Below are 284,719 nucleotides of genomic sequence, written 5' to 3'. Positions count from 1 at the left end.
AAACCCCCGGTAATTCACCCCTCTGTCAATCGACCACATGAAGGTCGGTGGGCAAACATGCACACGCACGTACACACCGTGCGCACATCACTTCCAGTTTACAACGGGAAGTGCCCCTTGCGAGGGGCCTTATATCACTCAAACTCTTAGTTTGAGTGGTAAAGGGCCGCTTTACCACTCAAGCGAAGAGGTATAAGGGCCCTTGCGAGGCGGCCCTTCGGGTTGTAAACCGGAAGTGATGTGCATGCGCATCAGTACATGCGCGCAGAATCCCGACCTCAGCCCCATAGCCTCCCGCCGGAGTAGAGGGGGGAACCTGGCAGCCCTACTCCCCATGTATGTGTGGAAGCAGGCCATGTTGCCTTTGCATCAGATTCTCAATATGATATCATGAAAAGAGGGGGATTTGTTCATGCCATCCGCCTAACCCCCAAGGGAGCTGCTCACACACCCCGGATTACGGCGGGATGGCATCATTCCTGGTTGGCTGCCTGGCAGAGGAGGCACTGAGGGCCCAACCCCGCTGGAATGCTCTCATGGATGCGTGTGAGCCACATTTTGCAAGCTGGCTGGGGCGTGTCTCTTGGCGATGCGCCACCTGAGTTCCAAGACTTCGGCGTTGAGCTCCCAGCCCTAATCCTGGCAGCCGGATCAGACTCACATGAACACATGAACACATGAAGCGGCCTTATACTAAATCAGACCCTCAGTCCATCCAAGTCAGTATTGTCTACTCAGACCGGCAGCAGCCCTCCAGGGTCTCAGGCAGAGGTCTCTCACATCACCTACCCACCTAGTCCCTTTAATTGGAGATGCCAGGGATTGAACCTGGGACCTTCTGCATGCCAAGCAGGTGCTCTACCACTGAGCCGCAGCCCTTCCCTGACATCCAAATGAGTAAACTGCTCTGGAAATCCTTGCAAAGAGCAAGGCTTGTGGGTGATGTGGAGGAGATGTTTGGTGGGTTCTCTAATCTCTGCAGTGTATGATCTGAGGTTTAGTTTAGACTTTTTAGCTGGCTCCTTTCAGATCACCACATTTTCCCCCTATCAAAAATGGCCAGATGTTGGCAATGGTAGCTTCCGTATCTCGGCTTTCCGCCCAAAACATCTGCCGCCGCCTTCCGTCCCCATATGCTTTCCACCCCATTCTTTAAATACACAAAACATGTACATTCCACAGTTAGTTATTTAAAAGATATGAGATGTCTCCCTCTATCCCTTTCGGATACCCCATTTAATGTCCCTAAATGGCCAATTCTGGCAAATGGCCTGGATTTGAAGAAAAAATTCACTTGTGCGTTCACATATTAATAAAAATTAAGTGCCGTCAAGTTGCTTCCGACTTATGGTGAGTCCCTAAAGAGGCTTTCAAGGCAAGAGACTAACAGAAGTGGTTTGCCGTTGCCTGCCTCTGCCTAACAAACCTGGAATTCCTTGGCAGTCTTCCATCCAAGAACTAACCAGGGCCAACCCTGCTATGCTTCTGAGATCTGACGGGATCAGCCTAGCCTGCGCCATCCAGATCAAGGCATATACACTGTAGGTCACCAGCTAGTCAGGGTCAAACTGTGACTGATCCACGCTTGAAATCAAATCTAGCTCTAAACTGCGTGAAAATTAGCTGGAGGGCAGTACAGCATAATGGTTAGATTTCTGCATGGGAAAGCTAAGTTGAAGTCACTAATCACCGTAGCTTCCCCTGGGTGGCCTGAGGCAGGTCCCAGCTATCCACCAACCCTGTCTCACGGGATCACAGCCCAGATACAAAAGATTAGACTTCGAAAGCATGCTGTATACTGAATAATCGGAGAGGAGGATAATCACTCTTTGGTCTGGACCTCAGAAGCTGGATTCGTTGCATTCCACTTTTAAAAGTATTCCTGGCATGAAAGACTTATTTTTACTGCTGACCCATTCAAGAGGCACTTCTCCAACGGAAGATTTCCAGATTCCTCCTCCCAGCCCACATCCTGTGGCAGGGAGTTCCTCCGATTAATTGCACGCCGTCCAATCGGAAAAGTATTTCCTTTTCATAAGTTTGGAATGTGTCATCGTCTCTTTGAGCCATCTCCACAAAAGTCCAATGGGGAAGGGAAAGGTGGAATTCGGAGAACCCACAGGCAATGCAGAGGCCAAAACAAACAAGCAAACAAGAAAGTTCTGCTGGTGTTGCGTCTTTCTCCATTAAAAACCTCGTTTAAAAAATCAGAGCAGTAAATTCAGTTGGCTGTTGACGCTCTCTAGTATGGCATGTGCTGGAGAATTGGAAGCCCAGCATGGAAAGGAGGCGTGAAGTCCAAGAAGGACACGTGGCATCTCTTCACCCTTTTCCATCGCCACTTCTTCCTTCAGAACGCAAGCCAGGAAACGTCAGGAGACTGGAGCATGGATCTTTCCATCCAGCTGCCTGATGCATTTTTTTTTCCTCCCACCTTCTCCTCCAAGGAGTTCAGGGAGACATACATGTTTCTCTCCGCCTCCAGGTTGCCTTCACAACAACCCTGCGAGGTAGAATTGGATGACACACCTCCAAGCCCTACCCGGAGGCTGGCAACTCTGGCGCCGCTGTCTTGTGCTCAAACTGTAATGCACAGCTTCTAGGCACTGAGAGATTGCCCTGAGGCACCATAATGATGTGTGTGTGTGTGTGTTTGTGTAAAGTGCCGTCAAGTCACAGTCTACTTATGGTGACCCCAGGATGGGGCTTTCAAGGCAGGTGAGAAGCAGAAGTGGTTTGCCATTGCCTTCCTCCTCAGAGCCTTGCTTGGTGGTCTCCCATCCAAGTACTGACCCCGCTTTCCCCAATGTAGCTATATCTGGGACAATTTCATGTCTCCTGATAGGAACGGATGGATGAAGGGTCAGCAGAGGGCCCCCTCCTAAGATGTGCAGGACATTTTACTACTGCTGCTGCTACTACTACTACTACTACTACTACTACTACTATTGTGGTGGTGGTGGTGGTGGTGGTGGTGGTGGTAGTAGTGATGGTAGTGGAGGTAGTTAAATAAATTATTGGCCAGTGAATTAAACTCTAACCACTACACCATACTGGCTCTCCATCCTTTGATACCAACTCTCTGTTGGGGTGAGCCATATCCATTCCCTGCTCCATGTGGTGTAGGGGCAAGGAGTGGTAGGGTTGCCAGCTCAAAGCAATAATTAACAGGGAGCACAGAAGAAGAAGTTGTGAATTTCCTGCATTGTGCAGGGGATTGGACTTGATGGCCCTGGTGGTCCCTTCCAACTCTATGATTCGAAGAAGAAGAAGAAGAAGAAGAAGAAGAAGAAGAAGAAGAAGAAGAAGAAGAAGAAGAAGAAGAAGAAGAAGAAGAAGAAGAAGAAGAAGAAGAAGAAGAAGAAGAGTTGGTTTTTATATGCCGACTTTCTCTACCACTTAAGGCAGAATCAAACCAGCTCACAATCACCTTCCCTTTCCCTCCCAACAACAGACACCCTGTGAGGTAGGTGAGGCTGAGAGAGCTGTGACTAGTCCAAGGTCACCCAGCTGGCTTCATGTGTAGGAGTGAGGAAACAAATCCAGTTCACCAGATTAGCCTCCGCTGCTCATGTGGAGGAGTGGGGAATCAAACCCGGTTCTCCAGATCAGAGTCCGCTGCTCCAAACCATAACTCTTAACCACTACACCACGCTGGCACAGATGCAAAAAGGTGGCTGGTATTAGAACACCGCAGACTGATTCATTGTCATTCCGATCCTTTTATCGGCTACACTTCCTTTATGACTCGGAGAAACCTCACAGAGATTCCCTGCCATCTCCAAACATTCCCCAAATATTTCTCCTGAGATTAAGTAATGAGGAAGGAGAGGCTAAAATTAGAAAACGGGAAATGGCTCCTTATGCAACTGGTAGATGAAGCAACCGGGTTTGGGCAAGAGGTGCCAGCATCCCTGGTTTCTGGTCACATAGCTGAGCGACGTGGTCAGTCCAATTTTGTAGAAGCAGAAATCAAGCTCTGCTTCTGTTGTGTAAGACGATGAGATCAAGCGGGAAGTATTTAGACAATGTATTCACTGCCTCTGTAGATATCTGCTCAGGGTGGCTCACAATGCAATAAAAAAAATTGAGTGACAGAAGAATGATTGATATTAAAACATGGATCTGACCAAGATCTAGCGCTCCAGCATGGTGGAGTGGTTAAGAGCGGTAGCCTCTGATCTGGAGAACGGGGTTTGATTCCCCACTCCTGCCCATGAAGCCAGCTGGGTGGCCTTGGGCTAGTCACAATTCGCTCCGAACTCTCTCAGTCCCACCTACCTCACAAGGTGTCTGCTGTGGGGAGGGGAAGGTGATCGTAAGCCAGTTTGAGACTCCTTAAAGGTAGAGAAAATCAAGGTAGAAAAACCAACTCTTCTTCTATTTCTCCATTAGTCTAGGACTGCCCTTATAATCCGTTTGAGCAGCTGGCTGTTAATAGATTTTTGGTGTCATTTCAGACACAACCATTTCGGCTCCCAGCTGCTAACAGATTTATTTTACCTTTTTAGACAAAGCCATTTGTGTCCCGTCAGCATCCCGGGACTCAGCCGTTTTTTATGAAAACTTCTTTCTCCCATTTTCAGTTCTTCCTTGTGCTTCTGAATTGCTCCGGTGTGTTGTTTAAAATGTCTGGAGCACTTCCAAAAAGACTACTTTCCCCCCACTTTTTGTAGCGGCGCATTCTTTGGCCTCTTTTTTTTTACCATTCTAAGATGAGCACTATAGTGCTATAGCACCATAGCAACCCAATGTATCTGAATGCTGCTGATATAGCAATTCAGTGCTATAGCGCTCATCTTTGAGCTTTACTTCTGTATCGCTTTACTCAGAATTGAGCCAACCAAGGATAACATCCGGTTTAGAACAGTAATCTGAAAGAGGCCTAGTATTTCATGTTCAGACATTGGCCAGACAGAATTGGTTCACACATTGGCCTCGCTGTTGCTTGCCTCCAAGCCACTGGCGTTCAGAGGTACACTGCCTCTGAACATGGGGTCTCCATTTATCCTTAATGATTAATAGCTAGCGATAGGCCTGTCCACCATAAATGTTTCTGCTTCTTTAGTAGAACTGCCCTGCCCGCAGGGAGGGGGCATAACTCAGTGATGGAGTCTCTGCTTTGCATGCAGAAGGCCCCGGATTCAATCCCCAGCATCTCCAGTTAAAAAGATCACATAGCAGATGAGGAAGGGAAGGGGAAAATGTGATAAGGCGGTAGATAACTTTCAGAATCTCACAGGGAAGTTATGTTTATGGCCTTTCCCTGTGGTTCGTGACGCCAGCATCTGGTGGACAAAGGTACACTGTATTTGAATATGGCGGTTTCATGGAGGTTTCGTAACAGCATACCGCCAAGCGGGAGGTTGGTATTAAATCACCATTCAAACGGCGTTGAGCTGTGTTTGACTATTTATGCAAGGGCAGGGTTGTAGGGCAGGGAGCATGCCTAAGGGGTGCATTTCTGTGTGATCAGCTCGCCCAAGGGAGCGCTGCCGGCTTCCTAGATACAGGCCTTCCCTGTATAATTCAATGAGCATTGCGAAGTTTTCTAGGCAGACCTGACACCGTTACACAGGAAGAAGAAGAAGAAGAAGAAGAAGAAGAAGAGGAGGAGGAGGAGGGAGAGGAAGAAGAACAAGAGGAGGAGGAGGAAGAGGAAGAGGAAGAAGAAGAAGAAGAAGAAGAGGAGGAGGAGGAGGAGGAGGAGGAGCAAGAGGAGCAAGAGGAAGAAGAAGAGGAGGAGGAGGAGGAAGAAGAGAAAGAAGAAGAAGAGATACTGGAGATAGTTGCCAAATTCTAGTCTTCAGGGTGGCTTGCAGAACCATAAAAGCATCAGCCAAGAAAAGAATAAATGACAGCACCCATAAACGTGTCATCGGCACATTGGCAAATGAAATCAGATAAAATGATAATCAAGTCATTATAACTCACCCCAGGGGGAAAAAACAACATGAGAACCAGGTTTTTTCCCCGTGATTTTTATACTTTTAAAAAAAGGAGCCGCACATTCTGCATTCTGTAGAATTGCCAACTCCAGCTTTGGAAAATCATGGAGATTTGCAGGCATCTCCTCCACATGAGCAGCAGAGGCTAATCTGTTGAACTGGGTTGGTCTCCCCACTCCTACACATGAAGCCAGCTGGGTGGCACCTGGTTGGCCACTGTGTGAACAGACTGCTGGACTTGATGGGCCTTGGTCTGATCCAGCAGGGCTTTTCTTATGTTCTTATGACCTTGGGCTAGTCACAGCTCTCTTAGAGCTCTCTCAGCCCCACCTATCTCACAGGGTGTCTGTTGTGGGGAGGGGGAGGGAAGGTGATTGTAGGGTGTCTGTTGTGGGGAGGGGGAGGGAAGGTGATTGTAGGGTGTCTGTTGTGGGGAGGGGGTCTCCCTTAAGTGGTAGAGAAAGTCGGTATATAAAAACCAACTCTTCTTCTTCTCTGCATGCAGAGATCAGCTGCAATTCAGAAGGCCTCCCGACCCCACCTGAATGTTAGCAACCCTAATTTCTGAGCACCAACCAGGCAGGAACAGAGAAGTTGCTTCTGTTGCCAGAATTTTTCTACTCAGCTTTGAGCCTTCCCTCCGTAAAACAATCCACAGAAGAGACAGGTCCTCTGTTTTCACAAACCCCATATTTTACGAGCTGAATTTTAAAAGCGTGATTATAGTCCACTGTGTCGGCAGAGAAAGTCTCCCCACACGTTGTTAGAAACCTGTTCATTAGTATGTGCCTTTAGCATGGCTGACCGACAGTGCCTAGCAAGTAGCAACCCTCTGATACTCTTCTTTAGAGGTATGTCACATGAACACATGAACACATGTAGCTGCCTTATACTGAATCAGACCCTTGTTCCCTCAAAGTCAGTATTGTCTACTCAGACCGGCAGTGGCCCTCCAGGGCCTCAGGCAGGGGTCTTTCACATCACCTACCTACCTAGTCCTTTAACTGGAGATGCCGAGGATTGAACCTGGGACCTTCTGCTTTCCAAGCAGATGCTCTACCACTGAGCCACGGCCCCTCCCCAAACAGAGGGTTGCCTCCATTTCTAGCACATTTCCCTTTTTCTTCCTTAGCTCATCAATTAGGGTTGCCAGGTCCCTCTTCGCCACCAGTGGGAGGTTTTAGGGTGGACCTTGAAGAGGGGGGGTTTGGGGAGGGGAGGGACTTCAATGCCATAGAGTCCAATGGCCAAAGCGGCCATTTTCTCTAGGTGAACTGATCTCTATTGGCTGGAAATCAGTTGTAATAGCAGGGTATCTCCAGCCAGTACCTAGAGGTTGGCAACCCTACTCATCATGGAGTTCTGTATTCATTCACATTGGCTTCTTCAATCCCCTATCAAGTTTCCATCTTGTTAGAATAGCAATGGACTGAGCTCGCAAGAGCTCTTCTTTTAGGAGAGCCCATCGCTTGCTCCTTTCCCTTCTAACATGCATGTCTGGCTACGAATTTCCTTGGCCCTCCACTGCAAAAGAAATTCCTCCTTGTGAATTTCGGCATCATATCTTTCGGATCACGCATTGAACTGCTTTATCTACAAAACAGCGAATGTACTCTGATAGAGACTTTTGGAGAAATCCATATAACTTAGGTTGACATGCTTGTTGCACCTTGTTATATTCTATAGGATAGTGGATTTTACATGTTGTACATATTGTTGTTGTGTTATGTTAGTAGCATTTATGATAAAATTCTTTTGCACTTTGTTAATAAGTTTCACTCAAGTGCCTGGTAATGGTAGGTAAAATCCCACCAATCCATCAGGCTGCCCGCCAACCAGCTGAGGGCCGGCTTGCAAGGTGTGCATGCACAACACGACGCGCCTACATCATTTTGGGATTTACCCGGAAGCGACGCGGACGCTCTAGCACCCTCCACAGAAACTCTATGGAAACCGTAGAGTTTCGGCAGAGATTGATAGAGCGTCCGCGTCGCTTCCGAGTAAACCTGGAAGTGACATAGGCACGTCGTGCGGGACGTGCATGCGCATCACGCCACGCGCACACATGTTATCCGCGCTGCTGAAAAGCTCCCGCCAATGGAGCTACAGACCTGATAAGCCTAACTGATCTCCAGCCAATAGCGATCAGTTCCCCTGGACAAAATGGCCGCTGTGGCAATTGGACTCTATGGTATTGAAGTCCCTCCCCTCCCCAAACCATGCCCTCCTCAGGCTCCACCCAAAAAACCTCCCGCCAGTGGCAACAAGGGACCTGGCAACCCTATGCTTCATCCATGGACAAATTCCAGGGTTCCATAACTGTGTAGACATGCTCTTCAAAATGTTGATGCAGCGTAACAACTAGGGTTGCCAACCTCCACGTTGTGGCTGGAGATCTCCTGGGATTACAACTGATCTCCAGGCAACAGAAATCAGAAAATGGCCGCTTTGGAGGATGGACTCTGTGGCATTAAACCCCACTGAATTCCCTCCTTTCCCCCAAACTCCACCCTCCTCAGGCCCCACCCCCAAAATCTCCAGATGCTTTCCAACCTGCAGCTGGCAATCCTACGCAACAACTCAGACGTCATCCCAAGCATCCTAGTCCAGGTCCCAAACCTCCTACACACACATACCTGAAGCCTCCTCTCTACGTGCTGTTTGCCGGGTTTGTTTACGGTACTATGCCATATCCTGCATTTAAAAGCCCAGAGGATGTTTATTATTTCAGTTTAAAAGCAAATGCAAATTTGAAAACATCACTCGGCAGCGGTGGTAAAAATGCACGCACGTGGATGCTTAGGCCCCATACAAAATGTCAGGCAGTGCGTTGCATGGGACCTTAGAGGTCATGTGCGTGCGTTGGTATGCAAAGGCCATAGATGCAAGAGTAATCTAGCCTCCCTGTTAACTTAGAATCAAAGAATCATAGAGTTGGAAGGGACCACCAGGGTCACCTAGTCCAACCCCCTGAACAATGCAGGAAATTCACAACTACTAACCCCAGCCCCTATCACCCTCAAGAAACTGAGGATCAGGAGAAAAAATGGCCACTATGATGACATTCTAGGAGTTTCCCCGCGTCTGTATGATCTTTACCATAGAGATGAGGGGAAATTCCTAGGCTGTTATTTAAAAGTGACACATATCCTCCACAAACTCCACCCTCCCCATGCACCCCCCCCCCAAAAAAAAATCTACCAGTATTTGCTAGGCAAAAGATAGGTCACCTGTCTTTTGGTGACCATGGGCCAGTCATTCTCTCTTTGGCTAACTTACCCAAAGCGGGTCGTGAGCTCCTTGGAGGAAGGATTGGGGTTGTTTAAAAAAAAACAAAAAAACTCAATACTAGCAGGTCATATTGATAACATTTTAATAAAGATCCCCAGATGCCATCAGTAAGGATAGACTAGGGTTAGTGATTTACCAGGGACAGGAACTGGAAACAGGGAATGCCCCAGGTAAATAGAAACAATTGGGAATATATGAGTTTCTCTAAATGGACTTAGATACACAGTGAGCTAAAGAGCCTTATGGGTGAAATCCTGGCCAAGCTATTTAGATTCCAGTAATTTCAGTGTTCATAGAATCATAGAGCTGGAAGGGACCACCAGGGTCATCTAGTCCAACCCCCTGCACAATGCAGGAAATTCACAACTACCTCCCCCCCACACCCTGAGTGACCCCTACTCCATGCCCAGAAGATGGCCAAGATGCCCTCCCTCTCATGAGCTGCCTAAGGTCATAGAATCAGCATTGCTGACAGATGGTCATCTAGTCTCCAGACCCCTCACCGGCTTTGTTGCTATCCTCTGGACACGTTCTAGCTTGTCTACATACTTCTTAAATTGCGGTGCCCAAATCTCTACCCCAGTCCCTCTCATTAAACAAGGATCAAGGAAAGACATTCAAACTCATAGTTTCTTTTCCCTTTTTAATTTTATTTTATCGGTTCATACAAAAATCATGGCAAGCAACACAAGAGGTCACGAGGAACCACCTTCCAGCACAGTTCTTAGAAACCAGTAACCAGTCAGCCTGCCAAATGGATGGGACAAGGCAAATCCAATATCAGCAGACCACTAGTTCGATTTCTTCGGTGTACTGGGTTTGGCTCTGGAATTTAGGTTTGGCAACTGTGAAAGAATGCCTATATTGGGCCCATTTTATTTGACCAAAGTCCTTTTGTAGCTAATCCGTGACCAAAGTTAATTTCAGATTTCTTTGGCCTCCAGCCTTTCATTTTGACCATTCAGTGGCTCTCTCAGAGTTAGGCATTAGATATAACTCCTGGTTATAACCACTGGATTTTGCTTACTTCCTATGAGAAGAAATAGAAACTGGGGAATATTCACCTTACACGTGCCCATACTTGTGGGTCTCAGGCCTTCCTGAGGTCAACCTCTAACTACATAAGATAATCCTATATTTAGGTCTCCCATGGAATTCCCAGAGGTGGTTGGAGGGGCTTCCAAAAGATCGGGAAGGACAACTGTGTCTCATAAGTATGGTGCGTGCGAGAGGGTGAGGGAGCTTCTTCCCTTACCTTCAAATGCACTGAGTTTGGGGGCATAATGGATAAAGAAATGGCCATCAAACAAGTTAAGGTTTCCAGGTTTTGATTCCAACATTACTGGGCCTCTGGTTAGGTTGGGGAGCCAAGTTAGAAAATGGTGAGCTGTGGGTGGAGCTTAATGGACTGGGAAATTGACTGGCATTTCAGACTACAATGTCTGATAGAACACAACCAATAAATAACTTTCCGTGCACCCTAAGCAAGATTAGTATTGTCGACAAACTTCCGTTCATGGCTGTCTTACCCCTCCGTTCGCAGGAGTTCCGAGAGCTAACCTAGTTTGCGCCCACCCACCTAGGGTTGCCAGCTCCGGGTTGGGAAATACCTGGATATTTTTGTGGGTGGGGCCTGAGGAGGGCGGGGTTTGGGGAGGGGAGGGACTTCAATGCCATTTTCTCCAGGGGAACTGATCTCTATCAACTGGAGATCAGCTGTAACCCTACGCCCACATTGAGTCAGGAAGAACAGAAGAAAGTTGATCCAAGAACGAACACAATTCCCAAAAATGGGAGATTGAAACCATGGGCTGTGGAGTGATTTTAAGGTCTTCAAATTTTATCGTTTTACATTTCCAGAGTCTGGAGCAAATTATTATAGGATTCTGGACTCCAGGACTGGAAAAAGGAGGAAAATACAATGTCGGGGGGATTCGAGATTCAGAGGTGATGGAACCAATGCTTGATGAATCTAGAGCAGGGGTATCTGAAGAAGTGAGCTGTGGCTCACGAAAGCTCATACCCTACCAGAAAATATTTTTGTTAGTCTTTAAGGTGCTACTGGACTCTTGCCCTTTTTGACTAGAGCAGGGGTGTCAAACATAAGGCCCGAGGGCTGTATCCTGCCCCTTGAGAGCTCTCATGCAGCCCGCAAGCCAGCCAAAACAGCCACCCCCCTTCCACTCTCAATCTGGGCTGGCGAGGTATGGCCCAGCCCTACCAAGTGACGTTTGTCATTTTGGGCCCTCGTAATAATTGAGTCCGACACCCCTGATCTAGAGGATCAGAATTTGTTATAAGTGAAGCCCTTGTAAATTTCAAACAGAATATCTCAAACAATCTGACTTGCCAAATGACAGATCAGAGAATCCAAATCTGGAAATTAAAGGTCTGAGAAGAGCTTCTAAAGGACACACTAAAATGATACTTTAGGGTTCCAGAGGCGGTGTCATAAAAAAACTCTCCGTCTGCAGATTCTAGACTCAAGTGGTCAGGAGCCTAGAACATGAACATTCGAGAAGGCTAGTGACAGTGGTATTCTAGGGGGGAAAAAATCTCAAAGAAGGGAGCTTTCACCCGGGTAGAAAACCTGGGCTAGAAAATTGAAAGATTCTTGACTTGAAGGAAAGAAGCTCTTTGATACTCCAGAGCTTGAGAAGCGGGAAGGGAGCCCCCAGAATATTAACACTGCATTGACAACTCATTAACATCAAGTTAGATTGTCTCTCTTTCTTTCTGTGGAAACGGTCCTGTGGTTCTGGTCTTCTTATTTCTTTTGGCCTTTGCAGCCCTTGGCTGCGTCTCCCATGATGTCCCAGTACTCGCCGAACTGCAGTTTGGCTTCCTCTGCATCCCCGAGGCATTCGATTTTCTCGTCCAAAGTGCCGGCGCCCTGCAAGGGGAAAAGAGCCGTCAAAACTCGGCAGAGGAGCTACCAGAGGCCGGATTCGAAGCTTGTGGTATCTCCACTGGCCTCCAGTGTGTTACTTTCTGTAACACCTTCCTACCCCACCTCACAACCATCCCGCTGTAAGTTATTTTCAGCTGTCTTCCCCACTCATCATCAGAGACAACTCAGCTCCTTTGTCTGCCCTGGATCAACTTTGTTCACCAACCTCCTTGCTGCTTTCCTTCCTGAGCATGTTTCTAATTGCAGACATTTTATTCTATGCAGCTGACTATTCTCGCGCCAGGCTGTTTGGGCAACAGGATTTGGCAGAGAAGGGATCTTATTTCTTTGCACCAGACTTTTTCCCTGGCCTGTATGAAATTGTTGTTTTAATTCTGCTTCTTGCCTTCATGAAGCAAGAGAAAAGGGGGCTGCAATCAGGAAAAGAAACAGATAGCGGACACACCTCCACATCTGTCACCTTTGGGGGATTTTCCAGTCAGCCTCAGGTCCCTCAAACTCTCCCCAGTAGGGTTGCCACTTGCCAGATCCCCCCTGGCCACTGACAGGGGATGGCTGGTTGCCAGATTCAGGTTGGGAAACTCCTGGAGATTTGGGGATAGGGCTTGGGGAGGACAGGGACCTCACTGGGGTACAATAATTTCAAAGTTTCCATTTTCTCCAGGGGAACTGATCTGTGTTGTCTGGAGATGAGCTGTAATTTCAGGGAATCCCCAGATACCACCTAGGGGTTGGCATCTCTACTCCCCAATGACTTCTTGGATTGACCCTGCTCTCACAATCTTATTGGTGACGGAAAGTGCCGTCAAGTTGGAGCCAGCTTGTGGCAACCCCATAGGGTCTTCGAGGAAAGAGACGTTCAGGAGTGGTTTGCCATTGCCTGCTTCTGCGTAGCAAACCTGGACTTCCTTGGAGGTCTCCCATCCAAGTACTGACCAGGGCTTACCCTGCTTATCTTCTGAGATCTGATGAGATCAGGCTAGCCTGGGCCATCCAGGTCAGGACCCCCCATCTCATTACCTTTGCTAAATGTGGCAGCCTCTGCCCGACCAGGTCTTTCAGCTCATTGGGGGTTATGCACTCTTTCCGACCTTTCACAGCATAACAGTGGAAGTTGTTGATGACGATTTCGATGGCCCTCTCGACGTCGGTGAGCTCTTCGCTATTCTGAAGCCGGAAGGGATGGAGGAGAAAGAAAGAGAGAGGACAAGGTGGATTTTTTTTAATAAGATGTGAGACATCAGCAGAGGTCTGGGATGGTGGAGAAGCTGTCAAACCTGCCTGTCTCCCTCCCACACAATTAACACCCTCCCTGAAACTCTTAGTAGCATCATTAGACTCCCAAGATCGCATGCCGGCGTAGCTGAGCAATCCATTCTCTAGATGATATCCTGTCTATTTTTTTCCCAAGGGTGAGGCTCGAATATTTGTGGGTCCTCCTCAAACCAGGACAGCAGACCTTGAAGGCCAACATCCTCCTCCACACCAGACCAAATGAGAGATGGTCCTCCATCTTCTCTCCTTCTCACACCAAAACAGATCCATTCATCTATTCATAGATCCATTCATCTATCCACCCAAGCTGATCAAATGCACAACTCTCTGTATTTTCTTAAGGGAAACTGAAACACATGACTTCCAGATAGAGCTAGTAAGGTGCTCCATCTCCTAACATGTCAGGAGGCAGCCAGGTTTCCCCTGAACATTTCTAATCGAATCAGACTCCTTGTTGGTAGATCTATGGACTCGCCCCTTTGACAGTGCATCAAGCCTGCATTAGAAAGATGTGTTCTGTCTCCTCTGACCAGCATAAACCCAGGTCCACTGCAATATGGGAATCAGAACAGGTGAAAAGGACACATCGGGTCCCACTCAAGATCCTAAAGCAGGGGTATCAAACATAAGGCTAGAGGGCCAGATCCGGCCCCTTGAGAGCTCTTATCTAGCCCGCAAGCCAGCCGAGGCAGCCACCCACCCCCACCCCAGTCCCGATCTGGGCTGGTGAGGCATGGTCCGGCCCAACCAAGTGGCATTATGTCATATCCAGCCCTCGTAAAAATTGAGTTCGGCACCCCTGTCCTAAAGAATTCCAAGGACCCATGTGGAATCTATTCCAAATTCCAGCCAATCAGGCACCAAAATGGTACAGCTCGATCCTTTTAGGCCTCACACTTCGTTCCCTTCCCGTAGGCAGATGTAAGAATCCAAGGCGCCCTCGCATCAAAGGTTAATGTGGGCCCAGTGAGCATTTGATAAAATGAGTGTTCAGTGCACACATGTGTGGGTTGCAGGACTCCATACATGGCACATCTTCAGCTCACGCTGATCCCTCTGCCTATGCATACTACAGACAAGGGAAATCAGCAATTGTTACAACCTATTTTTTCTAGGAATGCTGTCCCTGGTTTTATATTTGTGTGGTGGCCTGCCATACCAGGCCACAGGAAACTCCAGTTCAGGCCTTCTGGCACCCTGTCTTTTCTCTCCTTTATATAGAGTCAACCTGTTTATTTACTTCATTTATACCCTGACTTTCTCCCCGATGGGGATCCAAAGCGGTGTATATAGTTCTGCTCTCTTTCATTTTATCCTCACAACAACCTTGCAAGGTAACTTAGGCTGAGAGTGTGGTACTGGCCCGAGTTCCCCCAGCAAGTTTCCATAAAAGACCGGGGATTTTAACCTGGGTCTCTCAGATCCTAGTCCAATGCGCTAACCATTACACCACACTGCTGTCAGACATTTGCAAGCATGTTCTTACTTTGGTACAAAATCCAAATGTCTCCTAATTAACTTTATAACATTCCCAATTTTTTAAAAACATTCCCATTTATGGAGAATGCAAAATTATAAAGTGGTGGTGGGTCAATACTGCGCTTGGTTGCATCCCGATTGTGAATGCATTTGTTCAAAATTGAATGTAGTGGACTTAATTTTGAACAAATGTGTTTACAAACAGGATGCGACCCAGCACAGTATTAGGACTGACACCTGAATAAGTAAGCATGAGATGGCAGCCCCCCCTTTTTTAAAGGAAGTCAAATTTCAAAAGAAAAAAATGAACTTTTTAAAAAAATCACCATCGCCTATGAAATTACGAAATTTCATTGCTACCCTACTATTGCTGTTTTCAACGAGAACAAGAGATCCTGTTTGAATGCCAAGAGAAACAGGAGCCTTCGGCCATTTCCCTGGAACAAGCCTTGTTTTTCAGTCAGCCCAGAAGTTTACCCTGAGACATTAAAATTCTACTTGGGGAGTGATCTACAGCCATCATAGAATCCATTTGCTGAACTGCTGGCTAGGGCCTACATGACTTTTCCCTGGCCACAGGACAACTTCTCTGAGCTCTGAGGACCACATGATAGTTTCAAATGGGCCTTGGCCTCCTAATTTCCATTAAACAACTGCTCCACTGCCTGTTCTTTGGCCTTCACCCTACGTCAACCACAACCCAGTTGACGTTCGACTTGAATTCGCAGCTAGACTTGGCAAAGATCTCAACTCCCACTGGAAACCTGGCCCAGATTTTTTTTTTCCCCCAAACCACCAAGCCGCTCCCATCGAGACGCTTCTAGCTGAAACATTTCAATGTGTTGGGGAAGGAATCGTTCCAAAGGAGCTAAGAAATTTGCCGAAGCATCTGTCATGTCTCTGTATGCCCTACAGTCCCATGAAAATAGAGCAAGTCAGTTTGGTCTGGAAGACCATACTCTAAAATTTCATGACAGGAAGCCAGTGGTCTTAAGTGACATTTTCTCCTGGAATCATAAGAACCGTCTTTAGTCGATTCCATCCAGCTCCTTTTAGCACAGATGTCTGCCTTCTCATGGCTATTAAGAACCACCTTTCTCTGTTGGAGAGTCCGTGTAAGAAGAGGGGTCCACAGATGACCCACAATCGCATCCCAAAAACAAACATTGCCCTCCAATTCCAGAAGACTTTTCCTCTGCTTCTCCTCTCCCTTCCCCAAACAACCAGAAGACCGAAAGAGACGTTCAAATGACCTTGTTCTTCTTGCAGCATTTACAACCCATTCTTCCTCTGTTGACTTAGTTCGATGGGTCGGTGAAATTCCCTTTGGGCTCGGCAGTTGGTTCTTCGTAGCCTCTGGGTTATCCCCGCCAAGTGGCTCAGAGAATCCCACGCTGGTGTTTTGCTAGCGCACGCAATGGGAGAAGAAAGAGAAACCTTAATCTTCCATTTGCTTCTGCCTCCCTCCTCCCACTTCAATTTTTTCCCCGAGCACATTTGCAAAAGTCAAGGCTCGGAAGCTGCCCGAACTTGTCCAAAAGCGAGTCTATGAAGCAGAACCAGAAAGGGGCAAGGGTACGTGGAGAGGCATCCAGAAGATTAGATTTTTGCCCCCCACCACTAAAGTACAAAAATGCACCCACTGCTTTGGGAACCAGGCCAGGGAAGAGCCATTGACGAGGATGGCCACTTACCTGCTCCAAGGAATCCTATGTGCTGAAGAGGGCCGTGCCTCTATCCAGTTTTATACCTTAGGAAGGTGTGTGTGGGAGACACCTCACAAGAGATACCAAAAGGTTGCATGCAGCCGTCTGTGGAGCAAGGTGTCTCATTTCAACGTCTGGCACGTGGCCAGCGCAGAATTTGGGCACCTCCCATTTCCCAATCTTTAGTCATAGAGGATGAGCAATGTGAATGACAGGAGCCCGGTTGTCAAGCACCTCCCTCCCGCTCCCCAAATTCTCATATCTTCTTCATTTAACATAAAAACGCAAGAAAAGCCCTGCTAGATCAGACCAAGGCCCATCAAGTCCAGCGGTCTGTTCACACAGTGGCCAACCAGGTACCTCTGGGAAGCCCACAAGCAAGACGACTGCAGCAGCATTTATCCTGCCTGTGTTCCACAGCACCTAATATAATAGGCATGCTCCTCTGAGCTTAGAATAGCCCAAGGTCAATCCATCTCTTGTTGTATCTTCCTCTTTTCCTGCTGCCCTCAACTTTTCCTAGCATGACTGTCTTTTCCAGTGACTCTTGTCGTCTCATGACGTGACCAAAATATGATAGCCTCAGTTTAGTCATTTTAGCTTCTAGGGTCAGTTCAGGCTTGATTTGATCTATAAACCACTGATTTGTTTTTTGGCAGTCCATGGAATCCGTAATACTCTCCTCCAACACCACGTTTCAAAGGAATCTATTTTCTTCCTATCAGCTTTCTTCACTGTCCAGCTTTCACACCCATACATAGTAATAGGGAATACGATGGCATGAATTAATCTAGTCTTGGTGGCCAGTGACACATCCTTACACTTCAAAATCTTTTCTAGCTCCTTCATTGCTGCCCTTCCCAGTCCCTGTGAGGTAGGTTAGGCTAAAAGAGTGTGACTGGGCCAAGGTCACCCAGTGAGCTTCTATGGCATGAGTGGGGATTCGAACCTAGGTCTTCCAGACATGCTTAACCAGTATACCACACTGGCTATCTATGTCATGGATATCACGAATGAGTTCTGCCTAATGTTTTTCAAACCCTGTCTAAAGGCCCATTTACTGTGGCTGCCCTTTTATTCAAGATGCATTCTTACATTTTCAGGGAAGCACAGTGGTATGGACTAGCGGTGCCTACATGGGAACTGTATTCGTGGAACAGTCAATGTGCTCTTCCACATTGAACATGAGGATTGCAGTACACATGAAGCTGCCTTATAGTGAATCAGACCCTTGGTCCATCGAAGTCGGTATTGTCTACTCTGACCGGCAGCTGCTCTCCAGGGTCTCAGGCAGGATCTTTCACATCACATCATAGAAGCCTCCAAGCAAAAATGGGGGAATTAGAGTGCATGGTTTTAAGGGAAAACATATATATAGTGAGCATTACAGAAACCTGGTGGAGGGGAGAGAACCAGTGGGATACAGTCATCCCTGGTTACAAACTGTATAGAAATGACAGGGAAGGGCGTATTGGAGGGGGTGATGCTATGTATATCAAGGAAGGCATAGAGACCATAAAAAGGGCAGACTCGTCCACAGAATCCTTATGGGTGACGATTCTGGGCACCAAAGGAGATTTAGTACTGGGGACGTTCTATCGACCCCCTGACCAAATGGTTCAGGGTGATCTTGAGAGGGAGAATGAAATTAGGGAAGCATGTAAAGGTAATGAAGTAGTAATAATGGGAGACTTCAACTTCCCTCATATTGATTGGATAAATGTATGCTCCAGTCAAGCCAAAGAGATAAAATTTTTAGACATCCTAAATGACTATGCCCTCGAACAGTTGGTCATAGACCCAACCAGAAGGGAGGTGATCCTGGATTTAATACTCTGTGGTGCTGCCAGTGATTTAGTGCGGGATGTGGATGTAGTTGAGCCAGTTGGCAACAGTGATCACAATGGCATCAATTTAATTTATATGTAAGTGGGAAAGTGACTGGGAAATCTCACACAATTACCTTTGACTTTAAAAGAGGGAACTTCTCTAAAATGAGAAAACTGGTAAAGAGGAAGTTGAAAGCAACAGTTAGGAGGGTTAAATCTCTTGAAAAGGCTTGGGGGTTACTCAAGTCCACATTACTAGAGGCTCAGCTAGCTTGTATACCGCAGGTCAGGAAAGGTAGTAATAAGTCCAAGAGGTCACCACCATGGCTAACAGGTAAGGTGAAGGAAGCAATTAGAGAAAAAAGGTCTTCCTTCAGAGACTGGAAGGTTTGCCCAAACGAGGCGAACAGAAGCAAACACAAACTTGCACAAAGGAAATGCAAGCAGATAATTAGAGATGCAAAAAAAGATTTTGAGGGGCATATTGCTAAATACATCAAAACAAACAATAAGAAATTCGTTAAGTATATTAGGAGTAGGAAAGCAGCTAGGGAAGCGGTTGGACCATTGGATGGCAATGGGAGTAAAGGAACTCTAAGGGAGGATAAAGCGATTGCTGAAAAACTAAATGAATTCTTCTCATCTGTCTTCACTGTTGAAGATACAGGGCAGATTCCTTCTCCTGAACAGAGATTTTGGAGAGGGGAAAATGAGGAACTGAGGCAAATAGTGGTAACAAGGCAGGAAGTCCTAGAGCGTCTAGACAAACTGCAAACTAACAAGTCACAGGGACCAGCAGTATTCATCCTAGAGTTCTTCAAGAACTCAAATGGGAAATTGCTGAACTTCTAACAAAGATATGTAATATGTCCCTTCGATCAGCCTCTGTACCAGAGGACTGGAGAATGGCCAATGTAACACCCATTTATAAAAACGGTTCCAGGGGGGACCCAGGAAATTACAGGCCAGTTAGCTTAACTTCTGTTCCGGGTAAATTAGTGGAAAGCATTATTAAAGATAGAATTGTCAAGCATATAGAAGGGCAAGGTCTGCTGGGCAAAACCCAACATGGCTTCTGTAAGGGTAGGTCCTGTCTCACTAACCTATTAGAGTTTTTTGAAAGCGTCAATAAGCATGTGGACAGGAATGAGCCTGTGGATACTGTGTATTTGGTTTTCCAAAAAGCTTTTGACAAAGTCCCCCACCAAAGACTGCTAAGCAAACTTCATAGTCACGGGATAAGAGGACAAGTCCTCTTATGGATTGAGAGCTGGCTGAAAAATAGGAAGCAGAGAGTAGGAATCAATGGTCAGTTCTCACAATGGCGGAATGTGAGCAGTGGGGTGCCTCAGGGATCTGTGTTGGGACCGGTGCTTTTCAACCTGTTCATCAATGACCTGGAGTTGGGGTTTAACAGTGAAGTAGCCAAGTTTGCAGATGACACCAAATTATTTAGGGTGGTTAAAACAAAATCGGACTGTGAAGAGCTCCAGAAGGATCTCTGCATACTGGAAGAATGGGCATTAAAATGGCAAATGAGATTCAATGTGAGTAAGTGTAAAGTGATGCATATTGGGACAAAAAATCCCAACTTCAAATATACACTGATGGGATCTGTGCTGGCAGCAACAGACCAAGAAAGGGATCTTGGGGTGGTAGTGGATAGCTCAATGAAGACGTCAAGCCAGTGTGCGGCTGCTGTAAAAAAGGCAAATTCCATGCTGGCTATAATAAGACGAGGAATAGAGAATAAAACTGCTGATATCATACTGCCCTTGTACAAATCTATGGTGAGACCACACTTGGAATACTGTGTACAGTTCTGGTCACCACACCTAAAAAAGGATATTACAGAGCTTGAGAAGGTGCAGAAAAGAGCAACCAAAATGATTAGGGGACTAGAGCAACTGTCCTATGGGGAGCAGTTAAGACGCTTAGGGCTGTTTAGCTTGGAAAGAAGGTGGATGAGGGGAGACATGATAGAGGTCTATAAAATTATGCATGGTTTGGAGAGAGTGGACAGGGAGACGTTTTTCTCCCTCTCCCATAATACTAGAACACGGGGTCATCTGCTAAAGCTGGAGGGTGAGAGATTCAAAACAGATAAAAGGAAGTATATTTTTCACACAACGCATAGTTAAATTGTGGAACTCCCTGCCCCAGGATGTGGTGATGGCTGCCAGCTTGGAGGGCTTTAGGAGGGGAGTGGACATATTCATGGAGGAGAGGGGTATTCATGGTTAGTTAGAATGGATATTAGTCATGCTGCATACCTATTCTCTCTAGTATCAGAGGAGCATGCCTATTATTTTGGGTGCGGTGGAACACAGGCAGGATGGTGCTGCTGCACTCGTCTTGTTTGGGGGCTTCCTAGAGGCCCCTGGTTGGCCACTGTGTGAACAGACTGCTGGTCTCGATGGGCCTTGGTCTGATCCAGCAGGGCCTTTCTTATGTTCTTATCACCTACTTGCCTAGCCCTTTCAACTGGAGATGCCGGGGATTGAACCTGGGAACTTCTGCCTGCCAAGCAGATGCTCTACCACTGAGCCACGCCCCTCCCACAAAAGCTTGTGTCAAGGGCTGACTTTCAATAGATCGCAGCGAGGGAGCTGCTCTGCTACGTACCAAACCCCGACCCAGGATCTGGACATCTACGAATGATTTAGCACCGGGTTGAAGGTTCCCCACGAATGTGTGTTGAGCTATGGGTGAGAGGCGGCCTCCTTCTGGCTGCACTCTGATCCCAAGGCGGATGGCTGTCCGCACCAGGCCCGGCTATCCGAGGCCAACTGAGGCTCCTCGGTGCTTCGGTATTGTTACACTTAGGGGGGATTCTGACTTAGAGGCGTTCAGTCATAATCCCACAAGATGGCAGCTTCATCCCACTGGCTCCTCAGCCAAGCACATACACCAAATGTCTGAATGGTAGCTGCTTACCAGCCAGTCCACACACACACCGAGGCTACAACTCACACAATCAGAATGCCATAGGAGAATAGCCCAGCCAGGAACATTGACCATTCAATTCAGGGGAGGGAATCAAGCATGCATCGCGCTCAGATGTGTAGCAACGGCAACGTCCCTGCCATTGAAATGAATGGGGAACCGGTTGTGCACCTGGGAGCTCCATACAGACATTATGGATCTCTCATGTGCATCTCTTGGCTTGGGCTCCACCCATTTTTTTCCTCCCCGGTGCTCATCTGACAAGAGGCGCTTAAACACACAGAGAGAAAGATCTCGGGATAGTAGCCAGCACGGTGTGAGGACAGAATCCTGTTGCCATGGTCACCTGTGACAGCGCAAGGGCCCGGGGCTAAATTCCCGAGTGCATTCTTTCGCCCTGTCTTACGTCCATCTCCCGATGCCTAGAAAAGAACGATGCTTCATTTCCGGCTCCCAAGTGATGACGAACGTCATTCCTGGGTTCTTGCCAAGCCCTGATCTGAAACCACCTGTGGTTCATCACCAGTCCAGCTGGTCCTTGCTCCAAACAGCTGTCCTGCCCTTCCCCAGAGGCGGCTCCATCTCAGCAGTGTGCAAAGGAGGGGGCGGTATTGGCTCCTGTGCTCTGACCTGGAGGGAAATGTATCTGAGGGCGCCTCGATTCCCAAGTTGCTTGATTCCCAGATGCTTTCGAGGGCCAGCCTGAGCTTTCCAGTGGAGTCAAATAAAAAAGACAGACAGACAGAGATGGAAGAATGGGTAAATAGACAGATGTTAGATGATAGACAGACGGACGGACGGACGGACGGACAGACGGACGGACGGATGGATGGATGGATGGATGGATGGATGGAGGGATGGATGGGTCGGTGGATGGATGGATGGATGGATGGATGGATGGATGGGTGGGTGGGATGGATGGATGGATGGATGGGCGGGTGGATGGGTCGGTGGAGGGGTCGGTTGGTAAGTAAATAGATGAGAGACAGAGAGAGAGATGGGTGGGTAGATAGATAGATAGATAGATAGATAGATAGATAGATAGATAGATAGATGATGGATGGAGTCCTCTGAAGCTAAGCAAGGTCAGCTCAGGTTAGTATTTGGAAAAGAGACCACCAAGGAAGTCCAGGGTTGCTATGCTGAGGAGTGCAATGGCAAACCACCATTGTTCATCTCTTGCCTTGACTTGGATGGTCCAGGCTAGCCTGATCTCATCAGATCTCGGCTGCCAAGCAGGGTCAGCTCTGGTTAGAATTTGGATGAGAGGCTACCAAGGAAGTCCAGGGTTGCTACGCAGAGGCAAGCAATGGCCAAACTGCCTCTGTTAGTCTCTTGCCTTGAAAGTTCTACTGGGTCGCCGTAAGTCAGCTGTGATTTGACAGCACTTAATACACCACCACAATATGCAGAAAATACTTTGGAGCTCCATCCCTCCTGTATCCCAGAAAAGTCTATATAGCACATTAGCTTTTAGCCAAATAAAATACAAAGGAACAGAATGTTATTACTGAAATTAAAATCAGGAAGGTGTACATCTTTTAAAATAGTGCAAATTAAACATTCACTGAAAAAGAATCAACAGGCTTGCGTCTTGATTATCCTAACATTGAATGAATAGTGATGGTGCAAATTGTAAGAGCAGCTGGAATATATTTGACAACAGTCAAAATGGTGCAAAAAAAATTTTTTTAATAAGGGGATACAGAAAGAAAAAAAAGGAAGGGGGAAAGGTAGTCCGTCTGCGTTAACAAAAGCGTAAACATAAATCTAAGCAAAAAAAACATGAAATTATTTCAAGCTAATAAATGCAGAAAAAAACATTTAAAATATCCGCCAGATTTAACTAAACATTAACTGCTAAAGGTATCTTCAACATTAGGCACAATGTATTATACTATTATATTAATAGTTTAAGTAATAATTAATTCTTTTCTAATACTGTGTTGCATATATCTACCAGTTTATTGAGATGTAATCGTAAAATAACTGCCATTTTTCGTTGAATTGTTCTACTGTTTCATTAGTGGAAAGGTTCATCATAAAGGTCATTTTAGCCATATTGGCATAATCAAGCATTTTATCCTTCCACTCTTCTATATCGGGAATACAGTAGATGTTTGTTTCCAGATTCTTGCCAATACAGTTCTAGCAGCTGTTGTGGCATATTTAAAAATATCTTTGCATCTTGGGGGCAAGTCAGCTGGTATTATACTCTATAAAAAGTGTTTGGGGTCTAGTTTTAGTTTAGTTTTGATTATTTTCTGTAATTCGTGATGAATTTCTTTCCAATACTTTTGCACCTTTGGACACGTCCACCAAACATGAAAGTAGGAACCGTCTATCTGTCGACATTTCCAACAGGCCCCATTTTTTTCTTTTGGATTAGCCATTTGGGAGATCATATTGGGTGTCATATACCATCTATGAAACATCTTAAACCAATTTTCCTTAACTTCTTGACTGACAGGATATTTCAAATCTGAGGTACAAAGTTTTTCCCAGGTTTCCATTGGGACCATTTCTCCAAAGTTTTGCATCTATTTAATCATGTTCGTTTTAACTTGCTCGTCTTCTGTATCGTATTTCAGGAATAGTTTGTAAATTTTTCCTAATAGATGGTCGTCTGTTTTGATTACAAGTGATTCACATTCCGTTAACTCTCGAAGTGGACCAAATTGTAGGCAGTCTGTCTTTAAATGAGATCTCAATTGGAAGTAAGTCAGCCAAGTTAGTTTTTCAAATTCGTCTTGAAGCGTTGGTAAACTTCTAATCTCTCCTAGTGAGTCCATCATATCAGAATACAATAACGGCGAGTCGGTCTTCAGTTTGATATCATCAAGATAAGCTTCAGTCGGAGACATTATAGATGGTGGGGAGGGACTAGTTCTCTTTTTGTATCTCTTCCATACTCTAAGAATTGCAGGTTTTATATCACAATCTTCAGAAGTTTTATTGGGTTGCAAAGTCGTTGTAGGGTTCCATAAAGCTTTGTGCAAACCTTGAAAGAGATCTGCTCTTTCCAATATTGTGATTCTGTTCATGGGATGGGATGATTAAGTATGTGATGAACATCTGAAAGTCAGAGAATGTTACAAGAAAGGGGGTTATCAGCTCGTAAACTATCGTATAATTTGCGGGAAAAGAAAAATAGGTTAGGGTTTCAGGTACCTGAAAGTCCAGATAACCAGATCTTTGTTTATTTCCACTGCCAGTCTGAGTAGGGGCTGTGGCTCAGTGGAGGAGCCTCTGCTTGGCACGCAGAAGGTCCCCAGTTCAATCCCTGGAACCTCCAGTTAAAAAAGGATCAGGGGATTTCTGCTTGAGACCCTGGACAGCCGCTGCCAGTCTGAGTAGACAATACCAACTTTGATGGACTGAGGGTCTAATTCAGTATGAGGCAGCCTCATGTGTCCATGAGAGCCAGCATGGTATGGTGGTTAAGAGCAGTGGATTCCAATCTGGAGAACTGGGTTTGATTCCCAACTCTTCCACATGAAGCCTGCCGGGTGACCTTGGGCCAGACACAGTTCTCTCAGAACTCTCTCAGCCCACGCAGAGGCAGGCAATGGCAAACCATCTCCCAGTGCCTCTTGCCTTGAAAACCCTTCAGGTCGCCATAAGTCAGTTGTGTCTTGGCAGCAAAATCACACACACACACACATACACGTGTCCATGTGCATCAGGGAAAGAGTTCTCACGCCTTCACCTCCTCCCTCCCCACACTGATTTTCCACTTTGAATTGCACATTGTCCAAAATGAGGGGGTGCTCACAAAGAATCCAGGAACACCACTCACACAACACTGCCCTCTGACCCATAAAATATCCCCCTGGGTGTAGCAGTTCCTTAGAGCAAACTATGGAAGCAAAAGCACTCCCCCGTGGTTTCTCCAGGTAATTTGTTTTGTTGTTATAGTTACATGGTAAATACGGTATTGTTGTTTACAGGTAATTGTCATGCATTTGCGAGTCTTTCCTGTAGGGCTTGTTGCTTTGCTGCAGACGGAGCATTTCCCCACCATTCAAAGAGAAGCTCTTGTCTCGCTATATTTTGTACAGTCAGGGCTGTGAGGAAAGACTCCTCTCCCTCAAACTTTTACAACTTAAAAAACGCACGTGCCCAGACACATGCAAACCCCAGCCTATTCAATGCCTTTCTCGAGCGAGAGGTAGGGTTGCCAGGTCCCTCTTCGCCACCGGCGGGAGGTTTTTGGGGCCGAGCCTGAGGAGGACGGGGTTTGGGGAGGGGAGGAACTTCAATGCCATAGTGTCCAATTGCTGAACCTGCCATTTTCTCCAGGGGAACTGATCTCTATTGGCTGGAGATCAGTTGTAATAGCGGGAGATCTCCAGCTAGTACCTGCAGGTTGGCAACCCTACTGAGAGGCCATTTATGCTTGGTTACTTAGCCTCGCCACCCCTGCGAGACGGCTTCAGGACTTCATGTGGATTATTTATGATTTATCCAACCTTCAGAAGTGACTTCACAGCCGCCACTCACTTGCCCCACGTTTTCAGGAACCTGTTTTATCGTGAATTTAAATTTTACCTCCAGCCCAGAACGACGCTAATCGAGGCAATTTTGTGAATAATCTTAACTTTAGCTTTCTCTTCCCCACCCATTCTCGCTTGCCTCTCCCTCATCCAACCCCTCCCAGAGAAGCCATTTTGGTCAGTTTTGGCAGCGAGTGAAAAGATCTCGTGGAGCAGAGCCGGTTGTTCCCCGTCCTCCCATGCCTCATAGGCGTCCTCTCTGGTGTTTCTGGTCAGTTCAGCAGCGAGTGTAAAGATCTCGAAATGGAGCTGCTTCATATCCATTAACTATTTTAGCATTTTCCCCCACAAAAATAACACTTTAAAACAAGAAAAAATGTATCTTTGGGGCCAAAAGCCCCCAAGCATACAGTTTTTTATTGGAAATAAGTTTTATTTTTCCAGAATAATAAAGAAGTAAACATAAAAAGGGGGTGGGTGGGGATTACAATAGTGCATCAAATCTTATATCTACCGTTCAGTTATATATATAAAAAAATTATATATCTACCATGGGTGTGAATATACCTTATGTCCCAGTTCAATCTCTAACATTATAGAGTGAAAGTATTTGTTCTCTATTTTTGTGCTCCTGTTAAGCTTAAACAAAAATACATTTTAATAACACGTTTTTAATCTTATCCATATCAGACTCCTCATAGCTGATCTCTCATAAGCATAACAGAGCCTCCATTTAAAAAAAAAATCTTTTCTGGGTCTTTTATTTACTAGATTGGTTAGTTTTGCCATCACACAGTATATTTTGCCCCCATGCATACGGTTTTGAGAATTCAGTATCCAAAAACATGCATCTGCAGAGAGGCAAACCCAGCACAAATTCCCCCCGCATAAAGTTTCTAAAGACTCATTTTCAAATCAGATCTTGGGCTACATGTTTACCAAATTTCAGCTTTGTGTCTGTCACAGAAATACCATAATGGTTGCATATCACTTTGGATCTGGAGGCATAGATTGGTTCCTAGCTGCCACTCCAAATCACTTCTTACATTTAATCCTATACATACTCATTAGGCGGTAAGAGTCCTAAACACACTCATTAGGCGGTAAGTCCTGTTGAACTCAAAGGGATTTACTTCTGTGAATACGGGTTTAGGATTGCACTGTCCATTTCTTTAAAGGAAGGGCATGGCCAAATATAGAGCATGCTAAATGGGTGTGGCAGAAAGAGCAGAGAGGGGGCTACAAGCAGACCAATACTTGAGAGATTTGTGAGGGGCCATGGTAGAGCATCTGTTTGGCATGCAGAAGGTCCCAGGTTCAATTCCTGGCATCTCCAGCTAAAAGAATCAGGCGGTAGGTGATGTGAAAGTCTTCTGCCTGAGATCCTGGAGAGCTGCTGCCAGTCTGAAGAGACAATACTGACTTTGATGGACCGAGGGTCTGAGTCAGTATAAGGCAGCTTCGTGTGAGGGGCTGCAGCTTAGGGTGCGTTCTAAACACAGGGAGAGAAGCGTTTGGGGGGCTGTTGGATGGTAATGGTTTAGAACGCCTGATGCACCCCTCCTTCCCGCCTAGAGCTGCCAACCTCCAGATACTAGCTGGAGATCTCCTGCTATTACCACTGATCTCCAGCCGATAGAGATCAGTTTACCTGGAGAAAATGGCCGCTTTGGCAATTGGACTCTATGGCATTGAAGTCCCTCCCTTCCACAATCCCCGCCATCCTCAGGCTCCCCCCCCCAAAAAAAAAAAAAAACACCAGTTGCGAAGAGAGACCTGGCAACCCTATTCCCGTCCCCCCTGCCTTGTGGTCTGCTAAGACACTGCAAGCCCTGGAACAGCCTGGACCCTGGAGAGCCGCTGCGGGTCTGGGTGGACAGTACTGACTTTGATGGACCGAGGGTCTCATTCAGTGGAGGGCAGCTTCGTGCGTTTTTGTGAGAGCCATGGAGAGGTGCCGTGGCTCAGTGGCTGAGCCTCTGCTTGGCGTGCAGAAGGTCCCAGGTTCAATCCCTGGCATCTCCAGTTAAAAGGACTAGACAAGTAGATGATGTGAAAGACCCCTGCCTGAGACCCTGGAGAGCCTGCTGCCGGTCTGAGTAGACAATACTCACTTTGATGGACCGAGGGTCTGATTCAGTAGAAGGCAGCTTCACATGTGTTCATGTGTTCAAATAGGGTGGAGGGGAAGAGGAGAAGCTTTTCTCTCCCCCCCCCCACTTTAAAACTGGGAGCTGCATTATGTTTGGCTTTGCCAAAAGCCATAAGTAGACCTGCCCCCTCATCTGATAGGCTTGGTCTTCCCCAAAGAGCCTGATTTTACACCTTGGGAAAGGGGGTAGGTTGCCAACCTCCAGGTACTAGCTGGAGATCTCCTGCTACTACAACTGATCTCCAGCCGATAGGGATCAGTTCACCTGGAGAAAATGGCTGCTTTGGCAATTGGACTCTATGGCAATGAAGTCCCTTCCCTCCCCAAACCCCGCCCTCCTCAGGATCAGCCCCAAAAACCTCCCGCCGGTGGTGAAGAGGGACCTGGCAACCCTAAAAGGGGGGTTCATGTGTGTTATGTGCCGTCCAGTTACTTCTGACTTATGGGTTGGGTTGGGTTTTTATGCATGCGGAGGGGTTGAGGGAATATTCAGACATTATAGATAGATAAAATAATGTAAAAGTATAATTATTCATTAACAGTTCATAGAGATCAACATAATTTATTCTATCATTTAAAAGAGTTGTTGATTTTATATAAATATAAAAGAAAAGTATGTATATAATATACGTCTGCCATGCAAGTAATTAGCAGTTTTAATCTTGGGGGCGGGGGGGATGGACTTCTGTAAATCATGAAATTCTTGCAGAGTCTTCAAAAAGCAAAACGTACCCTGAAATCCCATGTCAATTCCCCGTCATTTCCTTTCCTTTTATCCCGTAGAAGCTCCTTGATCAATTGATCTTGAGCAGCATATATCTAATGCTGGAGGGATATAAGGACTGAAACAAATCTTGCCACTGACAATGTAGTCTTGGGGTCCCTATCGCTTAGTAAAAAAGGCATTATGTCAGTCACAGAGGCATTGGATTTGTATGTTAAAAAGGGGGAAATATAGTGCAATCGAAGGTCCTCATAAAAGCGGCATTCCCAAAGGGCATGGGCTAATGAGTCAATAGAGCCAGAAGAGCAAGGGCAGATCCTGTCTGAGTATGGTATATTCAGAATTCTGCCCTGCATTACCATAGAAGGGTTAGCATTCAATCTAGCCAAGCGAAAAGCTCTACAGAGGCGAGGAGTTGTCAGATAATATGTATAGGCAGGCAGATCCCCGTCATTTCAGGAACTTATTTCTGTCTGCTGTGTAGGGATATTAATGTGGAACAACTTAACCGAGCTGATGTGAGCATTACAAGTGTTTTAAACACCAAAAGCATTATACAAATGGTATTATTATGATTACCGGTATCCGTTCCTGTTTTGTGCTAAAAACAAAGGAATGAGATTTCTTCAACTCTTGAAAGCATCCTTCAGAATGAAATATGGAAACAGGCCCCAATTCCAGCTCACGTAAGTCATGATTATTATGAAACCGATAGGACGGATTAGTCACATGAGACTACTGCAGATCTCATTGCTTTCGATGGGACTTACTCATGAGTAATGTGAGCTAGATCAGGGCAAAAGAATTCAGACGGTTTCCAGTGAAAGGCAGGTCCAGAGCGTTTGACCTATGATATGATTCCATTTGGCAGGAGATACTCCTAACATTGCCATGGATGCAATTCTTAGGGGAGGGGGGCAGCAGCCAGACACAAAACACCCCCATGTGCCAAAAAGCAGAACATTTATATTAAATTTCAGCTAGCATTTGCATGGGGTATCGGTCCCTATGAGCCAATTCAGGTGCCAATTTTGGCCGAGGCCTTTTATGCGGGGCTGTTTCCCCACGGTCATCCGCGCCAACTGCTCTGGTGCCTCGTTTTGATCATGCATGCCTTTACCGAACCGTCAGAGGTCGCCGTGCGTTGCCGCGCGTTTTGCCCACTTTGTCCGGATTCTCGCTAAAACAGCATCCGGAAAACACGGACAAAATGCGTGGAAACGCGCGGGGAGGGCGAGGCGACCTCTTGAGGTCACCAGAGCAGTTGGCGGGGTGACCACGAGGGAAACAGCCCTGCATAAATGGCCTGAAACTTATGTACGGGAGTGCTGAAAAATCACAACCCATTTATGGTGACCCTGGGGTTTTCAAGGCAAGTGAGAAGCAGAGGGGGTTTGCCATCGCTTTCCTCTGCAGAGTCTTCCTTGGCGGCCTCCCTTCCAAGTACTGAGCATGGTGAACCCTGCTTGGTGTAGTGGTTAGGAGCGGTGTTGGTTTGGAGCGGTGGAGTCTGACCTGGAGAACCGGGTTTGATTCCCCCACTCCTCCACATGAGCGGCGGAGGCTAATCTGGTGAACTGGATTGGTTTCCCCACTCCTCCACATGAAGCCTGCTGGGTGACCTGTTGTGGGGAGCTGGGGACCCTCTTTGACAAACAGACCTCCTCCACATAAAGCCAGCTGGGGGACCTTGGGCTAGTTGCAGTTCTCTTAGAGCTCTCTCAGCTTCACCTACCTCACAGGGTGTCTGTTGTGGGGAGGGGAAGGGAAGGTGATTGTAAGCTGGTTTGATTCTTCCTTAAGTGGTTGAGAAAGTCGGCATATAAAAACCAACTCTTCTTCTTAGCTCCCAAGCTCTGACAAAATCAGGCTAGGATGGGCTGATAGGCTGCCAATGACCCATATATATAAGGGGTTTTCAAGGCCACTGAGAAGCAGAGGCAGTTTGCCATTGCTTTCCTCTGTAGAGACGTCCTTGGTGGCCTCCCATCCAAGTACTGACCCTGCTTAGCTTCCGAAATCTGACGAAATCAGGCTACATGATGCCGCAATCCATCCTCTTGGCTGCATGTGACAAGTGGTTTCCTGTTAGCCACTGAGGAAGTCCAAAATACTTTTTAAATCTCTGAAGCTAAGAGAGCCAGCATGGTGTAGCGGTTAAGAGCAGTGGTTTGGAGTGGTAGACTCTAATCTGGAGAACCGGGTTTGATTCCCCACTCCTCCACATGAGCAGTGGATGCTAATCTGGTGAAACAGGTTGGTTTCCCCACTCCTCCACATGAAGCCTGCTGGGTGACCTGTTGTGGGGAGCTGGGGACCTTCTTTGACAAACAGACCTGGGTGTCTGTTGTGGGGAGGGGAAGGTGATTGTAAGCCAGTTTGATTCTTCCTTAAGTGGTAGAGAAAGTTGGCATATAAACCAACTCTCTCTCTCTCTCTCTCTCTCTCTCTCTCTCTCTCTGTCTCCCCTTTACTGCTCCAGTCAGGGAACACATGATCAGCTATGCTTACCCTTGAAATGGTCAGATTCCCTTCTGAAAACCAAAGCTATCTATGCTATGACCATTATTGAAGAATGCACGAGTGGAGAAGGCGAGGCTGTTGAAGATAAACACATGATCCTGTCCCCTACTGAGTCAGACTACTGGTCCATCAAGACTGCTCCAACTGACCCTGCTTAGCTTCTGAGATTTGATTAAATCAGTCGAGCCTGGGCCATCCAGGTCATGGCATTGCATTGGTCCTAGAATCCTAGAATCCTAGAATTGGAAGGTACCACCAGGGTCATCTAGTCCAACCCCCTGCACAACGCAGGAAATTCACAACCTCCTCGCCCCACCCACCCCCAGTGACCCCTACTCCATGCCCAGAAGATGGCCAAGGTGCCCTCCCTCTCATCATCTGCCTACGGTCATGGAACCAGCATTGCTGACAGATGGCCATCTAGCCTCTGCTTAAAAACCTCCTGGGAAGGAGAGCTCACCACCTCCTGAGGAAGCCTGTTCCACCGAAGAACCGCTTTAATTGTTAGAAAATTCTTCCTAATGTCTAGATAGAAACTCTTTTGATTTAATTTCAACCCGTTGGCTCTGGTCCAACCTTCTGGAGCAACGGAAAACAACTCGGCGCCCTCCTCTATGTGACACCCCTTCAAGTACTTGAAGATGGTTATCCTATCCCCTCTCAGTCTTCTCCTGTTAAAACAAGGAGTCACCAGTTGCCAGGTGACAGCCGTACCGCAGGCCTGTCATTTCTGGGCCAAAGACACAATACGGCAACCCCAACTCAGAGAAAAGGTTTTTATTTGCGACCTTCAAACGACGTGGATTTTATTTCTGCCCCATCTGCAGCGCTCTTCTTTGTCCCCCCCAAGGACCCCTGGACACAGTGTCCCGTTCGCACCCATCCACCCTGCCTGCAAATACGCACCCTGCTCACTTCTTTCTCCCCACTTTCTCCCTCTTGATGTCTTTGGCCAGCTCCCCAATGAGCCTCCAAAACTCGTTGAATTTCAGCTCCTGGTCATTGTTGACATCCAAGGTCTTCATCTTCTCGTCGAGATCGACAACGTCCTGGGGAAAGTGGAAAGGGAAAGTCAGAGGGAAGGTCGGCCGCTGGGGACCTTCTTTGACAAAGGGCCGCTTCCTTGCAGAGAAGGATTCTGCCTAGGATCCCAGATCCTGGTGGAAATACAGAGGAAGCCAATGGGCCCTGGAGGCCGTTCAATGGATGCTGGGCTCAGTGGACTTCTGGAACGATCCAACAGGACTATCCACATGTGCAAGGGCAAATACTTATAAATTTGCAGAGCCCAAGAACTACAGAGCCAGTGTGGTGTAGTAGTTAAGAGCGGTGGTTTGGAGCGGTGGACTCTGATCTGGAGAACCGGGTTTGATTCCCCACTCCTCCACCTGAAGCCAGCTGGGTGACCTTGAGCTAGTCACACTCTCTGAGCCTCACCTACCTCACAGGGTGTCTGTCGTGGGGAGGGGAAGGGATGGTGATTGTAAGGCAGTTTGATTCTCCCTTAAGTGGTAGAGAAAGTCGGCATATAAAAACCAAATCTTCTTCTTCTTCTAGTATACAGGAGACCATTCATGCAGAGCAGTTTCCCCATGTAGGGTTGCCAGCCTCCCCTCTCCAAACCCTGCCCTCCTTGGGCTGCACCCCCAAAATTTTCAGGTATTTCCCAACCCAGAGCTGGCAACCCTAACTGCGGGCTAAAAATGGCTGGCCACATTACAGAAGGATTCATGTGAAGGGGGTAGCCAGGAGAAGACAGATAACCGCCAGATGAGGGTTTCTTAGCTAGTTCAGTAGGTTTACATATTTTGTGTGTTTGCAAGATAAGGTTTCCTGGTCCTGTCCCGTCCCGTCCCCCCGTCCACCAGCAGGGAATGGGGTGGGTAGGCGTGCCAGATCCAGGTTGGGAAACTCCTGGAGATTTGGGGGCAAAGTGGGATACAACTAGGGTTGCCAGGTCCCTCTTCTCAACCGGCGGGAGATTTTGGGGGCAGAGCCTGAAGGGGGCGGGTTTGGGGAGGGAAGGGACTTCAATAGAGTCCAATGGCCAAAGCGGTCATTTTTCTCCAGGTGATCTGATCTCTATCGGCTGGAGATCAGTTGAATTAGCAGGAGATCTCCTGCTACTACCTGGCAGTTTTCCATTAGACTCCCTGGCAGTTGGCAACCCTAGAGACAACGCCATAGAATCCACCCTCCAAAGCCTCCCCTTGTCCCGGGGAACGGATCTCTGTAGTCTGGAGATGAGCTGTAATTCCCGGGGGTCGCCAGGCCCCACCGAGAGGCTGGCGTCCCTAATCCAAGAAAATATTTTTAAACCAATGTTAAAAGGCATCCCATTAAACAGAGCTTCTGCCTGAAACGTTGAAGAGCTACAATCAGAGTTACGCATAACCTCACTTCCTGACATTTTGGGGTTCCTGACTTGTTCCTGACAGACAAAAGCAAGCCTTTCTTCACAAAAATCCAACATACCAGTCCCTTTAACTGGAGATGTCAGAGATTGAACCTGGGACCTTCTGCATGCAAAGCAGGGGCTCTTCCACTGAGCCACAGCAGTTTTTCGTGCAGGAAGTGACTGCGAAGCCGGCGCATACCTGCTTCGCATTTCTTAAGAGCCCTTTTAATGCACTGAAGCATTTACTGAAGGAACCATGAAAAATCACAAACACTGCTTAGCTATGCAAATGACCATTGCCAATGGCTATGCAAACAAGGGAGCAAAGGAGAAGGCAAGTGAGGGGGGTGGAATTTCTCCTTTTGCATCGGGACCGTGAATAGGCATTTTAAAGGTCGAATTTTAAAAAAGAGCTTTGAGTAAGCATCAAAATTGACCCTGCATAAATAGCCATAGAGTCCGATTGCCAAGGTGGCCATTTTCTCCAGGTGAACTGATCTTTATCGGCTGGAGATCAGTTGTAACAGCAGGAGATCTCCAGCTATTACCTGGAGGTTGGCAACCCTATGTGCTAGCTTTCTAGCTTTGGGGCTTTGTTATCATGAAGAACAACTTAATGACCGGAGCCCCCATCTGCGGCCTGGAGCAGCCGAGACAAAAGTTGTTATCTGTTAGGCCTGACTTACATGGGATATTGATGGGCACGAACAACTGAAGTGTGTGACATTGCACCAGCCCGGGGTCTTATTTAAACTCAGATGCTGGCCCCATGTTAGCCCTTCAGCGCAACACGGACCCAAGCTACAGACAGACCTTTGAGGCAGTATCAGCGCGCACTGAACATCCCATTTGTATGAGTCCCAGGCACACGAGACGTCACACAGGAAACCTCTCGCCCAATGCAGCAGGAAGAGAGAGCCTCAGATGGTGGAATGTTTCCCCATGTTTCAAAAAATGTCCCCGCAAGTAGAAAGCTATGACATCAGTGAGACAGGTTTAAGCCCAGTCCATGCCTGGTGATTTCTACTTGCAGGCACTTTTTTACACAAAAAGGGGCTGTGGCTCAGTGGTGCTGCCTCTGCTTGGCACACAGAAGGTCCCAGGTTCAATCCCCAGCATCTCCAGTTAAAGGGACTAGGCAGGTAGGTGATGTGAAAGACCTCTGCCTGAGACCCTGGAGAGCCACTGCCGGCCTGAGTGGACAACACTGACTATGATGGACTGATGGTCTGATTCAGTATAAGGCAGCTTCATGTGTTCCATGTGTCCCAACTACTGTCAGATTTGGTGCATTCCAGTCTCATTCTGTTGCGTGTATAGAGAAGAACGTTTTAGATTAGATTATCAAGAGTATATAAAATTAATAAAATAGATTTTTTTTTTAAGTGATGGGGTCGTGATCACAGGCTTGTGTGTGTGTGTGTGTGTGTGTGTGTGTGTGTGTGTGTGTGCCGTCAAGTCACAGCTGATTTACGGCAACTCCATAGGGTTAAGAACATAAGAACATAAGAGAGGCAGTGCTGGATCAGACCCAGGCCCATCAAGTCCAGCCATCTGTTCCCACAGTGGCCAACCAGGGGCCTCTAGGAAGCCCACAAACAAGGCGACTGCAGCAGCATTTATCCTGCCAGTGCTCCAAAGCACCTAATGTAATAGGCCTGCTCCTCTGATCCTGGAGAGAATAGGTCTGCGTCATGACTAGTATCCATTTTGACTAGTAGCCATGGATAGCCCTCTCCTCCATGAACATGTCCACTCCCCTCTTCAAGCCTTCCAAGTTGGCAGCCATCACCACATCCTGAGGCAGGGAGTTCCAACTATGTGTTAAATTGGGTTTTCAAGGCAAGAGACATTCGGCGGTGGCTTGCCATTGCAATCATAGGCTTTTAAAAAAATAGAATATTCCTGGCTGCCACCACCACCACCACCCCCACAGTCCCTGCCCACCTTCATGAGGTTCGGGAGCTGGGTGTTGACTAATTCCTTGAACTCATTGACCGTCAGTGTGTTCTTCTTGCCCTCGCGGCTGGCACACGTGAAGAAGGCGCAGACGATTTTGTCAATGGCTGTCTCCAGCTCAGTCAGTTCGACGCTGGCCATGATCCTCAGGCGTTCTTCCACCTGCGGGGACAAGTCAGTTGAGGGATGGGCAGGGGGGAACGTCAGGGAACGCCTGCCGTGTGGGAGGGGCATGGGGTTGCCAACCGCCAGGTACTAGCTGAAGGTCTCCTGCTATTATAACTGATTTCCAGCCAATAGGGATCAGTTCACCTGGAGAAAATGGCTGCTTTGGCAATTGGACTCTATGGCATTGAAGTCCCTCCCCTCCCCAAACCCCGCCCTTCTCAGGCTCCACCCCCAGATCACCAGGTATTTCCCAACCCGGAGCTGGCAACCCTAGAGAAGCAGAAGTAGGGTTGCCAGATCTCTCTTTGCCACCGGTGGGAGGTTTTTGGGTCTCGTTAAGAGAGTCCCATTAAAAAAGGCAGACAAGAAATGAAGCAAAGAAAGAAAAACTAGAGGTTTCAAAAATTGTGAATTGAACACCTGAAGCTGCCTTCTACTGAATCAGACCCTTGGTCCATCAAAGTCAGTATTGTCTACTCAGACTGGCAGTGGCTCTCCAGGGTCGCAGGCAGGGGTCTTTCACATCACCTACTTGACTAGTCCCTTTAACCGGAGATGCCGGGGATTGAACCTGGGACCTTCTGCGTGCAAAGCAAATGCTCTGCCGCTGAGCCACAGCCCTTATTTAGACTGGCTGTGGCTCTCCGGGGTCTCAGGCAGAAGTCTTTCAACATCACCTACTACCTGGTCCTTTTTTAAGTGGAGATGCCGGGGATTGAACCAGGGACCTTCTGCAAGCCAAGCAGATGCCCTTCCCCTGAGCTACAGCCTCTACTCAAGCTGACAGCAACTCTCCGGGGTCTCACATGACGGTCTTCCACATCTCCCACTGCCGGGTTCTTTTTTAAGCGGAGATGCCTGGGATTGAACCGGGGACCTTCTGCATGCCAAGCAGACGCTGTACCACTGAGCTACACTGATCCTTGAGGAAAGGTGGAATAAAAACCGTGAAATAAAAATAACTACTCAGCAAGTCTCCGGTAGAAAATGAAAATTGTCTTGATTGATTTCTTATTATTTCAAAGTCCTCCGTGGGTCACAATTATGTTGTGAAGACAATTATGCTGCGACTCCTTATGGAAAAGACAATCATGCTAGGAAAAGTGGAAGGCCCTGTCAAGAAGAAGAAGAAGAAGAAGAAGAAGAAGAAGAAGAAGAAGAAGAAGAAGAAGAAGAAGAAGAAGAAGAAGAAGAAGAAGAAGAAGAAGAAGAAGAAGAAGAAGAAGAAGAAGAAGAAGAGTTGGTTTTTATATGCCAACTTTCTCTACCACTTAAGGAAGAATCAAACCGGCTTACAATCACCTTCCCCTCCCCACAACAGACACCCTGTGAGGTAAGTGAGGCTGAGAGAATTCAAAAAGAACTGTGACTAGCCCATGGCCACCCAGCTGGCTTCATGTGTAGGAGTGGGGAAACCAACCCTGTTCACCAGATTAGCCTCTGCCACTCATGTAGAGGAGCGGGGAATCAAACTGGGTTCACCAGATCAAAATCCACGGCTCCAAACCACCGCTCTTAACCACTACACCATGCTGGTGATGTTGACAACAGAGGCCCACTGGATCAGCCAGATGTGTTTGAGAAGCTCTCCAGCAAAGCATGAAAGTGGTAGCTCACTCTTCATGCCCCACCCCCGTAGCTGGCAGTCCGAGGTAGACTGCCTCTGAACATGGAGGTTTTGTTTAGCGTGGATAGTCACCGCAAATTCATTTCTCCATTGACGGGTCTGATTCTTTTCTTTTTTTAAGCCAGTGGCTTTCAACCACATCTTGCGGCCGTTTTGATTCTGTTCTCATTGGGAGTGTCTAGATAGGCCAATGTCTATTTAAAAGAGCCAGCGTGGTGTAGTGGATAACAGCGGTGGTTTGGAGCGGTGGAGGGTGATCTGGAGAACCGGGTTCGATTCCCCACTCCTCCACATGAGCTGCCTAGGCTAGTCTGGTGAACTGGATTTGTTTCCCATTCCTTCACACGAAGCCAGCTGGGTGACCTTGGGCTAGTCACAGCTCTCTTGGAGCTCTCTCAGCCTCACCTACCTCACGGGGAGGGGAAGGGAAGGCGATTGCAAGCCGGTTTGATTCTCCCTTAAGTGGCAGAGACACTCGGCATATAAAATCCAACTCTTCTTCTTCTTCTTCTTAAAAGTGACTTTGCCGTCTAACAACAACCGGCTGACAGATTTATCAGCTTGCAAGCTCATCTCAAGAGGGCATTTCTATGGAGGTTTTCAGCAGCACGCACATCTGTTATAAACATTGGGGAAAGGTTTGTATGTTAATTGCCAGGTGATTCACTGCTTGCAACAAAATCTCTTTATCTGCCTTAGAGCTTCTGCACACACACACACACACACACACACACAACATCACAACCCCCCCCCCCCAGGTCCCCTTCGTGTTGCAAGACCCGGCTTGCCCCTTCCAACAGAGAATCCCACACTTACCCCAAAGCTGATCTCTTTGCACGGAAAATGCAAACAGAGAGGAAAGGCGCCGCCGTTTTTATATGCCTGGGGGAGGGAACCTGAAGGTGGAGGGCAAAGGGGGGGCTCTCTGGAGGATCAGTGCTCTCTTAGCATTAGTGCTCCCTGGACGGTGTTCGGTTTCACTTTGCAGGCAGGGAGACACCGCCCATACCCCAGCATCTGTTTCCCCCCCACCCCTCGGACGATGCTCGTGACGTACACCGACCGCTGCTTCCCTGGCTGTGGACAACAGAACATGCCATGTCCAGGCCCTGCCCAGGCGCTCACAAGCAAACTTTTCTTTGCAAAGGAATCCAAGCGAGGCCTCTGCAAAAGGAGGCTTTATGTGAGCGGGCTGGGCAAAACACACACACAAGGGCTGGTTTTGTGCTTTTTCCACCCAAACGTTCTTGCCAGGCTGGTGGAAGCCGTCCAGGAAAAGGGATTTCATCGGGTGACGCGCGCAGTTCTGGTTTCTATCAAAACAGGACTGGCCGCTCGTTGGGGATATATGTTTTTGCCAGGCCGAATCAACAGGATATGGCCGGGCAAACACCGCACAGTGGACAGCGTGGAGTTTAGAAAAGGCCGTGTTTTCTGAACTTCAGGGACATCCTCGGGCAGGCTGCTGAATTAAAAGGGTCTCAGAACCCATTTTTTAGCTCATAAGTAGGATTGCCAGGTCCCTCTTCGCCACTGATGGGAGGTTTTTGGGGTGGAGCCTGAGGTGGCAGGGGTGTGGGGAGGGAAGGGAAGGGACTTCATTGCCATAGAGTCCAATTGCCAAAGTGGCCATTTTCTCCAGGGGAAGTGATCTCTATCAGCTGGAGATCAATTGTAATAGCAGGAGATCTCCAGCTAGTACCTGGAGGTTGGCAACCCTACTCCTTGGGGCAGAGCCTGAGGAGGGTGTGGTTTGGGGAGGGGAGGGACTTCAATGCCACAGAGTCCAATGGCCAAAGCGGTCATTTTTCTCCAGGCGAACTGATCTCTATCGGCTGGAGATAAGTTGTAATAGCAGGAGATCGCCAGCTAGTGCCTGGAGGTTGGCAACCCTACTCATAAGGGTCAGCCATGTGTACCATTAGGGGTAGGTTTGCCAAACTCCAGTTGGTGTCTGGATAAGGTTGCCAACCTCCAGGTACTAGCTGGAGATCTGCTATTACAACTGATCTCCAGCTGATTGCAATCACTTCACCTGGAGAAAATGGCCGCTTTGGTAATTGGACTCTATGGCATTGGAGTCCCTCCCCAAACCCTGCCCTCCTCAGGCTCCGCCCCAAAAATCTCCCGCCAGTTGCAAAGAAAGACCTGGCAACCCTATGTCTGGAGATCTCTGGGAAATTCAACTGATCTCCAGACCCCAGAGATCCCCTGGAGATAATGGCTTCTTTGGAGGGTGGACTCAGTGGCATTATGCCCCACTGTGGTCCCTCCCCTCCCCAAACCCCGCCCTCCCCAGACTCCACCCCCAAATCTCCAGGAATTTCCCAACTTGGAGTTGGCAACTCTAATTAGAGGAATCCACTTCCATCCTGTCTGGGAAGGACGCAAACTCACAGCTGTGACACCGGGCAGCCTCCGATGACAGCGGGGAAACCTGTGCTACCCCTTTCATTTAGACCTCACCCATCCTCCAAGCAGCTCAGGAGAGCACAGATGGCTCCTCTCCTCTGCTTTATTCTTACAACAACCCTGTGAGGCAGGTTAGGAGGTAAGAGCATGTCTGGCCAAGCCCCTAAGGGTGCCAGCTCTGGGTTGGGAAACGCCTGGAGAGGGCAGGGTTTGGGGAGGGATCTCAGTGGGATTTACTGCCATAGACTCCAGGGAATTGATCTCTGTAGTCTGGAGATCCCTTGTGATTCCAGGATTCTACTGCAGCTGTCCTGAAGGGAGCCACCTGCAGCTATCAGTCCCGGGAAGTCACTGGTTCTTATACAGTATTTCAAAGTAACCACAGCCACAAAGTAATCGTCATCTTTGTGGCTTTTCATGCCAATTTCCTAGGGTTGCCAGGTCCCTCTTCGCCACCAGCGGGAGGTTTTTGGGCAGAGCCTGACGAGGGCGGGGTTTGGGAAGGGGAGTCATTGAGTCCAATTGCCAAAGCGGTCATTTTCTCCAGGGGAACTGATCTCTATCGGCTGGAGATCTGTTGTAACAGCCGGAGATCTGCAGCTACCACACGGAGGTTGGCAGCCCTACATTTACCGAATGTATCCTTTGAATGGGTCGTGAATCTTCATTTCTGAAATCTCACCCCATGTTCTGCTTATTAAAACAGGATTAGACCAATTCATGGAGGAGAGTTCCATTCATAGCTGCCAGCTCAATAATGGTGAAATGGAACCTCCATGTTCAGAGAAGGCGTACCTTGCCGGGGTTCAACAGTGAGGAAAGGGTTATGTTCTTCATACCCTTCCTATGGGCTTCCTGGAAGCATCCGACCGGGAAAACAGGGTGCTGGACAAGAAGCTAGAATCAAATCCAGGCGCACCCAAGAGTCCAGCAAGATTTTCGGGGTCTGTGCTTTCGTTTCGAGAGTCAAACCTGCCTTCATCAGATATCTGACAAAGGGAGCTCTGACTCTCAAAATCTCGTACCCTGAAAATCTTGTTGGTCTCTCGGGTGCTCCTGGACTCCAATCTAGCTGTTCTACAGTGGACCAAGATATATGTCCTCTGGTCTAGAACGATTATCAATCTGATCTAACAGGAACTCGTATAATGGTTAACGTTAGACTAAGAACAGAGGGACCCAGGTTTAAATCCCCCCCCCCAGCCATGAAACTACTTGGGTGACCTTGGGTGGGCCCACCTCACAGGCTTGTTGTGAAGATAAAACAGGGCAGTGAAAATAATGTGCACTGCTTCCTTTTACTCGCTCTAAAATGGCACCCTTTAGCAAGAGAGGCATATGTAATGTGAACGAGCCTTTTGGCTAATGTGTGTTTTACATTTGCATTACAATGCTGCTGATGTGGTTTTCATCCTCCTTTTTTATTGAGCCACATATACAGTTGCAGATGCCACAATCAAACGTCCACATTACACCAACGCAAATCACTCAGTCCGCGAGACATCATTAAAGATTAATCTTGGTGAACAAAAAGAGTCCATTAGGGGAACCTGAATAAGTAAAGGAGTGGAAGCGATACAGCCTTGGTTGACATAACAATCCGAGACCATATTTCAGATTTTGGCACAATGCACCGTCCTGGTTCACTTTTAAAAAATGTACATAAGCCAGGAACCAAGTTGTGTCTATTCTGAGGGACACTACATCTCCGATATTCTGAGATTAATTTTTAGCATCCAAAAAGGTGCAATTTAGCCATTAACTTCATCCTACTTTACGTATGTAAATTCCATTAAGTTGCAACCGATTTACAGCGACCCCAGCGAGGGACTTTCAAAACACGTGAGAAGCAGAGGGGGTTTACCATTGCCTTCAACCTTCAGAGTCTTCCTTGGTGGTCTCCCATCCAAGTACCAACCCTGCTTAGCTCCTGAGATCTGATGAGATCAGGCTGTACCATGCATTCATTCATTTCCACTTTTATCCTGCCCCTTCCCTGACAATCAGGCCTTGGGGTGGTTAATAACGTCAATACAAAATATAAATTAAAAAAAACACAAATATTCTATAAAAGAATTTAATACACCAGTACTCAGGCATGACAACCAGAGAAGCTGATAGTAGGCCCAGTAAGATTGTGTGTGCACGTAAAGCGCCGTCAAGTCGCCACCGACTTATGGCAACCCTTTATAGTGTTTTCAAGGGAAGAGACTAACAGGGGTGGTTTGCCAGGGCCTTCCTCTGCATAGCAACCCTGGTATTCCTTGGTGGTCTCCCATCCCAATACTAACCAGGGCGAGTCTGCTTAACTTCCTAGATCTGACGAGATCGGGCTATACCATGCTGCCTTCCCTCCCCCGGTTAGATTGCCCCAGCCGAATGCCTGGAGGAATAATTCAGTCTTACAGGTCCCGCAGGGCATGAGTTTCTTCAGACAGAGCATTACACCAGGTTGGGGTCATGATAAAGAAAACAACAACACCTTGATCCGGTTGAAGTTAAATGAGCTACCCGAGAGCCAGGCATCCCCAGAGGGCTGTGCGAAGCAGAACACAAGCACCGTGGGGGGTCGTAACCAGAGAGGCAGTCCATGCCACCTTCCCTCCTCTCATCCGATTTTGGATCGGCAATAAGAAATATATCCAGAGTCCCTCGCATAAAGGAAAATGAACAAGCAGGACAAAAGTTTCCAATTACGGTACGGAAATACTTGTTGCCAGATGGGTACGGCCTTCAACCGTAATCCTTCCTCTGTGAATACCCTCTCACCGCCAAAGAATCACTAAAGAACCGATGACAAATTCTTCTGCAAGAGGATGGGCTGTGGAGCCACGATACATTTTGCCCCAGCTGTTGAAACAAGTGCTCCAAACCAGCTCGAAGGCCATTGGTTTGGGGTGGCTCATCTGTTTTTTAAGAAAGAGATTATGAGCTCAGGAAAGAAATGGAGTGTTTAAAAACGCTATGGTAAGAGGCTAAAGATAAAGAGTGGAAGAAATGACAAAGGGGGAAACTGCAGAAATTCCCATCCACGCAAGAGAGGTAAATAAATAAAGGAGAGGTCTAGCTGGTTTTTGTCACAGAATCAAAGGCCTTTTATGCAGGGACGTTTCCCCATGGTCACCCCCACCAATTTTAGATTCTGGCTAAAACGGCTTCTGGAAAACAAGGGCAAAGCACGCTGGGCGACCTCTGATGGGCGGAAAAGGCATGCATAATCAGAAGGAAGCCCCAAAGCAGTTGGCAGGGGTGACCGCTGGGAAAGGTCCCCGCATAAAAGGCCAAAGAGAATTATCGTGAGAGCTGTTGCTTGAAGATCCTCTTTCACACCGACAATTCGCTGATTCGGCAGCCATCTTGCTGACATGGCGGAAGAGGTCAGCCACCAATAGATAAAGGGTTGCCGACCTCCCGGTAGAGCCTGGAGATCTCCCAGAATGACATTTAGTCACCAGACGAGAGAGATCAGTTCCCCTGGAGAAAATGGCTGCGTTGGAGGATGGAATTTATGGCATTATATGGCACTGAGATCCCAGCCTCCCCAAACCCTGGTCTGTCTAGGCCAGTGGTTCCCAAACTTTTCGGGCCACCGCCCCCCTTGGTTCCAAAAACTCAACCCCAGTGCCCCCTACCCTATCCTATAAAAAGCATTATTCAAAATAGGGGATTGCATGACGCACTAAAGAAGATAATGACAATAAAATTTCAAAACAGTCACAATTAATTGCACGTCCATTCAAAATCAAATTAAAACTTTTTAGCTGAAATGTGTTCAACAAAACTGATGAACTTGATCCAGTGGTACCAGCTCTTCAAAGTCTGGTGGGGGGGGGATTCTGATAGTTTCCACCAACTTTGCCAGCATGGTGCCATAGCTTGACCTATTGTAAATTTGTGAACACAGCTGAAGGGGCCCACCGCTAATGCCCCCCTGCTGCCCCCTTGCCTCTTAGTGCCCCTTAAGTAATCTCGCCCACCCCAGGGGGTGGTACTGCCCACTTTGGGAACCACTGCTCAAACCCCAAATCTCCAAGAATTTCCCATCCCAGCGTTGCAATCCTAATATCCCCGAGGAGAAACAAGCAAGTGCCTCAGATAAGAATGCAGATGAGGGTGCCTCAGAAGCTAGGGTCTCAGAGGAAGGACAGAGAGTAGGAGGGTGTCAAGGTTGAGGGGGTAAAGGCTGGAGCAAATCCTACAGGTAAGCGGGAGATCTCCAGGCCCCACCTGGAGGTAGGGAACCCTAGTTGCATGGCCTGGCAACAAGTGCAAGACTGGGGGGGCCAGGGACATGGGGGCGGCCATTGGGTGACAGTGCAGAGTCACTTCTGGGGAAACGTGGCAGTGATGTCATGCCTTTCTAGGAATTGCCAGAAACTCCATAGTAAAACCATAGAGTTTCCAGTGATTCCTAGAGAGGACTGGATTCACTTTCGGTTTTTCCCCAGAAGTGATGTCACACCAATGGCCGTGTTTTTTTTTCCCTCCCACTGCCACTCCAACAAGTCACATTTGGGGCAGTGCGCAGTGATGGTCAGAGTGTTGAACCAGGACCTGGAGTCAAATCCTGGGTGACTGATCTTGGGCCTATCATTCTGAACTACCTCACAGGGCTGTAGTGAGGGTAACGTGGAGGGGAGAGCCATGTGCACTACTCTGAGCTGAGGGTTGCCAGGTCCCTCTTCACCACCAGCGGGAGGTTTTTGGGGAGGAGCCTGAGGAGGGCAGGGGTTGGGGGAGGGGAGGGACTTCAACGCCATAGAGTCCAATTGCCGAAGCGGCCATTTTCTCCAGGGGAACTGATCTCTGTCGGCTGGAGATCAGTTGTAATAGCCGGAGATCTCCAGCCAGTACCTGGAGGTTGGAGCAACCCAAAACAGCACTATGACAATATAATGCAAATAAGTGAATTTTATAAAGTGCTAAAGTGAATAAATATATACAACATGTACAAATAGGAGTACAACCAGATACAATATTTTACAAAAAGCAACCCAATAAATATGACTGTCCAAAGGATATCACGGATCCTAATTCAACAGGTAAGTCAAAATGTACGACCAATTAGGATATCATTTGGTGTAAAAGTCTTTGATTCTTTCAAATTGTTTTTAGGTTTCAGTTATTGGAGCAAAGCCACAGGAAAAAGATGTCAGACGTGTATGTAATAAATCTGCCCGCCATTTTGTAGATGCCAAATGATTTGGGCTGCATCCCTCCAAAATTTTATTTTCAGGCTTGCTAAGGTGGAAGCATTCACAAGGATACGGACTGGATTTCTCACAGGTGAGGTAAAGAGGAGATGGAGACCGCAGGAGAGCTGGGTGTTATTTGACTATAAATTGTTGTGTCGTCGTTCTTGGGCTCAGAGGGAGATAACGCTGGAATGCAAACCAGCCGGCCAAACAAGAATTACCATCGGGCACCACCAATCCTGCAAAGAAAGGGTTTTGGCACCTAAATGTTTATGAGGTCCAACAAAAAAGAAGTGTACAGGGCTGTGACATTGGAATGTGCAACCTAGGTGCACATTGTGGGGAACAGATGTGGTGTTGAAGTTAATCCTTCAAAAAAATCCTATCACAGAGGCCCCAGCTGCGACATCAAGATTGCTTTTGTTTCATCCATGCGCACATGTGCAGAGGTTATGGGGGGGGCATGCAAACAAACTGATGGAGTCCAGAGATGTAACAAACATCGCATGATCTAGTTTCAGAAGTCATCTTAGAAATACTTTGAGTTAAACCTGAATTGAGGAGAGGTGTAATTCAAGGAAAAGAGACCGTGGAAGAATAAAGGAATGGAACAAGGAACATAAGAACATAAGTACATGAGAAAATCCATGTTGGCTCAGACCAAGGTGCATCAGGTCCAGCAGTCTGTTCACACAGTGGCCAACCAGATGCCTTTAGGAAGCCCACAAACAAGATGGCTGTAGCAGCATTATCCTGCCTGTACTCCACAGCACCTAGTATAATAGGCATGCTCCTATGATCCTGGAGAGAATAGTGATGCATCATGACTAGTATCCATTTTTGACTAGTAGCCATGGATAGCCCTCTCCTCCATGAACATGTCCACTCATAAGAACATCAAGGAACATAAGAACATAAGAAAGGCCATGCTGGATCAGACCAAGGCCCATCATGTCCAGCAGTCTGTTCCCACAGTGGCCAACCTGGTGCCTCTAGGAAGCCCACAAACAAGACGACTGCAGCAGCATTCTTCCTGTGTTTCAAAGCACCTAGTATAATAGGCATGCTCCTCTGATCCTGGAGATAACAGATATGCATCATGACTATTATTCATTTTGACTAGTAGCCATGGATGGCCCTATCCTCCATGGTCATGTCCATACACCTCTCAAAGCCTTCCAAGTTGGCAGCCATCACCACATCACCACCACAGCAGGGAGTTCCAGAATTTGACATGTGTACATTTTTACCCCAACCTTCTTGTAAGGACCTCAGGGCTCTCTATACACAGATCTTCCCTTCATCCTGCCTATCATTTTTCCATGGCAAGGTCATGTTTAATATTTTATCTTGTAATTCCTTCCCAACCATAACATACCAGCTTTAATGCAGCCTCCCAAACTAAACCTTTGCTCTTAAGGTCCCTTTTTGCCCAGGACAGTCCTTGTGTTCTGGTACCCATCCTTATTAAATTGCTCTCCTTATTGCTGCTTTGGGGAACATCTTTTTTAAAATAAGGCAAGATGCTAATATTGTTGTTTTTAAGGGTTTAGCACTTTCCCCGCGGTCTCTAGAAGTCTCCCAGAGGGTGGATGCATCTTATCTCTAGCATACTACTATGTCAATGGCTGCGCATGGCCATTAAGATGACATAAAGCGCACAGCTAGTCATTTCGTACCCTGCAGGTGCTATGGTAGGTTTCAAACTGTTAATAACAGAGAGCAAGACAATGTTTTTCTAGTACCCCTTTGACCTAAAGTACAAACCATGATACTTCCAGTGTGATAGATGGCTGCTTTGGCCATTGGACTCTATGGCATTGATGTCCCTCCCCTCCCCCAAACCCACCCTCCTCAGGCTCCATCCCAAAAACCTCCAGATATTTCCCAATCCGGAGCAGGCAACCCTACTCACAAGCATAGACTCTATGCATGAAAATAATGCATATGCATAAACAGCATACCATGGCTGAAAAACAGTACTCCCGATTACGGGGACAGAGCCTATGCAGATACTAGGGTTGCCCGGTCCCTCTCCGCTATCGGCGGGAGATTTTTGGGGTGGAGCCTGAGAAGGGTGGGGTTTGGGAGGGGAGGGACTTAAATGCCATAGAGTCCAATGGCCAAAGCGGCCATTTTCTCCAGGTGAACTGATCTCTATTAGCTGGAGATCAGTTGTAATAGCAGGAGATCTTCTGCTATTACCTGGAGGTTGACAACCCTAGCACATACATGATCTTCTCACATAAACTCCATGCTCGTGAGCCTGCAATTGTGCAAAGACGGGTGGCAAGGACAGAGTGCTTGCATCCGCTCCCCCGTCTATGCGCAACAAATTCAGTGGGTGTACTGTTGTCTGTAGAGGGCTAATGTGTACATACGAACACATGAAGCTGCCTTATACTGAACCAGACCCTTGGTCCATCAAAGTCAGTATTGTCTACTCAGACTGGCAGCGGCTCTCCAGGGTCTCGGGCAGAGGTCTTTCACATCACCTATTTGCCCGGTTCCTTTAACTGGAGATGCCAGGGATTGAACCTGGGACCTTCTGCATGCCAAGCAGATGCTCTACCACTGAGCCACGGCCCCACCCCATGGCTCTCCAGGGTCTCAGGCAGAGGTCTTTCACATCACCAACTTGCCTGGTTCCTTTAACTGGAGATGCCGGGGATTGAACCTGGGACTTTCTGTAGATGCTCTACCACTGAGCCACAGCCCCTATGCAGGTCTCATAGAGAGATTTTTCGAATGAATAGAGGGATGCTGCCTATCAAATAAATAAATCAAATCAATAGGTAGATCTGTATTTTCATCCCAGACGTGCTGGAGGTTAGGATCAGCTGGCCGCCACTAATTCAAATGAGCCCTCAGTGAGTAACCAATTAATAATCTCAAATTGATTAATTTCCCAAGGAAACCAATTAAACTTGCAGCCTGGCTCAAAAGTGGCGCCAGAGCTCAAATCATCCTGACAGCCACACCTGATTGCCTCAGACCCCTCTCACATGACCCGAGGGGCAGGAGTGAGGGAGTGGCACACTGCACGTGCTCAGAAACATGCTTTCCCTCATTCTCAATAGGTAGGGTTGCCGGGTCCCTCTTCGCCACCGGCGGGAGGTTTTTGGGGCGGAGCCTGAGGAGGGCAATGCCATAGAGTCCAATGCCATAGAGTCCAATTGCCAAAGCAGCCATTTTCTCCAGCTGAACTGATCTCTACCAGCCGGAGGTAGTATCTCCTGCAGATACCAGGAGGTTAGGGTTGCCAGGTCCCTCTTTGCCCCCGGCGGGAGGTTTTTGGGGCGGAGCCTGAGGAGGGCAGGGTTTGGGGAGGGGAGGGACTTCAATGCCATAGAGTCCAATTGCCAAAGCAGCCATTTTCTCCAGGGGAACTGATCTGTATGGGCTGGAGATCAGCTGTAATAGCAGGAGATCTCCAGCTAGTACCTGGAGGTTGGCAACCCTCTTCTCAAAGCCACATGGCCACGTGGCTCTATTCTAGGCATTGAGCTACGATCGCATTTCAATGTTTTTCATGCTTTACAAGTTCCTTTCCTTGCCATGGCTTCTTCGGAGCACAATGAACTATGGGGTTCATGATTTATTCATGATTTATGAAAATGTATTGAATTATTTAGTTCACTTATACGCCGGCCTTTCACCTAGGGTTGCCAGGTATCCGCTGACAACCGGTGGGGGTTGGGGGGTCCCCCAGGCTTAAATTGATGCCTAGGCTCAACGTCGCCAACATGATGACATCAATTGCAGAAGTGCCATCATCATGCTGGCACCGTCGAGGTGTAGCCTCGTTTAAAGCCCAGTCAGACCTCCGCCAGACAGCTGGGCAGTGTCAGGGAGAGGGGGCCCAAAGCGAGGGATCCCCCCCCCATCCCCTGCAGGGGCCTGACAACCCTGCTTTGGCCCCAGTGGGGACTCAAACCAGCTTACATCAAGCCCCTCTCCTGGGGGTTGCCAACCTCCAGGTCCTAGCTGGAGATCTCCTGCTATTACAACTGATCTCCAGCCGATAGAGGTCAGTTCCCCTGGAGAAAATGGCCACTTTGCCAATTGGACTCTTTGGGGTTGAAGTCCCTCCCCAAACCCTCCCCTCCTGAGATTTGAAGCAGGCGGTCATTACAGACTGAGAAAAATAAGTAATTTTAAAATTATCCCCGGGGGGGGGGCATTTTACCAGGTAGAGTCACCAACTTCACCGTGTCGCTTCAAGGGACTCTCCTTGCATGAACCCCAAAGTTTGGTAACGTTTAGGGCAGGGGGTCCAATTTTATGGGGTCCTGAAAGGGTGGCCCCCATTCCCCATAGAAAAACATTGTAAACTTTACCATGCATGGAGGAGAGGGTGACCCCTTCCGGCCTCCATAAAATTGGACCCCCTGACCCAATCTTCACCAAACATTGAGGTTCATGCAAGGAGAGTCCCTTGAAGCTACCCTGAAAATTTGAGAACTCTACTTCCAAAAACGCCAGCATAGGAGCTTTTAAAAAATCCCCATAGACTACAATGGGCCTGAATTTTTCAGCAAACCCAGAAATAAACCGAATGCTGAAATTTACCAGTATGGGTATTCGGCTTATTCTGGGTTTACCAAAAAAAAAATCGGGGCCAATAAACCCTAACCTGAAATTTACCAAATTATTATTATTATTTGCACCACCCTAGCTGAGAGCATTTGATGGAGCCGAGGTCACCCAGCAAGCTTCTATCACAGTGCGGGGATTGGAACCTGGGTCTTGCCGGTCCTCATCGGACACCAACCAGTGTTTATTTATTAAACCAATTATTAAAATGCACTCATTCCTTCTGGAGCTTCTTCTAACAACAGCCGCCAGGCATTTTGCAACCCATGTCGTCCCAGCAATTTCCTTGGGAGATAAGCACCGACATGTTCGTGTCACCTGGCATTCTGGGAATACACAACACACAACACAGGCCTGGCCTGTTTGTGTGCCCACACAGAAATGCCTTTCGTTCACTGATATGCTAATTCCTTCTTCGACACAAAGCGCTGGGCCAGTTTTGCTCCATACCAGAGGCATTGAATAAGCTTCCGGCAAACACGGACCATCAGGAGGAGAGTCAGATTTTCTTTTCTCTCACTATTGGCTAATGAATTAAAGTCACATGAGAGGCCTATGATGGACTTATAATGCGAGCATCTATGAATCAGCCACACCGGCTTCCCAATGAGCAACATCCAATTGGTTGGAATGCTCCCCCCCCCCCAATGCTCGAAATAAAACCAAGGGGGAGTCCGTGAGCTGTCTAGATGAGCAGGAAGTGACATCTTTGACAAAAGAATGTCGCTATGTCATATCTCTATCTGAACCCCCAGGGAGTTTCACCGACACACCCCAAAGAGAAGATCCTCATTTTTAGGGTCGCCAACCTGCAGGTGGTGACTGGAGATCTCCTGCTATTAGAACTGATCTCCAGCCGATAGAGATCAGTTCCCCTGGAGTAACTGGCCGCCTTGGCAATTGGACTCTTTGGCATTGAAGTCCCTCCCAAACTCCACCCTCCTCAGTCTCTGCCCCAAAAACCCCCCACTGGTGGCAAAAAGGGACCTGGCAACCCTATTCATTTTTGACCTCTGGATGAACAGGGTTCAGTGGGAAAGGGAACCCCCAACCCCCATCTTGGATCAAAATCCAAAGGCATGTCAGAGGCTTAGCTGGATGAAATAATAGGAAATCTGTAAATGGATCTCCAGCATATATATTTTTCTTAGAAAATAGTTGCTAAGAATTGCCCCGAATGAGATTGGGGGCAAAGTTTGCAAGGTGGGGGGATTAACTCTATCCCTCATTGACATAGTCCTGACTTCAGATGATCTCCTGGATCCATTATGTACCCACTGGGGAATTTCCCTGTTGCCTTTAGCTAGGGTTGCCCATCTCCAGGTTGAGCCTACAGATCTTCTGGGATTACAACTGATCTCCAAATTACAGAGAACAGTTCCCCTGCAGAAAATGGCTGGTTTGAAGGGTGGACTCTATGGCATTCTACCCTGCTGAGGTCCCTCCCTTTCCCAAACCCCACCCTCTCCAGTCAGCACCTCCAAATCTCCAGGGATTTCCCAAGTTGGTTGGCAACCCAACCTTTGGCCCTTTTCTGATGATAGGAATATACATGCTGAGAGGCCAATAACCACGGAGATCCTCCTGATAGCACCGTCACCGTATGGCCTAAAAGGCAGTTCATAAATTATCAGATTCAGTACATGCAAACATGCAGTGGGAGAACATTTTAACTAAAATTTCAAGGGAAAATACAATGTGAGATTGTTGAACTTGAGTTCATTCACAAGTTCAGAAGAATGAACCCTCCAGGGAGGGACACAGGATTCTTATCTCACTACAGATGCTAATTTTCTGCCCCCAAGCATTTCCCCTCTGCTCTGATCAAGTTGATCACAATAAGCATGGTACCTCTGCATCCTTTACAAGCATTCTTTACAACACCCCTCCCACCTTCTGGCTAGGGTGAAAGGATCTCCATTTCTATGCATGTCTGACAAAGGGAGCATTGACTCTTGTAAGCTTATACCCTGAAACTCTTGTTGGCCTTTAAGCTGATACTGGACTCAAATCTAACTGTTCTACATGCAAACCAGAACCCTGAAAAATCTGGTTTTGGTGTAGCCTGTACAGACGTTTTATGCATGGAAAAAAATCTGTGTATTGCCCCTATCATACAACATGGTAACCACATGTACCACTCCCAATATTTGTGGTATGCATAAGAACATAAAGACATAAGAAAGGCCATACTGGATCATACTAAGGTCCATCAAGTCCAGCAGTCTGTTTATACAGTAGCCAACCAGGTGCCTCTAGGAAGCCCACAAGCAAGACAACTGCAGCAGCACCATCCTGCCTGTGCTCCACAGCACCTAATATAACAGGCCTGTTCCTCTGATCCTGGAGAGAATAGGTATGCATCATGACTAGTATTCATTTTAACTAGTAGCCATGGATAGCCCTCTCCTCCAGGAACATTGTCCACTCCCCTCTTAAAGCCTTCCAAGTTGGCAGCCATCACCACATCCTGGGGCAATGAGTTCCACCATTTAACTATGCATTGTGTGAAGAAATACTTCCTTTTATCAGTTTTGAATCTCTCACCCTCCAGCTCCAAGCAGATGACCCCTCATTCTGGTAATATGAGAGAGGGAGAAAAGCTTTTCCCTGTCCAATCTCTCCACACCATGCATAATTGTATAGACCTTATTTTCTCCCCTTAACCACCTTCTTTCCAAGCTAAACAGCCCTAAGCATTTTAACCACTCCTCTTAGGGTAGTTGCTCCAGTCCCCTAATCATTTTGGTTGCTCTTTTCTGCACCTTCTCAAGCTCTGCAATATCCTTTTTTAGGTGTGGTGACCAGGACTGTCCACAGTATTCCAAGTGTGGTCCCACCACAGATTCGTACAAGGGCAGTAGGGTAGCAGCAGTTTTATTCTCTACTCCTCGTCTAATTATGGCCAGCATGGAATTTGCCTTTTTCACAGCAGCCGCACGCTGGGTTGACATCTTCATCAAGCGAACAAAAATGGGATTTGGGAAATGACATTAAATTCTATCACTGTGCTCTAGGAATTCCCTAATCTGTATGGTCAAAGCAACCATAGAGATCTGGGGAATTCCCAGAGCATTGTGACATCACCTCCAGGTGCCACCACCAGTGACGTAGGGACGTCATGCACCATTGCTTCCCACACACACACGCATACGATTCTGCTCCTGCTGGAGTGAAGAGCATTCATGACATCTCTACAGTTTTTACCATAGAGAGCAGAGAATTCCTAGAGTATTGTGACATCAGTGACATTGCAACATTGTTCAACGTCCCTTCCCACCCCACCCCCAAATTCAGTCTCCTAGAATTATAACTGATTATAAGAGATCAGTTGGAGAAAATGCCAGTTTTGAAGGGTAGACTCCATTACACCGCATCCCTGCTGAGCTCCTAGGGTTGCCAACCTCCAGGTACTGGAAAAGATAAAGGCTCAGCGCTGTATGGATAATGTGAAAGATCCAGACAGCACTCACAAATTGTAATACAAAAGTAAGCTTTATCAAAGTGTGAAATAGTGCAAAAGGTGCAAAATATATAAACAAGGATGACGAAGATACACATACAAAATAAATAATGGAAGTCCAATATGATATCAAGTTCAAATGTCCAAAGACACAAAGTAGGTAAATATCCTGAAAACAGGTAAGTCAATATTTATAATCCAGTATGGACTTCTGTTGTACTTATAGATAGCTGAAGGAGCAGATGTCCCAGGCGAGAGCCACAAAGGGAAGGTGACCGGACGTGTTGTCTAGATTCAAATCACGTTTTGCACATGGCTTCATCAGCAACATGTACCAAAAGGATGCACAGCAAAATTTCATTAAAGTCTCTAACAGGACCAGAGTAAATGATAGGTCTCAAGCTAGACTGGTGCATGGTGACAATAAGCAAAAAAACAGCGCGTAGCTGATGAAGGTATGAAGAATACGTTGAGCGGCCGTCTGGTCAGTTACAGTTCGTCTTCAGGCAACGGAGATGCAGATGGTAACGCGGCTCCGGACGTTTTCCAGCGTTTCCGCTACAAAAGTAGCTTCATCAGCCCAAAAGGCTAAATATTTCTATTCCTAGGATTAATATGGAGCTCCCTCACGGGCTGCTATCTTGATGAATCGTGGTAATTGGACTCTATGGCATTGAAGTCCCTCCCCAAACCCCACCCTCCTCCAAAAAAACCTCTGGTGGTAAAGAGGGACCTGGCAACCCTATGGGCTCCCTCCCCTTGCCAAACTCCACCCACCCCAGGCTCTTCCCCCAAATCTCCAGGAATTTCCCAAACCAGAGACAGCAACCCTAAAATGGTCCAATTGACAGACACGTGGAGTCACATGTCTGGTACAACATATGAACCGTCACAATGAGCAAGAAGCCGGATTGTCAGGATTTATTTATTTTTTGCTTCCAGTAATGATTACCTGCCAGTTAGAGGTTTCCCTGGTAGCAGCTGTAAAAGGGGTGGTTGACAAACCTATTTATGTAATACGTAATAATCCTAATCAGCAATTACAATCCACTTTTCAAGTGTTCAAAGAGAAAAGCACGATCTAGTTGTAATAATTATGACAACCTAGTAAGGTAGGGCAATAGCCAACTGGGATCCTAGGTGCCCAAATGGGCCAAGTAGAATTGCCAACCTCCAGGTGTTGGCTGGAGATCTCCCGCTATTACAGCTGATCTCCAGGCAACAGAGACCAGTTCACCTGGAGAAAACGGCTGCTTTGGAAAGTGGACACTGGGGCATTATACCCCATTGAAGTCCCTCCCCAAACCCCACCCTCCTCAGGCTCCCACCGCCACCACCAGAATCTCAGCAGGGGATAATGCCATAGAGTCCACCCTCCAAAGCAGCCATTTGCCAGCTCCGGGTTGAGAAATACCTGAATATTTTGATGGGTGGAGACTGAGGAGGGTCGGGTTTGGGGAGGGGTGGGACTTCAGTGAAGTATAATGCCGTAGAATTCCTTTCCAAAGCACCCATATTCTCCAGGTAAACTGATCTCTATCGCGTGGAGATCCATTGTAATAGCTGGAGATCTCTGGCCACCCCGTGAAGGTTGCCAACCCTAGGTGGAGAGCAACTGTAATAGCAGAATTGCAGGTGCTACCTGGAGGCTGGCAATCCTAAATGTCCTAGGAGTAGGACTGCAGAAATCTGAACAAGCACAGCTTATTGGGCGTGATACAGAGCACAGATACAGTGCAGAAAAACGTTAAAATCCCCATTTCAGTCTTGTTTCTCCCCCACGCAAGTTGAACCAGGGATTTTTAATTTTCAGGCTGGTTTTCTGTTTCATTGCACTGATTTTCCCCTTTCTAAAACATGCACTTTTCCAAACATGACGATGTGTTTCAAGAAGAGTGGAGTTCAGGCCCACATCCACTGTCGTCCCTCCTCTCCTCACAACAACCCTGTGAGGTGGGTCAGGCTGAGAGACAGTAGCTGGCCCTAGGTCTTCTAAGGCGCTTAAGATTACCAACCACCACGTAATAGCTGGAGATCTCCTGCTATTACAACTGATCTCCAGCCGACAGAGATCGGTTCCCCTGGAGCAAATGGCCGCTTTGGCCATTGGACTCTATGGCATTGAAGTCCCTCCCCTCCCCAAACCCCGCCCCCCTCAGGCTCCACCCCAAAAACCTCCCGCCGGTGGCAAAGAGGGACCTGGCAACCCTAAAGGAGCTTCTTGGCAGAGCGGGGATTTGAACCGGAGCCTCCCAGATCCCAGCCCAATTTACTAATCACTACACTACGCAGGCAAGCAGGCACTTTTGCTTATCCCTAACAAGGACGCTCAGATAGAGAGAGTGGGTTGCCCAGGGCCACCTAGTCAGGGCAGGAGCAAACATGAAACCAGAACTTCCTGATTTGTAATGCAAAGGCTCGGACGCTTCCTTGAATAACTTCCTTCATGTCCAGTGGTTCCCAACCTTTTTTTGACCAGGGACCACTAGGACTTTTTTGTTCGGTGCAGGGACCCCAAGGTTCAAAATAAAAATTCTGAGAATCTGAAAATAAACTTTAATCATAACTGTTAGTTAAACATTCAACTTAGAATAATATTTGAATATATATTTTTATAATAGAGAACTTTTAATTGAAAATATTAATTTATTATGGGTTTATAACTTTGTTTCGCGGACTTTAATTTAGTTATCGCGGACCCCCGGTTGGGAACCAGGGATGTAAGCACTACCTTCTTCAAGCAGTAGGCGGCATTCTGGTGAAGGAGAGTAGCTTGGGTCCAGGCGAGGAAGGTCTCAGAGATTCTGGTAGGGTTGCCAGCCTCCAGGTACTAGCTGGAGATCTCCCGCTATCCCCACTGATCTCCAGCTGATAGAGTTTAGTTCACCTGGAGAAAATGGCCGCTCGGGCAATTGGACTCTATGGCATTGAAGTCCCTCCCTTCCCCAAACCCCACCCTAAGGCTCTGACCCAAAAACCTCCCGCCGGTGGCGAAGAAGGACCTGGCAACCCTAGATTCTGGGCCCTAGCCAAAAATCCAGGACAGGGCCCCAGATAGGGTTGCCCACTCCAGGCTGGGAAATACCTGGAGATTTTGGGGATGGAGCCTGAGGAAGACGGGGTTTGGAGAGGGGAGGGACTTCAATGCCGACGAGTCCAATTGCCAAGGCGGCCAGTTACTCCAGGGGAACTGATCTCTGTCGCCTGGAGATCAGTTGGGCTAGCGGGAGATCTCCAGCCACCACCTGGAGGTTGGAGACAAACAAGGCTCAGTGCTGCAATGGTAATGGAAAAGATCCACAACAGCACTTACAACTATAATAATAAAGTAAGGGTTTTTATAAAGTGAAAAAGGTGCAAAAAAGTGAATATATACACATGAATACAATAGGGTACGATAAGATACAAATTATCAAAAGAATGCAGCACAGATGGAAATTCAATTGAAGGATATAAGCATCCTGTAAGGCAGGTAAGTCAATATATATTGTCCACAATATGTTGTTATTTCTTCTGTGTATATGACAACCTGGACGGTAAACAGCGATGGCGAAGCCACAACGAGGAAGTATCAGGACGTGTCGTCTAGATCAAAAGCACGTTTCGCACTTGGCTTCATCAGCTACATGTATCTATGTACCATAAAATGAATATGCTGGAGTTGGGATAGCGGGAGATCTCCAGCCACCACCTGGAGTCATAGAGTCCAATTGCTGGTTTACTAGCTGCACTATGTGATGTACTTTACTGACGTCTGATTGTAATTGCTTATACTTACCCTGTGTGGGAAGGAATGATGAATATGTAACAGCGCTTTTGTATTAAGGACTGAAGAAAGATTTCCACTGCTGTGGATCTGAAACGGCCGTATCCATCGATGATTGTGGCTCTATATCACTGGTTCCCAACCAGGGGTCCATGGACCCCCAGGGGTCCGCGAGAACTAAATTAAGGTCCGCGAAACAAAGTTATAAACCCATAATAAATTAATATTTTCAATTAAAAGTTCTTTATTATAAAATATATATATCCAAATATTATTCTAAGTTTAATGTTTAACTAACAGTTATGATTAAAGTTTATTTTCAAATTCTCAGAATTTTTATTTTGAACCTTGGGGTCCCTGCACCAAACAAAAAAGTCCTAGTGGTCCCTGGTCAAAAAAAGGTTGGGAACCACTGCTCTATATGAACTTTGCACAAGGATTACAATATTAGCATTCATTTGGTACTCAGTTGAGACCTTTGGAACTTCCTCTATATATGTTTGGTACTCAGTTGAGACCTTTGGAAATTTCTCTACATTTTTTGTGTGAACTGTACATATTGTATATAATTGTGTTGTGTATATGTCACGTATATGGTCTATGTTTCACCTCAGTAGCTTATAAATATTTGCACTTTGTGTATATACAGTTTCCTGTACTGTTTTTCTAAACCTTTTGGTACGAGTACAGAGGTGCCATTTTTCTCCCCACCACCTGGAGGTTGGCAACCCTAGCCCCAGAAGCACTGCTGCCACCATAGGATTGCCAACTCCAGCTTGGGAAATTCCTGGGATGTGAGTTTGGTGACGAATGGGGAGACTTGGGTTCAAATCTCCCCCTGGCTTGAAGCTCACTCGGTGTCCTCAGGCTAGCTGTTTACAGGTGTGTTGGTCCAAAAAATAAATGCCAAAAACACTATCCATGTAACGCCTTTTATGAGAACCAACCCGATGACACAACGGCATGAGAGCGTTCCAGTTCCCCGGAACTCTTCATCAGACCAGATGTTACAAAATAGAAAAGAGGAACAAAACACATATTTCAGGTCATTGTAACCTTAAGACTGGGGTTGCCAACCTCCAGGTGGCGGCTGGAGATCTCCCACTATTATGATTGATCTCCAGGTGGCAGAGATCATCTCACCTGGAGAAAATGAGCGCTTTGGGAACTGATCTCTATCAGCTGGAGACCAGTTGGGATTGCAGATCTCCAGCCACCACCTGGGACTGTACCTTAATGAACGGACTTGACTGGATTGTGGAACTGTATACAATATTTGTGCTGACTGGTGGAGTAACCGGGCACTGGGACGCTGTATCTCTGTAACCTATTTGAATACTACAGCAAGTTAAGTACTTACCTGAGTTATATCTTTGTTTCTTTTTGTTTATTGAGGTCCTATATAAAGATCATATTGAGTTTGTGAGCCTTGGTGCTGGTTTTCTCTTTAACCACCTGGAGGTTGGCAACCCTATCTAAAATGGAGCTGGTGTTCCACATGTCAGATCCGTGGATGCCATAATATCTAGTTTGGCCCTCACTCCCCAAAGCGTTTTTTGAGGCAGAGCTTGAGGAGGGCGGGGTTTGGGGTGGGGAGGGGCTTCAATGCCATAGAGTCCAATGGGGCCATTTTCTCCAGGTGAACTGATCTCTATCAGCTGGAGATCAGTTGTAATAGCATGAGATCTCTAGCTTTTACCTGGAGGTTGGAGACCCTAGTAGTTTGGTTGCCGTAGCAAAAGATCTTCAGCGCCCCCGCACCCCCCCACGTCTCCTAAGTTATGGCTGCAGGGACATACGTGGGTGCGACACCTGAAAACATATGCAAATTGAATGGATTATCTAATTGCCTTATTGTATATACCTAATTGTAGTGTCATAGGAAGCTGAATGCAGAATCACATGTGCCGATAACAGAGAATTCCTGGTAAATTGGTTTGTGAATAGGATACTCTGTCTGGAATGGATCCGCCATCTGTTAGTAACAGACGCGTGTTTCTATCTGATGGGACATCGGTTTGATGCGTACTTTGGGGGGACGACCTCATCCATGAACTTCCATACACCGGCAGTCAATGAACTGGTAGTTTTCATTCATAAAACAGCAAGGTTTAATGCTCCACTCTTCCGATGTGGTTAGGGCTGCCAACCTCCAGGTAATAGCTGGAGATCTCCTGCTATTACAACTAATCTCCGCCCGACAGAGATCAGTTCCCCTGAAGAAAATGGCCGCTTTGGCCATTGGACTCTTTTGCATTGAAGTCCCTCCCCTCCCCAAGCCCCACCCTCCTCAGGCTCCACCCCAAAAACACTTTGCAGAGTAAGGGCAAAGCTAGATATTATGGTGTCCACGGGTCTGACATGTGGAACACCAGCTCCATTTTAGATAGGGTTGCCAACCTCCAGGTGTTGCTGAGAAAACAATAGTACAAGGCTCAATCAATCATTTGCAAAAACATGTTGGGAGCAAGGAGAGTCTGCTTGAGAAGCATGATTGTAAGAAATTTCTGAATATACATTGAAGGAGAATTGTTTCTATTTCGAACGGAGAGCTGAAGAAGCCGCCCATGGGGGCGAAAACACAAGGCATCCGGACCGCGTTCTGACTCCTCCCGACTGCCGTTCTTCCAAAACAAGCAAAGAACATATTTATTATGAACTTTTATAGGGTCTAAATGACCTTTCAATTAATTATATTTATTAACTCTTAAGATCATCGTTGTTAGAATTTTAGATAAGTTTCCTTTTTAGCACTTTCTGCACTTTCACCATTGTTATTGTCTAATACAGGTTTTTGCAAATGATTGATTGAGCCTTGTACTATTGTTTTCTCAGCCAGACTTGTTAGTACTAGTGCATATTTCTCTCACCAACCTCCAGGTGTTGGCTGGGGGATCTCCTGTTATCCCAACTGGTCTCCAGCAGAAAGAGATCAGTTCCCCTGGAGAAAACGGCCGCTTTGGCCATTGGACGCTATGGCATTGAAGTCCCTCCCCTCCCCAAACCCTGCCCTCCTCAAGCTCCGCCCCAAAACCCTTCTGCCGGTGGTGAAGAGGGACCTGGCAACCCTAGTTATACATGTCCCACGATCTTGTCTGGAGATCTCCCGCTATCACAACTGGTCTCCAGCCGATAGGGATCAGTTCCCCTGGAGAAAATGGTTGCTTTGGGCAATTGGAGCTGAACTCGGCAATTTTAAAAGGCCACAAGGGCCCAATCCTGACGAGGTCCACAGCATTTCTCCCCCACTGCCCCTTTCCAAGCTGGGAGGGGACTATTTCAGCACTTGAAATAGATTTGCCAGCCCCCTCTCCCCCGGCCATCAGCAGGATATGGGGGTGTAGGGGTTGCCAGATCCAGGTTGAGAAGCTCCCGGAGAGTTGGGGATGGAGCCTGGGGAGGACAAGGATTTCAATGCCATTTACTCCAGAAGAGTAAGTCTGGAGATTAGTTATCATTCCAAGAGGACTCCAGCCCCCTTGGACCGGGAGGTTGGCAACCCTAGATGGCCATGTCCCAGTGCTGCAGTAAAGAAACCAGCATGCCCCAGGACAGCACAGTTTGTGCCAAGGGACGTTCTGATCCACTCGGGGAGAGAGACGTTGCCTCCGCCTCAAGCAGAACCCTCCACACCCAGCCCCAGCTGGCAACCAGACCGAAAAATGTGCGTCGCGTCTCAGGAATGTAGGCCAAAGAAGAAGGTGAGGTTGCAGTTTTATTCGGTGATGCCAGAGGGTGAAAGAGATGCTGAAAACAAGGTTGTGCCAGATATTGGCGCTGGATATAAAAGCCGGGCTCTATGCCAAGGCAGCTTGGCAGCCTCTGAAGACCAGGCTCGGCCGATGCCAGTTACAGGCCTTGCCGGTCTTGCTTTTCTGTCTCGATGAGCTTCTAGTAAGAGACGAGTGTGGTCTCTACACCGGAAAGTTGAGAGTGACACATGAAACTGCCTTATTAGGGTTGCCAGGCCCCAAAATCCTCCCGCCGGTTGCGAAGAGGGACCTGGCAACCCTAACTCTAAGGCATCGAAATCCCTCCCCTCTCCAAACTCCTCTCTCCTCAGACTCCCCCCCAAAACCTCCAAGTATTTCCCGACCCGGAGCGGGCAACCTAGGATTGCCAACCTCCAGGTACTGCTGAAGAAAAAACACCTCTATACTAAATAAGTTAGCAAAAATCAGTATAGGATTCAAAACCCAATATATCACGTTCCAATTGCCACTATTTATATTCAAATAATTTATTATCACAATATATTCTTATCCGCACTAAACATGCATCAAAAGGGATCCAATCTTAATTACATACAAGATACAATAATCAAACTAAACTATTCCTACATATCCATATAACTATGAAAGTCCATAAGGAAGCTTAATCCTTGTGCTGCACATTTTCTTAATGAGCTGAATAAGGAATCAGTTCCCCCGTCGGCTTGCAGTTCACACAACGGTAGTCGCTGAATATCGCAGCGCCAAAATCCTTGTAGGTTTCACAGTGATATTTCCAAGATAAGCAGTCTTAGGGTGAAAACGCATGGTCGCTTTAGCCTCCCTTATTCCCTGTTTCAGCCAGGATTTAGCCAGGATCGAACGCATACATTTTCGCCTAACGTGCGCTCGATCCTGGCTGAAGCCTGGCTGAAACAGGGAATAAAGGAGGCTAAAGCGACCATGCGTTTTTGCCCTTAATGCTTTGCACAACTTAACTATTTCCATTAGTATTTCTTACCTTAAAGTCATTCTATCCAAAAAACGCTTAATTGCGTGTCATCTCATTTGATTTATATTTAGTGTTGATAAGAATATATTCTGATAAGAACATTTTTTTGAATATAAATAGTGGCAATTGGAACGTGATATATTGGTTTTTGAATCCTATGCTGGTTTTTGCTCACCTCCAGGTACTAACAGGAGATCCTTCTATTACAACTGATCTCCAGCTGATAGAGATCAGTTGGAGAAAATGTCCGCTTTGGCAATTGGACTCTATGGCATCGCAGTCCCTCCCCTCCCCAAACCCTCCCCCCCTCAGGCTCTGCCCCGAAAACCTCCTGCCGGTGGCGAAGAGGCACCTGCCAACCCTACAAGGAGACGCTCTTCCACTGAGCCATGGCCCTCTCTTGTAATTCAGGGCTAATTTTGCTTATGCTCCCCTCTCCCAGGACTACGCCAAAGATGTTTTGCTACTCTTTCCAAAAGGGAGAGTTGCCAGGAGTCCTTACGACGTTGCATAGGCAGCTGAGCCACAAGCTTCACCTGCATGCATCCGCGCATGATTCAAGAGCTGCAAGACTTTTGGGGCACACCTGTTGTGTCATCCACCACCCTTAAAAAATATTAGGCCCCAAGCAATGGGTTGCTTGTACTGTCCGTAGGGTTGACCCAGCTAATTTTGGCCACTGACCCATTCTTTCCATGCTTGGTTTACTTAGTCATGCCACAGATCATTAACTTTCCTACGAAAATACTTCCTTTCAGAGTTCCCAGTAGGGTTGCCAAGTTCCTCTTTGCCACCTGTGGGAGGTTTTTGGGGCGGAGCCTGAGGAGGGCGGGGTTGGGGGAGGGGAGAGACTTCAATGCCATAGAGTCCAATGCCCCCTCCAGGGGAACTGATCTCTATCGGCTAGAGATCATTTGTAATAGCGGGAGATCTCCAGCTAGTACCTGGAAGTTTAGTACTAAGCTCAAACAAAAAGATACAATAATACTCAAGCAAACTTAAGATACTTAAGCAAACTTAAGCAAACTTAAACAACCTTAAGATAAGACATTCACTTACCTTGAAAAAAGAAAAAAAGACTTTCTACTTTGATCTCACTTGTATATATATTTATAGTTGTTTTCACTTGTTTGTAGAAGTTACACGTCTTTCACAATATATGTTTGCATAGTTTGCTTGAGTATTATTGTATCTTTTTGTTTGAGCTTAGTACTATACTTCCATAATTATCCCTATAGTACTTGTGCATATTTTCTCCAGTACCTGGAAGTTGGCAACTCTAAATATTAACGTCACTCCATCAAGAGTTTCAACGGCCAGTTTCCGCTTGGTAAACCTCTGGAGTTGTTGCTTTTCCCCTATCTAATTGGCACCACAGGAAGGACAGTCTAAGGAGGACTGAGCGCACTCCAACGGCGAAAACACATGGTCGCTTTAGGGCGAAAACGCATGGTCGCTTTAGCCTCCTTTATTCCCTGTTTCAGCCAGGATTCAGCCAGGATCGAACGCAGGCATCTTCGCCGAACGTGCGTTCGATCCTGGCTGAATCCTGGCTGAAACAGGGCTAAAGAGACTTAGGGTGAAAACGCACGGTCCCTTTATCCTCCTTTAATCCCTGTTTTAGCCAGGATCGAACGCACATTAGGTGAAACGCATGTGTTCGATCCTGGCTGAATCCTGGCTGAAACAGGGATTAAAGGAGGATAAAGTGACCATGCGTTTTTACCCCATGCGTTTTTGCCCCAAGACGCACAGAATGTGGAGGGCAGTTAAGGGTAAAGTGAAAGGGAGAAAGTGGGGAGGGGGCAATCTTCTGCTCGAGCCACCGAGACCTTATTATGGAACCCGGGAGGTGGAGACTGGCATGTGGAGGGATTTCCTTCCTTCTCCCTGCCCCACGATGCTTCACAGCTTGTGGCGGTTTCGTACCCAGCACTGCACAGAGGAAGACACCCCTATTGTAACACCCCCTATTGTCATACCAATAGTTTGTAACACCCCTATTGTCATACCAAGGATGACGGCCGGAGCGCTTCCCACACCCACTTAACATGTCGAGGAAGGCTCTGCCCCACCTAGTGTGCGCTGCGTTTGTTTCCTTTGCCAGAGCCTAAGCAAGAGGGTGTTTCTTCTCGTGGCGACAGGTGCCATAGAAAAATGTCCATGTCCTACGCCATGGTGTCAACAGTTGAAAGCATACCTCCGCACCTGCCGCGGGCGAAATCGGGGGCTGTGCACCGCACTACGCCTTAGTCTCGTGCATGTGCATTGATGCTCATGTGCTCCGGAGATGAGATACCTCCACCTACCCGCTCAAAGATTTGACTTTTGGGAACCCTGAGGAGGGAGGTGAATCCTGACGGTTGCAAAACGTTAGCACCTCGCACTTGGGTGTGTGCTGCGTGCCGTAAAGTCGCTTCCGACCGATGGCGATCCTATGAATCAGTGTCCTCCAAAACATCCTATCTTTAACAGCCTTGCTCAGGTCTTGCAAACTGAGGGCTGTGGCTTCCTTCGGGTTGCTTTTTTAAAGTATTTTTTATTAAAAATTTAAACACTACAAACACCTACACGTACATATAGTCTAGACCTTCTTCCAAGGAAATCGGTAAATAATTATAAGTGAACCAGTAAATAATGAGAGAACACTCTTTTAAATCATACAGTGGATTTATCTTAATGATGAACTACTCTGAATTACATATATCATGTAAGCATCTTGCTCTTTAACTATACCTAGTTAACCAAAACTCTAAAATCTAAAATTATAAACATTATCTAGTATTGCTACACTTGGTTATACTTGTCATCCCTACTTTGATTCTACTGTAAATTATTTTTCCGCATTTTACTGCCTATTTTCCCCATTTATTTCTTGTTCAATTATCTTCATCTATCCTCTACACACACTGTTCTTGGAGTACAAATATCTTATTTTACACTTTCAGATGTGCATAGAACTCCCATTTCTTTTGCAATTCATCCATCGATCTTCCTTGCGGCAAGTTGGTTAGTTTGGCCATCACAGTGTATTCAGACATTTTTTTCCTGCCATCTTTCCAGTTCTGGGATATCTTCTTCTTTCCACGCCGTTGCTAGGACTATCGCTGCGGCTATGGCTTCCTTTGTTGAGTCAATCTATCTCGTGTTGGGTCTTCCTCTTTTCCGACTGCCTTCACTTTTCCTAGCATTATTGTCGTTTCCAGTGACTCTTGTCTTCTGATAACATATGATGGCCTCAGTTTAGCCCTTTTAGCTTCTAGGGAGGCTTGATTTTATCTAGAACCCACTGATTTCTCTTTTTTGGCAGTCCACGGTCTCCGCCAAACTCTCCTCCGACACCACATTTCGAAGGAATCCATTTTCTTCCTGTCAGCCTTCTTCATTGCCCAACTTTCCCATCCGTACATAGTATGAATTATCTTGATCTTACAAAATTACAAGGTTTCCTCAGCAGGCCAAAACTGGGACGATGATTCAGCAAGGAACAGAACTAGAAAACTGAGCTGACCTCAAAGAACAGGGACAGCCTGACCATGCTAGCCCTTCGGCAAACTAGGAAACAGAAAGTCTCGCTGTGTCCCATATTTTGAAAAAAATAATAAAATAAAATTAGCTAGAGCAGATTTGTCTACTGTATTTAGGGCAGAGCTCCTTTTCCTTAAGCCTCAGAACTTAAAAAGCATTCGGCTGGAAAGTTTCAGAGGAAGATTCCAGTGGAGTAGGGGTCACTGGGGGTGTGGGGGGGAGGCAGTTATGAATTTCCTGCATTGTGCAGGGGGTTGGTATAGATGACCCTGGTGGTCCCTTCCAACTCTATGGTTCTATGAGACGTTCCGGTTTGATTTGATCTAGAACCCACTGGTTTCTCTTTTTGGAGCTCCGCCGTATCCGTAAAACTCTCCTCCTACACCACATTTCAAAGGAACTGACTTTCTTCCTGTCCGCTTTCTTCATTGCTTTGTGAAGTAGGTCATCATGATTCCCGTTATTCTCATTTTACTGAGAACTGAGGCCAAGCGAGAAACTTCCCAACTGCTAGGGTTACCAACCTCCAGATGGTATTACAACCGATTGCCAGCCGATAGAAATCAGTTCACCTGGAGAAAATGGCCACTTTGGCAATTGGACTCTATGGCATTGAAGTCCCTCCCCTCCCCAAACCCCGTCCTCCTCAGGCTCTGCCCCAAAAACCTTCCGCCAGTGGCAAAGAGGGACCTGGCAACCCTACCAACTGCCCACTGGGCACATGCTTAGATCGGTTCAAAACTCTGGTCTCCACAAGTGATTTTTTTATCACTCAGGTTTCTTGAAAAAAAGAGGAATCGGGCATTGTGGAAGTCATAAAATTAACTGAGAAGAAAGATCGCTTCTAGGGAGAAAAATGTCAAACAAGCAGAAGATGTTTAGGGTCGCCAGCTCTGGGTTGAGAATTCCCTGGAGATTCCTGGATAGGCGGGATTTGGGCAGGAAACGGACCTCAGAGGGGTATATGATGCCATAGAGTCCACCATCCAATGCTACCATTTTCTCCAAGGTAGATTTTCTCTGTCATCTGGAGATCAATTGTACTCCTGAAGATCTCCAGGCCCCACCTGAAGTTTGTGTTTGCTTTGGTACTTTCTCATGAAAAAGAGCATTTTCCTTCAGGTACATAAATTGTCTCTTTTGAGCTTATCTTTCACACTATTGAGTTGAATTCAGAGGCATTTGTTATGCAAATGAACATCCTGGTCAATGTAGTATTTTTTTTTTTATACATTCATGTTACCTAGTGACTGTAGCAAAAGCCTCCATTAAAGGGACAGGACATTTCTTCCCCCTCCAGATTGTTAGCAACCCTATTTATTCATGGAAGGTTTTGCATTGGATTTGCCACTCTTTAGATGCACTTTTCCCCCATCCATATTCTCAAAACTCAAAAATAAGCCGCCATGCAGAGTTTTGAGAATTCAGATGGAGAAAAATGTGCATCTATAGAGTGACAAATCCAATGCAAAACCTTCCATGAATAAATGGCCATAGGGTTTGGGAAATCCCTGGAGATTTGGGGGTGGAGCCTTGAGAGGGAGGTGTTTGAGTCTAAGGCATTACACCTTCCTAATAAAAAAGCTTGTCTACATTTATGGGTTGTCTAAATTTATGGTTAAAATAAACAGAACAATTATTTTTCCGAGTGCCTTCTAAGGATCATAGGACGCTTTGTACATAGCACCCTCCTTAAAGCTGTTAAATGCCTCACTTGTTTAAAAGCCTCATAGAGATGTTGGTTATCTATCCATCAATCAACGTTTGGGGAAGTTTCTCAGTCGGCAATTTACCGCTGGGCAAAAGTCAGCAAAGATCTCGAGAGATATCTTTGGCCCTGTGTTCCAGAAAGCCCGGGCACAATCTTTAAGCCACCTTCCAGTATTTGGCGAGTGGCATTTATTTAATAGGCTTACAGTGTGCATGTTGGTTTGTACGTAGGGCTGTCAACCTTCCCACCTGTTGCTAGGCTTGGCCTGGCAACCATAACCGAAATACAGTTAAAAATAAAGAACAAAAAAGGGAATAAAATAAAACACTAAAATGAAATGGGACATTGCAAAACAATCTAGATTGGCCAAAGTATGGCGTTGGTTTAGTTTGTTTTATTAACTTCTCCGCCAAGCCCGTTCTCGTTTCCTATCGGTAGATTTTATCACCTTTTCAGGAAGGATATGTCACTGTTTGGGGCCTACGCTAGGGTTGCCAACTTCCAGGTACTAGCTGGAGATCTCCTGCTCTTACAACTGATCTCCAGGTGACCAAGATAGTTCACTTGGAGAAAATGACTGCTTTGGGAGGTGGATTCTATGGCATTATACCCCATTGAAGTCCCTCCTCTTCCCAAACCCCATCCTCCTCAGGCTCCAGCCCTAAAATATCCAGGTATTTCCCAACCCAGAGTTGGCAAGTTGACGTCTGTTAAGAAGAACTCAGCAAGCTGGAGAAGGAGAAGGAGGAGGAGGAGTTGATTTTTATATGCTGACTTTCTCTACCACTTAAGGAACAATCAAACCGCCCTACAATCACCTTCCCTTCCCCACAAAAGACACCTTGTGAGGTAGGTGGGGCTGAGAGAGTGTGACTAGCCCAAGGTCGCCCAGCTGGCTTCATGTGTGAAGGAGTGGGGAAACAAATCCAGTTCACCAGATTAGCCTCTGCCGCTCATGTGGAGGAGTGGGAAATCCAACCTGGTTCTCCAGATCAGACTTCACCGCCCCAAACCACCGCTCTTAACCACCACACCACGCTGGAGGGTGCACATAAATATGAAAATCTCACATTGTGCAAAGGACACCTTCTCTCATCGCCCGTGGGGGCAGAAATTTTGCAGTGGAGATGGGGAGACCCTTAAGATACAATTGGAAAAGAGGAGGGGTGGAGAATGCCAGGTCCCCCCTCTCGATCCGAGTGAGGTTTTAGGGGATAAGGCTGGGGCAGCCACACGCACGTGATGAAGTTATTTCCGGTTTTACTTCCGGAAGCACTGCATCGCCGCAGCCGATTAAATACTCAAACTCCCCCCCCCCCAAAGCAGCCACGGCAATGCGGCACTTCTGGAAGGAAAACTGGACGTGACATCATCGCGTGCGCACACCTGTGCATGCACAAGATCGGCGCTCTAGAGCAGCTGGGTGGATTGGCGGGCAATTGCCCGTCTAAACTACCCACCTGGCAACCCTACTAGGGATGGAATGGCAAACAGCAAAAAGCTAACATGGATCCACGAAACAACAGTTCTTTTATTCATCAGCTCCTGGTAACGGAAGACAGCTCCACGTAACAGAAGACGAAGCGTCGAGTGCCCGCGACTCACCCTGGCACTTCTGCGGCCAAGACGGGAGCAGGTTTCCATCTTCATGAGCAGCTGGCCAAGGGCCATACGGATGACAACCTCCAGGTGGGGCCTGGAGATCCTCTGGTATTACACCTGATCTCCAGAGAAGAGAGATCAGTTCCCCTGGAGAAAATGTCTGCTTTGGAGAGTGGGGCCGATGGCATTGGGCCCCACTGAGGTCCCTCTCTTCTCCAAGCCCTGCCCTCCTCAGGATCCACCCTGAAATCTCCAGGAATTTCCCAACCTAGAGTTGGCAACCCTAGGCAAGGTGGGGGTGTCTGATGATCTGATAGGAGCACAGGGTGAAAAGGGGGTCTGCGCTGCTGAATTCCACTTCCTGGAAAACGCAGCATTCGTTTTTTGAAAGAGAAAAACCCAAAAAAATAAGCTTTTGGCCCCTATGAAGAAGAAAAATTGGTTTTTAAATGCCGACTTTCTCTAGCACTTAAGGAAGTCAAACTGGCTTACAATCACCTTCCCTTTCCCTCCCCACAACAAGCACCCTGTGAGACAGGTGGGGCTAAGAGAGCTGTGACTAGCCCAAGGTCACCCAGCTGGCTCCGTGTGTAGGAGTGGGGAAACAAATCCAGTTCACCAGATTAGCCTCCGCCGCTCATGTGAAGGAGCGGGGAATCAAACCCAGTTCTCCAGATCCGACTCCACCACTCCAAACCACTGCTCTTAACCACTACACCACGCTGGCTCTGCCCCTGCAACCCCCTTTCAAAACTCAGAAGTATAATTCCCAAGATTGTAGTTCCTGCTACGTGGGTTGGAAGGGAGGCTAGGGTTCAGAAGGACCAGTTTCTACCCATGGGGAGTTTATAGCTATAAATAATAGGTTAAAGGAAACATACAACAACTGAAGAAATTAAGGTTTCAGTAGAGGAACCGAAGAAGAACAGAAACGGGCGTCTTCCTCGCCTGCCGGACATCTGATGAATTTTGATCCTGTTATGACAGAAAAAAATATTATAGATTTATTACAGGAATCCTACTTGAAGTAGATACACTTACCTGTATTTACACTTGTGTGGATTTGATGTGAAACTATCTTTTTTGTATGCTTCTATATATCTCATGACTATGTTTGTTGTGCTTTGTACTATGTTGTAGATTTAGATATTGGACTATATTCATGATTGACTAGTTAAGATTGTTTCTGTGTGTGTTTGGATTGAACTACTGAGTACACAGAAGTGGCTATCTTTTGCCACCGCCTGGAGGTTGGCAACCCTAATTGTAGACAATGCCAGCCAGAGGGCTAGCCAAGGGAAATTTCCAGTGGTTAAAAATGTCTGTGTCCTGCCAGATTCCTGAATCCATCCACGGGGCTATAAATTATTCAGGGCAGATAATAACTAATTAAATTCTGCAGAGCAGAGGATGCCAAATTAGGGATTATGCAAATAGATTCAATTTGCATGATTTATATAAGCCCCAAAATGTGGGTTTTCTTGGCCACGTATTCGGCCACAGAACTGTTCAGCCTGATCCTATGTATGTTTACCCAACAGTTGGTTTCCACAGAACTGTATAAAGCCATTTGAAAGAATTATAAAACCACGCCGAATTTAATTGGTGATTTCGGTTTTAATTGGGGCAATTTGTATGTTTTTATTGAGTTTTATGCTGTTTTATCTGATGCTAGTAGGGTTGCCATCTCTAGGTTGGGAAACACCTGGAGATTTTGGGGGCAGAGTCTGAGGATGGCAGGGTTTGGTGAGGGGAGAGAATTCAATGCCATAGAGTCCGATGGCCAAAGCAGCCATTTTCTCCAGGTAGGGTTGCCAGGTCCCTCTTCGCAACCAGCAGGAGATTTTGGAGGCGGAGCCTGAAGAGGGCAGGGTTTGGGGAGGGGAGGGACTTCAATGCCATAGAGTTCAATTGCCAAAGCTGGCCATTTTTCTCCAGGTGATCTGATCTCTATCAGCTGGAGATCACTTGAATTAGCAGGAGATCTCCTGCTACTACCTGGCAGTTGGCAACCCTATCTCCAGGGGAACTGATCTCTGTCGCCTGGAGATCAGTTGTAATAGCAGGAAATCTCCAGCTAGTACCTGGAAGTTGGCAATCCTAGATGCTAGGATTGCCCTGAGATGCTAGATGCCCTGAGCCCGGCTCCAGCCGGAAGAAGGGCAGGATATAAGAGTGTAAGTAAATAAATAAATAAATAAATAAATAAATAAATAAATAAATAAATAAATGCAAGCAGTCTCGCCTGTTGGGCTAGCAAAATGCTTCAATCATGGGACATTGACAGTAGGGTTGACAGGTCCCACTTCGCCACCGGCGGGAGATTTTGGGGGCAGGATGGTGGGGTTTGGGGAGGGGAAGGACTTCAATGCCATAGAGTCCAGTTGCCAAAGCGGCCATTTTCTCCAGGTGAACTGATCGCTATCGGCTGGAGATCAGCTGAAATAGCAGGAGATCTCTAGCTGTTACCTGGAGGTTGGCAACCCTAATTGACAGGCCCCCAAAAAAGGTCGGCTTTGCCCTCCTGAAAGGGCTCGTCAGCATCTGTTTTTGCTGGGAAAGCAATCGCTACAACTAGAATAGGGAAGGGAGAGAGAGGGGAAAGGAGAAGCAAAACCCCCAAAAATGAAAATGAAAAGATACTCTGGTGGCCTGTTTTAGCCACTATCAGACACCTTTGCTCTTGCAAAAGATCCATTTGCGAAACCCACAGAGCGTACGAGAAAACGTTCCAAGCATCAGGCTCAGCTGGTTTCTCATTTTGTCTTTTGTTTGGATCTCATTTGCTTTGGGGGTTTTTGTGCTGCCTCTCCTTTTATTCCGCCGATCCCCCAAAAAGGGCCTTTTTGTTCAGGGAATGAAGCTAAAAGTGTGGGTGTGTGTGTTAAGTGCCGTCAAGTCGCTTCCGACTCATGGCGACCCTATGAATGAAAGTCCTCCAAAATGTCCTATCTTTGACAGCCTTGCTCAGATCTTGCAAATTGAAGGCTGTGGCTTCCTTTATTGAGTCCATCCATCGAAGCTAAAAGGGAGGGGGACAAACTGCAGTGTTTGGGTGACACGCCAATATCTTTCTGCTCTTAAACAGCCAGCCCTGGGACCAGGGTTGCCAGATCCAGGTTGAGAAGTACCTGGAGATTTTGGAGGTGGAGCCTGAGGAGGGCGAGGTTTGGAGAGGGGAGGGACTTCAATGCCATAGAGGGGTGGAAGAATCTGGACCCATCGGGGAACACAGCAAGCTTCTGAAATGGGAATCATGAAAGTAGAGTTAGGATTTGTTTCAGAGGGGGCAGCAGGAATTGCTAACACAGCATCAAGCTCGGGTTATTTCTGGTTTTTTTTTTAGCAAGGGATAGAATAGAGGAAGCGCCGAAAGTCTACACAGATCATTAGAGAACAGAAACTAAAAGGGACCCTAAGAGAGCTGGATTGTGCTGACGGCTGTCACTAAGTGCTGATTAGGATAGTATCAAAATGTACCTGTTGCTAAAAGTAGCCGTACGCTGATTTGGCTGCTCTTGAGCGGCAGACCTACACCAAGCCCGTCAAGGACTGGACAGCAACAGGGTATAAAAAGGAAGCGCAAAGAGGAAGAAATCCACAAGTCGCGAGCAGGACCCCAGGTGGAGAAGGCAGCCCATCCGAGTACAGAGCGAGACGACAGGAAGAAAACTTGGTGAGGGTTCTTTGGAAAGGTTCTCCATCCTGTGCGCTTGATAAAATATTTCCAAAGCGGCTCCTGTAAAAACAAGTTATAATAGATTAAGGACTTGTTTCAGTCAAGCAGCATAACAATTGAGGAGGACAGCAATGACATCTGTCAGCAATGCTGATTCTGTGAATTTAGGCAGATCATGAGAGGGAGGGCAGGAAGAAATGAGTCTGTGGTTGGCTCTCGTGGCCCTTCCTTGCATGCCCAGGGAAATGCCGATCTCCACTTTGGGGTCAGGAAGTGATTTTCCTCCAGGCCAGATTGGAGGGTTTTTTTCGCCATCTTCTAGGCATGGAGTAGGGGGTCACTGGGGGTGTGTGGGGGGAGGTAGTTGTGAATTTCCTGCATTGTGCAGGGGGTTGGACTAGATGACCCTGCTGGTCCCTTCCAACTCTATACAGGGCGCTTTCACACATGCTGAATAATGCACTTTCAGTCCACTTTAGCCATTGTTTGCAAATGGCTTTTGTCATTTTACACAGTAAATTCCAGCTGTAAAGTGCATTGAAAGTGGATTGAAAGTGCATTATTCAGCATGTGTGAATGTATGATTCTATGATTCTGTGATCACGACCTGTGATAACAAGTGTGGCGTAGTGGGTAGCAGATTGGACTACCATTGGTGAGATCTGGTTTCAAATCCTCACACAACCACAATGCTCATTGGCCTGGTCACTCTCTCTCTCTCTCTCTCTCAACTTCACAGCATTGCTAGGAAGGTAAAGAATGGAGAACCTTGCATGCCACCTTGAGATCAAGGTTGCCAACTCTAAATTAGGAAATTCCTGGAGATTTGGGGGGTGGAGTCTGGTATGGGCGGGGCTTAGGGAGGGGATCGAGCCTGACATAACGCCACAGAGTCCACCCTCCAAAGCAGCCATATTCTCCAGGAAAACTGATCTCTGTCATCTGGAGATCGGTCGTAATTCCTGGCGACCTCCAGGCCCTGCCTGGAGGCTGGCAACTAGGATTGCCAGGTCCCTCTTCACCACCAGTGGGAGGTTTTTGGGGTGGAGCATGAGGAGGGCGGGGTTTGGGGACTTCAGTGCCATAGAGTTCAATTGTCAAGGCGGCCGTTTTCTCCAGGGGAACTAGTCTCTATCAGCTGGAGATCAGTTGTAATAGCAGGAGATCTCCAGCCACCACCTGGAGGTTGGCAACCCTACTGGCAACCCTAATCTGGGTTCAGATTCTCACTCATCAACGAGACTCTCTTTCTCTTTCAACCTAACCTACTGCACAGTAGGGTTGGGAAATACCTGGAGATTTGGGGGCAGAGCCTGTGGAGGGTGGGATTTGGGGAGGGGAGGGACTTCAGTGCCATAGAATCCAATTGCCAAAGCGGCCCTTTTCTCCAGGTGAACTGATCTGTATTGGCTGGAGATCAGTTGTAATAGCAGGAAATATCCAGCCACCACCTGGAGGTTGGCAGCCCTAGCGCACAGGGTTGCTAGGAAGGTAAAACAAAGGGGAGAGAATTTTTCGTGCCAGTTTGAGATTCTTAGATAAGGAAGAGGGTAAACATAAAAGCAGTAAAAGCACGAATCAGGGGGGATAAAAACATAAATAGGGATAAGATCATTAAAAGAGTAACAAAGAATCAGGGGTTGTTGTTTTTAAAAAAAACTTTTCAAAAGTTGCATCACATTAAAGCCTTGATTAAAAAACAGTAGGAGGTGGCGAAAGATGTTTTAAAAAGAGCGACCCGGGAAAGGAAAAAAACGAAAAGACATGAAAGGATATCAGAGCAAATTGTTTTTTGCAGGCCTCACAGAATCTCTTTTGCGGCTGCACAAGATCGTATTTTCAAAATATGCTGAATGTCCATTAGAATAAATTTTTCACTTCTGAGCAGCAGGCTTGGGTTTAGTTTCTTCTTTTGTCTTTTGTTCGGATCTCAATTTGCTTTTCTTTCTTTTTTCGTTTCTGTCTCTTTCTCCCCCCCCCCCCTCCGCGGATCAAAAACAGGGCCTTTTTTGTTCGGCTTTTAAAAGAGGGTGGGGGGACAAGTTGCGGCTTTTCAGGGACAGCGAGGGCTTTCTTGTTCTCAGACACCCAAGCGTGGCCCCAGCCGCAACAGAGGGCTGGGTTATTCGCGTTGAAAGTAAGGTTGCCAACCTCCAGGTGGTGTCTGGAAACCTCCCACTATTACAACTGATCCCCAGCCGACAGAGATCAGTTCCCCTGGGGAAAACGGCCGCGTTGGCAATTGGACTCTATGGCATTGAAGCCCCTCCCCAAACCCTGCCCTCCTCAGGCTCCGCCCCAAAAACCTCCCACCACTGGAGAAGAGGGACCTGACAAATCATCTCTCCAGCTGACAGAGATCAGTTCCCCTTGAGAACATGGCTGCTTTGGAGGGTGGACTCTTTGGCGTTACACCTAGGGTTGCCAGCTCTGGGATGGGAAATACCTGGAGATGTTGGGGGTGGAGCCTGAGGAGGGCGGGGTTTGGAGAGGGGAGGGACTTCAGTGCCATAGAGTCCAATGGCCAAAGCGGCCATTGTCTCCAGGTGAACCGATCTCTATCGGCTGGAGATCTGTGGTAATAGCGGGAGATCTCCAGCTATGACCTGGAAGTTGGCAACCCTGGTTAGTCCCTGTCCCTCCCAAACCCTGCCCTGTGCAGGCTCCACTTCTTCCACTTTGTGGAAGGAAGCAAATATCTTGCTACATTTGCTTTCTTCCGCAACAACCAGGTTAGCCTGATCTCGTCGGATCTCAGAAGCTAAGCAGGGTCAACCGTGGTTAGAACTTGGGTGGGAGACCCCCAAGGAAGTCCAGGGTCGCTATGCAGAGGCAGGCAATAGCAAACCATCTCTGTTAGTCTCTTGCCTTGAAAACCCTACTGGGTTGCCATACGTTGGCTGTGACGTGACGTGCTGTACACACACACACACACAAACCAGAGAGAGGGACCCATCAGGAATTTAACAGTACAACCATCTCCCTCTTTTTTCCTTCTCCAAACTAAACATTAGGGTTGCCAACCTCTAATCGTGACTAGTACCCATTTTGCCCTGTAGCCATGGATAGCCCTCTCCTCCATGAACAGGTCCACTCCCCTCTTCCAGCCTTCCAAGCTGGCAGCCGTCACCACATCCTGGGGCAGGGAGTTCCACAGTTTAACTCTCTGTTGTGTGAAGAAACACTTCCTTTTATCAGTTTTGAATCTCTCACCCTCCAGCTTCAGCAGATGATTCCCCCGCATTCTGGTATTACGAGAGAGGGAGAAAAGCTTCTCCCTGCCCAGGCTCTCCGCACCAGGGGTCATTTTATAGACCGCTGCCGTGTCTCCCCTTCGCCGCCTCCTTTCCGAGCGAAACAGCCCGAAGGCTGAGAGTTGCAAAGGTTTCAGTGAGCGGAAAGGACACCTGCCTGGATTGAAGCTGCAGGGCCTGGGCTTTAAGGGGCTTCTTGTTCTCGTTTTTTGAATGATTCGGGGGGCCCTCGAGGTAGGAGCGTGCCGGCAGGGTGCCCGGGAGAGAGGGGTACAAGCATCCTTTGTTGCCTGCGCTGGTGCTCCGGCCCGGCCGCAGCAGGCAGAAACAAACAGGCGCCTGTGTTTTGCTGTGGACTCCGCCAGCTCCCTTCATTGGTGCCCTTAGGTGGGGAGGGTCTTGGGGGAGGATCCGGCCCCTGGTACTAGTAGGCAAGACTCCTCCAGCAGGGCCCCCCCAGTGCAGCGGCTTCTTGCACTAAGTAAGTAATTGCCCTTCGTCTTTTCACTAAGTAAGTAATTTTGATTTAAGGGGCTCTGAGAACATGAACGGTGCCAGCCGGCGGGGTGCAGTGGTGAAGAGCGGTGGTTCGGAGCGGTGGGCTCGGACCCGGACAACCGGGTTTGAGTCCCCCACTCCTCCGCGAGCGGCGGAGGCTAATCCGGTGGGCTGGATTGGTTTCCCCGCTCCTACCCACGAAGCCAGCTGGGTGACCTTTGGGCTAGCCGCAGCTCTCTCAGCCCCACCTACCTCGCAGGGTGTCTGTTGTAGAGAGGGGAAGGTGATGGTAAGCCGGTCGGCGTCTCCCTTAAGTGGTAGAGAAAGTCGGCGTATAAAAACCAACTCTTCTTCTTCGGTGTTCCTTGCCCATATTTCCTAGCTGCATGTTTTGGGGAAGGGCGTTCTCCTTATTTATCGGATGTGAGCTTTTCAGAAGGTGGAGCAAAGAAGAGGGGAAGGGTCAGCAGGTGGGAAAAGATGAAGGAAATGATCTGGAGTTAGAGCACCTTCCTGATGTAGAGAAAGGCGTATAAAGTTAGGAACGGAAAGCCTTGATCGGTAGGAATTCCCCCCCCCCCTTTCCTTCCTGGTAATACTAGAACTCAGGGTCATGCGGTGAAATTGATTGGCGGTAGGTACAGGGCTGATAAGCAAAAGGACCTGTTCTCACAGTTTGTAATCAAGCGGTGGAACTCACCGCCACAGGATGTGCTGATGGGCAGAAGCCCGGAAAACTTTAAAGAAAGGTTCTTATGTCCTTACAAGGGGGGAAATAGGCAGGGCATATCTGTGAATGGGTATTCTCTCATTGGAACTTCCATGTTCAGAGGCAATGTACCTCTGAGGACCAGATGTTTCCCAGAGGCATCTGGCTGGCTGCTTTTGGAAGCAAGGTGCTCAGCAAGACGGCTCTTTTTAGGGTTCGATCACGATGGGTCGCCATACTAGTCTGTCTGCAGCAGTAAAAAAGAGCAACAGTCCAGTAGCCCCTTAAAGTCTAACCAAATTTCTGCCAGGGTAGGAGCTTTCGTGAGTCACAGCTCCCAGAAGTTTTGTCAGCCTTTAAGGTGCTACTGGACTCTTGCTCTTTTTAGGGTGATCCAGCATTTCAATTTTGCGTAAGAGGCTGGAAAAGGAACGGCGTTTGTAGGGATGAAATTTCGGAAGACCAGAGATTCAGCTTTACGAAAGGGAGGGCTGCTTGAACAAAAGAAAATGACTTTGGCTTTAAAACGTCCTCTGTCTTGGATGGGAAACCTGGATTGTTGTGGGCGGAGGGGAGACGGCTGCTCCCGTTTACAGATAAAGCTGCAACTGACTCACACATGAAATCTAGGGCTGAGTCAAGATTTGAACCCCTGTGCTTAATTTCTAAACATTTGGGTTCCCACGGTCCCAGCCTGCCTCTGTCTCGCCCCTAATGCCACCAAATTTTAGGGATGGTAGCTATTCAGCTGGAGAGCCGAAACCACTCTGCATGTGCTCAGAGGCACTCTGACGTTTCTCACCAGGAACCTAGAGTCCACCCCTGGTTGAACGGCATTTCGGGCAACTGCCCTTGGTTCAGATATCATGTCCTATTTGCTGAGGGCCAGATCTGGGCTAAATGGAACCTCCATGTTCCAAGGCAGTGTGAATAGCAGGAATCAAACTATAGGGAAGGTCTTTGAGGAGAGGAAGGCTCTCCTGAAAAATTTAGCTGAGCTGTTCTCTCACTGATATAGAACTATTTTTCTAGACCCCTGGTTCCCAACCAGGGGTCCATGGACCCCCAGGGGTCCGCGAGAACTAAATTAAGGTCCGCAAAACAAAGTTATAAACCCATAATAAATTAATATTTTCACTTAAAAGTTCTCTATTATAAAAATATATATTCAAATATTATTCTAAGTTTAATGTTTAACTAACAGTTATGATTAAAGTTTATTTTCAAATTCTCTGAATTTTTATTTTGGACCTTGGGGTCCTTGCACCGGACAAAAAAGTCCTAGTGGTCCCTGGTCAAAAAAAGGTTGGGAACCACTGTTCTAGACGTTGTGTTTTTTGTGTTTCAAAATCAGATTTCCCCACGACTTAAAAAATGTATACTCCCAACCCGAATCCTTCCAAAACACCGTGGGTAGAGGGGGTGAGGCTGAGTATCACTTGCGCTGCTGGAAAAGGAACTGAATAAGTTCTCTGTTTCGGTAGCCCTCTCCTCCCTCCCCTCCTCGGTCAGCCAGGGAACAGGAGAAGAATGAACTGTACAGAAGGAATATTTATAGAGGATGGCCGGGTTCAGTCTGAGATGGATCACAGCGTTGGGTACATGGTGCTCAAATTGTAGGGTTGCCAGGTCCCTCTTCGCCACCGGCGGGAGGTTTCGGGGCGGCGCCTGAGGAGGGCGGGGTTTGGGGAGGGGAGGGACTTCAATGCCGTAGAGTCCAATGGCCAAAGCAGCACTTTTCTCCAGGGCAACTGATCTCTGTCGGCTGGAGATCAGTTGAAATAGCGGGAGATCTCCAGCTAGTACCTGGAGGTTACAACCCAATGTAAATAACACCTGTGCTGTAAATCGTAATGGATAGAAAAAAATAAGGAAAGCACAAAAGCTCAAATCCATACCAACATACAATATAATGTTATTATACAATACACACTAAATAACATGGATAGAAATGTAAAGCGATGCATGTTGGGGCAAAAAATCCCAACTTCACATATACACTGATGGGATCTGTGCTGGCAGCGACAGACCAAGAAAGGGATCTTGGGGTGGTGGTGGATAGCTCGATGAAGATGTCGACCCAGTGTGCGGCTGCTGTAAAAAAGGCAAATTCCATGCTGGCCATAATTAGACGAGGAACAGAGAATAAAACTGCTGATATCATACTGCCCTTGTACAAATCTATGGTGAGACCACACTTGGAATACTGTGTACAGTTCTGGTCACCACACCTAAAAAAGGATATTACAGAGCTTGAGAAGGTGCAGAAAAGAGCAACCAAAATTATTAGGGGACTAGAGCAACTGTCCTATGGGGAGCGGTTAAGATGCTTAGGGCTGTTTAGCTTGGAAAGAAGGCGGCTGAGGGGAGACATGATAGAGGTCTATACAATTATGCATGGTTTGGAGAGAGTGGACAGGGAGAAGCTTTTCTCCCTCTCCCATAATACTAGAACGCAAGGTCATCTGTTGAAGCTGGAGGGTGACAGATTCAAAACAGATAAAAGGAAGTATTTTTTCACACAACGCATAGTTAATTGTGGAACTCCCTGCCCCAGGATGTGGTGGTGGCTGCCAACTTGGAAGACTTTAAGAGGGGAGTGGACATATTCATGGAGGAAAGGGGTATTCATGGCTATTAGTTAAAATGGATGCTAGTCATGCTGCATACCTACTCTCTCTAGTATCAGAGGAGCATGCCTATTATCTTAGGTGCTGTGGAACACAGGCAGGATAAATGCAGCTGCAGTCGTCGTGTTTGTGGCTTCCTAGAGGCACCTGGTTGGCTGGTGTGTGAACAGACTGCTGGACTTGATGGGCCTTGGTCTGATCCAGCAGGGCCTTTCCTATGTTCTTATGTTCTTAACACTGTAAATGTCCATCTTGACACCATAATGTCCATGAATGCAAATCAGTATTCCATGGTAAATGTCCACCGTAATAGTGGTGTAAAGATGGACATTTATAGTATTATTTAGTGTGTATTGTATAATGACATTATACTGTATGTTGGTATGAATTTGAGCTTTCGTGCTGTCCTTATTTTTTTCTATCCAGTACCTGGAGGTTGGCAACCCTATCAAATTGGAGTGTGCATCATAAATCCCATAAAGGCAGCAGCTTTGTCAAAACGACGCACTCCTGGGTCTGGCCAGTGCCAGGCATGGCAGAGCTCCAAGCACCATCTGGGAAAACCAAACCACTACATTGCCACTTGGTATTGCAAACTGATACTTCTCTGTAGCTTTTCTCATTCATAATTAATTCAAACAACATATTATGACAAACATGGGGCCTGCAAGAACTTGCAGGAGGGCATCCTCTCCTCCTCCCTGAAAGCCCCATAGCCTGTCCCCTTTTCCTGCTTCCTTCTCGCCATCTCACCCACTAGCCAACCTACCACTCTCTGCCCCCTGTTCAGCTTTCCCTTCTTCCTTCCCTCCAGTGCGGTATAGTGGATAAGAGCGGTGGAGTCTGATCTGGAGAACCGGGTTCAATTCCCCACTCCTCCACATGAGCGGCAGAGGCTAATCTGGTGAACTGGATTTGTTTCCCCGCTCCCAGTTTCCTCTTTGCCCCCGGCGGGAGGTTTTTGGGGCAGAGCCTGAGGAGGGCGGGGTTTGGGGAGGGGAGGGGCTTCAATGCCATAGAGTCCAACTGCCAAAGTGGCCATTTTCTCCAGGTGAACTGATCTCTATCGGCTGGAGATCAGTTGTAATAGCAGGAGATCTCCAGCTCGTACCTGGAGGTTGGGAACCCTACCTGAAGTTTACCCCCACTGGGTGAAATTCAGTTGTTGTATTCTGGGGAAATGGAGAAAATAATTGCCAGTATTACCTTTCTCCAAGAGCCAGCATGCTCTAGCGGTTAAGGTGTCAGACTAGGATCTGGGAGACTCAGGTTCGAATCCCCACTCACGCCATAGAAGCTTGCTGGGTGACCGTGGGCCAGTCCGTTGAGGTTAGGTTCGATGGATCATTTGGTTATGGTTAGGTAAGAGTCATTTAGCACACACAAATAAACCGAGCCTTTCCTAGTTTCAAGAATAACAAAATCTTTACTTTGTGTTTTATTGCCCTCTCCCTTTGTTAAGAGAGGAAAGGTTTTGGAGTAAGTGACGCTTTGTATGTCAATGGGGGTTACCGCACTCAGCCTTCTAGGGCATTTTTTAAAGTTGGACGGCGTTATATAATAAATCGTTTCCGATGTGTTCCCTACCGCCCTCTTCTACTCCAGCACGGTATTCAAGATTTCCGAAATGTTGCATGGAGGGGGGGGCGGGAGGGCTTCTTGCCGGACTCGCGGGTCCTGCCGCCGTGCCGAGAGGCGCCCCGGAGAAGGGCGGCTGGCTGGGATTGCGGGGGGGCGGGGGGGCTTCTTGCCGGACTCGCGGGTCATTAGTGACGTCACTTAAACGGAGCAAACCAATACACCGCTTGTAAAGGGTTTTTGGATACCATGGCCAATAAACGGTTGGAACACGTCTTCACAGCCAAAGTAAGTGCGAACACCAAAGTAAGGGGCCAAAGTAAGTGCGAACACCATTTTTTACAACAATTTCAAACTGTTAATAAATCGGTGGGAAAACATCGAAAGTGCGAACAGATTTTTTTACAACGTTTCCAAACTCTTGCAACATCGCTGGGAATACCTAGTGCGGTAACGGCCACACTAGCAAGATGCATGTCTCTGCTCTCATGAGCAGAGACACAGCGAAAAGGATTAAGCCGTAGATACCTGCTAGAATAATCTAGCAAGTTTATAGGGAACTAGATTTGATAGTAAGGATTGTTAATGTTTTGTATCCCAGTAACCCTTTCCTTTAAAAAGTAAAGATTTTGTTATTCTTGAAACAAGGAAAGACGCCGGGGGTTACCGCACTTTGTATTCCCAGCGATGTATTAAGAGTTTGAAAATGTTATAAAAAACATTGCTTTAAAAGGGTTTTTGGATACTACGGCTTATAAATGGTTGGAAAACGTCTTCACAGCTAAAAGGCCAAACAAAGTGCGAACAGTATTTTTTATAACGTTTTCAAACTGGAATGCATAGAAAGTGCGAACAGTATTTTTTATAACGTTTTCAAACTGGAATGCATAGAAAGTGCGAACAGTATTTTTTATAACGTTTTCAAACTCTTAATACATCGCTGGGAATACAAGTGCGGTAACCCCCTCTGTCTATTTGTGTGCACTAAATGACTCTTACCTAACCGTAATCAAACGATCCATCGAAACCTAACCTCAACACAGTCACATACTCTCAGCCTCGACCATGGCAAGTATTTGGATGGGAGACCTCCAAGTAAAACCAGGGGTGTGACATGGAGGCAGGCAATGGCAAACCACCTCTGAACCTCTCTTGCCTTGAAAACCCTACAGGGTCACTGTAAGTCAGTTGTGACCTGATGGCAAAAAAATATAAAAACAACTTTCTCCCCACCATGCTTAGCTTTATAACTAACCTTGCCCTACCCCATAGGGTTGCCAGCTCCAGGATGGGAAATAACTGGGGATTTTGGGAGTGGAGCCTGCGGAGGGTGGGGTTCGGAGAGGGGAGGGACTTCAATGCCATAAAGTCCAATTGCCAAAGCGGCTGTTTTCTTCAGGTTTGATCAGTGTCATGAACACATGAAGTTACCTTATACTGAATCAGACCTTTGGTCCATCAAAGTCAGTATTATCTACTCACACTGGCAGTGGCTCTCCAGGGTCTAAGGTGAGGTCTTTCACATCACCTACTTGCCTAGTCCCTTTAACTGGAGATGCCAGGGATTGAACCTGGGACTTTCTGCATGTCGAGCAGATGCTCTATCACTGAGCCACGGGCCCTCCATCTGGATATCAGTTGCAATAGCAGGAGATCTCCAGCCACAACCTGGAGGTGGGCAACCCTACCACCCCATCATCCTTTTTCTTAACGGCGAAGACCCCAACTCTTTAGTTTGAATGTCTGTCAAAAGGCCAGATTGCAACTAATTTATACGTAATATGCTTAAACGTTATAATAAATTCTGAATTATATTTTTTATCTCAATTAACTGCCAAGTAGAATATGAATTCTTAAAATACTATAAATCAGCCTGATGTAAGTATAATAAACTAAAGATATTCTGTAATTATGTTTTATTTAAAAACCATCTTATAATACTGTATTGTTTTTATAATGATAACACTTACCCCTTCCCCTTTTCCCTTCCTGTACCCTCCAATTATATAAATAAAATAATAATAATAATAATAATAATAATAATAAAAGGCCAGATTTGGCCCAGGGTCATCCGCAGCTGATCCCTACCCTCGTGTGCCCAGCGGATGTACCTTGATGGGAAACGGCAAACCGATGCCACAGGAATGAGGGTGGTAGATAAAAACACTTTATTTGTTTAACTGAATATGCATGCAGGGCCACGCACAAGGTTGGGCGGAAAAACAGGAACATTCCAGAAAGTCTTTCCCTTCTGGAAAAGCGACGGGCCATTCCACAAGGGCCCAGGGACATTGAGCAAACGTTCGGAGGAGGAAGCCGAGGAGGAATTCAGACCGGGGTGGAATTCAGAGAAATGGAATGCAGGCCTCGAGTTCCCACCTCGGCTCTTGCAATAAATCAACGTGGGTCGTTGATGCATGGGAGTTTTACCTGCGGTTCGTGGCTCGCTGGACCCACACTTTCCTGTTGGGAATCTGTGCACCAGCAGCCTCCCAGCTCACATCTAGTCCCCGCCCCTTGAAATGCTGCTTTGTAAATTGGCCTACTTACTCCCCCCCAAAAAAACCCAATTGCCAAATAAAAAAGCATTTTAAGAAGGGGGGAAAACAAACCATCTGAAAGGGGGGGCGGGAGAAATCCAAGCCTCGTTTTTAAAAAGCCTTTCTTCTGCACAGAAAGAGCTCAGGGGAAACAGGAAGCATTTGAATCCCCACCTCTTCACGGGCTGCTTTGTAATGGGCTGCATGCTTTCTGTGCGAGAAACCAAGCTTCGGTGTCCCGCGCTTTGCCTTATGCATGAGGATTTTTCCCCTGTCAGGGGAGAGGGAAGAATCGGGTTAACAGAGGAATGGGAGTCCCGCGGTTTGTGAGGGCTGGCACCGACGTCATCTCCAACAGATGGAAAACTCGTGCATAATTCCAAGGAATAACAGAGGCAAACCGGGGGCGAACGTGAGTGGGAAAAGTACCCGTGCATAAACGACCGTGGAGAAATTGGGAATCAGGCTGAAATTCTCATGGGAGGTGATGTAGCTGAGCTTACAGCCCACATCGCCCCCTAGTGGCAGATCGCTGGCACTTCAGGTTTATTTTAGCACACCCCATGCGCCAGGGGTTGCACAAAACACGAATGCAGTGCAGCTGCCTTGCATGAAAAACCCACAGAACGGTTCACTAGTCCTTCTACTAGGGCTGCCAACCTCCAGGTGGTGGCTGGAGATCTCCCACTACTACAACTGACCTCCAGGCGACAGAGAGCAGTTCCCCTGGAGAAAATGGTCGCTTTGGCAATTGGACTCTGCGGCGTTGAACTCCCTCCCCTCTCCAAACCCTGTCCTCCATAGGCTCCACCCCCAAAATGTCCAGGTATTTCCCAGCCTGGAGCTGGCAACCCTACCCACATCCACTAAGAGGATATTTGGGCGTTTTAAAAAGAAAATTGGAGTGTGTCTCTGCTTTAGGGATGCCAGGTCCCTCTTCACCACCGGAGGGAGGTTTTAGGGGCGGAGCCTGAGGAGGGTGGGGTTTGGGGAGGGGAGGGACTTCGATGCCATAGAGTCCAATGGCCAAAGCGGCCATTTCCTCCAGGGGAAATCTCTATTGGCTAGAGATCAGTTGTAATAGCAAGAGATCTCCAGCTAGTACCTGGAAGTTGGCAACCCTACTGTAAGACTCCAGCACCTCGTTGCGTTTCTCTCATAAGGAACTTTACTCCAGACATAATCGCGAGTTTAAAAGTTTTATTTAAGAAAGCCAGCGGGTTCAGTGGGTCCGTTGAGACATAAGGCTAGAATGCAGACATGGGGAAACACCAGTACATTTAAAGGATTCATACAATAGGATTGATTAGTTTCAGGACACAAGGGCCAAGTTGAGGCAGAGTGGCCTTGATGGTTTAGGTACTGAAATGCCTGTGTTATAATATTAATTTCGAATCAATATAACACAGTGGGCGGTTGATAGTGCAAAGCAGTTGTTTATTGAGCCCAATAATGCGCCCTAACGCGCAGGACAGTCTTCACACTCAAACAAAGGATTGCAACCCCAATTATAACTTTTGGTTAGGGATGTTCCAATTACGTCGACTCACTAGACATTGGCTGTCTGTGTGTCTGTTAAGTGCCGTCAAGTCGCTTCCGACTCATGGCGACCCTATGAATGAAAGTCCTCCAAAATGTCCTATCTTTGACAGCCTTGCTCAGATCTTCCAAATTGAAGGCTGTGGCTTCCTTTATTGAGTCTGTCCATCTCTTATTGGGTCTTCCTCTTTTCCTGCTGCCCTCAACTTTTCCTATCATGACGGTCTTTCTACCTTACTTTAATTAACATAGTATATAGAGATCGGTAGAAGCTGTCTCTAAGCAAGCACTTGGTCTTGTGATTCACATTCCTAACAGTGAAGGTAAGACACTGTTTTTCTTTACTGGGGAAAGCCTGTGCCAGGCAATGTGTTCTGTTGGCCTCTTATAGTTATGGATGCCAACGTTCCCAAAGTTTCCATGTGCGGGTAGAATATATCTGCCTGATGCTATGCTCTATTCTTGAGCATAGCACCTCATGAACCTATGAATGTTTATACATATGAAAAAATACATGTTTTCCCATAAATGAAGTTTATAGGCACTTCAGTATAAGGAAACAATACAGAAGGTAACAGCCGGTAACTATTCACAGGAAAAACCATACATGAAACTAATGTGTGAAATAGCTAGGGGATTGCCAGGGCTCCCAGGCTTTGTTCCGCGGGACCTGGTAACTCGGTAAAGATTAGCCGGGCAGGTCTCCATTGAGGTGCAGATGCTGGGGGGGGGGGGAGATGGGCAGAGGCCAAAAGCCAGGAAGCCTTAGCTGACACCTACTGGTCACACGGAAGCAATTTTGACTCACCGCAGGTGACTAGGTGAGTCTGACTTGCCCAGAAAGCTTTGTTCTCGGCAAAATGGGCCTAATGTTTTAAAAAATGGGTGGGAGAGGAAATTCTACTACTGGGGATAAAAGAAAGCACCAAGAAAATTAGCAGTACTTGGGGGCAAAACCACACCCTGGTTAGAGTCTACCTAATTAAGCTGACTTTATTGCTGTTGTTATTAGCCTAGCAACCACCCCTTCTAACCTGGAAGCCAACATAATTAATCTGACATTATTATTGTTAATATTATTATTATTATATGGCACCACGCGTGCACATGATGCTTTAGAGAGAATTAGAAGGCATGTCTCTTGAACCATTTACAAGCTAATTACAGTCTTTTAAAAAGAGATGGGAGGAGAGGAAAAAGCAGGGTTGGCAAGTCCAGGTTCATAAAATCCTGGATATTTGTGGTTGGAACCAGGGGAGGGCGCATGGTTGCCAATCTCCAGGTGGTGGCTGGAGATCTGCTATTACAACTGATCTCCAGCCAATACTGATCAATTTATTTGGAGAAAATGGCCGCTTCGGCAACTGGAATCTATGGCATTGAAGCCCCTCCCCTCCCCAAACCCTCCTCAGACTCCACCCCCAACATCTCCAGGTATTTCCCAACCTGGGGGGAAAGAGGAAGGCCCAACAAGAGATGGATGGACTCAATAAAGGAAGCCACAGCCCTCAATTTGCAAGACCTGAGCAAGGCTGTCAAAGACAGGACATTTTGGAGGACTTTCATTCATAGGGTCGCCATGAGTCGGAAGCAACTTGACGGCACTTATCACACATTGCCCTAGTCCGGCTCAAGGTCGCCCAGCATGTTTCCACGGCACATTGGGAATTCGAACCCAGGTTTCCCAGATCCTAGTCCAACCCCGTAACCACACTACACTATGCTGGTGGCCTTACCCACTTGCTAATCAACAACCCACGAGACTCAGGGTTCGGCCTTGACTCAATGGAAGAGTCACAACAAACCACATGTCGCACCACACCCCGGGGTTTCCTCTGACGTTTCCCACCCACAGGGGCAGGGAGGTCCCGGCCTGACTCCCGCTTCATGCCCATAAGGGCATTGAACAGCATGCCTTAACGCTTGGCAATGAGGCAAACCCGACCCGGGGAAGCACATCAGCGAAACGTGATTCGTTATTTCCCCCCGTGCAACATTAATGCCGAGGACAGGCTATTCTCCCCGCCGGGCTCGCAACCGGACCCGAGGCGGCTTTATCGGGGCCCTCTTGTCCCGTCTCCAGGCCCGGAATCTGGTTTCGCGGCTCCTCCGTTTCTGCAGCGACCATTGAGGGAGGACCGTTCCGGTCCGACAAGGGACCTTTTTATACCCATGCAACCCAGAGTAGGGTCGGCCTCGGATCCGTCACCCGAGAAGCCGCCGCTGACGGCTGCCATTGTGCGATAGGAGCCAGCAGAGGATACGCGATAGGGGCCCTCTTATCGGAGGGATGGGTTACAGGTTCTCTGCATGGGCCGGCGTTGCGGCAGAAATCATTCGCAAGGTATTAATAGCCCATGCGCTGACATCGGCCCAGGGGGATAACACCTGCCCAGCGAACCGCTGCTGAGATTTCGCAAACCGCTTCCGTTCCGGGGGGGGGGGGCAACGTTTCACCCGGTTTTCAGTGAATCTAGATCACGACGGGTAGCTGTGTTAGTCTGTCACTAGCGGTGGAAAAGAGCAAGAGCCCAGTAGCACCTTGAAGACTAACAAAATTTCTGGCAGGGTAGGAGCTTTCGTGAGCCACCGCTCGCTTCTTCAGATCTGTGGCTCACGAAAGCTCCTACCCTGCCAGAAATTTTGTTAGTCTTTAAGTGCTACTGGGCTCTTGCTCTTTTCTACCGGTTTTTAATGTCCCTGCTTACCGGGGATGGGCCCCAATGCTCTTGTTCCTGTCCCTAATAAAATCAGGGCTCCTATACTTGGGGGAAATTGGATGAGAGGAGGAGAAGGAGAAGGAGAAGGAGAAGGAGGAGGAGAAGGAGGAGGAGGAGGAGGAGGAGGAGGAGGAGGAGAAGGAGAAGGAGAAGGAGAAGGAGAAGGAGAAGGAGAAGGAGAAGGAGAAGGAGAAGGAGAAGGAGGAGGAGGAGGAGGAGGAAGAGAAGGAGAAGGAGAAGGAGGAGGAGGAGGAGGAGGAGGAGGAGGAGAAGGAGGAGGAGAAGGAGAAGGAGAAGGAGAAGGAGAAGGAGAAGGAGAAGGAGAAGGAGAAGGAGGAGGAGGAGGAGGAGGAGGAGGAAGAGAAGGAGAAGGAGAAGGAGGAGGAGGAGGAAGAGAAGGAGAAGGAGGAGAAGAAGAAGAAGAAGAAGAAGAGTTGGTTTTTATATGCCGAGTTTCTCTACCACTTAAGGCAGAATAAACCCGTCTTACAATCACCTTCCCTTCCCCTCCCCACAAGAGACACCCTGTGAGGTAGGTGGGGCTGAGAGAGCTCTAAGAGAGCTGTGACCAGCCCAAGGTCAAACAGCTGGCTTCACGTGGAGGAGTGGGGAAACCAACCCAGCTCACTAGATTAGCGTCCGCCGCTCATGGGGAGGAGTGGGGAATAAGAACATAAGAACATAAGAAAAGCCCTGCTGGATCAGACCCAGGCCCATCAAGGCCAGCAGTCTGTACACACAGTGGCCAACCAGGGGCCTCTAGGAAGCCCACAAACAAGACAGCTGCAGCAGCACCATCCTGCCTGCGTTCCAAAGCACCTAATAGGCCTGCTCCTCTGATACTAGAGAGAATAGGTATGCAGCATGACTAGCATCCATTTTTACTAATAGCCAACGATAGCCCTCTCCTCCATGAATATGTCCCACTCCCCTCTTAAAGCCTTCCAAGCTGGCAGCCATCACCACATCCTGGGGCAGGGAGTTCCACAAATCAAACCCAGTTCTCCAGATTAGAGTCCACTGCTCCAAACCACCGCTCTTAACCACTACACCATACTGGCTTTTTATGTCTGCATTGTTTTAATTTCTAATATTGCAATTTATTATTATCCAGTGAGAGCTTTCCACCACCCTTTTTATTATTGACTTGATATCCCACCTTTCTCTCCAAGGTGGCTGACATAATTCTCCTTTCCTCTGTTTTATCCTCACAACAACCCTGTGAGTAGGGCTGCCAGCTCCGGGTTGGGAAATACCTGGCGATTTTTGGGGCGGAGCCTGAGGAGGGCAGAGTTTGGAGAGGAGAGGGACTTCAATGCCATCGAGTTGGGGTTGCCAGGTCCCTCTTCCCCACTGACCCTCCCACAATTTAAACCCATCATTGCGAGCCCTCTCCTCCGCCGCCAACAGGAGCAGCTCCCTGCCCTCCCTAAGTGACAGCCCTTCAAATGCTTCAAGCGAGCAATCCTGTCCCCCTTGGACCTCCTCTTCTCCAGACCGAACAGTCCCAAGTCCCTCAGCCTTTCTTTGTAGGGTTTGGTCTCCAGGCCCCCGATCATCCTCGTCGGTCTCCTCTGCACCCACTCCATTCTGTCCACATCCTTTTTGTGCACACTTCTCCCTACATCTCTGCCCCCTTAAAATCGGACACTGCCTGCCCGGTTTGTTCTCCGAGACTGTCCGGCTGCTGGTATCGGGTTCTCCCACGAGACGAGAAAGGGGAGGGAGCTCAGATCTTATTTAAAGCCTCTGGCCAACTATTTGGGGGCTGACTTTGCCGGAGACTGAGCCAAGGTAGCTGCGACACAAAGGAGAAGATCCGGGGAGAAGAGGGCAGGTGAGGAAAGAGGGACAGGGCGCCTACCCAGGTGAGGAGGTGCTGCTGGGCAAGGGTGGGGGCGGAGCTGTGGGGGCCTGGAGGAGATGGCAAGTGAGGGCGAGAGACTCGAAAGGCGGAAAGGTGACTTCAAGGGCTAGGTGATCGCATTTTCAAAACCAGAGGGCTGAATGAATTATACAGTGGCTGGACAGTCTTTCTCCTTCACTGCCCCTTATGCCCGGAGCTCCTTGCCAAGCTCCCTCACTATCCCTCCTGCCTGGAGCTCCCTGCTGTTCTCCCTCGCTGCCCCTTATGCCTGGAACTCCCTGCCATTCTCTACCACTGCCCCCCATGCCTGGAGCTCCTTGCCATTCTCCCTCACTGCCCCTTATGCCAGGAATTGTCTGCCATTCTCCCTCACTGCCCCTTATGCCAGGAATTGTCTGCCATTCTCCCTCACTGCCCCTTATGCCAGGAACTGTCTGCCATTCTCCCTCACTGCCCCTTATGCCAGGAATTGTCTGCCATTCTCCCTCACTGCCCCTTATGCCAGGAACTGTCTGCCATTCTCCCTCACTGCCCCTTATGCCAGCAATTGTCTGCCATTCTCCCTCACTGCCCCTTATGCCAGGAATTGTCTGCCATTCTCCCTCGCTGCCCCTTATGCCAGGAATTGTCTGCCATTCTCCCTCGCTGCCCCTTATGCCTGGAACTAGGGGAGGGGCTGTGGCTCAGTAGAAAAGCCTCTGCTTTACATGCAGAAGGTCCCAGGTTCAATCCCCGGCATCTCCAGTCCAAAGGGCCAGGCAGCAGGTGATGTGAAAGACCTCGGCCTGAGACCCTGGAGAGCCGCTGCCGGTCTGAGCAGACAATACTGACCTGGATGGACTAAAGGTCTGATTCAGTATAAGGCAGCTTCATGGGCATTCAACTCCCTGACGTTCTCCTTCGATGCCCCTTTTGCCCGCAACTCCCTCTCAGAATACTTACATGGTGCCTACCTCTCTCTCTTCCATCGTGCGTGTGTGCGTAAAGGGCTATCAAGTCGTAGGGTGGCCCCATAGGGTTTTCAAGGCAAGAGACTAACAGAGGTGGTTTGTCAGTGGCTTCCTCTGCACAGCAACCCTGGTATTCCTTGGTGGTCCCCCATCCAAATACTAGCCAGGGCCGACCCTGCTTAGCTTCCAAGACTAGCCAGGGCCATCCAGGTCAAGACCTTTTCCATCATACCCTTCCTCTAACTAAGGCTCAGTGCAAGTATGCGTTAGGGTCTTTTTGGCGGGTGGTGATTTTTTGGGGGGGAGAGCCAGCGTGGCGAAGAGATTAAAAGAGGCGGACTCTAATCTGGAGAACCGGGTTGGTTTCCCCACTCCTCCACATGAAGCCTGCTGGGTGACCTTGGGCCAGTCACAGTTCTCTTCGAGCCCTCTCAGCCTCACCTACCTCACAGGGTGCCTGTTGCGGGGAGGGGAAGGGAAGGAGATTGTAAGCCAATGTGATTCTCCTCTTCTTCTTCGTTCTATTTTTATCCTACCCTTCTCTCAAGAGGTTCGGGGCAATATACACGGTCCCCTGCTCCCCATTTTTATCCTTACAACAACCTTGCGAGGTAGGTGAGGCTGAGAGATAGCGACTAGCCCAAGGTTAAGCAGCAAGTAAGAACAAGTCATAGTCCGACTATCCACTACACCAGTGATATGGTTGCCAGGTCCTTCTTCGCCACCGGTGGGAGGTTTTTGGGGCGGCCATTTTCTCCAGGTAAACTGATCTCTATTGGCTGGAGATCAGTTGTAATAGCAGGAGATCTCCAGCTAGTAACTGGAGGTTGGCAACCCTACTCACAGGGTGTCCGTTGTTAGGAGGGGAAGGGAAGGCGATTGTGAGCCAGTTTTAGTCTCCTTAAAAGGTAGAGAAAATCAGGGTGTAAAAAACCAACTCTTCTTCAAAGCATCCATTTTCTCCAGGGGAACTGATCTCTGTAGTCTGGAGATGAGCTGTTAATTCCCGAGGCTCTGCAGGCCCCACCTGGAGGTTGGCATCCTTAGTACGCCACACCGTTCAGTTTAAGGACATAGTTAGAAAAGCAAGCAGGAGCATCGGGGCGTTTCTCACCTGGTGGCGGCTTCTCCCTGCTGTTATACGGTTGTACACACACACAGGGCCCCGATCCTCAGGCACTCACAGTAACCTCCATGCAATCATGGGGAGGGGCCGTGGCTCAGTGGCAGAGCAACTGCTCAGCATGCAGAAAGTCCCAGGTTCAATCCCAGGCATCGCCAGTTAAAGAGACCAGGCAAGTAGGTGATGCTAAAGACCCCTGCCTGAGACCCTGGAGAGCCATGGGGAGGGGCTGTGGCTCAGTGGGAGAGCATCTGCTTGGCGTGGAGAGGGTCCCAAGTTCAATCCCCAGTTAAAGGGACCAGGCAAGTAGATGATGCTAAAGACCCCTGCCGGAGACCCTGGAGAGCCATGGAGAGGAGCTGTGGCTCAATGGTAGAGCATCGGCTTGGCATGCAGAAAGTCCCAGGTTCAATCCCAGGCATCTCCAGTTAAAGGGACTAGGCAAGTAGGTGATGTGAAAGACCTCAGCCTGAGACCCTGGAGAGCCGCTGCCGGTCTGAGTAGACAATGCTGTCTTCGATGGACCTGGGGTCTGACTCAGTATCAGGCAGCCTCATGTGTTCATGTGTGTGTTCATCCGCAGGTCCAGTTCCTCCTGTGGGCTGCTCCCTCCTCCGTGGCGATGGCATCGCAGCTGGAAAGCGCCATGGAAGGCCTCATCACCGTCTTCCACAAGTACTCGGGCAAGGAGGGCGACAAGTACAAGCTGAGCAAGAAGGAGCTGAAGGAGCTACTGCAGAACGAGCTGAGCCTGTTCCTGGAGGTACGGCGAGGAACTCGGAGCCTTCCGTCTTCTCTCGCAAGCATCCAATGCCACTGGGGTTGCCACCTCCGGGTTGGGAAACACTTGGAGATTTTGGGAGTGGAGTAGGGTTGCCAGGTCTCTCTTCTCCATCAGCAAGAGGGTTTTGGAGTGGGGCCTGAGGAGGGTGGGGTTTGGGGAGGGACCTTCCAACGCCATAGAATCCAATTGCCATTTTCTCCAGGGGAACTGATCTCTATCGGTTGGAGATCAGTTGTAATAGCAGGAGATATCCAGCTAGTACCTGGAGGTTGGCAACCCTAGGGCACAGCCTGAGGAGGGTGGGGTTTGGAGAGGGGAAGGACTTCATTGCCATAGAGTCCAATTGCCAAAGCGGCCATTTTCTCCAGGCGAACTGATCTCTATCGGCTGGAGATCAGTTGTAATAGCAGTAGATCTCCAGCCACCACCTGGAGGTTGGTAACCGTAGGGTTGGAAAATACCTGGAGATTTTTGGGGGTGGAGCTTGAGGAGGGTGGGGTTTGGAGAGGGGAGTAGGGTTGCTAACCTCCAGGACCTGGGTTCAAATTCCTACTGTATCCGGGCCAGTGAATCTTCAACTAGTCTCTATCTCTCTCTCGCCTGACCTATTTCACAGGGTTGGTAAGAAGGGAGAACTATACACACTCCTCTGAGCCCCTTGCAAGAAAGATGGGTATTTTAACAGATGCATGATCAGAGGGAGGGGAGGGTAAAATAAACATTAAGTGGATCCCCCAATAAGGATATTCATGGCTACTACTAAAAATGGATACAAGTCATAATGCATAGCCAGCGTGGTGTAGTGGTTAAGAGTGGTGGTTTGGAGCAGTGGAGCCTGATCTGGGGAACTTGGTTTGATTCCCCACTCCTCCACATGAGCAGCGGAGGCTAATCTTGTGAACCAGGTTGGTTTCCCCACTCCCACACATCAAGCCAGCTAGGTGACCTTGGGCTAGTCACATTTCTCTCTAAACTCTCTCAGCCCCACCTACCTCACGGGGAGGGGAAGGGAAGGCGATTGTAAGCCGGTTTGATTCTCCCTTAAGTGGTAGAGAAAGTCGGCATATAAAAACCAACTCTTCTTCTTCCGCATACCTATTATCTCCAGGATCAGAGGAGCATGCCTATTATATCAGGTGCAGTGGAACACAGGCAGGATAAATGCTGCTGCAGTCATCTTGTTTTTGGGCTTCCTGGAGGCACCTGGTTGGCCACTGTGTGAACAGACTGCTGGACTTGATGGGTCTTGGTCTGATCCTTTGCTGCCGTCTGAGATTAAAGGGTGGGCTCTGGGACTAAGAAGGAGGATGAGCCTCACTTTTGTCTATCGGTCGCAGCTGAACCCCTTCCCCTGTGCGTTCTGCATTCCAGAACCAGAAGGACACGGGCGTCGTGGAAAGCATCATGCACGACTTGGACGAGAACGGCGACGGGGAGGTGGACTTCCCGGAGTTTGTGACCCTGGTGGCAGGCCTGACCGTGGCTTGCAACGAATTTTTCTGCGAGGACACATGAAGCGTCGGAAGAAGGCTGCCGGCAGGCCCGACCCGGGAGCCGCTGCGTCACAGAGCCCCAGTCGTACCCTGCCATCTCCCGCCTGCTAGTCCCACAGCTTTCCCCTACCATTCGGCATAAAGCGAGCCCCTCGAGGCTCCCTGTAATCGACCGTTGTGACGGCACTGCTGCCTATTAAAGCCACTTCACCCGCCCTTGGTCTGGCCTCTTCTCTTTGGGGGGAGACAAGGAAGCTGGAAAAGGAGAAGGGTGTAGTTTTGCCAGGTCCCTCTTCGCCACCGGTGGGAGCTTTTGGGGCGGAGCCTGAGGAGGGCAGGGTCTGGAGAGGGGAGGGACTTCAATGCCCGGGAGTCCAATTGCCAAAGCGGCCGTTTTCTCCAGGGGAACTGATCTCCATCGGCTGGTGATCAGCTGTAATAGCAGGAGATCTCCAGCTCGTACCTGGAGGTTGGCAGCCCTAGAAGGATGGCAGGAGGGAGAGACCTCGCAGAGAACGTCTCACTGATGAAAACAAAGGGCATGTTTCTAACACAAGCATCAGCACCACTAGAGGATGGTACCAGGTTTTCCAAGGCCATGGTCAGAGAAAGCTCAGAGCTGGGGTTGCCAGCTGCAGGTGGGGAAATACCTGGAAATTTTGGGGTGGGGTTTGGGGAGGGACTTCAATGCCATAGAGTCCAATGGCCAGGGGAACTGAAAGGGTTGCCAACCTCCAGGTACTAGCTGGAGATCTCCTGCTGTTACAACTGATCTCCAGCTGATAGAGATCAGTTCACCTGAAGAAAATGGCCGCTTTGGCCATTGGACTCTATGGAATTGAAGTCCGCCCCAAAACCCTCCTGCCGATGGCAGAGAGGGACCTGGCAACCCCAACGTTCAGCAAGGAGCAGGAACAAGACCTAAATAAAACAACAAAACATATTTATTATAATGCCCTTATGCATATACTTAAAACAAGCTCATATGGCAACCAACACAGGGTTGATAATCTAAAACCACATGCCAGCTCCAGGTTGAGAAATACCTGGAGATTTTTAGGGTGGAGCCTGAGGAGGGTGGGGTTTGGGGGGGGACTTCAATACCATAGACTCCAATTGCCAAAGCGGCCATTTTTCTCCAGGGGAACTGATCTTTATCAGCTGGAGATCAGTTGTAATAGCAGATCTCCAGCCACCACCTGGAAGTTAAAAAAACAAACAGCATGAAGACTCTAAATTAAACACACAGTATATTCATATGTCAATGCATACATTGGAATTCATAACAATCCATGACACCATAATAGTCCTTGAATCCTTCAATGAAAATGAAAAAGACCAACAGAACAGAAGGTCCCAATTCATGCGTAACTAAGCGGGTAAGACCGAAGCACTTGCAACTCCCAGCTGAGTCGGCTGTTTATATGCATCATTGCTGCTGCGGCTTACCGGTACTACCTTTACACCACTCAGATGGGAGTTGCAAGTGCTTCGGTCTTACCCGCTTAGTTACACGTGAATTGGGACCTTCTGTTCTGTTGGTCTTTTTCATTTTTAGAGGACAGGACTCACAATAACAGGTATAAGTTACGAGAGGAAAGATACCAGCTGGATATTAGGAAGAAGCTTTTTACTGTAAGAGTAGCTCAACAGTGGAATCAGCTGCCTACGGAAGTGGTGACCCCCACCCCTCCTTTCACTGGCAGTCTTCAAGGAGCAGCTGGACAAACACTTGTGAGGCATGCTTTAGGCTGATCCTGCAATGAGCAGGGGGTTGGACCAGATCGGGGCATCAAATATAAGGCCCAAGGGCCAGATTTGGCCCCTTGAGAGCTCTCATCCGGCCCGCGAGCCAGCAGAGGCTGCCACACACCCCCAATCTGTGCTGGTGGGGCATAGCCCAGCCTGACCAAGTGACATTTATGTCATATCTGGCCCTTGTAAGAATTGAGTTCAACACCCCTGGACTAGACGGCCCCTATGGCCTCTTCCAACTCTATATGATCATTGCATAGGGTTGCCAACCTCCAGGTACTGACTGGAGATCTCCTGCTATTACAACTGATCTCCAACCAATAAAGATCAGTTCACCTGGAGAAAATGGCCACTCTGGCACTTGGACTCTATGGCATTGAAGTCCCGCCCCTCCCCAAACCCCGCCCTCCTCAGGCGCCGCCCCCAAAAATCTCCAGGTATTTCCCAACCTGGAGCTGGCAAACCCTAAAATGTTGCAGGCCCTGGTCCCAGAGTCCATGTTACGAAGGGCATTGCTTTGGTTGAGAAATTGTTTTAAGGTTTGGAAGTTGTCTGTGGGCAAGAAAGGGTTTTCCTCCCAATGCTTGTGAGAGGGGAATATAATTGTCCAGCATAGGTTGTAGGTCATTAATGATGTGCTGAACCAGTTTTAGCTGACAGCTGTATGTGACCACTAGTGGTGTCCTGCCCTTGTTTTGATTGCAAGGTTTTTAGGGAATGAACGGGCTTTTAAATGCCACAGCCAAGCTTTGTTTGATAATCATGGGGAGGGCCTGCCACTCTGTGGACAACCACAGTACTGCTCACCACGTGGAACAGACATGATAACAATGCAAAGTTAAATTGTGGAACTCCCTGACGCAGGATGTGGTGATGGCTGCCAACATGGAAGGCTTGAAGAGGGGACATGTTCATGGAGAGGCTACTAGTCAAAGTGGATACTAGTCACTATGCACGCCTATTCTGTACAGTATCAGAGGAGCATGCCTATTATATTAGGTGCTGTGGAACACAGGCAGGATAAATGCTGCTGCAGTCGTCTTGTTTGTGGGCTTCCTAGAGGCCCCTGGTTGGCCGCTGTGTGAACAGACTGCTGGACTCGATGGGCCTGGGTCTGATCCAGCAGGGCTTTTCTTACGTCCTTATTAATGGACTCCTTTCGCTTGTCCCCCTTCAGTCACGGCACGCGATCCCATTTTAATGTTGCCCATAGGGTGATCTCTAAATCCACAGTTGGTCTTGGGGGGGGGGGGCTCTCGGCCTAGGTTGGCTTTGTTGTTGCATCTGGTGCAGCAGCTTGTAATTTTAGCCGGGCTGGGCCCCTTGCGGTTGGTCAACCACCTTGGTTTTCACAGCTGCGCAGTTAGCTTATGGAACTCCCTGCCCCGGGATGTGGTGGCGGCTGCCAACTTGGAAGGCTTGAAGAGGGGAGTGGACACGTTCATGGAGGAGAGGGCTGTTCATGGCTACTAGTCAAAATGGATTAGTCATGCTGCATGCCTATTCTCTCTAGTATCAGAGGAGCAGGCCTATTATTTTGGGTGCGGTGGAACACAGGCAGGATGGTGCTGCTGCAGTCGTCTTGTTTGTGGGCTTCCTAGAGGCCCCTGGTTGGCCACTGTGTGAACAGACTGCTGGACTTGATAGGCCTGGGTCTGATGCAGCATGGCCTGTCTTATGTTCTCATGCTTCCATGAGTAAGCATACCATCATGTGCTACGGATCGCTTACAGGGACACACTTCTGTGGGAATAGAAGTTCTATTCTGTCGACCACGCCCCCTTCCCCTGCAGCCACGCCCTTCCCAGAGAAGCCTCGCCCAATCGCCGCCGCCTCCCGTGGCGACGCAACCCCTCCCCCCTCAGAGCGCAGGGGCGGGACCGCGAACCCAGGGCTGTCAATCAGGCACGCCCAAAGCCCGCCTCCCTCCCCGGGACGCGCCGCCCGATTGGAAGCGGGCCTCCCCATCGCCTCGCCGCCGCCCCCTCCCCCGTCGCCCTTCTGGTGCGCCTGCGTGACGGCGCCTCCTTTGCTCGCGCCCCGCCCTCCCGCGCAGGCGCAACGCGGGGCCGAGGAGCCGGGCGCCATTTTGCCGGGGTTCTGAGGGGGGGAGGCCGCAGCAGCCGGGGTCGCGGCCAGACTGAGTGGAAAAGGGAGGCCGCCAACCGCCACCATCCCGCTCTTCCCGTTCCGGGCGCCTGAGGGCGGAGGCCAGCCGGAGCCCGGCCTCCAGCCGCCGCCGCCGCCGCCACTACCGACGGAGCAGAGCCAGTCCCGCCCCCGACGGTGAGCCGGGCGAGGGAGGAGGCGAGGCCGCCTCTCCGCCATGTGGCCGAGGCGGGGCCTGGGCCTGAGAGGGACCGGCCGGTGGGGGAGGGGGAGGGAGAGGGGGAGCAGGCCCCGGATGGTGGGGGGCGGGGCTAGCCCCGTGCGGGGGCGGGGCCTGGCCCTTCTGGGCGGGGCTTAGCTCTCGGATAGCGCACGGGGGTGGACTAGATGGTCTCGAGGACCCATTCCATCTCTGTGGTTCTTGCTGGTATAGCCCCCAGGGCCCTCTGGCACACGCGCCTCTTGTTTTTTCCCCTTTCTAGCCCTTTTCTAACAACGACACACACCCCCATTTTTTTTATCCCCTTGGCTCTTTCTTCTCTGCTCCCATCGCTTTACTGGGTTGTTCTGTAATATTCTCTTTTTGCGCCCATCGCTTTACTGGGTTGTTCTGTAATATTCTCTTTTTACGCCCATTGCTTTGCTGGGTTGTTCTGTAATATTCTCTTTTTGCGCCCATTGCTTTGCTGGGTTGTTCTGTAATATTCTCTTTTTGCGCCCATTGCTTTGCTGGGTTGTTCTGTAATATTCTCTTTTTGCGCCCATCGCTTTACTGGGTTGTTCTGTAATATTCTCTTTTTACGCCCATTGCTTTGCTGGGTTGTTCTGTAATATTCTCTTTTTGCGCCCATTGCTTTGCTGGGTTGTTCTGTAATATTCTCTTTTTGCGCCCATCGCTTTACTGGGTTGTTCTGTAATATTCTCTTTTTGCACCCATCGCTTTACTGGGTTGTTCTGGAATATTCTCTTTTTACGCCCATTGCTTTGCTGGGTTGTTCTGTAATATTCTCTTTTTGCGCCCATTGCTTTGCTGGGTTGTTCTGTAATATTCTCTTTTTGCGCCCATCGCTTTGCTGGGTTGTTCTGTAATATTCTCTTTTTGCGCCCATCGCTTTACTGGGTTGTTCTGTAATATTCTCTTTTTACGCCCATTGCTTTGCTGGGTTGTTCTGTAATATTCTCTTTTTGCGCCCATTGCTTTGCTGGGTTGTTCTGTAATATTCTCTTTTTGCGCCCATCGCTTTACTGGGTTGTTCTGTAATATTCTCTTTTTGCACCCATCGCTTTACTGGGTTGTTCTGTAATATTCTCTCTCTGCTCCCATTGCTTTACTGGGTTGTTCTGTAATATTCTCTCTCTGCTCCCATCGCTTTACTGGGTTGTTCTGTAATATTCTCTCTCTGCTCCCATTGCTTTACTGGGTTGTTCTGTAATATTCTCTCTCTGCTCCCATCACTTTACTGGGTTCTGTAATATTCTCTCTCTGCTCCCATTGCTTTGCTGGGTTATTCTGTAATATTCTCTTTTTGCGCCCATTGCTTTACTGGGTTGTTCTGTAATATTCTCTCTCTGCTCCCATCACTTTACTGGGTTCTGTAATATTCTCTCTCTGCTCCCATTGCTTTGCTGGGTTATTCTGTAATATTCTCTTTTTGCGCCCATTGCTTTGCTGGGTTGTTCTGTAATATTCTCTTTTTGCGCCCATCGCTTTACTGGGTTGTTCTGTAATATTCTCTTTTTACGCCCATTGCTTTGCTGGGTTGTTCTGTAATATTCTCTTTTTGCGCCCATTGCTTTGCTGGGTTGTTCTGTAATATTCTCTTTTTGCGCCCATCGCTTTACTGGGTTGTTCTGTAATATTCTCTTTTTGCACCCATCGCTTTACTGGGTTATTCTGTAATATTCTCTCTCTGCTCCCATTGCTTTACTGGGTTGTTCTGTAATATTCTCTCTCTGCTCCCATTGCTTTACTGGGTTGTTCTGTAATATTCTCTCTCTGCTCCCATTGCTTTACTGGGTTGTTCTGTAATATTCTCTCTCTGCTCCCATCACTTTACTGGGTTCTGTAATATTCTCTCTCTGCTCCCATTGCTTTGCTGGGTTATTCTGTAATATTCTCTTTTTGCGCCCATTGCTTTACTGGGTTGTTCTGTAATATTCTCTCTCTGCTCCCATTGCTTTACTGGGTTGTTCTGTAATATTCTCTCTCTGCTCCCATCGCTTTACTGGGTTGTTCTGTAATATTCTCTTTTTGCGCCCATCGCTTTACTGGGTTGTTCTGTAATATTCTCTCTCTGCTCCCATTGCTTTACTGGGTTGTTCTGTAATATTCTCTCTCTGCTCCCATCGCTTTACTGGGTTGTTCTGTAATATTCTCTCTCTGCTCCCATTGCTTTACTGGGTTGTTCTGTAATATTCTCTCTCTGCTCCCATTGCTTTACTGGGTTGTTCTGTAATATTCTCTCTCTGCTCCCATTGCTTTACTGGGTTGTTCTGTAATATTCTCTCTCTGCTCCCATCGCTTTACTGGGTTGTTCTGTAATATTCTCTCTCTGCTCCCATCGCTTTACTGGGTTGTTCTGTAATATTCTCTCTCTGCTCCCATCGCTTTACTGGGTTATTCTGTAATATTCTCTCTCTGCTCCCATCGCTTTGCTGGGTTGTTCTGTAATATTCTCTTTTTGCGCCCATCGCTTTGCTGGGTTGTTCTGTAATATTCTCTCTCTGCTCCCATTGCTTTACTGGGTTGTTCTGTAATATTCTCTCTCTGCTCCCATCGCTTTACTGGGTTGTTCTGTAATCTCTTTTTGTGCCCATTGCTTTGCTGGGTTCTGTAATATTCTCTCTCTTCTCCCATTGCTTTACTGGGCTGCTCTCAAATATTCTCCATTTTCCTAATTCTTTACATTTTCTCAGTTTATTTATTTATTCATTGTTTAGACTTATTTCTCCGGCCAAGGCCAGGCTCGGATCAGCTTACAAAGGAAGCATCCTATTACATAGTTAAAAACTTAGTTCTCTTGACTTCCTTCCCCCCTTCCCCCCCAAAAAATGTTTGGCTACTATTTTCTGCCCTCCACTGACTTGTTCACATGAAACTGCCCTTTACTGAATCAGACCACAGCTCAATCAAGGCCAGTGATGCCTCTTCAGTCTGGCACTGGCTGTCCAGGGTCTGGAGCTGAGGTCTTTCCCATCACCTAGAACAGTGGATCCCAAAGTGGGCAGTACCACCCCCTGGGGGGCGGTGGGATTACCTAGGGGGGCACTAAGGGGCAAGGAGGCAGCAGGGGGGTGCTAGAGGTGGGCCCCTTCAACTGTGTTGTTGGATAGGGTAGGGGGCGCTGGGGTTGAGTTTGTGGAACCAAGGGGGCAGTGGCCCGAAAGGTTTGGGAACCGCTGACCTAGAAGAAGAAGAAGGTGCCTGGTCCTTTTTAACTGGAGGTGCTGGGGACTGAACCTGGGACCTTCTGGATGCAACACAGAGGCTCTTCCACTGAGCCACAGACCCTTCCCATGGCCTCCCCAGTTAAAAGCTCCTGGGAAACAGTGGTTGAGAACAAGGTCCTGGAGAGTCAGTGCAGTCAGAGTAGATGGCACTGATCTAGGTGAGCAAATGCCCTGACTTGGTATGAGGTTGCTTCATGTGTTCATATAATCAACAAGTCCCCCCCCCCCCCCAGGTCTCAGACAGAGGTTTTTCACATCACTTACTGACTGGGTTTTCTAACTGGCGATGCCAGGGATTGAACCTGGGACTTTCTGAATGCAAAGTATGTGAACACACATGAAGCTGCCTTCTACTGAGTCAAACCCTTGGTCTATCAAGGTCAGTATTTTCTACTCACACTGGTAGTGCCTTTCCAGATTCTCAGGTAGAGGTCTTTTGCATCATGGTCCTTTTAACTGGAGGTGGCAGGGATTGAACCTGGGACTTCCTACATGCAAAGCAGAGTCTCTTCTACTGATCCACAGCCCAAATTCTTAATTGTCCTCCCTCAGGTTCCAGTATTCTGCTAGTTCTCTTCTGTCTATACACACATCCGGTGGCCTTGTGGACACCGTGCTTATCATGTTATGTTTGGCTCTCGTGGCCCTTTCTTGCATGCCCAGGGTAGTGCCAATCGTCACTTCAGGGTCAGGAAGCAATTTCCCTCCAGGCCAAATTGGCCAGGGATCCTGGAGGGGGTTTGTTGCCATTTTTTGGGCATGAAGTAGGGGTCACTGGGGGTGCGGGGACGTCGTTGTAAATTTCCTGCATTGTGCAGAGGGTTGGACTTGATGACCCTGGTGGTCTCTTCCAACTCTGTGACTCTATATGAACCCCAAAATTCCATACTATATTTCTTAGCCAAAGCCATATGGGAGAAAGTGGGAGAGGGCAAAGAGAAACCTGCTTCCCATGTCTGGTGAAGCTTAGCCATTCCAACTCCAGCCTGCCACATGTGTATTCTCCCACTGAGTACTGTGCTTTGGTCACACTGCATTTTGACAGTGTTGCAAAGTGATGTTTCTCTAGGCCAGGGAGCGGTCCATACTTTTCTGTCCCAGTTCCAAATGTTTTGTGATGTGGGTATGATATAGTAGTGTCCACTCTGCTTTGGGAGCTCTCTGGATGACCGGAGACCGCTCACACATACTCAGCTAACCCGACTGACAGGCTTGTTTCAGAATGGAATGGAGAATGGGAGTAAGTTGGGGTCCCCATTAGGAAGAAAAGCAAAGTATAAACAGAGCTCAGAAGTGGGGGTTGGGAGGGGCCATGCCTTAGTAGTAGAGCATCTCCTTACCACACAGAAGGTCCCAAGTTCAATCACTGGTAGCTCCAGTTGAAAGGAATCAGGTGATGTGTAAGACCTCAACTTGAAATCATAGAGCTGGAAAGGGTCTTACGGGCTATCTAGTCCAACCCCCTGCTCAATGCATGATCAGCCTAGAGCTGCGGTTCCTAAACTGAGCACTTGGTGCTCTGCAAAACCTCTCCTAGTGCTCCGTGAAGAGATTGGAAAGACAAATAAATAAAATAAATGTGCCATTAAATAAAATAAATGTGACAAGATCTCAAAATTGTGAATTTTGAATGAAATAGAACTTGATGTTTAACACTCCTGAGTGCTTAAACTACCTTCCATCGTCAATACTACTGTCGTTCGGTTTAGTATATAGGTGCTAGGTGAAAATTAGTGCTCCGTGACGAATTTCTCTCCTGAAAAGTGCTCCATGACTCAAAAAATTGGGAACCTCTGGCCTGGAGCATCCCTGACAAGTGTTTGTCCAGCCAGTGAGGGGGCGCTCACCACCTCCCTAGGCAGCCAATTCCACTGCTGAATTACTCTTACTGTAAAAAAAAAAAAATCCCCTAATATCCAGCCAGTACCTTTCCGCCCATAATTGAAACCTAATCTTGGAGAGCCACTGCAAGCCTGTGTAGACATCACTGACCTTGATTGAGAGGCGGTCTGATTCAGTTTTAGGCAGTTTCATGTGTTTAAAGACTGCGATGTTCAGGGTCCATGAACATGTTTAATTACTTACCAGGTGGTTTCCCTGGATAAATCTCTTGGCTATCTCCATGGAAGAGAATAGTTTCTCCCCCATAGGAGTGGCTGAGGCCTCTCCTCTTGGGAATTCGGTGGGGTGTAGCCCGCTTGCGTTTAATTAAGGTGCCACAAGATTCTTGTTTTGGTTTTGCTGCAGCAAGCTAACTTCAGATTTTGTAACCATTTTGGTGCCATCACTAAATGCTTTATATAGTTATCTTTTTAATCTAGGTATAGTGGTGTAGTGGTTAAGAATGGTGGTTTGGAGCAGTGGAGTCTGATCTGGAGAACCGGGTTTGATTCCCCACTCCTCCACATGAGCGGCAGAGGCTAATCTGGCAAACTGGATTTGTTTCCCCACTCCTGCATACGAAACCAGCTGGATGACCTTGGGCTAGTCACAGTTCTTTTAGAGCTCTCTCAGTCCCACCTACCTCACAGGGTGTCTGTTGTGGGGAAGGAGATTGTAAGCCGGTTTGAGTCTCCCTTAAGTGGTAGAGAAAGTTGGCATTTAAAAACCAACTCTTCTTCTTTCCTCAGCTGTTTTTCTCAACTTCCCTTAGTTGTTTTTGTTATAAAAAAAAACACTACAGCCCTTTAAAATTAGACAAATTTATGGGAGTTAAGGTCTGGCTAGTGCTTGAAGGAGAGATTTCAGTGGGATCCCTGCAGATGCTTCATGAGTTTATTTACATTATTTATAGTCCATGTTTTTTTGCGGATTCAAGTCAAGGTGGATTACACAGAATTAGTCAGGACGCACAGAGTGCCAGCGTGGTATAGTGGCTAAGAGCAGTGGACTCTAAATCTGGAGAACCTGGTTCGATTCCCCGCTCCTCCACATGAAGCCTGCTGGGTGACCTTGGGCCAGTTACACTTCTCTCAGAATATGTCAGGGCAATCAACTAGATGGAACATAAATGCAGTAGGATTTGACTTGTAGAAATCTGGCTGCAGCCAGAGGTGAAGCAACGCATAAGTGTTGGCATGACACATTAAACTAATGCAAAAAATTGCATAGTAGCAACAGATTATACACGGTGGTTGTAGTCTACGGTGCCTTACCCTTTACTCCCCAGGCTTCTTTCTGAACCACACCATTACAGGGCAGCCATATTGCCTGGCCAAAGGCCCTCTCGAATAACTTAGTTTTGAAGGAACGGACAAATGTGAAAGTCTCCTTCCTGACCCTTGGCCCTTCTTTCTTCGCAGGTTCTGGGGTCCTGAGATGGCCACGCAGTCCACGGCGAAAGTTGTGCTTAAGAGCACCACCAAGGTGTCCCTCAACGAGCGGTGAGGAACCCAACGGCCAACTACAGCTCATTAAGATTTTTTCTCTCTCTCTCTGCTTAATTGTCACTGTGTTCAGTTTCAAGAACCAGCATGGTCCTTGCCCTGGTTTTAAATCTTATCCCGACGCGAACCAGCAGGCAGCGGTCCACTTCTGCCTGGAACCCCGCAGCAAAACAGTGGTACACGAGGTTAAAAGGGGCAAAAGTTGTCTTTAAGTCTCCTAAGTAAACTGAAACATTAAATGTGGTGGGATGTGTCTTTTTTTTTATTCCACGAAAGGAAACTTAAGCACTTTCCTTTTCTTCCACATGTGTTCACGTTACATAGGTGACCCCGCAGCGTGGTAGCATGTTACCTGAGCTGCGGGAGGCCTGCTGCCGTGTCCGAGGCAGACACACGCCCGTGTGGTCCGGCCTGTAAGAGGCAGGCAAGCTGGCCGCTACAATCCGCCCTAAGGCTCCTTGGCCACCCGCCTCGGACCTTGTAAGAGGCAAACGCTCTGCTTCATCCAGTGTCTGCTTCCTTTCCTTTGCACGCCCTCTCTTTTTTTTTTTCCTTTTCTCCTTTTTCTCTCCCTACATGTTTGTAAAATTGCATGTCCAACTAACGGGCAGCTGTTCCTTCTGTGCCACAGCCCCCCTTCCCCAGATTAACAGGGTTAGGATTTTTAAGCTCGCTGGCTCCCCCTTCGCCTGCTGCTTGCACCTAGCTCCAGAGGCAGGCCTGGCGGGGAGTGTAATACAGAAACAAAGAAGGTTGAAATTAAATCAAAAGAGTTTCCATCTAGACATTAGGAGGAATTTTCTAACAGAGCAGTTCCTCAGTGGAACAGGCTTCCTGGTGAGGTGGTGAGCTCTCCTTCCCTGGAGGTTTTTAAGAAGAGGCTTCTGAGAACCTCTGCCTTATGGGGGGGAGGGTAAAATGAAAGATCTCTTTGTGCAAGCCTAGATCGAACCCCACAGCTCAAATTTTTTAAACACTTAAAGCAGGGGTCTCGAACTCATTTGTTACGAGGGCCAAATATGACATAAATGTCACTTGGTTGGGCCATTTGTACCATAAAATTTAATGCCAGGTACCGGAGATGGAGATGCAAACTTTATAGACGTCACAGGCAAATGATATTATTTTTTCCTTTAAAATACAAGCATGCTTAAAACAATAACACTCTTACAGTATTTTATTTAACAGCCTTTGAACATTGACACCTCAGGACTGGGAGGCTGGCTGCCGGGGATGGCTTGTGGGCCGGATAAGAGCTCTCAAGGGGCCGAATCTGGCCCTCATGTTTGACACCCCTGGCTTAAAGTGTTTTACTGATGCGAGACGCTTTTGGGGCTTCTGCTCGCCTTCAAGCATGTTACACATAAACACATGAATTTGCCTTATACAGAATCAGACCCGTGGTCCATCAAAGTCAGTGTTGTCTACTCTGACTGGCAGCGGCCCTCCAGGGTCTCAGGCGGAGGCCTTTCGCATCACCTACTTGCCTAGTCCCTTTAACTGGAGATGCCAGGGATTGAACCTGGGACCTTCTGCATGCCAGGCAGATGCTCTGCCACTGAGCCGCAGCCCCTCTCCACTGATACCGCCTGCCCAAGAAACTCTGGGAGTGGTAGTGCTGTTGGGTCCCTGAACTTAGTCCTAACCTAGTCTGCTACAGTTAGATGAGGTCCAATCTTTCAGACTTAGATTTGTGGTCCAACACTACTTGGTTTAACAGTTTTTCCCACTAATGCCCTGGGTGCTTGCAGTTTTTCAGTTGGCGCTGCCCTTCTTTCTACATCCCCCCCCCCAAACTCCTCTTGTCTCCATCACTGCTTACCGCTTCGTGTTTTTCATCTCTGCCTTCTCTGAAACCTTTTTTATAAAAGATTTTCAACTTCTGGTTTTAATACACTGTGCCTAATCCATGCCTCCTGAGTGTCTCAGTCTTGCACGTTTCCTGAAAAGAAAAAAAACGAGGAAAATAACGTTAACTCGTTTACCACAATGCTAAGCGTGTACCACATTGTTGCGTTTTTTAAAAAAAGGTTCACGGGATGCGGCTGCCCGTTCTAAAAAGGGCCGTGAAATGCCAGTTAAAATGCTTTGTAATAAACCATTTTTCATTTAAACCAACCCCCCCGTTTTGTTCGACCTTGAAGCTTCACTAACATGCTGAAGAACAAACAGCCGATCCCCGTCAACATTCGAGCCACTATGCAGCAGCAGCAGCTAGCCAGTGCCCGCAACCGCAGGCTGGCCCAGCAGATGGAGAGCAGACCTTCTGTGCAGGCCGCCTTAAAGCTCAAGCAGGTGAGAGCGGGGCTGAGAGCTGCCCGCAACCGAGCAGCTGGGGGGCATTCGGGGGGGACTGGCATGATGGATCGATAGGAGCGGTCAGCCCAATCCTTGGAGGGTGAGCCTGCTGTGCAGAACCTCCTGGTTCAGAGGCAGCGTACCCTTGCAGGGCTAGAGCTTTTGCACAGAGGGAAGAAGCAAAAAGCGCAGTTAAAGGATTGAGACCATAGAGCGACAATGTGATCTTAACACAACTCCAGGTTTTAGGCCCCGTGGCGCAGAGCAGTAAGCTGCAGTACTGCAGTCCAAGCTCTGCTCACGACCTGAGATCAATCCCAAACGGAAGTTGGTTTCAGGTAGCCAGCTCAACGTTGACTCAGCCTTCCATCCTTCCGAGGTCGGTAAAATGAGTACGCAGCTTGCTGGGGGTAAAGGGACGATGACTGGGGAAGGCACTGGCAAACCATTCCATAAACAAAGTGCCTAGTAAACGTCGGGATGTGACATCACCCTGCGGGTCAGGAATGACCCGGTGCTTGCACAGGGGACCTTTATCTTTTTTATGAAGTCAAAATCTGTCATGGCACCAGCTCCTTATCTCTCCCAACCTGAATCCCACCGAATTAGAAGAGCCTTCACTCTGGCAAGATGTGAGGCTGTGCCCTCAGCAATACTGGAAGGCAAATATTTAAAAAACCCATATCTATAGAGGGACTGACCATGTGCCATGGGTGAGGTGGAGACAATGATGTGTGTGTGTGTGTGTCTGCGTGTTAAGCACCGTTAAGTTGCTTCTGACTCATGGCGACCTTATGAATCAATGTCCTCCAAAAGGTCCTATCTTTGACAGCCTTTCTCAGATCTTGCAAACTGAGGGCCGTGGCTTCCTTTACAGAGTCAATCCATCTTTGTTTGGTCTTCTTTTCTACTGCCTTCAACTTTTCCTAGCATGATTGTCTTTTCTAGTAACTCTTCTCATAATGTGACCAAAATACGATCACCTCAGTTTAGTCAGTTCAGTTTCTAGGGTCAGTTCAGGCTTGATTTGATCTATAACCCACTGATTTGTTTTTTTGGCAGTCCACGGTATCCTTAACACTCTCCTCCAACACCACATGACAATGATACTTTTTTTCCCCCTGAGGGTTAAGCTTCTTTATCCCATAATAACTAAATTCACGGAAAGTTCGAAGCGGGAATGGCTGGAAAAGTTATTAATTGGCGCAAATCCCGCAATCTCAAAACAAGCAGCCAAATTTTGTGCTTGTGTGGTATAAGCACGGAGAAAGAAAGGTTGCTGGAAAGGATAAGGAATTGTAATAGGTATAGAAATACTGCTCCAAGTTTTACACTGTTATTTTTTATTTAATTAGTATTGTATCTGTTAGCAATTCTTCATATGCAAGGTTTTAGGTTCTGGAAATGTAGCATAGAAATGTAATATGATATTTTCTGGTCTAAGACAGCAATAATTTATTATTATTGCACAGAGGGACTCGGAAGTCAGGGCAGCCAAGTATCTGTCAGGATGCTGGTCCGGACGGGTGGACCCCGGTTTGATCCAGCAAGGCTGTTGCCCAGTGGTTATGTAGAGGGACAAGCTGGTGCAACAGTGTCATTTGTGAATCACCTTTATGTTCGACAAAGAAAAGGGGAAAGCCTGATAATCCTGCCTAGTCCAGTCTCATCAGATCCGGGAAGCTAAGCAGGGTCTGCCATTGTTAGTACTTGCTTGGGAGACCCCCAAGGAAGACGGGTTGCTATGTTAAAACGTGTTGCATAGAGGCAATAGCGGCTAGGCCTAAACATTGGCCCATCAGAAGTGGGGCTTTCCCTTCTGTGGTCCCAAGAGTAACAGCATGATCTCCCTTTAGCACCAAGGAACTGTTCCTCCTTGCTTGCCTTTTCAGAAGAGGATATAATAGCTTCCTTTTTCACCTGGTTTGAGGGATTTCTGTTGTTTTAGATATAATTGTTTTGTCTCGGCCTTCTGTAAGCTGCTTTGAACACCCGTTGCCTAAGCAGGCTGTGTGTGTGTGTATTGTTTCGCCTTTTTGTAAGGCGCTTTGAACACCTATTGCCTAAGCAGGGTGTGTGGGTGTGTGAGTACACGCATATATAAGGCGCTTTGAACACCCATTACCTAAGCAGGCTGAAGAGAGCGGCTTCTCTCAGTCTCTGAGCCAGAGGAGAATCTCTGTTTGCGGGAAGGTCCTAATTTAGATAGAGGCTGGTTTGTGAATGGGAGTTCTGCCAGGCTTGGCTGCCGTGACGGTTAAATATAGCGCTCTGCACCCGTCCACCGGCATGTGGTGCGGAAGGCCAGGAAGGGTTGGCTGCGTGGCTCGAATTGGTACTGCCGGCACTGGCCCGCTTACAAAATGCTGTGGGCTCGGCTAGACCCAAAGAGCGTTCTCAGGGCGGACAGAAGTGTGCCTTTTTTAGCCCTTGTGGAAAGTCTTTTATTTATGTGGCTTTTCGGCAGCCGTCAAAGTACAAGCCGCAGTGTAGTTTTGCTGGTGGAAAGTTGGCAGCCAAAAGGCAGTGAAGCGCGCACAGAATGTTGTATACAGCAGGAACCCTTTCGTACGGTGCCTCACCTCTTTGTTGCCTATACAGCCAAGAGAAATAAGAGTAGTTCCCTATAGTAAAATAGGAGATATGGCACTGTTCATAGGAAAATGTATTAAGTTAGCGTTACTTTAATTGTATTTTAAATTTTGTATTTGCTGTGTATGTATGTCTGTGATGTCAGCCGCCCTGAGCCCGGTTCTGCTGGGGGAGGGTGGGGTATAAATAAAATTTCTATTTTGTTCACATGAGCACAAGAAGCTGCCTCATACTGAATCAGACCCTTGATCCATCAGAGTCAGTATTGTCTACTCTGACCGGCAGCGGCTCTCCGGGATCTCAGTCAAAGGTCTTTCACATCACCTACTTTGCCTAGTCCCTTTAACTGGAGATGCCGGGGATTGAACCTGGGACCTTCTGCATGCCAAGCAAATGCTCTACCACTGAGCCACGGCCCCTCCCCATGGCTCTCTGGGATCTCAGTCAAAGGTCTTTCACATCACCTACTTTGCCTGGTCTCTTTAACTGGAGATGCCTGGGATTGAACCTGGGACTTTCTGCATGCTGAGCAGTTGCTCTGCCACTGAGCCACGGCCCCTCCCCATGATTGCATGGAGGTTACTGTGAGTGCCTGAGGACCGGGGCCCTGTGTGTGTGTACAACCGTATAACAGCAGGGAGAAGCCGCCACCAGGTGAGAAACGCCCCGATGCTCCTGCTTGCTTTTCTAACTATGTCCTTAAACTGAACGGTGTGGCATACTAAGGATGCCAACCTCCAGGTGGGGCCTGCAGAGCCTCTGGAATTTAAAGAAACAGACATCAGTAGAAAAACCAGTATCTGGGCCTAGGGGCGCTCTCCTAGGTATCCTTACCATACGATCATCTTTTGAAAATGTACCTCGTAATGCTGTAGGTCCGTGAAGCATTTGATGGTTAAGGGAGAAGCCATGTTGCTGTTCAGTGAGCATAATAAAGAATGCTACAGCCTCATGGAAGAACCCAGAAGCTTTATGAGGGATGTCCAGTGTAATGTTGTGTGTGCAGTTTAATAATTTGAACATTTCAAAAGAACCTCTTAGGAATTTGAGCCACATCTGTCCATCCAGGGAGCCGCTGACTTGGGTTCGAGTGTCTCACAGTAGAGTCTTTCCTTGTATCTAACTAGATGTGTCTTGGCATGACTGCGTCCTGTAGCCACTAAACCCAACAATTCATAAGCCTACCTGACTACTGCTGTGATTGCTGGCAAGCCATGTTTAATTTATATACCGAAAATAATAAAAGAATAATCTGGTACATGTTAAACCAGTGGTGGAATTAACGGTGTTGAGGCTCATCTGTTGAAACATCCCAGGCCTGGCTTCAGTTTTCATTAATCAGCACTCTGGGCTCCGCTTATCCAGACCCAAGATCCTGATTTGAGAGCCAGCGTGGTGTACTGGTTAAGAATGGGGGTTTGGAGTGGTGGACTCTGATCTGGAGAACCGGTTTGATTCCCCACTTCTCCACATGAAGCCATCTGGGTGACTTTGGGCTAGTCACAGTCTCTCAGCCCCACCTACCTCATAGTGTGTCTGTTATGGGGAGGAGAAGGGGAGGTGATTGTAAGCCAGTTTGATTCTCCCTTAAGTGTCAGAGAAAGTCGGCATATAAAAACCAACTCTTCTTCTGATTTCTCTCCCTCCTTCCTTAGGCCTCATAAGATTGAACAGCTGACTGCTGATTCTGCATGGTCTTTCCTCCCTCTCCCCACCCTCACCCCCAGCTGTCTGCACACAGCCCTCCGTGCCCGCTGGTTTGCATAGGACTTTCCCCCTGTTTTAACACTTCCTTCTTTCAGAAGAGCTTGAAACAACGCCTGGGGAAGAGCAACATCCAAGCACGCTTGGGCCGACCGGCGGGACCCCTGGCTCGTGGGATGTTAGGGGGCCGTGGGATGCCCATGGGTCAGAGAGGGCTGCCCCGAGGAGCCATGCGGGGTGGCCGTGGAGCGAGAGCATTGCTACGAGGAGGAATTCCCCTCAGAGGTGAGTGCACGTGAGCCAGCATGGTGTAGTGGTTAAGAGCAGTGGTTTGGAGGGGTGGACTCTGATCTGGAGAACCAGGTTTGATTCCCCACTCCTCCACAAGAGCAGTGGAGCCTAATCTGGTGAACTTGATTTGTTTCTTCACTCCAACACATGAAGCCAGCTGGGTGACCTTGGGCTAGTCACAGTTCTGTTAAGAGCACTCTCAGCCCCACCTACCTCACAGGGTACCTGTGGTGGGGAGGGGAAGGGAAGGTGATTGTAAGCCGGTTTGATTCTGCCTCAAGTGGTAGAGAAAGGCGGCCTATTAAAACCCAACTTTTCTTTAAAAGTAATCTGCACATATGACTTGAAGGTGCCCTATACAATGCCTCCATTGATGACTGAGGCGCTTTTCAGGAGGTGCCCTTGCTAGGGCTGGCTTTCTGTATCCGTCCCAGGTTCTCCCAGCTGATTTTAAGAATAAAATTTTAAGATTTTAAGAATAAAATCTACGTGTTCGTAATTGGCATGGTTCCAGTGCGATATCTTCCCAATGGATTTTAGAAATACTTGAGAAACACTCTGGGACAAAAGGGAATATGTGGTGGAGAGCAGGAGGTAGAATCATTGAGTTGGAAGGGATCACCAGGATCATCTAGTCCAACCCCCTGCACAATGCAGGAATTCCACAACTACCTCCCACACACACACCCATAGACCCCTATTCCATGCCCAGAAGATGGCCAAGGTGCCCTCCCTCTCATGAACTGCCTAAGGTCATAGAATCAGCATTGCTGACAGATGGCCATCTAGCCTCTGCTTAAAAACCTCCAGGGCAGGAGCATTTACCACCTCCTGAAGAAGCCTGTTCTACTGAGGAACTGCTCTAACTGTTAGAAAATTCTTCCTAATGTCTAGGTGGAAACTTTTGATTTAAGGTAGAAGGATAAGAGCTGAAACAGAAGATCGGGCATCTCTCGTTCAGTCCATGCATTGTCAGTTGCAAACTTGTAGAGCAGGAGTGTCAAACTCAATTGTTGTGAGGGCCGCATGTGGCATAAATGGGCCGGGCCATGCCTCGGCAGCCCAGATTGAGAGTGGAGAGAGGAGGGGGGCTCGCAGGCCGGATAAGAGCTCTCAAGGAGCTGGAGCTGGCCCGTGGGCCTTATGTTTGACGCTTCTGTTGTACAGCCTCAGCCTGAAAAGGAGAGAATATTTAACCTTTCAGCCTCTATGGCAAAAAGTAGTGTCCTTCAAAGGAAAAAAAATGTGTGTTTAAGATGCTAATAGCGAAGCAATGTACCCTGGTGTCAGGTTAAACTCTCCCCCGTTTCCCTGCATGTCCCCAAGACAAACTGAGGCTGCTTCAGCCTTCACTTCGCATTTTATAGACCGAAAGAGAGTAGGGATCTTCTAAGCTTCTAGCATTTGTGGTTGCAGAGAGAACTTTCAGGACCTGCGAAGAAGCTAGGGATCCAAAACAGGATTTCCAGAGACCTATCAAAACCACAAATCCGATGGGTTTTCCCCCAGAAAAACCCAATATCCAGCCCTTTCGAACCTTGCATAAAGTGGAAATGCCCAGTTTGATTCTTCTAATCGGTTCTCTCCAAGGTCAGCAACTCAACTTGTTTTCTCTCTCCCATCCTGTTAAAGGACAAAGTTTACTTCGGGGCGGGCGCGGCATCTCTCCTAGGATAGGCCTGAGAAGAGGAGGCCTCAGAGGGCGTGGAGGGCTTGGCAGAGGTGGGCTCAGCAGAGGGCCCATGGGGCGTGGCGGAATTGGAGGCAGAGGTGAGTGGCAGGAGCTCAAGGGGTGGACTGCACTATTACTTGCACATGAAAAGAGTCTGACCCATCCGTGGGTATAGTGAATATTTCTTGTGGGCGGCAGGGTGGAATCGTTTCTTATTATACTCGGGAGGGGGGTTATCTTTGCTGGTACCTGTTCAGTATAGCTACTCCACTGTGGAAGTGTGAGTCAGCGTGGTGTAATGGTTAAGAGTGGTGGACTCTTAATCTAGTGAACTGGGTTGGTTTCCCCACTCTTCCAGATGCAGCCTGCTGTGTGACCTTGGGCCAGTCACGGTTCTCTCCGAACTGTCAGCCCCACCTACCTCACAAGGTGTCTGTTGTGGGGAGGGGAAGGGAAGGCGATTGTAAGCCGCTTTGAGCCTCCTTAAAGGTAGAGAAAAGTGGGGTATATAAACCAGCTCTTCTTCTGTCAGAAGGCCTGCTCAACCTATCTTTATTGGTGTGCATTATAACTGTATACCAGTATTGTAGCAATATAATAACAACAACCCAGGTATGTATGTAGGGATGCATTCCAATTTGTGCCCAATATATTCTAAATTAAAGAGCCCGCTGCCGTGGAATACTTTCCGCTTGTTGTTTTCTGGGCTATGTTAGCCTTCCACACAAGGTGTGCATACCAGTTGGCCACTGTGTGAACGGACTGCTGGACTTGATGGACCTTGGTCTGATCCAGCACGTTCTAAAGAGCCAGCGTAGTGTAGTGGTTTGGAGCGGTGGACTCTGATCTGGAGAACTAGGTTTGATTCCCCCACTCCTTCACATGAAGCCAGCTGGGCAAGTCACTCTCTCTCAGCCCCACCTACCTCACAGGATGTCTGTTGTGGGGAAGAGAAGGAGATTGTCAGCCGGTTTGAGTCTCCCTTAAGTGGTACAGAAAGTCGGCGTATAAAAACCAACTCTTCTTTCTTATGTTCAAAGGGTCATAAAAAGTTGGGGACCCTGCCTTAGAGCTCCCCCACACATACATGTACACACACACACACACAGAGCTAAAAAACTAGGAAGGCCAGTGAATGACCTGCAGTCCTTTACTAGGAGCGGCCCAGTATTAAAAATACCCGCATGGCAGCTTCCTGTCAAGCTGGCACAGCAATAAAGCTCTTGTTCTCGTTCCCTTCCGGCCAGGTCGCGGCATGGCAGGCCGGGGCAGAGGCGGCTTCGGCGGCCGCGGGAGAGGCCGGGGGCGAGGCAGAGGCTCCGCCCGCCCGGCCCTGACCAAGGAGCAGCTGGACAACCAGCTGGATGCCTACATGTCCAAGACGAAAGGACACCTGGATGCCGAGCTGGACGCCTACATGGCCCAGACAGACCCAGAAGCCAACGACTGATGCCCCACTCCCCGCAGACACTTGTTGAGATTGTCTCCTGTGGGTCCTCCCACCCTGCCCCCTCTAAGCCCAGAACCAGCCGCAGCGGATCACGCGAGGCAGGGGGGGAGGACCAGAGGGTGGGGAGGGGCAGGAGCGACAACTTTAACGTGTTCCTTTTGCATTTTGATACTCCTGTGTTGTATGAATTTGTTGGGGGGTTGTTTTTTTTACATATATATATATATAAAAAAAAATTCTGAAACAGCTCTGAAACATGAATGTGACTGACCTGCCGTCCCCTGGTGGCGCCCAGTTCGCTGTGTGAAGCAAGAGTTCTGAGCTGCGCACCACCCCCTTTCCCCCCCACCCACCCCTATAAAGCAGGGAAGCCTTGCATGTGTCTTTTCCTTCACGCCCCCCCTCCTCTGCCCAACGGAACAAGCCTTGCTGCAGACGGAAGGACTCCCGTGCCGATGGAACTGTGACCTTGAGGAGATGCCGCTGCTGTACCGGTTAGATTTCAGGGTGGCAGCTCCTGCCACGTTGGAAATAAACTTCGGGCTCTCCTAGCATCTGCCGTCTTGTCTTTTTCCGCCTGCCAGCCCCTCCACGCTTTGAGTGGCCAGCCAAAGCCGTGGTCTCTCTTCCCCTTTCCTTTTCCACCACCAATTTTTAGTTGAGTTCTCAAACCGTGACATGGCCAAAACAGAATCTCTAACTTGCAGCTACCTGCTTCCTTCGTGTGCGCCGATGCTCTTGTTTCCGGCTCGCCGCCTAAATTTGTGTTCAGGGACGCCACACAGTTGGTTCCGCCACGAAGGAGTCTCGTACGTTTCTGACCTGTTCTGTTCCGGTGCGAACGGCATCCTGTATTCTCTGGTTCTCTGTAAAACAAAATTGCAAAACAAATAATAATTTGTGGCTTTGCGTGTGCTGCTTCTTTATTTAGGCATCTGCAGGCAGGTATTTCAGTGCTTGTGGTAGACACCTGGATTTCCCGCTCAGCATACAGCGGGTACACTGATTAGCATGTGTGAAGCAGGCATGACTCTTTCACCTTTATCCTCACCCTGTGCACAAAGGCTTTCAGCACCTTGTCAATATACTTGTCAATATTCTTTTATTGCTCCATGACTCCTTTCTAGCTACAGCATGGTGTAGTGATTAGGAGTGATGGACTCTAATCTGTCGATTGGCATAAAAGGCACAATACGAAAGGAATGGAAATATTAAAAGGTGCCCTTTAAAAGAAATAGTGGACAGTTAAATAACATTGTTGATAACACCATCTAATTAACCTTTTGGAAGGCTTTTAAAACAAACTTTAAAAACTGCCACTCTCTCCAATATTTGAGCTGAACAGTTATTCAATAAATAGGCGACATTAAAAGAATCTGGGACATTCTGTCTATCAATCAGCTGGGGACTCTAATCTGGAGAAGCGGGTTGGATTCCCCACTCTTCCATGTGAGTGGCAGACTCTAATCTGGAGAAGCGGGTTTGATTTCCCATTCCACATAAAGACTGCTGGGTGACCTTGGGCTAGTAACAGTTCTCTCTGAACTATCTCAGCCCCACCTACCTCACAGGGCGTCTGTTGTGGGGAGGGGAAGAGGAGGTGATGGTAAGCCGGTTTGATTATCCCTTAAGTGGTAGGGAAAGTCAGCATATAAAAACCAACTCTTTTTCTTCTTATACTTGTGAATATATTTATATTGCTCCATGACTCCTTTCTAACTACAGCATGGTGTGGTGGTTAGGAGTGACGGACTCTAATCTGGAGAACCGGGTTGGTTTCCCCACTCCTACACGTGCAGCCTGCTGGGTGTCCTTGAGTTAGTCACAGTTCTCTCTGAACTCTCAGACCCATCGACTCACCAAGGGGTCTGTTATGCGGGGAGGAAGGGAAGGTGGATTGTAAGCTGCTTTGAGACTCAAAGGCAGAGAAAATGGGGTTATAAAAACCAGTTCTTCCTTATCCAGCTTGTCTTGTGCAGTGGTTGCCCATAGCCACATTGGGCCACAGGCAAGTTCCATAACCGAAAGCCACGTCATAACCTTTTGTTAAGTTCCATCGAGGCTTCATGCAACAGTGCAAGCATTTTGAGTTCTCACTGCCGCAAGCCCCTGTGGTCAGTGGAGAAGGCAAAATCAAAATGCTTTGATGCAGTGATTCATTCCAGATGCTGTCTTGAATAACTCTTCTCTTTGTCCTCCTTTTCCTGCTCCTCCCTCAGTTTCTAAATTTCAGAGGGTGGCTCTGATGGCTGCAATATGAGAGCAAGATTTGAGTCCAGTAGGGCCTTAGAGACCAACAAGATTTTGGGGGTGTAAGCATTCGAGAGTCAAAAAGCTCCCTTCGTCAGGTATCTCAGGTATATCTTTCGTGCTGGCTAAGTGAAGTTAAAAACAAAAAAGGGTTTTTTGGTTATATCCATAACAAAAGGAAGATCAAGGTAACGATCGGGTCATTGTGTGGAGAGGACGGTGAGTTATTAACAGGGGAGGCAGAAAAGGCAGAATTACTTAACTCCTTTTTTGTAGCAGTCTTCCCCCAAAAGGGGAATAGTGACAACCTGGGAATAATGGAGCAGAGGATGCAATAGGGGAATTACAGCATAGTATAGACACTGATATAGTACGGGAATACCTGGCTACTCTTAATGAATTCAAGTCTCCGGGGCTGGACGAACTGCATCCAAGGGTGTTAAAAGAACTGGCTGAAGTGATTTCAAAACCACTGGCAATAATCTTTGAGAACAGGAGAGGTTCCAGCAGACTGGAGGAGGGCTAATGAGGTCCCCATCTTTAAAAAGGGGAGGAATGAAATCCCAAACAATTATCGCCCAGTCAGCCTGACATCAATACCAGGTAAAATACTAGAGCAGATAATTAGACAGTCTGTAAGCAGAAAGAAAAGCCGTGATCACTGACAGTCAACATGGGTTTCTCAAAAACAGGTCATGCCAAACTAATCTCATCTTTTTTTGAAAGACTGACAAGTATGGTAGATGAAGGGAATGCTGTAGATGTAGTGTACCTTGATTTCAGTAAAGCCTTTGATAAAGTCCCCCATGATCTTGAAACAAAGCTAGTAAAATGTGGGCTGCACACTGCTACTGTTAGGTGGATTGGGAATTGGTTGACCAACTGAACCCAAAGGATGCTCATTAATGGCACAACTTCATCCTGGAGAGGAGTGACCAGTGGGGTACCACAGGGGTCTGTCCTGGGACCGGTACCATTTAATATTTTTATAAATGACTTGGATGATGGAATAGAGAGCATGCTAATCAAATTTGCAGATGACATCAAGTTAGGAGGGGTAGTTAATACCCCAGAGGATAGGGTCAGAGTTCAGAATGACCTTGATAGACTGGAGAGCTGGGCCATAAGTAATAAAATGGATCTCAATAGGGAGAAGTGTAAGGTACTTCACCTAGGCAGACACAACATAAGGCACAGGTACAGGATGGGAGGTGGTTGGCTTGACAACAGTACATGTGAAAGAGATCTGGGAGTCTTAGTGGACCACAAACTGAACATGAGTCGACAGTGTGATACGGCGGCTAAGAAGGCCAATGCAATTCTGGGCTGCATCAATAGGAGTATTGGGTCTAGATCAAGGAAGTAATACTACCACTGTATTCTGCATTGGTCAGACCTCACTTGGAATACTGTGTCCAGTTTTGGGCTCCACAATTTAAAAAGGATGATGACAAGTTGGAGCGTGTCCAGAGGAGGGCGACCAGAATGGTCAAAGATCTGGAATCCATGCCCTATGAGGAGAGACTTAGAGATTTGGGTTTGTTTAGTTTGGAAAAGAGAAGGTTGAGGGGAGATATGATAGCTATGTTTAAATATGTGAAGGGATGTCATGATGAGGGAACTAGCTTGTTCTCTGTTGCTCCAGAGACTAGGACACGGAGTAATGGATTTAAACTAATAGAAAAGCGATTCCACCTAAACATTAGGAAGAACTTTCTGATGGTGAGGGCTGTTTGATGGTGGAATGCACTGCCTCAGAGGGTGGTGGAGTTCATGTGGGATCCTGCATTGCGGGGGGAGGGTTGGGGTCACGGGATGTGGGGGGAGGTAGTTGTTAATTTCCTGCATTGTGCAGGGGGTTGGACTAGATGACCCTGGTGGTACCTTCCAATTCTTATAATTCTAAGTGGAAAGAAGTTTTACATGACACATCACAGCTGTGCCGCCAAGCATTTCCCCCACCACCAAGGTTTCCGGGGGTGGGGGCAGCAAAACCTTAAGGGCAAAATCTTGAACACATGAAGCTGCCTTATACTGAATCAAAGTCAGTATTGTCTATTCAGACTGGCACCAGGGACCTTCTGCATGCCAAGCAGAGGCTCTTCCACTGAGCCACAGCCCCTCCCTCTCTTGCCCTGGGTCACTGAGCTGCTAATGCAGGCTTATTTCTGGCACTGACCTAAAAGCAATAAGTGAAAATCCAGATTGTGCCAAGTTGAGGTACGGCAAATTCCCCTTACCCGTGCAAGAGTTGTGGCCTCCCTCTTTCTTTTAGGGACTTTTGAAACCTGAGCCCTCTTTCAAATTCTGGAGCGCAAAAAGTGGGAAAGAAATTTCTTTGGCTGAGAGAAGCCTCCCCCCCCCCCAAAAAAAGCCAGCCAAAACAATAGGAATGCTTCTGTTGTGGTTTCCAAAGGCAGGGGAAAGCCGCGCTATGCGCATACACTTAATTCCTCTGTGCTGGTTGATGTTTAAATGATGGAAGGGCCCGTCAAGCACTTAAGCCTGCTTCAAAGCCAGTCCACGTATTTGTTATTAATAGAATGGCTGTCTCGCTAGCGGTCAGGGTGGACTACACCAAATCAGTAATACAAGCAATAGGGTGGGCCATCCAATAGGTAAAGCAAGAGGATTTGACTTGCAGAAGTCAGGACCCAGCCAGCAATCTGAAGGAGAGTTGAGGCGAAGGATTACCATCAGCATAATGCAATATGTTTGTGTGTTAAGTGCTACCAAGTCACTTCCAACTTACGGTGACCCTATGAATCAATGTCCTCCAAAACGTCCTATCTTTAACAGCCATATTCACGTCCTGCAGACTGAGGGCCGTGGCTTCCTTTATAGAGACAATCCATCTCATGTTGGGTCTTTCCTCTTTTCCTCCTGCCTTCAACTTTTCCTAGCATTATTGTCTTCTCCAATGACACTTCTCATAATGTGACCAAAGTATGCCAGCCTCATTTTAGCATCTAGGAATCCTAGAATCATAGAGTTGGAAGGGACTACCAGGGTCATCTAGTCCAACCCCCTGCACAATGCAGGAAATTCACAACTACCTCCCCCCCACACCCCCAGTGACCCCTACTCCATGCCCAGAAGATGGCCAAGATGCCCTCCCTCTCATGATCTGCCTAAGGTTATAGAATCAGCATTGCTGACAGATGGCTATCCAACCTCTTCTTAAAAACCTCCAGAGAAGGAGCGCTCACCACCTCCCGAGGAAGCCTGTTCCACTGAGGAACCGCTCTAACGGTTAGAAAATTCTTCCTAATGTCGAGACGGAAACTCTTTTAATTTCAACCCGTTGGTTCTGGTCCGACCTTCTGGGGCAACAGAAACAACTCGGCACCCTCCTCTCTATGACAGCCCTTCAAGTACTTGAAGATGGTTCTCATATCCCCTCAACCTTCTCCAGGCTAAACGTACCCAGCTCCTTCAACCTTTCCTCATAGGACTTGGTCTCCAGACCCCTCGCCATCTTTGATGCCCTCCTTTGGACACGTTTGGACACGGGTCAGGAATGACCTGGTGCTTGCACCGGGGACCTTTACCTAGGGGTCACTGGGGGGGGGAGGTAGTTGTGAATTTCCTGCATTGTGCAGGGGGTTGAACCAGATGACTGGTGGGGGATGTACTAAAAGGCATGACGGAATTGCCCACTGGAAACAATGGGAGAGGCTGCACAGCCCGTGGAAGAGAATGGGAGCCAGGACTTCCAATTGACTTGCATGGGCTCCATTGAAATACATTAAAGCACAAAAAGAGTTGCAAAGAAAACATGGAATGGATTTTCCACTATGGGACTGGAATGACAGCCCCTGAGACTAGCAGAAGTGTTCTGGGCCTGGAACGACAGCCCCCAGAGTGGGATGATGGCCCCAGGGACTAGCAGAGGGGCTGTGGGACTGGAATGACAGTCCCCAGATTGGAATGACACCCCTGGAACCAGCTGTCATTCCAGCCCGAAAACAGATTCACGTTTTCTTTGCAACTCTTTCTGCGCTGTGATGTATCTCAGTGGAGCCCATGCAAGTCAATTGGCAGTTCTGGCTCCCATTACCTTCAACGGGCTGTGTAGCCTCTCCCATTGTTTCTAATGGGCAATCCCTTCCAACTCTAGGGTTCTATAAAAGCCCGTCATTTTTATAATTTCACTTTGGGGTTGTTGTTTTTTTAATAATTTCTATTTTTTTTCATTTAATATATCCAACAAAACAATATAATAATAATAGGAAAGAGAAATTAAAAAAAACAAATATTTTTCTAATTTAACAATCAAATGACTTTCCCCTCTCCCGTCTAAAATGAAATTGTATAATCTTTGGCTAACAGGTCTCATCCCAATATTATTTTAATTTGTCTATTCTTGTCATGTCCAACATTGATTTATAAGTTCACTTTGGAAGCCGGGGAGCGGCCGCCGCAGCCTCTTGGGGTGCGCGCGCACCCCCGCCGACGACACGGCTACGGGCCAAGCGGGACCTTCCCGGCTGCACTTTTTCCGCCCGCCTCCGCGCGCCCATCGCAGCCCAGCAGCCGCGCCCCGCCCACTCCCTCCGAGACGGCTGGCACGGGCCACCTCATTGGCGGGACGCCGGAGGGCGGCCTGTGCCGGCGCTCCTGGTTGGCTGGCGGCCTCGTGCGCTCTCACGCGCTCCCCCGCCCCGTCTTAGGCTTTCTGTTATTGTTGCAAAAAAACAAGTTGCAAAGGGGGAGATGGAGGGATGAGCCCGGAAGCGCCCCAGTGGCGGTGAGTACCCAGCGCGAAGCCTAGGGGCCTCCCCGCCCAGCCCCAGTTATTTTTGCATACCCCCCCACCCCCAAAGGTGCGATCAGACGGGTCCTGACGCCGAGATCTAGTGCATGACTTATGTATGCATGAGTGCATGACATATCATGCTTACCCTAGTGCATGACTTATCATGCATGCATGCCTTATGTTTGCATGAGTGCATGACACATCATGCTTACCCTAGTGCATGACTTTGCATGCATGCCTGGCTTATGTTTGCATGAGTGCATGCCACATCATGCTTCCCCTCCCCCACCGACGCACAACCCCGCAGAGCTGAAAAAGAAAACAGCATTTTTCCCTGCTGATCCCCGCCCATCAACAAGTCCTGCCCTCCTGCCCGCACGCGCAAACCGATCCCCCCATCTCCAAAACGCAGCCAACGAAAGATCCCACCTCTCCAGGGTCAGAGGGGCAGGCCTATTATACAGAATGGAATCATAGAGTTGGAAGGGACCGCCCAGGGTCATCTAGTCCAACCCCCTGCACAAGGCAGGACACTCACCACTGCCTTTCCCCCCACACCCCCAGTGACCCCTATTCCAGGCCCAGAAGGTGGCCAAGATATTAGGTGCGTTGGGACACAGATCGAACAATGCTGGTGCAGTTTAGTTTTATCTTTTTCTTTTTTTCTGCCCGACTTGGACACCGATCCTCAAGGGAAAACAGCCACTGTGTGAACCGACTGCTGGACTTGATGGGCCTGGGTCTGATCCAGCAGGGCCTTTCTTGGGTTCTTACCTTCTGAGAACTGGTTGGCCATGTTTCTTGGCTTGTCTTTCTTTCCTGCTCCCTGCCTTATTATGTTCTCTCCGCCCCCCGCAAGGTCCAGTCTGTGCAGGCGCGGTATTTCCTCACCCAAATATTTCTTCACACAACGCAGAGTCAAATTGTGGAGCTCCCTGCCCCAGGATGCGGTGATGGCTACCAACTTGGAAGGCTCTAAGAGGAGAGTGGACATGTTCAAGGGAGGAGGGGGCTATTCATGGCTACTAATCAAAATGGATACTAGCCATGGTGCATACCTACTCTCTCCAGGATCAGAGGAACATGCCTGTTATATTAGGTGCCTTGGAACACAGGCAGGGCAATGCTGCTGCAGTCTTGTTTGTGGGCTTCCTAGAGGCCCCTGGTTGGCCACTGTGTGAACAGACTGCTGGACTCAATGGGCCTTGGTCTGATCCAGCATGGACTTTCTGATGTTCTTATGAGTGGACATGTTCGTGGAGGAGAGGGCTATCCATGGCTAGTAGTCAAAATGGATACTAGTCATGATGCATACCTATTCTCTCCGCGACCAGAGGAGCATGCCTATGATATTAGGTGCTGTGGAGCACAGGCAGGACGATGCTGCTGCAGTCGTCTTGTTTGTGGGCTTCCTAGAGGCAACTGGTTGGCCACCATGTGAACAGACTGCTGGACTTGATGGGCCTGGGTCTGATCCAGCAGGGCCTTTCTTACGTTCTTAAAGACGGGCACCCCCTCCGGCTCAGATGTAAGGGATCGCCTTCCTTTCCACTCCCCTCAACCAATCCTTGGAAAGGAGAGGGAGGAGGACAGCCCCCACTTCCACCCCCCAGGTGTCTTCTTCACACAGCATTACCTGGTGGACCCTTCCAACTCTATGATTCTATGAAAGGCAAAAGAGAGGGATATATAAAATTATGAATGGGGTAGAAAATGAGAGAGAGAGAACTTTTTCTCTTCTCTCCCATAATATTAGAACTCCAGGGGCAACCAATAAAGATGATGGGCCATAGATTCAGGACAGACCAAAGGAGGTCAAAGGGTGATTAACTTGGGGAGTTCATTTGCAGAGAACATAGTAGTGGCCACAAGCATAGGTGGCTTTAAAGGGGATTAGATGGTTTTATGGAAGGAAGATCTCTCCATGGCTGTCTGGCATGCTGGCTAAATGGAACCTCCATGTTCAGATGAATATACCTCTAAATGCCATAGCTGGGGGACCACAAAGGGGGAGGCTTATGACTCTGAGCCCTGCTTGTAGGCCTTCTGGAGGCATCTGATGGGACTCGCTGGAACGCAGGTCTGATGAAGAAGAAGAAGAGTTGGTTTTTATATGCCAACTTTCTCTACCACTTAAGGCAGAATCAAACCAGTTTACAATCACCTTCCCTTCCCCTCCCTACAAAAGATACCCTGTGAAGTAGGTGGGGGGCTGAGAGAGCTCTAAGAGAGCTGTGACTAGCCCAGGGTCATCCAGCTGGCTTTGTGTGTAGGAGTGGGGAAACAAATCCAGTTCACCAGATTAGTCTCCGCTGCTCACGTGGAGGAGTGGGGGAATCAAACCCGACTCTCCAGATCAGAGTCCACCGCTCCAAACCACCGCTCTTAACCACTACACCACGCTGGCTCTCCAGCATGACTGCGCTTATGGTCTGGAAGCAGGTAAATACAGTGTGTATTTCCAAGGTTGTATATGGTCCCCGTTTCAAAAATACTAATAATTCAAAATTGCATCTGGATCACACAGCCTCTCTGAGATGGGTTTTGCAGTATGCCTAATTATACCAATGAAATATATTTGAATATTTTTGTTTGGGGAGGGGCTGTGGCCCAGTGGTAGAGCATCCGCTCGGCATGCAGAAGGTCCCAGGTTCAATCCCCGGCATCTCCAGTTGAAAAGGACCAGGCAGCAGGTGATGTGAAAGACCCCCGCCTGAGACCCTGGAGAGCCGCTGCCGCCTGACTAGACAATACCGACCTTTATGGACTGATGGTCTGACTCAGCATAAGGCAGCTTCATGTGTGTTCGTGTTTAATATAGTCTGGTCGCCGGGCAGGTTTTGCAAATCCCTCGACAACTTGAATTGTGTGTCACCATTTTGGATCTGAGATTATACCTGACTTTGACCCATTTCTGTCACCTCCGAAGCCTTCTGAAGTACTAGAAACCTGAAACAAACATGAATTTCATTTTGGTTGGAGTGTTTTGAAACTGCAAAAAAAAAAAACCCATTCATTTGTGAGTCGCCGATCATAAATCCTTTTGGTTTAAGTGGCTGTGGCTCAGTGGTAGAGCATCTGTTTGGCATGCAGAAGAAGACGAGTTGGTTTTTATATGCTAACTTTCTCAACCATTTAAGGAAGAATCAAACCGGCTTACAATCTCCTTCCCTTCCCCTCCCCACAACAGACACCCTGTGAGGTAGGTGGGGCTGCGAGAGTGTGACTAGCTCAAGGTCCCCCAGCTGGCTTCATGTGAAGGAGTGGGGAAACAAATCCAGTTCACCAGATTAGCCTCCGCCGCTCACGTGGAGGAGTGGGGAATCAAACCCGGTTCCCCAGATTAGAGTCCACCGCTCCAAACGTCCGCTCTTAACCACTACACCACACTGGCTCTCCCAGGTTCAATCCCCGGCATCTCCAGTTAAAGGGACTAAGCAGGTAGGTGATGTGAAAGACCTCCAACTGAGACCCTGGAGAGCTGCTGCCGGTCACTGGGGGTGTGTGTGTGGGGGGGGAGGTAGTTGTGAATTTCCTGCATTGTGCAGGGGGTTGGACTAGATGACCCTGGTGGTCCCTTCCAACTCCATGATTCTATGATTCTAATACTGACTTTGATGGACCCAGGATCTAATTCAGTATAAGGCAGCTTCATGTGTTCATTTGGTAACAGATTCCATTCTGGTTTCATTTATTTTTTTAATTCTTATTTTTCTTTCATTGTTTGGATAAGGAACGTAGCTGGGAGGGGGGGGTCAGAGAGGAGGATGTTTTGAGGCAGACGCTGAGAGAGTGGAGGGGAAATGCTCTCCCTCCCTGCGGACTGGATTTTTCCTCCCCTTGTTGTGTCTGCCGAATCACCAAGGATCTTCCCAGCCTGCAGCACGCTCTAGCCGCCGGTGACTCAGAGATGGGCCGGGCCAGACAGTGGGCAGCATAACAAAAACAGAGCAGAGGGAGGGAGACGGCCGACTTCTGTCACATGCACAAGCACATAAGAGCCCTTGCCCCCGAAGGCTAAACCCCTTGCATCTGGCAAAGATCCCGGATTTGGGGGAGGGGGAGCTTTTATTCCATCCCAAAGATTTCAATGGCTTGGAAGGGCGGGGGGGGAGATACTTTGACCTGGATGGCCCAGGCGAGCCCGATCTCGTCAGATCTCAGGAGCTAAGCAGGGTCGGCCCTGGTTAGTCCTTGGATGGGAGACCACCGAGGAAGTCCAGGGTTGCTACGCAGGCAATGGCAAGCCACCCCTGTTAGTCTCTTGCCTTGACCTGGATGGCCCAGGCGAGCCCGATCTCGTCAGAGCTCAGAAGCTAAGCAGGGTCGGCCCTGGTTAGTCCTTGGATGGGAGACCACCGAGGAAGTCCAGGGTTGCTACGCAGAGGCAGGCAACGGCAAGCCACCCCTGTTAGTCTCTTGCCTTGACCTGGATGGCCCAGGCGAGCCCGATCTCGTCAGATCTCAGAAGCTAAGCAGGGTCGGCCCTGGTTAGTCCTTGGATGGGAGACCACCGAGGAAGTCCAGGGTTGCTACGCAGAGGCAGGCAATGGCAAGCCACCCCTGTTAGTCTCTTGCCTTGACCTGGATGGCCCAGGCGAGCCCGATCTCGTCAGATCTCAGAAGCTAAGCAGGGTTGGCCCTGGTTAGTCCTTGGATGGGAGACCACCGAGGAAGTCCAGGGTTGCTACGCAGAGGCAGGCAACGGCAAGCCACCCCTGTTAGTCTCTTGCCTTGACCTGGATGGCCCAGGCGAGCCCGATCTCATCAGAGCTTGGAAACTAAGCAGGGTCACCCCGGGTTATGATTTGGATGGGAGGCCACCAAGGGTGGCTATGCAGAGGCAAGCAGTGGTAATCTACCTCTACATGTCTCTTGCCTTGAAAACCCTACTGGGTCGCCATAAATCAGCAGCGACTTGACAGCAAAAAGAAAGGCAGTTCCGCTGCTTCACCGCACCGGGGCAATTAGGCCGCTCAGTTGCCCTTGGGCTTGTGGCAGAACGACCTGCCCTCCATACAACCTGAATGGGAAGGCCAGAGATGTGAATCGTGCAGAGGTGCGCAGGGCAGCCTCCTGTTGTGAGTTGACCCTTGGGGCTCAGGTGAGGTTTCTTGAACGCATGAAGCTGCCTTCTACTGAATCAGACCCTTGGTCCATCCAAGTCAGTATTGTCTACTCAGACCGGCAGTGGCTCTCCAGGGTCTCAGGCAGGGGTCTTTCACATCACCTCCTTGCCTGGTCCCTTTGACTGGAGATACTGGGGATTGAACCTGGGACCTTCTGCATGCCAAGCAGATGCTCTACCACTGAGCCACAGCCCCTACTCGCAGCAGCTCTCCAGGGTCTCGGGCAGAGGTCTTTCCCATCACCTACTTGCCGGGTCCCTTTAACTCAGGCTTGTCCAAACTGCGGCTGGCCCAGGACGGCTATGAATGCGGCCCAACACAAAATCGTTGACTTACTTAAAACATTATGAATCAGCCGTCATTAGTATTAGTATATTTTATGTGCGGCCCAAGACAATTCTTCTTCCACCGTGGCCCAGGGAAGCCAAAAGATTGGACACCCCTGCTTTAACTGGAGATGCCGGGGATTGAACCTGGAACCCTCGGCATGCCAAGCAGATGCTCTGCCACCAAGCCACGGCCCCTCCTTCAATGCCCTTTCATCCCATGTTACCCTGCCCCCCCAACGCACACTCCAGGAATCGTTGATCACCGAGGCTGCAATCCCACCCTCTGGACTTATTGACCCACCAGCCAGAAATCCAGCAAGGTTTTTTTTATTATAATATATTTTTTTATTTTCTTCATTTAACATATCAACAAGAAACGGTATCCAATACTAAAAATAATAGTAATAATAAAAAGAAAAACAAGTACTATCACTAATGGAACAATAAAATGACTTCCCCCTCTCCCTCTTCCATCTAAAAACGAATTGTCTAAACTTTTGCTAACAGAACTAATCCCAATATTATTTTAATTAACCTGTTCTTAGCCAACATTATTAAATCAAAACCTAATATAAAATTAGTACAAAATATAAAGTAGAAATAAGGGATTCGATCAGTCCAGCAGGTTTTTCCCCTTCCGTCTAAAAACAAATTGTCTAAACTTTTGCTAACATAACTAATCCCAATGTTATTTTTTATTAACCTGTTCTTATCCAACATTATTAAATCAAAACCTAATATAAAATTAGTACAAAATATAAAGTACAAATAAGGGATTCGATCAATCCAGCAGGTTTTTCCCCTTCCGTCTAAAAACGAATTGTCTAAACCTTTGCTAACAGAACTAATCCCAATATTATTTTAATTAACCTTATCCAACATTATTAAATCAAAACCTAATATAAAATTAGTACAAAATATAAAGTATAAATAAGGGATTCGATCAATCCAGCAGGTTTTTCCCCTTCCATCTAAAAACGAATTGTCTAAACTTTTGCTAACAGAACTAACCCCAATATTATTTTAATTAACCTTATCCAACATTATTAAATCAAAACCTGATATAAAATTAGTACAAAATATAAAGTATAAATAAGGGATTCGATCAATCCAGCAGGTTTTTCCCCTTCCATCTAAAAACGAATTGTCTAAACTTTTGCTAACAGAACTAACCCCAATATTATTTTAATTAACCTTATCCAACATTATTAAATCAAAACCTGATATAAAATTAGTATAAAGTATAAATAAGGGATTCGATCAATCCAGCGGGTTTTCCCCCTCCCGGGTGATGCGGGGCTTGTGAAACAGCAACGCGGCAGCCCGCCTGGTCGCCACGGCATTTGCAAGCGGAGCTGCGGGGGTGGGGGGTGGGCGAGTTGCACCGGTTGGATTTCGGCCTGCCGGTCTGTCCTGCGCCGGGTCCCCCTGCGCTCCCCCGGGGCGGTGCGGTGCGCTCGGGCGCGCAACCAGCAGGCGTGGAGCAATTGTCTGGCTCGGCCGTGTTTAGTCTGCTCCGCCGCCGCCGCCTCTCCGATTGCACAAGCCGGGGTGGGTGGGGGGAAGCCAGCCTGCCTGCCTGCCCGCCTGCCCGCCCGCCTGCCTGCCTGCCTGCGGCTCCAGACGAGCACCGACCCCAGCTGAGCCTCCCACCCCCCGGAGAGGGGTCAGCCCGGCGTGGGATGCCTTGGCGCGCCTAGCAGGGGCGGCCGGGTGCAGGTGAGTCGGGGCTGGGTTCGGACACCCCCTTCCCAAACCTCGCCCGCCCTCCTCTGCAAGGCTGTTGGCAGGTTGGGGTAGGGGGAGAGGCTTGGCCGTTTCCGCCTGGGAGGTTTGGCCTTGGATTTGCCCCTCTCTAGATGCACATTGACACCCACCCACCCGCCCATCCGAACGCTCAAAACTCTGCACTGGGGAATATTGTCGAAGGCTTTCACGGTCAGAGTTCGTTGGTTCTCGTAGGTGATCCGGGCTGGGTGGCCGTGGTCTTGGTATTTTCTTTCCTGACGTTTCTCCAGCAGCTGTGGCCGGCATCTTCAGAGGAGTAACCAAGGCCACGGTTACACAGCCCGGATCACCTACGAGAACCTCTGCACGGGGGCTTATTGTTGAGTTTTAATTTGAGAACCCAGGAGCGCTAGGGGCAAAAAAGCATGGGCGGTTTCGCCTTGGGTTGGCCGCTCTCTAGGTGCACATTTTCCCCATCTGAATTCTCAAAAGCTCTGCATGGGGGCTCATTGTTGAGTTTTGAGAACTGGGGCCGGGGGAAATGTGCATCTAGAGAGGGGCAAATGCAAGGCCAAACCTCCCAGGCATAAATGGCCTTTCTCTCCTGGCTCTTGGGACCAGATCCACCCCCTCCCATGACTTCCTTCCTACCCCTCCTCCAAGATCCCCTTCCAAGATACCCCCCCTCCAAGATCCTGGTTGCCACCTCCGGGTTGGGAAATACCTGAAGATGTGGGGTGTGGAGTCTGGGGAGGGCAGGGTTTGGGGAGGGGAGGGACTTCAGCACCACAGAGTCCAGTTGCCAAAGTGGCCCTTTTTCTCCAGGGGAACGGGTCTCTTATTGCATGGAGGTCAACTGTCATAGCGGGGGGTCTCCAGCCGCCCCCTGGAGGTTGGCAACCCTAAAGATCCCCTGGATCAAGACGTGCACCCAAACCGGGTTGGTTTGGGGATGCCCACAAGTTCTGGTTCCCCACTGGCCATGAACCACAAGCTGGGCCCAGAGGGGGAACCTGAGGCTGGGGGCCTCCTGTTTCCAACCGACCCCCTCTGTCCACCCTCTTTCCTTAAACCCCCCCCTTCTTCCCACCAAGTTTTCTCCCTTAACCCCTAGACATGTCCATGAGAAGCTCAGAGCCCTTGTCGGCCCCCTTTTTTCCCTGGGGAGGTTCTTCAGCTTCTCCCTCCCAACCCTCACTTGCCGTCACTTGCCCTCTAGCAGGTTCTTGACGGATAGATATGCTTTCCCTCATGTGAAATCACTAGCCTTCACCTCTTCCAAAGTGATCCCCGACAGCCTGTTCTCCTTCCTCCTCCTAGTGCCATGGAAGGGAGGGGGTGACGGACCCTCCCCGATCGTCCCACCTGCCCCATTTCTCCAAACTTCCCTCTGTTCCCCTTCCAGGTCTTGGCTTCTGCTATTCTTCCAGGATAGCTCTGTATTTCATAGAATCATAGAAGGGACCACCAGGGTCATCTAGTCCAACCCCCTGCACAATGCAGGAAATTCATAACTACCTTCCCCCCCACACACCCCAGTGACCCCTACTCCATGCCCAGAAGCTGGTCAAGATGCCCTCCCTCTCATCCTGGGCCTTATTGCTGGGGTATAAGGAAACCATTGCAGAATCCAGCAGCTTCAGAAGCTCCACTTTTGGTTTTTACGCGAACTGGTGAGTTTCTGTCCCTTAAGGGTGCAAAAATAGGTTGTATCGGGTGTAAGCGTGGCCAAGCAGGATCTCAGTAAGATTTCTAGGAGTTGGGGGGAAAGTGGGGGCATCTTCGTTGTGTTTTTGCCCCTTCCTATGGTGAGAAAAATTAAACAATAAATAACACTGGGTGCATTTTGCAAAAGATGCGCCAATCTGCATAATTCAACGCACGACTGTTGGAAATGGAATTTGGGCGTATGTGTTTTCTCCTGGGAACAGCCGCTCCCCCCCCCCCGTGGTAGCTTTGTGATTCCTTAAAAAGGTAGAGAAAAGCAGGGTATAAAAACCAGCTCTTCTTCTTCTTTCATTTTTAAAAAAAGGAAATCAAGTTTCTAGTCCTCATGGATCTGGAGATATAGCTTAGGTATGCTTGTTCTCCTCCCTCCCTTTCCCCAAGGGAACCGCTGCTGTCGCTATGTCCTTGAACCAGCCCAGCAGCAGCGACGCCTGCCTGAGCATCGTGCACAGTCTCATGTGCCACCGGCAGGGCGGCGAGAACGAATCCTTCGCCAAACGTGCCATCGAGAGCTTAGTGAAGAAGCTGAAGGAGAAGAAGGACGAGCTGGACTCCCTCATTACGGCCATCACCACCAACGGGGCCCACCCCAGCAAGTGCGTCACCATCCAGCGCACCCTCGATGGCCGCCTCCAGGTGAGCTACTGCGCATGGCGCATCGGGGTCCCAGCTTAGGCCGCTCTTCCCTCTAGGATCCCCGTTGGGAATTCAAGGCTCAAATCCCATCCCAGCTGGGTTTGGTGCTTAGTGGCAGAACATCTGCATTGGAGGCAGAAGGTGTGTGGGGAAGGGGCCGTGGCTCAGTGGTAGAGCATCTTCTTGGCATGCAGAAGGTCCCAGGTTCAATCCCCGGCATCTCCAGTTGAAGGGACCAGGCAAGTAGGTGACGTGAAAGACCTCAGCCTGAGACCCTGGAGAGCCGCTGCCGGTCTGAGTAGACAATACTGACTTTGATGGACCAAGGGTTCATGTGTGTTCAATGGTTAATTTATGGGGAGAAGCCGTGGGTCAGTTTGTAGAGCATCTGCTTGGCATGCAGAAGGTCCCAGGTTCAATCCCCGGCATCTCCAGTTAAAGGGACTAGGCAAGCAGGTGATGTGAAAGACCTCTGCCTGAGACCCTGGAGAGCCGCTGCTGGTCTGAGTAGACAATACTGACTTTGATGGACTGAAGGTCTGATTCAGTATAAGGCAGCTTCATGTGTGTCTTAAGTGCCGTCAAGTTGCTTCCGACTCATGGCGACCCTATGAATCAGTGTCCTCCAAAATGTCCTATCTTTGACAGCCTTGCTCAGATCCTGCAAATTGAGGGCCGTGGCTTCCTTTATAGAGTCAATCCATCTCTTGTTGGGTCTTCCTCTTTTCCTGCTGCCCTCAACTTTTCCTAGCATTGTCTTTTCCAGTGACTCTTGTCTTCTCATACTGACAAAACACCAAATAAATAAATAACGGTTCTATAGGAAGCAGCATTGCGTGAGGTTTTCTTGTAGTGAGAAATGAGATGGGACCTTCCCAAGGCAGTGGAAAGAAGAAGAGTTGGTTTTTATATGCACTGTATGCAAATCTATTTATGTAAGCAGCTTTGGGTCTCCTTTAGAGAGAAAAGCAGGATAAAAACATGTTTGTGTGTATTAGGTGCCATCAAGTTGCTTCCGACTCATGGCGACCCTATGAATCAATGTCTTCCAAAATGTCCTATCAACAGCCTTGCTCAGGTATTCCAGACAGAGGGTTGTGGCTTCCTTTATAGAGTCCATCCATCTCTTGTTGGGTCTCCCTCTTTTCTTGCTGCCCTCAAGTTTTCCTAGCATGATTGTCTTTTCCAGTGATTCTTTTCTCTTCTCATAATGTGACCATTAAGTACGACAGCCTCAGTTTAGTCATTTTAGCTTCTAGGGTCAGTTCAGGCCTGATTTGATCTAGAACCCACTGATTTGGTTTTGTTTTGTTTTGGGCAGTCCACGGTATGCGTAACACTCTCGTCCAACACCTCATTTCAAAGGAATCTACTTTCTTCCTGTCAGCTTTCTTCATTGTCCAGCTTTCACACCCATACATAGTAATAGGGAATACGATGGCACGAATTGAGGCAGAAGGTCCCGGGTTCAAAATAAAGCCAGTGTTGTGAAAGTACTCATGAACACATGCAGCTGCCTTACACTGAATCAGACCCTTGGTCCATCAAAGTCAGTATTGTCTACTCAGACCAGCAGCGGCTCTCCAGGTTCTCAGGCAGAGGTCTTTCACATCACCTGCTTGCCTAGTCCCTTTAACTGGAGATGCCAGGGATTGAACCTGGGACCTTCTGCATGTCAAGCAGAGGCTCTACCACTGAGTCACAGCCCTGCCCTAAGGTAAGGATGTTGGATTAGGGCTGGGGGGAACCGGGCAACAAATCCCCACTTGCCTGGAAACTTTTTGATTGACCTTCAGCCAGTCATTCTCAGCCTAGCCTTCCTTACAGGGTTGTTGTGAGGATACACTAGAAGAGGGGAGAACCATTATTTGCCACTGGGAACGACCTTGGAGACTTTGGCTCAGTGGTGGAGTAGAAGCTCTGAGTGCAGAAGGTCCCAATCTCATCTCTGAGTGCAGAAGGCTCAACCTCTGAATTAAGAGCAGGGAGACCTTTCTCTGCCTGAGAACCCAGAGAGCTGCTGCCGGTCAGAGCAGACATCACCAGTCTCAACCAACCACAAGTCTGAACCTGTTCACACTATCAGGGAAGGGTCCATAGCTCAATGGTACAGCACCCTCTTTGCATGCAAAAGGTCCCAGGTTCAATCCCCAGCATCTCAGGTGTTAGGAAGGCTCTTCCTTCAAGCCCCGTCGGAAGCAGCTGCCGGTCAGAGCAGGCAATACTGGGTACAGTGGGCTCAAAGGCTAAGTCAGCTTCCTGACTTAGACTTAGTCACAGAATGTTTGGAGTGTGGGCTTTGTAGACCAGGCTGGCCTAGAGGGATTTTAGTAGGCTTACCAAATGCCCAGTTCGGCGGGCAATTGCCCACCAATTATCCGGGACGAACATGGAAGCACTATTTCTGGTGATACAGTGTGTGCATGGCCGCAGCAGCGCAACTATGGTACTTTTGGGTTTACACCCAGGAGCAGCACATCACAACAGGACGCTCTAGCAGTCCCCCCAAAACAATGGTTTCCATAGTTTTGGGGGTGAGAGTGCTGGAGCATCCCATGCGATGCGGCGCTTCCAGAGTAAACCCAAAAGTGACATTATTGCGCCGCCACGCGCTCGTGATCGCTGCTCCCATCTTTGTCCCAAAATGTTCTCACAGTTGGGGAAGAGGGACCTGACAACCCTAGATTTTACAGAAGGCAGCTTCATCCCTTTGCATCGAGTTAGGACTGGTTACCCCAGCATTATTATTATTATTTACAAAAAAGCACAGAAGCGACAATTTCAGATCCAACCCCAAACTGATCTACAAGGATTAATGTTCTCTAAACCACTGGTGCTCAGTGGCTTGGGAGCCACATGTGGTTCTTCTGCGCACCGTTCCCCAATGAGTCAACCCACCCCATGTTTCAGGAAAGCGGGCAAGGCTGGTAGTTGGCAGGTGGTTCCTGTCTCGAAACGGAGGAGTGGGTCAGCTGCGAACCCCCCTGAGGGGCAGGCTGCACTCCAGGGATGGAGCACCTCAATTTAAGAAAGATGTAGACAAGCTGGAACGTGTCCAGAGGAGGGCAACAAAGATGGTGAGGGGTCTGGAGACCAAGTCCTATGAGGAAAGGTTGAAGGAGCTGGGTAGGTTTAGCCTGGAGAGGAGAAGACTGAGAAGTGATATGATAACTCACATAGAGGAGGGTGCCGAGGTGTTTTCTGTTGCCCCAGAAGGTCGGACCAGAACCAACGGGTTGAAATTAAATTAAAAGAGTTTCCGTCTAGACGTTAGGAAGAATTTTCTAACAGTTTGAGCGGTTCCTCAGTGGAACAGGCTTCCTCCAGAGGTGGTGAGCTCTTCTCCCCTGGAGGTTTTTAGGAAGAGGTTAGATGGCCATCTGTCAGCAAGGCTGATTCTATGACCTTAAGCAGATGATGAGAGGGGAGGGCACCTTGGCCATCTTCTGGGCATGGAGCAGGGGGTCACTGGGGGTGGGTGGGGGGAGGTAGTTGTGAATTCCCTGCATTGTGCAGGGGGTTGGACTAGATGACCCCGGTGGTCCCTTCCGACTATGATTCGAAGTCGGCGCTGAGTCACAGAATGACTTCGAGGCGCTGAGGGCCACTGCCTCAAACAGTCAAGACGGCTGACCCCCAGTGAGAATCGGCGGCGGCTCCTTTGTGCATCACAGACCCATCTTTTCCGCATCCCTTTTCGGTCCCTCCGAGGGCATTTTTTTCATTGTAGGTGGCGAATAAGGAGTGAGACGTGCTAAGCTGGGAACAGGAGTGTGTTGTGAACGGTGTCGTTTAGGTTTGAGGATGGTGGCTGAGGGGAAATCTTTGCCCGGGCGACCCTCGGCGTCTTTACACCGTTGGGGCAGCTCTAACCATTTTCAGCTGACCGGTGGGGTTTATTTTCCTTTTTCCTTGGCCAAGGAAAGGATTTGCTCCCACGTTACCCGTGAAAGGCAGGTTCGGCTGAAAGAAAACGTCACCCAGCGAGATTTGTGGCTGAGTGAGGATTCGAACCCCATGCCCTGTGACTGACGTATCGATTATCTGGAGGTTATGGATGATCTGGCAGGGGAGGGACCGTAGCAGAGTAAAAGGCTCTCAAGCCCCACCCTCCAAAGCAGCCGTTTTCTCCAGGTCTGGAGGTCAGTTGTAACTCCAAGAGATTGCCAGGCCCCACCTGGAGGTTGGCAACCCGAACTTTCCCACAGCGTGGTGTAGTGGTTAAGAGCGGTGGTTCGGAGCAGTGGACTCTGATCTGGAGAACCGGGTTTGATTCCCCGCTCCTCCAAATGTGCGGCGGACGCTAATCTGGAAAAAGCGGATTTGATTCCCCCCTCCTCCACATGAGCGGCGGAGTCAAATCTGGAGAACCGGGTTCGATTCCCCCCCTCTTCCACATGAGCGGCAGACACTAATCTGGAGAACTGGGTTTGATTCCCCGCTCCTCCACATGAGCGGCGGACTCAAATCTGGAGAACCGGGTTCGATTCCCCTCCTCTTCCACATGAGCGGCAGACACTAATCTGGAGAACTGGGTTTGATTCCCCGCTCCTCCACATGAGTGGTAGACGCTAATTTGGATTACCAGGTTTGATTCCCCGCTCCTCCACATGAGCTGCGGACTCAAATCTGGAGAACCGGGTTTGATTCCCCGCTCCTCCACATAAGCGGCGAAGGCTAATGTGGTGAACCAGGTTGGTTTCCCCACTCCTCCACGCGAAGCCAGCCGGGTGACCTTGGGCTAGTCGCAGCTCTCTCAGCCCCACCTACCTCCCAGGGTGTCTGTTGTGGGGAGGGGGAGGGAAAGTGATTGTAAGCAGGTTTGATTCTTCCTTAAGTGGTGGAGACAGTCGGCATGTAAAAACCAACTCTTCTTCTTCTTTTATTCGGAAACCCCATTGCATAAAGGCAGTGGGGTGCAAAGGAATCGCTGAACCCCTCATTCTTTAGATCTTGTTTTTGAACGTTCGATGAAGCCAAAATAAACCGAGAGAAACCAGGAGAGCTAGGGGCGAAAATGCATGGGCGGTTTCGCCTTGGATTGGCCACTCTCTAGGTGCACATTTTCCCCATCTGAATTCTCAAAAACTCTGCATGGGGGCTTATTTTTGAGTTTTGAGAACTGGGCTGGGGAAAGTGTGAATTTAGAGAGCAGCAAATCCAAGGCGAAACCTCCCGTGCGTTTTTGCCCCTACATATGTTCCTTAAACCACAGTTGGGGGGGGGGGGTTGTTTTGCACACCAAAAGGGGTAACTTTTTCTTCCCTCTTCCCCTTGTTAAGTTTCGAGGGCAAGCCAGGCTACGCTGTGAAGTCACTAAGCCGTTTCCACCACCACCCTTTGCACTAATCTCCCCTATTTTTCATCTGCTTCTCCCCCCCCCCCCCATGCACGCACGCCCGGAGGATGAGTCACTGTCTGGTTCTTGGAGCCGCGGGGAAGGGGGGGGTGTTGTTATGTCTGGAATCGGCCGCGCGGCCCAAAGCCTTAGGGGGGGGGAAATGAGTCCAACCTTCACGCCCCCCTCCCGGTGCTGGGCGGAAGGGGACCGTTTCATCCTCTTGCCGGCAGGGTCGATTCTTTTGTCTGGTGTGATGGTGGGGTGGGGGGGGCAGGTGGTGGCATGCACCCCATCCCAGGAGAAGCCAGACTTTAGGGGTTGATTCGATGGTGCTTGGAAGACGTATCAGACAGCCCGGATCTTTTCCATCTGCTGGCCAATGTGCAGTCTCCAATGCCAACATGATTGGGGGGGGGCACATGCTGCCCCACGGATCTGGGGGGGAGGGTGCCGAGCTGCTGGCAAACTGTCAGGAGCAGGTCATGAGGATGGGATGCGATCGTGCCGCTTGCAGGTGCTGTTGTGTGATTCTGCCCAAGGTCGGGCCCTGCCCCGTGAGTCCGTAGTGTGGGAATTGCCAAGTACTCCTTCCTGTCCTGGAGGGGGTTTGCCTAGGCAACCCGTTATCTACTTTCGCTCGTCCATATATGCTGTGGATCTTGCCTCTGAATCCTTACTAGAATCCTTCTGAATATAGCTTCTGTAACCTGTAGATTTTACCCAATAAAACTGCTTTCGTGGATTTGCCGTCTGCTGAATTCAGTTTGAGGGATGGAGCGCAGGGCTAGAGCTTCCATTAGGATTCTAGTCTTATTCTAACTTGCTGACCTTGGCTGGAGCCCTGGAGGGTTTGCCTGGATACTTGGGGTGCAGGACGAGCTCCCCGAGGACCCTGATCTTCCGCGGTCAGTCTTGGAGGAGGCACAGCGGACTTACGCGGAGTCCACCTGGCTGATTGGGCTGGTGGTTGATCAGTGGCATCGCCTGGCAGCCGCGACCCCCTGGAGGTCCCAGGACGCTGATCTGCCTGCCCACCTCGACCTTGTGGGACTGGATACCTTGCTGGAGGAGTACCGGTCAGCCCAGGAGGACTTTGGCCTGCTAACTCGGTTGTTTGCTGACCTTGCGCTCAACGGGGCGCAACGAGAGTCGACGGCCCCGATCCGGGGACTCGAGCTCGGTTTCCCAATGGCGGGGGCTCGGGAGGGAGGCCTGGCCCCACAGGTCCTACCGCTGTTGGGCCAACACAAGGAGATCCAAATGCTCTTGGAACCAGCTGCCGAACCAATTGTGACGGCTGCCGCGGCCACCAAAGCCGAGGCGGACCGCGTGCTCGCTGACCGGAGGCGGGCGGAGGAGCAACTGTTGGCGGATGCGGCCGCCGCTCGGACGCGGGCGACGGCAGGGACGGGAGCGCGCTCGCAGGTTTGCGGGGGGTCGGACTGGTCTCTCCCTTCGTGGTCTTTAGGCTCCCCGGAACCTGGCCTGCCCCGGGAAGTAATGTGCAGGCAGCGGCTCACCTTTCCTCCTGACGTCCCAGACTACGAGGAGGAGGAGGACTTGTATGGGAATGAGGGCGGCTGGAATACGAACTACCGAGTCAGCCAAGCCCGACGGACTGGGGGGGCCAAGGAGGAAACCCATGCCTTGCGGTTTCAAAACCGACAGCTGTTGAAACGTGTGGCCCAGCTGCAGGACCAAATGGACTTATTAATGCATGAGTATGGTTGCCTACAGCGAGCTCCAGGAAGGCCTTTGCAGGTACCGACCCCGGGTCAGCAGCCTCCAGCGCAGCCGCAGCCAGGACAACCGGGTCAACCAGGACAACCGGGGCAGCCGGCCCTGGTACAACCGGCTCCCGGGCAACCCCTGGCACCACCCCCTGTGGTCCCGGCCGTGCAGTGGAGGCGACCCCGCCTGCCTGTGACATTTGATGGCTCCGCGGACGCGTTGCCCTGCTTTCTTCTCCAAGTGGACAGTTCTATGAGAGAACAAGGGCATACTTTCCCCACGGAAGACAGCCGAGTCAGGTTCGTTTCCTCGCTTCTAGCCGGAAGGGCTGCAGACTGGATGGTCCTCCAGTTCGAGACCCGGGCCCGCGCCATACGGTCGCTGAATGAGTTCATGCGAGCGTTGAGGCGGCGTTTTGAGGACCCCTTTCAAGGGGAGAAGGCCAAAGCGGCCCTCCTACAGCTCCGTCAAGGATCCTCCTCCGTCCGAGAGTTTGCGGATGAGTTCCAAAGACTCGCTAATAAAATAGTGGACTGGCCTGAAGCCACCCGGGTGCACCACTTCCGAGCAGCGTTGCACCCTGAGATTCTAACCTGGGCATACATGCAGCGGGACCCTGCCACCTTGGAAGAGTGGGTTTTGCTGGCGGAGGAAGTGGAAAGCCGCCGTCAGTTTATTGCCCTTGCCCGACGGCAGGCCAGGGAGGGGGGAACCCAGAGGAGCCCTCCCAGGCCTGCCGCTCCTCCGACCCCGCGGAGGCCGGCTCCAGCTCCGCAGGAACAAGCGTGGCGGTTTCAAAGGGGGGCCTGCCTCGTTTGCGGTGCCGTGGGTCCCTTCGCCGCCACTTGTCCAGCACGGCCGGGACGGCCGGGTCCCATTCCCCAGCCAGAGGGGACTCCTCGCCGGAGAGGGCGCACTCGGGGGAGAGGCGCCGCAGCCGAGCGGAGCATCGCTCCCCGCCGAAAAGCCCCCCCAGCTCTGCCCGCCGGAGAAGTGACACCGCACCTTTCGCCAGCGGACCCGTCGGGGTCCAGGATTACCATTACTACTCCTGGGGAGAGGAGCCCCGCTTCTTCAGAGGAGGGCGACCACTGGAACTTCCCAGCCCTTAACTTTGGAGGGAGGGGGGAAACTCTGGTCCCTGCGAACCTTTTGCCTTGGGTTCTCTGCGGATGCTTGCAGGTATTGGGGAAAGGGGGGTGGGAGGCAGAGGCTGTTCTCTGCCTTGTCCCTTGCGACTGGGGTGGGGGGAGGAAAGTCTGGAAAGGGCTTCAGCCTCCCCCCCATGGCGTTTTTCTCCCCCAGAAACATCTCAAAGGGGGCTCTATTGGGTCACCCATTTGTATCCCACGTGGATTCTCCAAACCGCCCCTTCCCGGCACTGTTTCAGCTTGGGGAACGGTTAGGGTTGCCAGCCTCCAGGTACTAGCTGGAGATCTCCTGCTATTACAACTGATCTCCAGCCGATAGAGATCCGTTCCCCTGGAGTAAATGGCCACTTTGGAGGACGGACTCTATGTAGGGTTGCCAACCTCCAGGTACTAACTGGAATTCTGCTATTTCTATTGATCTCTAGGCGATAGATATCAGTTCCCCTGGAGAAAATGGCTGCTTTGGCAATTGGACTCTATGGCATTGGAGTCCCTCCTCCTCCCAAACCCCGCCCTCCTCAGACTCTGCCCCAAAAACCTCCCGCCGATGGCAAAGAGGGACCTGACATCCATACGCTGGAAGATCTGGGTTCAAATCCCCACCCTACACAAAGCTTGCTGGGCGATAGGGTTTCCAGGTCCCTCTTCACCACCAGTGGGAGCTTTTTGGGGAGGAGCCTGAGGAAGTCAGGGTTTGGGGAGGGGGGGACTTCAATGCCATAGAGTCCAATTGGCAAAGCGGCCATTTTCTCCAGGGGAACTGATCTCTATCAGCTGGAGATCAGTTGTATTAGCAGGAGGTCTCCAGCTAGTACCTGGAGGTTGGCAACCCTACTCCCCTCCCCAACCCCACCCTCAGGCTCCGCCCCCAAAAACCTCCTGCCGGTGGCAAAGAGGGACCTGGCAACCCTAGGAACGGTGCAGGTGGGAAGGCCACGATCCTGGTGTGATAGTGTTACAGCTGACACTGGGGAGGGACCCCAGACCCAACCTATGTACTCCATAATGTGTTAAGATTCAACCCCCCCCGGTTCGATCCAATCCTCTTTCTTTCTCCCTCTGCCTCAGTTTCCTTCCAGGTTTCTCATTATTTATTCTCTGCTCTAGGCAAGATGTTAATATTTTCAACACTCTCGTATTTAAAGCGGCTAGCGACGTGGGAATGAGCAGCGCTGGAGTTGTAGGAATACTTTGCATGTGCACAGACTTTGCACCCTTGGCATTTGAGGAAATTGAAATATTGGATTTTTGTGTCCTGTTGAAGAGTCATCGAAACTATTATGTGTTTTGAATATCTCACGCAGCTATATTGGGGATAATTCACAGTGGGTAGCCGTGTTAGTCTGTCTGCAGTAGTAGAAAAGAGCAAGAATCCAGCAGCACCTCATACCCTGCCAGAAAATCCAGTAGAAAGCTCATACCCTGCCAGAAAATATTTTTGTTAGTCTTTAAGGTGCTACTGGACTCTTGCTCTTTTCAGCTATATTGGGGGTGGAATACTTCTTTTGTTACTATGGCGGCGATTTATTATTATTGCGCATGTTATTGCACTTTGCTGTGGCGCTTTGCTGCTGCACAGTGTTGCAGCGTTTAATAGCGACCGAGGCACATCGCATACCCTATTTGTGTGTATGTTAAGTGCCGTCAAGTCGCTTCCGACTCATGGCGACCCTATGAATGAAAGTCCTCCAAAATGTCCTATCTTTGACAGCCTTGCTCAGATCTTGCAAATTGAAGGCTGTGGCTTCCTTTATTGAGTCTTCCCAAACCCCTGTTTGAGGGGTATTGAAATATTTGGGGTATTGAAATCCATTTGAGGGGATTGAAATATTGGATTTTGGTGTTGCGTCAAATAGTCATCAAAACGACGATGTGTTTTGCATATCTCACGCAGCTAAATGAGGAGAGGGTGGAATACTTCTCTTGTTACTATGTTGGCTATTTATTATTACGCATTATTATCACGCTTTGCTATTTGACTTTGTGGTTGCACTTTGCTATTGCACGTGGCTGTTGCACAGTGTTGCAGCATTTAATAGCGACCGAGGCACATCACATACCCTATTTGAGGGGTATTGAAATCCATTTGAGGGGATTGAAATATTGGATTTTAGTGCTGTGTTGAACAGTCATCAAAACGATGATGTGTCTTGAATACCTCACGCAGGTAAATGGGGTGGTGGTGGAATACTTCTCTTGTTACTGTGTTGGCTATTTATTATTATTACACATTGTTATCACGCTTTGCTATTGCACTTTGCGATTGCAGCTTGCTGTTTCACTTTGCTATTACACTGTGCTGCAGCGTTTAATAGTGACCGAGGCACATCACATACCCTATCTGGCTGAGCCGCGGAGTCGCAACCATCGACGGTTCCTCCCGGTTCTGTGCTAATGGCGAGCTTCACTGGTTTTCTCCCTCCGCTCATTCTGCAGGTGGCGGGGCGTAAGGGCTTCCCCCACGTGATCTACGCCCGTCTTTGGCGCTGGCCGGATTTGCACAAAAATGAGCTGAAGCACATCAAGTTCTGCCAGTTCGCCTTTGACCTGAAGTACGACAGCGTCTGCGTGAACCCGTACCACTACGAGCGGGTGGTGTCGCCTAGCATCGGTGAGCGGGTTGGGGGGGATTGAGACATATACGTTCAAACCCCCCATCCCTAAAGGACGACCTTGGGCTCCCCTCTCTCTCTCAGCCTCTCTCTCAGCTTGACCTACCTCACAGGGTTGTTGTGAGGAGAGAATAGAGGAGGAGAGCACCGTGTAACCCCCCCCCCCGAACACTATGGAGGAAAGGCGGGATCCAAATGTGACAGACAGACTCCTGAAACCCTAGGCCAGGCACCCGGATAGGATCCAAGCTACCTTTAGGTTACAAGTACACCTCTCTTGTAATACTAGAACTCGGGGTCATCTGCTAAAGCTAGAGGGTGAGAGATTCAAAACAGATAAAAGGAAGTATCTCTTCACGCAACGCATAGTTAAATTGTGGAACTCCCTGCCCCAGGACGGGGTCATGGATGCTAACTTAAAAGGCTTTAAGAGGGACATGTTCATGAAGGAGAGGACTATCCATGGCTACTAGTCAAAATGGATACTAGTCATGATGCATACCTATTCTCTCCAGGGACAGAGGAGCACGCCGAATATATTAGGTGCTTTGGAGCACAGGCAGGATAAATGCTGCTGCAGTCGTCTTGCTTGGGGACTTCCTAGAGCCCCCTGGTTGGCCACTGAGTGAACAGACTGCTGGACTTGATGGGCCTGGGTCTGATCCAGCAGGGCTTTCCTTATGTTCTTACGTTATAACTACTGCCCAGGGTCTCAATGCAAGCCAAGAAAGTATGAACAAAGGGCTTTATTTTTTATTTCAGCTCCCAATCATGAGCTGCAAAAGAGGCTCCGGTGCCCTTAGGTACTTATATAAAGATTCTCTTGATTGTACTCAGGGGAGTGTCCCATTCTGCACATGCTCAGAGGCACTTAGCCTGAGGGGTCAGAATTTTGCAGAATACATGGTGCTATCACATATATTGGCAGAGGAGGTTGGCAAGAGGGGGGGGGGTTGATCCTCAAAGGCCCAGTACTGGTTGGAATGGCATCCACCTTAAGCCTGCAGGACTTCGCCTATCTTAAATGAGTCAGCCCAGTTCTCAACCTTCATTGGAACAGGTACAGCAGTGCTCAGGGTGAGAAGCAAGATGTAGGATCATCCTTACTGTCCTTCCCCTTAGTTAAGTTTCTCTTCCCAAGCCCTGCTCTCTGTGTCCCCACCTTCAGAGGTGAGCTGAGTGGCAACTAGAGACAGGGGCTTTTTGGTGGTGGTACCTCAGCTTTGGAACACCTCCGAGGGCAGCTGGTTGCCTGACACCAATGGCGGGCAGAGCGGCATCAGGGCTGCTTGGCACCCCTCCAGTTCTGGCACCCTAGACCATCACCTAGGTCCACTTAGTGGACAGGCCGACCTTGCCTTGAGGTTCAGCGGGCATTTATCACACGGTTGCCAACCTCCAGGTGGTGGCTGGAGACACGGTTGCCAACCTCCAGGTGGTGGCTGGAGATCTGGGATTACAACTGATCTCCAGGTGACAGTGATCAGTTCCGCTGGAGAAAATGGCCACTTTGGAAGGTGTGCTCTATGGCATTATACCCCACTGAGGTCCCTCCCCTCCCCAAACCCCACCTTCCCCAGGCTCCACCCCCAAATCTCCAGGAATCTCCCAACCTGGAGCTGGCAACCCTTATCATACTGTCTTTGAGGTGCTCAAACGTTTCTTTTTACACAGACGTTTTAACTAAAGGGTTCCATCTCTTGATCTGTTTTTTTGTGAATATCAGACTAAGCTACTGAACGTTGTTTTATGGTCTTTTTTAATGTCCTTAGTGGGACCTTGGCTTGTTTTTGTGTTTGTTTTTTTATCATTTGTGGGGTTTGCTTTCCACATCACGAGCTTCCTCGAGAGGTGGCATGTTAATTTTCTTAGGGAACCAGCGGCGTGCATCAAAGCAGCCAAGATAATTGACCGATCCGTTCTCTCTTTTATCTTTCTAGGTTTGAACATCCAGAATACAGGTGAGTGCTGATGTCCGGACTGCGGGATGAACGGAGGGGCCGGGGGTGGGGGCTTTGTGAAGATCTCAAGGATATCATTGTGACCTTCTGTATCCTCTACAGAGCTCCTGTACGAAGCGGGCGGAAACTCAGCAGGTGTGTTCAGGGGACAGAGGTGGGTGGGAAGCAGAAACAGGCCCGGAAAGGGCCTAGCCCCAGCCCCCAACGGAGAGGGGGAGGAGGCAGCCAGCTCTTTCATCACCGTGATTACAAGGGCCACCCCTTGCTTCACCTGGACAAAATGCCCACTTCTATGGTATTATACCCCAATGAAATCCCTCCCCTTGCCAAACTCCGCCCTCCCTAGGCTCCACCCCCCAAATCTCCAGGTATTTCCCAACCGGGAGGTGGCAATTCTAAACCAAACAGTTCACCTGTTCGAAGCAGCATGCCTCTAATTCTGCCCAAACCTGTACGGTCTTCCCACTTCCAGTCCCTCCCGCCCGGCTAGTGAAAGAGGAATTCATCCCCGACTGCATCCACATGGAGATCCAGGCTCCTCCGCCGACTGATCACCCGGGTCCTGGGATCAAATCCAGCCGCCCTCCAGGAGAGCCTTTTCAGCCCCTGTCTCCCCATCAGCTGTCTGAATCGCCCCATCCTACGGTGGGCATCTATCCGACTCTGCCCATGTCACCCCCAGGTAAGATTTGGGGGGGGGGGCTTGAAGGGAACACAAAGGGACATCCCCCACACTATGGTTACTAACCTCCAGGTGGTGGCTGGAGATCCGCCAGCAACAAAAGGAGGGGAAGTTAACCCTAAAAACTCCAGAATTAAGTACTCTAAGGTCAAGAACAAACCTACACGAGGGCCAAAACTAAGTGCAAATGACCTTCTGTAATTATACGTAATGAATTTATTACAGACAAAAACCAACAACTTATATACAGCCCTACTATAGCCTCTATATTTCTATTATAAGTATGAACATAAAACACAACTAGACACAAAATTACAGCCAGACAATTAGACCAAAATTCAGACCAAACATGTTTCAGCCATGTGGCTTTCTTCAGTAGTCTAAATCCATTAAAATCCAGAATGCAATGATACCATTATACAGATAATAGGGTTGCCAACCTCCAGGTGGTAGCTGGAGATCTCCTGCTATTACCACTGATCTCCAGCCGATAAGAGGTCGGTTCCCCTGGAGAAAATGGCCACTTTGGCAATTGGACTCTATGGCATTGAAGCCCCTCCCCAAACCCCGCCCTCCTCAGACTGCACCCCCAAAATCTCCAGGTATTTCCCAACCCGGAGCGGGCAACCCTATCCCACACACACATACCCTCCAAAGCCAGTGATTCCCTGAAACGAACCCTTTTATTTTTTTTCTTCTGCCAGGGCCCCCTGGGGGTCCCTTGCTCCCCCTTCTGCATGCCGAGGGTCTTCTACAGATCTCCGCCTCATCGCACACCCCAGCCCGTTCCCCGGCTCCCCCAGGATCGCAGCAGAACGGCTGTGCCCCAAAACTCCCCTACCCAAGTAAGTATCCTAAATGGAGGGGGAGATTCATGAAGCTGAGGAGAACACAAAAAGCTGCCTTATACCAATTTTGGGTACCCAAAAGATTGGGTGAAACGACCCAAATAAAACAATGAAATATATTTATTATGAAGCGCTTATGCACATGTTAAAAACAAGCCCATATGGCAAGAAGAAGAGTTGGTTTTTATATGCCGGCTTTCTCTGCCAACGTAAGGAAAAATCAAACTGGCTTACAATCACCTTCCCTTCCCCTCCCCACAACAGACACCCTGTGAGGTAGGTGGGGCTGAGAGAGCTCTAAGAGAGCTGTGATTAGCCCAAGGTCACCCAGCTGCCGTCATGTGTAGTTCACCAGATTAGCCTCCGCTGCTCATGTGGAGGAGTAGGGAATCAAACCTGGTTCTCCAGATCAGTGTCCACCATTCCAAACCACTGCTCTTAACCACTACACCACGCTCGCAACAGATATAGGGTTGATAATCGAAAACCAAGTGTCTCTTTTGGTTGATAAGGAGGTGCACACTCTAAATGTAATGTTAGCCCGGTCCAGAAAGAAATATTTTAACTACATTCCTTAGATGTAGCAGAGGCTAGATGGCCATCTGTCAGCAATGCTGATTCTGTGAACCTAGAGAGAGGGCAGGAAGGGTTGCGTCAGTGTTTGGCTCTCGTGGCCCTTTCTTACATGCCCAGGGTAATGCTGATGGACACTTTGGCGTCAGGAAGCCATTTTCCTCCAGGCCAGATTGGCCAGGGATCCTGCAGGATTTTTTTGGGCCATCTGGGCATAGAGCAGGGGTAACTGGGTGTGTGTGGGGGGGAGGTAGTTGTGAATTTCCAGCATTGTGCAGGGGGTTGGACTAGATGACCCTGGTGGTCCCTTCCAACTCTATGATTCTATGACTCGAAATCAGGCAGCTTCCCAAGTTCCCTCTTGTCATACTTCTCGTTTCCTTCCTCCCTGGCTTTCTGCAAGACTCGGCAACCAGCTGGACCGGGGCCGGGGGCGCCACAAGCTACTCCTCAGGAGGAAGGGGTCAGCAGCCCACCCCTCCGCCGCCCCCCACGCCGCAGCAGCAGCAGAACGGACGGAGTCACCCACAGCCTCCCCACCATCACCCAAGCCATTACTGTATGTCCAGGCAAGGGAAATAGGGGGAGGGATGAAAAGGGGAAGGGGCAGGACGGAGGATGCTCGATTTCCCAAAAATGCGAGTTGCTGAGGCATACCCCTGTCTTAAGAAAGGGTCTCCTAACTATGACAAAGAAGCAAAAAAAAAAATGCAACAACCAGAAAGATTTAAGGATTTGTAGCAGTTTTCTTGACTAAAGCAGTGTACGTGTGTTAAGTGCCGTCAAGTCGCTTCCGACTCATAGCGACCCTATGAATCAATGTCCTCCAAAACATCATATCCTTAACAGCCTTGCTCAGATCTTGCAAATTGAGGGCCATGGCTTCCTTTACATAGTCAATCCATCTCTTGTTGGGTCTTCCTCTTTTCCTGCTGCCCTCAACTTTTCCTAGCATGACTGTTTTTTTCACTATGTGGGGGTAGGGCAACACAATTGAAGTGCCAGGCCCTTAAAGCTCTTATCGTTCTGTCCCCTCCAACCATTAGAGTTCACTCCCCTTCTGGAACCAAGGACAGAACCCAGGAATCCTGAATTTGGAGTCAGTGGGGCTATAACTACAAGAAACCAGGGGGTGGTATTATAATGTTCATAGGGTCGCCATGAGTTGGAAGCGATTTGACGGCACTTAACACACACACATAATTCGATCACAACTATATGCATGGTTTTTTGGGGACGTCAAGTCACAGCTGACTTATGGCGACCCACAGAGCACGCACGCGCACACACACATACCATGTGTGAGCATCCCCCTAACCCCTATGTCTTGTCTTTGGCATTCAGGGTCCACACACCACAGCTCAACTCCCTACCAGCACCCGGTTTCCAGCCACCCCGGTAAGCGATGCCTCCATCACTTGCCCTCATTTCCCTTTCACCACCACGCCTTCCTGGAGTTTTAACTCTTGCGTCGCCGCAGGCCCTGAATTCTGGTGTTCCATCGCCTACTTCGAGATGGACGTGCAGGTGGGTGAGATCTTCAAGGTCCCGTCCAACTGCCCCGTGGTGACTGTGGACGGCTATGTGGACCCATCCGGGGGAGACCGTTTCTGCCTGGGGCAGCTCTCGAACGTCCACCGCACAGATGCCAGCGAGCGTGCCAGGTGAGGAATGCGTCTGGCTGTGCGTTTGTGTGTTCCCGCCCTGCGGGAGCCCACAAATCTCTGAAAGGCATTTTGAGCGTACAAACCCTCGCCTCGCAAGCCTACATTTCCCACAGTTCTTTGGAGCGGAAGCCACAACGCTCCACTTTCAAATTTCAAAATGCTTTACTCTTCTCAGCCCTCTGTAGGGTTGCCAATACCAGGTTGGGAAATTCCTGGAGTTTGGGGAGGGGGGGCAGAGCCTAGGAAGGGCAAGGTTTGACAAAGAGAGGGACCTCAGTGGTGACTAATGCCGTAGATAAGGTTGCCAGGTCCCTCTTCGCCACCAACGGGAGGTTTTGAGGGTGGAGCCTGAGGAGGGCAGGGTTTGGGGAGGGGAGGGACTTCAGTGCCATGTGAGCAAATGTGTGTGTTTGGAGGGGGAGAAACGTTGCGTAGACCCTCCAGCTGGGGTGGCAGCTGTGAGGCTGGTCCCTCGCACTCAGCTCTCGCCCTCTCGCAGACTGCACATCGGGAAAGGGGTCCAGCTCCAGTGCTGTGGCGAAGGGGACGTCTGGATGCGGTGCCTGAGTGACCACGCAGTCTTTGTGCAGAGCTACTACCTGGACCGGGAAGCTGGCCGCGCTCCGGGGGACGCTGTACACAAGATCTACCCTGGCGCTCACATGAAGGTGGGAACAGCAGCTGTTCAGTGCCCTGGAAAGCACCAACTGCAACAGAAAGGCACAGTCAGTGGGACTACCCAGTCCAATGCCCCTTCCCCCTATAAGCGCGCTCTTGTGGCCCAGATCACGAGGGCGCTGTCACGCACGCTGAACAAGGCGCTTTCAACACACTTGGCAACTGGATTTTACTTTGCGAAACGGCAAAATCCACTTGCAGACGGTTGCTAAAGTGCATTGAAAGCGCCTTGTTCAGTGTGCGTGAAAGCAAAGAAGAGTCTCCAAGCCTTTTTGCTTTGCAACCCATGGGGAAGTTCTCCTGTTGGGTAAGGACAATAGGGGAGGTGCTGTGGCTCAGTGGTAGAGCATCTTCTTGGCATGTAGAAGGTCCCAGGTTCAATCCTTGGCACCTCTAGTTAAAGGGACTAGGCAAGTAGGTGATGTGAAAAACCTCAGCCTGAGACCCTGGAGAGCCGCTGCTGGTCTGAGTAGACAATACTGACTTTGATGGACCAAGAGTCTGATTCAGTAGAAGGCAGCTTCATGTGTTCAAGCCCAGGGCACTGTAAAAAAAAGTTGCCCGCAGGGCTGGCGGCTTCAGAAAGAAGGCTCGAGGAGGCGAGCCAAGCTACAATTCTGGTTGGGGCGCTTCTTTCCCGTCATCCTCCCAGCCAATCAGATTGTATGGGATTTCGTGGGGTCTTGGAAACTTGGAAAACTTGCATAGCCAGCAAGAAATAAGTTGTGGCACAAACAAGGATGCTTGATCCCCAGCATCTTCGGCTCTCCTGGGGAGGGAACCTTTTTTTTGTTCCCATCTGAAGGGCAAAAACAGATGCAGACAAACACACGCCTGGCACACACGGTTTTTCTGCCACCAAGCAAGCTCCACTTTCCCACGTCTTTATTCCACCTGTGATTTGGACATAGAATTTCTCCCCTATCCCCGTGGCTTCAGACCACAGCTTTTTATATCAACCCCCCCCCCCCCCGGCACTCGGCATGTTTAGCCATTGAAATCTGTATTCAGCACCTTAAACCCTTCAGTGTTTAAAAAAGATTTTTAAATGTCGCTTTGGGCAAGGAGGGCTTCTTGATTGCCCAAAAGGCCAGCCAATCAGTGCTTTACAGAACTCAATGGGGAAGTTAGATGACTTCGTGATTGTCGCCAATCAGAGCTCCGCCCAGCCAGATGCAGAGGTGGGGTGGGTTTGTGGTTGTCGCAAGGGCCAACCAATCTGTGCTCTACACTGCCCGATGGGCGAATGTGGGATCGCTACCAGGCATAGCCAATCAGCGTTCTGCACAGTCAGCTTCCGAAAACCAGAGGGCTGGATTATTCCTGGGCTGTTCATTTCGGTGGTTTCTTAGTCCACCGATAAAGGGGCAAGGTCAGATCCACATTGGGGGGCCACCTCTCGAGAGACGTCCCCTGATCCTAAGCTCTATGCACTTTTTTTACCACTTTGGGGCAAGTCTCTGGCCCGCCTGCAAAGGGGCGTCTTGAAGGTGAAACGGGAAGTTATCTAGAACGCCGGTGCCTCATCTCTTCTCAGCCTTGCTGGTCATCGCCTGGCTTCATTATTTCATTCCTATCAGTTTCGCTCACACACGGAGGAGGAACTTGAATTCGCTATATCAGGACTATTGTTTGGACGATTATGTGTGTGTGCGTTAAGTGCCGTCAAGTCGCTTCCGACTCATGGCGACCCTATGAATCAATGTCCTCCAAAATGTCCTATCTTTGACAGCCTTGCTCAGATCTTGCAACTTGAGGGCCGTGGCTTCCTTTATTGAGTCAATCTATCTCTTGTTGGGTCTTCCTCTTTTCCTGCTGCCGTCAACTTTTCCTAGCATGACTGTCTTTTCCAGTGATTCTTGTCTTTTCATAATGTGACCAAAGAACAATAGCCTCAGTTTAGTCATTTTAGCTTCTAGGGTCAGTTCAGGCTTGATTTGATCTAGAACCCACTGATTTGTTTTTTTGGCAGTTTTTTGGGACGATTATACTCACTGGTATTTTTAGTTATAGAGCAATACCTGAAATATTCTTTTCCGTTATCCTTAGAAGCTCCTTGATCCTTTATTCTTGAGCAGCGTAAATGTAATGTTTGAGGGATATAAGGACTGAAACAAATCTAGCCACTGACAATGTAGCCTTGGGATCCCTGTCACTTAATAAAAAAGGCATTATGTCAGACACAGAGGCATTAGATTTATATGTTAAAAGGGGAGAGATATAACGTGCTCGAAGTTCCTCATAAAAGCGGCATTCCAAGAGGGCATGAGCTAATGAATCAAGAGCCTGAAGGGCAAGGACAGGTCCTGTCTGGATATGGTATATTCATAATCCTGCCCTGCATGACCATAGAGGGGTTAGCATTCAGTCTAGCTAAACAGAAGGCTCTTACCTGAAATATTATACTTATCTGCATTCTTACTTGTGGAAATTCATTCTAGAAAATTTGTAAAGTAAAAGGTAAAGGTCCCCTGTGTAAGCACAAGGTCATTCCTGACCCATGGGGTGACGTCACATCCCGACGTTTCCTAGGCAGACTTTGTTTATGGGGTGGTTTGCCAATGCCTTCCCCAGTCGTCTTCCCTTTACCCCCAGAAGGAAAATTAGTAACATTGTGAAAACTGACATATAAACTTTTGAATGTATGTTAATATGCTATACCAATTCATGTTAAGGAGCCCCATGGCGCAGAGTGGTAAGCTGCAGTACTGCAGCCCAAGCTCTGCTCACGACCTGAGTTCAATCCCGACGGAAGTCGGTTTCAGGTAGCCGGCTCAAGGTTGACTCAGCCTTCCATCCTTCCGAGGTCAGTACCCAGCTTGCTGGGGGTAAAGGGAAGACGACTGGGGAAGGCACTGGCAAACCACCCCATAAACAAAGTCTGCCTAGTAAACGTCAGGATGTGATGTCACCCCATGGGTCAGGAATGACCCGGTGCTTGCACAGGGGACCTTTACCTTTCTAATTCATGTTATTCTGGGATACAATTTGGTCATTGTGCTGTTTATTTGATTACTGCCCTAAGCATCTCTCTGCATTTGTGTTTTTTTACCCCTTTGGAGCAAGACTCTGGCTTGCCTCCAAAGGGGCATCTTGCAGTCCTGGCGGTGAACCCCCGCCCCTCTCCAGCTGGCGCGGCCAGACGGCCAAACCCATCCCCCCTTTGTTCTTTCCACCCAGGTGTTCGACCTGCGGCAGTGCCACCGCCAGATGCACCAGCAGGCAGCTACGGCTCAGGCGGCGGCAGCGGCTCAGGCAGCGGCAGTGTCCGGGAGCATCCCCGGGCCTGGCTCAGTGGGCGGCATTGCTCCGGCTGTCGGTAGGTGTCCAGGGGAGGGGGGCCGGGACCCTGCCACGATAGGATGGTAGAGAGAGAGAGATCGGCCAGCCCAGCCGCAAAACAGCCTGGGATTTAAAGCAGATTTAAAGGAGATGCCCTGTGCCCTCTGCTGCCTGCCACGCTGCGGGTCTTGTTAGGAAGCACCAGCGTGGTGTAGTGGTTAAGAGCAGTGGGCCAAGAGCCTGAGTCCACAGAAGGCAGCTTCATGTTTTGGGAAGGGTCTGTGGCTGAGTGTTAGAGCATCTGCTTGGCATGCAGAAGGTCCCAGGTTCAATCCCTGGCATCTCCAGTTAAAGGGACCAGGCAAGCAGGTGATGTGAAAGACCCCTGCCTGAGACCCTGGAGAGCCGCTGCCGGTCTGAGTAGACAATACTGACTTTGATGGACCCAGGGTCTGATTCAGTATAAGGCAGCTTCATGCGTTCAGTGGTTTGGAGCAGTGGAGTCTGTGCTGGTGAACCGGGTTTGATTCCCCACTCCTCCACATGTGCGGCGGATGCTAATCTGGTGAACCAGGTTGGTTTCCCCACTCCTCCACATGCAACCTGCTGGGTGACCTTGGGCTAATCACAGCTTTCTTAGAGCTGCCTCAGCCCCACCTACATCTGATGCTGGGAGAAGAGGGAAGGCAACTGTAAGCCGGTTTGATTCTGCCTTAAGTGGTAGAGAAAGTTGGCATATAAAAACCAACTCTTCTTCTGCTTCTTCCTCCCCTTCCTCTAAGTGAGAGCCTTTCAAATAGTTCTCTTTGGTTTTCATCTTGGAACATGGGTGGGGGGTCAGCTTACAGTTGCCAAATCTTAACAGAAATAAAGCGGCATTCTTGACCGAACTGGGCGATTGAAATGGAGTTCAATCCACTGATTCTCTTCCTCCGAAACAAGACGCCTTCCGCCCAGCGGAACTCTCCTCTTCCATAGGCATGGGATTGCTATCTTGGAGGAAGCCTTCACCCTTAGCAGAATACAATAATAGGATCCAACCCAGCTGGCGTGCTGACCTTCCCTCAGGGGTATATTGCCATAGAGTTAGGGTTGCCAGCTCCAGGTTGAGAAATACTTGGAGATTTTGGGGGCAGAGCCTGAGGAGTGTGGGATTTCAGGAGGGGAGAGACTTCAATGTCATAGAGTCCAATTGCCAAAGTGGCCATTTTCTCCAGGTGAACTGATCTCTGTCTGCTGGCGATCACTTGTAATAGCAGGAGATCTGGAGGTTGGCAACCCTACATAGAGTCCACCTTCCAAAGCAGCCATTTTCTCCAGGGGAACTGATCTCCATCTCCTGGAGATAGGGTTGCCAGCTCTGGTTTGGGAAATTCCTGGAGATTTTAAGGGTGGAGCCTGAGGAAGGAGGGTTTGGGGAGGGGAGGGACTTCAGCGGGGTATAATGCCATAGAGTCCACCTTCCAAAGTGGCCACTTTCTCCAGGTGAGCTGATCTTTCTAGTCTGGAGATCTCCACCTGGAGGCTGGCAACCCTACCGCTAGCCAAGTGTTGCCCCCTCCCCCGTCCTAATTTGCCCTTTTTCCGCCTTGGTCATCTCCAGGCCTGTCCGCTGCGGCCGGAATCGGGGTCGACGACCTCCGCCGTCTCTGCATCCTGCGGCTCAGCTTCGTCAAGGGCTGGGGGCCGGACTACCCCCGGCAGAGCATCAAGGACACCCCCTGCTGGATCGAGGTCCATCTGCACCGGGCCCTGCAGCTCCTGGACGAGGTCCTCCACACCATGCCGCTGGCCGACCCGGCTCCTGTCAACTAGAAGGGCTGCGGCAGATCGTGAGCTCTTGTGCTCCTCGCAGCTGTAGCCCCCGCAGGCCCTGGGGTGGGGGAGCTGTCAGCACTGTGAAAGAGACTCTTGATCCCCCCCTGCTCCAGCTCCTGTGAAAAGGGCGGTAGGGATAGATCCCTCCTGTCCTCAAAAGCCCCCAGATGGTGGGATGTTCTGTTGGCCGCCACGGGAGATGTGACTTGTCCCATCCTGAGACCAGCGACAGAACGACACGTCTTGGCTGATCTCTCCCTTCTCGGATCTTCGAGCCACTGTGGGCCCGTTCGGACGACCGTCTCGTTGATCTGCAAGGCTGCAAGTGGCCACGGGTTACCCGAGAACAGTTGGCGAGTGACCGTCTCCCGTTCCCTCGTTCTAAGCGACCCTCATCCTCGGATCTGGGAGCCAGCATGGTGTAGTGGTTAAGAGCGGTGGTTTGGAGTAGTGGACTCTGGTCTGGAGAACCGGGTTTGATTCCCCGCTCGTCCACATGAGCGGCGGAGGCTAATCTGGTGAAATGGATGTTTCCCCACTCCTACACACGAAGCCAGCTGGGTGACCTTGGGCAAGTCACAGCTCTGTTAGAGCTCTCTCGGCCCCACCTACCTCATAGGGTGTCTGTTGTGGGGAGGGGAAGGGAAGGTGATTGGAAGCCGGTTTGATTCTGCCTTAAGTGGCAGAGAAAGTCGGCATATAAAAACCAAACCTTCTTCTTCATTGCTTTAAATATCAATCAGCAGCCAAATAATTGAAAATGCCAAAAAAAAGAAAGAAAAAGCCACCCGAAACCTCTCCCACCAAACCAGCCAATGGATGGCTGAACTGCTGTCTTGGTGACTGGTGGCCCACATCTGGCTGCAGCCCACATCTGGCCCACGCATAAGTCTCAGTTGTCCATTCACTTTTCAGCATTAGCCCAGGGCCATGTGCGTGCCGTAGGGCTGCCAAGCCCCCAGTGCGAATCCCCTGCACTCAAGGTCCTGTTGTCCGCTGCTGCTAGAAGTGGCAGCAGAAGAAAAATAAAAATAAGGGCTTGTCCAGCTGGTTTTACCATAGAGCATCTGGCCATTCCTAGAGGTACCATTGTCACTTCTGGGTAGCTCTAGGAATTTCCGGAAAATCTATGGCAAGAACTTCCTGTAAGTGTAGGAGTTCTCGTTTTTCTTTTCCATTTTTCTCCTGCTATTACAACTGATCTCCAGCCAATAGAGATCAGTTCCCCAGGAGAAAATGGCAACTGGACTCCATGGCATTGAGGTCCCTCCCCAAACCCCACCCTTTTCAGACTCCACCCCAAAAATCTCCCAACCCGGAGCTGGAAACCCTAATTACAACTGATCTCCAGGCGACAGAGATCAGTCCCCCTTAAGGTTGCCAACCTCCAGGTAGCAGCTGGAGATCTGCTATTACAACTGATCTCCAGCCGATAGAGATCAGCTCCCCTGGAGAAAATGGTCGCATTGGCAATTGGACTCTATGGCACCGAAGTCCCTCCCCTCTCCAAACCCCGCCCTCCTCAGACTCCCCCAAATCTCCAGGTATTTCCCAACCCAGAGCTGGCAACTCTGCTGTAGGCTAGTGACACAATTATGTCTACCTCATCTCAAGAGTATAGAGATCAGTTCCTCTGGCGAAAATGGATGTGCTGGAGGGTGGTCTCTATGGCATTGTATCCCACTGAGGTCCTTTACCTCCCCTGGCTCCATCCCCAAATCTCCAGGAGTTTCCCAACCTGGATCTGGCAACCCTACTCGCCCATCCCCCGCTGGTGGCCTGGGAGGACCCGGCAACCCTAGTTGACAGGCAGAGATTCAACAGGTGCAGCCTTTTCCTCCGAACAAAAGGATATACCCTTCCGTGATTTTTTGCTTGTCCTACAGCCTGCAAGACAGAAGAGGGTGAAATATGGTTACTAACCTTTAAAAAAAAAAAAAAAAGCAGGAGTCTTAACAAGCAAAAATTCATCAAGGGAAGCAGAGGTGGACTGGGAAGGAAAAGGGCCCTGCCCTCAGCAATACCCACCCAAAGGAAGGAGGAAGGAAAAGACTGCCTGCCTATTCAGCAGACCGGGCACATAGGGTTGCCAGCTCCAGGTTGGGAAATACCTGGAGATTTTCTGGGCGGAGCCTGAGGAAGGCAGGGTTTGGGGAGGGGAGGGACTTCAATGCCATAGGGTCTAATGGCCAAAGCGGCTATTTTCTCCAGGGCAACTGATGTCTGTCGGCTGGAGATCAGTTGTAATAGCGGGAGATCTCCAGCTAGTACCTGGAGGTTTTGTGTTCTCGCAAAAACAACCTATTATAATCTTAATCAAGTTTCAATATCAAAGTTACAAGTTCTGTGGTTACTACCCTCCTGGACGAACCTGAGGTGGGGAATTCCAGTTCCCAACCTCCAGGGCTGGCCTGGAGAGAAAAATTCTCTGTTGCCACCCTCCAGGAATTGCCTAGAGGAAAGAGTGCTTGCCAATCTCAAGGGCTATCCTGGACTGAAATTCTGTGGTTGCCAACCTCCAGGGCTTGTGTTCCAGCAAAAACAACCTATTATGATCTTTACCAAGTTTTCATATCAAGTACCTGGAGGTTGGCAATCCTCCCCATTTGCCAAAGTGGCCAGTCCGCCCCGAGGAGAAAATTTCTGCCACTATCGCTAATTCATGGTGGGGTGGGGGGAGAAATGTGCCCGATTGCATTTCTACCTGTCAAAGGCAAGAAACCAAAAAAGTTGAGCGGGGGGAATCATAAAATAGTCTAATACACATGATATGAACAGAGCCAACTAACGACTAATGTGATGGGGGAGTGATTTTATTAGTTTTAAAATGTGCGGGTTTTTTGGGTACCAGGTATGTTTCAATTGGCTAGCTGCCACGATGGGCAGAAAGCCAGGATATAAATTTTGTAAACGAAATAAAAAATAAAATAAATTATTTTGGGTCTAGATTGTTTCCTGTAATGTACATACGAATATAAAGCTTCAGTGTAACCCCAAACACCACACACATGTATAAGACGAATGCGCCAGCTTCCAGCTCACAACCAGACATAGTTCTACAGCAGTGTTTTCATCAGCGGTCGGCTGAATAATGACAGGAAAACGAGCAATCCTAAACAGGGCTTCTTGGAAGTAAGTCCAAGTAACTCCATGGGGCTTACTCTCAGGAAAGTGGTTTTAGGATTGCAGCCCATAGTGTTATAACACAAATTTAATGAATCTGCAGCCTGTGGTAATGAACAATTAAGGGGGATTCTTTCAGAATACATCACCCCTATTTAGGGTTGCCAGGTCCCTCTTCACCACTGATGGGAGGTTTTTGGGGCGGAGCCTGAGGAGGGCGGGGTTTGGGGAGGGACTTCAATGCCATAGAGTCCAATTGCGAAAGCAACCCTTTTCTCCAGGGGAACTGATCTCGATTGGCTGGAGATCAGTTGTAATAGCAGGAGATCTCCAGCTAATACCTGGAGGTTGGCAACCCTAACCCTATTTATACACCCACATGCCAATCCAAAAAACTGTGAAAGACTCATTAAAACTTGGGCCCAGCTTGTGTTCCATCGGACGCTTGTTTGTAACGGTCTGAAAAATGCAGAGAGCACAATAATTAAAACTTAAAAACACTAACTTTTAACATGTCTAGTCTTTTAATATCTTGTGTATTAGTAGGGTTGCCAACCTCCAGGTACTAGCTGGAGATCTCAGACGCTTTGGCTATTGGACTCTATGGCATTGAAGTCCCTCCCCAAACCCCGCCCTCCTCAGGGGGCCTGGCAACCCTATGAATTAGGCTATTTATTATTTTTTTCTCAACTTCCCCCCCCCTTTCTCTGTGTTTTGAGTTGATTGCTGGTTTCAGTTCCCCACTTTTTTACATTATTTAAGTTTAAATATGCACAGGAGCCCCACAAGGGGCAAAGAATTGGCAACCTTTGCTCTGGGCTTGCCTTGCCTTGCGATCCATGCCACTTGCCCTCCTGATCTTTCTGCACACACACACACACACCCAATGTGGGCATTTGCTGCCCGCCACAGACCTCTTAAATCCTATCACCACCAACACATTTTGTCCCATAACGCCACATCAGGTATCAGGAAGCCCACCCTGTGGACTGCCCCTCACCCAACAGCCAGTCCCCCATCAGCCATTGACCCATGGGGGTGTGCTGCATAGCACCCCAAATCCCACCCTCCATAGGCCCCATCCCTAAGTCCCCCAACCCAGAGCTGGCAACCCTACAAAGTGTGCATGCAGGCAGCCAATTCATTGACCTTGTGTAACCCTGTGCAACCCCGGTGACACAACTCCCTACTAGAGGATTAAGGGGGGGGGGGTTCTAAATTCAATAAAATGACAGCACTCCTTGTGGACAGATGTGAAATTGCCTACAAGAGAATAGCAAAACATTTAATATAACAAAATATTGTCGAAGGCTTTCACGGTCAGAGTTCATTGGTTCTTGTAGGTTATCCGGGCTGTGTAACCGTGGTCTTGGAATTTTCTTTCCTGACGTTTCGCCAGCAACTGTGGCAGGCATCTTCAGAGTAGTAACACTGAAGGACAGTGTCTCTCAGTGTCAAGGGTGTAGGAAGAGTAATATATAGTCAGAAAGGGGTTGGGTTTGAGCTGAGTCATTGTCCTGCAAAAGTAATGTGTTAATCATTGTCCTGTAAGTATCAAGATAATGTGCTAATGAGGGTGTGGTATGTTAATATGGAACCATTGTATCCTGAAGTGATCTGTTAATGTGTGAAATCCAAAGCTAATCTGCATGGCTATTGTGGACTGTAGTCTTTGTTAGTCTGGAGGTTTTTAGGACAGCAAGCCAAGCCTTATTCATTCTTAAACTCTCTTCTTTCCTGTTAAAGTTTACATTACTTTTGCAGGACAATGACTCAGCTCAAACCCAACCCCTTTCTGACTATATATTACTGTTCCTACACCCTTGACACTGAGAGACACTGTCCTTCAGTGTTACTACTCTGAAGATGCCGGCCACAGCTGCTGGCGAAACGTCAGGAAAGAAAATTCCAAGACCACGGTTACACAGCCCAGATAACCTACAAGAACCAATTTAATATAACAGCCCAACCTATGCAACTTCAAGTAACCAAACAATCACAAACACAGTACACAAAATCTTCAGTGCCTAGCAACTCATATAGCCACTAGATCCCCCTTTTCAGACATTCCTCAATGGAGTTTCCTTCTGGAAAGCTTACTGCCAGGAGCCCGGCTGGAGGAAAAATGAAATGGCCAGGGGATAGGGCATGTACAAGGGAAAACTGGGAAAACTGGTAGACAAATGACCTCTTCCCATCCATCAATTTTCTTTTGCAAGAATTTTCCCAACCTCATATTAGCAATACAAGAGAGACACAGTAGTGGACAGCCTGGATTTCCCAAATTTTAAATTATATATATTAAAATAAAAATCTCCAGTGCCCTTCAGGAAGGGCACTCTGTACATTGGTAAACAACACCAAGTTGTTCAAATTCAAAAAAAACTTGAGCAAAAGCCGTCACATATTGGGATAAACTGGCAAAAATGGATTTTACTATTTTAGTTAGTGAGTTATAGAAACAAGTTTTATTATTATATTGTTAATGGAAATTTTTAAAACCGTTAAGACACTTCTTCGGAAGTCTGGTGATGGGTCACTTTTTAAGGTGGGTGGAGGGTCAAAAGGGTATTCTTTGTCTTTTGAACGTTATAATTTTGTAACTATGAATGTATTAATAAGAGCATATAATTGATACTCTTGTATTTTATTTTTATTTATTTTATTTTTATTATTATTGTATTCGTTTGTTTCTGTTTGTTTTGTTTAATGTTATAAAAAATTATAAAAACAAAAAACACCAAGTGCAATAACAAGGAAAGAAAGAAAAGTCCATAACTTAAAAGTCTAAATGCAGGGTTGTTTCTTCCCTTTACATTCTCAATGAATGCTGCTCAGTGAGCCCCCTGGGTCCTAAAGCCCACAATATTGGCAGGGTTACACTTGCATCTACGGTTGCCAATCTCCAGGTACTAACTGGAGATCTCCTGCTATTGCAACTGATCCCCAGCCGACAGAGATCAGTTCCCCTGGAGAAAAGGGCCGCTTTGGCCATTGGACTCTATGGCATTGAAGTCCCTCCCTTCCCCAAACCCAGCCCTCCTAAGGCTCCGCCCCAAAACCTCCTGGCAACCCTACTTGCATCTGAGTAAATACGATGCACAAATTACAACTGGTAACCTGCTTAATAAAGGTTGCAGCCCTTAATTTAAAAAAAGTGGTTAAAAAAAAAAACTTCTTAAAACCCCACCCATACAAAGTCTGGCACCAAAGAAAGGACTACATGTCCCAGCAACCCGTGCGCAGCGGCTTCCGGCAGGAATCCCTTCCCTTCCCCAGGAGGCTTCATCATAGAGACGCAAAAAGGGCTAAAGCGACGCGTCACCGCGATGCTCGGAACTTCCGGCCCGCCTTGCGACCGGCTCCCCATCCCGGAACAAAATAGGCGAGGGTTCCACCATAGAGAACGCGCCGCGCCCAGAGCGGCGCCGCCCTGAGCCCGGAAAAAGGAAGAGGCGGTCTTCCAGCACCCCCTCCCGGAAGTCCGAGTCCCAAGCCGGACTCTGCAGCCCCGCGGCGACTTTCCCGGCTCTCGCTCGGCCTTGACCAAAGTCCCGGCAGGCTTTGCGGCCAGTCAGGCCAAGCGATGGCGGCGGCGGCCGGCCTGGCGGCTCCTTCGGGCCCGGGGACCCCGGTGGGCCCCGCAGCCAGGGACCTCTTCGCCGAAGGGCTCCTCGAGTTCCTGCGCCCGGCCGTGCGGCAGCTGGACACCCACGTCCATGCGGTCAGGTGGGCCAAGCAGGCGGGAGTCCGTCAGGTGTAGCTGCTCAGGCGGGGACCCCACCGGGGGAGCTTCCGCCTCATCTGGGGACGGGCCTTGGTGTTGCCCCATCCACAGTTGGCGGGAGCGTCCCTCCCGCATTGGGCCTTAACACCCCTCCAGTGGACGCTCACCAACCCTGGCCATGCGCTGTTTTAAACAGCTGGGCGTCCTGTATGCCTTCAGCAGCTGCTTGACAGGCAGGAACCCACCAGGTGGAGCATTGCACAACTTATCTGAGAGACAGAGAGACCTTTTTCCAAACTATCCAAAATGCAAATATTTTCCTCCCACCCTTCCTCCAAGAAGAGAAGGGTGGCATCCCCCCCCCATTTGACCTTAACACCAGAGGACCCTCACCAACCCACTCCCTCTTCCCTGGCCATACGCTATTTTAAACAGCTGGGCGTCCTGTATGCCTTCAGCAGCTGCTTGGCAGGCAGGAACCCACCAGGTGGAGCATTGCACAACTTATCTGGGAGACAGAGAGACCTTTTCCCAAACTGTCACTATCCAAAATGCAAATATTTTCCTCCCACCCTTCCTCCAAGAAGAGAAGGGTGGCATCCCTCCCCCATTTGACCTTAACACCAGAGGACCCTCACCAACCCACTCCCTCTTCTCTATTTTAAACACTGGGCTATTTTAAACAGCTGGACGTCCTGTATGCCTTCAGCAGCTGCTTGACAGGCAGGAATCCACCAGGTGGAGCATCCCACAACTTATCTGGGGGACAGAGAGAGAAAGACCTTTTCCCCTACTCTCGCTTTCCAACATGCAACCATTTTCATCTCACCTTTCCTCCAAGAAGTGCAGGGTGGCATGGACAGCTCTCCTTTCTCTGTTTAGCCTTCACAACGCCCCCTCCGATAGACAAGGCTAAGAGAAAGCAACTAGCTGGAGATTAGGGAGGGGCCGTGACTCAATGGTAGAGGCTCTGCTTGGCATGCAGAAGGTCCCAGGTTCAAACCCCGGCATCTCCAGTTAATAGGGTCTAGGCAAGTAGGTGACGTGAAAGACCTCTGCCTGAGAGCCGCTGCTGATCTGAGTAGACAATACTGACTTTGATGGACGGAAGGTCTGATTCAGTATAAGGCAGCTTCATGTGTTCATGTGTGTTATCACCATGGGAGCTTCAGGGCAGTGTGGGGATTATGAAAAAAAAACCCCGCCGCCTCCCCCCCGGATTGTAGTCTGCCGCTGCAGCCCCCGTACCAAACCAGCTCTTAAACTTTGCCTTTGGTATGCTTAACAGCTGCAGATCAAGCAGGGGAAACATGCCCTCCTTTTCCTGGCCATAAAGTGTTTTACAATTCCATAACCCATATGATCTCTAAAAGCTGCTTGCTAGGCAGAAACACACCTGGAGACTGAAGGGCGGGGGGATGAGAGACTTTAGAACAAAAGTCCCTGTTCCAGGAGGGAAAATAGAAGAAGAGTTGGTTTTTCTATGCCAACTTTCTCTACCACTTAAGGAAGAATCAAACCGGCTTACAATTGCCTTCCCCTCCCCACAACAGACACCCTGTGAGGTAGGTAGGGCTGAGAGAGCTCTAAGAGAGCGGTGACTAGCCCAAGGTCACCCAGCTGGCTTCATGGGTAGGAATGCAGAAACCAACTCGGTTCACCAGATTAGCCTCCGCCACTCAGGTGTAGGAGTGGGGAATCAAACCCGGTTCTGCAGTTCAGAGTCCGCCGCTCCAAACCTCCGCTCTTAACCACTACACCACGCTGGCTGGCTCTATAAATAGCAGTTTAGTCAGCTGTGTTTAGCATGCTCTTGATACCTGATAAGCTCCTGCCTCCACTCACAAGCTTTGTGCATCAGTATTATTTGATATATTTAGGATTTTTGTGGCCGTCAGTTGAAAGCTACCAAACCTTTTCTTGTGGGCTACTAGCTGTGATTGTGTGAGGTCTTCTAATGCGCATCTTCTCTTTCTCCCTCTTCTCCCCTCCCCAATTCCTCTCTGACAGGGAGAGTCAAGTGGAGCTACGAGAACACATTGATAGCCTTGCCACAGGTAAGAAGGAAAGGGGCTGTGTGGGGACTTACAGTGATGTTTGTAAAGGACATTCCTCCTTTCTCTGTCTGCCTAGGTAGTAGCAGCATCTTTCTCATGGGCACTGCCGGGACTAGTCTTGCAGGAACTCCCATGGGATTAAGTTTTGCATTACCCACCCAGGCAGAGTAGGAGCTGTGGCTCAGTGGAAGAACCTCTGCTTGGCACGCAGAAGGTCCCTGGTTCAATCCCCGGCATCCCCAGTTAAGAGGCCCAGGTAGGAGATGACACGAGAGAGATCCGCTCCCAGCCTGAGCAGACAATACTGGACTTGATGGAATGATTGTCTCAGTATAAGGCATATGTGCGCACTTCTCATGCACAGCCCCTCTTGCCCCTGTCAGGCATGATAGAAATGATTGAACATGTCCTGTTAGACTGTTGTTTTTACCAGGAGATCCGTACCAGGGTATATTCGTCCAATACTGCGCTACCACCCAGGCAGACCAAATTCTTTTTATGCTGCCCTTCTTCTTGCCAACTGCTTTAATGACACTACCCTTAAGGTGGCAAAATTTGGTGGGTTGGCATGTCTAACAAGGCAGGAGAAGGCAGCCTAAGTATTATTGTTAAATTCATCTTTTTATTGATTGCACTCCCTGTATAGAGATTTACATGTATTTAAATTAATTTTTGTTAATATCCAGTATGCACATATAAATTATAAATATATAGGTATGTATGTGGATATTTTTATGTCTGTAACGGAGTAGCACTTAGTAGCCATGTATCAGGGGTTTATCTTTAGATCAGGAGTTATCATTTTATTATAATAACATCTGATAGTTTTAACACGTTTTCGGGGTATTATATCAGATTTTGCTAGTCTTTGACTATAACTGAATTGAATTGAAGCAGCTGGATCAACCCCAGCCCCTATTTAGCTGGGCCACTTTTGAGCACAGAAGGGTAGTTCCAAAACCCATCCGATCCCCCTGTTGCTGGCTCCCTGGCGTTACCTACGGTGTGCAGAGTTGGTGGGCAGGAATTGAACTTGTCCAGCCCTCAGCCCCAGGAGGAAGCAGAGCCAACTGTTTTTGTTTTCTGTCCTGGCATACAGAGCTCTGCCGGATCAATGAGGATCAAAAAGTAGCCCTCGACCTGGACCCTTACGTCAAGAAATTGCTCAACGCCCGCCGGAGAGTCGTCCTGGTTAACAATATCTTGCAGAACGCACAGGTGAGAGACAGGTGGGCCCCCATCCCAATGACAACGGCAGTCGCTTTAGATTCTAGCTGTAGCTGAAGAAGTGAGCAGTGACTCACGAAAGCTCATACCCTGCCAGAAGTTTTGTTAGTCTTTTAAGGTGCCACTGGACACTTGCTCTTTTTGTTGGAATCACTTTAGTCCAGAGGTGGGCCCAGGAGCTGCACCCAGCCTTCCAGCTGCTTAAGTACTTGTCTGGAGCATCTCTTAAATACCTTGAGGGGGAGAGGGGCAATTAAGAGCAGCAGAGGGCTAATCTGGGAGTGCTCAGAAGTGGGTTCTGCCTCTTCCTGTTTCCAGTGAAGAGTTGATTTTTATATGCCAACTTTCTCTACCACTTAAGGAAGTAACCAACTAGCTTACAATCACCTTCCCCTCCCAACAGACACCGTGAGGTAGGTAGGGCTGAGAGAGCTCTAAGAGAGCTGTGACTAGCCCCAAGGTCACCCAGCTGGCTTCATGTGGAAGAGTGGGGAAATAAACACAGCTCACAAGATTAGCATCTGCTGCTCATGTGGAGGAGTGGGGAATCAAACCCGGTTCTCCAGATTAGGGTCCGCCACTCGTGGAAGAGTGGGGAATCAAACCCAATTCTCCAGATTAGAGTCTGCCGCTCATGTGTAGGAGTGGGGAAACCAACCTGGATCACCAGATTAGAGCCCGCCGCTCTTAACCACTACACCATGCTGGCTCTGTGAGATACATTTTGTTGCTGATCTCTGCAGGAACGTCTGAGAAGACTCAACCACAGCGTGGCCAAGGAGACCGCCCGCAGGAAGGCCATGCTCGAAGCGAGCGGGAGCTACCCACAAGGTTCCCCCAGCAAGTGAGGACCAAACGCGGGCGCTGCTTCTGACGAAATGGGAGAGATGCCGCCTGCTGTTTTGGGGACCTCGGCTTTCTTGCTCACGGGTGCTAACCGGCTTGAGAGCAAACTGGAGCACATGGAGCTGGGGGTTAATGTGGAGACAGCACCGGGCCAGGGGTCCACACACAGTGACCAACGGATTTACCCAGAGCCCCTTTCCTCTCGCATGTTGGGAGAGGCAACGTTAGTGGCGCTTTTTCATGAGCCACACAGCCAAGTGCAGTTGGTATAGTTATGGCTCTGGACAGTACGAAGAGGAATGCTTAATGCTGGCGCAATAAAATATCACTGCTAAACCCTGCAAGATCTATTTTTTTCTTTTCCACGCAGCGGACAGTGAGGCTTTCCACTTCCCTGCCACAAGAGGCTCAGCCATCGGTTTGATTCTGTAAGCTGCTTCTTGTTGATAGTAACCGCATATCTTACAGTGAAGTCTGGCCTCCATCTGTGGATATCTAAATCCGCAGACTGGGGCCACGTTGATGCTAAACAGATTTTTCTGCAATCTTGAGCAGACACCCCAGGTTTTCAGAAAAATCTGAAATGCTAAAAAAACACACCACATAGTTCAATTGTGGAACTCCCTGTCCCAGTATGTGGTGATGACTGCCAACTTGGAAGGCTTGAAGCGGGCAGTGGACACATTCGTGGAGGAGAGGGCTATGCATCACTACTAGTCAAAATGGATACTAGTCATGATGCATCCCTATTCTCTCCAGGATCAGAGGAGCATGCCTATTATATTGGGTGCTGTGGAACTCAGGCAGGACAATGCTGCTGCAGTCATCTTGTTTGTGGGTTTCCTAGAGGCACCTGGTTGGCCACTGTGTGAACAGACTGCTGGCCTTGATCTGATCCAGCATGGCCTTATGTTCTCATGTAAATACATCAAGGGTTCAAATCCACAATATTTTTAAAAAGTGTTATCTAAGCATGCACAGACAACAAACTTAACTTGATTCTGTGGGGGCCATTGTGAGCTGCAGTGGGGCCTGGTGGTGGGTTCTGCTCCAGGCCACAGTAGCAGCGGGCACCAGGAACTGCTCCAGGCTCGGAGTGGCTGCCATACACTGCCCCTGATGTGGCCAGGCTCCAGTGTGAGTGATGGGCTTTGAAGTCATGTTGGGCTTGGGGATGGGGGGGGAGGATTCCCCCTCGTGAGTTTTATAGCCCCCACCCCACTTGTTGCATTTATAATGGCAGAAAGGAAGTAGGCAGAGAACAAAGCTCCAGAAGGGAGGAAACTAGTGACCAGTTTCCTCCTTTAATCACTATTAGGGTGTCCATACACACACCTCTACTTATTAATTCCCTTACATAAGAACATAAGAAAAGCCATGCTGGATCAGACCAAGGTCCATCAAGTTCCGCAGTCTGTTTACACAGTGGCCGACCAGGTGCCTCCAGGAAGCCCACAAGACTGCAGCAGCATTGTCCTGCCTGTGTTCCAAGGCACCTGACATAACAGGCATGCTCCTCTGATCCTAGAGAGAATAGGGATGCAACATGACTAGTATTCGTTTTGACTAGCAGCTATGGACGGCCTTCTCCTCCAGGAACATGTCCCCTCCCCTCTTAAAACCTTCCAAGTTGGCAGCCATCTCCACATCCTGGGGTAGGGAGTTCCAAAACTGTGTGTTGTGTGAAGAAATACTTCCTTTTATTTGTTTTGAATCTCTCACCCTCCAGCTTCAGCAGATGACCCTGCATTCTTGTATTATGAGGGAGAAAAGCTCCCTGACCACTCTCCATACCATGCATGATTTTATCAACCTCTATCATGTCTCCCCTTAACCGCCTTCTTTCTAAGCTAAACTGCCCTAAGCATTTAAACTGCTCTTCATAGGGCAGTTGCTCTAGCCCCCTGATCATTTTGGTTGCTCTTTTCTGTACCTTCAAGCTCTGCAGTATCCTTTCTTAGGTGTGGTGACCGAACTGAATGCAGTATTCCAAACGTGGTCTCACCATAGATTTGTACAAAGGCAGTATGGTAGCAGCAGTTTTATTCTCTATTCCTCGTCTAATTATGGCCAGCGTGGAATTTGCCTTTTTCAAGGAGGCTCTGAATAAATCATGACGCCGCAGTGAGCCACAGACAGTCAAGACAGCAGCACTTAAAAGGAGGGGGGAAACTTTTTTTAATGGCAAAGAGCTATAAAACAACACAATTAAACAATTGGAAAGGACACGGGCTTGGTCCTGCACTGCGGCTTCAAACCGGTTCAGCCATCCGTGCCGGGCGAGACGAAATCAAGCTGCAAGACAGAAGCGGACAGCCTTTGAAACCGCTTCTCTGGCCCCCCGCCTTGTTCCCACATCAGTGAACAGAGCCCCCATTGAAGCCATCGGGGCAGCACCAGCCCTCCACTATCCTAGGCTGGCCAAGCCTGAATTAGGAACTGCCCCAGCCATTTGCAAATGCTAAGGAGAGATCCTCGGATTTTGTCCCTGGCTGTCAGTTCTTTGGGGTGGGGGGCAAAGATTAAGTTAGCCTAGAAAAAAGGAGGACCGGGCGGGGGGGGGGGAGGGACCACATTGGTGGAATGAGCAGGCCAGCCAGAGACTGAGAAATGCAAAGTAAAGGAATGAGTGATATTAGCGAGCTGGTGGGAAAAGAAAACCGATGGGTGGGGGAAGAAACCCAACCTGAAAAAATTGAAAGCTGGATACCCAAGGTTGAGTGGAGAAGGTAAGATGATAAAATAGAAAAATATTTTTATTTTAAGGCGCTTATATCAGGGTTAAAAACATTAAAAATGATTAAACCATATACAGATACACACAATATAGATTCTTTTTTTATTTTATAAAATTTTTTATTGGTTTTCATAAAAAAACACAAAAAAACACCATATAGATTCTGTATGAGAAACCAATACAGCCCAGGTATGTAGATCATACATTGGTACATTTAATATATAAATGGTCATAGATTAATACTGAAGTATATATGCCGACCTATAGTATGACCTTGTTTTACAGTGTAGAACAACTTAAAGGTATTCTACCTAGAGGGATTTCTAATTTGAAATTTATTATGTAAGTAATCCTAAACATCTCTATTAAGAATCATACAACTGGCTTATATTGAATTGAAACTAATTTGCCGCCATCTTTTATTTTTCTCAGACATCCTATACACATGCCTGGGCTTGTATAAAGTTATCTATCGATATATGGTGATACATTTGTATATTACTTGTGTGTGCATTAGGCCTGTAGGTCAAAATGCCTATGGTGTGTGGTTTAAGTCTGTCAACCTTATGAGTTGCCATTGTGCCTTGTTTTATCATTTTTAAAATGTTTTTAACCCTGATATAAGCGCCTTTGAATAAATGTTTTTCTATTACAGCATCTTACCTTCTCCACCCAACCCTGGGAAAAGAAAACCCACAACTGCAGAGGCCTTCGAGGCACCCCTGCCTCTGGCGTCATACCTGGCAAGTCACTCCTGGGTCTCCATGCTCTCTTCTTCCTCCCCGGCAGGGGGTTCTTCCTGATTCTCCTCCTCCTCTTCCCCCTCCTTTTTCTCCGGCGGTTTCTCGTAGGCCTTCTCCGAAGGAGTCACGATCACCCCATCCCAGGTGGACATTTCAGTAGCCAAGTCTGCAAAGCAAAACAAAGATTGCTACGAGAACCTTTGGGGGTGGGGTAGAAAGAGGGGGTACAAGACCCCACACTGCCCCTTCATAACATGTACATGCTATCTGCATTTGGCACTGAGGATGCAAAGAAGCACTATCGGTTTTGAGAATTCCTTTTAGGAAGAAGAGTTGGTTTTTATATGCCGACTGTCTCTACCACTTAAGGAAGAATCAAACCAGCTTACAGTCACCTTCCCTTCCCCACAACAGACACCCTGTGAGGTGGGTGGGGCTGAGAGAGCTCTAAGAGAGCTGTGACTAGCCTAAGGAGTGGGGAAACCAACTCAGTTCACCAGATTAGCCTCCGCCGCTCATGTGGAGGAGTGGGGAATCAAACCCAGTTCTCAATATCAGAGTCCACTGCTCCAAACCACCGCTCTTAACCACTACACCAAGCATCTCGAGATCAACCCCTGATCTGCAACAAGGGCTGAATAATAATCTGGAGAACCGGGTTCAATTCCCTACTCCTCCACATGAAGCCTGCCGGTGACCTTGGGCCAGACACAGTTCTTGCCGAACTCTCTCAGCCCACGTGGAGGCAGGCAATGGCAAACCACCTCCGAACCTCTCTTGCCTTGAAAACCCTATGGGGTCACCATAAGTCGGCTGTGACTTGATGGCACTTTCCACCACATTTTGGCAACGGATACCCACAAAGCGGTTTACAAGTGTATACAGCGTACTAAAACACACCCAAAAACCTGACCATCAGAGTTACCTCCGACAAACAGAAGGAAACGAAGGATCCCTGAATAGGCCTTTATGCCCCTTCTTCATTAGGATTTCCCCACAAGTTCATTTTTAAAGGGCACGATAGCCCTGAAGCCTTGGATACACTGGCAGGGCTTACCCACAAGAGTGGGTCAGATTTTATATATATCAGAGCACTGGTGAACAATTCTGGTGGTCTGAGGGCTGGAGAAGCTTTTACACCCTGATTTTCTCTACCTTTAAGGAGTCTCAAACCGGCTTACAATTGCCTTCCTTTCTCCCCACAACAGACACCTTGTGAGGTAGGTGAGGCTGAGAGAGTTCGGAGAAAACTGTGACTGGCCCAAGGTCTCCCAGCAGGCTGATTGTGGAGAAGTGGGGGATCAAACCCGGTTCACCAGATTAGAGTCCGCTGCTCTTAACCACTACACCATGGGGCTTCCTTCATGCATCACCCCCTGCCCCTAACTAGGTTTTTCCCACCTCCAACTTATCTAACCTAGAAGTAAAAAAGGTAAATACAGTCCCCTGTGCAAGCACTGGGTCATTCCCGACCTATGGGGTGACGTCACATCCCAACGTTTACTAGGCAGACTGTGTTTACGGGGTGGTTTCCCATTGCCTTCCCCAGTCATCTACACTTTACACCCAGCAAGCTGGGTCCTCTTTTTACCAATCTCAGAAGGATCGACGGCTGAGTTGACCTTGAGCCGGCTACCTGAAACCGACTTCCATCAGGATCGAACTCAGGTTGTGAGCAGAGCTTCTGACTGCAGTACTGCAGCTTCCCACTCTGTGCCACGGGGCTCGTATAGTAAATGCAGCCATTAAAAACGGGCCCTGACTCCGTGGCACAGGTGGGCTTCCCCCTACTTCCTCGCTCATCAGCAAGAGTTCCTACTTACAGCTGGCGTCTCCTTCCTGCCCAAGGATCTTCCTGTAGCCACCGTGAGAGAGAATGCGGACCAGGGTTTGAGCGGTGTAGCAAACCATGTCCTGTAGGTGGGGAGAAAAAGAAAGATGTCGGGTTTTAGCATCGCAGCTTTTCAGGAAGTCTTTCAATGCTTCTCAGGTTGTGGGTCAACTTCATCATCCTGACCCAGTCTTTCACTCCAGTTGGCAACCAAAAGACAAATACATGGCTGAGTGTACATACCCACACACAACCAGAGACACACACATTTCCCTTTCATACAGTCTGTGGTACACACCGCTGGTACCTGCTACTTTTTCAACTTGGATAGTATCACCAAGAAAGGTAAGTAAAGACCCGCAGAACCCAAATATACAATTTCATGCACGTTCATTTAGCCATATGGACCAGAGAAACTTTTAAAAATTCAAGAGATCACAAGTTCCGCAACAAAGCCAGAGGGGTCCTCATGCAGTTATCCAGGCACTACTCTCAGTCCAAAAGCAGTATAGAATCATAGGGGCCATACAGGCCATCGAGTCCAACCCCCTGCCCAATGCAGGATCAGCCGAGAGCATCCCTGACAAGTGTTCGTCCAGCTGCTGCTTGAAGACTGCCAGAGGGGGAGCTCACCACCTCCCTAGGTAGGTGATTCCACTGTCGAACAACTCTTACTGTGAAAAAAAAATCCTAATATCCAGCTGGATCTCCATCTCTTGTCCTGAACGCCCTATAGAGTCGCCACAAAGCATCTGTGACTCAACTTTCCTGCACCAGCCCTGAAACACACCAGAATTAGCCTCTGCTGCAGATTTAAGAGGCGGAGGAAGATGGGGGGGGGAATAGAGGTGCAAGAACAGCAGCTGGCCTATGGCCACCTAGTGAGTTTGCCGGGGCGGCAAGATCTGAGGACTCCCAACTCGTACCTCAAGTAACAAAGACAGCCTGGGACTGGGGTTACCTGCTGTTCCAGGGTCATGACTGTGTGGACTCGGAAGTTCCCGCTCTCGCAGGGGTCTGTGATGCCGACCGAGCCAGGGAGGAAGAGCCCCGCGGCCAGGATCTGAAGGCAACGCCTGCCGGTTAAGCAACATAGTGAGCATCAGAGAGGCATTGTGCAGGTTGGCTATTACACAGCTGAAATTTCAGGGTGAGAAAGTAAGCAGGATTTGCTCAACAGCGCTTGAAAATACAGAGGGAGCTCTAAGAGCGCCACGGGTCGCTCAAATTACCAGACCTGTGCGAACTCCACCACCAAGATGGCAAAGAAGAGCTGGGTTTTTATATGCCGATTTTCTCTACCTTTAAAGGAGAATCAAACCCGTTTACAATCTCCTTCTCTTCCTCTCTCCACAAATAGACACCTTGTGAGGTAGGTGGGGCTGAGAGAGCTCAGAGAGCTGTGACCAACCCAAGGTCACCCAGCTGACTTCATGTGGAGGAGTGGGGAATCCAACCCGGTTCACCAGATTAGAGTCTGCCGCTCATGTGGAGGAGTAGGGAATCAAACCCGGTTCAAGAGTTCACCGCTTTTGACCACTACACCACACTGGCTGAATCCGATGATTCCCAAGTGTCCTTCATGTCATTAGTAATGTGGAATCAAGGTCCACGGATTCCCCTCTTTGTGGGTCGCCGAGGAACAAGCCCTTCCACCCAGCCTCCAACTACTGTGGTCCCAGTGGCAGAAGACTGGAGACAACCGACACTGGGAAAGAGGTGCAGAAGGAGCCGAGAATGGAGGAATGGGGGGAGGGGGAGGAGTTTAGGAACAGGTCACAAACACAGGAATACAGAGCTACAGTTTGTGCAGTGGTGTATCACCGGATCCTGAGCCAAAGTCTAGTTTTCCACATGAATATGGTCAAGAGATGTAGACACAAATCACAAAGAACATGCACACCACAAGGAGCCAAGCGGTAGCCCCAGGAGGACTGTGAGCGTTCCTGGGAATAACAACCTCAGCATGTCAGCTGGAAACTAGGCCAGGCAGGGCAGCAAAGCGCGGCTCCTTTGATAACCGCTAGAGAGATCTCCCTTCCAGTTCTCACGACCTTCAGAGGGGAGGGAGGGAGGAGACAAGACACGGCCTGTTCATTAAAACCATACCTGTATGCCACGTTGAGAGCCAAGGGCTGCCGGGTTGGGTTGTTCATCACAGCGTAGTGTCCCTAGAGCCAGCAAAAACACCGTTAGAGTGCCGCAAACGGGAAACAAACACCTTCTTGCTCTGTTCCCTTACCTGCTGTCCCAAATTAGCGACTCAGTCTGACACTTGCAAGTCTCCGCATCTTCCCCCACCCCATCTTCTTTACCCTCTTCATATACACTTTGATACCCAGACCTGAAAGGCCTAGGCCCTAAATAAAGGTTTAGGACCTTAAGGTTTCATTAGGCTCAAACATGCGCAGCTAAAGGTCTGACAGAGGCATACCGTATTTCTCCATGTATAAGATGGTTTTTTTCTTTTAAAAAATTAGGAAAAAATTGGGGGTCGTCTTATACACGGAAGATCGCGTCTCTCTTCCCCGCCCATCAGCTGATGAGTGGGGAAGAGCCCGGTCGCCCTGGCCGGCTGGCAACTGGCCTTCCAACGGTCCCCACTCTCTTCCCTGCCCATCAGCTGATAGGCGGGGAAGAGCCTGGTCGTTCGGGCCAGCCGGTGTCCAGCCTTCTGATGGTCCCCGCTCTCTTCCCCACCCGCTCTGGGGGCGTCTTATACACGGAAAAATAGTAATTTAGATATGTCTAGTGTTCACAGCCTTGGTGGAGAATAATAGATAACAAGAACAGCTGGGAGATCGCAAGAAGCACAGGTCGGCCTTGAAAAGTGACTGAGAGTGACTCAGTGACGTAAATGTGGCCCAAACACACCTCGTTTCAAAGTGGTCTTCTTCCAAGGAGGGCTGTGCGATCACAGTGGGAGTTTAATTATGTAAGATAGCAAGTTGAACGCGTGCTTGAATAATAATGAGTAGATGTGCCAATTAGTAATGCACTTTCCAAATATGTATAACGGAAGGAGGAAATGAGATGCTATATAGCGTTCGTTATTGGGAGTGATGGTGCTCTTCAACAGCCCCTTGAGCTGGGGGGGACTGGACCTTATTTGTACACACAGAAATAAACTTTTATTCCTTTCACCCCCTTGGTGTGTGGTTATATGGCTCAACAGCACCAAGGTCAATCCTGTTTATGGCAACAACTTTATTCTTTATTGAAAAACGCACACACGTTTCCCTCATTCATGAGGATTCAGAAGGATAAAAGGTAAAGGTAGCCCCCCTGTGCGGGTCATTCCTGACCCATGGGGTGACGTCACATCCCAACGTTTACCAGGCAGGCTTTGTTTACGGCAGTGGTTCTCAACCTTCCTAATGCAGCGACCCTTTAATACAGTTCCTCATGTTGTGGTGACCCCCAACCATAAAATTATTTTTGTTGCTACTTCATACCTGTAATTTTGCTACTGTTATGAATCGTAATGTAAATATCTGATATGCAGGATGTATTTTCATTGTTACAAATTGAACATAATTAAAGCATAGTGATTAATCACAAAAACAATATGTAATTATATATTGTGAAATATTTATTTCTAATTACAAATAAATGAAATTTTGTCTTGAAGCATGGTGTAGCATGGGTAACAGTCTTAATATAACAACAGTAAACTACATTGCTACATTTTGCGACAGTATGCGTAAAAGCCAATATGCCAGCCTGATATGGTGGATAGTGGTGCTGAGGATGAAAGAACATAAGAACCTAAGAAAGGCCATGCTGGTTCAGAACCAGGCCCATCAAGTTCCAGCTGTCCGTTCACACAGTGGCCAACCAGGTGCCTCCAGGAAGCCCACAAACAAGACGACTGCAGCAGCACTGTCCTGCCTGTGCTTTGCACCTAACAGGCCTGCTCCTCTGATCCTGGACTAAATGACCCCAAATGACTATTGAGGGCAGCTGACCTAGAAAAGAGAGCGGACTCTCCAGGGCTGGGGGGGCGGGGGAATAGTTTGCAAGGGACATTATTCACAGCAGCTCCCACGTGAGAGAAAAAACAAACGCATTTGGCACTTCTCAGTTCAGAGAAAAGGTGGTTTAGAGGGGGACGCAACATAAATATATTAAATTCCCCCCCCCCCGGGGAGATGAAGAAAGCGGCAGGACCAGGCATTTCATCTGAATGGAGAGAGGTGTCCGGGGGGGGGGGGGTGCCACAGGGATCAGTTCTGGGCCCAGTACTTTTCAATATTTTTCATTAATGATCTGGATGAGGGCAAGAGAGGGACTATTCCAGATGACAGCAAATTGGGAGGAGCAGCAAACACACCAGGTAACCAGAAGATATAGCATTCAATGAGATCTGAACACACTGGAAAAGTGGGCAGATGTGAACAGGATGCAATTCAACAAGGATAAGTGCCGAGTTTTACATCTGGGTAACAGAAAAGAAGCAGAAGTGGAAACCAGTAGAGCACCTTCTGCACAGTGGGGTGGTGAATGGCTGTGGGGAGAGTGTAAACTCTGCCCCCCCCCCTGTTCCTTTTGAAAGAGGCACAAAGTAGCAGGAAGAAGGGAAACCTGTAGTAATAGGGGAGGGCTAACAATTGCCAGACAAAAAGGCCCACTGTTTTCTCTCCCCGCCCCCAACCATCACCCAGCGAGGGTCCAGATGTTCAGGGATCCCAGGCACAGAGGAAGAGGCCACCGGTCTGTGTGTGTTCCATGAAAACAAGGTGGAGATGCACAGTCCATCCATCCTCCCCCCCACCCGCCACGGACATGCCAGTTCCCTCCTGGCCAGAGGGAGGGGCAGGTGCTCACCCCCCAACACCATTCTGGGACTGACAGGCTGCAGATAAAGGGCAGGCAGGCGCCCAAGCAAGGTGGCTTGGCTGGGGGAGCCCCCCACACACACACACAGCTGGGGAAGCCACCCTCCACGGAGGCAGGCAGGCAGGGCCGCGCGCCCAGGCAGCTTCCACGGGGGGGAAAAGGAGAGTCCCCCAATGGCCCCACCCTCCGTCCCTCGAGGCCACGGCACCAGCCCCCTCCCCCCTCCCAGGGGCGGCCTGGGCCCGGCCTTGGGCCCACTCTGCAGCCCTGGGGGCGAGAGCGGCCGTACCGAAAGAGAGGCCGGCTGGCCCCTGGGTTGGGACCGCCCCTCTCAGCTGAGGCGGCAGCAGCTCCGATGCCCCCCTCCCTGCCGGGGACCCCTTGGCCCGCGCAGGGATTTCGCTCCACAGCCACCACCGCCACTGGCGGGCAGGCCGGGCGACGCGGGCCAAAGCCTCCGCAGCCCCGAGCGGGAGCGGCTGGGTCCTGCGGCGGCGGCCCTTTGCTCCCTCGAGTGAATTTTTCGAACCTTGCCAGCCCCGGAGGAAGAAGGGCCCGCGCAGCAGGGAGGGGGGAGGCGGCGGCCGCTGGGGCAGCTCGCTCTCTGCTTCCCCCTCCCCTCTGGGCAGCAGCATGTGGTCGATCCTAAAGCAAGCGTCTCCTGCGCAGACTCTCCCCCGCCCCCCCCGCCCCGTGGCGCCTTAGGCCCTAAGGCGACCCCTGTGAAAGGGTCGTTCGACCCCCAAAGGGGTCGCGACCCACAGGTTGAGAACCGCTGGTTTACAGGGTGGTTTGCCACAGCCTTCCCCAGTCGTCTGCACCTTCCCCCCCGGCAAGCTGGGCACACATTTTACCGATCTTGGAAAGATCATGATGGGTAGCCGTGTTAGTCTGTAGCAGCAAAAAAGACCAAGAGTCTAGTAGGACCTTAAAGACTAGCAAAATTTCTGGCAGGGGATGAGCTGGATGGAAGGCTGATTCAACCCTGAGCAGGCTACCTGAAACCAATTTCCGTAGGGATCACATACACATGAAGCTGCTTTCTACTGAATCAGACCCTTGGTCCATCAGTCAGTATTGTCTACTCAGACTAGAGGCAGCTCTCCAGGGTCTCAGGCAGAGGTCTTTCACATCACCTACTCGCCTAGTCCCTTTAACTGGAGATGCTGGGGTTTGAACCTGGGACCTTCTGCATGCCAAGCAGATGCTCTGCCACTGAGCCACGGCCCCTCTCCATGGATCTCAGACCCTTGGTCCATCAAAGTCAGTATTGTCTACTCAGACCAGCAGTGGCTCTCCAGGGTCTCAGGCAGAGGTCTTTCACATCACCTAGTCGCCTAGTCCCTTTAACTGAAGCAGGGGATTGAACCTGGGACCTTCTGCATGCCAAGCAGATGCTCTACCGATGAGCCACAGCCCCTCTCCAACTTGAACTTGGGTCGTGAGCAGAGCTTCAACTACGGTACTGCAGCTTACCGCTCTGCACCACGGGGCTCTTCGGGAGAGAAGCAGGATTCAGCCTCTGCCCTCACACCTCCACGCTTCCCCAGTCAAGCGCTCTGGCAGACTGTGAGGAAACACCACGGGAACGTGCAGCAAAACCGACACCCCCCTCAGCCCACACACCCCCTCGACATACCAGCAAGTCAAGGATCCAGGGCGTGAGGGGCTCGAAGCCTGGGAACCGCATCCTGAGGTCCTTCAGCAGACGGATCAGGACCTTCACCCTGGCGGAGGAAAGCAGAGAGCTTTCAGTTGGATCCACCCCCCGGGTCAAAAGGAAGCCGCAAGCTCAACCCCTGCCCCTAGACAGGCATTCCCTGTAGTGCCCCCCATTCACTGGAACAGCCTGCCAAGGCTTCCCAAAAATGATACAAAACAGTACTGTTCAATGGAGCAGGCAGATGTATCCAACAGACCAAAGACATGAAATACAGCTCCTCTAGGCCTAACTGCAGGTCCTGGCCTGTGATTTGCCCATCTCCGTTGCCAATTAATGAACAGCACCAGGGTATGCTTTTGTGGAAGTGGCACAAACCCCCCACAAACTCTCCCCCCCCTTCTTTTGGCTCAGTTGTCACTGTGCCGAGGGACCAGAGAGGCAAACCACTTGGATCACACGGTAGGAAACCCCTAAACCTAACAGGGAGAGACTCGAAGTGTAATTGGGTGTGCAAACCCCTAAGATGAACACAAGCTTGATATGAGTAGAACTGGATCGAGAGAAGAGGTGAAAACAGCTCAGGTGCTTGAAAAATAAACCCTGCCCTTTACCCCTGCAGAAGAGTTGGTTTTTATAGGCCGACTTTCTCTACCACTTAAGGCAGAACCAAACCGGCTTACAATCCCCTTCCCCACTACAGACACCTTGTGAGGTAGTGGGGCTGAGAGAGCTCTAACAGAGCTATTACTAAGGTCACCCAGCTGGCTTCATGTGGAGCAGTGGGGAATCAAACCCGGTTCACCAGATTAGAGAAAGCTGGAAGTGTGGCCTGAAACATTCAACAATGGAATCAGCTTCTGAGGGTGGTGTACAGAGCTCCCACTCACTGGCAGCCTTTAAGCACCAGCTGGATAAACACTTGTCAGGGATGCTCTAAGGCAGGTCCTGAATTAAGCGGGGGGTTGGACTAGGTGGCTTGTATGGCCCCTTACAACTCCATGATTTTATTCTAGCCTCCATGCTGACCAGGAAGCAGAGGAGAAGCTGTTTTCCCCATTTCCCTCTGCAAAATACACGTGGGCTCCCCCGCCATGCAACGGTGCCCAGACTTACGTGGACTGAGAGGCATTTTCCTCAAACCAACGAGCGTGCCGGATAGCCGCCAGGGCGCTTTGCAACACTTTGATATCCACTTGAGGGAGAGAGAGAGACAAGACAGAGCAAATTCAGCGTAAATAATAGCTAGTTGAGAAGGGTGATATCCTGACCTACAACACGGGAGGGGGGGACACCTCGATGCAGTGCAAATGGCCGTGGCTCAGTGGTAGAGCCTCTGCTTGGCGTGCAGAAGGTCCCAGGTTCAATCTCCAGTTAAAGGGACTAGGCAAGTAGGTGATGGAAAAGACCTTTCTCTGCCTGAGACCCTGGAGAGCCACTGCCGGTCTGAGTAGACAGTACTGACTTGGATGGACCAAGGGTCTGATTCAGTAGAAGGCAGCTTCATGTGTTCAAGCTTCCATCGCCGGGTTCTTCTCCTCCCCTGCCCCAACAGAGCTCTTGCTGCAAGAGCAAGCTTCTCCCGCCCCCACCCCACCCCTATTCCAAGAAGCCAAGCTCAGGGACTTCCTTACGGTGTAACTCTGGGTCCAGTTTGCGGAGGTTGGGCGGCACAGTTGTGATTAGGATCTTCACTGTCGCATCGGCGGAGCTAATTTCAAAGCCTGTCTCGTTGGTGAGCATCGTCAGGACTGCGGGAGACCAAAACCCCGTTAGTTACGGAGGCAACAAAGATTCCAATACTCAGGGAGCAGATGCCTTTCATTCTCCGATTGTCCATGCTACGCAAGGGCCTTGGGTCTAACCTTCATATTTAGGAAGTAAGTTTTACTTGAGGAAGAAAACAAGCATTCTCACATGAATGGGGGGGCTTCCCTTTATTTAATTCGTTTGCTTAAATTATGGAGGGAGGAGGCAAGCTGCCGCTTGTCTCGGGCAATATGAGTGAACTTGGCACCATCTTGGGTTTCGAGTTTGAGGGTTATTTTAATTAGGATTGTACTGTTTTAAACTTGGAATTCATTAATTTTATCATTTACTATTATCGATGTATTTTAGATGATGTTACCCACCCTGAGCATGGCCTTGACTGGGCAAGATGGGCTATAAGTCGCAAAATAAATAAGCAACAGGAAACAGTAACAGCAGCTGCAAGATAGCCTTCTGCCCAAGGTCAGATTGGCCAGTGACTGCAGATGGCCGTACTGCTTGACTCTTTGCCGTTTAATGATTCCCAAGAGCTTGCTGGGCGGCTCAGGTGTTTCGGTTTATATTGCAAAGATTAAACTGTGCTTCAACCTGCAGCTCTCAGCTTTGACAGCCAGTGTGGTGTAGTGGTTAGGAGCGGGGGACTCTAATCTGGAGAACCGAGTTTGATTCCCCACTCCTCCCCATGAAGCCTGCTGGATCACAGTTCTCTCCAAACTCTCTCAGCCCCCCCAACCTCAACAGGTGCCTGTTGTGGGAAGTGGAAGAGAAGGTTTTTGTAAACCGATTTGAGACTCCTTAAAGGTAGAGAAAAGTGGGGTATAAAAACCAACTCTTCTTCTCCTATCCCTCCAAGCTGGGCTATGAACTGGCCAGGCACCAAGCAGCTTAGCATCCTGTGCTTTGGGACCATTAAGGACTAAAAGGTATCACTGGTGGTGGGTCTCCTCATTCCAGATTTCTGTACAGATTTCTCTTTTTCTTCTTCTTTGTGGACGGGATCTGGCACCATTCGGGCCCCTTCTTGCTGGTTTAACCAATAGTATTAACAATCGAGCCAAAGGGGAGTAAAGCCACTAAGCATATCAAATAGGCAAAAACACATATAATAGTACCTCTTATACAAAAAAAAAAACATCCACAACTTGAATTTGTTGGAAAACTATTTGTTTAACATTAACTCGTAACTAGAATTTGCTTGACCTATTTACAATCTTAACCTGTTGAATTTTCTCTACGCATGCGCTTTTCTGGACCTGGTGATTTTACAAGCTGTATTATGCTGGTTTACTTTAAAGAGATTGGTGTTAGAAATCTACATTTTGTATTTAATGGTCTTTTTTGTATATGTGGTTTAACCAATAGTTCTTTATGCTTGTTCCAAGTGAGTTGATCCAGTCACCAGCTGGCCTATCACCGGGGGGGGGGGGAGAGGGGGAGAGCATGTGTATGTGCGACTTCAGACCATCCTGTGCCTACCTTCAGCAGGATCCAGCGCTCTCAGGCTCTCCACCACTTTGTTTCCCAAGGCAGCAACTGCTTCCACTGGAGAGGGAAGGGAAGGATTAGAAACTCTCCATATGCTCAGCCACACCACCACCGCCCCATCACCCCTGGCGTGGCACATGCGCACTTACAGGTGGGCAGGATTTTCAGGATCACCACCAGGTCGGCCACGTTGTGCCCAGTCATCATGGTGCCCTTCTTGTAGGATCCCACCTGGCGCACCTCCTCGATTTGCTGGCAAGGAGAAAGCAGAAGCTGGGGTTTAAGGGAGGGGCAGACTCTTATCTTCACGTCAGTCGATGTAATACACATCCTGATGATACGCTGGACATCATATACATGGTGTGGGCCGAACGGAACTCCTCATGCAGAGCTGGGTCCTACCAATCCACTCGGCTTAAGTGCAGAGCCTCTGGCAAAGGAAGAGCCTTCGCCTTGGAGAAAAGCTGGGCACTTAACCTGAGCGGAGTGGTAAAATCCAACTCACAAGCAAGCTCTCATGAAAATACCAAGAAATTACTGTCAAAGTTTCCATAGATATGCCCATCCATGTACCATGCAGATTTTCATACATTGAATAGATTTTGTGTGCGTGTGTACGTAAAGTAACATCCAATGTAAATCCCACAGATAAACAGACTCTGCCTTTGTAGACTGAGATGTGTAGAATCATTACATGCTTTTCTGTATTGCCCTTTTTATGCTGACACTCGGGCCAAATTGCACAACTCACTCCTAGTTAAATGGAAGGGAGTTTCAGATAAGTATAACGTTCAGCTCCTCCTCTCCGGACAAAATCCTACCTCGACAGACAGGGTAGCAAAATTTTTGCAACAGGCTATGAGGGTCCGAGAATTTAAATCCTGACTTTGTTTAGTCCTAGTTTTTTGTGCACTCTCGTCTTTTGTACTTATTGTGAACATGTGCCAATAAAGGGGTGGTTGTTGTTGTGAAAACATCAAGTCACAGCTGACTTATGGCAACCTCATAGCTTTTCCAAGGCATGAGACGAACAGAGGTGGTTTGCCATTGCCTGCCTCTGCCCAGCAATCCTGGACCTCCTTGTTGGTCTCCTGACCAAGTTGTAACCAGGCTGGACTCGGCTTAGCTTTCAAGATCTGACCACCAACCAATATTTCTAGCCCTACCAAAATGTAAAATATAGGATGTTCTGGCTTGCCGCCACTGTGATGCAAGCAGAAAGAGAGAGAGGAAACCCAGCTGGCCAGCCCTAATGCAGCGAATGTCTTCATGGACTGGTGGCCCGTGGGGGGGTGGGGGAAGACTCACCACTTCAAATGTTCCAGGTGCCACAATCAAGTTGTCTATCACATTGTTGATCTTGGTCACCAAAGAGAGGATAGAGGCCTGGCAGCGGGGTGGGGGGGAAGGAAAAAGTAGGAGTAATTAATGGACTTCACTCCTGAATGTAAACAAAACAAAAAAAAAGATCCGTTCCATTAACAGCGGCACTTTCCCTCGGAGTGAGGCCCAAGAAAGCCTTCTTGCATGGGGGTGGAAAGTGCCCCCCAGTCATGAAACAGGCCCACCAGTTCCAACCCAGGGTGAATCCCTCAGTTGTCACCAAAAGCTCAAAACAAAGAAGCCCAATGGGGGTTAAGATGAGAATCCTCTAGTGTCTCTTTCGAGGGGAAGCTTTTGAGGGGTGTTGGTCTGCGGTGGAAGAAGAGTTGGTTTTTATATGCCGACCTTCTCTACCACTTAAGGGAGAATCAAACAGGCTGACGATCTCCTTCCCCTCCCCATAACAAACACCCTGTGAGGTAGGTGAGGCTGAGAGAGCTCTTAATAGAACTGTGACTAGCCCAAGGTCACCCAGCAGGCTTCATGTGTAGGAGTGGGGAAACCAATCCAGTTCACCAGATTAGCCTCCGCCGCTCATGTGGAGGAGTGGGGGATCAAACCTGGTTCTCCAGATCGGACTCCACTGCTCCAAACCACCGCTCTTAACCACTACTCCACACTGACTCTCAGAATTTAGAACAGCTAGATTCGAGTCCAGTAGCACCTTAGAGACCAGAGGAGAGAGACACTTCTACACAATGACACATGACTGGACAAAGAACACATTTTTCTTCCCAAAAATGCTTTGGGTGGCTGTTGTTAATGTTAAGGTTCGTCCCTGGAGATGCCCACTTTATTTAAAATTTTCCAGGCCATATGGAGGGTGGCTCCTGCCGTTCAATATGTACCACCTGTTGAGCATTCTTGTACAGGAACCGGAAAAGTAGCTCAGCCACTTGAGAAAGCAACTGAATCAACCCAAGCCCCCTCGCCCGGCTGCCAGGAGCACTGCAAAAGCCTCCACGTATTGCCCCCTGGAAACGGTGCGGCACAACTCACTTGTTCAGCTGAAGTCGGAGCCAGATCCTGGTTCCTCTTCAGCAAGGCTTCGCTGAAAGCCGTCTCGTCCGGGGCCGGCTTGACACGGGGGAAAGCCATCTCACACTGAAGGCAGGAGAAGACTTTTATTATGAGTGTACAGTAATACAGAGACACACGGCACTATACAAATACACCCCTCAGACAGCTTTATGCTCATCTAGAACAGCGTATTAGTGGTCCCCGGCCCGAGAAGTGTACGGGTGTCCTAGACCTTTTTGGCTCTGGCTCTGAATTGGTAGAACATGCTGTCGAACGAGAGCCGGGCCCAGTGGGAATCTAGCTCAATTCTGCAGGGCCTGTAAAACAGAGATGTTCCGCCAGGTCTACGGTTGAGAGCAACAACAGTTTCCATCACAATTGGCCTCCCTATATCACTTACACTATATTATCATTGTTCCACCTCACCTCTCCTTCCTGACTGGATATATGAAATTAGGTGACCAGCAATAGTTAAACTGTGGAACTCCCTGCCCCAGGATGTGATGATGGAATTTGAGGATTTAAATTCCAGCAGGCCTCTTATGTTACGAAGGCCTCGGTGATCCAGCAGGGCTCTTCTTATGTTCTTCTAAAGGTCTCGGACTCTCTGCCCCATTGTTGGGACCTCCGGAGTAACTGATTGGCCACTGTGTGAGAGAGGATGCTAGACTAGACAGACCACTGGTCTGATCCAGCACAGCTCTTCTTATGTTCTTACAATTCTGGGGCCAAAGAATCAGAGACGCTTTTTCTGATCACCAATTCCTAGCTCAGCTGCTAGCCAGCCACTGCTTGTTGCGAAGCTATCCAAAATTGCTCCCTGAAACTATGAGGCCTTCCAAGGAAAAGTAGAGAGGAAGGCTGCACCAACTCTGACTCTATCCCAATCGCTCCTAGCTTTCCCAGAGCTTGCCAATTTTAAGTTCCCAAGAAAGAAAGAAAAATCTTGCTGCAAATTGTTTAAAACCAAGTGCATGAAGAAAGTACATCGGGCATGCTTACCACATAGAAGTCAAATGGGATGTGCGGCACAAAGGGACGGAACCTGGAATGCAGCCAAGCAGGAAAAAAAGGTGTGAGAGCATGCCAGATTTTACACACAACACAGTTACCCTTTTAACCGAATGAGGGAGGTTAAGGGACTCGTCCAGAACTTACGTTGCAAGGAAGGGTTTGAACCGAACATCCTGATTTTGCACGTCTTTACTCAGGCACAATTCACTATAAGTTCAGTGGGCTTCCTCACAAATGTTCCACTGAAAGCAGTGGAACTTATACATCCAACAGAACTCGGCTGAGAACAGGCCGGCTGTCTAAACCCAATGCACTGACCGCCAGATCAGGCTGCTTCAAGCATTCATTTTTCACCTCCACACCAAGTCACTGCCTTCTCAGTTGTGGCCCCTACCCTGTGCAACACACTCTCCAATGACACCTGTGCCCCACCAGACTTATTTAGTGCTAGATACATATTTTAATAGTTTAACATTTTAAAGTTAATTAACTTGAAGAAAGGTCTGGGTAAAGCAAAAAAGAACCACTAATTCCAAACTGCTTCTGTCTATAAAACCCTACCATGAACACAGGTTGTACAAAGAAGCTCTATTTGCAGTATTAAGTTGGCTATATATAAGCAATACATTGTATATAATTTTGCTAAAATTGTAATTTCAGAAGGTAGTCATGTTACACACATCCAGAAACATTGGTAATTTTATACCAGATTTTTGTTTGAGTGTTGCGAGACCCGTGGCTTGTGTTAACATTTAACACCAGGCCACACAGGATATAAGGTTTTCTATTTGCAGATAAAAGCACCTCGTAAGGTGTATTTCTGAATGTGTCTTTAACAATCATGTTTTGTATTTTACAACCACTGAGGAAGGCCCAAAAGGCTGAAATGCATATGGTCCTGTATTGGTCCTTTATAATGAGTGTATCAACAACCTTGTTTGAGATCTCTGTAATGGTTTATACTGATATTTTTATGTGTAGCCTGTATTCCAGGCCCCATGTTTTTAACAAACTTATTGTGTACACCATGTAATATCATTATTTTGTTATAGACTTTAGAGTTTCCAGCTCAACCTTTGAGGCCCCCTGCCGTAGGACAACCAGACTTGAATCCAGGAGCACCTTAAGAGGCCAACAAGATGTTCAGGGTATGAGCTTTCGAGAGTCAAAGCTTCTTTCGTCAGATACTTGTATCTGACAAAGGGAGCTTTGACTCTTGAAAGCTCATAAGGAACTTTGCAGATCTTCTCAGGTGGCATTCAATTTTAAATCAATTTCAGTCTATGGTTACAGCAAAAATGAGTACATGTTTATTTAGGAAGTATCTAAATGGCACTGGGGAAATTTATTTACATTAGTGATTAAGTTAGCCCCTTGCTGATTTAAATTAAGCCACACTAAAAACACTGGAAGTTAGGGATCTACAAACAGCCTAATATATTGTTTGTCCAATACAGACATTACGTAGGCCTTGTTTACCTTAATTTTTAATTGGAAACTGCATAAACAAGGTAGAAAAAGAGATTAAGTCCCATCAGGATCGGGCCCTGTACCCATCCCACAAGCAAGCAGGGATTCCTTGCTCAGGCAATCTGACAGCCACAGCTGGAAGGCACTGAGAAGGAGCAGGAGATCAGCCAGTTATAAATAGAGCTGTCTGCAGCCAAGGGAAGGTGATACCTCCTGAGGCAGACTAGACAAACAAGAAGCTGTGGCCACATCGTCGGCCCAAGGTCTAGCCCCAGAGCAAGGGCCCCACATCCTGCAAGGCTCCGCCACCAGCTGAGCAACAGATGGGGTGAGGACAAAGGCTGCCGAAAGGTAGGACCCATCTCCATTTGCGTGTGGGCACTGCTGTGAGATATTATCCCTCCACCACTGTAACAGGGAAAAAAGTTTCCTTGGATGGTTATGTGGTGGAACAGGCCCTCCCTGAGGAGTTCAGAGCATCAAACAAACTTGTTTTATAAGCCTGGATAATCACATGGCCCGTGCCCGACTTACCCGCTGCCAGGACCTCCCCGGGAACCAAAGCGCCCGCCACGACCACGGCCTCTGTCGCCCCTGAAGGAAAAGAGGAGAAAAAGCATGCTTCAGCACAAACAGGGGCTGTAATGTACACATGCACATACACACCAGTTCTCTCTCTAGTACCAAGGGGAATGCCACTGACGTACATGCTTTGTGGTCCCACCTTCTTCTAAGCTTCTATCCTTTAGTGTATTTCCTCCGGGGACTCATTTATAGACAGCTCATTCCCCACTCCACTTGCTCCTCCTGCATCATTTGGTCCCTCCTCCCCACTCCCTGAATCAGAGTTGGAAGGGATCACCAGGGTCATCTAGTCCAACCCCCTACGCAATGCAGAAAATTCACAACTACCCTACCCCCCAGTCACCCCTACTCCATGTCCAGAAGATAGCAATAAAAACCCTCCAGAATCCCTGGCCAACCCCCTGGAGGAAAATTGCTTCCTGACCCCAAGGTGGCGATCGGCATTACCCTGGGCATGTAAGCAAGGGCCATGAGAGTCTAGCACTGATGCAACCCTTCCTGCCCTCCCTCTCACAATCCGCCTAAATTCTTTTAGAACTCACAAGCATGATGCCACCTTAAGGCACTCTATTTGGTTAAAGCTACCCATTCTTAGTCTCTGCACCACTCTTGTTTCCCAAACGACTTTCTCCCACACCTTTCAATGCACAGCTTACATGTAACTAAAGGGCAGATGTACACTATGGAAATCCCCCCGCCGCCCCAGCTCCGTACACGTTACAGCAAATGGATACAATCTGTGTATACTTGTTTCTAACGTGGGTGAAGTAATTCTCATACAGCTAACGTGTGATACAAATCCGTTTATCCAGCTACCGGTCCTCCCCAGTTTCAGTTGCCAAGTGAACACATGTTGGCTCTTTTCTTAAGTCCTGTTCACATGTTACAGTGAACGCGTACATCTCTGGTGAATGGACATGCGTACATCTGTTCGTAAGAAAGTGCCAACATATCTTTACTTCACAACTGAAACTGGGAGCCGGAACCTGGATAAAAGTGGGGTTTTAATATACACTCAGCTCTATGTGTGCTGCAACATGAATTAACCAATGCACATATAAACAAAAATCAAGGGTACCCCATACACAGATCGTATGGGACATTCACAGTAACTTGCAATCACAGCTTTACAAACAGATGCTCGTGCGCACAGCCAGGATGCACACGTTTGCGTGTGAACAGGGTTTTTGAAGAGACCCACCCCCTGCCTCGCCCTTGTTATTAAAGGCTGACATGCTACCAGCTGTGTTAACTCGTAGAACAATCCTAAATAGAGATGCTCCAATCTAAAATTAACCCAAGAGCAATGCTGCACAGGCCTGTACTGCAAGAGTAGGCTGCAAGGCGCTGCCAACCTCCAGGTGGGTATCACAAAACAAGTTAGCCTGCTGTCTTAAGAGTATGAGAACCCAAATAACAGCAGTATATGGCTTAGCAAATAATAGCACCACATATTAACTAGAACCAATTATATTGTTCACAAAATTTACATAGACAACAGTATATCACAGAACTGTTGTCTATGTAATTTTTGTGAACATATAATTGGTTTTAGTTAATATATGGTGCTATTGTTTGCTAAGCCATATACTGCTGTTATTTGGGTTCTCAACCTCCGGGGGGGGGGGCTGGAGATCTCCTTGGGATTATAACAATTTCCAGATTAAAAAGATCGGTTCACCGGTGGGGGGGGGGAGGAATGGCTGCTGTGGAAGTCGACTCTATGCCTTATTGAAGCCCCTACCCCAAACCCCACCCTCCTCAGGCTCCACCCCCAAAACCTCCAGGTATTTCCCTGCCTGGAGGTGGCAACCCTAGTTGTAACTCAGGAAGGACTCCAGGCCCCACTGAGGTCCCCAAACCCCATCCTCCAAATCTTCAGAAATTCCCCACCCCAAAGTTGGCAACCATAGGAGCATCCCTGGCTGCCCCCTCAGGTCCCCTTTCACCCCTCCTGTGAACTTTTATTTATTGGGGGGGGGGATCTTATAGCCATCTTTCCTACTACGGACGAGGCTCCAAATGGGCCTGCCCAGTGGCTATCCCACTGCCTGCTTCCAACGCAGGCGATAGACTGCCCCGGCACATGGAGGGTCAATCCTCCGCTCCCATCGGGACTAACAACAACCGCCTGTGGCCCCTCTCCCTTCCCTTTCAGGGCCCCCTTCTTCCTTCCTCCTTCCCGACCCGGCCCTCCATTTCCCTCTCCTCACCTCATGGTTCCGCCGAACAATAACCGCCGCTGCCGCCGCTGAAGGAAAAAAAAATGACAAAAGAGCCGCCCGGCCTTCTTCGGCGTCCACCCCGGTACAAGCGTCGCCGTGATTGGCTAGTGCCTGCAACAAGCGCCGTCCCTATTGGCCGCCGCTTCGCCTTCCCCGTCTCGGCCAATCGCGTGCGAGCAGCCCGCCTTTCCCTGTGTGGCTCTTTTGGTCCGTTGGTTTCGACCGACCGTCAATCATTCGAATCACGTTCCCTGGATACGCTGTCTCCTCGTGCTGAGGCTGGTGTTGAGCTCCCGGTCAACCAATTGTCAACCAATTGCAAACTCGGAAGCGGGAATTCTGACCAATGAGAGGCTGAAGAGGAGGGACGGGGGTGGGTCGACCCACCGCATGGGTGAAGAGTGCGCACGCATGTAATGTGAAGCGCTACGGCTTGGAGGCCAGTAGGGGGAGAGAAGGACGCAGAGAAGGAATGGAGCAACAAGGTAGTGTTTGGTACGCATGCGTGGATTCATTTAGAACATCTATAAGGCATTGAAGGGAAAGTGTAGCATGAGCAGCAGAGTGGCGCAGCGGAAGCGTGCTGGGCCCATAACCCAGAGGTCGATGGATCGAAACCATCCTCTGCTAGCTTAAATTAATTTTTTCCCCAAAACCCTTTTTCCCCTTTTAAAAAAAGTTTCTTTGTAGTAGCCTTAAAATTCACAAAAAATAACATCACAATAGATTACAGAATAATAACCAAACATAATGCTTATATCTTTTGGGTTCTTTTTCTTTATTGCCATGATGAAATTTTTAATTAAAGGGATAAATATTATTCTGATTTTTTTTTTAATAAACCTATGCATGCTGTTGCATTCATTTTCCATCCAGCAAGCAGAGAGGCCGGCTCCTTGCAAATACTGGAAGGTCATCTCTGCCACACTCGAGCTGCTTCAAGTAGGGGCAGCCTCACCCTCTCCTCTATGGGGTGATTTTGCTTGCTCTAGGTTAGGGTTGCCAACCTCCAGGCGCTAGCTGGAGATGTGCTATTACAACTGATCTGCAGCTGATAGAGATCAGTCCCCCTGGAGAAAATGGCCGCTTTGGCCATTGGACTCTATGGCATTGAAGTCCCTCCCCTCCTGAAACCCCGCCCTCCTCAAGCTGCACCCCAAAAACCTCCTGCCGATGGTGAAGAGGGACCTGGCAACACTAACGCCAGCTCTGACCTGGAGGTTGAAACTGAACAAAAGCAGCGCAACTAAGGATATGAATTTTTATATGAAAATCTATATTGCAAACACTTCAGAAGTAGCCGTTAAACATACTTTTCATAAATTAATTACAAATTCAAGAATCCAACTAGAGGGAATGAAGTCATATGTCCATTCAATATATCAGTCCACAAGACAACAACATATAATATCTCATATACATCAGTGATTCTTCATATAAGTGCTTCACATGCATGCAATTGTAGAAAAGAGCAAGAGTCCAGTAGCACCTTAAAGACTAACAAAAATATTTTCTGGCAGGGTAGGAGCTTTCGTGAGCCACAGCTCACTTCTTCAGATACAGCTAGAATGTGAATCCATCTGTCTTTAAGTAGAGGAGAGTGAATTCAGATTCACTGCCACAGCGGCAGATGCTAACCGTCTGAATTCACTCTCCTCTACGTAAAGACAGATGGATTCACATTCTAGCTGTATCTTTTTTTATTGCTTTTTATGAATAAACAAAAAATAAAAAAAAATACAAATAAAATCATAATACAATATAAAAAAAATACAAAACCACACCTAGAGCACTATTACATCCATTGTATCTGAAGAAGTGAGCTGTGGCTCACGAAAGCTCATACCCTGCCAGAAAATATTTTTGTTAGTCTTTAAGGCGCTACTGGACTCTTGCCCTTTTCTACTACTGCAGACGGACTAACACAACTACCCGCTGTGAATTATATGCATGCAATTGACAACAAAGTAAGCAGCAAGATGCTACAAATAGGTGCCCGTTATAGAAATCTTCATTAACATTCTTATTTTCTCTTTACAGGAGTCCGGTAAGTCCCGGCAACCCTAGCTGCAGTCCATCCCACTCACCGTGTCCCCCTGCGTGAACCATCCGGGGAACATGTGATCAAGCTGCCCGGCCCGGCTGTCCAGTTCTTTGCCTTGGCACCTGCCACCTTACGCAAGGGGTTTCCGGATCGCTGCTGTTTTTCTTCCCAATGTGGGGCTGAACAGAGAAGAGCAATGGGCTGGATCCAAATGGTTCCTCCAGCATTGAAAAAGGGAGTAGGGGCGTTCTCTAGGACCACCAAAAAGGTCAGTTCTGAATGTGTAGGGTTGCCAACCTCCTGGTAGCACCTGGGGATCTCCTGCTAGTACAATTGATCTCCAGATGACCCAGATAGTTCCCCGGAAGAAAATGGCTGTTTTGAAGGGGGGACTCTATGGCATTATACCTAGGGTTGCCAGGTCCCTCTTCGCTGCCAGCGGGAGGTTTTGGGGGCGGAGTCTGAGGAGGGCGGGGTTGGGGGGAGGGACTTCAATGACATAGAGTCCAATTGCCAAAGCACAAAGAGTCAGGGCAAAAATGCAAGGAAGCAGGGGACGTTTTCGCCACTAGGGCTTCATCAGCCTGAAATTGAGAGAGACAGAAAGTATTCCTTTTGGGGAAAAAACAGCTTTGAAAAAAACCAGCTTTTGTGAGACAAATATTTCAATTTCAACCAACCCTGGTTGGTTGCCTTGTTGGGGAAGAAGACATGATTCAACGCAGCCCTCGCCCAGGCTACAGAAATTGCAGATTACCAAGCTATTGGGTTCACAGTCAGCTTTATTTTTGGACTTCTAGTTGCCTGTTGGTTTCATACTGTATATATCCTTGGACCTTTTTCATGTTTATTTGTGTTATATTGCATACTCACTTTGCATTTCGTGCTTGCAGTTGTTACACTTGGGTGTTTGGGGTGGGCAGACGCATAAGACCGCCATTTAAATTTGTAGTCCAAATAGTCATTTGATTCTGAGCTTTCGGCTGCTTGTTCTCCTGTCTGTCCGTACCTGGAGGTTGGCAACCCTCCCAAGAATACAAATTGCAACAAGCAGCGAGGAAAGGTTGGCGCAGCCTGTCCCGTCCGGCAGCTTCCCTGCCTTCGGTTGCAGCCTCCGAGACTGGCTTTCAGCGGTGTGGTTGTTGCAAGGTCGTGAATTCCACGTCCCACCCCAGCAGTGCCCCGTGGGTGAACCAAACCAATCTGAAGCGGAGTTCTTCTTTACTGGCATCGCTTTTTGGGGAGAAACGCATCCAGGCCTCGAGGGGGCAATGGTGCTCTTTGCTTGGTTTCCCGCGCTTGCCCTGACCCAGGGAAGAAACGTCCAGGCCGTAGCCTGCTGAACGATTTGGGGGTTCCTCCAAGGTGTTCCCAAGGAGCCCCTGACACCTAGCAGAGGAAGGGCGTCCCAACCGAGGGTTCCCTTGCACAGCCGCTGCTGCTCATGGCGGGTCTCTCTTGGGACCCTGAAGTGACCACTCTCTAGAGTAGGGTTGCCAACCTCCAGGTACTGAAGAAAAGTGCAGGAATTGCTGCAATTACTGAGATCCAACGGACAACACACAAGCGTGACAAAGTGTATCAAGTGTACAAATTAACATATAACAAACACACAATATAATACAAAACTCTTTCAAAGTCCAAGGTACAAAATGCTAGTTTAAGAACCAAGCATCAAGGAATTCTTCATATAGAAGTTGCTGGGAAGACGATCGCTTCTGAGGCAGTTACTTGTAGTATCCCGGTATGAACAGCTGAAATGTTGAATTTGTCTGTACAATCTGTGTATTGACAATGTTGTATCCTGTATTGGAACTTTAATTTGAAAGACCATACACCGCTTGATCTCCTATCAGTTTGAGAAAGAGACGGTATTTAAATTGGATAACCTTATGTGCATATAAGAGAAACTTGAACTGTAAGTAACACTCATTATGTTATTATCATAGTAAGAAATTTAAAAAATGATGTAAATTATATAAGCATCTTTTCCTATATAGAAATGGAACTGATGAAGAATACAGAAACGATCGTCTTCCTAGAAACTTACCTGTGGTATCAGTGCAGTGGTGTTTATTTTGGTTGCTTAACCTCCAGGTACTAGCTGGAGATCTCCTGCTCTTACAACTGACCTCCAGCCGATAGAGATCAGTTCGCCTGGAGAAAGTGGCTGATTTGGCAATTGGACTCTATGGCGTTGAAGTCCCTCCCCTCCCCCAACCCCGCCCTCCTCAGGCTCCACCCCCAACATCTCCAAGTATTTCCCAACCCGGAGCTGGCAACCCTGTGATCCAGATATGAGTTTACCACCTCAGTAAGGGCTGCTAGCGGTGACTAGGGTTGCCAACCTCCAGGTGGAGGCTGGAGATCTCCCACTATTACGGCTGATCTCCAAGCGACAGAGATCAGTTCCCCTGGAGAAAATGGCTGTTTTGGAAGGTGGACTCTATGGCATTACACCCCACTGAAGTGCCCCCCCCTGGGCAAAACCCTGCCCAACCTCCCCCCTCCCCAAATCACCCAAGTATTTCCAAGGCCAGAGCTGGCCGCCTCAGCTGTGATGCCGGCAAGCAGCCCTTTTTGCTTTGCAAGAGTCTGCCCCATTCGTGTATATAGCAGGGGTGGAGGGCAGGGGGGGGGCACATTTTGCACCGGAAGGGGCACGTGAGGCTGAACCTTTCCCTCACTTACCTCTCCACCCCAAATGAGTTGGGAAGGGAAATGGTGGAAGTGATGGAGGGAGCCTGGGGAGTTACGATGGAAGAGCGCAGAGGAGGGGTCCACTCTCCTGACTGGCAGGGCCCCGTGGGTGGAAAAAGGAAACCAGCCACTACCTGGAGGTTGGCAACCCTAGGAGGTACCCAGCCTATCGCATGGGAGTGCTATGAATGACAGACCACAACTCCTTAGGGTTGCCAGGTCCCTCTTTGCCACCGGCGGGAGGTTTTTGGGGCAGAGCCTGAGGAGGGCGGGGTTTGGAGAGGGGAGGGTCCAATTGGCCATAGGGTCCGATTGCCAAAGCGGCCATTTCCTCCAGGGGGACTGATCTCTATCGGCTGGAGATCAGCTGTAATAGCAGGAGGTCTCCAGGTAGCACCTGGAGGTTGGCAACCCTGCAACCCCTTCGTTTGTAGCCGTGTTCACAAGTTACAACGAACGCACATACCAGGGATCCCCAACGTGGTGTCTGGGGGTGCCCTGGCGCCTGCTGACACCTTTTCTGGTGCCCGCCAAGTGTTCTTAAGAAGCAGGTGGGGCCAGGTAGGGCTTTTGCCCAGCAAGGCTGCTGATCTACTATTGGAGATTTGATTAGCTGTGCAGGTTTTTAAAATGTGACTTTGGCAGCAACTGCCACCATAGCACAAGGATCTTTTTTTTATCTATACATAAATTTTTATTAATTTTTATAACATAAAACAAAACAAAAAACAATACAATAAAAAATACAATAAAAATGTAACAAAAAAATAATACAAAGGAGAATCTATATATACTTATTAATACATTCATAGTTACATAGTTTTTAAGACCAAAAAGATACCCCTTCGCCCCTCCACCCACCTTAAAATGTGACCCATCACCCGACTTCCGAAGAAGTGTCTTAACAGTTTTAAAAATAGCTATCAACAGTAAATATAAAAATATTAAAACTAGTTTCTATAACTCACTAATTAAAGTAGTGAAATCCATTTTTTGCCAGTTTATCCCAATATGTGATGGCCTTTGCCCATGTTTTTTTTAATTCTTCCATATCTTTTCCGTGTAGGAATTCGGTTAATTTGGCCATCCTCATATTCATCCATAATTTCTCTCTCCAGTCAAATAGCACAAGGATCTGTGTTACTGAAGTTAAGCTGTGGCAATCGTTTTCGTGGCTGGCTCCTAGGGTTGCCAACCTCCAGGCGCTAGCTGGAGATGTGCTATTACAACTGATCTCCAGCCGATAGAGATCCGTTCCCTTGGAGAGAAATGGCCGCTTTGGCCATTGGACCCTATGGCGTTGAAGTCCCTTTCTTCTCCAAACCACGCCCTCCTCTGGCTAAGCCCCCGAAATCTCCAGGTATTTCCCAACCTGGAGCGGGCAACCCTACGGGCTCCACCTCCTGCATCAGCCATTCTGTAGCAGCCGTTTTGTTACTGTGCCCACCGTGCCATGTCAGAATGCCAAATGTGCCCACAGGCTCAAAAAGGATGGGGACTCCCAGCACATACAGTCTGCATACAATGCACACTTGGTTGTTCTTTATACATGTTTTGAGTCAATTTCATGCTACAGTCAGCACATGCACAGTTGAATGTGTGATACAGAGCCCACATGTATTCAGTGACCAGTCCCTGTATTAATTCCTAAAGCGAATGCGCATTAACTTTTTGTTACCAACAAATATATGCATGTGCAGGCAACTAACTAAGGTTGCCAACCTCCAGGTGGGGCCTGGTGATCTCCTGGAATTACAACTGATCTCCAGGAGACGGAGATTAGTTCACCTGGAGAAAATGGCCACTTTGAAAGGTGGACTCTATGACATTATACCCCACTGAAGTCCCTCCCCTCCCCAAACCCATCCCTCTCCAGGCTCCACCCCCAAATCTCCAAGTATTTCCCAACCTGGAGTTGGCAACCCCAATTGTAACTTGTGAACAGGGCTTATGTCCACATCATGTATTTATTTGCTAGCAAACACGGGAGAATCCAGGTGCTGCCTACAATCTGTGGCATGCAAAGCAAATCTCCTCTGGGAATTATTACTCTGATAAGTATGTTTCGGGTCAGAGCTGCCCCAGGATTGCCAGGTCCCTCTTCGTCACCAGCGGGAGGTTTTTGGGGTGGAGCCTGAGGAGGGCGGAGTTTGGAGAAGGGAGGGATTTCAATGCCATAGAGCCCAATTGCCAAAGCAGCCGTCTTCTCCAGGGGAACTGATCTCTATTGGCTGGAGATCGGTTGTAATAGCAGGAGATCTCCAGCTAGTACCTGGAGGTTGGCAACCTTAGCTGCCCCGGAGCACTATTACTCAGAGGTCAATCCTGCTGAGTTCACTAGGATTTACTCCCAGGTAATTGAGCCTCATGCTGAAGCTTTCAAAGAGACTCTTGTGAATATTCACAGATCTGAACCGATATGTGGAGGGGTCGCACAAGATCGCAGTCTTGTTCTGAATTCTTCAGCAGTGGTGGGGGAACGTTCTTGTGGAAATAAGTTCTGTATGATTTGACGTAATTTATGATCCCATATTTATACTTATTTGAGGAAGAAGTGGCCGAAACCTTGTCTAGATTATGCACCCCTTTAACCATCTCTCTCTCTTACATTTTCATCACACGCTTCCTCAGAGGCACTCAGAGCCTTTACTCTCACAACAACCCTGTGAGGTAGGCCGGGCCGAGAGGGACTGACTGCCCCACAGCCATCCAGTGAGCTTCATGCGGAGTGGGGAAACAGTTGATTGTACAATAAGGGAACGGAAGGCTTCACTGAAATAAGGTTGCCAACTCCGGCTTGAGAAATTCCTGAAGATTTGGAAACAGAACCTGGGGATAGGAGGCAACTAAGCAGTAGGATTGCCAGCTTTGGGTTGGGAAATACCTGCAGATTTTTGGGGTGGAGCCTGATGAGGGCGGGGTTTGGGGAGGGGAGAGACTTCAATGCCATAGAGTCCAATAGCCAAAGCGGCCATTTTCCCCAGGTGAATTGATCTCTATAGGCTGGAGATCAGCTGTAATAGTGGGAGATCTCCAGCTACTACCTGGAGGTTGGCAACCCTACTAAGCAGGGCTGGGATGCCATACAATCTACACTCCAAAGCTTCCATTTCATCCAGGGGAACTGATGTGTGTAGTCTGGAGATCAGTTGCAATTAGGGTTGCCAACTTCCAGGAGGTGGATGGAGATCTCCTGGAATTACAACCGATCTCCAGGTAACAAAGACCAGTTTACCTGGAGAAAAGGGCTGCTTTGGATGGTGGACTCTATGGCATTATGCCTTATTGAAGTCCCTACCCCTCTCCAAACCCCACCTTCCTCAGGCTCCCCCCCCAAAAAAAAATCTCCAGGTATTCCCCAACCCAGAGCTGGCAACCGTACCGTTTCTGCCTTCTCTCCCTTTCCCTCCCTGTTCTGTGGAATGTGTGTGCAAGAAACAAGAATGAAAAGATTGCTGGTTAAAGAACCTCGCAAACCAGGTGCTGGTCAATGACTGTATTAAAAAAGGGCAAGAGTCCAGTAGCACCTTAAAGACTAACAAAAATATTTTCTGGCAGGGTATGAGCTTTCGTGAGCCACAGCTCACTTCTTCAGATACAGCTAGAATGTGAATCCATGGATTCACATTCTAGCTGTATCTGAAGAAGTGAGCTGTGGCTCACGAAAGCTCATACCACACCAGAGAATATTTTTGTTAGTCTTTAAGGTGCTACTGGACTCTTGCCCTTTTTGACTACTGCAAACAGACTAACACGCTGTGTATTAAAAAAAATAGTTATTGCCCTTTTTGACTACTGCAAACAGACTAACACGCTGTGTATTAAAAAAAATAGTTATTGCTGCTGTTGATAATAATAACGATAATTAATAACGCAAAAACATCTGGAGGAGGGAGAATCGTTCCTCGGGCCGCCTTGAATTATTCCGCAATCTGGGTTGCCGGACTTGGCCAATCCTTGTATCATGTGCCCCCCCCTGCCCCCTGCCCCCCTGCCCTGCCCACCTTGCTGCCAATGCCCTGATCCCGAGGAGGGGAGTCCTGGACAAGAAGGAGTTAACCCGCCAGTGTCGGTGATAACAGCCTTTTTGCCATTGAATGAGGGGAAGGAAAAGCCACTCCGGCTGTGTCGATAAACCTTCCTTCCAGCGCTCTGCTCATTCCGGCACCGTCTGGGCGAGGGGAAGCAGGCGAGCAGGCAGCTGGGCAGAGGTGGGAGAACTCTGGGTGGGACCCTGCCGAGCAGCCGAGGAGCCAAGGAGCTGGGAAAGTTGGCAGAAGCCAGGGAGAAGGGAGGTTCGATCGAGGGCGAGGGGTTCAGAAACTGGAAGGGGCATTTGGGGCTGTGCGGAGAGGCAGATTTAGGGCAAAGGTGGATAATCTTGGGGGGTGCAGTTCCAGCGGTGCCTCGGAGAGCCAGTTTGCAAGATGCCGGGGAGCTAGAAGGATGACCTCTGGAGTTGGGGATCTGGGGTGGGTGGGTACCAGCAAGGTGTGCCAAAGTAGGGTTCGAGCGGCATGCTTCTCTGCCAGTTCTGTGTGGATTTAGAAAGGTGCTTCTGGGTGGGAGGCAGTCCAGAGTAGTCCTTGGGGTGGGGTAGGGGGTGAGAGAAGAGGAAAGAGGCTATGGAGGTGGGTGGATTCTCGGTCCAGGCGTCCCGAACGTTGGGAGGTTGGCGGCGCCCGTCGGGCACAGGTCGGGGAACGAGGGCCTGGCGCCAGCAAGGAGGCGCCAGAGGTGTGGCACTCCCCGGGTCCAGGCCGCGGCGAGCGTGCCAACCGGGAGAACGGCCATGGACAGGTCATGAGGTCATGTGGGGGCTACTCGTGGTGGTCTCCCAGCTGGGCCCGGTGGCCGGAGCCAACCTGACCATCGCCGTGGTGCTGCCCCAGCACAACACGACGTACCCGTGGGCCTGGCCGCGGGTCGGGCCGGCCATCCAGCTGGCCATCCGGAAGATCAACGGCCAGCCGGACCTCCTCCCCGGCCACACCGTGCGGTCCGTCTTCAACACCAGCGAGGACGACCACGGCGTCTGCTCCGACTCCGTGGCCCCCCTGTCGGCCGTGGACCTCAAGATGGGCTACAACCCGGACGCCTTCATGGGCCCCGGCTGCGTCTACACGTCGGCCCCCGTGGCCCGTTTCACCCGGCACTGGAAACTGCCCCTGGTGACCGCCGGGGCCGAGGCGGTGGGCTTTGGCGACAAAGGCGAGTTTGCCTCGACCACGCGCACTGGTCCCAGCCACGGCAAGTTGGGCGAGTTTGTGGTTTACCTCCACGAGCGCTTCAACTGGACCAGCCGAGCGCTTCTCCTTTACTGGGACAACAGGACGGACGACCGGCCGTGCTACTTTGCCGTGGAGGGGCTTTACGTGACACTGCCGGACATGACCAACATAACGGTGGAGGAGAGGCCCTTTTCGGAGATGAACTACAGCGCGCTGATCCGGGACATCAGGAAGAAGGCGAGGAGTAAGTCCAACCTTCCTCTGCTACCCCCCGCCCGCCCGCCCCTCCAGATTTTGATTTTTAAAAAGAGACGTCCCTGATGGGATGTCTGGGCTTGTTGGCCTCTGTGCGTGTTAAGTGCCGTCAAGTCGCTTCCGACTCATGGCGACCCTATGAATCAATGTCCTCCAAAACTTCCTATCCATAAAAGCCTTAACAGCCTTGCTCAGGTATTCCAGACTGAGGGCTTCCTTTATAGAGTCGATCCATCTCATAGAATCATAGAGTTGGAAGGGACCACCAGGGTCATCTAGTCCAACCCCCTGCACAATGCAGGAAATTCATCTCTTGTTGGGTCTTCCTCTTTTCCTGCTGCCTTCTGCTTTTCCTAGCGTTATTGTCTTTTCCATTGACTCTTGTCTTCTCATAATGTGACCAAAGTACGACAGCTTCAGTTGTTTTAGCTTCTAGGGTCAGTTCAGGCTTGATTTGATCTATAAGCCACCGATTTGATTTTTTGGCAGTCCACGGTATCCATAACACTCTCCTCCAACACCACATTGTTTGTGGGCTTCCTAGAGGTTGGGCTTCCTAGAGGCTTCCTAGAGGTTGGCCACCGTGTGAACAGACCGCTGGACTTGATGGACCTTGGTCTGATCCAGCCTGGCTTTTCTTATGTTCTTAGGTTTTTATGTTCACATTTCAAAGGAATCTACTTTCTTCCTATCAGCTTTCTTCACTGCCCACCCCAGATGTGTAGAGGCTGGCCGTGGTTTACGTGAGAGGAGAAAAGCTCTCTTCGTATGCTCAGGCACACTCCCTTCTTTATAAAACAGAAGTCCAGGGGCACCTTAGACTTGCAAAATGTATTCCTGAGCCAGAATGGATGCAGAGGTGTTTCTATGCAGAGTTGCAGAGGGCAGAAAGATGGGGTGTGGGGAAGGGGGAAAGAGATGGTACCAATATGTCTTAAGTATAAATACTTCTGCCTAATGTACGAACACTTCATCCGTCGGTGGAAGCGAAGTCTGACTCACAAAAGCTTCCGCTGGCATAAATTTCGTTAGTCTTGGAGGTGCCAACGGAGCCCTGGAAGTCCGCTCTTCAGGATTACGCTCTGGATTGGCACGAGCCCCAAATTTCAGCACAAATAAAACTCCTTCTCCCTCCCTGGCTGGGGTCCTCTGTGCCCCCTCCCACCAGGTCTTCATCCAAACCTCGATCCTTTTCCAGAGCCAGGGCATGTGAAATCACAACGCTGGTGAGAATATCTCTGAGCATGTGCTGGAAACCTTTCCTTCGCCTTCAGGTACCCACAACGGACATCTTCACTCCTGGGATGAATGGGGCAACCTTTTAGAGAGCCAGCGTGGTGTAGTGGTTAAGAGCGGTGGTTTGGAACGGTGGACTCTGATCTGGAGAACCGGGTTTGATTCCCCCACTCCTTCACTGAGCGGCGGAGGCTAATCTGGCGAACTGGGTTTGTTTCCCCACTCCTCTACATGAAGCCAGCTGGGTGGCCTTGGGCTCGTCGCAGCTCTCTCAGCCCCGCCTGCCTCACAGGGTGTCTGTTGGGAGGGGAAGGGAAGGTGATTGTAAGCTGATTTGATTCTTCCTTAAGTGGAAGAGAAAGTCGGCATATAAAAACCAACTCTTCTTAGGGTGAGGGGCTGATTTGACACAGATTTCTGCCCCAGCATGTATCAGTTCAGAAACCGCAAATCCACCTTCTTACTCCCTGTCCAAAGCATCTTTTAATGGGCTCATCCCCTTCTTTCCACCCAAGTCACATCTCATTCAGTTCAGACCCCAAACTTCTCTGTGGTATGCAACACTGCTGAATTTCCCTCTGATTCAGCCACCCAGATTTCCACCACTGATACGGTTGCCCGCCCGCCCCAGGCTTCAGTGGGGGATTGGGGGGGTAGGGTTGCCAGATCCGGGTTGGGAAACTCCTGGAGATTTGGGGATGGAGCCTGGGGGGGGGACAGGGACCTCAGTGGGGTAAAATGCCACGTCCACCCCCCAACGCATCCATTTTCTCCAGGGGAACTGACCTCTGTTGTCTGGGGATGAGTTTTAATTTTGGAGAATCCCCAGATAGGGTTGCCAGCTCCAGGTTGGGAAATACCTGGAGATTTTTGGGGCGGAGGCTGAGGAGGGCGGGGTCTGGAGAGGGGAGGGACTTCAACGCCATAGAGTCCAACTGACAAAGCGGCCATTTTCTCCAGGCGAACTGATCTCTGTTGGCTAGAGATCAGTTGTAATAGCAGGAGATCTCCAGCTAGTACCTGGAGGTTGGCAACCCTGCTTCCAAGCAATGTAATCCAGCAGCCGTTATGGCCCCTGGTGGCAGTGAGTTCCACAAGGCAAAGGTGCAGTGGGCGAAGGAGATCTTTTACCACTCTTGAGCCTTTGGCTGTTCTCCTCTAGTTCACAGCATTGCTTCAGGGATTGCTTTGGCCTGAGGTTCAGTCCTCAAACCAGTTTTTCCATGCAAGCACCCAGCCGTCCTGCAACCAGAGAGTGTGTGTCTGGGCATATGCAGAGCGCCGCTTCCCCCATCAGCCATACGTAGATGAGTACAGCTTGTCTAATATTAGATGAGAGGGGCTTCTTCCAGTCAGGATGCCTCCCAGATGCCTGGGGGGGTCTGGCGTTGTTTTTTTGCTACTGCTGCGGTATTTCTTTATTGAGCAAGTGAGTGGGTGGGGAGGTGTCAGCAGCTGGATGGGCAAAGGAGTATTTTGGAGCTGGTGGGGTGCATGGTAGGGAGAGACCGGGGTTCAGCTTACTTGCGTCTTATCAGTCTTCAGGTTTTGTGTGTGTGTCTGACATCGGGGCGCATCCTAAACGTACGTAGCTAGACCACGATGGGTAGCTGTGTTTGTCTGTAGCAGTAGAAAAGAAGGAGTTGGTTTTTATATGCCGACTTTCTCTACCACTTAAGGAAGAATAAAACCGGCTTACAATCACCTTCCCCTCCCCACAACAGACACCCTGTGAGGTAGGTGGGGCTGAGAGCATCCGGCGAGAGCTGCGAGTAACCCAAGGTCGCCCAGCTGGCTTCGTGGGGAGGAGTGGGGAAACCAACCCGGTTCACCAGATGAGCGTCTGCCGCTCATGTGGAGGAGTGGGGGATCGAACCCGGTTCTCCAGATCAGAGTCCACCGCTCCAAACCAACACCCTTAACCACTACACCATGCTGGCAAGAGTCCAGTACCACCTTAAATACTAACAAAATTTCTGGCGGGGTGTGAGCTTTCATAAGCCACAGCTCACTTCTTCAGATACAATGGACGTAATAGTGCTCTAGGTGTGATTTTGTATTTTTTTTATATTGTATTATGATTTTATTTGTATTTTATTTGTGTGTTTTTGTATTTTTTATTTTTTGTTTATTCATAAAAAGCAATAAAAAAGATACAGCTAGAATGTGAATCCATCTGTCTTTAAGTAGAGGAGAGTGAATTCAGACAGGATCTGCCGCTGTGGCAGTGAATCTGAATTCACTCTCCTCTACTTAAAGACTGATGGATTCACATTCTAGCTGTATCTGAAGAAGTGAGCTGTGGCTCACGAAAGCTCACACCCTGCCAGAAATGTGGTTAGTCTTTAAGGTGCTACTGGACTCTTGCTCTATCAATTTATGTGTTTGTCTTTAAATGAGGGGAAACATTCTGTGGACTTTGTGTGTGTGAGTGTGGACGAGAGCAAGAGCGAGAATCTGTCTCCCACCCCGATGGCAAATATTTGCAGGTCTGGATCGCTTCATGTTTGTATTTTCCAGTCATCCTTGTTAGGGAGAGCAATGTCATTATCTCCACTTAACAGACTGGGTGTCAGAAGTTGAGGGGGGAAATGAACCTCTTCTTTCTTTTAACATATTATACATTTTATAAAACACACAAGAAAACAGCAAACATACACATTCACACAGTCTTGTTTCACCCTTCTCGGGGTTCCGGTAAATTGCCTTTTCAAAAACTCGCATTTTATATCTTTAAAAGAAGTTAATCTTCTTAATATACTGTTCTATAACCATTGTCATCATATCTGCTTTAGTTATAATTGCATTAATAACTATTCCAACTACTCTCCCGTTCTCCACTTAAAGATCATACAATATTTATTATAGCTATTCTTAATTAAGCTTATTCTCCCCCTCTATTTCTATGTTTTATTACATATGAAATCAGTTATCAATTCATTTCAGCTTATACTATTTAGGATATACATGTTACTATGCATCTAAATACTAATTGGGGGGACTAAATACTAAATACTAAATATGCGTCCTAAATACTGTTGTGGGGAGGGGAAGGGAAGGTGATCGTAAGCCGGTTTGAGTCTCCCTTAAGTGGTAGACAAAGTCGGCATATAAAGACCAACTCTTCTTCTTCTTCTTCTTCTTCTTCTTCTTCTTTCTACTAACTTCTACTTTACTGTATTACACCTTAAGTTAAAGATGGCTTAGAACGGATGCAAAATTATGTTTTTAAAAATTCACACCCGTTCTCACGGTCGTCCTTTCAACAACAGCCCTGTGAGGCAGGCCAGTGCAACATCTGGAGAAGTCTGGGGTTTGAGATGTCAGTTGACCTAGGGTCACCTGGTCCATGAACAGCTGGAATGAGATTTGACTGGTGCGGGGTGGGGTGGGGGTGTCCATGCTTCTTGGCTTGGCCTCTTCCTGCAGCTAGCTGATAACACATCTCGATTTATTGCCTTCCGCCCTTTGGTCGGAGGAGGTGGGCAGGGTGGTTTTCACACATGATCTCATTGAAGCAGGGCGCACGCATGCGGAAGTCCAGGGCTCCACAGATCTGCCTTCCGGTGATTAATGGCCAAAATCCAGAGGCCCAAGACGGTCTAGAAACCATCTCTTTAATGTAGGAACCCTGCCCCGAAACTCCCAATAAGTATGGGGGCTGCTGGCAGAGGTTGTAGGATTGCCAGCCTCCAGGTGGGGCCTGGAGATCTCCTGGAATTAGAACTGCTCTTCAGAAGACAGAGATCTGTTCCCCTGGAGAAAATGGGTGCTTTGGAGGGGGGTGGGCTCTAGGGCATTATGCCCCGCTGAGGTCCCTCTCTCTCCCAAACCCCACCCTCTGTAGGCTCCACCCCCAAATCTCCAGGTATTTCCCAACCTGCAGATGGCACTCTTGAGGGAAGGGCACTCCGCACAGTTGCCTCTTCACCAGGGTTGCCAACCTCCAGTTACTAGCTGGAAATCTCCTGCTATTACAACTGGTCTCCAGCTGACAGAGATCAGTTCCCCTGAAGAAAATGGCCGCGTTGGCCATTGGACTCTATGGCATTGAAGCCCCTCCCCAAACCCCGTCCCCTCTTCACCAGGGTTGCCAACCTCCAGTTACTAGCTGGAAATCTCCTGCTATTACAACTGGTCTCCAGCCGACAGAGATCAGTTCCCTTGGAGAAAATAGCCGCTTTGGCCATTGGACTCTATGGCATTGAAGCCCCTCCCCAAACCCCGCCCCCTCCGCCCAAAAAACCTCCTGCTGGTGACGAAGAGGGACCTGGCCACCGTACTCTTCATGTCACTCCTCTTCTTGTTCTGAAACTGAGAACCAGCAGCGGAAACAAGCAAACGGGTTCTGGATCGGTCAAAACCCTGGGGGTATCCATAGCCATGTGTACGTTCTCCGCCCAGGGTGGGATCTCGGCCAAGGCCCAGGGAAGGCCACGGGGTCCACAATCTGCCTGAGTCGATTTAATCGCGGAGGATGACAAACTGTAAACTGGACGGGGTAGGGCTCCCCCTGAGTTGCGTGCAGGAGATTTAATAGCGTCAGGGGGGTCCCGACCTTGGGTGGGTGTTCACTGCAGGACAGAATGATAGGCGCTGGGAAAGGAACAGCAAGACGTCACCACAGAGGGGTGTGGGTCTTGGAATCGGTTTGGGGTTTCTGATGGGGCCCTTGTTTAAGGAAGGGCTTGGCTCCGGTATCTATTTTTTTTTAAGGTGGATGGGATTGTGTGTGGGGGGGAATAAGTGGGAGGCCAGGGAAGGGAACTTCATGTATGAACACACCTAGTGGGAGCCAATGTTGCATTGAGAATAGGGTTGCCAGGTCCCTCTTTGCCCCACTGGCAGGAGGTTTGGGAAGCGGAGTCTTTTACATCACCTACCTGCTTAGTCCCTTTTACTGGAGATACCGGGGATTGAACCATGGACCTTCTGCATGCAAACAGATGCTCTACCACTGAGCCACGGTCCCTCCTCAATAAAGTTGTAATAGTAGGAGACCTCCAGCTATTACCTGGAGGTTGTAGAATTAAACCAGCAGTATGGAGCTTTTAAATAGAGAAAATATGCATCAATAGCACATGTAAGATAGGAGAATGATATTCATATCATATACTTGGGAGCATACATTGTTGCCCCAAAATAAATCAGAAAGCTACAGATATGATAAACCGTTAACAATGACGGTAAACTAAACACTAGAGCACAACATGAAATGACGTGTATTGAAGTGGCTCTTAATGTCCGTAACTTTGAGTTTCCAATCTTCCCCTGTGTGTTAGGGTGCGGTTCTTGCTTTACAGAGATCCGGTTGTCACCTTGTTTCGGCCTTTGTTTGGCCTTCTTCAGGAACCAACGCTAGCTGTTAAGTAACCCGGTAACCAACGCAAAAGCCTGGGGGGGGGTCTGGCGTTTTTTTGCTACTGCTGTGGTATTTCTTTATTGAGCAAGTAAGTGGGTGGGGAGGTGTCAGCAGCTGGATGGGCAAAGGAGTATTTTGGAGCTGGTGGGGTGCATGGCAGGGAGAGACCGGGGTTCAGCTTACTTGCGTCTTATCAGTCTTCAGTCTCCCCAAACCCCACCCACCTCTGGCTCTGCCCCTAAAACCTCCCGCCGGTGGTGAAGAGGGACCTGGCAAACCTAGTTCAAATCCCCACACAGCCATGAAGCTTACTGGGTGCCTGCCATCCACTCTCTCCCTCTGCCTTAGTTGCCAGGTCCAGGTTTGGAAATTCCTGGAGGTTTGGTGAAGGGTCGTGGGCAGGGTGGAGTTTGGGAAAGGGAGGGACTTCAATGGAGTAAAATGCCACAAGAGTCTACCTTCCAAAGAGACAATTTTTCTCCAGGGGATGGATGGATGGATGGATGGATGGATGGATGGATGGACGGACGGACGGACAGACAGACAATTTATTTGCGGCACTTAGCCAGTCAAAACATGATAAAATGGAAAGCATGGACTAATAGATTCTTGCAATCAAAGAACTACAATCCGAGTCTTAAAACATTTTAAAAACATTTAAAAACAGAATTACAGCTGGGACACATCTGTCAATTGCGCTGTCCTTAGGCGACGGATTTTCATTGCTGCTAAACAAAATTTTGCAACCTGAACAGTGGTTGAAGGATTATCCCCTTGTAGGAGCATCTCAAACCTTTCACCTGCCCTGTCAGGTCTCAATCTCGATAAGAGGGGCTCAGTAAACTTCGAACGGGGTAATGTATAGAAATTGCAGTTCAGGAGGGCATGCTCAACAGTTTCTAAGTCCCCTGATTTGCAGGGGCAGAACCTCTCTTCCCAGGGTTTTCTCCAGGGGAAGCGATCTCTGTCGTCTAGAGGTCAGTTGTGAAGCTGGGAGCGCTCCAGGTCCTGCCTGGAGGTTGGCAACCCCTACTCTGGGATTGCCGAGCCCAGTCGGAGGGAGAGCCGCACACTCCTCCCTGAGCTTCTTGCAAGAAGAGTGCGATGGAAATGTTTTACAGGGTAACGTAAGCCCAAAAAAGGGGAGACAGTTCTGTGCCCTAAGAGGTTCACGACTGAAAATTTGACAGACAATAAAAAATAGAGGAGGCAGACAATAAAAAGGCGAGACAATAAAAAAGAGGGAAACAAGAGGGGCGGGGACATGAGCAAAAATGCCATTTCATGTACGCCCCGACTAGCCAATAAACCCACACAGCGGCTCTTTATTCGCCCACGGAAGAGCTTTAACTAGCTGACCTGATTTAGTTTCAGCTCTTGAAACATGTAGGGTGGGGGGAGTGCTCCTGAGCATGTACAGAGGGGCCGTCCCTCGCCAAGTATAGTAACTAGCCCACCGGCCGAGCTCTATCTGGAGGAAGGATTTGCAAAGCAGAGGCGCAATGGGCAGTAAAGGAAGTCCAACCCCTCCTGGAACGTGTTGCTTTCAAAAACAGTGCCCTGGCGGAGTCGTAAGCCGTGTTAATTAATGTCTGTTAATGATTGTGTGGAAGCAAAGCAAGTGCAATAACTCCAGTCCAAATCCCCAGTCGGAAGGGTTCACCCTTGTCTGCTCGCTTTGGATTTGTGCGTGTTGTGTGTGTTTTAATTTATTTATTTTGCAAAAAAAAAAACGCATACCCCACCTTTCGGTCTTCATAAGGGCCGCGAAGGCGAGCTAGCAAATTAAATCGTACCCAATAAAACGATGTGACCAAAAAACATCATGAAAATCATAACCTCAAACCATTAAAACGCTTGAAGCCAGAGCTAAAATAACGCAGAGAAACATAAAACCAACCATTAAAACCTTGGCTGGGAAGGAGGGAGATCACAGAGGGAAGACGTCTTCGCCCACGGGCAAAGCATGGCAGCAGAAGGGGACAGACGAATCTCCCTGGGCAGGGCGTTCCGGAGGGTTGGAGCCACAACCGGGAAGGCCCCGGTTGCTCTGCGGCCCCACAGAGCTAGGCGAACCATGTTATTTCCTTTCATAGGGTTTTTGGGTTAGGTCTGAGTGACATGCAGGGACCCGGGGGAAGCCTTTGTCCGGGGGTTCCCCATGGCTCTTGGCTGCTCTGGAACTAGGGTTGCCAGCCTCCCCTGGAGAAAACGGAAAAGAGATTGCTAGAGCATCCGCGTCGCTTCCGGGTAAACCTTTCTAGTAGGACAATTAAGGCACCATGATTAGGGTTGCCAAGTGCCCGGAAACCAACCAACCAGTAACCTGTAAAGAAAAGAAAACAACTTTACACATGGACATGTCTGGAAAAAACAACAGTAGATATGGACACTTACCTTAAGAAGTAATAGTAATATGGTTTATGGATACGGTGGCCAACCTCCAGGTACTAGCTGGAGATCTCCTGCCATTACAACTGATCTCCAGCCGATAAGAGATCAGTTCCCCTGGAGAAAAACAGCCGCTTTGGCAATTGGACTCTATGGCATTGAAGTCCCTCCCCAAACCCTGCCCTCTTCAGGCCCTGCCCCCCCCAAACCTCCCGCCAGTGGCGAAGAGGGAGCTGGCAACCCTACTCCACCCCAAAAACCTCCAGAAGGATTCTCTCAGGGTAGTAGGGTTGCCAACTCCGAGCTTGGAAATTCCTGGAGATTTTTTGGGGTGGAGCCTGGGGAGGGCAGGGTACCGAGAGTGGAGGGACTTCAATGCCATAGAGTCCAATTGCCAAAGTGGCCATTTTCTCCAGGGGAACTGATCTCTGTCGCCTGGAGATCACTACTAATAGCGGGCAATATCCAGCCACCACCTGGACGTTTCTTGTTAGTATACCACCTGGACGTTGGCAACCCTAGGTGCAATGCCATAGCGGGGACCCTCTAACTAGCCCTTTTTCTTCAAGGAAACTGTAGTCTGGAAATCAGTTGTAATTCCAGGTGATATACAGGCCCCTCTTGGAGGTCGGAGACCATATGGGGCAGCGAAAGAGGAAATCCACCGTGGGGACTTCTCCCGCTTTTCTTGCCCGCCCTTACCCCGCACATACACAAATCAACTACCACCGCCCATTCAGCTGGGATAGTTTCCTTAGCCTGGCCTGGATTGTTGTTGTTTCGGCGGCGGCTATTTTTGGGGCCGCTCCGTATCCCTTCAAGAATGTTCCCCGGTCTTTCTCACCGCGGAGTGAAATGCAGAGCTGCCCCTCCTGGCACGGGGAATAAGACGTTGGGTGTTGCCGTCCGGACCCTTGGGTGTCTGTTCCAATGCATCAATTATACCATGTGTGATGCTTTACAAAGGACAACTTATCAAAATGATCAAGCGGGGGACGAGCAGGGCTGCCAACCTCCAGGTGGTGGCTGGAGATCTCCCGCTATTACAACTGATCTCCGGGCGACAGAGATCAGTTCCCCTGGAGAAAATGGCTGCTTTGGCAATTGGACTCTATGGCATTGAAGTCCCTCCCCAAACCCTGTCCTCCTCAGGCTCCACCCCAAAAATATCCAGGTATTTCCCAACCCAACTATCTAAAATTAAAAGGTTCCACATCTTCTCATACCACTGCCCAGTAGAAGGCATCTTTGTTTTTTCCAGTATGAGGCAATCAGAAACTTTGATACCAGTACTGGTACTGGGTGTGAAAGCTGGACAATGAAGAAAGCTGATAGGAAGAAAATACATTCCTTTGAAATGTGGTGTTGGAGGAGAGGGTTATGGATACCCTGGACTGCCAAAAACACAAATCAGTGGGTTATAGATCAAATCAAGCCTGAACTGACCCTAGAAGCTAAAATGACTAAACTGAGGCTGTCGTACTTTGGTCACGTCATGAGACGACAAGAGTCACTGGAAAAGACAGTCATGCTAGGAAAAGTGGAGGGCAGCAGGAAAAGAGGAAGACCCAACAAGAGATGGATTGACTCAATAAAGGAAGCCACAGCCTTCAATTTGCAAGATCTGAGCAAGGCTGTCAAAGATAGGACGTTTTAGAGGACTTTCATTCATAGGGTCGCCATGAGTCGGAAGCGACTTGATGGCACTTAACACACACACATACCAAAAATAGCAAACATTTATTAGTTAACACTAAAGAAATTGATATTCCCTCATTGGGGAATTTGAATAAATAGGAGGCTTAAAGCTGGGCTGGCCCTGGAAGACTCCTCTGTGATCACAGAATCATAAGAGTTGGAAATTTCTTCTAGAAATGAGGCTTGGGGGAAGCTAGGTAGACAGAGATACATCCTGGCATGACAGGAGGGTCAAAGATATGGCCCACGTGTGAGAACAAAGCCACTGTCGTACCAGCCACATGAGACACCTGAAGCTTCATGGGCCTTTCTCTATCAAGGTCAGTACTGCAAAGCAGGTGTTCAACCGTTGAACCATGTCCCCCACCCCCAGAGGGGGCCCAGAGGCCCACCGGCGGCGACCCCCCCACCCCAGGGTCTCAGGCAGAGATCTTTCACATCACCTAATTGCCCAGTCCCTTGAACTGGAGATGCCAGGGATTGAACCAGGGGCCTTCTGCAGGCCAAGCAGATGCTCTACCACTGAGCCATGGCCCTTTCTGTTCCTGGGACTCCATGTAGTCATTGCTTATGAGTGCCTGTATGTGAGAATCCTCCGCTCAACACAAAAGAGACAATTCCAGGCGGTAAAGAAAGACACAACACATGTCATACGGTTTAATTGTGAAAGTTTATTAGATTAAGTTTAAATGCTATTTAAACCCCCCCCCCATTTTAACTCATTGTGTTAGTTGCCAGCCAAGATGGGGCATTTCCTAACAGAATGAAAACAGTGCAGAGAAGGCAAAAAACCTGCGTCCACCAGGACCAAAAGGCCAGAACCCGAGGGCCAGCACCCCGGGCGCAAGGAGTAGGGCGGGGGCATCGCCGCTCCCTCTCCCTTGACCCAGGCACTCGTTCCCCCAGCTCCATGCCTGACCAGGGCCACTTTGGGGTTGCAGGCAAAAATTCCTTCTCGGCTCCAATTGCGGCAGCCAGCTTTTAGTAGCCTGCACTGTCCGGTTAAAATGGGGAGGGGAGAGACCTGACCCTACCTCATCAGGACTCTCTGATGCTGAAGACCGAGTGACAATGAGGGTGCGACCTCTAGGAGAGGTTCCCGAATCTGAGAGCAGTCCACAAATGCTGAGGGTTTATATAGCCCAAAGGTCTTATGACCTCGGAGGACCTGGAGCACTGTGATGCTGGGGAGGCTTTGTTGACTTCATCACGACATGTCATATATTATATATATATTAAAAAAATTAGGCTTCAAACCTGCCCAAATAAGGCCAGAGGGCTGTCCAGTTTTTATGACATGTCACCATGAAGTCACAAAGCCTCCCCAGCATCACAGTGCTCCAGGTCCTCCGAGGTCATAAGACCTTTGGGCTATATAAACCCTCAGCATTTGTGGCCTGCTCTCAGATTCGGGAACCTCTCCTAGAGGTCGCACCTTCATTGGTGCCGAAGACCGAGTGACAGAGAGTCCTGATGAGGTAGGGTCAGGTCTCTCCCCTCCCCATTTTAACCGGACAGTGCAGGCTACTAAAAGCTGGCTGCCGCAGTTGGAGCCGAGAAGGACTTTTTGCCTGCAACCCCAAAGTGGCCCTGGTCAGGCACGGAGCTGGGGGAACGAGTGCCTGGGTCAAGGGAGAGGGAGCGGCGATGCCCCCCCCTACTCCTTGCGCCCGGGGTGCTGGCCCTCGGGTTCTGGCCTTTTGGTCCCGGTGGACGCAGGTTTTTCGCCTTCTCTGCACTGTTTTCATTCTGTTAGGAAATGTCCCATCTTGGCTGGCAACTAACACAATGAGTTAAAATGGGGGGGGCGGTTAAATAGCATTTAAACTTAATCGAATAAACTTTCACAATTAAACCGTATGACATGTGTCGTGTGTCTTTCTTTACCGCCTGGAATTGTCTCTTTTGTGTCGAGCGGAGGGTTCTAATTAAGAGAGAGCAAACCTAAGCAGGTGTACTCAGAACGCTACTCAGGTCTATCCAATGGGGCTTACTCCCAGGAAAGTGTTCTTACGATTGCACTGTAAGATCTCTTATAATCAATGGGGCGGCCACCATCGAGGTGCCATGCATACATGGAAGAACGTTTAATTCACTGAGATGGGACTCGCTTCTAAGGAGAGATGCCAAGTATAGTAACTAGCCCACCGGCCGAGCTTTATCTGGAGCAAGGATTTGCAAAGCAAAGGCGTAATGGGCAGTAAAGGAAGTCCAACCCCTCCCGGAACGTGTTGCTTTCAAAAACAGTGCCCTGGCGGAGTCGTAAGCCGTATTAATTAATGTCTGTTAATGATTGTGTGGAAGCAAAGCAAGTACAATAACTCCAGTCCAGAGCGTTCCGGAGGGTTGGAGCCACAACCGGGAAGGCCCTGGTTGCTCTGCGGCCCCACAGAGCTAGGCTGCTTTGGCAATTGGACTCTATGGCATTGAAGTCCCTCCCTTCCCCAAACCCCGCCCTCCTTAGGCTCTACCCCCAAAACCTCCCGCTGGTGGCAGAGAGGGACCTGGCAACCCTATTTATGGACTTTACTTGTTACATATGGAGACAGTACCCTCTGACCTTGAGATTTTGTATGATGACTGATCTATTGCATGGTATTTGTTTGTATTACATATAGGTGGGAAATTTTGTATCTATAGTATTGAGTCGGTTTATGACTAGTGTTGTAGTTATAGTAAGTATATAGAGTGTAGGAATATCACTATTAAATATGCAACCTTGATATGGAAACTTGGTAAAGATTATAATAGGTGGCCTTTGCTAGAACACAAGCCCTGGAGGTTGGCAACCACAGAATTTCAGTCCAGGGAAGCCCTTGAGATTGGCAAACACTCTTTTCTCCAGGCAATTCCTGGAGGGTGGCAACAGAGAATTTTTTTCTCCAGGCCATCCCTGGAGGTTGGGAACTGAAATTTCCCTTCCTCAGGTTCATCCAAGAGGGTAGCAACTACAGAACTTGCAACTCTGATATTGAAACTTGATTAAGATTATAATCGGTTGTTTTTGCTAGAACACTACCATTCTATCAACCTAAGTAAGTGATGGTGAACCTTTTAGAGACCGAGTGCCCAAACTGCAACCCAAAACCCACTTATTTATCGCCGAGTGCCAATGTGGCAATTTAACCTGAATACTGAGGTTTTAGTTTAGAAAAAAACAACTCATAGGTTAACATCTTTTGCCTTAAAAGAAAAACACAATAACAGAGCTTTCAATGATACAAACAAGTTTTTATTGAAAGGTAAAAGTTTGCATTTGGCATGCTTTTGAACAATTAATGTGATTTTTGCTGTTGTGTGCGTGCTGATAATTTGTCTACCCTTGGCTCATACTTTGTAAGTTTGAGAGCAACACATGCAGCACTCAGGTCATCTGTTAGTCTGTTTCTGGTGTCAGATTTGAGATAATTCAAAGCTGAAAACAGCTGCTCACAAGCATAAGATGATCCAAACAAAGTCAGGAAAGCAATCCCAAGTGCTTTCATTGACTTAATATTATTTGGCAGAGAATTCCACACTTGAAGGATTTCATTTTCAGAACTAACCGTGCTATCCTTTGGCATCCCTTCTATCTTCTCAAGGGTTTCACACAGGTCAGAGAATTTATTTTTCCAGATAGAGCTTTCTTGAAATTCTATTAGCTCCATTTCCAGATTTTCTAAATCTAACCACTGTAGGCAGGAAAGATCAAGTTCTTCAAATTTGGCTTTATCTGGAGAAGTAAGAAAACACAGGGTTGTCTCCATCTTACGGAACTGTAAAAATCTGTTGCTGAAATTCACCTTTGCAGCTGCTACAATGCTAGAAAATTCCTTGTAGATTTCCTGATGGCTTGTAGGATTGTCTGCAAATGTTGTAGAATTTTCTAAATGCATTTTTAGTTTTGGAAAATATTTCAGCTGCCCACTTCCAAGGTCTCTTTCAAAAACCTGCAGTTTTCTCTCAAATGTTTTGCTGTCACAAAACATCCTTTCTGCTGTTTTCCCCACACCTTGTAGTTGTTTGTTCAGTACATTGAAGTGTTGTGTAAAATCTGTAAAAAACATGAGGTTGGTAAGCCAGGCCATATCAGTGAGCTGTGGATATTCCTGCCCGTTTCCATTCATAAACAGCCTAATGTCATCCAAGCAGGCTACAAATCTCTCCAGGACTCGTCCTCTGCTCAACCACCGGACATTATTGTACATCAGTAGACAATTATACTGTGCCTGAACCTCCTCAAGAATTGCTTGAAACGGTTGACAGTTCAGAGCACCAGCCATGATGTAATTCACCATTTTTGTGACATCTTTGGGGACATCGTCCAATTTTTTGCTGCTGTCCCTGGCACAAAGAGCTTCTTGATGTATAATATAATGGAACTGAATGACTTGATGTTTTGTTTCTTTAACAAAGAATTGTATGAAACCAGATGTTGACCCCACCATAGAAGGTGCCCCATCACTAGTAATTGAAACCACTTTTTCTGGTCTTATGCCTTGTGACAAAAAAAGCCTCCATCACAGCATTGTAGATATCTATCCCTTGTGTTCTTTTAGGCAAAGACATCAGTTTCACCAGCTCTTCTCTCATGATGTCACCAACAGCATAACGCAAAATTACTGCTAACCTTGCATGATTATTTACAGCTGTGCTTTCATCCAAGCACATGGAGTAACAGGCTGCCTTTTGTAAGTAAAGAAAAACACACGACACATGCCATACGGCACTCCCCTCTTTCTCTTTGGGGTAGAACCATCAGAATAACTGAAGCAACCAACAAGCCATCTGAAATGGAAAGGGAGGGCTTCTTTCTAAATAAGCTCTGAGCCCTGTTGGAAACTGAGGCTGATCCCTATCCGCTATCCCCCAGATTTGCCAAGAGCAATGCCTAGCCTGTGTTGCGCACACCTGCAAGATATTCATTATTCTATGGCTTTCCCCCTAGAGCAGTGATGGCCAACCTTTTAGAGACCGAGTGCCCAAACTGCAACCCAAAACCCACTTATTTATCACAAAGTGCCAACATGGCAATTTAACCTGAATACTGAGGTTTTAGTTTAGAAAAAACAACACATACATTATTAACATCTTTTGCCTTAAAAGAAAAACACAATAACAGAGCTTTCAATGATACAACCAACTTTTTATTGAAAGGTAAAAGTTTGCATTTGGCATGCTTTTGAACAATTAATGTTTGTTCAAAGCCCCTAAGCTGGGCAGCGGGGAGTCCAGGGAAGGCAGACGCGACGGCTGCTCAACTTACCCGCTCGTGCCCACAAAGAGGGCTTGGTGTGCCAAGTCCGGCACGCGTGCCATAGGTTCGCCAACACGGCCCTAGAGGTTTCATTAGCTGTCCATTAGGCAAGGATTAGGCAGTTACCACCACTGAAATGTAGTGTAATGGTTAGACTGTTAGACTAGGATCCGGAAGACCCAGGTTCGAATCTCTGCTCTGTCACGGAAGCTTGCTGGGTGGCCTTGGGCCGGTCACTCCCTCCCAGCCTAACCTACCTCACAGGGTTGTTGTGAGGATTAAAATGGAGGAGAGGAAAACAATGTGCTTCGGGTCCTCACCGGGGAGAGGTGCCCCTCTCTGCCTGTGCATCTTTCCTTAGAAGTGAGTCCGATCTCAGTGAATTAAACGTTTTTCCATGTATGCATGGCACCTCGGAGGGAAATCCGTCTGTCCCCTTCTGCTGCCATGCTTTGCCCGTGGGCGAAGACGTCGTCTGTTTGTTTCATTCGGCCTCCCCTCTGTGATCTCCCTCCTTCCCAACCAAGGTTTTAATGGTTGGTTTTATATTTCTCTGTGTTATTTTAGCTCTGGCTTCAGATCTTCCATGTATGCATGGCACCTCGATGGTGGCCGCCCCATTGATTATAAGAGATCTTGCAGTGCAATCGTAAGAACACTTTCCTGGGAGTAAGCCCCATTGGATAGACCTGAGTAGCGTTCTGAGTACACCTGCTTAGGTTTGCTCTCTCTTAATTAGAATCCTCCGCTCGACACAAAAGAGACAATTCCAGGCGGTAAAGAAAGACACACGACACATGTCATACGGTTTAATTGTGAAAGTTTATTCGATTAAGTTTAAATGCTATTTAATCCCCCCCCCCATTTTAACTCATTGTGTTAGTTGCCAGCCAAGATGGGGCATTTCCTAACAGAATGAAAACAGTGCAGAGAAGGCGAAAAACCTGCGTCCACCAGGATCAAAAGGCCAGAACCCGAGGGCCAGCACCCCGGGCGCAAGGGGTAGGGCGGGGGCATCGCCGCTCCCTCTCCCTTGACCCAGGCACTCGTCCCCCCAGCTCCGTGCCTGACCAGGGCCACTTTGGGGTTGCAGGCAAAAATCCCTTCTCGGCTCCAACTGCGGCAGCCAGCTTTTAGTAGCCTGCACTGTCCGGTTAAAATGGGGAGGGGAGAGACCTGACCCTACCTCATCAGGCCTCTCTGATGCCGAAGACCGAGTGACAATGAGGGTGCGACCTCTAGGAGAGGTTCCCGAATCTGAGAGCAGGCCACAAATGCTGAGGGTTTATATAGCCCAAAGGTCTTATGACCTCGGAGGACCTGGAGCACTGTGATGCTGGGGAGGCTTTGTTGACTTGATCGCGACATGTCATAAAAACTGGGCAGCCCTCTGGCCTTATTTGGGCAGGTTTGAAGCCTAATTTTTTTAATATAGCTTGTATAACATATACTACACGACCAGAAAGGTGCAGAATAAATGAAGCAAATACATATTACAAATGCTTCTCTTCTACTTCTTGTGGATATTCCTAATTCAAGAGTCCTGCCCATAGTAAAATCGAAACTTCATTATGAACAGAGTATCACAAGTTAATGGAAGTAGAATTTAGTTGTTCCAAGAGCTCTCTGGTCTGTCTGTGGTCCATTAGGGTGCTCCTGTGCCCTGGAGGAGCCAGCAGTATCTTCTCCTGAGCATATCTATGTTACATTTTTTTTATCCCACTTTCCAGCCCCCAAATTAGCTTCAAAAGAATCAAAATCTAATGCCATTGAAGTTAAATACAAACTGCTCCCCTGGAAGGTAATTCTCTGGAACAGATGCAGTTGAGGGGTGGCTGGCTGCTTCCGACTGCAATAGGAGTTACAAACTCTGGGTTGGGAAATTCCTGGAGATTTGGGGGCAGAGCCTGGGGAGAGGAGGGAGGTCAGGGGAGATGTGATGCTATAGAGCCCACCCTCCAAAGCAACCATTTTCTCCAGGGGAACTAATCTCCAATTTGGAGATCAACTGTAATTCTGGGAGATCTCCAGCCCCCACCTGGAGACCTCATCAATGCCATTTGGAAGCGGGGGTGTGGGGGGGCTCTTAGCTGGATTCTGATTTCATGCCCCCAGATCCGTGTTTTTCTCTCTCTAATATGTGCAGAGATTTCTAGTGTGCCAATTTAAGTTTCTCCAAGTGCAAAGCTAGCATCGTGTTGTGGTCAAGGTATCAGACTAGGTTCTGGGAAACCCAGGTTCGAATCCCCTCTCTGCCATGGAAACTTGCTGGGTGACGTTGGGTCAGTCACACACTCCCAGCTAGGGTGGCCAGGTCCCTCTTTGCCCCTGGCAGGAGGATTTTGGAGCAGGGCCGGAAGAGGGCGGGGTTTGGGGAGGGGAGGGACTTCAACACCATAGAGTCCAATTGCCAAAGAGGGCATTTTCTCCAGTGGAACTGATCTCTGTCGGCTGGAGACCAGTTGTAATGGCAGGAGATCTCCAGAACTCTGGAATTAGGAATATCCACAAGAAGTAGAAGAGAAGCATTTGTAATATTTATTTGCTTCATTTGTTCCCCACCTTTCTGATCATGTGGTCAATGTTATTAGTATATTACAGAATAGTATAGTATAATATAATAATATATTTAAAAAATTAGTCTTCAAACCTGCCCATGAAAATGAGACCAGAGGGCTGCCCAGTTTTTATGACACATCGCGATGAAGTCAACAAAGCCTCCCCAGCATCACAGTGCTCCAGGTCCTCCGAGGTCATAAGACCTTTGGGCTATATAAACCCTCCGCATTTGTGGCCTGCTCTCAGATTCGGGAACCTCTCCTAGAGGTCGCACCCTCATTGTCACTCGGTCTTCGGCATCAGAGAGGCCTGATGAGGTAGGGTCAGGTCTCTCCCCTCCCCATTTTAACCGGACAGTGCAGGCTACTAAAAGCTGGCTGCCGCAGTTGGAGCCGAGAAGGAATTTTTGCCTGCAACCCCAAAGTGGCCCTGGTCAGGCACGGAGCTGGGGGGACGAGTGCCTGGGTCAAGGGAGAGGGAGTGGCGATGCCCCCCCTACCCCTTGCGCCCGGGGTGCTGGCCCTCGGGTTCTGGCCTTTTGGTCCCGGTGGACGCAGGTTTTTCGCCTTCTCTGCACTGTTTTCATTCTGTTAGGAAATGCCCCATCTTGGCTGGCAACTAACGCAATGAGTTAAAATGTGGGGGGGGAATTAAATAGCATTTAAACTTAATCGAATAAACTTTCACAATTAAACCGTATGGCATGTGTCGTGTGTCTTTCTTTACCGCCTGGAATTGTCTCTTTTGTGTCGAGCGGAGGATTCTAATTAAGAGAGAGCAAACCTAAGCAGGTGTACTCAGAACGCTACTCAGGTCTATCCAATGGGGCTTACTCCCAGGAAAGTGTTCTTACGATTGCACTGCAAGATCTCTTATAATCAATGGGCGGCCACCATCGAGGTGCCATGCATACATGGAAGAACTGAAGCCAGAGCTAAAATAACACAGAGAAATATAAAACCAACCATTAAAACCTTGGCTGGGAAGGAGGGAGATCACAGAAAGAAGGCCGAATGAAACAAACAGACGACGTCTTCGCCCACGGGCAAAGCATGGCAACAGAAGGGGACAGACGGATTTCCCTCCGAGGTGCCATGCATACATGGAAAAACGTTTAATTCACTGAGATGGGACTCGCTTCTAAGGAAAGAGGCACAGGCAGAGAGGGGCACCTCTCCCCGGTGAGGACCCAAAGCACATTGTTTTCCTCTCCTCCATTTTAATCCTCACAACAACCCTGTGAGGTAGGTTAGGCTGGGAGGGAGTGACCGGCCCAAGGCCACCCAGCAAGCTTCCGTGACAGAGCAGAGATTCGAACCTGGGTCTTCCGGATCCTAGTATAACAGTCTAACCATTACACTACATTTCAGTGGTGGTAACTGCCTAATCCTTGCCTAATGGACAGCTAATGAAACCTCTAGGGCATTGTTGGCGAACCTATGGCACGCGTGCCGGACTTGGCACACCGAGCCCTCTTTGTGGGCACGAGCGGGTAAGTTGAGCAGCCGTCGCGTCTGCCTTCCCTGGACTCCCCGCTGCCCAGCTTAGGGGCTTTGAACAAACATTAATTGTTCAAAAGCATGCCAAATGCAAACTTTTACCTTTCAATAAAAAGTTGGTTGTATCATTGAAAGCTCTGTTATTGTGTTTTTCTTTTAAGGCAAAAGATGTTAATAATGTATGTGTTGTTTTTTCTAAACTAAAACCTCAGTATTCAGGTTAAATTGCCATGTTGGCACTTTGTGATAAATAAGTGGGTTTTGGGTTGCAGTTTGGGCACTCGGTCTCTAAAAGGTTCGCCATCACTGCTCTAGGGGGAAAGCCATAGAATAATGAATATCTTGCAGGTGTGCGCAACACAGGCTAGGCATTGCTCTTGGCAAATCTGGGGGATAGCGGATAGGGATCAGCCTCAGTTTCCAACAGGGCTCAGAGCTTATTTAGAAAGAAGCCCTCCCTTTCCATTTCAGATGGTACCCTCCTGTGTGGCTTGTTGGTTGCTTCAGTTATTCTGATGGTTCTACCCCAAAGAGAAAGGGGGGAGTGCTTTGAGAGGTCATTCCCTGGCAGGTGCTTCCTCAACCGACCCCATGTCTTCCCAAGTCAGAAAAATAAAAATAGAAGTTGAAGATAACTCTGGAGCCTCAAAATGGCCTGTTGAGAGGTTTAAAAGGTGGCGGCAATGGCGAAGGAAAAGAAAACCCAAAACGCTTAAGGTATGTTTAAGTGCTTTTTTTTAAAGGTGCCCTAAGAGATTCCTGAATGTTTTCTGTATTGAGTTTTCAGTACAGAAAGACAGAGAGAGAGTAGTGTGGTCAGGAAAAGGGGAGAAGGTGTGAATCTAGGGTGGCTAATCTCCAGGTGAAGCCTGGAGGTGTCCCAGAATTACTACTGATCTCCAAACTATAGACATAGGTTCCCCTAGGCAGGGCTTCTTAAACTTTTTCCACTTGCGACCCCTTTTCGCCCAAGAAATTTTTACGCAACCCTGGTTATGTGGGTACATAAAATAGGTATACAAATCAAACATTTAGTGAGAACAGATCAAATTTTTCACGACCCCCACATTCATTTACACTAGAGTTGCCAACCTCCAGGTACTGCAGTGGTCGGCAAACCGCGGCTCGCTAGCCGCATGCGGCTCTTTGGCCCCTTGAGTGCGGCTCTGCAACAAATCTGCGCGCCTCGGCTTCCCGCTCGCTGGTTGTCGTTTGCGGAGCTCTACCACAACTGGGGCGGGCGGGCGGCCCCGGGCTCCCCACGCAGACTCCCTGGAGCGGGGCTGGCCTCCGAGCCCCGTGGGGGGTTTCTCAGCCACGTTCCCTCAGGGGAGCCGGGGCACCTCGCTGCCCTGGCAGGGCAGGGCTTTGCGGGGAAAGGCGGGGGGCCCACGTGGGCGTGGGCGTGGGGCGAGCATGCCGGCCGGGCTGCCCCAGCCTGCGCTCTTTTCTCTGGCCTAGGTGGGCCTCTCTCTCCCTGCGCAGGCCAGCGGGACCCCGGCCTCTCCTGCGCCCCGGCCCCAGCGCTGCCCCATCCCTCCCTCCCCACCCCGCCTTTGTCAGCAGCATCCCAGCTGCTGGCTTTGTCTGCCCGCCAGCCGCCGCCGCTGCCTGGGCGCAATGCAACCGGGGCCATGAGCCGGAGGTGCCGGGGGCTGAGCGGCCGAAGCGCAGCGACCGGGCCGTCCCGCACCCGCATGGACCTGGTGGCAGCTGGCTGAGGCGATGGGGCAGGTGCTGGGCTTTGCCCACTGCAGTAGGTCTCCGCCGGCGAGCGGGTGAGGAGGGACAGAGAGGCGGGCTGGGCTGGGCTCCGCAGAACCCCCTCCCGCCCAGCCTCCCAGGGATTGCGGTGTGGGCAGGGAGAGGCGCCCTGGCACACCGCACACCGCACCGAGCGCTGGCCGGTGGGGCGCGGAGCGCGGGGCGCTGGGTGGGCCTGCCCAGGGCTGCCCTCAGCCCTGCTTCGGATGTGGACCAGGCCTCTGCGGGCTTTGGCCCAGCGCCCTCTCGCCCTCTCGCCCCCCGTCCCGCTGGCCGGTGGGGTGGCGGTGGCAAATGCACTTTGTGTGCCTGCAGAGGCATTTCCCTCCATACCAGCCCTGCGCGGGTCCTAGGGTGGAGCCCCAGTGGCCCAGAATCAGCTTCTGGGACTAAGCCTAGTGGCTTGGATCTCGATCCGAACGCTGTGGGGATGGAGGGTGAGGAGGAGCCCGGCAACCCGAGAAAGGTAACGGACTGGAAGCGACGGCGGTGGCTGATCCCTGTCTCGCGTTGCATTTAGGGAGGGCTGCGGCTTCTCCAAACGGAACCGTCTGAAACGCATAAGATCGTCGGGCGCGCCTTGAGAATCGGAGGAGGGGTCACGCCGCGCCCATCCACATGCCAACGGACGGCGGGGGAAAGGCTGTGGTGGATAGCTGTGGTGCAGCCATTTGCTCTCTGCTGTCTGTCCCTCTCCGCCCCTTGCAGCTGTTGTGCAAAAGCCCACTGCCGCCGCCCTCCAACACGGAGAAATTTGGCTCTCAAAAGAAATCTCAATCGTTGTACTGTTGATATTTGGCTCTGTTGACTAATGAGTTTGCCGACCACTGTCCTAGGTCAGGGGTCGGCAAACTCATTAGTCAAAAGAGCCAAATATCAACAGTATAACGATTGAGATTTCTTTTGAGAGCCAAATTTCTTAAACTTAAACTATATAGGTAGGTACACTGTTTATTAACTTAATAAGTCTTAATTAAACTATAGGTACACTGAATAAAACTTGATATCATACTTAATAGTGATCTTATTTATTGATAAAAATTAAATTGTAAGTCCCTGCCATTTCCCCGTCCGGAGTCCTTGTCTGGAGGCCTGGTCTACTGCCATAAAAGCCTATTGGTAGACCTGGCCTTCGGCTGAGTCCCACTGGGAGGCCAGGTCTACCCATTGACTTTCTTGGCAGTAGACCTGGCCTCCGGAGGCCCATGGAAGCCAATTGGTAGACCTGGCCTCTGAAGGGGGACTTTTTCCCCTCCTCGGAGTCCAGGTCTACCGCCAAGAAAGCCAGTGGGTAGACATGGCCTCCCACTAGGACTCAGCCGGAGGCCAGGTCTACCAAAGGAAGCCTGCCCCGCCCAACAGCTGATAGGCGGGGGGGCAGGAACCGCCGAGCCACCCGCCCAGCAATCGCGCGGCTAGAGGGAAGGGGAGGCTTTAGCCTCCCAACCATTGAGGGAAAGGGAAAGGGGGACCCGGCCATTCTCCACGGCGGGGGGGGGGGGAGGGGAGAGACAGCACGCCCGCTCTCAGGCGCACTGGCTCCGCAGCCCGGCTGCCGGCGCGAGTGGGTGCAAGAGCAGGGGCTCCGAACCAAGTTCGGAGAGCCGCACTCAACACGCCAAAGAGCCGCATGCGGCTCTGGAGCCGCAGTTTTGAGACCCCTGTCCTAGGTTCTTCTTTTTGAGCTGAGTACCTGGAGGTTGGCAACCTTACCTCCACAGAAGAAGGCCGTCTTTGCTGCACGGCAAGAGCAGTTCAGGTTAATACCAGAGGATTTGTCAAGGCTGCCTAAGTATTTTGTGCTAGGTTTTTGGAGGGAGGTTTTTGGGGCGGAGCCTGAGGAAGGCGGGGTCTGGGGAGGGGAGGGACTTCAATGCCATAGAATCTAATTGCCAAAGCGGCCGTTTTCTCCAAGGGACCCTAATTTTGTGCTCAGGTTCACTCAACTTTTTATTGCCATAAAGTGTGGCGCAGAGGGGTAAGCTGCAGTATTGCAGTCCCAAGCTCTGCTTACGATCTGAGTTCGATCCCGACGGAAGTTGGTTTCAGGTAGCCGGCTCAAGGTTGACTCAGCCTTCCATCCTTCCGAGGTCGGGAAAATGAGTACCCAACTTGCTGGGGGTAAAGGGGAGATGACTGGGGAAGGCACTGGCAAACCACCCCGTAAACATAAGAACATAAGAAAGGCCCTGCCGGATCAGACCCTGGCCCATCGTCCAGCAGTCTGTTCACACAGTGGCCAACCAGGGGCCTCTAGGAAGCCTACAAACAAGACGACTGCAGCAGCATTTATCCTGCCTGTGCTCCACCGCACCCAAAATAATAGGCATGCTCCTCTGATCCTGGAGAGAATAGGTCTGCAGCATGACTAGCATCCATTCTAACTAACAGCCATGAATACCCCTCTCCTCCATGAATATGTCCACTCCCCTCCTAAAGCCCTCCAAGCTGGCAGCCATCACCACATCCTGGGGCAGGGAGTTCCACAATTTAACTATGCGTTGTGTGAAAAAAATATTTCCTTTTATCTGTTTTGAATCTCTCACCCTCCAGCTTTAGCAGATGACCCCGTGTTCTAGTATTATGGGGGAGGGAGAAAAACTTCTCCCTGTCCACTCTCTCCAAACCATGCTTAATGTTATAGACCTCTATCATGTCTCCCCTCAGCCACCTTCTTTCCGAGCTCAACAGCCCTAAGCGTCTTAACCGCTCCCCATAGGACAGGTCCTCTAGTCCCCTAATCATTTTGGTTGCTCTTTTCTGCACCAGTGGTGCCCAACCTTTTTTTTTTTTGGCCCTGCCCCACCTAAGCATCTCTAAAATCCTGATGCCTCCCTCCTGTGACATATAATTCTTATTATTCAAAAAGTGAACTCCTATTCACCACTCCTCTCTATTAGCGGGCTTTCCCCCTCTCCATTGTCACCAGCTGACCACCGTGTACATTCTGATTTTAATTTTAAAAATGTGCATGTCACAATATATATTTATATATTGTATATGAGGCCCCTAGAACCATAAGAAATGCAAAAAAAAAATCACTATTAATAACTCATTCTCGAATTGCCCCCCTTAAATATCACATTGCCCCCCTGTGGGGCGTGCGCCCCACATTGGGAACCACTGCTGTAAACGAAGTCTGCCTAGTAAGCGTCAGGATGTGACATCACCCCATGGGTCAGGAATGACCCGGTACTTGCACAGGGGACCTTTACCTTTTAACAGATTTGTACTTGTTTTGCTGTCCATAAAACCTGAAGGGAAAAATACATTTTTATTCTTGAAAAAAAAGAGAAAGAAAAGAAAAAAAGATCCTCCTTTGCATCGGCTCGCTTGGCACCGAGACCGTAGATTCCACACCAGACTCCGTGCTAAGCAGATGCGCCTTGCAAAAAACGTGGCAACCCTTCATCTAAGCGGGGTGGAAGCGTCAAATTTGCAGGACCAGGTTGGTCCTCTTCTTTAATTCACCCTCTTCCAGGCCTCCGGCCAAGAGACATCCTGTTATTTTCCGGCTGTGCGTCCTTCCCGCACCGGCAGCCGAGGTCAAGGGACGCATTCTGTCCACAGGGTGGGGTCACGGCATGCTTGGCCCCCCTGAGCCAGCGCTTTCCTGTTTTGCTGACTCGCCATCTTCTCCTCCCACCGAAGTGACTTCAGCGGGCGATCAGCAGTGGGCTGCAATGGCCTGCCGTGCCCAAAAACCTCCTGCCGGCTCAAATTCTTCATGCTGCGGCATGGTTGGGCGGGCAGGAAGTGCCCACATCACATCTACAAGATCGGGCACTCGTCCCCAGCGTGCATTTACTAAACATATGAACACATGAAGCTGCCTGACACTGAATCAGCCCCTTGGTCCATCAAAGTCAGTATTGTCTACTCAGACCAGCAGCGGCTCTCCAGGGTCTCAAGCAAAGGTCTTTTGCATCACCTACTCACCTAGTCCCTTTAACTCAGTGGTTCCCAACCTTTTTTTGACCAGGGACCACTATGAGTTTTTTGTTCGGTGCAGAGACCCCAAGGTTCAAAATAAAAATTCTGAGAATTTGAAAATAAATTTTAATCATAACTGTTAGTTAAACATTAAACTTAGAATAATATTTGAATATGTTTTTTTATAATAGAAAACTTTTAATTGAAAAGATTAATTTATTATGGGTTTATAACTTTGTTTCACGGATCTGAATTTAGTTCTCGCGGACCCCTGGGGGTCCATGGACCCCTGGTTGGGAACCAGTGCTTTAACTGGAGATGCCAGGGATTAAACCTGGGACCTTCTGCATGCCAAAAATCTCCAGGTATTTCTAGGGTTGCCAACCTCCAGGTACTAACTGGAGATCTGCTATTACAACTGATCTCCAGCTGATAGAAATTAGTTCCCCTGGAGAAAAGGGCCGCTTTGGCAATTGGAGTCTATGGCATTGAAGTCCCTCCCCTCCCCAAACCCCGCCCCCTCAGGCTCCTCCCCAAAAAACTCCCACCGGTGGCGAGGAGGGACCTGGCAGCCCTAGGTATTTCCCAACCTGGTGCTGGCAACCCTATGCAGAGGGGAATCTATATTTGAACCAAATGATGCAGACCCCCCCAACGAGATTTTTGCTCCATTTGGGTAGCCAATATGTTGAAGCAAACAAGGTTGTGTTGACACCAGAAATTAAATTCTCCCTGCCAGCAAGTATTCAAAGTAAAAGTATGCATTATACATTCTAGTCCCATCTTAAATCTCTCTACAGATAGGCACAGAACTTGTTTTGGAGGCGAGGAAGTAGGGTTGCCAACCTCCAGGTACCAGCTGGAGCTCTCCTGCTATTACAACTGCTCTCCAGGTGATAGAGGTCAGTTCCCCTGGAGAAAATGGCCCCTTGGCCATTGGACTCTATGGCATTGAAGTCCCTCCCCTCTCCAAACCCCGCCCACCTCAGGCTCCGCCCCCCAAAACCTCCCACCGGTGGTGAAGGGGGACCTGGCAACCCTACGAGGAAGATACTCTGAATAACAGGAGAATCATTACACTGTAAAAACCTTTTTCTCTCTCTTCACCTTAATGTCGTGCATAGAGAACTTTGCTTCAGCTTTCTTAAATAGATGTGCAGCACAGATTCTGCTGAAGGCCTAGTCCGGCATCACGCAACAGCATGGTCAGACTGGAGAGGAAATGGGTAGGATGGTTATTTGTTTAAAAAAGCAAAACAGAACATCAGCACAACTTTAACAGAAAAGAGGAGAGTTTAAGAATGAATAAGGCTTGGCTTCCTGTTCTAAAAAACCTCCAGACTAACAAAGACAACATTCAACAATAGCCATGCAGATTAGCTTTGGATTACACACATTAACAGATCACTGCAGGATACAATGGTTCCATATTAACATACCACACCCTCATTAGCACATTATCTGGATACTTACAGGACAATGATTAGCACATTACTTTTGCAGGACAGTACTCAGCTCAAACCCAACCCCTTTCTGACTATATATTACTCTTCCTACACCCTTGACACTGAGAGACACCGTCCTTCAGTGTTACTCCTCTGACGATGCCGGCCACAGCTGCTGGCGAAACGTCAGGAAAGAAAATGCCAAGACCACGGTCACACAGCCCGGATAACCTACAAGAACCAATGAACTCTGACCGTGAAAGCCTTCGACAATATTTAGAACCAGGTTTGTTTGTTTTTTAAAGAGGGGGGAAAGAAGGTTACTATAAATTGGGATTTCAAAACACACAAAAACCCCAAAACAAAAGCAGCGGTGTCACACTCCTGGCAATGGACTGCCTGGCATTTGCCCCTGCGAGCCTGAGACAGTTCACTGCCAATGGAGAATTTTCATAATCTCAAAGGCCTATTGGGTCCATAGTAAAGAAGAAGAAGAGTCGGTTTTTGTATGCCGCCTTTCTCCACCACTTAAGGATGAATCAAACCGGCTTACAATCGCCTTCCCTTCCCCTCCCCACAACAGACACCCAGGGAGGTAGGTGGGGCTGAGAGAGCTCTGAGAGAGCTGTGACTAGCCCCAAGGCCACCCAGCTGGCTTCATGCGGAAGAGTGGGGAAACCAACCCAAGTCTCCAGATCAGCCTCCGCCGCTCGTGTGGAGGAGCGGGGAATCGAACCCGGTTCTCCAGATCAGAGTCCACCGCTCCTAACCCCCGCTCTTAACCACTACATCATGCTGGCTCTGGCGATACCAACTTATCCCAAACCTTATATTAGAGCGTCAGGAAGGGGATTTTTAATAGCCCGGAGAAGCCTAAGAGATGCTCGTTGTAAAACTACCAAGTATTACATACCTTTGACATTTTACTAAAAACAACACCACCCAAACCTACAAGAGTCGGTGACAACTAACCCCCTTTCCCTAGGACAGTGGTTCCCAACCTTTTTTGGACCAGGGACCACTAGGACTTTTTTTGTTCGGTGCAGGGACCCCAAGGTTCAAAATAAAAATCCAGACAATTTGAAAATACACTTTAATCATAACTGTTAGTTAAACATTAAACTTAGAATATATATTTGAATATATATATTTTATAATAGAGAACTTTTAATTGAAAATATTAATTTATTATGGGTTTATAACTTTGTTTCGCGGACCTTAATTTAGTTCTCGCGGACCCCTGGGGGTCCACGGACCCCTGGTTGGGAACCAGTGCCCTAGGAGTTTAAAAGTTTACAAGTTGTATCTTGCCGAGTAACCAGCTGCGCAGTGATCCTGAAAAACAACATTTCACATCTTTTGTCTTTAAGGAGGGAGGCAGAGGTTACTCCATCCCCCCCCCCCCCCGCGTTATTTGCCCTGGTTTCATACGGAAGAGAAGGAATGCGATTCAGAAAGTTAGGGTTGGGAGTTCAGCCACTCAAACAACTTAACAGGGCCAGCCACAGCCTTGGGAGATGTTGCGGCGGAAGGTCTGGGCACACGGACGCCGCGGGATTCCCTTTTTTCCCACTTATGGTTGAAGGGTTAGGGATATATTCCATTAATCTAAGAAAACTCACAGCTCTCTACTGAAACTACAATTGCATGCAAGGCTGACCTACAGCTATTAAAGGCATAAAGAGTGGCCTGCCCAGATGCTGGTTAACTCCCCTTCTCTTGTGGCCTTATTTGGGTGACAGAAACCCACCTAGTCATGGGGCAGAAATTCCCGAGAAAAAAGACTGGATTGGGAAAATGTTTGAATTGGTGGAAATGGCAAAACTTACAGCCACTTTAAATGAAAAAGACAATGTTTGATTTTTAGGGGAATGGGAGGATTGGATGAAATATTGTGAATATGAATTAAAACTGGGGGAAATGGAAGAATACTTATTAATCTGATCTAGAGGACACAATTAATATTAAGAGTTATAATCATTTATATTAATAGAAGATGTTTTATGAAAGTTAAATGAATTTATGATAGTTAAGATCAGACCGATTACGATGGGATGAATACTTTATTAAGAGGCGGAGAGAGGTGATGGGGAAGTCGTAAATTTTCCTTTAATTTGTTTTTTTTTGTTATGAATTCAAGAAACCATAACAACATAGAGTTAGAATTTTGAATTTCATATTGCTTTTATTGTTGTTTACTATCATGGAAAATTTGTATTATAAAAACCAATAAAATTATTATAAAAAAAAAAAGAAACCCACCTAGTCATCACCCTACTATTGACCCCAAATACATGGCTGGTAGAGATAGGGTTGCCAACCTCCAGGTACCCATTGCGGTTTATAACTACTCCATTGCCTGTGCATACTTACCAGTTGGATGTTTGGACTTTTGGTCTATTATATCTCGACGTACCTTTTAGAGAAATTGTATACTTATACTTACCTTTGGGATACTGTAACTGTGAATTTTGGTTGATTTTTGTCTTTTGCTCTTTGAGCACGTATTTATTCTTATAATTAAGGTTGTTCCTTTGAATAGACCTAATTGCATTTCAGTTTGAGTCTGAGCTTTTATTGTTAGCTATACAAGTGCATTATTTTGATTCCTAACCTCCAGGTACTAGCTGGAGATCTCCTGCTGTTACAACTGACCTCCAGCCGATAGAGATCAGTTCCCCTGGAGAAAACGGCCGCTTTGGCAATTGGTCTCTATGGCATTGAAGTCCCTCCCCAAACCCCTCCTCAGGCTCCACCCCTGAAATCTCCGGGTATTTCCCAACCCGGAGCTGGCAACCCTAAAGTACTAGCTGGAGATCTCCTGCTACTACAACTGATCTCCAGCCGATAGAGATCAGTTCCCCTGGGGAAAATGGCTGCTTTGGCAATTGGGCTCTATGGCATTGAAGTCCCTCCCCTCCCCAAACCCCACCCTCCTCAGGCTCCTCCCCAAAAACCTCCCGCAGGTGGCAAAGAGAACCCTGGGAGCTTTACCTGTGGTTCATTGCTCACCGGACCCACACTTTCCTGTTGGGAATCTAGGCACCAGCAGTCTCCAAGCTCAAATCAAGTCCCCGCCCCTTGAAAGGCTGTTTTGTAATTGGCGTACTTTGTAAAGCTTACTGTGAGAGCATTTTAAGAACCAAAAACAAAAAACGGAGCAATCTGAAAGGGAGGGGGGGAGAAATCCAAGCCTAATTTTCAAAAAGCTTTTCTTCTGCTCAGAAAGAGCTCCGAGGAAGCAGGAAGCATTTGAATCCCCGCCTCTTTACACCCTTCTTTGTAATCGGCTGTAGTGCTTTCTGTGAGAGAAACATCCCTCCCTCAAACTTGCGTGTCCCGCGCTTTGCCTTATGCGTGGGGATTTCACCCAGGCTGAGCTCAGGGGAGACAGAAGAATTGGGTTGACAGAGGAACGGGAAGACCTGGGATTTGCGAGGGCTGGCCGCGAGGTAATCTCTGATGGACAGAAAACTCATGCATAACTCCAAGGAACAACCCAGGCAGAGGGGGAGCGAACGTGAGTGAGAGTACCAATGCATAAACAACCATTCACAGGTGGTTTGCCATTGCCTGATCTCTATCAGCTGGAGATCAATTGTAATAGCAGGAGATCTTCAGCTAGTACCTGGTGGTTACAATAATCAGAACACCTGTGCCTGAAATAACTACGTTGTAGAAAATGGCGGCACGGAGGCTCAACAATTAAATAGAAAACCACACTGAATAACTCAAAATTATGTGTAATATAAATATATAAGCATTACATCATGCAAATAAAACATCAAATGATATGTAGTCCAACCCGACTACCAACCAACAAAAAGAAGGAGGGGGGAAGGGGTTTACACTTTCACCCAAAAACGTCGCCAAAGTAACTTGCTCATAGGTCATAAAAGTCCATAGTTGAATCAACCACGGTCCCAATAGTCCAAAACGGTACAACACAGGGAAAAAGGAAGAGGAGAACGTGTGGCTAGTCTTTTGTGCACGTTTCAGAAGGCTTTCATCAGCTCCAAGTCAGAGACAACCATGGCTTTAAAAACGTATTGAGAAGAGCCGGTTGTTCCGTGGACCGTCAGCAAAAGTAAATGCGTCTTAAAGCAATTCTGTAGCGCATAGTCTTTGATGGCAGTGGTCTACCTGGTGGTTGGCAACCCTATTCTGAGGTATAACAAGGTCAGGCTAGCCTGGGCCGTCCGGGTGCTGTCTAAATTACGTAAGGGCATTTGATGTGGAACTGTGGCTCCGCCCCCAAAATCTCCAGGTATTTCCCAACCCGGACCTGGCAACCCTAGGTATATTAATGCCATATCCACCCTCCAAAGCAGCCATTTTCCCCAGAGGAACTGATCTGGATCATCTGGAGATCAGCTGTAATAGATCTCCTGACGCCACCTGGAGGTTGGCAAGCCTAGCTGAAGGTCAGTCAATCCAGCAGAGACACAGTGGAAAGCCTCCTTTGTGGGCTGGTACTCTCCGGGCCCGCCGGGAATCTTTTGAATGAGTTAATTTGTTTGCTTTCTTGTGTGTTCAGTTGCACAGCTTGAGAACAGGGGATTCGAAGGGAACACGGAGCAAATTTTAAAAAAGGGACCAAGTGCAACAGACAAACAGGATTTATTGCGCAAAATGGACCTTTCTCAGGTGCCAGATTTTAGCAGGCCGGAATGACCCCCTCAGAAGCAACCAGTGGAAGAAACTGCAAACTCTAGATTTTGGTAGAGGGTTTTCTGGGCTTGGTGCCGGTTCCTGTAGGGAGGGAGGGGGCGTTGGTGGCTTGCTGGGGGTGCTAATGGAAAGGGAACTCGCCTCTCTCCCCCCTCTCCAAACAACGAGGCCTCCTTTCGCAACCTCCTCGGGGTGTTAATGGTTCCTGGCGGAAGGAATTTGGCCAGGGATTGGGGTTTGCAGAGGCCAACTTTTTGGGGGGAGGGAGGAGAAGGCTGCGGCTTGCCTTTCGGATTCAGCGAGGAAGGAATCTAGAGAAAAGTGTATGCGGGAATCCCCCTGGGGGATTTGAACTCGTGGAGAGGAGGGAGGGAGAGGGGGAAGGAGATTGCAATGCGCAGCATGTGGCCTGCACAGCTCTTTCCCTTCCTCCTCCTCCTCCTCCTCCTGCCCCACTCAGGACAAGACAACTGCTGAAATAATAGAACCATGGAGTTGGAAGGGGCCATAGAGGCCATCTAGTCCAACCCCCTGCTCAATGCAGGATCAACCTAGAGCATCCCTGACAAGCGTTCGTCCAGACTCTGCTTAAAGACTGCCAGTGAGGGGGAGCTCACCACCTCCCTAGGTAGCCGATTCCACTAACGAACAACTCTTACTGTAAAAAGTTTCTTCCTAATGTCCAGCCGGTACCTTTCCGCCCGTAATTTATACCCGTTATTATCTCCTGGAATAACAAATGATCTCCAGACTATAGAGATCAGTTCCCCTGAAGAATATGGCTGCTTTGGAGGGTGGACTCTATGGCGTCACATACCTGCTGAGCTCCCGTCTCTCCCAAAACTACTCTTCACAAGCTCCACACCCAAATCTCCAGGAATTTCCTAAACTGGAGTTGGCAATGTAGCAGGCACTGGTTAAAAAGAAAAGTTGGCAACCCTACTATTACAATCCAAAAGTGGGGGGAGACGATTGTTTCAGTGACTCTCCAAGATCTGGGGGTTCCATAGCTGGGTGGGGCAGCCACGAAAAAGGCCACGTCCCACCCAGGTGTGGTACCTGAAAGTTACGATCTTGATTGATCTTCAGAGACATAGCACAGCGGAGAAGACCTTTTTATAGAGATGTACGGCTCAGCAAATCGATAAGTTCTTCACAAGCCTTTGTAATGCGTTGTGGAGAAGGACCAGTGTTGATTCTCATCTGACACCATACTTCTCATTAGGGCACGTCAGCCAGGCAGTAGATTTGGGAATAAAAAGACAGACAATTGTCACTTATTTATAGGGTTGCCTGGTGCCCTCTGGTGGCGGGCAAACCCCTGGCAATTGACCCCTCTGCCCGCCGACCACCCGAGGGTCGGTGGGCAAACGTGCATGCGCGCATGCATACCGCGTGCATCACTTCCGGTTTAGAACCGGACGTTCGCCTTGCGAGGGGCCTTATACCTCTTCGTTTGAGTGGTAAAGGGCCGCTTTACCACTCAAACTAAGAGGTAAAGGCCCTTTGCGAGGCAGCACTTCCAGTTCTAAACCGGAAGTGACACTCGTGTGTCGGGGCGCGCGCACACACGCACTTATACACAAAAGCCTCCCGCCGGAGGAGAAGAGGGACCTGGCAACCCTACTTATTTAGCATTTTTTCCCCAAAATGTGGCAAGTGCCAGTCAGAAGTCGTTTATGCATGGGAGTTTTACCTGTGGTTCGTTGCTCGCTGGACCCACACTTTCCTTTTGGGAATCTATGCACCAGCAGTCTCCAAGCTCAGATCAAGTCCCTGCCCCTTGAAATGCTGCTTTGTAATTGGCTTACTTTGTACAGCTTACTTTGTACAGAGAAAAGCCTTCCCCCCTCAACCCAATGACAGCGTAAAAAAGCATTTTAAGAACAAAAAAACAAAAACGGAGCAATATGAAAGGTGGGGGAGAAATCCAAGCCTCATTTTTAAAAGCCTTTTTTCTGTTCAGAAAGAGCTCCCAGGAAGCAGAAAGCATTTGAATCCCTGCCTCTTTACACCCTGCTTTGTAACTGGCTGTGAGAGAAACCAAGCTTGCGCGTCCCGCACTTTTCCTTATGCATTATGATTTTACCCGGGCTGAGCTGAGGGGAGAGGGAAAAATCGGGTTAACTGAGGAACAAGAAGTCCCAGGATTTGTGAAGGCTGGCAGCGAGGTCATCTCTAATGGAGGGAAAACCCATGCATAACTCCAAGGAACAACCGAGACAGACCGGGGGCAAATGTGCGTGAAAGTACCCGTGCACAAACAACCAGACTGTCTGCCTCTGCTCCAGTATCCAACCTTCTGTGAATCAAAATGACCGCCCTGCTGACCGTACCTTCCCCCTTCTCTGCCTCACAGTCGTCTACGTCTGCTGTGCCCTGGGCATCTTCCACGAACTCATGCTCTACGCCCATCGCGAGGGGCTCACTGCGGGCGAGTATGCCTTCTTCTACATCGACCTATACGGGGCCAGCCTGCAGAGCTCCTACTTCCCCGACCGACGGCTCCCTTGGCAACGAGGGGACGCGAACGACGCCCTGGCCCGGGAGGCCTACAAGGTAAGCATCTGTGCCAAATCTCTCGCGGCCACTCTGAAGCAAGCTTCTGGGCCGAAGCAGAAATTTGCCAGGTATTTAAAATGTTCCACCCAGGTTTTGAGTTTGCATCTTGGATTCTCCTTGTGACATCCTTACCGCAAAAGAGAACCAGTGTGGTGTAGTGGTTAAGAGCGGTGGTTTGGAGTGGTGGACTCTGATCTGGAGAACCGGGTTTGATTCCCCACTCCTCCGTGTGAACAGCAGAGTCTAATCTGGTGAACTGCTCCCCACTCCTCCACATGAAGCTAGCTGGATGACCTTGGGCTAGTCACAGCTCTCTTCGAGCTCTCTCAGCCCCACCTACCTCACAGGGTGTCTGCTGTGGGGAGGGGAAGGGAAGGTGATTGCAAGCTAGTTTGATTCTTCCTTAAGTGGTAGAGAAAGTAGGCATATAAAAACCAACTCTTGTTCTTCTTCTTCGTCTAATGCTTATTGATGTTTCATCAGGCACCTGACAGAAAAATCTCGTAAACTGTCAGCTGTAGATTACTAAATACTTCTTGTGTGACAGCAATCAAATTGCAGGAGAATTCCCTCATGTGCAACATCAATCTGCCTCATACTGAGTCAGAACGTGGATCTCTTTAGCTTGGTATTATTTACTTTGAATGACGGGGGCTCTTCCTAACACCTTCTATTGGAGGTGCCAGGGATTGAACCGGGGACCGTCGGCATGCAAAGCAGATGCCCTGCCACTCTGAGTGATCGCCCTGATCCTATGAAGCTGCCTTTTTACCACCAGGGGACTGGTCTACCTAGTTCAACCTTGTCTGCCCTGATTGCGGTTAAGGGGAGACATGACAGAGGTCCGTAAAATTATGCATGGTGTGGAGAGAGTGGACAGGGAGAAGCTTTTCTCCCTCTCTCATAATACTAGAACACGGGGTCATCTGCTGAAGCTGGAGGGGGAGAGATTCAAAACAGATAAAAGGAAGTATTTCTTCGCACAAGGCATAGTTAAATGGTGGGACTCCCTGCCCCAGGATGTGGTGATGGCTGTCAACTTGGAAGGCTTTAAGAAGGGAGTGGACATGTTCATGGGGGAGAGGGCTATTCATGGCTATTAGTAAAAACGGATGCTAGCCATGATGCATCCCTATTCTCTCCAGGATCAGAGGAGCAGGCCTGTTATATTAGGTGCCTTGGAACACAGGCAGGATAAATGCTGCTGCAGCCATCTTGCTTGTGGGCTTCCTAGAATAACCTAGTTGGCCACTGTGTGAACAGACTGCTGGACTTGATGGACCTTGGTCTGGTCCAGCAGGGCCTTTCTTATGTTTTTATGTTAAGTAGATCACTTCGACACCTGTCACCTGATGACAGGAGTTTTGACTGTGAAAAGCTTATACCCTGGAAATCTTGTTGGCCTTCATGGTCTTACTGGACTCAAATCTTGCTCTTGTACTGCCGACCAACATGGCTACCCACCTGAACCTGTCACCTGAGATCTTTTAACTACAAATGCCGGGGATTGAACCTTGGGAGCGGTCTTCTGTATGCAAGACAAACTCTCTCCTGAGGAGCAATGACCCCGTAATTATATGAAACTGTCTTATTCTGAGCTCAAACCCTTTAGCAAACCATGTGCTCTAGCACTGTCCACCCCACCACAAAATATGTGCAAAGCCCATTTCAGAATTTACAGTCATGAATACCAGGATCCTACCGGGCATGCGTAACCCACAGTCCTCCCACAACGGTCACCATGTTGTGTGAACAGGGGCAATGTGCGTATTTGCCAAACCTAAACTGGAAGATCCATTGTGGGGAGGGGACATTGGGAAGGGGTGGAGGGATAATAGAAAGGCCTGGCCCTGGCTTGGCTTCTTTCTTTCTTTTTGCTAGCATCAGCCAAAGAAGAGGAAGGAAACAAGATAATTCCCCGGATGGAGTAACTGGCTGGTTGTGGCTATTAATAACCCAGCAAGCTGGGAGCCAGAAGGGAATTGCTGGGGAGGGGGATTTGTTCAGAGGGGACAGGGATGCTCTCCTAAAGACATGATCTCTGGCTTAGGTGGCTTTGTAAGGGGAATTTGCGGAGGAGCTATTGAGAGCTGCCCCATACCTGGATAGCCCAGGCAAGAAGAAGAAGAAGAGTTGGTTTTTATACCCCACTTTCCTCTACCTTTAAGGAGATTCAGAGCGGCTTACAATCAATCGCCTTCCCCTCCGCATAACAGGCACCTTGTGAGGCAGGCGGGGGTGAGAGAGTTCGGAGAGAACTGTGACTGGCCCAAGGTCACCCAGCTGGCCTCATGTGGAGGAGTGGGGAATCGAACCCGGTTCTCCAGATTAGATTCTGCCGCTGTTAACCGCTTTGCCACACTAGGCCAATCTCATCAGATCTCAGCAGCTCAGCAGGGTTGGCCCTGGCTAGTATTTGGATGGGAGACCTCCAAGGAATGCCAGGGTCGTGATGCGGAGGCAGCCAGTGGCAAATCACCTCTGGACGTCTCTTGCCTTGAAAACCCTACCAGAGGTCGCCATAAATTGGCTGCAACCTGACGGCATTTTCCACCACCGACCGTGAAGGCTAAATGGAACCTCCAGATCTCCAGGCAGTACGCCTCTGAATCCTAAACAATTCGATTCAATTTATTATGGTCATTGACTGGCAAAACTGAATCCTAAACGCTGGGAACAAATCAGAGAAAGCTGGCCTTTGCCCCGCTCGGTGGGTTCCTGAAGTAATCTGGAAACATGCTAGGCTAGCTAACTCAGGAGTCACCAACGTTTTCCTTTAACGAGATCTTCATTTTTAAAAATTAACCTCTGCTGGTTCTCTGTTTGCAAGAGATAACAGATTAAAATTCCAACTCTTAAATTAGCCTCGAAAGGGTCAAGGGGAAATCCTTTCCTTTCCCACCGTGTCTGTCAACAGGATTGGCAGTCAGTTTAGGGTTTTTCTTATGAGCCAGATCATCCAAATGGAACCCCCGCCAACAGGGTCTGTCAATGGCTATGAGCCAGATCAGCTAAACGGAACCCCCACAAACAGGAGCAGTATACCTCTGAGAACCAGATTTGTGATGCTTTCGTGCACTGGCTTGTTGTGAGTTTCTCAGAGGCATGGAGCTGGCCATGCTGGAAAGAGAAATCTGGGTTGGGTGGATCTGGACGGCGTTCTTGAAAAGCGTAATTAAACCACCACGAGTGATTCTGACGTTGCATTCTTCTCTTTCCCCTCCCTAGTCCGTGATGATCATTACCTACACTGAGCCGACAAACCCTGAATACAAGCCATTCCTGGAGGAGGTCAGGCAGGCAGCCCAAACACAATTCAACTTCACCATGGAGGACGGGCTGGTAAGGACAAATTCTGTTTATTTAGTTATATTTGCACTTATAGCCCGCTCTCAATCCCGTTCCTACCGAGCTCAGGGCGGGTTAAAGGTAAAGGTAAAGGTCCCCTGTGCAAGCACCGGGTCATTATTGATCCATGGGGTGACGTCACATCCCGACGTTTCCTAGGCAGACTTTGTTTACGGGGTGGTTTGCCAGTGCCTTCCCCAGTCATCTCCCCTTTACCCCCAGCAAGCTGGGTACTCATTCCACCGACCTCAGAAGGATGGAAGGCTGAGTCAACCTGGAGCCAGCTATCTGAAACCAACTTCCGTCGGGATCGAACTCAGGTCGTGAGCAGAGCTTTTGACTGCAGTACTGCAGCTCTGCAGCTTAACACTCTGTGCCACAGGGCGGGTTACAACCTTCAAAATCAACAACACCATAATTAGGGTTGCCAGGTCCCTCTTCGCCACCAGCGGGAGATTTTTGGGGCAGAGCCTGAGGAGGGCAGGGTTTGGGGAGAGGAGGGACTCCAATGCCATAGAGTCCAATTGGCAAAGCGGTCATTTTCTCCAGCTGAACTGATCTCTGTTGGCTGGCGATCAGTTGTAATAGCAGGAGACCTCCAGCTAGTACCTGGAGGTTGGCAACCCTCACCATAAGACATTAAAATCAATAACTAAAACACAACAAGCATAGCTATTTAAAACAAGATGGCGTTAAAATAGTAGTAACTGCCGTAGCCCTAAGGTTGCCATTTTCCAGGTAATAGCTGGAGATGTCCTGCTATTACAACTGATCTCCAGCCGCTAGAGATCAGTTCCCCTGGAGAAAATGGCTGCTTTGGCAATTGGACTCTGTGTAGGGTTGCCAACCTCCAGGTACTAAAACAACAAACACCTCTGTACCGTTACCCTAGGTTAGAAGATTAGTACAGAAAAGCTACAGTTCAATGCAAAAACAGTTTGTATTGGAAGAACCAACCAAACAACAAAGTGCTATATACATGGGTGAACGATCACTTCAGTGAAGTGCAAAGTACAACAGTATGAGTTACTATTTTGTATCCTAAATACAGGTAGATGTCCAATGGATGTTCATCTTGCTGAAGAACAAGGTGGAAGGCTGGGATACGATCGTTTCGGAGTCTTCTTCAGTCCCACATATCTCACCCTAAGTGTATGCATTCACTTCAATAAAAATTAACAAGTTCCTCATATGGATACATGGTGTTGCCGCATTCAGTTTTTATATAAAAATCAGTAGTTCAATAGACTCAGAAGATTCAATAGCGGATTAAATGCACAGCTTCTCACAATGGCTGTAAGCAGCTGCGATACTTTGTATCCCTCGGGGAACTTGTTACAGCCATTGTAAGAAGCTGTGCATTTAATCCGCTTTTGAATCTTCTGAGTCTATTGAACTACTGATTTTAATATAAAAATTGAATGCGCCAACACTTGTTAATTTTTATTGAAGTGAATTTTTATTGAAGTGTATTTATGGTGAAATATGTGGGACTGAAGAAGACTCCGAAACGATCGTATCTCAGCATTCCACCTTGTTCTTCAGCAAGATGAACATCCATTGGACATCTACCTGTATTTAGGACACAAAATAGTAACTCATACTGTTGTACTTTGCACTTCACTGAAGTGATCATTCACCCATGTATATAGCACTTTGTTGTTGTTGTTTGGTTGGTCCCTCCAATACAAACTGTTTTTGCATTGAACTGTAACTTTTCTGTACTAATTTTCTAACCCCGAGGTACTAGCTGGAGATCTTCTGCTATAACAACTGATCTCCAGCCGCTAGAGATCAGTTCCCCTGGAGAAAATGACCGCTTTGGCAATTGGACTCTATGGCATTGAAGTCCCTCCCCTCCCTTAACCACACCCTCCTCAGGCTCCGCCCCCGAAACCTCCCACTGGTGGCGAAGAGGGACCTGGTAACCCTACGTAGCCTGGACAGCAGAATCTGCCCCACAGAAGACGAGTGGAAGGAAAAGGGGTGGGGAGGCCAGTATGTTGAATAACTTAGAATAGCTAGCGGCTTCCCCTTGTACACCTGGCGATTGGTTTCGTTTTGCTGGCCCTGCTGTTACTGGGGAGACTATTCCACCAGGCTGGAGCCAGGGTCGAAAAAGCCCTGGCCCCTGTTGAGGCCAGATTTCTCTTTCCAGCATGTCCAGCTCCATGCACATGCTTTGGGCGGGGGCCGTATGTCCTATGAGTTATAAAACAGGGTGGGGGTCAAAGGTAGGGTTGCCGGGAACCGCTCCGCCACCGGCGGGAGGTTTTTGGGGGCGGAGCCTGAGGAGGGCGGGGTTTGGGGGAGGGGAGGGACCTCAGTGCCGTAGACTGGCCATTGTCATGCCTTGCAGAAGAACTACATTGCTGCAGCGTTCCACGATGGTGTGATGCTCTACGCCCAAGCTGTGAATGAGACGCTGGAGCTGGGAGGGTCCATCCGCAACGCCACCGCTATCACCCGCCAGATGCGGAACCGAACCTACTACGGTTAGCAGTGTACCTTTCAATGTGCCAGTGTGGTGTAGTGGTTAGGAGCGGTGGACTCTGGAGAACCACGTTGGTTTCCCCCACTCTTCCACATGAGCGGCTGACTCTAATCTTTTATTAAAAATAATTATTTATTCAAAAAAATAAACAACAGCAAAATAAAAAAAAACCATACAGCAATCTTCATAATTTAAAATAAAGATATATATGTAAACTTAAATTTTTTTTAACCAAATTTCTATATTACAGCTTATTTCAATATCCTCCTTCATACTACCACACCAATACATGGTTTAATCCTCTATAAAATAGCTAGACTGTCATTGCAGCACATTGTTATTTCTCACCCTTGATTATAAGTGCGGCGAACTCTAATCTGGTGAACCCAGCTGGCTTCATGTGCAGGAGAGGGGAGACCAACATGAAGCCAGCTGGGTGACCTTGGGCTAGTCACAGTTCTCTCCGAACTTTCACAGCCTCACCTACCTCACAAGGTGTCTGTTGTGGCATAGTGGTTAGGAGCAGTGGACACTAATCTGGAGAACCAGATTTGATTCCCCACTCCTCCACATGAGCGGCGGACTCTAATCTGGAGAACCTGGTTGGTTTCCCCACTCCTCCAGAAGAAGCCAGCCGGGTGACCTTGGGCTAGTCACAGTTCTCTCTGAACTCTCTCAGCCTCACCTACCTCACAAGGATGTCTGTTGTGGGGAGAGGAAGGGAAGGAGATTTTAAGCTGGTTTGATTCTCCTTAAAAGGTAGAGAAATTCGGCATATACAAATATTTATTTATTTATTATTTCAATTTAGTACTCTGTTCCCCCCAGCCGAGACCAACTCTTCTTCTTCTTCTTCTTCTTCTTCTTCTTCTTCTTCTTCTTCTTCTTCTTCTTCTTCTTCTTCTTCCTCCTCCTCTTCTTCTTCCTCTTCCTCTTCCTCTTCTTCCTCTGTAAGGTTACCATCTTTGGGTCAGCCAATTCCTGGAGATTTGGCGGGTTGGAGCCTGAGGAGCGCAGGGTGTGGAGAGGGGAAGGACCTCAGTGGAATATAATGCCCCAGCCTCCAGAGCAGCCATTTTCTCCAGGGGAACCCATCTCTGCCATTTAGAAAACAATTGTAATTCCAGGAGACCTCCAGGTCCCACCTGGAGGTTGGCAACTCTACAGGCATCCCTCATTTCCATGTAGAAGGGAGGAATGAGAGCGTGACAGAAAACATTCCCCAAATTCCATTCTCCAGGGTTGAGGGAAACCATAGCCATTAATCCCAACCTCTCAGACTAGTTTACTGGGGCCATACAGAATAGAGAAAACGTCAAGTTTCTCGTTTTGGAGTCCAGGGATTTGAGGAGGAAGGACATGGCGCAAATGATGTTTTGGATTGGGAACATTAAGTTTTTTCCTCTCCCTTCCACCATGCAGGGGTCACGGGGTTCCTGAAAATCGACAAGAACGGTGATCGGGAGACGGACTACTCACTCTGGGACATGGACCCTGCCTCAGGAGATTTTGAGGTTGGTGGAGCAGCCAATAGCATCTCTGTAATCTCCTCTGATGGATCAGGCCAAAGGTCCATTTGTTCCAGCATCCTGTTTCCAACAGAAGGCCTCCAGATGCTCATAGGGAGCTCACGAGGAGAGCGTTAGTTGATTTATTTTTTGTTCGGGACACTGTTAACCCACCTTTCTCCAAAGAGGAGTCAAGGCGGGCTTTGATGCCATTTCAGATTGCAGTAGAACAAAATAAATCGGTGTGGCTACAACTCATTACCAGCGACGACAACCCATGCCCTGAAAAAGCCCCCAGTGAAAGGCCGTTCCGCCAGGCAGGCCCATCGCAAGTACATCCCAGTACAATAGGGTTGCCAACCTCCAGGTACTAACTGGAGATCTCCTGCTATTACAACTGATCTCCAGCCGATAGAGATCAGTTCCCCTGCAGAAAATGGCAGCTCGGGCAATTGGACTCTATGGCATTGAAGTCCTTCCCCTCTCCAAACCCCGCCCTCCTCAGGCTCTGCCCCAAAAATCTCCAGGTAGTTCCCACCTGGATCTGGCAACCCTGCAGCACAAGCAGATGCAGATTGATCAGACAGGGTTTTTAAAAGTCCTCATTCAACTGAGTGGCTTGAAATTGCCTTTCCTCTCATTTGTCTCCATTATCTGGTTTTTGGAGGTAGACTGCCCCTGAACCCTGAAGCTCTTATGGCTAACAGACCCAGCCTTCGTAAAAATGTCTGATCTTTTATTCAAAAGCCATCTACATTTGTGGTTTTTTTAAAAAACCTTGTTCCACTGAGTTCTAAAGACTTCCATTGTGTCACCTTAACTCCGGGGTCCCCAACCTTCTTTGTGCCAGTGGGCACCTTTGGAATTCTGCCAGCTCTAGGTTGGGAAATACCTGGAGATTTTGGGGGTGGAGCCTGAGGAGGGCGGGGTTTGGGGAGGGACTTCAATGCCATAGAGTCCAATTGCCAAAGAGGCCATCTTCTCTAGGGGAACGGATCTCTGTCAGCTGGAGATCAGTTGTAATAGCAAGAGATCTCCAGCTTATCACCTGGAGATTGGCAACCCTAGGTGGCGGTGGGTGCAACCACAAAACGGCTGCCACAGGCGGCGGAGCCAGGAAAAAATGGCTGCCAATCGGGTTGCCTGGCGATTTCCTGGAATTATAATTGAAATCAGTTCCCCTAGAGAAAATGGCTGCTTTGGAAAATGGATTGGGTGGCATTATACACTGCTGCGGTCTTCTCCTTCTCAAACCTGGCCCTCTCCAGGCTCCACCACCAAATCTCCAGGAATTTCCCAACCTGAAGTTGGCAACCCTAGCCAAGCAAATTTCCAGTGACCAATCAGAAGCCTTGTTGGACAACAGCCACGCCAACCCTTCCTTCAAGGAGATCAAGGCAGCATACGTGGTCCCCCCGCACTCCATTTCATTCTAACAACGCTGCAGGGTACGTTAGGCTGAGAGAGGATGTCTGGCCCAAAGTCTCTAGTTGAGCTTCATAGCCAAGAGGGAATTTGAGTTCAGGTTTCCCTTGTTCTGGTGTGATGCTCTAACCACTACACCACACTGTGTCCTTTTCCTTCTCCTCCTTCTCCTGCTTCCCACAGATTGTTATCAGTTACAACGGGACTACCAAGAAACTAGAGATGGTACCTGGGAAGGATATCCACTGGCCAGGAAATGCCGTTCCCAGAGATGTGCCCTTCTGCGGTTTTGAGAATAGCAATCCAGCTTGTCAAAAAGGTAGTGGGACGAGGGTAGGGGCCAGTGACTTCTTTTATTTATTTGTTTGTTGAAATATTTCTATCCCACCTTTTCTCGTTGCCAGCTCTGTATTCTGCCATTTCTCCCGCCTCAACCCTCATTTCTTTGAGGAGCGGAAGAAAATAGGAGGAAAGTGGCATGGATGATGACACTCTAGGAATTTCCCCAAGGCTCGTTGGTCTTTACCATAGAGATTAGGGGAAACGCTTAATACATTTCTATGCCACCTTTCCACCAGGGTCCCCAAGGTGGCGAATGTTAAAACATTCCCAACATTCAAACATTAATCTGCATCAAGTCACGAATGTTCCCTCCAAAGGACTGTTGGCAACCATGGCTAGAAAGTTGGTGGTTCAGAGCTAAGCATGGTTAAGGAAAATGGCAGTAAAAGGAACCATGGAACCAAAAATGGAAGGAAGAGGGGTATTTACATGTGGGGAGGGAGGAAGTCCCTAGAAAAGGCACTATTATGTCTTCATTGCTCACACAAAAGGAGTGTTTTGTTTAGCTTTAAAATCTGCAAATTTGCCCATAAAGAAAATTTGCTCATACAGGAAACGAAGGTTGTTTACGCATGGGTACTTTCACTCATGTTCGCCCCAGTCTATCTCAGTTGTTCCTTGGAGTTCTGCATGAGTTTTCTCTCCATTAGAGATGACCTCACTGCCGGCCCTCACCAATCCCGGACCTTCCCGTTCCTCTGTTAACCCGATTCTACCCTCTCCCCTGAGCTCAGCCTGGGTGAAATCACCGTGCATAAGGCAAAGTGCGGGACATGCAAGTTGGTTTCTCGCATAACCAATTACAAAGCTGTGTGTAAAGAGGCGGGGATTCAAATGCTTCCTGCTTCCTCGGAACTCTTTCTGAGCAGAAGAAAGGCTTTTTAAAACCAAGGCTTGGATTTCTTCCCCCCCCCCCTTTCAGATTGCTCCGTTTTTTTGGTTTTTGTTATTAAAATGCTTTTTTATGCAGCAATTGGGTTTTGGGGGGGATTTTAACTCACAGTAAGCTCTGCAAAGTAAGCCAATGACAAAGCAGCATTTCAAGGGGCAGCGACTTGATGTGAGCTTGGAGACTGCTGGTGCATAGATTCCCAACAAGAAAGTGTGGGTCCGGCGAGCAACGAACCTCAGATAAAACTCCCAGGCATAAACGACCTACAAGAACAGAGTGAGACTGGGAGATTTTTTTTCCAAGTGTTCTTTCCTGTCTGCTCCCTTGTGGGCTAGAAACTTGCTGTGCCTTCAATGAAAGCTGGCATTCTCCGGATACACCCAGTTTGCTAAAGTTGTCTCTCAACAACCATTTGGAATCTAACCAAAATTAGGCGTACCGACAACAATAGTATTATCAAAACAAGGAAAAAATATATATCAGCAACGCAGACCACTGAATTATGCCAATTCACTTTATAGAATAAAGTTGCTTATGTCTCACATCTATATCCTACGGCTTTACTTACTACCTTCACTATAATGTGCATCTTTAAGACGCTTTGCCAGTGCCGGATTTATGTATAAGCTAAACAAGCTATAGTTTAGGGCCCCACTCTCTTGGGGCCCCCCCAAAAATTTAAAAACTGGATGTACAAAAACTTTTGTTTTTGCCAAATGCCAATGTGTTTGCATTATTATGTTTGTTATGAATAAAAAATCATTTTAAATTAGAGCTTAATAATTATTTCACTATTAATATACTTCTTCTTAATTGTATTTCAGTTCAACAATTACTTTGATAAAATACATATTTTGTTATGTGCAAATGGCTTTAAATACCTATTAGGTCCATAAATGACCATATAGCATATATTCAACACGAAAAACAGCGACAATTTGTTGTTGACAAAGGATAGCTCGACGTATAAAGGACCCCATTACCTTCAATAGCTTAGGGCCTCATCAAACCTAAATCCGGCCCTGCCTGCACTCGTTTGAGAGTTGGCGGCACAGGATTACAGTTTGATTTATTTCCCCCGCTATGAAGTGCATCTTTCCCCACCACGAGGTGCATCTTCAAGTCTCCTGCACCCGTTTTTCATTGTGAACTGAGAGCTACATGGGAGCATTCTTAATACTATTGTATTTTGTTTGGGCATTGGTCGGCTCAGCCAAACGTAACTTCATTGTGTAATGTTTAGTTATTTGTACATAATTAGCCTAGTTCTTAGGATATAGATGTGAGACATAAGTAACTTTATTCTGTAAAGTGGATTGGCATAATTCAGTGGTCTGCGTTGCTGATATATATTTTTTCCTTGTTTCTCAACAACCATTGGCAACTGGCCTGCAGTCATTAGCAACTCAGGAAGGGACTCTGTAATTACAGCCATCGCCCACCCTGTTACCCGGCCACCGGGGCTTGGCTTGTACCTGGCTGGCAGCATCGGGGTGATAAAACACTTTGAACCAGCCCTGGGGAAATGTCTGCGGTCGGCTAGCTGGGCACTAACAGCCCCTTCTTCTTGTTTTCCTTCCCCAGCTTCTTTATCCTTGCTGGAGATCCTGTCTCTTGTCATGACCCTGGTCCTCTCTCTGGTGAGCATGGCGGCCTTCTTTGTGTACAGGTGAGTGCCAGCATCGTTTGTGCAGGCGGAGGCTAAAAACGGAGCACCTGGAGCAGATCCAAGATCCAGCTAGCCCTGTAATAAGTGTCTGACAAAGAGATCTACACAGGAGCACGTGAAGCTGCCTTATTCTGAATCAGACCCTCGGTCCATCAAAGTCAGTATTGTCTACTCAGACCAGCAGCGGCTCTCCAGGGTCTCAGGCAGAGGTCTTTCACATCACCTCCTTGCCTAGTCCCTTTAACTGGAGATACTGGGGATTGAACCTGAGACCTTCTGCATCCCAAGCAGATGCTCTACCACTGAGCCACAGCCCCTCCCCATGGCTCTCCAGGGTCTCAGGCAGGGGTCTTTAGCATCACCTACTTGCCTGGTCCCTTTAACTGGAGATGGTGGGGATTGAACCTGGGACTTTCTGCATGCCAAGCCAATGCTCTACCACTGAGCCACAGCTCCTCTCCATGGCTTTCCAAGGTCTCAGGCAGAGGTCTTTAGCATCACCTACTTGCCTGGTCCCTTTAACTGGAGATGCCGGGGATTGAACCTGGGACCCTCTCCATGCCAAGCAGATGCTCTACCATTGAGCCACAGCCCTCTCCATGGCTCTCTAGGGTCTCAGGCAGAGGTCTTTAGCATCACCTTGCCTAGTTCCTTTAACTGGAGATGCCGGGGATTGAACCTGGGACCTTCTGCATGCCAAGCAGATGCTCTACCACTGAGCTATGGCCCTTCCCCTAGTGTAGTGGATACCGTGTCCACTGGGTGTGGGCAGCAGTGGAACAGGCCACGTCTGCGCTATGGATTATTAGGGAAAGGGTGGAAAACAAAACAGCCTGTATTGTCATGGGCTGGAATGGAGGAGCCCACAGGAGGGGCTACGGCTCTGACATCCTGCCCTTGATCATGGAGGTTCCATTGAAGCAGCCACGGCCAACAGAACTATCCTGCACCATGTATTTTTCCAGTCCCCTTTTAAAAGCAATCTGAACTAGTGGCGGTCAGAACCTCTTGCGACAGCAAACCCTGTAAATACAAATTGTTTATCTTTTTCCTGAATTTGCTGCAATCAACTACAAGGGTTTGGGGGGAAGCGCAAGTTCAAGGTTTATGAGAGATGAAAAGAGAAAACGAGGCTCTGAGCTTTTGGCATTGTGACAGAGGGCAGGGGGTATAGCGAGGAAGAGAGACTGTGTTGCCAGGGTTGGCCTCTGAAAACGCACCCTGCCCATCCCCAGGAAAATGAAGCTGGAGAAGGAGCTGGCATCGGAGCTATGGCGCATTCACTGGGAGGACGTGCAGTCCAGCAATTTGGAGAAAAATTTGCGCAGCGTTGGCAGCAAGCTCACCCTCTCATTGGTGAGTGCCCTCTGCCTGTCCCCCCGGGTCTCCCCTGGGCATCTGTATGTCTATCTATCGGTCTATGTGTCTATCGATCTATCTGTCTATCGGTCTATATGTCTATCTATTATCCCCGGCCTCACATGGACCCTGTCCATCCATCCATCCATCCATCCAACCAACCAACCAACCAACCAACTAACCAACCAACCAACCAACCAACCAACCAACTATCATCTCTGGCCTCACATGGGGTCTGTCTGTCTCTGACTCTGTCTCTGTCTGTCTGTCTGTCTGTCTGTCTGTCTGTCTGTCTGTCTGTCTGTCTGTCTATCTATCTATCTATCTATCTATCTATCTATCTATCTATCTATCTATCTATCATATTCCAACCCCACTTCCTTCCACCCCCATTTAATGCTCAAAACAACCCTACTGTGGGTTAGACTGAAACAGAGTAACTGGCCCAGGGGCCACTCAGTGAATTTCATTACCAAGTGGGAATTTGAACCTGGGGTCTTCTCAGTCAAAGATTAATGCATCAGCTGCTAACAACCCCCTGGCTTTAGGTAGCTCTGTGTGCTGAGATCTTTCCTACTGGATTGTGGTTCTGCTTTTAAAAAGAAATGAATAAATCTGCATCAATATAATCTGAAATGTGCACTTGGTATGAAGAGCAAGATTTTGGTCCAGAAGCACCTTAAAGTCCAACGAGATTTCCAGGGTGTAAGCTTTCAAGAGTCAAAGCTCCCTTCCTCAGGTATCTGACGAAAAGAGCTTTGCCTCTCAGAGCCTTATATCCTGGGAATCTTGTTGGTTTTTAAGGTGCTTCTGGACTTGAATCTTGCTCTTCTACCGCAGACTGACTCAGCTACCCACCTGAAATGATGCTGAATGAAGATATTTTCAGAGGGTAGCCATGTGAGAATGCAGTAGGACAGCTAGATTTGAATCCAGTATCACCTTTGAGACCAACAGGTTTTCCCGGGTATGAGCTCTCGAGCTTTGACTCTCGAAAGTCAAAGTATAAAGAGAGAGGACAGGGAGAAGCTTTTCTCCCTCTCTCATAACACTAGAACACAGGGTCATCTGCTGAAGCTGGAGGGTGAGAGGTTCAAAATTGATAAAAGGAAGTCTTTCTTCACACGACGCATAGTTAAATGGTGGAACTCCCTGCCCCAGGATGTGGTGATGGCTGCCAAGTTGGAAGGCTTTAAGAGGGGAGTGGACATGTTCATGGAGGAGAGGGCTATTCATGGCTACTAGTCAAAATGGAGACTAGTCATGATGTGTACCTATTCTCTCCAGGATCAGAGGAGCATACCTATTATATTGGGTACTGTGAAACACAGGCAGGATAATGCTGCTGCAGTCGCCTTGTTTGTGGGCTTCCTGGAGGCACCTGGTTGGCCACTGTGTGAACAGACTGCTGGACTTGATGGGCCTGGGTCTGATCCAGCAGGGATTTTCTTATGTTCTTATGAAAGCTCATACCCCCGAAAATCGTGTTGGTCTCTCAGGTGCTTGAGGGCAGCAGGAAAAGAGGAAGACCCAACAAGAGATGGATTAACTCTATAAAGGAAGTCACGGCCCTCAACTTGCAAGACCTGAGCAAGGCTGTCAAAGATAAAACATTTTGGAGGACATGGATTCATAGGGTCGTCATGAGTCTGAAGCGACTTGACGGCACTTAACACACACACACACAAGGTGCTACTGGACTTGAATCTTGCCGACCCCGCACGAAGTTACGCAAATGAAACAAGTGAAATCTTAAATGTGGGGGGGACTCAGGTGGTGGATAGGGTGTGCTTTGTCCATAGGAAGCCCCCTCATTGCTTTCCTTCTCTCCTCACAGAGGGGTTCAAACTATGGGTCCCTGCTTACCACGGAGGGGCAGTTCCAGGTATATGCCAAGACGGCTTATTACAAGGTAAGTTTAAAAGGACAGAATACAAGCAGCCGTGCTGGATCAGCACAACGCTCTGTGTAGACCAGCATCCTGTTTCCATCAGAGGACAGTCAGCTGCCCCGGTGAAGCCCACAAGCAGGCCCTGCTAGCCACAGACCTCCTCTGCTGGCTGCTGCCCAGCATCGAACAAGCAGAGGCATTCTTCTTCTGAGATCCCATTCAGTTATCACGGCAAAGTGCCAGTAGTTGACTCGTCCTCCCTAAATATGTCCAGCCCCCTTTTCAAAATCCATGTAAGCAAGTGGGTGTCACCCCATGCTTGTGGCAGTGAGTTCCACAAGCCAACTGCTCATCGTGGGAGCAATGCTTCCATCTTGGGTCTGCCGCCAATAATTTTCACAGGGTGACCCTGAGTTCTGGTCCTGGGTGGGGGTGGCACCCTGACATTTAGGGGCGGGGCTTCTACACAAGTGGGTGCGTGGCCTCTCTCCTACGCTAGGGGCCATTTCATGGAGCAGGACGGCTTGACGGCTTCCCACTGTACCATTTTGGTGCCGAGAGCATGCACATGGGAGCATAGTATGGCAGCCAGAGGCCTTTTATGCAGGGCTGTTTCCCTCGTGGTCACACCCCAACTACTTCGGGGGTTTTGTTTTGATTACGCATGCATTTTCCGACCTTCAGAAGTCACCTTGCTTTCCCCTCGTGTTTTCCCCGCGTTTTCTGAATGCTGTTTAGCTAGGTTTGCCAGATCTCTCCTCCCCACCGGCGGGAGGTTTTTGGGGCGGAGGCTGAGGAGGACGGGGTTTGGGGAGGGGAGAGACTTCAATTCCATAGAGTCCAATGGCCAAAGCGGCCATTTTCTCCAGGGGAACTGATCTCTATCGGCTGGAGATCAGTTGCAATAGCAAGAGATCTCCAGCTAGAATCTGGAGGTTGTAATCAAAAACACAGTTGTAGGCTATATAAATCAACCAATTGTGTTATATTTAAAGCATATAACATGTGGCATGAAAAGAAAAAACAGTTTCTGTTATACGTACATTATTATTTCCATAATGTAACACAGGTACAAATCAACAGCAAAAGTACTGCAAAGCAGGTGTCAACAAAAATAAATATAGCAAAGTCTTCTTCTTGAAATTAAGTGTTATAGGCTGTTGTCCATTTGGTAGTGGTACAGGATGCCGGTAAATGCCTGTTTCAAATCTTCTTCAGCCAACCCAATAATTCACGGAAGCCTTATTCAATTCAGTTCAGTGTCTGGGTTTGTATATATATATATATACCTCAGAAACGCTTTAGCTGTTAATTACAACACCAGCATTATTGATTGGAAATTCATGATAAACAAATATAGGTTATTTACAATCAAATTAAGTTTTCAAAGTTCTACGACGGGCGCATCCATCACGTGATTTCTGATTCGTGAGCGGTGCTCCCCAATTCTTAATTTTAGGGGGCGTAATGTCTTACCGACATAAATTAATTTGCATGGGCAAATTAAAACATAAATCACATTCATAGAATTACAATTTGTGAAATGACGTAGTTCAAATTTAAAGCCGGTATCCTCCCGAGTAAAGCTTTTTACAGGCAGGGAGAACATTGGATTCGATTCAAACACTCTGAGGATGATTTAAAATTCTTTGCGGTCTGGCAATTTTTGCCTAAGAAATATCAAAGGACCAATATAGATAAGGTTCTCTGTCAGCAGGAAGCACGTTTTGTACGTCGATTTGATTGTGTTACACCTAAAGGGTTAAATATGATGAATGACCTTACCTCTTTTCCGTAACCACCTTTTTTGCACCTGGGATCTAACTAATATGTATTTAAATGTGATGCTAACTATCAGCTACATGACTGTGAACAAGATAGAATCTTTGTCGGGTCTGACCTCACAAGTTACTGTGATAAAGAATGAATCATATGTAAGGATATGTGAGTATGAAAACTTAATTTTATTGTAAATAACCTATATTTGTTTATTATGAATTTCCAATCAATACTGCTGGCGTTGTAATTAACAGCTAAAGTATTTCTGAGGTGTGTGTGTGTGTGTGTGTGTGTGTGAAGAAGACTGCTATATTTATATTTATTTTTGTTGACTCCTGCTTTGCAGTACTTTTGCTGTTGATTTGTACCTGTGTTACATTATGGAAATAATAATATACATATAACAGAAACTGTTTTTTCTTTTCATGCCACATGTTATATGCTTTAAATATAACACAATTGGTTGATTTATATAGCCTACAACTGTGTTTTTGATTACTGGTACTACTATACCTACAGCTGAAATTACTGGTTAGAATCTGGAGGTTGGCAACCCTACCCGAGCGGGTGGGTCTCACATCCGGTTGATCTGCTGCTCTGCAGCAAGTTACGCACTTGCACATAAAGGGTCACCATGTCTCTTTGCAGGGGAACCTCGTGGCCGTGAAACACGTGAACCGGAAGCGCATCGAGCTCACACGCAAGGTCCAGTTTGAACTGAAACACGTAAGCGCCCTGCCTGTCCCTTAGCTCCTTGAAGGGTAGAGCTTTGCAGATAAGGCAGCAGCGGCATTGGGAGCAGGGAGCTGTCTCAGGGCGGGCTCTGGCCAGGGTGGTACCGGCCAGCTCGGGCAAGATCTGGAGCCCAGAAGCCTCGGGAAACCCTACAGAAGCTGTCTTTATTCTGGCTTGACGCATCCAGATTGCAAGATGTAATTGTTCCGCTGTACACTGCATTGGTCAGGCCGCACCTGGAGTATTGTGTACAGTTTCGGAGGCCTCACTTCGAAAAGGATGTGGACAGAGTCGAGCAGGTGCAGAGGAAAGCAACGAGGATGATCAGGGGCCTGGAGACTAAGCAATACGAGGAAAGGCTGAGGGACTTGGGAATGTGCAGTCTGGAGAAGAGGAGGCTGAGGGGGGACAGGATTGCTCTCTTGAAGTATTTGAAGGGCTGTCACTTAGAGGAGGGCAGGGAGCTGTTCCTGTTGCCCGCAGAGGACAGGACTCGCAATAATGGGTTTAAATTGTGGGAGGAAAGGTACCGGCTGGATATTAGGAAAAACTTTTTTACAGTAAGAGTTGTTCAACAGTAGAATCAGCTGCCTAGGGAGGTGGTGAGCTCCCCCTCACTGGCAATCTTTAAGCAGAGGCTGGACAAGCACTTGTCAGGGATGCTCTAGGCTGATCCTGAATTGAGCAGGGGGTTGGACTAGATGGCCCGCATGGCCCCTTCCGACTCTATGATTCTTGGATTCGTCCAGATTTCTCAGAGCAGGATCACCTTGTACCTTACCACTACTGTCCCACTGGTGTTGAGAGGCTGTGTTGAGGGGCCGTGGCTCAGGGGTAGAGTATCTGCTTGGCATGCAGAAGGTCCCAGGTTCAATCCCCGGCATCTCCATTTAAAGGGACCAGGGAAGAAGGTGACGTGAAAGACCTCTGCCTGAGACCCTGGGGAGCCGCTGCCGGTCTGAGTAGACAATACTGACTTTGATGGACCAAGGGTCTGAGTCAGTGTAAGGCAGCTTCATGTGTTTCGCTTACTTTCCGTGGTAGTTTACTGGGGCACCAGCAGGGGGCGCCGTACCGGTGGGGCATTTTCTGCCAGAGGCCAAAGGCTCATTAGCGAAGGGGAAGTCAACAAGCGGAGGGGGGCACAGAATGTGGCACAGAGCGGCACCCGGGCTGCAGCAGCAGAAGGGCTAATGACTCATTAGCGGGGAACCGGCAGGGGGGCGGCCATCTGCTCCCCCCTTTAATTAAGACTTAGAGCTCTTTACAGGGAGAGGAACGGCTCTGTGTGTGTATGAGAGAGAGAGAATGCAAACAAGGGGGTGGCGGTTGCGAAAGAGGCATTAATACATGCAAAGATTGCGGCCAGAAGGGTCACAGAGCGCTCTCTGCACCATCTTTTTTTGGGGGGGTTGGGGTGGAAAGAGCAAATCTAAAAGGATCCTTTTGCAGAATTGCATCAATCACTCTTTCGTGCCCCCTCTATCCTTCCCGCCCCCCTGGCTCACGCAAGGGGCTGGGCCCAGGGCTCGAATTCCTTTCATTCTGATGATCTGTCGCTCATCCCCTGGAGTCAGGAACGATTCCCTCCAAGCACCGTCTTGATGGGAGGTTTTTTTGGGGGGGCTCCAGTAACCTCTCCTAAAGAATTTTTATTTTTATTTTTTTTGGAAAAAATACAGGCTGTACCTATGCCAAGACTGAGAGAGATTTGGAGCGGAGGGGGAAGGGAGAGAGCCAGCGTGGTGTAGTGGTTAACAGCGGTGGTTTGGAGCAGTGGAGTCCGAGCTGGAGAGCCGGGTTTGATTCCCCACTCCTCCACACGAGCGGCGGAGGCTAATCTGGTGAACCGGGTTGGTTTCCCCACTCCTCCACGTGAAGCCAGCTGGGCGACTTTGGGCTAGTCACAGCTCTCTCCAAACTCTTTCAGCCCCACCTGCCTCACAAAGTATCTGTTGCAGGGAGGGGAAGGTGATTGTTAGCCGGTTTGATTCTCCCGTAAGTGGTAGAGAAAGTCGGCATATAAAAACCAATTCTTCATCTAAAATCCTGTGTGAAAAGGGGATCTGAAAAGGGGATCGCTCCAGTTTTCTCAGCAAATGGGGTCTGAGATATGCTTTGCGAGTTCTGATTTCTCCAGTGGCTCTGTAAGGTGGAGGCGGGGTGGAGGGGAGCAAAACTGCCCCAGTTCTGGGACAGAAATCCTAGACAGAATGTTCTCCAGGGAAAGCCAACCCTTTCCTCTTCTTCTCCAATAAATTGGAAAGCAGATTCTCCTCCCCTCCACCCAAATAAATTTTTGGAACTTTCTGCTTTTTTCTGAATTACACCTTATAACTGGAGGTTGGCAACCCTAAACATGGGGTTGGAGGTTTCAGCGGATTGCAGATGTCTTTCCCCTTGCCTCAGCTTCCATGCATGATAGGGTTTCCAACCTCCAGGTACTAGCTGCTATTACAACTGATCTCCAGCCGACAGAGATCAGTTCCCCTGGAGAAAACGGCCGCTTTGGCCATTGGACTCTATGGCATTGAAGTCCCTCCCCTCCTCAAATCCCGCCCTCCTCAGGTTCCACCCCCAAAATCCCCAGGTATTTCCCAACCCAGAGCTGGCAACCCTAGGTGGGAATGCAGGAGTCCTTCCCCTGCCCTTCATATTCTTCAAGTAGTGTTGCCAACTCTGGGTTGGAAAATACCTGGAGATTTTTGGGGTGGAGCCTGAGGAGGGCGAGGTTTGGGGAGGGGAGGGCCTTCAATGGGGTATAATGCCATAGAGTCCACCCTCCAAAGCAGCCATTTTCTCCCGAGGAACTGAACTCTTTTATCTGGGGATCAGTTGTAATAGCGGGAGATCTCCAGGCAGCACCTGGAGGTTGGCAACCCTAACTTGAAGTCATTTCACATGAAGGTATTCACAGCCAAGATTGTATGTACATGTTTATTTCATGTATTTTTGCAGTGCTTTTCACACCGACCCCCCCCAGAAAAAAAAACGGTGCCCAAAACAGCTAATTAAAAACAAATCCAAATAGCAATTAAAATATTTTGTTTAAAAGATTCTTAGGGAGGGGGGGTGTCAGTGTGGTCTCGCTCCAGGTGTGTGTGTGTGTGGGGGGGCGTTGTAGCCTTTCCTCCCTCTGACCTTGCTGACGGCAGATGGTCTCTGGCAGAGATCTCAGCTGAAAGCCAATGTATTTCTGCTGTAATTAATTGCTCATAATTAATAAACAGCTGTCTTGACCTCAAAGTTGCCTTAAGGGTGGGGGGGGGAACTTGGAGGGGTGGTCTGGCAAAATGGGGCGCTTTAATCATTCCACGTGTTCTCTCTCTTCTCCCCCCCCTCCTTTCCAGATGAGGGATGTTCAAAACAAGCATCTGACGCGTTTTATTGGGGCCTGCATCGATCCGCCAAACATCTGTATCCTGACAGAGTACTGTACCCGCGGTAGTCTCCAGGTACTGAAGTGGGGAAGGGTTTCTAGGAGTACGTAAATAATCCTAGGAGTTTTAGCTGGTTAGCTAAGTGACCAAATCGGCATATGTTTGCCTATGAAAAGAACCATTCCTAAAGAAACAAGTGTATTTTGTTTTTAGATGCATGTGAGTGTCAAATTGGTATGGTTTTAGAAAAGATTCCTCTTTCTTTCTTTCTTTCTTTCTTTCTTTCTTTCTTTCTTTCTTTCTTTCTTTCTTTCTTTCTTTCTTTCTTTCTTTCTCTCTCTCTCTCTCTCTCTCTCTCTCTCTCTCTCTCTCTCTCTCTCTCTCTCTCTCTCTCTCTTTCTTTCTTTCTTTCTTTCTTTCTTTCTTTCTTTCTTTCTTTCTTTCTTTCTTTCTTTCTTTCTTTCTCCGGAGGCGATGCCTCTTTTCACCCCATTTTAGAAGAGGCATTCCCACCTCTCTCACAGACAGAGGAAAATACCTCTTCCAAAACGGTGCTTGCACCAGACAGCGCAGTGTAGCGGTTACGAACGGTGGTTTGTAGCGCTGGACTCTAATCTGGAGAACCGGGTTCGATCCCCCACTCCTCCACATGAGCGGAGGAGGCTAATCTGGGGAACTGGGTTGGTTTCCCCACTCCTCCCCATGAAGCCAGGTGGGTGGCCTTGGGCTAGTCACAGCTCTCCTGGAGCTCTCTCAGCCCCACCTACCTCACAGGGTTTCTGTTTCAGGGAGGGGAAGGGGAGGTGATTGTAAGCCAGTTTGATTTTTCCTTAAGTGGTAGAGAAAGTCGGCATATAAAAAACCAACTCCAGCTCCTCCAACTCCTCTTCTTCTTCTACTGCAGACCAACACTGCTATCGTCCCAAAACTATCTTCATGGAGGGTTATTGGGATGGGGTATTGGATCGGGTATTGGGGAGGGGCTGTGGCTCAGCGGTAAAGCATCTGCTTGGCATGCAGGAGGTCCTAGGTTGAATCCTTGGCATCTTAAAGGGACCTGGCAAGTAGGTGGTGCGAAAGACCTCTGCCTGAGACCCTGGAGAGCCATGGGATGGGGCTGTGGCTCAGTGGTAGGGCATCTGCTTGGCATGCAGAAAGTCCCAGGTTGAATCCTTGGCATCTCCAGTTAAAGGGACCAGGCAAGTAGGTGGTGCGAAAGACCTCTGCCTGAGACCCTGGAGAGCCGCTACCGGTCTGAGTAGACAGTACTGACTTTGATGGACCAGGGGTCTGATTCAGTATAAGGCAGCTTCATGTGCTCATGTGTGAAGGTTTTCTACACTGAATCTTTTTCACATTGGGTGGTGGGGAGGAGGATTGTATCATGTCCTCATTCCAAGGCACAGGAGGATGCTCGCCGTGACCTCTTTTCCAACTGTTTTGCACGGCGGGACAGGAAGGTTTCGTTTCCAGACCCGACCCGCAGCGAAGGCCCCGAGACGGGGGGCCGGCGAGGGTTTTAATTAAAAGGAGAGCTGCGGGGGCCCTGCAGCTGCCTCCGCAGAGAAGCCCTTCGCGGAGCCAATTCCAAGAGGGATGATTTACGGCCCGGCAGACGAGCGAGAGGGATTTGAAGGGAGGGGGGGCGGTTTCGACAGGCCTAGATTCCTGGCCGGCTGCTGCCGATAAGCATTTCCTCTTATAAAAGAGATGAGAGACAGAAGCGGGGAGGAGGGGGAGAGCAAAAGAAAGGAAGAATGGTCTGGGGGATCAGGCAGGGAAATGCAGCTAACTGGGATGGTATCCAGATGGTGGGGGCACGATGGGGGGAAAGTAGGACAGGGGTTGCCAAGGAGCTGTTATTTTCGGAGGGCTGAAATATTTTGACTGCAGTACTGCAGTCGGAGGCTCTGCTCGCGGACCTGCGTTCGATCTAGGGTTGCCAACCTCCAGGTACTATAGCTTGTTAACAAGCTATATTCCTAGAAGGTACTACTTGACGTAGGTTAGCTTTTTGGACATTTTAGTACCTTCATTCCCCTTTAGAATCACTGATGTAAACCTCCAGGGACTAGCTGGAGATCTTCTGCTATTACAACTGATCTCCAGCCGATAGAGATCAGTTCCCCTGGAGAAAATGGTCAGTTTGGCAATTGGACTCTGTTTTGCTGACTCGCCATCTTCTCCTCCCACCGAAGTGACTTCAGCGGGCGATCAGCAGTGGGCTGCAATGGCCTGCTGTGCCCAAAAACCTCCTGCCGGCTCAAATTCTTCATGCTGCAGCATGGTTGGGCGGGCAGGAAGTGCCCACATCACATCTACAAGATCGGGCACTCGTCCCCAGCATGCATTTACTAAACATATGAACACATGAAGCTGCCTGACACTGAATCAGCCCCTTGGTCCATCAAAGTCAGTATTGTCTACTCAGACCAGCAGCGGCTCTCCAGGGTCTCAAGCAAAGGTCTTTTGCATCACCTACTCACCTAGTCCCTTTAACTGGAGATGCCAGGGATTAAACCTGGGACCTTCTGCATGCCAAAAATCTCCAGGTATTTCTAGGGTTGCCAACCTCCAGGTACTAACAAATTGCTACTTATGCTGAAACAACAATAGTTAAGAAAATCACAGCACAGGCTCAATATCAAGAAAATAAACCACAATTTATATAATTGTAATATAAACTAGTACCAGCTCAACAGGATGCAATCTCAACTCGGAAAAATAAGCATTACAAGGGTTGCTTCACCAACATAATCAAATAACCGGTTACCGCACCGGAAATAAAAGTCACTGGCCCGTCCCAGAGGGGACACAAAGGGTGTAGTATTCACAGTTGCAAAATCAAACAATATCAAAACGAAGTGTACAATTCCAAATTCCCAAAGAAAAAGTCTAACAAACTTGTCCCAAGATGATTCGGCGCTCGTAGGTGACGTGCGCCGTCTAGGAGGGCAAAATCCAAGAGTTCCAAGCGGAGAAATCCAATCAACAGAACGACACTTCCGGATCTGTGTTCGTTTCGCGTATAAGCTTCATCAGTTGTTAGTATAATTCCTTTAGCTTCATGAAAATTTTTACTGGGTCCACAGACCTCTAGAAAACAGTCAGAAATATTACAGCCCAATACTAGAAGATGCAAATCATAATATAGTTTACATGTCATAGTTATAATTCATAGGCACTTACCCCAAAGGACCAGCAGACCTGACACGTGTCTTACATTCTCTGAAGGCTGGTGTAGAGAATACATTGGGTAAAGTCCCTTTCCAAACCCCTTCCTCCTCAGGCTCTGCCCCAGAAACCTCCCGCCGGTGGCGAAGAGGGATCTGGCAACCCTACCATGACTTGACACAACCCTTTAGGGTCCACCTGTCAGCAAAATCTTTGCCAAGTTCCATTCCTGGTCAGTTAAAAACCCACCTGTAGGCTCGCGTTGGCCAAATGCTTTTGTCGATAAAAATTTGTTATCAACGAATGGCGTTTTAGAAGGAGGCCCAGTTTTAGGCAGCTTCTCCCAGTTTTAGACTTGCTGGGAAGACATTGAAAAATGTATATTATCCTAATGTGTGTGTGTGTTTGAAAAAGTATTGCCAAACAGAATTCTTTTGGAACTGGTCAGTTAAAAACTCACCTGTAGGCAGGCGTTGGCCAAATACTTTTTTAATTGATGCTATCAACGGATGGCATTTGAGAAGGAGTCACAGTTTTAGGCAGTTTCTCCCAATGTCTGACTTGCTGGGAAGATGCTAAAAAATGTATATTATCCTAATGTGTGTGTGTTTTTCTTTTTAAAAAAGTGTTGCCAAATAGAATTCTTTTGGAACTGGTCAGTTAAAAACTCACCTGTAGGCAGGCGTTGGCCAAATACTTTTTTAATTGATGCTATCAACGGATGGCATTTGAGAAGGAGTCACAGTTTTAGGCAGTTTCTCCCAATGTCTGACTTGCTGGGAAGATGCTAAAAAATGTATATTATCCTAATGTGTGTGTGTGTGTGTTTTTTTTTAAAAAGTGTTGCCAAATAGAATTCTTTTGGAACTAGGGTTTCCTGGAAAGGAAACCCAAAACAGAACAGGATGTGTACAGCGGAATTGTTTCTCAATATTTATGGCTTTAAAAATTAGACAGGGGGGAAATGTAAGGGTTTTTTTTTTTTTTTTTAACATCCCTTGAAATCTTAGGAACATCAGAAGAGACCTACTGGCTCAGACTGGTGGTCCATCTATTGCAGCATCCTGTCTCACACAGCATTCAGCCAATTGTCCTTGGGGAGGGGGGGCAGCAAGCCGGGCATAGAGGCTGAGGCATTCCCCTGATGCTGCCTCCTGGCACTGGTATTCAGAGGTCGACTGCCTCTGGGAATGGAGGTTCCCTTCAGATGCCATGGGCCACTGATAGACCTATCCTCCCTGAATCTGTCTAATCCCCTTTTAAATCATTTTTTAAAAAAAACTGGAATGTTTGGACATTTCAGAAGACATTAAAAAAAAAATATCTTGAGATTTTTGAAGCCGCGAGCCGACTGACTGCCTTAAAATGCAGAGACTGAAGCGCGTTGGGGACGGTGCGGGGAGGGAGGAACAGTTGGTTCAGGGAGAATGCATCGCCAGATGTCATAGTTCTGCTGTATGCCTCATTGCTCAGGCCACACCTGGAGTATTGTGTGCTGTTCTGGAGGCCTCGCTTCAAAAAGGATGTGGACAGAATGGAGCGGGTGCAGAGGAGAGCGACGAGGAGGATCCGGGGCCTGGAGACCAAGCCCTGCGAGGAAAGGCGGAGGGACTTGGGAATGTTTAATCTGGAGGAGGTTGAGTTGAGGGGGGACAGGATGGCTCTCTTGAAGTATTTGAAGGGCTGTCCCTTAGAGGAGGGCAGGGAGCTGTTCTTGTTGGCAGCAGAGGACAGGACTCACAAAAATGGGTTTAAATTGCGGGCGGAAAGGGACTGGCTGGATATTAGGAAAAAATAGAGTTGTTTAACAGTGAAATCAGCTACCTAGGGAGGTGGTGGGCTCCCCCTCTCTGATCGTCTTTAAGCAGAGGCTGGACAATCACTTGACAGGGATGCTCTAGATCAGTGGTTCCCAACCTTTTTTTGACCAGGGACCACTAGGACTTTTTTGTTCGGTGCAGGGACCCCAAGGTTCAAAATAAAAATTCCGGGAATTTGAAAATAAACTTTAATCATAACTGTTAGTTAAACATTAAACTTAGAATTATATTTGAATATATATATTTTATAATAGAGAACTTTTAATTGAAAATATTAATTTATTATGGGTTTATAACTTTGTTTCGCGGACCTTAATTTAGTTCTCATGGACCCCTGGGGGTCCATGGACCCCTGGTTGGGAACCAGTGCTCTAGATCCTGCATTAAGCAGGGGGTTGGACTAGATGGCCTCTATGGACCCTTCCAACTCTAGGATTCCTGAAACTGTGCCAAACACATTATCCCCTTCCCATCTTTCTTGTAGGATATCCTGGAGAACGACAGCATCACTTTGGACTGGATGTTCCGCTATTCGCTCACCAATGACATTGTTAAGGTAACAGGTCAGGTTCCATTCCCCCCCCCACTTGTCTCCCTACCCGCACCCCCAAGCCAGCCACCTCCACTGCCTTCCCTGCACCTAGATTCTTTGGGGTAGCCAAGATAGTAATTAAACCTCAAAATACAAAAGTATGTGGCTGAGGGACATGTACTCACGGATTTAATTTATCATGTACAAAACTTCATGACGACCTATATATACTGACTAAAATACATCCAAGGTTACAATCAGTAATTCTACTGGTGTAGAATCAAGAGTCCTTATGCAATTCTTGAGCTTGTTCTTCCATGTGTGGTGGATGTCTCTTCAATGATGCAACACCAGTAGATCAGTTAATAAATAAAGCTGCGAATGATCTCTTCAGTATCGGTAGAAAAATAGCCATAAATCATCTCTTTGGTACTAGTAGGTAAATACAGACAGGTTGCCGGCTCCTAATCCTGTTTCATAAAAATCTTCCTCAGAATTTATCTGTCCAGAATAATATCTGGACATTTGTCTTATCTGTCTAGAATAATATATGATCTGACAAACTTGGAGTGACATAGCTACTGTTTTTCTTAAGTAGCCAAGATAGTTACAAGATAGTTGTACTTGCAGGAGAACCTCAGGCCCCACCTTGGCGTGGGTAACCCTAGTTAGGCCATGGACCTTATTTATTTATTTGTTTGTTTATTATATTCAATTTATATCCCACCCTTCCTGGTCAAAGCCAGGCTCAGGTCCAATTACCAAATCGGCCATTGTCTCCAGGTGAACTGATCTCTATCACCTGGAGATCAGTTATAGTAGCGGGAGACCTCCAACTAGTACCTAGAGGTTGGCAACCCTGCCAAATGGGGGCCCCGAGCCACCACCCCTCTTACTCTGCCTCTTGACCCCCTGTTCTTCCCCCTCCTTTTGTCAGGGCATGCACTTCCTCCACAACAGTGTGATCCAATCCCATGGCAACCTGAAGTCCTCCAACTGCGTGGTGGACAGCCGCTTTGTGCTGAAGATCACAGACTACGGGCTGGAGAGCCTCCGCCAGGCGCCCGACGCCGAGGACTCGTACGCTCTGTTTGCCAGTGAGTGACACAACGGGGAGAGGGAAAAAGAAGAGGTGGGCAAGCTGGCTCTAAGGGGGACACCTGCTGCCTTGGCCTTGCCAAACATTCCAGGATGCCTGTTTATTTGATTGCTTAAGCCATTCATTAAGTGCACCCTCCATGAAATTAGTCTGAAGCTCTTTACAAGGCCCATAAAGACAATGGAGAGGGGTATTCATGGCTTAGTCAAAATGGATACTAGTCATGATAAATACATATTCTATTCAGGATCAGAGGAGCAGTCCTGTTATATTAGGTGCTGTGGAACACAGGCAGGACAATGCTGTTGCAGCCGTCTTGTTTGTGGGCTTCCCAGAGGCACCTGGTTGGCCGCTGAGTGAACGGACTGCTGGACTTGATGGGCCTTGCTCTGATCCAATATGGCCTTTCTTATGTTCTTATGTTCTTATGATGCATCCCTATTCTCTCCAGGATGAGAGGAGCATGCCCATTACATTGGGTGCTGTGGAACACGGGCAGGACGCTGCTGCAGTCGTCTTGTTTGTGAGCTTCCTAGAGGCTCCTGGTTGGCCACTGTGTGAACAGACGGCTGGACTTGATGGGCCTCGTTCTGCTCCAGTAGGGTTTTTCTTATGTTCTTCATGGTACAAAGAAACCAATTGCTATCAATATCAAATCAAATCCATTTAGTGAAGATATTTTCCTCCAGGCCTTATTGGCCAGGGATCCTGGAGGGTTGTTTTTTGCCATCTTCTGGGTGTGGAGTAGGGGTCACAGGGGTTGCAGGGTGTGGGGGAGGTAGTTGTGAATTTCCTGCATTGTTGTAGGAGGTTGGACTAGATGGCCCTGGTGGTCCCTTCCAACTCTATGATTCTATGATTGTACTGACCTCCGAGGCTAAGGTTGTATCCTAGCAGTTAGTTTTCAAATGCAAAAGAGGCTGCCTTGATCTGGATGGCCCCAGGCTATCTTGCCAGATCTTGGAAGCTAAGCAGGGTCAGCCCTGATTAGTACAGTTGTGGTTACCACACATAAAAAAGGATATTACAGAGCTTGAGAAGGTGCAGAAAAGAGCAACCAAAATGATCTGGATGCTAGAGCAACTGCCCTATGAGGAGCGGTTAAAACGCTTAGGGCTGTTTAGCTTGGAAAGAAGGCGGCTAAGAGGAGACATGATAGAGGTCTATAAAATTATGCATGGTTTGGAGAGAGTGGACAGGGAGAAGCTTTTCTCCCTCTCTCATAATACCAGAACGCGGGGTCATCTGCTGAAGTTGGAGGGTGAGAGATTCAAAACTGATAAAAGGAAGTATTTCTTCACACAACACATAGTTAAATGGTGGAACTCCCTGCCCCAGGATGTGGTGATGGCTGCCAGCTTGGAGGGCTTTAAGAGGGGAGTGGACATATTCATGGAGGAAAGGGGTGTTCATGACTACCAGTCAAAATGGATGCTAATCATGATGCACCCCTATTCTCTCCAGGATCAGAGGAGCATGCCTATTATCTTAGGTGCTGTGGAGCACAGGCAGGACAATGCTGCTGCAGTCATCTTGTTTGTGGGCTTCCTAGAGGCACCAGGTTGGCCACTGTGTGAACAGACTGCTGGACTTGATGGGCCTTGGTGTGACCCAGCAGGGCTTTTCTTATGTTGTTATGTACTTTGATGGGAGACTACCAAGGACGTCCAGGGTTGCTGTCCCTATGCAAAGGCAAGTAATGGCAAACCAGCTCTGGACGTCTCTTGCTTTGAAAACCCTACGGGGTTGCCATAAGTTGGCTGTGATTTGATGGCACTACTGCCCTAACCTGGATGGCTCAGGGTGGCCTGTTCTTGTCAGATCTCAAAAGCTAAGCAGGGTCGGCCCTGGTTAGTACTTGGATGGGAGACTGCCAAGGAATATCAGGGCCACTATGCGGAGGAAGGCAATGGCAAACCAACTCTGAATGTCTCTTGCCTGGACCTGGATGGCCCAGGCTAGGCCAGGCTGTGCCTCAACCCACCAGCCTCACCTTTCTTTGCCTCTTTCTTGCTCTGGGCCAGCCTGTGGGTACCTGAGCCTTGTCTGACTCTTGTTTCCTCCTAGAGAAACTGTGGACGGCGCCCGAGCTTTTGCGGATGGAGTTACCCCTGCCTCGAGGCACCCAGAAAGGAGACATCTACAGCTTTGGAATCATTTTGCAGGAGATTGCCCTTCGCAGTGGCGTATTCTACGTGGAAGGCATGGCCCTGAGTCCCAAAGGTACGATTTCACAGAATCATGGAGTTGGAAGGGACCACCAGGGTCATCTAGTCCAACCCCTTGCACAATGCAGGAAGTTCACAACTACCTCCCCCCCACACACACACCCAGTGACCCCTACTCCCACACAGAAGACGGCCAAGATGCCCTCCCTCTCATGATCTGCCTAAGCTCATAGAATCAGCATTGCTGACTGATGGCCATCTAGCCTCTGCTTAAAAACCGCCAGGGAAGCAGAGCTCACCACCTCCATAGGAAGCCCGTTCCACTGAGGAACCATTCGAATGGTTAGAAAATTCTTCCTAATGTCTAGACGGAAACTCTTTTGATTTAATTTCAACCCGTTGGTTCCTCTCTGATCTTCTGGGGCAACAGGAAAACAACTTGGCACCATCCTGCATATGACAGCCCTTCAAGTACTTGAAGATTTGGGACCAGGGTTGGTGCGCCGGTCAAATGAACGATTAAATTCTGCCCCTTGACCTCCGATGAATGACTTCATCACAGTTCCAAGAAAATATCCCAAGAATATTCCTATTTAGGAGGTTGTTTCCCTTTCTAATTCCAGTTTTGCCCTTTGTTAGCAAGGATAGGGGGTGTGAGGTTTGCTCTACTACTAGGGTTGCCAACTCCATGTTGGGAAATTCCTGGAGATTTAGGGGTGGAGCCTGGGGAAGGTGCGATCTGGCGATGGGAGGGACCTCAGGAAGTTATGACACAATAGAACCCACCCTCCAAAGCTACCATTTTCTCCAGGGGAACTGATCTCTGTAGTCTGGAGCTCAGTTGAACCTCCAGGCTCCACCTGGAAGTTGGCAACCCTATCCAGCACTGTCCAGCCCTTCAGAAATCAAGGGCAGATCTGGCAGCCTAGCAAAGCTTATCTTCCAGACCCCAGGTGTCTCCAGACGAGCATAGTAGCAAATGCCTTGAACCACCCCTGTAAATTGCAATAAGATAATTTAATGGTTTTGCAATAACAAATTAACTAATTTGTTTTTGTAATTACTACAAGTAGTGCACCTGTTGACGATTAAAGTATCATTTATGGTTGCTCTAATAAAATCCATGCGTTAAACCTACTTGACCCGTAATTCGTGGCCCGTATCCTTACCCCGTCACTTTCAGAGATCATCGACCGAGTGAAGAGCGGCGAATGCCCCCCGTTCCGCCCCTCCATCAACCTGGGCTACAACCTTGAGGACGTGGTGGTCCTCATGCAGCGGTGCTGGGCGGAAGACCCCCAGGAGCGGCCGGACTTCCACCACATCAAAGGCATGCTGCGGAAGTTCAACAAGTACGCATCATCTCTCTCGAACCCCACCTGACTTTCTCTGCCACTAAGGAAGAATCGCCTTCCCTTTCCTTCCCCATAACAGACACCTGTGAGGTATGTGGGGCTGTGAGAGCTGTGACTAGCTCAAGGTCACCCAGCTGGCTTCATGTGTAGGAGTGGGGAAACCAACCCGGTTCACCAGATTAGAGTCCGCCGCTCATGTGTAGTAGTGGGGAATCAAACCCTGTTCACCAGATTAGAGTCTGCCGCTCACATGTAAGAGTGGGGAAACCAACCCGGTTCTCCAGATCGGAGTCCACCACTCCAAACCACCACTGTTAACCACTACACCACTCTGGCTCCCAAGTAAAAAGGTTACTTATCTGCACTAACCTTTTCCTAGGATGCGTGCTAATTAAAATGAGCAGTGTGGTACTGTCGCAATATTAAAGGCATTCTGTGTAAGGCCAAGCAGTTCCTGTTGTGGCTCCTGGGATATAAAAAGGGCCCAGCAGCCCCCAGGCAGCAATGGCCTTCCAGCGGCTGCCAAAGGGCAATGCCCAAGGGCTCCAAAGGGTGGTGCCAAGCGTGGCGCAGTGGTTAAGAGCAGCAGGACTCTAATCTGGAGAACCGGGTTCAATTCCCCACTCCTCTACTTGAAGCCTGCTGGGTGACCTTGGGCCAGTCGCAGTTCTCTCTGAACTCTCTCAGCCCCACCTACCTCGCAAGGTGTCTGTTGTGGGGGAGGGGAAGGGAAGGTGATTGTTAGCCGCTTTGAGACTCCTTAAAGGTAGAGAAAATTGGGGTATAAAAACCTGTTCTTCTTTTTTAAACACTTACTTACTTGCCAATACACATCCGAGGTAGGTTTTTTTTGGGGGTCAAGTATCAAAGCCTGGAAAGGTTAAAAGGCCTGCTTTCTACCAGTTTTACAATGTCCTTGTGCTTGATCACTTGGGAGGCAATCTTTACTCACCCTAGGCGATCAGGCAAATGCCAGTGTGCAAGCCTTGTAGCGCCCTGACCTGGATGGCCCCAGGCTAGCCTCATCTTGTCAGAACTCAACTCGGAAGCTAAGCAGGGTCGGCCCTGGCAAGTATTTGGATGAGAGACCTCCAAGGAATGCCAGGGTCGTGACGCGGAGGCAGGCAATGGCAAATCACCTCGGAACGTCTTTCGCCTTGAAAACCCCACAGCAAAAATTCAGAGACAGGCCTTAAAGGATTAGGCCGTCAACGCACATACCCTTTGAATGTCTGTTTGGCAGGGAGAACCAAAAGGGGGAAATTATCAGCAACGCAGACCACTGAAATATGCTAAATCACTTTATAGAATTCAAATATTGTTACTTAAGTCTCACATCTATATACTATGTAAAGGTAAGGTAAAGGTCCCCTGTGCAAGCACTGGGTCAATCCTGACCAATGGGGTGACGTCACATCCCGATGTTTACTAGGCAGACTGTGTTTGCGGGGTGGTTTGCCAGTGCCTTCCCCAGTCATCTTCCCTTTACTCCCAGCAAACTGGGTACTCATTTTACCGACCTCGGAAGGATGGGAGGCTGAGTCAACCTTGAGCCGGCTACCTGAAACCGACTTCCGTTGGGATCGAACTCAGGTCGTGAGCAGAGCTTTTGACTCCTATGTACAATGTGCTATATACTATATGTAAGAGCCCCATGGCGCAGAGTGGTAAGTTGCAGTACTGCAGCCCAAGCTCTGCTCACAACCTGAGTTCGATCCCGGCGGAAGTCGGTTTCAGGTAGCCGGCTCAAGGTTGACTCAGCCTTCCATCCTTCCGAGGTTGGTGAAATGAGTACCCAGCTTGCTGGGGGTAAAGAGAAGACGACTGGGGAAGGCACTGGCAAACCACCCCATAAACACAGTCTGCCTAGTAAACTTCGGTATGTGACATCACCCCATGGGTCAGGAATGACCTTGTGCTTGCACAGGGGACCTTTACCTTTTACCTATTGTTGTCTACGCCTAATTTTGTTAATATTCTGTTTGGCAGGGAGAGCAGCAGCAACCTCTTGGATACCTTGCTGTCGCGCATGGAGCAGTACGCCAACAACCTGGAGGAGCTGGTGGAGGAGCGCACGCAAGCCTACCTGGAGGAGAAGCGCAAGGCTGAGGCCCTGCTGTACCAGATCCTGCCCCAGTGAGTCCAGCAACCGCAGTGATTACTCTGGCTTCCGATCCACTCCTCAGCCCAATTCAAAGTGTTGGTTTTGCCTTTTAAGGCCCTACATTGAAGGACCGCGCTTCGCCCTCTGCCAGGAACGCCCTCTCCGTGGCGCCAGCAACGGCCTAGAGAGGCTGCGCCGGTGCAGGGGGGCATTCCGAGGGCGTTCCGGGGGGAGGAGCCGCCAGTTAGGCGGCTTCCTACCCCCTTTCGGCCTCTTCCGCCGGTCCCGGGAATGGCGTGCTGCACCTGCTTTTTAGCAGGCGCAGCCTCGCTGTTCCCTATGGGGTGAAAGGCCCCAGTTAAACAAAAAAAAGCCGCTAAATGGCTTTTTTTTTTGTTTAACGGCGTACGGGAAATGGCTTTGGAAGAGGCGCCGCTCAGCTCAGGAATGGGCTGTTAGACTCATAGAATCCTAGAGTTGGAAGGGGGTCATAGAGGCCATCTAGTCCAACCCCCTGCTCAATGCAGGATCAACCTAGAGCATCCCTGACAAGTGTTTGTCCAGCTTCTGCTTAAAGACTGCCAGTGAGGGGGAGCTCACCACCTCCATAGGTAGCTGATTCCACTCCCGAACTACTCTTACTGTAAAAAAATTATTCCTAATATCCAGGCGGTACCTTTCCGCCCACAAATTTAAACCCATTATTATGAGTCCTATCCTCTGCGGGCAACAGGAACAGCTCCCTGCCCTCCTCTAAGTGACAGCCCTTCAAATACTTCAAGACAGCAAGCGTTTAAAGTCCGTCTACCAAACGGTGATAACCTCATCTTCCCAAACAGTTCAGTGGCAGAGCAGCTGAAACGAGGAGAGACGGTGCAGGCCGAGGCTTTCGACAGCGTCACCATCTACTTCAGCGACATTGTGGGTTTCACAGCGCTGTCAGCAGAAAGTACGCCGATGCAGGTAACGGTCTGCCTTCTGCGTCCGCCATTTTGTGGCAGCCATTTTGTTGCTGCGCCCACGATGCCATGTCAGAATTCCAAGTGGGCCCACAGGCTCAAAAAGGTTGGGGACCCCTGATCAAAACTGTCGTCCCAACGAGACATCCATAGAGATAATGGCTCAAAAAGGTTGAGGACCCCAGGTTTGTAGTATACCCTTGCCTTTGTTTGTTGCCCACGTTGTTCTCCAATCCCGTAATCCGAGTCCTGCCGCATTGTTCATTGGTTGTCTTGTGCTTTCATAGAATCATAGAGTTGGAAGGGACCACCAGGGTCATCTAGTCCAACTCCCTGCACAATGCAGGAAACTCACAACTATCTCCCCCACACACACCCAGTGACCCCTACTCCATGCCCAGAAGATGGCCAAGATGCCCCCCCCTCCCATGAACTGTCTAAGGTCATCGAATCAGTATTGCTGACAGATGGCCATCTAGCCTCTGCTTCAAAACCTCCAGGGAAAGGAGAGCTCACCACCTCCCGAGGAAGCCTGTTCCACTGAGGAACTGCTCTGACTGTTAGAGAGTTCTTCCTGATGTCTAGACGAAAACTCTTTTGATTGCATTTCAACCCGTTGGTTCTGGTCCGACCTTCTGGGGCAACGGAAAACAACTCGGCACTCTCCTCTCTATGACAGCCCTTCAAGTACTTGAAGATGGTTCTCATATCCCCTCTCAGTCTTCTCCTCTTCAGGCTAAACATACCCAGCTCCTTCAACCTTTCCTCATAGGACTTGGTCTCCAGACCCCTCACCATCTTTGTTGCCCTCCTTTCTGACTGTACTGCTTTATATCCCATAATCTACCTTGAGACTCAGCAAGAAAGGCGCACTATAAATAAAGTGAATGAAATAAAAATACAACGTAAACACTCAGAAGAACATAAGAAGAGCCCTGCTGGATCAGACCAGTGGTCCATCTAGTCCACTCCAGCATCCTCACATAGCAGCCAACCAGTTCCTCTGGTTGGGGAGGGGGTATAATTTTGAAATTAATCTGTTTGAAACTTCTTTGGTAGCACAGCACAAGGAAACCCCCCCAAACACACACACCAATGTCCTTTTCACTTGAGGGCCACAGTTGAAGATGGTGAAGTTATTTTCATAATATACTGTTTTGGAACCCAGGTGAACACATGAAACTGCCTTCTACTGAACCAGACCCTTGGCCCATCAAAGTCAGTATTGTCCACTCAGTGGCTCTCCATGGTCTCAGGCAGAGGTCTTTCATGTCACCTACTTGCCTCGTCTCTTTAACTGTAGATGCCGGGAACTGAACCTGGGACCTTCTGCATGCCAAGCACTGAGCCACAGCCCCTCCCCTAATGGCGGAATCACTTACCTGAATACTCCATATAAACTAAACTTCCTGTGCATGGAAAAATGGATTGCCAAGGGAAAGGTTGGATCTAGCTTAGCTTTCTCCCTGATGGTCTTGATTTCTATGCCTGTTTTTCCCTGGGAGAGCAATCAACCATGTGATCCCCACCCAACCCCCGGCAGTCCACAATGCCACCATTCGCTCTTTCTGTGATGTCAGACCTGCTGTTTTTTCCTTGACCAAGCATTAGTGTGTGTGTGTGTGTGTGTTAAGTGCCATCAAGTCACTTCCAACTCATGGCGACCCTATGAATGAAAGTCCTCCAAAATGTCCTATCTTTGACAGCCTTGCTTAGATCTTGCAAATTGAGGGCTGTGGCTTCCTTTATTGAATCCGTCCATCTCTTGTTGGGTCTTCCTCTTTTCCTGCTGTCTTCCACTTTTTCTAGCATGACTGTCTTTTCCAGTGACTCTTGTCATCTCATGATTGACCAAAATACGACAGCCTCAGTTTAGTCATTTTAGCTTCTAGGGTCAGTTCAGGCTTGATTTGATCTATAACCCACTGATTTGTTTTTTTTGGCAGTCCAGGGTATCCGTAACACTCTCCTCCAACACCACATTTCAAAGGAATCTACTTTCTTCCTATCAGCTTTCTTCACTGTCCAGCTTTCGCACCCATACATAGTAATAGGAAATACGATGGCATGAATTAATCTAGTCTTGGTGGCCAGTGACATATCCTGGCCATGTATATATCAACAGGGTTATATCAACCAAGGCGGATAGAGACTGTGTTAATCGGGTAAGCTCGTGCAGGTAACCTAGGTTACCTGCTGCTAATATTCAGGTAACCGGGACAACAGATAACAAAGGTAACTTGGGTATTGGAGAAAGTATCCAGAGCAACCCAGATGGGGAAGCAGCGGGAACCAGGAAAATGAGGAATGTGTTCAGGGACAGTGAATGGGGGATTGTTTGGGTAACTTGGCCAACAGCGGAAGGATGACAATGGGTAACAGGTGAAGACAACCATGTGTGTTTACTGGCCTGCTCAGGGGTAAGAGAGAGCAAAGGAAGCCGATCGGTCATCCCCTAAAGGTAAAGGTCCCCTGTGAAAGCACTGGATCATTATATTGTCGAAGGCTTTCACGGTCAGAGTTCATTGGTTCTTGTAGGTTATCCGGGCTGTGTAACCGTGGTCTTGGAATTTTCTTTCCTGAGGTTTCGCCAGCAACTGTGGCAGGCATCTTCAGAGTAGTAACACTGAAGGACAGTGTCTCTCAGTGTCAAGTGTGTAGGAAGATATAGTCAGAAAGGGGTTGGGTTTGAACTGAGTCATTGTCCTGCAAAAGTAATGTGCTAATCATTGTCCTGTAAGTATCAAGATAATGTGCTAATGACGGTGTGGTATGTTAATATGGAACCATTGTATCCTGAAGTGATCTGTTAATGTGTGAAGTCCAAAGCTAATCTCCATGGCTATTGTTGACTATAGTCTTTGTTAGTCTGGAGGTTTTTAGGACAGGAAGCCAAGCATTCATTCTTAAACTCTCTTCTTTTCTGTTAAAGTTGTGCTGATGTTTATGAATTTCAATGGCTTCTCTGTGCAATCTGACAAAATAGTTGGTAGAATTGTCCAGTCAGTGTCTTGGAATAAGACCCTGTGTCCTGTTTGTGTCAGTCCATGTTCAGCCACTGCTGATTTCTCAGGATGGCCAAGTCTCCAGTATCTTTCATGTTCTTTTATCCTTGTTTGTATGCTGCGTTTTGTGGTCCCGATGTAAACTTCTCCGCAGCTGCAAGGTATACGATATACTCCTGCAGAGGTGAGGGGGTCTCTTTTGTCTTTTGCTGATCGTAGCATTTATTGTATTTTCTTGGTTGGTTTAAACACTGTTCCAAGACCACGGTTACACAGCCCGTATAACCTACAAGAACCACTGGATCATTCTTGACCCATGGGGTGACATCACATTGGGACATTTCCTAGGCAGACTTTGTTTACGGGTGGTTTGCCAGTGCCTTCCCCAGTCATCTTCCCTTCACCCCCAGCAAGCTGGGCACTCATTTTACCGACCTCGGAAGGATGGAAGGCTGAGTCAACCTTGAGCCGGCTACCTGAAGCTGGCTTCCGTCGGGATCGAACTCAGGTCGTGAGCAAAGCTTTGGATGCAGTACAGCAGCTTACCACTCTGCGCCACGGGGCTCCCCTACAGATCCATTATTTGCTTAGATTGCCGTCCCATTGGTCAAATGGGACATCCAAGGTAGCTAATAACATTAGAATAACATAGCTGGACAATGAAGAAAGCTGACAGGAAGAAAGTAGATGCCTTTGAAATGTAGTGTTGGAGGAGAGAGTTACGGATACCATGGACTGCCAAAAAAAACCAGTGGGTTCTAGATCAATTCAAGCCTGAACTGACCTTAGAAGCTAAAATGACTAAACTGAGGCTGTCGTACTTTGGTCACATTCTGAGAAGACAAGAGTCACTGGGAAAGACAGTCATGCGAGGAAAAGCTGAAGGCAGCAGGAAAAGAGGAAGACCCAACAAGAGATGGACGGACTCTATAATGGAAGCCACAGCCCTCAGTTTGCAAGACCTGAGCAAGGCTGTTAAGGACTGGACGGTTTGGAGGACATTGATTCATAGGGTCGCCATGAGTTGGAAGTGACTTGACGGCACTTCACACACACACAGTTCCGAGTCAGACCCTTGGTCCATCAAGATCAAGTACTGTCCACTCAGACTGGCACCAGCTCGCCAGTGTCTCAGGTGGTATTGTCTCGCATCACCTACTGCCTGATCCTTATAACGGGAGATGCTGCTGGGGATTGAACCAGGGACCTTGCTCATGCCAAGCAGATGCTCTACCACTGAGCCACAGCCCTCCCTTTTCCAAGTGGCTCTCCCACCTCCATTTTATCCTCACAACAACACTAGGAAGTAGATTAGGCTGAGAGAGACATTAGTCGAATACCACTCAGTGAACTTTATGGCTGAGGGTTGGTTTGAACCCAGGTCTCTCTGGTCAAAGTCCACCATTACCCACTAGACCACATCATGGCCATTTATGCAGGACTGTTTCCCTCGCGGTCACCCCATTGACTGCTTTAGGGCTTCCTTTTGATTATGCCTGCCTTTCCTGACTGTCAGAGGTCGCCTCGCTCACCCTGCACGTTTTGCCCATGTTTTCTTTCTTTTTTTCTTTTCTTTTTTTTAGGGAATACAGAAAGAAAAGAAGGGGAAGGGGAAAAGTTTGCATCCATTTGCAATAAACGACATTGTCTCAGTCATTGATATACACACATAGATTATACTTAGTACCTAGATTATGTTATACTTATTGTAATTATTACTGCTGATTCAAAATGTTAATTTCTATTATATTTTTACTCAATAAAAAGTAGTCATGTATATTTTTGTACATAATAAACAGCCAGTATTATTACTAAGATAATATTTAAGATAAACCGTGGTCAATTTCTCTAAAAATAGTCATCTTTAAAGTATGTATACACATAAGTAACTTTTACTGACATGAAAAGAAGAAAAATTATATTAGAGTTAAATATTTGAAGATATATAAGTATACCATGGTAACCATTTCTCATTAAATTGCTCAACATTTTGTGTGTCGACTAAATTCACAAAATAAGTCATCTTAGCCATATTTGCATATTCCAGCATCTTCTTTCCATTAATCTATTTCTGGTAGAGCCACTTGTTTCCATCTCCTTGCAAGAACAACTCTTGCAGCCGTTGTGGCATATTTAAGCAAGTCTTTATATTTTTCTGGTAAATCTGATGGTACTATGCTCAGTAGAAAAATTTTTGGATCCAGGCTGAGTTTTAAATTAAACATTGTCTGTATCTCACCACGGATCTTTTCCCAATACACTTGTAGTTTGGGGCATGTCCACCATACATGTTTTCTGAATGCTGTTCTAGCCAGAATCTGGAAAACGCGGGCAAAAGGCATGGAAATGTGCAGGAAGCACGAGGCGACCGCTGAAGGTTGGGAAAGGCATGCATAATCAAAAGGAAGCCCTGAAACAAGTCAATGAGGGTGGCCGCGGGGAAACAGCTCTGCATAAATGACCCATGTTTTGTAATACAGAGACGAGAAGACTAGCAGAAGAATAAATTATGCCAACGGGGGGGGGCATTCAGAATCAGCTGCACAAAACGAGTTGGTGAGTGGAAGTTGCAGAATTCAGGCTTTCTTGTCGCAGAATCGAGGGTGCAGAATTCTCTCTCCCCAGTAAGTAAATGCGATTCCTCCTTTTCTCCCCAGGTGGTGACGCTGCTTAATGATTTGTATACTTATTTCGACGCCATCATCGATAACTTTGACGTCTACAAGGTGAGGGCTCTGATCCTGGCCAGCTCGGGGTGGGTGGTGGGGAGCTAGCAGAGTTGACCACAGACCAGCGCCTGACTCTGTCCCCCTCCCCCAGAGAGAGCCAGTGTGGTGGGGTGGTTAACAGCGATGGTTTGGAGCGGTGGACTCTGATCTGGAGAACCGGGTTTGATTCCCCACTCCTCCACCTGAGCAGCGGAGACTAATCTGGTGAACTGGATTTGTTTCCCCACTCCTCCACATGAAACCTGCTGGGTGACCGTGGGCTAGTCACAGCTTTGTCAGCCCCACCTACCTCCCAGGGGGTCTGTTGTGGGGAGGGGAAGGGAAGGTGATTGTAAGCCGGTTTGATTCTTCCTTAAGTGGAAGAGAAATTCGGCAAGCAAAAACCATCTCTTCTTCTTCTTCCCCCTCGGGCAGAATTTAGCCTGTGTTGTGGTACTTAGTCAGGTCTCTTTCGCGCCTCTCCACCTCTTCCCTTTCCAGGTAGAGACCATCGGTGACGCCTACATGGTGGTTTCAGGCCTGCCGGTGCGCAACGGCAGACTGCACGCCCGAGAAGTGTCGCGCATGTCTCTGGCGCTGCTCGAAGCCGTCCGCAATTTCAAGATTCGCCACCGGCCAGAACAACAGCTAAAGCTGCGGATTGGGATCCACAGTGGTGAGAGACTGGGAAGGCTGGGTTAGGAAAGGGTAGGGTTGCCAGTTTTCTTATTTTTAGTTGTTGCAAATCTACTACCAATCAGTTTCATTGGGTGACCTTGATTTCTTTTGTTATGGGACAATCTGGTTCTGCAAGGTTGCATCGGCGCACAGCTCGCGTTGGCTAATACCTGTTCTCTCCAGGATCAGAGGTGCATGCCTATTAACCTAGGTGCTGTGGAGCACAGGCAGGATGGTGCTGCTGCAGTCGTCTTGTTTGTGGCTTCCTAGAGGCTCCTGGTTGGCCGCTGTGTGAACAGACTGCTGGACTTGATGGGCCTTGGTCTGATTCAGCATTGCCTTTCTTATGTTCTTACCTTCTGAGAACTGGTTGGCCATGTTTCTTGACTTGTCTTTCTTTCCTACTCCCTGCCCTATTATGTTCCCCCCAAAAGGTCCAGTCTGCGCAGGCGTCGTGGGCCTCAAGATGCCTCGCTACTGCCTCTTCGGGGACACGGTGAACACGGCCTCCCGTATGGAGTCCAATGGAGAAGGTGAGTGGCAGTGTGTAGGGAACTGGGATGATGAAGACAATGTGTGGTGATCAACCTGAATTAGGCAGTTGGGATTTGCAAGACTTGTGCACATTAAATTTTCAGGGGCACAGTATAGTCTGTGGAGGAGGGAGGGAGTCTTCCTCTGTGCATATGTGAAAGACCAAGAGGTGGAACTGCAAGGGTCCCTCACCCACCGTTCAGACATGCTAATTGTCCCTCTGGACATTCCAGCCCTGAAGATCCACCTCTCGGCGGCCACCAAATCCATCCTGGAGGAGTTTGGCTGCTTCGAACTGGAGGCCCGTGGTGACGTGGAGATGAAGGTTCGTGAGTGTGGCTGCTTTGCTCACTTCTTGAAGGCTTCTTGAAGGCTTCTTGAAGGCTTCCTATTAACCTCCAAAACATAACCTGCTCTTTACGCTTCCTTCTCTCTTTCTCCACCTCCCCCTTCCCAGCCTCCTATCCTTGCCTCCTCTTCCTGCCCCAGCCCTTGATTTACACGCTTCATAACCCTTCCTCTGCCATGCTCCAACACTGTATCTACTTGGTTCTCATGTTGTAACCCCCACCCCAACCACCACCAGAGCTGGCATCATAATGTTGATGCATAAATGGGGTGGGTACATTTGCCGATTGCCCCCTGCAAAACCATTCTCTCTGGTAGTTGAGTGTTTTTTTCTGCCCAAGAGCCTCAAGTGGAAACAGGCAGGAGAAGCGAGACAGAAGGGTACTGGCACTGGAGAATCAGTAGGGTTGTCGGGTCCCTCTTCGCCACCGGTGGGAGGTTTTTGGGGCGGAGCCTGAGGAGGGCGGGGTTTGGGGAGGGGAATGTCTTCAATGCCATAGAGTCCAATGGCCAAATCGGTCATTTTCTCCAGGGGAACTGATCTCTGTCGGCTGGAGGTCAGTTGTAATAGCAGGAGATCTCCAGCTAGTGCCTGGAGGTTGGCAACCCTAAGAATCAGTGAGCACATGAAATAGCAAGTCCTCATCCCTCTCGCCTGCTTCTCCTTCGTTACAATCCCATTATCTCTATGGGTGTGCTGTTGGGACAACAGTTTTGATCAGGGGTCTCCAACCCTGCGGGCACCTTTGGAATTCTGACACGGCGTCGTGGGCACAGCAACAAAATGGCAGCTGCAAGGCAGCTGCAAAAGGGTTACCACAGCTTAACTTCAGTCACACAGTGCAGAGAGAATCATAGAATCATGGAGTTGGAAGGGACCACCAGAGTCATCTAGTCCAACTCACTGCATAATGCAGGACATTCACAACTACCTCCCACCCCCCCACACACCCAGTGACCCCTACTCCATGCCCAGAACATGGCCAAGGTGTCCTCCGTCTCACGATCTTTCTAAGGTCATAGAATCAGCATAGAACCAGTCTTCTCCTCTTCAAGCTAAACATACTCTCGTGCTTTGCTGGCAGCTGCTGCCAAAGCAACATTTAAAAATATCTGTCCAGCCAATCAAATCTGCAATATTCAATCAGAAGCCTTGCTGAGCAAAAGTCCTAACTGGCCCAGGCCAGTTCCTGAAAACACTTGGCAAGTACAAGTAAAGGCAAGTACAAGCCTGCTGGTGCCATGGTACCCATAGGCACCACGTTGGGAACCTCTGGTTTTGATGCTAGCACATCTAGTTCCAAACCCTGCTTCATCTGCCTGTGAACGAGGTTCCCAGCAGAACTGAAGTAGATAGAGATTTGGGAGGAGCACGGAAGGAGAGAAAGAAAAAACCCTCCAAAGAGGATTATCCCAATTAATTTCAAAACAATCCTTTTAGTTTAAGCTTTTTAATAGGAAAAGAGGGCAGCGGCAGCAAATCATTCCCAGCTTTTCGACAGCCAGTATAAAGGCCACCTCGGCTTGTGTTTTGGCTAAGATCAAGTGTAGTATCGGCCTTTTGGCTAAGATTAAGTGTAGTATCTGTTCTGGCGTGTCGGATGTTGGACTGGTGGGAGCAGATTGACTTTTTTCTCTCTCTCTATAAAGGCCACCTCGGCTTGTGTTTTGTTCCCTTCGGCTCTGTCAAAGTTCTGTCGGTATTGTACCCTTTTCATAGGGTGTGTGCCAAAGAATCCTGGAAATTGTAGTTCAAAAAAGTCCTACTGGGAACTCTGTTGGAGATCATTAGCTCCCATCCGATCTTTCAGGTTTCCCTGGGTTCCCCATGGAGAGGAAATGATGGTCAATGCCGTATATAGTGTACGAATATCAGACCTGACCTTCTGCAGATGCCCTACAAACTGAGCCACAGCTCTGACCTACATGGCCCAGGCTGGCCCAATCTTGTCATATCTTGGCTGCTAAGCAGGGTCGACCCTGATTAGTCCTTGGGTGGGAGACGTCATGAGACGACAAGAGTCACTGGAAAAGACAGTCATGCTAGGAAAAGTTGAGGGCAGCTGGAAAAGAGGAAGACCCAACAAGAGATGGATTGACTCAATAAAGGAAGCCACAGCCCTCAGTCTGCAAGATCTGAGCTAGGCTGTCAAAGATAGGACATTTTGGAGGACTTTCATTCATAGGGTTGCCATGAATCGGAAGCGACTTGACGGCACTTAACACACGGGAGACCACCAGGGAAGCCCAGAGTTGCTACGCAGAGGCAGGCAACGGCAGACCCCCCTCTATTTATCTCTTGCCTTGAAAGCCCCATGAGGGGCCACCACAAGTCAGCTGACTTGACAGCACTTTATGCACAATGTCAGATCCTTTCCCCAAGCCGGTGGGGTGTAGGGGTTAAGAGCGGTGGACTCTAATCTGGAGAACCAGGTTTGATTCCCTGCTCCTCCGCATGAAGCCAGCTGTGTGACCTTGGGCCAGTCACAGTCCTCTCCCAACTCTCTCAGCCACACCTACCTCACAAGGTGTCTGTTGGGGGGAGAGGAAGGTGATTGTATGCTGGTTTGACTCTCTTAAAAGGTAGAGAAAATCGGCACATAAAAACCAACTGTTCTTTTTTTAAACAAAAGAGTTTCCGTCTAGACATTAGGAAGAAATCTATAACAGAGCGGTTCCTCAGTGGAACAGGCTTCCTCGGGAGGTGGTGAGCTCTCCTTCCTTGGGGGTTTTTAAGCAGAGGCTAGATGGCCATCTGTCAGCAATGCTGATTCTATGAGCTTAGGCAAATCAAGAAAGGGAGGACATCTTGGCCATCTTGTGAGCGTGGAGTAGGGGTCACTGCGGGGGTGTAGGGAAGGTAATTGTGGTGTGTGTGGGGGATGTAATTGTGAATTTCCTGCATTGTGCAGTGGGTTGGGCTAGATGACCCCAGTGATCCCTTCCAATTCTATGATTCTATGATTCTTCTTCTTTTCCCAAAGCATATGAAAAGGATGTTGCAGCCGGGACCCAGCTCTCTCTCATGATTCAGCTCTCTCCTTCTACCCACAGGGCAAAGGCAAAATGCGGACCTACTGGCTGCTGGCAGAGCGGGTCAGCAGCACGCGGGGCTGATGAACCGTGGGTCGCCTCCAGCACGAGTGGGAAACCTCCCTGCTCCTTTGCTTTCAGCAGGCAGAAGGGTCGGCTTCCCAGCTGAATCACCAAAGACTGTCCAGGGAACTCTTGGCTTCGAGTCAGACCAGCAACAGAGATTCTGGACTGACCCTATACCTTTGGCCCAACGCATCGCCCAGGACTCAAGGGTGGGTTGGCCGCAATCTACGGCCCAGATCTAGCACTGGGCCCAAAAGACTTGATCCTCACGCAAAGAAGCCACGATGGAGTTTGAGAGTGGTTGGGTCCACGTGTCATTTGCTTGTACAATTAAGACTTTGGAGTCCATACCAAGCAGAAGGTGTCTGCCCCATGATTGCCTCTGTCAACGTAATATCTCGTCTCTGTCCCAATGAACTCCAGTCCCCCATGCCCCTTCGGGCCAAAGCAGCTGGGAGCCGGCGCCTGATGTCGGGGAACCCCATTACGAACATGGCACCGCACATACGGATCAGGAAGTGGGGTGGAAAGGGTACCGGGCATCTTTTGGGACCTCACCTCCTGGCCCACCTGTGATTGTTCTGAGAAACTCTTTCCACACTGCTCTGGATTTTGTAATAAAATGAATGTGTGTGTCGCTCTCTGACTAACAAGCCTAGCCTCGGAATTCCTTCACCTAATTCCCAAAAGTGCATGGCCCAGTAATGTCTTAGGTTGATTATTCGTGGGTACTTTCAATCACGTTCGCCCCCAGTCTGTCTCGGTTGTTCCTTGGAGTTATGCATGAGTTTTCCGGCCATTAGAGATGACCTCGCTGCCAGCCCTCAAAAATCCCAGACCTTCCCGTTCCTCTCAACCCGATTCTTCCCTCTCCCCTGAGCTCTGCCCAGGTGAAATCCCTGTGCATAAGGCAAAACGCGGGACACACAAGCTTGGTTTCTCTCACAGCCAATTACAAAGCAGTGTGTAAAAAGGTGGGGGTTCAAATGCTTCCTGCTTCCTCAGAGCTCTTTCTAAGCAGAAGAAAAGCATTTTAAAACCGAGGCTTGGATTTCTCTCCCCCCACCCCTTACAGATTGCTCCGTTTTTTGTTCTTGAAATGCTTTTTTATGCAGCAACTGGGTTTTTTTTTTGGGTGGGGAATTTTCTCTCACAGTAAGCTCTACAAAGTAAGCAGTATTTAAAGGGGCGGGGACTTGATATGAGCTTGGAGTCTGCTGGTGCGTAGATTCCCATCAGGAAAGTGTGGCAAGCAACGAACCTCAGGTCAAACTCCCAGGCATCAACGACCTTAGTGATTGGGGACTGACAATGCACATGTGCTCAAATTCCTGGAGATTTGGGGGTGGACCATGAAGAGGTTGGGGATTGGGGAGGAACCTCAGCCGACCCCAGATAGGGTTGCCGGGTCCCTCTTTGCCACCGGCCGCTGATGTGGAGGAGTGGGGAATCAAACCCGATTCTCAAGATTAGCATCTGCCACTCATGTGGATGAGCGGGGAATTGAACTCAGTTCTCCAGATTAGCATCTGCTGCTGTTGACCACGACACCACTCTAGATACGCCAGGAGGCACAGCTAGGGTTGCCAGGTCCCTATTCCCCACCAGTGGGAGGTTTTTGGGGTGGAGCCTAAGGAGGGTGGGGTTTGGGGAGGGACTTCAATGCCATAGAGTCCAATTGCCAAGCGTCCATTTTCTCCAGGTGAACTGATTGCTGTTGGCATGAGATCAGTTAGGGTTCCCAGGTCCCTCTTCGCTACCGGCGGGAGGTTTTTGGGGCGGAGGTGGGTGGGGTTTGGGGAGGGACTTCAATGCCATAGAGTCCAATGGCCAAAGCGGCCATTTTCTTTAGGTGAACTGATCTCTATAAGCTGGAGATCAGTTGTAATAGCAGGAGATCTCCATCTAGTACCTGGAGGTTGTCAACCCTACCCCCTGGTGGGGGCCTGGGGCCTGGAGAGGTTTGAGCATCCTCTTATCTTTCAATGGTTTCTCTTTCAAAAGCCTGCCTCATTTTAAGTCAATTCACAGTGGGTAGCCGTGTTAGTCTGTCTGCAGTAGTGGAAAAGAGCAAGAGTCCAGTAGCACCTTAAAGACTAACAAAAATATTTTCTGGCAGGGTATGAGCTTTCGTGAGCCACAGCTCACTTCTTCAGATACAGCAAGAATGTGAATCCATCTGTCTTTAAGTAGAGGAGAGTGAATTCAGACAGTTAGCATCTGCCGCTGTAGCAGTGAATCTGAATTCACTCTCCTCTACTTAAAGACTGATGGATTCACATTCTGGCTGTATCTGAAGAAGTGAGCTGGGGCTCACGAAAGCTCCTACCCTGCCAGAAAATATTTTTGTTAGTCTTTAAGGTGCTACTGGACTCTTGCTCTTTTCATTTTAAGTCCGTATGTAAAAATTGTACCGTGCGTCTGTGTAGGGAGAGGGTGGGGGAGTACATTTCATTCCTGTTTAATCTCCTGCCTCGCGTCTTCCAAAGAGCCGGATGCTGCTGCTTATGCTACAAGAAAGGCTAATTAACAGACTGCCCTTTCATTTCCTCTGGGCCGTTCCTGATCGTATTACTTAGCGTCTTGCATCAAACTTATTTCCTTTCATGTGCAGAAAGAGTGGCTGGTCGCTCAGAACTGTGAAGAAAAAAAATACCCAGCAAAGCCGAGAAACGGCGTGGACTTCTTCAAAAGGAAAACTTGAATAGCGGCTGCTGCATCGAGGATCCTGAGGTTTTCGTTTTTAAACAAGCGAGCTTTATCAAGAAGCCTTCAGACATATTTTTTTCATATTTTTTTCATCAGAATATCCTACCTAGTTTTTAATCTTTCCATTCATCCGTAGGGATAATTCTTTCAAGTGTTGCTTTTTTTTTTAGAAGATATACACATTTTTGGCAGTTTCTCATGCCTTTGAACATAAGAAGCTGACTTAACTAACCCTGGTCCCTCCCTCTTCATATCATTCCCTCTGACTGGTAATGCCCCTCTAGGGTCTCTGACCTAGAGAATCTGTTCCTGGCATCTGCTATCCAAGATCATTTGACCAGAGATGCCAGGGACTGAACCTGCAATCTTCTGCTGGATGAGCTTGTGTCTGATGTGTGTGTGTGTGTTAAATGCCGTCAAGTCGCTTCTGACTCACGGCGACCCTATGAATCAATGTCCTCTAAAACGTCTGATCCTTAACAGCCTTGCTCAGGTCTTGCAAACTGAGGGCCGTGGCTTCCTTTATAGAGTCAATCCATCTCTTGTTGGGTCTTCCTCTTTTCTTGCTGCCTTCGACTTTTCCTACCATTATTGTCTTTTCCATTGACTCTTCTCTTCCCATAATGTGACCAAAGTACGACAGCCGCAGTTTAGTCGTTTTAGCTTCTAGGGTCAGATCAGGCTTGATTTAATCTAGAACCCACTGATTTGTTTTTTTGGCAGTCCACGGTATCCGTTACACTCCTCCAACACCACATTTCAAAGGAAACTACTTTCTTCCTATCAGCTTTCTTCATTGTCCAGCTTTCACACCCATACATAGTAATAGGGAACACTATAGCATGAATTAATTTGATCTTGGTGGCCAGTGGCACATCCTTACACTTCAGAATCTTTTCTAGCTCCTTCATGGCTGCCCTTCCCAGCCTCAATCTCCTTCCGATTTCTTGGCTGCAGTCTCCCTTTGGGTTGATGATGGAGCCAAGGAATAGAAAGTCTTGCCCAATTTCAATTTTCTCATTGTCAACCTTAAAGCTCAGTAATTCTCCTGTAATCATTACTTTTGTTTTCTTGATGTTCAGCTGTAGTCCTGCTTTGGCACTTTCTCCTTTAAGTTTCAGCAGTAATTGTTTCAAGACCTATAAACCAGAATGTTTTCCTTTCTTCTGGGGTTCTTTATTTCTTTACAAAATTTATACCCCACCTTTCTGCCCTCACCAGGGCTACCAAGGCGGCTAACAGATTAAAAACATGCATAATAAAAACACGTCTTAAATACTATTAAAACCAAACCAAAATACACCCTTTAAAACAACAGCTAAAATACACACACCAAAACGTGAAAACTGCAATTAAAACAGCAGCAGCCATTTCAAGGTGGGAACTGTCTGCCAGCCTCAAACCCCACCAGGCAAGGGCCCTGCCCACTTTCCTGAAACACAGGGCCAGTGCCCCAGTGGGGAATGGTGCCCAGAAGAGCCACTGGTAACATTTCAAAGAGCATGGTTGCCAGCTCCTGGTTGGGAAATACCTGGAGATTTTGGGGGTGGAGTCTGAGGAGGGTGGGGTTTGGAGAGGGGAAGGACCTCAATGCCAAAGTGACCATTTTCTCCAGGGGAACTGATTTATATTGCCTGGAGATCACTTGTAATAGCGGGAGATCTCCAGCCACCACCTGGAGGTTCTGCCCTGCAAATATAAAGGCTCAGTGCTGTAAGGATAATTGGAGCAACCCAAGACAGCACTATAAACAAATTTCTTATGCAAAAAGGTGAATTTTATAGTGAGGAAGTGCAAGATATATACAAGTATATACAAATAAGGATACAACAAGATACAAATGTACAGAAAGCAATCCACAAGATATCACCATAAAGAGGATATCACAGATCCTAATTGAACAGGTAAGTCGAAATATACGACCCACTAGAGACTCTTTACTAAAAGACACCTAAGTGGGTCGTATATTTTGACTTACCTGTTCAATTAGGATCTGTGATATCCTCTTTATGGTCATATCTTGTGGATTGCTTTCTGTACATTTGTATCTTGTTGTATCCTTATTTGTATATATTTGTATATATCTTGCACTTCCTCACTATAAAATTCACTTTTTTGCATAAGAAATTTGTTTATAGTGCTGTCTTGGGTTGCTCCAACCACCCGGAGGTTGGCAACCCTATCAAAGAGCCACCGAGTGAGTATTGTAATGCCCAGATATAAGGGCTGGTTTAGAACACTTATGTATTCATACGCACACACATGGAAGCTTGGGGAAGTTGGCATCCGAGAGCCATGAACCAACAAATCATTCTCTCTGTGTCTGGTATGGCCTCTCACCAGTAGAGCGCTCTGAATTACGTTCATCTTCAGGAATGTGGTTTCTGGTTACCGAGCTCACAAGATCAGGCACTCACTAAGTGACACCTTCGGCCAATATTTACAGGTTATGCTAATTAGAGTGAAGTAGACAATGTGCATTGGTGCTTTTGTGTATCAATCTGCTTGTCAGCAGCCATGGGCCTGCCCCATGCGAATGCATAAATGATACTGACTTTCCTTTGTTTCTCGGGTGAGTAACTCTGCATCTTATTTGTGGGTTATTTCACCCCCAAGTCTGTGTTTAGCTAAATAAAGAACTGTTGCTCTTTTTAACCTCCTCCTAGTTGTCTTCATTGGACTCTATAAGACAACCAGGGCACTTCAGTATCACTGTTCTATGAAATAAAAAGTACCATAGAACCCAATTTAAAAACATCACACAATGCTACTGTGCCGAATTTGGGTGTTAACACCCACTTAACTAAAACCATGCTCTTTGCAAACCCACTCCAATGTTTTCACTTCAAAATAAAGGTAGGCAACCTTTTTGGTTGAGAGCTGGGGGCGAAAGCCTGCAATGTCTACCTGAGAAGATATTGGTGTGCCAATTAAAAGGGATAAGAATGACAGAATCCTAGAGTTGGAAGGGGCCATACAGGCCATCTAGTCCAACCCCCTGCTCAATGCACGATCAGCCTAGAGCATCCCTGACAAGTGCTTGTCCAGCCGCTGCTTGAAGTCCGCCAGTAAGGGAGAGCTCACCACCTCCCTAGGCAGTCGACTCCACTGCTGAACTACTCTCATTGCAAAAAATAAATCCTAATGTCCAGCCGGTACCTTTCCGTCCGCAATTTATACCCATTCTTTTGCTGGCACCTGTTACCTGGGGACCTCCTTCAACTGGAGATGCCGGGAATTGAATGTGGATAGAATCCTAGAGTTGGAAAGGTGCCACACAGGCCATCTAGTCCAACCCCCTGATCAATGCAGGGTCAGCCTGAGCATCCCTGAAAAGTGTTTGCCAGCCTCTGCTTAAAGACAGCCAGAGAGGGGGAGCTCAGCACCACCCTAGGTAGCTGATTCCACTCTTACTGTCAAAATATTTTCCCTAATATCCAGCCAGTACCTCTCCGCCTGCAATTTAAACCCATTGTTGTGAGTCCTATCCTCTGCTGCCAACAGGAACAGCTCCCTGCCCTCCTCTAAGTGGCAGCCCTTCAAATACTTCAAGAGAGCCATCCTGTCCCCCCTCAACCTCCTCTTCTCCAGCATGAACATTCCCAAGTCCCTCCGCCTTTCCTGGTAGGGCTTGGTCTCCAGGCACCTGATCATCCTTGTCGCTCTCCTCTGCGCCTGCTCCATTCTGTCCACATCCTTTTTGAAGCCTCCAGAACGGCACACAATACTCCAGGTGCAGCTTGACCAATGCAGCATACAGCAGGACTATTGCATCTTGCGATTTGGATGTTATGCCCCAAGATTGCTTCAGCCTTTTTTGCCGCTGCATCACACTTTTTTGCTGCTGCGTCATAATGGTCCCTCATATTCAGCTTGCATTCCACCCATGGCCCAAGATCTTGCCAACACACACTGCTAAGTTAATTATATCCCCCATCCAGTATGCGTGCTTCTCATTTTTTGTTGCCCAGATGCAGAACTCTGCACTGGCGCTTGTTGCATTGCATCTGGTTCACATCTGCCCACGTTTTCCAATTTCAGGTGCCCCCACTGCAAGGAATGAGGTTATTCTGCTCATTCACATCTGCCCACTTTCCCAGCGTGTTCAGATCTCGTTCAATTCTATCTTTATCTTCCTGAAGTGCCTGGTTGTCTTATAGAGTCCAATAATAGACAACAAGGAGGAGGTTAAAGTTAAACCCAAACAGTTCTTTATTTAGCTAAACACAGACCTGGGGTGAAATAACCCACAGATAAGATGGAGAGTTACTCACCAGAGAACAAAGGAAGCTCAGTATCATTTATGCATTCGGATGGGGCAGGCCCATAGCTGCTGACAAGCAGATGGATACACAAAAGCACCAATACACGTGTCTACTTCACATTAATTAACATAGCCTATAGATATTGCCCGAAGGTGTCTCTAAGCAAGTGCTAGGTCTTGTGATCTAGGAAGTAGAAAACACATTCCTGAGGTTTTGAAGTGCCCTGGTTGTCTTATAGAGTCCAATGAAGACAACTAGGAGGAGGTTAAAAAGAGCAACAGTTCTTTATTTAGCTAAACACAGACCTGGGGGTGAAATAACCCCCAAATAAGATGCAGAGTTACTCACCTGAGAAACAAAGGAAAGTCACCTGAGAAACAAAGGAAAGTCACCTGAGAAACAAAGGAAAGTATCATTTATGCATTCGCATGGGGCAGGCCCATGGCTGCTGACAAGCAGATTGACACACAAAAGCACCAATGCACGTTAAGTGTCTACTTCACTCTAATTGGCATAACCTATAGATATTGTCCGAAAGCTGTCTCTAAGCGAGTTCTAGGTCTTGTGATCTTAGTAACTAGAAAACACATTCCTAAGGATGAAGGTGATTCAGAGCTCTCTACTGGTGAGAGGCCGTACCAAGCACAGAGAGCATGATTTGTTGGTTCATGGCTCCCGGATGCCAACGTTCCCAAAGCTTCCATGTGTGTGCGTATGAATACGTAGTGTTCTAAACCAGCCCTTAGATCTGGGCATTGCAGTTTGAGGTAATTCAGAGCTCTCTACTGGTGCAAGACAGCACCGGGCACAGAGTATGATTTGTTGGCTCATGGCTGCCGGATGCCAACATCCCCAAAGCTTCCATGTGTGCGCGTATGAATGCATAGTGTTCTATACCAGCCCTTATATCTGGGCATTACATTCCGGGGTGCAAATTTAACAGGTGCAAATTTATCTTCCCGGGTGCAAATTTGTCTTTATCGAGTGCAAATTTATCTTTATCAAGTGCAAATTTATCTTTCCAGGTGCAAATTTAGCGGGTGCCCCCCCCCCACCCCCACAACGGGAGGGAGTTGACTATTTAATTTTTTTTTAATTTTATTGTTTATTTTATTGATCTATTTTTTGTTCGAATTTGGACTTTTAGATTTAAAAAGATTTATACAGCGCTGTTCCTTGGAGGCGCCCATTCGAGGGATTTGCATAAAACTCAAGAAAAGGGGGTGGGGAAGAGTCCAGGAAGAAGCCTGTAGCCGTCCTCAGTTACTACGGGGAAGTCCCAATGAGCTCAAAGGGTTTACTCCTGTGTAACAGAGGACAGCGCCCCTGACAGGACAGCGCTTCCTTTCCCCCCCCCACCACAAGCAGAATGACGGTTTGAGGAGGAGAGCGCATGCGCGAGGCAGGCAGCGGCGAGCGTCCACCTGCGCGCGCGAGCTCGTTCTCTTTCTCTCCCCCCCCTCTTCTGCCTTGAGCGCGTACTCGCTCGCGCACGCGCACGCGGCCCTGATATCCCGCCTCGAGGCCCGGAGCCGCGGCCGTTCCGTCGGCCTCGCGTCTCCGCCCCCTCGGCCTCCGATGATTGGCCCGGCGGGACGGCCCTGGTCACTC

At 48.7% G+C, this 284,719-nt stretch overlaps 8 protein-coding genes and 1 non-coding gene across 11 annotated transcripts; 6 read left to right on the top strand and 3 right to left on the bottom strand.

Moving 5' to 3' along the window:
- Positions 1-11,991: 11,991 nt before the first annotated feature.
- LOC130481094 (protein S100-A14-like) lies at positions 11,992-16,235 on the bottom strand. The gene is made up of 3 exons (XM_056853766.1): positions 16,158-16,235; positions 13,171-13,317; positions 11,992-12,132 (listed from the first exon to the last, which is right to left on the bottom strand). The coding sequence occupies exons 1-3, from the start codon at positions 16,185-16,187 to the stop codon at positions 12,007-12,009; spliced, it is 303 nt and encodes a 100-aa protein (XP_056709744.1). The 5' UTR covers positions 16,188-16,235; the 3' UTR covers positions 11,992-12,006.
- Positions 16,236-32,187: 15,952 nt separating this feature from the next.
- LOC130481095 (protein S100-A13-like) lies at positions 32,188-35,797 on the bottom strand. Its single transcript, XM_056853767.1, has 2 exons — positions 35,626-35,797; positions 32,188-32,329 (listed from the first exon to the last, which is right to left on the bottom strand). Exons 1-2 carry the CDS (start codon positions 35,776-35,778, stop codon positions 32,192-32,194), a joined length of 291 nt encoding a protein of 96 aa, XP_056709745.1. The 5' UTR covers positions 35,779-35,797; the 3' UTR covers positions 32,188-32,191.
- Positions 35,798-75,852: 40,055 nt separating this feature from the next.
- S100A1 (S100 calcium binding protein A1) lies at positions 75,853-93,890 on the top strand. Its single transcript, XM_056853768.1, has 3 exons — positions 75,853-75,871; positions 92,098-92,277; positions 93,670-93,890. The coding sequence occupies exons 2-3, from the start codon at positions 92,137-92,139 to the stop codon at positions 93,811-93,813; spliced, it is 285 nt and encodes a 94-aa protein (XP_056709746.1). The 5' UTR covers positions 75,853-75,871; positions 92,098-92,136; the 3' UTR covers positions 93,814-93,890.
- On the bottom strand, positions 83,534-187,200 carry ILF2 (interleukin enhancer binding factor 2). 2 transcript variants are annotated; one of them, XM_056853761.1, is made up of 15 exons: positions 187,132-187,200; positions 184,868-184,927; positions 182,852-182,894; positions 181,829-181,933; positions 180,755-180,832; positions 179,596-179,698; positions 179,438-179,503; positions 177,826-177,942; positions 177,308-177,386; positions 176,171-176,258; positions 171,802-171,863; positions 170,654-170,768; positions 169,685-169,775; positions 167,859-168,027; positions 83,534-83,543 (listed from the first exon to the last, which is right to left on the bottom strand). In XM_056853761.1, exons 1-14 carry the CDS (start codon positions 187,134-187,136, stop codon positions 167,867-167,869), a joined length of 1,173 nt encoding a protein of 390 aa, XP_056709739.1. In that variant the 5' UTR covers positions 187,137-187,200; the 3' UTR covers positions 83,534-83,543; positions 167,859-167,866. The 2 variants fall into 2 exon arrangements, with proteins under 2 accessions (XP_056709739.1, XP_056709738.1); XM_056853760.1 differs by lacking the exon at positions 83,534-83,543 and adding an exon at positions 166,647-166,676.
- CHTOP (chromatin target of PRMT1) lies at positions 97,794-114,498 on the top strand. 2 transcript variants are annotated; one of them, XM_056853764.1, is made up of 6 exons: positions 97,794-97,832; positions 104,408-104,488; positions 106,636-106,786; positions 111,187-111,370; positions 113,009-113,146; positions 114,296-114,498. In XM_056853764.1, exons 2-6 carry the CDS (start codon positions 104,424-104,426, stop codon positions 114,496-114,498), a joined length of 741 nt encoding a protein of 246 aa, XP_056709742.1. In that variant the 5' UTR covers positions 97,794-97,832; positions 104,408-104,423. The 2 variants fall into 2 exon arrangements, with proteins under 2 accessions (XP_056709742.1, XP_056709741.1); XM_056853763.1 differs by having other exon boundaries at positions 111,184-111,370.
- Positions 130,807-153,398, top strand: LOC130481090 (mothers against decapentaplegic homolog 4-like). Its single transcript, XM_056853759.1, has 12 exons — positions 130,807-131,057; positions 141,717-141,891; positions 143,833-143,853; positions 143,956-143,988; positions 144,326-144,535; positions 145,240-145,380; positions 146,360-146,515; positions 147,301-147,354; positions 147,437-147,620; positions 148,123-148,291; positions 151,482-151,620; positions 153,187-153,398. Exons 1-12 carry the CDS (start codon positions 130,821-130,823, stop codon positions 153,396-153,398), a joined length of 1,731 nt encoding a protein of 576 aa, XP_056709737.1. The 5' UTR covers positions 130,807-130,820.
- Positions 160,106-164,401, top strand: SNAPIN (SNAP associated protein). Its single transcript, XM_056853765.1, has 4 exons — positions 160,106-160,253; positions 162,262-162,308; positions 163,408-163,526; positions 164,279-164,401. The coding sequence occupies exons 1-4, from the start codon at positions 160,111-160,113 to the stop codon at positions 164,381-164,383; spliced, it is 414 nt and encodes a 137-aa protein (XP_056709743.1). The 5' UTR covers positions 160,106-160,110; the 3' UTR covers positions 164,384-164,401.
- Positions 187,201-187,701: 501 nt separating the features above from the next.
- On the top strand, positions 187,702-187,773 carry TRNAM-CAU (transfer RNA methionine (anticodon CAU)). Its single transcript has one exon. It is a non-coding gene; the product is annotated as a tRNA-Met (tRNA).
- Positions 187,774-196,694: 8,921 nt separating this feature from the next.
- NPR1 (natriuretic peptide receptor 1) lies at positions 196,695-276,179 on the top strand. The gene is made up of 22 exons (XM_056853758.1): positions 196,695-197,362; positions 231,527-231,726; positions 234,958-235,071; positions 237,437-237,572; positions 238,994-239,085; positions 240,688-240,823; positions 243,323-243,407; positions 244,643-244,763; positions 246,604-246,678; positions 249,085-249,162; positions 252,522-252,626; positions 258,030-258,101; positions 259,015-259,174; positions 261,244-261,399; positions 262,528-262,696; positions 264,689-264,835; positions 265,643-265,766; positions 271,425-271,493; positions 271,977-272,151; positions 272,588-272,686; positions 272,921-273,012; positions 276,090-276,179. The coding sequence occupies exons 1-22, from the start codon at positions 196,699-196,701 to the stop codon at positions 276,150-276,152; spliced, it is 3,132 nt and encodes a 1,043-aa protein (XP_056709736.1). The 5' UTR covers positions 196,695-196,698; the 3' UTR covers positions 276,153-276,179.
- Positions 276,180-284,719: the final 8,540 nt, after the last annotated feature.

The sequence above is a fragment of the Euleptes europaea genome, chromosome 7 (genome assembly GCF_029931775.1).
Source record: "Euleptes europaea isolate rEulEur1 chromosome 7, rEulEur1.hap1, whole genome shotgun sequence".
In the NCBI taxonomy this organism is placed as follows: domain Eukaryota; kingdom Metazoa; phylum Chordata; class Lepidosauria; order Squamata; family Sphaerodactylidae; genus Euleptes; species Euleptes europaea.
Note: the sequence above shows the minus strand (reverse complement) of the source record. Positions and strands in the feature narration are given on the sequence as shown.

What these genes read in the sequence shown, in the direction of transcription:
- LOC130481094 (XM_056853766.1), bottom strand. Translation starts at nt 16,187, where the DNA reads ATGGGTTGTAAATGCTGCAAGAAGAACAAG. An exon ending in AATGCTGCAAGAAGAACAAG is followed by an intron (nt 13,318 to 16,157) that starts GTCATTTGAACG and finishes TTCCGGCTTCAG; the next exon opens with AATAGCGAAGAGCTCACCGA. An exon ending in GGCTGCCACATTTAGCAAAG is followed by an intron (nt 12,133 to 13,170) that starts GTAATGAGATGG and finishes TTCCCCTTGCAG; the next exon opens with GGCGCCGGCACTTTGGACGA.
- LOC130481095 (XM_056853767.1), bottom strand. Translation starts at nt 35,778, where the DNA reads ATGGCCAGCGTCGAACTGACTGAGCTGGAGACAGCCATTGACAAAATC. An exon ending in AGCTCCCGAACCTCATGAAG is followed by an intron (nt 32,330 to 35,625) that starts GTGGGCAGGGAC and finishes CACTTTCCCCAG; the next exon opens with GACGTTGTCGATCTCGACGA.
- S100A1 (XM_056853768.1), top strand. Translation starts at nt 92,137, where the DNA reads ATGGCATCGCAGCTGGAAAGCGCCATGGAAGGCCTCATCACCGTCTTC. An exon ending in AGCTGAGCCTGTTCCTGGAG is followed by an intron (nt 92,278 to 93,669) that starts GTACGGCGAGGA and finishes TCTGCATTCCAG; the next exon opens with AACCAGAAGGACACGGGCGT.
- CHTOP (XM_056853763.1), top strand. Translation starts at nt 104,424, where the DNA reads ATGGCCACGCAGTCCACGGCGAAAGTTGTGCTTAAGAGCACCACCAAG. An exon ending in CCGCCTTAAAGCTCAAGCAG is followed by an intron (nt 106,787 to 111,183) that starts GTGAGAGCGGGG and finishes TCCTTCTTTCAG; the next exon opens with AAGAGCTTGAAACAACGCCT. An exon ending in AGGAGGAATTCCCCTCAGAG is followed by an intron (nt 111,371 to 113,008) that starts GTGAGTGCACGT and finishes ATCCTGTTAAAG; the next exon opens with GACAAAGTTTACTTCGGGGC.
- LOC130481090 (XM_056853759.1), top strand. Translation starts at nt 130,821, where the DNA reads ATGTCCTTGAACCAGCCCAGCAGCAGCGACGCCTGCCTGAGCATCGTG. An exon ending in TCTGCCCATGTCACCCCCAG is followed by an intron (nt 144,536 to 145,239) that starts GTAAGATTTGGG and finishes TTCTTCTGCCAG; the next exon opens with GGCCCCCTGGGGGTCCCTTG. An exon ending in CCCAAAACTCCCCTACCCAA is followed by an intron (nt 145,381 to 146,359) that starts GTAAGTATCCTA and finishes GCTTTCTGCAAG; the next exon opens with ACTCGGCAACCAGCTGGACC.
- SNAPIN (XM_056853765.1), top strand. Translation starts at nt 160,111, where the DNA reads ATGGCGGCGGCGGCCGGCCTGGCGGCTCCTTCGGGCCCGGGGACCCCG. An exon ending in CATTGATAGCCTTGCCACAG is followed by an intron (nt 162,309 to 163,407) that starts GTAAGAAGGAAA and finishes CCTGGCATACAG; the next exon opens with AGCTCTGCCGGATCAATGAG. An exon ending in ATATCTTGCAGAACGCACAG is followed by an intron (nt 163,527 to 164,278) that starts GTGAGAGACAGG and finishes TGATCTCTGCAG; the next exon opens with GAACGTCTGAGAAGACTCAA.
- ILF2 (XM_056853761.1), bottom strand. An exon ending in CACCTGGAACATTTGAAGTG is followed by an intron (nt 179,699 to 180,754) that starts GTGAGTCTTCCC and finishes TCTCCTTGCCAG; the next exon opens with CAAATCGAGGAGGTGCGCCA. An exon ending in CCTGAAAATCCTGCCCACCT is followed by an intron (nt 179,504 to 179,595) that starts GTAAGTGCGCAT and finishes TTCCCTCTCCAG; the next exon opens with TGGAAGCAGTTGCTGCCTTG.
- NPR1 (XM_056853758.1), top strand. Translation starts at nt 196,699, where the DNA reads ATGTGGGGGCTACTCGTGGTGGTCTCCCAGCTGGGCCCGGTGGCCGGA. An exon ending in CATCAGGAAGAAGGCGAGGA is followed by an intron (nt 197,363 to 231,526) that starts GTAAGTCCAACC and finishes TCTGCCTCACAG; the next exon opens with TCGTCTACGTCTGCTGTGCC. An exon ending in TCCAGTTTGAACTGAAACAC is followed by an intron (nt 249,163 to 252,521) that starts GTAAGCGCCCTG and finishes CCTCCTTTCCAG; the next exon opens with ATGAGGGATGTTCAAAACAA.